General features: G+C 37.7%; 2 protein-coding genes and 1 pseudogene across 7 annotated transcripts; 1 reads left to right on the forward strand and 2 right to left on the reverse strand.

The window, feature by feature from the left end:
• Nucleotides 1-40,527: 40,527 nt before the first annotated feature.
• On the reverse strand, nucleotides 40,528-40,653 carry LOC148213747 (U4 spliceosomal RNA; annotated as a pseudogene).
• An 8,531-nt stretch (nucleotides 40,654-49,184) lies between these two features.
• Nucleotides 49,185-172,418, forward strand: SULF1 (sulfatase 1). Of its 3 annotated transcripts, XM_088130844.1 has the most exons (22): nucleotides 49,185-49,505; nucleotides 51,434-51,486; nucleotides 59,251-59,309; nucleotides 106,411-106,647; nucleotides 114,182-114,421; nucleotides 125,444-125,595; nucleotides 126,949-127,118; nucleotides 135,105-135,255; nucleotides 138,798-138,973; nucleotides 139,533-139,661; nucleotides 139,929-139,985; nucleotides 141,408-141,537; nucleotides 148,273-148,489; nucleotides 150,702-150,996; nucleotides 152,125-152,221; nucleotides 152,930-153,024; nucleotides 153,548-153,616; nucleotides 158,902-159,074; nucleotides 159,813-159,955; nucleotides 160,339-160,462; nucleotides 161,691-161,724; nucleotides 167,981-168,152. In XM_088130844.1, the coding sequence occupies exons 4-22, from the start codon at nucleotides 106,476-106,478 to the stop codon at nucleotides 168,009-168,011; spliced, it is 2,655 nt and encodes an 884-aa protein (XP_087986970.1). In that variant the 5' UTR covers nucleotides 49,185-49,505; nucleotides 51,434-51,486; nucleotides 59,251-59,309; nucleotides 106,411-106,475; the 3' UTR covers nucleotides 168,012-168,152. The 3 variants fall into 3 exon arrangements, with proteins under 3 accessions (XP_087986970.1, XP_087986968.1, XP_087986969.1); XM_088130842.1 differs by lacking the exon at nucleotides 161,691-161,724 and having other exon boundaries at nucleotides 49,188-49,505; nucleotides 167,981-172,418; XM_088130843.1 differs by lacking the exons at nucleotides 51,434-51,486; nucleotides 161,691-161,724 and having other exon boundaries at nucleotides 49,188-49,505; nucleotides 167,981-172,418.
• Nucleotides 169,759-234,131, reverse strand: SLCO5A1 (solute carrier organic anion transporter family member 5A1). 4 transcript variants are annotated; one of them, XM_088130845.1, is made up of 11 exons: nucleotides 233,697-234,131; nucleotides 232,823-233,007; nucleotides 230,685-232,171; nucleotides 208,643-208,775; nucleotides 206,203-206,423; nucleotides 198,405-198,569; nucleotides 193,830-194,028; nucleotides 185,789-185,948; nucleotides 183,435-183,676; nucleotides 179,735-179,799; nucleotides 172,424-178,348 (listed from the first exon to the last, which is right to left on the reverse strand). In XM_088130845.1, exons 3-11 carry the CDS (start codon nucleotides 231,643-231,645, stop codon nucleotides 177,876-177,878), a joined length of 2,619 nt encoding a protein of 872 aa, XP_087986971.1. In that variant the 5' UTR covers nucleotides 231,646-232,171; nucleotides 232,823-233,007; nucleotides 233,697-234,131; the 3' UTR covers nucleotides 172,424-177,875. The 4 variants fall into 4 exon arrangements, with proteins under 4 accessions (XP_025021702.1, XP_025021703.1, XP_087986971.1 ...); XM_025165934.2 differs by lacking the exons at nucleotides 172,424-178,348; nucleotides 232,823-233,007 and adding an exon at nucleotides 169,759-169,901 and having other exon boundaries at nucleotides 233,697-234,128; XM_007427036.3 differs by lacking the exon at nucleotides 232,823-233,007.
• Between the last annotated feature and the right edge of the window lie 54,227 nt (nucleotides 234,132-288,358).

The following is a 288,358-nucleotide window of genomic DNA, read 5'->3' on the forward strand; positions in this document are numbered from 1 at the left end:
ATGAAAGTAGATCAAAATCAGAAGTAACCATAAATAATTATTTAGGAAGAAGCATTTACTATTCTTATTTATTCCTGGTCAAAAAATACTGGGGAGTTAAGAAGAGGAGGAAATAAACTTCATAGACATTTTGTTCAAGGGTATGTCTTCTATAATATAGGAATAAGTTGAAACTAATAGAAAATAGAGAAAATATCAGAGAAAAATCTAGTTGCAAACTCCTTCATCAAAAATAAAAGCAGAAATTATAGGTATTAGATAAGGTATTTCATAGATTAATGGTAGAAAGCTGGGTTTTTTTTAATTCAATCATAAAATATACAGCTTTAAATTATATAGTACATAAAATTCATTTGAACAACCAACATGAAGACTCCTATACAAGGGAAATTAATAATAATAATAATAATAATAATAATAATAATAATAATAATGAGAGCAACAACCTGGAAAAGAATTGGGACACAATAAGAGTGGATAGAATCTCAACTCATTAATTACAGAAAGTTACACTAGGCAGAACAGCACATACAGCCAGTTTGGTGTAGTGGTGAAGGTGCTGGTCTAGAAACCAGGAGACTCTGAGTTCTAGGCCTCCCTTAGGCATACACACACACATACACACACACACAAACACTAAAAAAGGTGAGGTGATAATAATAATCATATATTATTATATTATATATATATATATATATATATATATATATATATATACAGTATATTTAATTATAATTTTGTTTCTTCCTGATGTTTTTCCCACAGGTGCAGGGTCTGCTTTTTTCAGAACACAGAAAATTGATCCATTGGTTGCGACAGGCGATTATTAAATATATTTAATAATCTATTAAAATAATAAAACAAACACAGGCACCAAAATTATTAACTGGAACATCTGTAAAAATTAGCATCTGCCAGTAATGAAAAACTGGTGGGAACATATAGTTGAAAAAGTAGTTGAAAATGAGCAGGTTAAAATATTGTGGGATTTCCAAATACAAACTGATAAAGTTTTGGCACATAACACACCAGACTTAACTGTGGTTGAAAAGAAGGCAGTGTGGATAATTGATGTGGCAATACCAGGGGATAATAGAATGGAAGATGAAGAATTGGAGAAGATCATAAAGTATCAAGATCTGAAAACCAAAGTTGAAAGATTATGGCATAAACTGGCAGTGGTGGTCCCAGTGGTTACTGGCACACTGGGTGCCATACCAAGAAACCTTGGACAGCACTTAGAAAATCTGCACACTGAAAAAATTTCCTTCTGTCAATTACAAAAGGTCCCACTGCTTTGATCCGCACATATACTACACCAGCACATTACGACATCCTAGGTTCTTGGGAAGAACTCAGTGCAAATGAAGGCCAACACCAGCTAAAGAACTGGCAGCTGTGATTTCACATTGTTGCATATATAATAATAATAATAATAATAATAATAATAATAATAATAATAATAATAATTACGATGGTATCTTTAGCTACTCCAGATCCTTGGGAAGTTTCCAATAATCAAAAGTACCATATCCAGACAGAACTATCTGGTACATTGTGTGCAAATAACATGATGATGATGGTAATGATGATGATTGATGATGATGATGATGATGATGATGATGATGGAGGGGGAGGAGAAGAAGAAAGGGGAACATATTTAAAAATGTTTGTTTATAACATTTGCTAACAGGATGAAGGGTACATTTTGTTCTTTAAATGTCTGAGACTTTTGGCTGAATACGTTAGCTTATAAGAAAATTATATAAACTGTTTACAGCCTTTAGACAGTTTTTCCTAGTAGAAACCCCCTTTCCCAGTAAATTCCTGCTTCTGTTTTTGTGGCATTCTTCCTTACTATAAAACATTGGCTCCTCCTTCGTGTAGCTACTGATTAGGATCACATTTCCTTATATGTACCTTTATTGGTGGGGAAACAGTACATATTGTTTCTCAGTTCTCAGCCAAAATTAAATGGAAATGGCAGAACCCAGATACAAGAGAGATTACATTTCACACATGATGATCAGCAAGCTCTAGATTTGTTTTGGATTTTGGAAGAACTTTGGTTTGTTCTGTGGAGAAAGGCTGACATGGTTCTCAATCAACACTGTTCTAAAATGTTTTCAACTATGTTGAACAATTTGCACCAACTTAGCATTCAAGCCAGCATCTGTAAATTGCTAATTGGCTAACCTTTTATTTAGATTTCTGCTGGGTAAACTTCTATATTTAAATTTTGAGCTTGTTCCAGGACAGCCTTCCTTAATTTAGTGCTGCCCAGACATATTAGACTACTGATCTTATCATCCCCAGTCAGCTCTAACTGTAAATAAGAGGAGTTGTTATCCAACACAGTCAGAGCAATTGGTTCTGGTGCCTTGCCTACGACGATGTAGGGTGCGTGTCCTAGGTTATTCTTCTCTGGCGTACAAAAGCTGACAAAATAACTCTGAGTATGTGATTAATATTGACCAGCAGTGGCTATTCATTAACTATTTCAATCTGGTATATTTCCTAGCCGTACCTGGTGACAAACGGGCACTAATCAAGTGCTGTTCTAATGAGAAATAAGCTCCGATCCGTAATTGCATTTGTTTCTGTCTGCTTGCAATGGCTTATTTTTGCACAGGATTGCATCAGGGCTGCTCTTTAGCTTAGAATCAGCTGTTTGTGCCCTATTTACTCTTTCTCATGTAACTTTCATCTAGCTTGGTGTTCAAAATTATTATTTTTTACGCCAACTTTTCTTACTGACTTTAGTTAGAGCATAATACAGTGGAACCTCGGTTCACGAACTTAATTGGTTCTGCGACTCTGGTCGCGACCCGAATTGGTCGCGACCTGAAGCAAATTTTCCCATAAGGTTCAATGTAATTACTGTTAATCCATTCTGGCGTGGAGGACAGGGAGGCGGCTATTGCTTGGAGGGAGAGTCCCCTCCCTACGACCGTGTGTCAGGGGTGGAAAATGGCCACGGATCACGTGTCGGGGCGGAAACATGGCCGCAGACCACGTGTCAGGGGCAGAAAATGGCCGCGGACTGGGTCACTGGAGGGAAAATGGCCGTGGATCCTGTTCGTGACCCGATCCAACGTTCGCGAACAGAGGCAAAATTTTGCAACTGGAGCTGTTCGTAACCCGAATTGGTCATGAACAGAAGCGTTTGTGACCCGAGGCACCACTGTATAATAACTACAGTATTTTGAACTCCACAGTATTGTAAGTTACAATAAGAAACTTCATTTTTCAGGTAGAACATCAATAGTATAAAAAAAGATAGAGAAAATGCTTCTTTTTAAATAGGCACATTAAGATACTATATATACATTTCACTGATGCCTGCCATGCAATGGAAAATTGAGATTTTTATTTCCCATATTCAGTATTTTTTCCCTCTTGTGGTTAAATATAATATAAACTCTGGTAGGAATTTGGAAGTTAAAAGCAGATCCTATAACTGTCAATAAATGTGGACATCTTGCATGCTGGTTTCTTAATTCTCCATTTTTCACTACTGAAAATTTACAAGTTTCCAAATCTAAATTTAATTCATTATCATGTTTTTTGTTAAGAGGTTTTATTTCATTTGAACTAGAAAAATATATTTTATTCAATTGTTCAATCAACTATCAGTATTTAGTAATTAATTCAGTTTAAAATGCGGTGTTTTCCCTGGTGAACAATGAAAATATGGACTTTTGGTCTGTTATTAGTGAAGACAACTATACAGTATGTTTATGCTTCAGGTTTAAAGTCCATGATATATTAAACATACAGTATTTTCAAGGACTTGAACCTTAAGTTGAACAGAAATTATTACAAAGGAAGTACATTTTAAAATGAGGTTACCTTAAACTTCATTTACCTATATCTGAATTTAATCCAGTTGAACTCAACACGGCTTCTTTCTCATCAGATCAGGTACGTTGCAGTCCAGTATACAGCAATTTCATATTATTTCTTTTCACTGCATTTGGTGAAATTTCACCCTTTCACTAACATTTTGATTCCTGCTTTGAACAGGGACTTGGACTTGATGACTTAAATGGTATTTTCCAATTCCATAATTCTATTATGTAAATATAGATTTCATAGAAAGCAATATTTACAAATAGACCATTCATGATGAGCATTTGGCTGTTCACCTCATCACAAACCTTTGGAGTTTTCAAGTATATGCTTGTAATATTTACTTTATTTGTAATATTTATTTATTGTAGCTTTCTAGTGTTTTCATGTTTGACTCAGAGCCTTAAAAGAATAGACTTTGGAAAAACAAACCTCCAATTTACTAAAAGCTTATATTTTACTCAACACAGTAAGTCTTTCTCCTGGCTTTTTCATCCATGTAAGATACTGTATCTATTTTTGGTTGGGTGGTTTCTAATGCTTTTAGTTATATTTAACTAAGCCTTAGAATAAACATTGAAAAAAGTAGATTATTATGGCCATGATCCACCAAGTTAAATATTTTAAGTTCCACTGATCTCAATGGAAAGTTAAAACATGTCCTTAGGTGTCCTTCAAAATCAATGAGATTTAAAACTGCCCAGCTTTGTTTGGCTCATGCCTTATCTTTGCATTATTTTAAGGGATTACAGATGAAGAAACATTTAGAATATAGCTAATATATACCTACAGTGCTTCTTTTATGACAGGTAATTCCTCTGTTTATTTGTAAAATTCCCTGTCTTAAACAAAAAGTTACAATTAAGAAATACTTAGGGCATTAACAGTATTTTGATTTCTTCAGATAGGAGTTAAAGTGTTCTTTCATAATAGATTTGCTAATACTTTATTTAAGTTACTATTGATGTTTCAATGTGTGGTAAATGTGCTTGCTAATATATAACAAATTGTAATATATTGTGTGTTTTTTTGTACTTGACAGATTAATATAATGCATCATCATAATTTATTTTCTTATTGATTCTCTGATAAAGGGCACAGGGCTTTTTGAGCTGACTTTCCTAATTATTATTCAGTTTTGTCAGTTTCTTAATGAACTCGTTCACAGAGTCATTGTCAAGGTACCAAGTTTTTTGGGGGGGACACTATTTTCTTTTTCTCTTCCCTTTCTTTGCAATTAGTTTGAATTATTAGACATCTGTTGGTAAAATGACATCTAAACCTCTGGTGTGCACATTCACTATAAATAAGGCTATAAATCCAGGCTCAAACTGTAAACTGATCAAAATATAGTGCCAATATAAACTTTAGTTGAAATGCAAACTGCTTGGATGGTTTCAGGAAATAATGGGTTTCATTCTACCTCCCCCAGTACTGTGACTGCTTGGACTTCCCTACAGGTCCTAATTAATGTGAATGTTAATTGTATTCATTCAATTAATGCCACATCTAATTTAATTTTAAGAAGTGAGAAGTGTGCTTTGGTCTACTGATTCTGAACTAGCAGGTCATGGAACTGTCTAAGAAAGACACCAGGTTTTCTAACAATGGCTAAGAATTCTGTCTTCTTCAGTCCCCAGGTCAACCTTTAGTGTGATATGCCATCTGTCATTCTCCATTCCCCTTATATTCCCTGCCCACTAGCCAGTGTCATTGTTATACCTGTGCTTGATCAAAATATTCTGTTCAAGGATTGTCTACATTCAGTTTCAAGCTTGCTCAAGTAAACTGAAATAATCATTGTGAAACTAGGATTGTCACATTTGGAGATTCATGCTACACCGGTAAAGCACAGAAACATATGAAATATTTCTTCTAAACAACTATTAAAGCAGTTCTTTCAGTCACCATTTCAAACCTTATCCCCCAACCTGAGATGCTAGTCAATTAAATTCAGTCATAAGCTTTTCACTAATTATTATCTCATCTGTCCTTTTTATTTTATAGTTATAGCAATATAAAATATTGGCAAGACTGTTACCATAATTGTCAAGTCCTAATGGAATTATTCTTTTTGTATATTTATATTGTAAAACAGTAGACTTGAAATTTATTACCAGCAATACTATTGTAATTTTTATGTCCTTAAAACTTACTGTAAATTATAACTATGATAACAGAATACTTGCAAACATATATAAGTTTTTCTCAGAAAAAAATAGACCTTTTATTTCTTTCATGTTCATTCAAGTTTTTTTTGATAAAGTGATTGGTGGGATGCAAGATGCAAAAGGTTAAGATTCATCGTGCTTGTCTATGGAGACAAGGCATATCTGAAACAAAACAAAAATTGAAGAGTATAGTTTATATTTATAACTCTGAAGCTCCTGGCTCTTTGATCTTTGTTCTTCCCCAGTAGGAAGCCAGCCTTAATGAAACAGTTGACTCCTGTGGGTCAAAACATGCTTCTGAAGTCAATGACACCAATCAGCAGTCTATTGAAAAGCTAAGAAATGAGATAGCGAGGCGAAGGGGAGAGGTAACTAACTTAGCCTCAGTAAAACTACTAAGTGATGGCATTATTGTGGGGAAAATAGTCAGAACTAAAGAACAATCAAATCATTTTGTTTAAGTGCAATGGCACAGCAATGTGTAAACATACAAAGATCTGTTTCTGTCCTTAACTGTTCTATTTATTTTCAAGAGGATTTGACATTTTACTCTACATAGAATACCAATTATTAAACTGGGTTTCCCATCAAGGGAGAAGGTATGTTTAAAAAAAAAAAAAAACTGGCACACCGATGACATAAAATGTAAATGGAAACAGAGAAACTAGACATTTTAATTCTTTTTTAAAAATTCCTTCTCAAACAATACTGAATATGGATAAACTATAACCAAAACAAAATAGGTCAATAGATTGTTATTTTCCTTCTTAAATCATTATCTTTATTAATTTACTCATCTTAATAATTATACATTTATTCTGCATTTTGTTTCTGACAAAATATGGAATGTATTTAATATGTTCCTGAATGAGGCAATTATAATGTAAGATGTTCTAATCCTGATTTTTTTATTTATTTACTTATAGTGGGGAACTCATTTTCACAGCAGGAGAGATTTTGAAGTATAATGACTTAGAATTTCTATGTTTTTGACTATTTGGATTTGACTTTCTGAAGAATTACAGTCCTAATATCCTTATATGTTTATGTGTATACAGATATGTATAGATACGGTTATGGATGAATACCTGATATCCTATAGAATAAACAGTCTCTTTAGACTATGAGAACTAAAAGGATTGAATTTTCCTTTGGAATATTTGGTTTATAAAACTCATCTACCTCTCTGTTTTGCGATTTCTCCAAGATATATTGCTACTTCTCTGAAGAAGGTTCATTGTTGTAATAGCTTCCTATAACAGATCCAGAAGAAGAAACTATTGGAAAAAAATTAAATCCTATGTATGAAAAAGCTTTTTCTCAGTTTAATATTTATACAGAATAGATAATCCAATTTGTTTGATAAGGGTTAGTTAAGATTGAAGACTGCATTTTTCCTGAAAGGATCCAAAAAATAAATATTAAAGTCTTTCTGTGTTTTTAATATTGCTAGTATTATTTTCAGATTTGCGTTAGAACTGTTCCTAGTTAAATGCTCCTCTGGGTGACTGCTTCAGAGTGTGGGTGAGCAGGAGGTGGGTGCTGTGGCCCAGCGCAAGCGTGGCCAGGCAGGTAGGGTGTTGTGGCATAGCACAAGTGCAGACCGGCGGGGGGGCATTGTGGTGCAGTGTGAGTACAGGCAGGTGGGCACGCAGGTGAGCACAGTGGGGGTGTTGCGATGGCTGCAACTTTGAGGAAGGGTCAAGTATCACTCTTTCAGCACCATTGTAACTTTGAATGGTTGCTGAATGAGTGGTTGCTAACCAAGGATTAGCTATACATGCATTTGGGCTACTGTATTTGGGCTTCAAAATCTGGAAGACAACTAGATGGCAGCAAAGAGTTAGTTTTTGGATGTTTGTAGCCCAGATCTGCTGGGCCTACCTAAAACGTTTTAGCTTCAACAATTTAGTTGTATCACATGTCTTCAACCATATCCTCATTTATTTAGCATTTCTATGTTTTGATAATATTAGGTACCCTTGATCTTAGTATGATTATAAAAAAGCAAACAATATATCAGTGTCTAACAAAAATTATGCTTTAAATAATGATAAGCAAGATCCAACTTTATTTCTGTGATTGTATTGTTTATAATCCATAGGAATATAATACTAGCTATACTGTATATGGTTAACAGCAGCAGGCTAGAAACTGGGAGGCCATGAGTTCTAGTCCTGCCTTAGGCACAAAGCCAACTGGGTGATTCTGACCCAATTACTCTCTCTCAGCCCTAGGGAGCAGGCAAGCCATTTCCAAAAATGTTGCCAAAAAAACTTCAGGGACTTGTCCAGGCAATCACTAGGAGTCAAGACTCACTTGAAGGATGTGTATGTATATCCTGCTTCTATATCATCAGGTAGGAAATATTTAAGGGTGTTTTATTTCAATTTGTAACAGCTGTACCTAAAAAAGCTTTATCGATAGTAAAAAAAAAATCCCACTGCACTAGAAACATGAGGGCACAAGCTAGCACAAAATGTTGGTTGCTATTTTTCATATAAGGGCTCAGCTTTATTGACCCTACTATTGTAGACTCAAAATCATGCCATTATTTTTCACCATTCATTTTGCATACAGGAGCACAAAAAGATGCATTTGTAGCATGTTTTAAAATATCCAGCATTTATTCAGACAGAAACATTGCAAGCACAATTTAATGCAAATGTAACTCTTTCCACTGAAGTTAACATCTTCATTTGGCCCATCTCTTTGATAAAAATGAAGTATGAATCATACATCTGTGGCAGGAAAATGTTGAATCCAAACAGATTATGTCAAAAGTAGAAGCATTTCTTGTCATTTCATTTTCTGTGATTAATCTGTTCCAGTTGCAACAGGAAGTCTTCATAACACTTGGCAATTGGTGTTTGGATTGGCACACAAAGGTACTATAGTGTGTATTTGTTTTGTTTTAAATGCCCTTTGGAGAGCCAACCATAGCTGTAATTTCATAAACCCAAGAGAATTACAGATTTTAGGTAGTTTACTTTAAAATTTGAACGGTAGTGTAAAAGAGAGAAGAGTGCAGCCAACTCTTCTATGTTATGTTATTATTTTTAATAACATTTTCAAAAAGTAAATATATGACTCATTCAACAATATTTGGATAATAAAAACATCTTACAGGTGAATAAACTGTATATGTAATACATCAGTTGTAATCACGCTTATAACTACCCTAATAAAGCAGTATTTCAGACGGATACAATTTGTATACAATTACTGTCTGAAAAAGAGTCAAGGAATATGTGTAAATATGTGTAAAATATGTGTACCCACACGCGTGTGAATATGTGTCAATATGTGATGTTTTGCTAAACATCATTCATTTACCACCCATTTGAATAATAATGTGGCAGTCTTTGTATCTAGACAATGATAGGATGAAAGGAGGATGTTGGTTTAGTGGCAGCTCTCACAATATTATACTAATATGAATTAATCCTAGGTATCCTGCCTTGCTTTACACCAACTTTTCCTAACCTGGTGCCTTTCAGAAGGATTTCAACTAAAATCATCAGAATTCTCCAAGAAGTCTGCTTTATGTAACACATCCTTACTAGTCTCTTCTCTTACTCTTGTATTCATAATTTCCCTTAATGCTGCAATTTCTGCTTGGCATTGTACTACACTTAAAACTGGCTCCAATTCAATAGCATAGTACCCCTAAGGAAGAAGTATCCATAGTCCTATTCACAGAGCTATGGTCACCTCCACAGGGCACCATTCCCATTTCTCAATCCCTTCTATTCCTATTGACTTCAGGGAACACTGAACCAGTCAGTACCTTCCCCAGTCAACCAATAGGAGAATGCACATTTATGACCCAGTCTATGGCCCGCCCCCTGAGCTACAGCAGCTTCTGAGTGCATTTATCTAGTTCTGCAAAACCTTTGATCTGTTGATATGAGAAAAAAGTTCTCTGACAGTCAAGATATTCTTCCTACATATCCATTCTCACAATGTTTTTTAAATACCAAGAACATTCCTCTTTCATTCTGTGAAAAATCACTGTTTCAAAGTCATGCTGATTAGGACATATTCTTTATAGTTGTTTTTACCAACTCTTTTAACCGAGGATATCTTGCTTTGCTCTAAGTAGGCCTAGAAGTAGACAGTGTTTAGTATCTGTAAGAAAATCTGAAAGAGCTAAATATTAAATCAAAATGTATTATTCTATAAAGTAATTCATGTGTAAAAAAACCCGTCTTTTTATTTTTTACTCTATTTTTTTCAAATATTTCTTGGACAAATCTTACATATCTTGTTGAGGGAATGGTTTCCTCTAGTACTTTCCACAAAAATTCTCTCCTTGGCAGGTAGGGCTATAAAACTTGACATTTTAGAAGCTTGATCATGACTCATATGCTTTGTTTGATGTTTCCCTTTTGGTTTTGGATATCATTTTTAAAGTTTTCCAAAATACTTCGGTAAGCTTTCAGAGCCGTATTTTGCTACCGCATCCTATGGTGCCAAAAAGGTTGTTTTCTTTATTCAGGGACCTTACTACAAAATAAAAAGCAATTTTTAAAAAATTATTAAATTCTTTAATGTGGCTTTCATTTCTTGATAGGTAGGCTGATGTGGCTATTGTTATGATGGTTATGATCGGTGTGATTTGTTTTAACCTCACCATGGATGTTTTAACTTTTGTTTATATAACCTATAAGCCTGAGGAATTGTTTGTGGCAAGGTAGAAGTATAATAAATAAATAAATAACATTACTGAAGAGCCATTATGTTTAGAGCTGTGTTATTTTTCCGCTTCTTATATTCCATTGTTCACTACTGTTGCCAAAAATAATCTGACCTGCTTTAGCTTGAAAAAGATCAAATAATGATAAGGAAGGAAGGAAGGAAGGAAGGAAGGAAGGAAGGAAGGAAGGAAGGAAGGAAGGAAGGAAGGAAGGAAGGAAGGAAGGAAGGAAGGAAGGAAGGCAGGCTATTGTTCTACTTGCAGAATCAGAAGAAAAATTTGTTCTGTCCTTATCCATCATTCAGAAGCTTCAGGTCACAGCAAAAATATCATGGTGACCCTCCCTCTGGCCAAGGAAGATGTAACTTAGGATCATTCCTGCTAGAAAAAATACACAGCTCCCACTGAAATTCCATGCCTACTGAAGTACAGTAAAGTATGATCTCTTCTGTCCCTCAGCTGGAAGATGTGGAGCTGCAGCTGTGGGTTTCTTATCACTGCAACTGGAAATGGCTTAGGCAGGGATTTAGGGACACAGGTCTCTGACAAGTAAGTTATTGAAATAACCAGGAAAGCCATTAAGAAAGAAATCCAGTGACTGCCGAGGATAACATGCAAGCTCTTCTACAGTAAAACAAGGGTTCAGTACTTGCTTTTCTTTTTTCAGTTCTACAGTACTAACGGCTGGAGACCTCATCCTTTTGGGTTGGAGGAACAGTTGCCTCTTGTACCTGGCTGTGCCTGGTCTTGGGCCATTTGCTTCTGACCTGGCTGGAGCATTCAGCTGAAAAGTATAGATCAGGAGTTTACAAGCTGAAGCCCCAGGGCCACATGCAGCCCCCAAAGCTCTGCCCAAGAGTCCCACTATCAGAATTATGGAATAAATGGGGACTGTAAACCAACTAGAGATTGATAACAGATATTGGTATAGTGTAATTTTTTAATATACAAATGAGTAAATATATTAACTGCATTTCATGAAATTAAAATTAATTAAATTATGTTAAAACAAGTTTAGTATTTTACTGGCTCTGCCCATTTCTAACTCTGCCTGTTTTTCTGGAGTGTATCCCCCAATACACCATTCAAAGCCCAAGAAGGACACTTAGTCCACCCAGAATTGCATATCCCTAGTATAAATCTTCAGAACGAATGAATAATGGTAGCTCATTAGTTGAACTATTTGTAAAAAAAGTCATAACTTACCAGATACCTGTGATATTTGCCTACCCATGATGATGATGCTTTCCAATAATCTAGCAATTCAAACAAATTAGTTACGAAGATACAGCATGGGTTGAGACGTTATGCTATTTTAGCTATGCACGTACAAATGTAAATTGTCAGTATGACAGAAGTTTATGTGAAAACATTTGCATCTTATGATATATTCATCAGAAAATTAGAATTTTTTGGATTTCTGCTAACTACACACACACTGATGAATCTAGATGTATTGCTATGGTGAAATGGCTTTTATGATGTACATAAAGAGACACACTTGGTCATTTAAATTATAGCTTTGTTTTATATCTATAAGGAGTGCTTGGTATGTAGATAGAGATAGAGATGATAGAGATAGAGACAGAGAGATATAGATGATATCAGTATAGAATGTGGTTTGCTTTTGTAATGACTACCTGAAGCAAAATCTTCATTTTGTCTTGTTCATGTTTTAGTTTAACAGGATGTAAGAACCCATTTGTTGTGGCTTAAAGTATGTGCAAATCAGGCCATAATGGTTTGTCTAAGTTTTAAACAAATCTTGACTTAAAGTTATGTATGAATCCATTAACTGGAATAAACAGAAATAATAGGACTGCAGTGAAATGTAACTACATGGGAGATAACTCATAATGGAAATTAATTGGTAATCTTTGGCCCCCACCTATCTCCGAAAGTTTTTATCTGTTCCACAAGATTTGTCAGGTCAATCCAACATGCTCAAAGTCCACTCTGTTAAACAGGGTCATCTTGTTGGACTCAGGAGGGCACTTCCTCTGTTGCAGTGTCTATCCTAAGGAACAGCCTCCCTCAAGATTCAGAAGGCCCTGAATCTCTTGCCTTCTGGAAGGCCATTAAGGCCATAAGTGGTATGTTCTTCTTTTTTTAAAAAAAAACGTTATTATTTAAAAACAAACAAACAAACATATAATTATAAATAAACTTATCCCAAGTGGTATGTTCTTCTTGACGGTATCCTCAGTGTTTGGAATCTACCAATATATAAAGAACCATCAATTTTTTTAGCATGTGGGATGGCTGAAAGAAACATTGTACAACAGTGGAAATAGATGTATTCTTGATTTGCAGAAATAAATGGTTGATATGTGTTGTCTTGTCAACACCTGAATTAGGGTTTTGTGTGTATATGTGTGTATGTATTTGAAAAAGGGCAAGGATTTCTGAACAAAGTTTTGGGAATTCTGTTTGCAGCATAATTTGCTAGCTGCTTCCTCTTTCCTGTGTTTCCTTCCTTTTTAAATTATTACTTCATTACATTGACTCAATGGTATATATGTATGGGTTTCTTTTGTTAATTAATCAGCATAAGAACATTTATTTTAAAAATTACAATAAAAGACCTTATTTTCACAGTCTTTATAATGGACCAAGATGTCAAAAACATCATCAAGGCCTTTTAATATGGAAGTAATGTTCTAAAAAGAAGAATGAGACCTAGCCATAAAATGACCCCTCTTCATGAAAACAAGGGGTAACATTATTAGTTATATCCTGTATCAGCTGCCATTTAATTGAAGTGCCAGGTGCACAAAAGAAAAAAGGAAAACAAAGGCCTTTAGGGAAGAGAGTCACGTTCATGGTGATAGCAAACTGCTACAGTAATTGCTTGCTTTAGGTTGCAATAGGCTGTTTTCCAAGAATTGTTCTTCTCTTTCTTACCTCAGCGTAAGAGAGAAACTGCTTTTCTCCATTGTATCTAAAACAATTAACAGCCTAATCTTCCAGGTGAAGCTTACTTTCACCATGCATGCTTAGAGCATGTCAGAGTCTCTGGTACAATACGGGAACAATCATTTCCCATATATTAAAGGCAATTGTTCAAGGCAATCACGTTGGCTTTGTTCACACATTGCACTAAGCTAGGATGTAATTTCTTTGTATAGCTTAGGACCCAGAAAACATAATTATAAGCTTATTGAATTTCTTATTGAGCTAATTAGGGGAAGGAGGAAAGAGAAGTGACCTATAATAATAAGGTCATTAAGCACATTTGGGAACATAGCAAGAGTCTCATTTTTGAATATACAAGTGGAAGCTGGGATCATGTCGTTGGTAGAATCTGTTAATTATTATTATCCCAAATCAATGGGAATGCTATTGAGCATGTGCACTTACACCTCATAATCCAACACAATGGCCTATTTGTCCTGGAGAGGACAAAACAAAACAAAAAAATTGACAAGCCTTGCTTAGCATTGCTCCTCAGCTATCCTGAGATTTTTCCACGCAAAAGAAGCCCATTTTATCCAAGCAGTTTTAAGGTCTTCATAGCCAAGGTAATCTCCCAGCTCCTTTATGGTGTCCAAGTCCGCCCTTTTAGAAACCTTGACAATTATGAGTTGAGATAAAGATAGCATTAGAGATGGAGCAATCTCATGGTAGGTTGTCATGCAAATTGCTTGAAGGAATGATTCTGTCTGGTTCGATAGATTATTTCTATTATTTAAATCTTAAATTCTCAGTCCCTCTTATTCATGAACAAATCATTCAGTAATATTGCTACTAGTCAAATAGCTGCTCGTTCTACATGAGATGTGAAGTCTGTTAAATCTTATAAAAATATATAGAGACATGCCAGATAAGCAGGCAAATATACAGTAAACACACACACAATGCACACATACACAAACTCAAAATATCTGCATGCAACTTCTTAAAGTTACTGAAAGCCAAAAAATAGGATCCCAAAATCACATTTATTCATGTCTTAGGGAGCAGTCTTGCTAGCATCCTGTTGCATTCTAATTTTTGATAATCACCTTTATTTACTCATTAATGCATTTGCAAGCCTATTCAGAAATACATTTTATAGTGGTCCACATTGGAGGCAAGTGGTAAATTACTGTAAGTGTTTTATATAATTTTTACTGGGAATAACTTGATGTTTTTGAAGTCCCAATCCAGCTGAAAGAGCAGCGACTGCTCTGCTAACAGTTGATCATCTGGAAAGGTTCTTTGTGTTGTGATTGCCAACTAAGCAATGTAAAAAAAATAAATCACAGGGGTTGATTGCAGTTGGACTGGATTAATAAAGTAAAGGATTAAATAAAAGGGTTTTTAAAAATCAACTAAATCTCAGCCATTAAAATCAGTCTGATTAATTCTGCATTTTATCTACTGAGTCTCTGCATCCCCAAAGCAAGCATTTTCTTTAACCAAAGCCCAGATGAAGCTTGGCTGTACATACCAGCCCTGGCTTTATAATCATATTGGAAAATATCATTTTGACTGTCTCAAATCCTGTTTTTATTCTGTCTAATTGGGGTAACTTCATGGAACAATGGAAGATTATCATTGTGCAACAGCGATCCTCTAATTTAGTGCTGGCATCCTGACAAAGTGAAAACCAAAGGCCAGAATTATGTACAATAAAGTAGTAAACTTTAATGCCCAAAGGAGATAGATAGATAGATAGATAGATAGATAGATAGATAGATAGATAGATAGATATAGATATTTAAAAAGTCTAAAACGTTCCAGATATTTTCCCATTTAAATACCTAGTCTTTAGAAATAAGGACATGTATTTTTTTATCTAGAAAACCATGTTTTATAAGAGCGGAAAAGTCAATTTTATGCTTAAAATTGACTTTCCAGAGCTAAAATTGTAAGCCTCTGATTTTTATTTTTATTTTTACTATGGAAAGAGAAAGATGTTGCTTGCATGGGATTATTATTATTATTTTAAAATAAAAAATCTCTACAATCAGCAGAATAACACAGGAGCAAAAAGATTATTGTGCAGTGAAGCAGTTAGCACTTGGTTTTCTCCCAATCCCTTACAAACCAGTCTGAAGCTAACTTGTGTATGTATCCACTTTTGCTGGTTTAAAAACAGTGAGAACAGGAAGGGAACACTGTTAGCCAAACAGGGGACGGTTAGTTTCTCCAGCTGGTAAACAGAAGAGCTCAAAAATGAGAACGCAGGTTCTCATTCACTGAGCTGCCAGAACTTAAAAAAAAAACCAAACATTTCCCACTCCACACAAAAGGAAAAAAAGTTGAAATTCTCTCTTCACATTTTCAACTCCTGTCGTATGAATTTATCTGACCACTTGAAACAAAATAAGAGAATAAATAAATAAATAAGCAAGCAAGCAGCTGTTATGCAGGGAAGCCGTCCTTCTGCAGTACCATTCCTTCAATGTCTGTTTGAAAGGCTTTACTAATTGTGATACTAGAAAGATAACGTTAAGTGTTTCACAATAGCTTAAAGCACGGTTGTAGGTTATGGTGTAGTGTCTGGATGGGGAGAGAGGACAGAAGAGAAAGGAGCTGGAGCACAGTGGCTGAAAGTTAAAATGTGCACATTGCTTACAGGAGTGGGAAAATCAAACTGGGTAGTTCATCACAGATATCGTGAAATTAACCAGACATGGATTAAATGAATTAGGTTTGGGTTGTGATTAATTTATATGCATTCTTTTCTGGCAAAATTATATTACAAGGTACCTTGAGTAATAGCTTGTTTGCCCCTAGAGCTGAGAGGCATTGTAAAGCAAGAGCAAATCCAATAGAAAAACAGGCCACACATAGACCCTGCTGTTACTTTTTTTAAAAAAGGTTAAGTTAAACTGATGCAAAGCCCAAAAGTGCTGACTTAGTCCTCCAAATAAGCCAGTATTGTGAGGGTGGGCAGGTTCCAGAGCCAGTCTGGAGGTGGTGCAAAAAGTGAAGCTGGTTGGGTGGGACAGAGGAAAGGGAAGAGATATGCTGGCTGGATCCTGGGATGGAGAAGTTGGATCTCAGGTTGTGAGGTCAAGAAGGGAGAAGGAGGGCTGAATCTTGGGCTTGGAAGGAGGGCTTGAATCTGAATGGGGAGAGTGTTGAGAAAGGGGGTAGAATTGGGGAGGATTGTGATAGCTGGGTATAAACAGAGGAAAGGACCTGAAAGAAAGGAGATTGGAAATAAAAGCTGAGAATGTAGGGATGTGGGTGGGATGAAGCAGACAGCCAGGAAAGTGAGGAAAATAGGTGAGGAAAATGACTTTCTCACAAGTCAAACAAACAGTGGAAGAAGAGAAACGTAGTTTGAATCAGGCATAGAAAGAAACCACTGTTGGTGGAAGTTTGCAAAGGAAAATCAAAAGATTACAAAAAGGAAGCAACGGAAAGCTTGATTAATACCTAGAAATCAATATATACATGATAATGAAGGAAAATCAGACCAAAACCTGACTTGAGAATGGTTGAAAACTGGAATTCTTAAAAAAGAAACTGAAGGAGAATTATCACAGCACTAGAACAGGTTATGCAAATGACCATCAAAGCCAAAATTGAACATATTTCAAATAATAGCAAATACCAACTATGTAAGGACAAAGATGAAACTATATGGCCCCAACCTTGTTGGCCTTTCACAAGGTGCTGAAGACCTGATTCTTTCCCTGGGCCTTGGGCCAAGTTGTGAGTTGGGCCTGTCTTGTTCTAGTTTTTAACCAGATGTTGTTGAATTCCTCCAAGCATGTAACTTGTTTTTTTAAAATATTTTTAATTTGTTTTCTTATTTTTTTCTTTTTTTTTTTTTGTTAGCCCTCCTGAATTATGTGTTGAGTGGGTGGCCATACAAATTAATGGTCATTAAGATAGCCAAACTTTACACATGGACAGATAATGAAAAAGAATCCAGTTTTTAGAGATTCCCTAAAAGTTTTTATATCAGCTCTTTGTTAAAAAGCAAGTTGCAAATGCAGAACACATGCTGCTATGTGTAGAGAGGAGATATATCATTTTTACTAGCAGTCATTTCTAATGCCCTTCATTTTACAATCTGTGATTTAGTAGTTTATAAATCTTTTTTTTTTTTTTTTACTTGCATTGTACCAGATGCTTTGATAGCAGGCTGACAAAGAAACCTATAACTTAATGCTAGAACTTTTGTGACATACTGTGATAATACAGGTAGGTGCATAGTTCTCTTGATTTCAATTATCGGGAAGCTTCTGTTGTTCTGAAGGATTGTTCTGGGTTTTTTCTGACTGAAAGATTCAGAGATTCATGTTAGTAGTTGGGAAATGCTGCTATTACGTACAATTGGGTTTGTACATGTGTGCATGTTGTATCTAATTGTACTGTATATTTATGCCTTACTAATATGTGTGACACACGTACGTGAAAACAGAAGATGCATATCATTCTTACTGTTTTGTAATACCTTTCTAATATTACCATGGGCCAATGTATTATCTCTAAGCCAGAACTGGAGGTAACCATTCAACGGAAAGCATACAGGCCACTGGAAATGGACTTTTAAACATTACAGCAGTGCAATGGTACAAATCCATGGAAAATTACTGCTACCTCACTGCTACAGTGCCTAAAAATTTTTGTTTTTGCAGTATGTAGTGAGCAATACAATATATATCCTTGGAGCTTGCCAGTGACAACAAAATACCACATTACTAATAATGTTTTCACCCATATCCTGTTTTGTTCATAGAAGAGGAGAAGGCGAGCCTGTGGGAAAAAAAAGAATATACTCAAATACTACATGATCAAACATAACATTGGCCAACCTCCATAGCAGCTGCCTTTTCTAAGAGAGTTTTCCAGCTGCCATACTGCATGACATTTCCTGATCTCGTTAACTACTCATAATTCTTGCAGTTAATGGTGTTAGGGATTCATCATGAAGTCAGCTCCAGACTTAAGCCAGAGATCTTGAGGTCCTTCACTTTTCCATGTTCACTGCATGCTTGGTAGAGGGATTCCTATGCTCATTATTATCCTGTGTTCCTAGCTTCTTTTAACACTGCATAGATATATTATATATTAGAAATTTCTCCCACCTTCTCTGTATTTGGTGAACTAATTCAGTTTCACATTAATGGGAGACTTAGTTTCTTTTCAGAGTTACAACACAGAAAACCCATAAAATAACATTAATTGAGTTGATAATTTATGAAAATTCTAATGTCTTGATTTACAAAGAGTATTTTTGCAGGATGAGAAAATTGCAATAATAATAAAAATAACAAAAACAACTGGAAACTATTGCACAAGTAAATCAGCTATAATGTAATTATTGGCAAATATTATGTAACAAGCTCAGTTGTATGGCTTGTTCCAGATGCACCCAGGCATTGCTGCTTCTTCAGTTAATATTCTTACAGATTTAAAGTTGAGATATATCTAAATGTGAAATCATATGTTACCAGATTTTATGGCCCAAGACAAATCCCTAACTGGTGCATGTTATCCTAACTTTAATAATGCTAATGGATCTTCCCTATCATTTTTATGAGATATTCTTTGCTTAGATTATATAAAGTTGGATTAGCAATTATTAAATCACTTCTCCATGTAGCCAGAAATTCTGCCACCCAATTAAATTTTATGTAGTGCAACTGAGGAGTAGAATTGATTCAATTAACAGATACATAAAATTGAGGACGTATAATCATTAAAGCAATGGGATGGTCTTGGTTAAAGCTTTTATATGCTTCTAAAAGCCCAAGTGATATATTCTTTATATTTAATTATCATCTTTAGTTTTTGTGCTTAAGAGTTGATTTTGACTTATGGGTAAATGAACATTTTACTTGAAGCACAGATCACTCTCTCTGCTATCCATCTCTCATTTTCTGATTATGGGATACTCTGCCAGTTCTAGTATGGGATTTAAAAAAATTTTTTTCCTACTAATGGCCCATCTGACTTTTCATGATTCTGATAAGCTTCATTTTCCCAGCATTGTCTGTCAGTAACAGCTTATTTTGTTAACTCATGCTTATGTCATCAGTGATAGTATCTATCTACCTTATAGTCTGCTGGTCTGTTTTTTAGTTGCCTTCGAGTTTTCCAAGCATCAAGGCCTTCTCCAGTGACTCTTGCCTTTGCATGAAATGTCCAAATTATTTACATATTAGCAGCAGCATTAATCTTTCAGTGAGCAGTCTGCCTTTCCTTCATTTTTTTTTTCTTACAATCCAAGGTATCCTCAACAATTTTCTCCAGCACCAGAAACAGTTAAAGAATCTAGATATGTTAACCTATACAAAAGACAACTGAGGAGAGATATGATAGCAGGTTTCAAATATCTGAAGGGTTCTCCCACAGAAGAGGGAGTGAACTAACTTTATATTGCCCCAATGGACAGCTAAGAAGGATGAGGAAGCAAGTTCAGGTTCAGGATCAAAACAAACTTCTGACTATTCATACTGGCAGCCAGTGAAAAAGCTTGCCACGTGAAGTGGGGAGTTCTCCTCTATTGATTGTCTTCAAACAGCAGCTAGATTGTGACTGGTAAGAAATGCTGTAGTGAATCTGCACTGAGCAGAGGGTTGGACTACTGTAGGTGATCTCTAAGGTGCTTCCCAACTCTATAATTCTAAATTAGAGAGTGGAATATGAAGCATGGGCATTTTCTTGGGACTCCATAGCTTCCTCAGGTAGAACACGCTCTATGTCTGAGATGTGCAGCAGATGCAACTGCAAACTCTCCTTTTCTTTTTTAGTAATGTTTTTAAATTGATGTTTTATGTATTTATATATATTTATGGTTTCAATGTTTTCTGTGAGTCGCCCAGAGTTCCCCCATTGGGGGGAGATGGGCAGGGGAGAAATTTAATAAATAAAATGAATGAATGAATGAATGAATGAATGAATGAATGAATGAATGCAGAACTTTATGAAGACAGAGAGAGGCTGTTATGTATCTACCTGTATGAACTTTGTTTCAGGTTTCTGAGAGTCTGTTCTTCCTTCATATACTGAGAGAGCACCCAAATAGAGCTTTAGATTTGAAACTGGAATATGATTTCATGCTTCTCTTGCTTATATAATCAGCATATCCCTTCCTCTGTTATCAGCAATAAGGCAGTTGCTCCAGCTGGCATCTCTTCCCAGCCGTTGTAATTGACAAATTCAGACTATTTTGTTTGTGGCTTTTTGACTGCATTGTAAGCACAGTGAATTAACCATGGATGGAGACATCCAGGTTTATTAGTTGGACCTGCTGATAGCTGGATCCACTGGAAGCAATCATGTACTAATAAGCCAGAATTTTCATTAGTAAGCAAGGAGTTTGTTTCATGCAAATGCAATCACTTTCACACTCCTAATTAATGTAGCCATGTTCATGATGTGATTAAGGTAGCATCAAGTGTCATCAAGAGCCTTATTTAGGAAGCCAGGCATTCTTGCCTTACCTCTTTGCATCACAGCAATATACTAAGATCATAGTTAAATAAAGCAGCATTCCCAGCTACTCCAAAATAGAACAGTAACTTAATATTGGTTTATTAATCAGGATTTGAGGCCAGAGTCAAAATATATTTTTGCCTTCTGTTCAGTAAGTTAATTTGGCTGGATTCTTATATCAACATTAGGTCATAGTTCCCTGCTGCATATATCATAAGGAACTCAAGACTGCAGTGCCAAAGTCTGCATGGCACATGGGCCCATCTAATTCATTTATTATTTGTGCTGAGAGAACATTTTAAACAACCACCCTATTGATAACAGTATGAACAATATATATAATCTAATTTTCTAACCTTACCAGCATTGAAGGATTTCAGACAAGGATATACTCAAAGTCTTACCTAGAGATATCAGGGCCTGGGACCTTCCATTTGCAAAGCTCTGTTTCTGAAGGACATTTTTTCCAATAAAGCTGAAATGGGCAATCTTTTTTTTATGTTTGTTTTCCTGAGTGCCTGGCCTTGGAATGCATCCCCAAAAGTGTGTGTAGATAGGACAAAACAACAACCACAACCCAGGATCGTATGGGTACATGTTAGCAAATGGGGGATAGAATATAAAAGTGAGGGGGTGGAAATAAAAAGAAACAGTACAATTTCCTCAAATATTTAAAAAACTCAAATCACAAATAATAAAAGCATTAGAGGTATCTTTGTGGGGTTTTTTTTGTTTTTTGTTTTAAAAAGCATAATATTCCTTAAAACTACACTGCAGTTTTCAGTGATGCGATTAGAAGGAGGTTGTAGGATCCACATGAAGGCATAGTGGCTTTGCAATCTTTATAACCCATGAGAATTGTCTACATCCTTCACTTTCCAAACTATGGGAAGTTGAAGATAGCCTTTCTCAGATACAGTAGATTGTCCCAAGGAAAGAAAACACAAGCTACTTGGGGTGTTTCTGCAGTGCTCTCTTTACAATGTACAAGGCAAACAGCCAAAAAAGCAAAGCTTCAGATTGATGAACTCAATGAACTTTGAATTTGAACAATGCAGGCAAGAACTTTGGTTCTCCTGAAAAATCACCCCTAAAACCAGAGGTGAACCCCTAAACCCCTCAAATAGGATTTTAATTAAATAGAGCTACTTAAACAATTCTAGAGTATTAGTTTCTGTTATCTTTGTATGCACACACCATAACTGAATTCTGTATACTGATCTTGGAGCTGCTTCCCAATCCACAGATTGTATAAATAGGAGCACATCATGCAACCAAATGGGGTACTTGGATTAATTAGCATCTATTGTTGCTGCTTTATACAGTATAGAAACAGTCTTTGAACTTGTCTGGTAATATATACGGCTTGATTGTGAATTGACAATAGATGTGTCTCTGCAATTGACGTGTCCTGCCAAAACTTAAGGGAGGCTTTGAATAGCATGATAGTGTGAATCAAAAATCAAGTTTTTATTTTCCCCAGTCATCCACCTGGATATACAAAAGACTGATAAAATGTATGGAAGTTCCTTCAACAATTAGCAGTATATGTTGATCTACTTACTTAAAAGAAGAAATTTGGAGGGGCCTCAGCCTGCATGTCAGTCCTGTCATAAAGACCACTGATACATAACTAAGATCTGTGTGAATCTAAATTTACCACTGCTGTGCTATTCCCAAATGTTCTTCTAAATACATTATTCTGGAAGTATTATATGTCCATATACTAGTTCATTTATTCTCCTTCGTTTTCTTTGGACTAAATAAGTAATCAGTTATAATGGGAAAAAATTCCTCATATTTCTTTAACTTTTATGAAAGGAAATTTGAATCTGGAAACAAACTTTGTGCACAATAATTGTTATATAATTATCCTGGATGTTTCTTCTAATGTTATACTACTTTTGAAAATATACAATATGAAATATAGTATACATTCATGCTATATGAAAAATATTAGAATATGTAATACTAAAGACAACATTTTCACAGATTATTGTTTTAATAGTCTGGATTTATCTTTACATGTATATTATACTGTACGTAACCATTCTGCTGTTTGTTTTTGAGATCCACAAAGTGCATAAAGACTTGTTAGACAAGTCTTTTAAATGCCTGCATATATAAAAAAGGAGTAGGTAGCAACCCCCAATTTGTTATCAATATCTATCATGGTTAGGGCTGCAAAATTCCATATGATGGAATTAGATAATTGAGATGTCTACTCTCTAATTATGCTTAAAATGTCCAAGAGCATCTATGACAGGAGATGTGAGTCAGACAAAAATCCTAGAAATATACTACATAGGAACTTCAGTAAAATAGCCCCATCTCCAAAATTAAAAGGCCTCTGCCAGCTAATATTCTGAAGAAATTGGAAGCATTCTCTCAGAACCAAAGTCTAACATGCTTTTGATTCTAGTTTTATTTGTAATTGGAAGCCACTTGGAAAAAATGAACATCAATTAAGTAATAGAAACACAGTTCCTATTTAATTTTTAATATAGAAGTCTTGGGTTACAACTTTGAAAACTGAAGATATACACTATAGGAGCATTAGAGATATGGAAACATTAGTTAGTAATAATAGAAAAGAAAATAGAAAAGCACATAAACAAAAGTATCTACTACACTTGAATACTGTTTGGAAACTTTTTTCTTTTGTAATAATTGTTATTAACAATTGCAATTAAAAAAAATAAAAACTAATACAAACTACAAACTACAAAAAAAATAAGAATAAAAAGAAAAAATAGAAACTGTAGAAAAGAAAGGAAAAAAAGTATATAAAGTATAAAAGTATATAAAGAAGTAACTTCCCCCTTTATCACAAGTACAAGCAATTTTAGTAACTTATCACCATTTCTAAAAATACAACAAATACACTCTTCATCTTATATTTCATCTCTCAACTATAAACAAAATGCAAAAGCCTCGTCATTCATTCCTTATCAGCAAAAGTCCATTAAAAGTTACCAGTAATAACTACATATCTATTTTAACCTTGATCAAATAAGGCAACTCTATATTCCTTCTCTGTATTTTTAAAAATCTTGATTTTTAATCCCTTCAAATAATGTCTTAGAACTTGATTTTTCTTTTTTCTTTTCTTTTCTTTTTTTTTGGCCTTTCTCAGAGAATCCTTCATAACTTTAACAGATCTCTTTTGTACATCCAGTAAAACACGTTATCCAAATCATTCTTCTGGTTTGATACTTGTATGTCCCCTTTAAGTATTAAGACATCAGCCAATTTCATTTGTATGTCTACTATATCATTTTTTTCCATATTGTTCTTGTAACCCATCATCAATTTCAGTCCCATCTAATATAGCTTGTTCTTATTCTGTGACAGCATTAACACACCATCTGTCTATGGTATCAGACCTTCTTAAAATTAATTTCTGAGTCCATTTTTCAAAAACACCCACTGTTAAAGTATTTTGCTCCATTCTTTATTAATAAGTCGAATTTAAGTATTCTTTTCCTTTAATTGTAATCTTTATTTTCTTCTAGTTCCCTCTAGTGTCCAACCTTCAAATTCCCATCCTATCATGTTTTTTTCCCCCCCAAAGAACCCAAACAACCATGGGAAGTTTCCCATGGGAAGGATTTTTATAATTAATTACAAATTTTTATTCCAAATCCATCTGGACCCTTAGTCCATTTTTCCAAAATTAACACTTTAAACACCCTTTGCTGTTTATTTCAAAAAATAATATTTTTCTGAGACTTTAAAATCATATTTAAAACTTATTTCTCTAAGAAGAAGGAGACTCACCCAGTGAATGCAATAAAAGCTTGCTGTTCCAAAGGGTCTTAGTATTTCCAAAACAATAAAAAAAAATTATTCCAAAGGTGATTAAGAAATGAGGGTCAGTCAAGCTTTTTGTCCATAAAAGGTTGTGTTACAACTGTGAGCTTAGATGGTATCCCTCACCTCTCAGCTGCTCAACTTGTAAGCTGACCACAAACCTCAAATTCTGTGGTCTACTCACAAAGAGCAGCTGTCCGGAGTGTGCATGGGTTATCTCACAATCTTTCCTTTCTCTGGAGAGATTTCGCCAGCCAGGATCCAGCATCCAGCTGCTGATCTCTGTCATAAATGCCATCCCACTTCTGGGACATTTAGCTGACCATGGCACTCACCAGAAGTGCTCACTGTTTGGAAACTTCTGTGTTCCAGATTTAGCTACAAGATTGCCATCTGTCACTATAACATGAGCATAACTTCCCAAGACTGCATAAACTTTACTGGATGGTGATTACTTTTCTCAAATAATTTAACATGCTGGTATTAAAAATATCTTAAAAGATTACATTTTCCTTCATCCACAATCAAGATGACCAATGGCCATGCTCTCTGGTAATTACAAGAGGTAATGACAACCCATCTGAAGGGTTCTAGGCTGGGAAAAGAAGCAGCATATTTCCTTTGGGGAAACAAATGTCTGGTCACTAAAGGATGGACTTTTCAGTAACAGTGAAATCCACACCACCTCCCTTCTTTGCTTTCCTTATACCAAGCCTGATGATATTCAGTTGTGTATGTAAGGTGGGTTTTCAAAGTGGAGTTTAGTTAGTTCTTTGCTACAACTGCTGCCAGGAAATGCTGTTGCTGCAGAAAAGAGTCCAATAAGGCTTAGACAATGTGGTATTCTCCACATATTTTGAATTCCCATGGACAGGAGGATTCCTAGCCCTCTTCTGGAGTAGTACCCTGACAAGTGGTATTTAAAAGATGGTACCTGTAATTCAGGAAGTAGTGAACAACATTAAAATTAGTAACTAATCCTTCATATATTTGTCTAGAGAAAGAGAAAGTCTCTCTCTCTCTCTCTCGTGCCTTGGAGGCAGCGTTGACTCCTGGCAACTGCCTGGACAAGTCCCTGCAGTTTTCTTGGCAAGATTTCAGAAGTGGTTTGCCATTGCCTCCTTCCTAGGGCTGAGAGAGAGTGACTGGCCCAAGGTCCCACAGCTGGCTTTGTAGCTACGGTGGGACTACAACTCATGGTTTCCTGTTTCTACCCTGGTGCCTTAACTACTACACCAAACTGGCTCTCTAGTCCCTTTTTAGAAGACTCTAAGTTGGTTGCCATTACCACTATTGATGGCAGTGTATTCCACAGTTCAAGTATTTAACTAGGTTTATTACAATTTGCAATGTATGTTTTAAGCTACTTTGAAAATATTTTATCAAAGGGAGGGAATTATGTTTTGTATATATAAAGTATTCCAAATATCTTTTTGAATGGTGCGTCATTTCTATACTGGATAAGTTGCGGCTGATGAAACAGGTTCTGAGGATTTGATCACGTTCAACCTATAGTGAAACACGTTGGCAAAGATCTGTTATTTTAAAGATCTGTTAATTGTATCCTTGTAGAGAACCAAGTTCATTTTTTTAAAATAGCTGCTTCCCCTATCTGGTACCCTTCTGTTACACTGGATTACAAAACTAATTATTTCTGTGCCAGGTTGTATCCCACTAGATCTGGAAGGCACCAGATTATTTTAATTGCTTCCATCTAAATGATGGTGTGCAAATGTCTCCATAAAACTTCCTAATTTTGCCTTTGCTTTTGTTATTGTGTGAGATTGGGGCTTGACAGTTATGAGTTGTGTTTGACTGCAAGGGTCATCATCCACCACCTCAGAGAAAATTCCCTCCTGTTCCTCCTGTTGAACCCTTAATTTAAATCACAATGCTGAATATGTGACGTCACTCTCAATCATTTCTACATGGTTCCACTTCTGGGATCAAAACGAAGGTGACGCTTTCATGTCAGACTGAAGGTTGATAAAAATGCCATTCCAGGGAGCTATGAGGAGCTACCAGGAAACACTTGGTGATGTAAAGTGCTTTTTCATTATACTATTATTTTACAGCAAAGATGTTCAGACCCAGCACTTAAAACCCTGTGGTGCTACATGAGAAACCAAGCTTCCAGGCTGTTTTCTACTTAGTTACTTGAAAAACAAAGTTCATTTTGCCAAATAAGCTGACAAACACAGGCTGAGTCAGTAGCAGCATGACATGAATAATGGTATATTATGATACATAGCCACATACTTTCATTTTCTTTGGTACATTAGTTTTCTAATGGTATCATTTTGGTTCTGATCAAATGAAAGGGCAAAGGTTACAGAATGCAAAGATGTGGGAGCTAGAGAAGAGAAGGACTATTTCAGTGGCAGGGAAATTCAGGCTACTGGTAACGAATGTCTGGGGAATTAGAGTAACAAGAAGGAAGAAATGTTTTAAGAGGCAATAAACAATTTTTCTGTGCAAATATGTGCCTATTTAAATTGTAAATATTGTAGATTTCTGTTGACTCTGTTACCAACACAGTATAGTCAAGTTCGGAAACGTTTTCCATAGGAGTGGAATGAGGCTTTTATTAGACTTTAATGCAACATCTGGACATTTATTTCATATATACATACAGCAACCAATAGATAGAATGCAGTCCAGAAAATAATGAAAACTTTTGGTGTCATTTCATACAGGTGGATAAAAATACCTTTTCAGCATGGTTAGAATTTGGCTGCATGATTTTCTGTACTAACTATACAAAATGGTAATCCCTAAACAGGATCCCTATCTTGCAGGAAAAAGCAATTCTTGTTTTTTCTCATTTATTAGCTTTTTAAAAGACGCTATTGCTAAGCCAGCTTCCAGATTTTTTAAACATATGTTAGCAACAATTCTCACATTTATCCCATTAGCAAAACTTTTATTCTTTCTGGATATGAGAACTATAAAGCAGAATACATACATCTGTTGCTGTTCCATATGTTACTGTTGAACAACTGATTTATCTGAATCTTAGCCAAAGCCTAGAATCCTAATGTTTGTCTTGCTCACTTGAGTCACTTGTACCTCCCTCTTCCCTCCCCATTTGCAATCCTTATGAGCATGTTGATTAATTGATATGTGTGTAACATTTTTGTTTTGCAACTGAGATTTCAGAAGTCCGAAGTTTTTCATGGCTTGAAAATCAGTGCAAAAATATTGTCCATACTTGGCTGTAGGAGGCAGCAGTGTGAGAGGAAATAGAAATAACCTGTTAAGATAACAGCCCTGCTAAAACCTGCAGAAATTAAATCCCATACAACATCCATAGCTCTGTGTGGTGCTTCTGAAACAAGTCTTTCTATCTAATGGACTTTCCCACTCAGAAAAGATGAATGGAAATGAGTTGAAATGGACCTGTTTACTATAGAAAGATGATGATGTCTGGAAACCATCTACTGTATGTGCCATGTTAAAAGGTCTAGCTAGATACAGCCTAACACAGACACTAAAGATTATTTTATTACTGCACATATTCTATTGGCTAAAACCTGTGAGATGGTGCAGTATATTATTAAGCTTGGTCTTAAGGATACTAGTTTATCTCTAGTTTCAGGTTTGTTTCCTAAATTGCAAACTGCCTGTGCAGAGAATTCAAAAATATAACTATTTGGACTCAAACTAAGAAAGCCATATGCTTGTAAGCTTTAGAGCATCTGCAAATCATGGCTTTGTGCTGCTTTAGAACAAGTTCTAGACTGGTATGTTCACAAAGTTTTGGCTGGCTTTAAGAGCTGAGTTGGTTTACTTGGCTGTGCGCCTATTTATCTAAACTGAATCAAGGCTTTTAATTCAGTTTCAGCAATTCTCTGTAGCTTGTGGGCCATCTGTTTGCCAAATGGAAATCTTGCCTCCACCTGCCTCCCTGCTTGTGGACTCAAGTCAATCCTTCAGTATCCTTGTCCTGATGCCTGCCTCACTCCCGTCATTCCAGCCAGGGATTCAGCTCCTAGAAAAAACACTTGTTTTTCAAAAGTTGCCAGCATGATGTTATTTCATCATCAGAGCCCACAGTGCAATGCTTTGCTATCAACCACTGAGATTATTTAGCAAACGGCCTAACATATGTCTGTGTGTGTGTGGGGGGGGGGGGGAATTCTGTTACCCCAGGGACCAATGGTGGGTGGGGATGGGACACTTTTTGCATGTTCCTGTTCGTTAAGTGGAGGGACATTGACTGACTCATGATGAATTCTCTGTGTTCTCAGCATTCTTTGTGTTCTCAATCATGAAAACAATTGCAAGTCAGCTTGGAAAGGCTTGGACCAGGCCCTAGGACACCAAAGCTTAGGGGGTGCCAATGCTGGCACCTTCCAAATAATAAATAATTCTAAAAATGCAAATATTTGCACTGCAGAAAGTGGCACCACCTTGAGCTGGCACTGTGTTGAAGGTTTTAGGAGGTGGTGGAAGCAGGTAAAGCTAAATGTGATCTGTGGAAATACCTTAAATCAGAATGCTGACAGAGTGCTGAAAGTAATTCTCCAACAAAGGTCAGAAGAACTTTGCTTTGTAGGACATCTGTTTACAAATGTCATTGTTCTCTCTTACAAAAAATGTTTATATTTGTTGTGATGAAGATTGGAAGTCACTTCTTTATATATTTCTTTTCTCTTTCTTTACTATACTCTTACTTTTCTTTCTTTTGTCTACATTTTTTCTTCTGCTTCTTTGCACCTTTCATTCTTTCTTTCTATTCTTCTTTCTTTCTTTCTTTCTTTCTTTCTTTCTTTCTTTCTTTCTTTCTTTCTTTCTTTCTTTCTTTCTTTCTTTCTTTTACCTTGCATTAGATTTTACTATTGTAATTAAAATCCTTAATAAAATTATATAACAAATGTCGCTGTTCTCTCAAAGACTTTGCTGAATCAGAGACAGAAAATTCAAGATGCTTGTACAGAGCAGCTGTTACACTGCTGATATGTAGCATATATTACTGTTTGGACATGCAGCATTTTGTTTTTAACTGGCAGGTGAGTAGAGGCATTTGGTTTGGGGACCACAATATTGCACATCTGCCTAAAAAAACTAATCATTTGAGATAAGCAAGATTTCAGCCCTTGGCTGACCATTTGTCACCTAAGATGGGTATAAATGGATTTAGTTTACCTTTGGATTGAATGAAAATGAGGATGCCCACATGCCTGCACTTAGTTGAAGAAAAGATGCAGTAGCAAGTGATATGGATCATCATATTTACTTCATTTAAATTATTTCCATGCTGTATTTAATTAAAGATAGAGTCCCAGTATGTGTAAAGCATCTTTAATATATATTTACAGAACTTACAGAAATGGAAACAGAGCCATACAGTCCTTTAAAGATCAGAGTAATAACTAGCTCGTAGTTGGGAAAAGCGACCGAGTATAATGTAGGGATTAAGGTATGGGATTAGGAGTGGGGACACTCAGGTTCTGGTCCATCCTCAGCCATGGAAGCTTCAGGCCAACTGCTGCCTCATAGCTCAACCTACCTCACAGGTTTTTTGGAAAAATAGAAGAAGAGATCACTATGTATCCTTTCTTCAGCTCCTCTATAAATGAACAAAATGAACATTGTTTGACTGACTGAATGTTAGAGTCAGTATAATCCAAAGACTTCCAAAGGCAAGTAGTTTGGCCTTTTGATTCCCTTAAGGAGCATCAACTTGTGCATTTGGTTTCAAACATGAATTATGCAAACCTAGAATTTTGTCTTCAAACATGGTTTGGGAAACCAAATATAGAAATCTTATGGTTAAAATAAGTGGAAATTGATTACATGTTAAATAAGGATCTTCAGTTCATGATGCACAAGCATGTTTAGATGCCCAATTACTATGATTTCCCTTTCTTTGATTAAGTTTTTTAGTAATCAGGCCAAGACAGGTGTGCAGGCTTTTCTTGGTATGCTCAGGACGAAGATAGGCTACAATTAAAAGCAGGTTATAAATATGGGTGACAGATCCAGAGAAAATAAATAAATATGTATATTGAATGAATTAACATTTTTCCCTTCTGCAGTATATTCTCTCAGTACTACGTGCAAAGTAGTTATTTTCTAGTTGTATAATAAGTATAGTTTCAGGAAAGAAAACTGATCAGTGCACATAAAATGTCTGTATCTAGAGGATATGGACAAGTTCGTTACTAACTTCCTTGTGTAGTGGTTCCATTAAGTTTTGTACAACACAGAGGTATGAATCAATCTGCTTTGATTCAATAATTGGGAGTTAGCCAAATCCAGGGCACACTCTGATATGTGGATCTTGTGCCATGGTAATGAGGAACTGAATTAGTTGCAACATTTATACTCCAAGCAATGAAGTTTTATAAGTAACTTTTACAAAAATAATAGAAGTTAATTCTGTGTAACTTTTTAACAATGAAAATTGTTAAGACATAATTATTTTAATGAAAATATATATATATTCAACATTGCTCAGTCATAGGTGTTGGAAAATATGGGGTTTCAACCAAGCCTGTCTCACATGAGCACAAAGGGGGGGGGGCTTCGCTGCGGCCTAGCTTTGCTGCTTTGTGTGGGCGGGGCTTGGATCCCGGCTTTTTCCTGTTTCCCTCATTTTCTTCCTCTTCTCATACCTCTCCACGAGGTAGGGATGAATCCTCTCTCCTCCTCATGGGTTTTGTAATAACATTTCTCAACCTGAACAATAGGAGCAAAAATTTTCAGGGGCTTCATTTTTTGTTTAATAAAATCTATGTATTACACACACCTTTATTCTTCCTTTCTCCTTTCAATAAAATAAAAAAAATTAACAAATTCTGTTTTAATATACAGTGTTAAAAACTTTCCTAATCTTTAATTGCTGAAGTGAATCTTTGGTAGTTTGAAATTAAACTTTATTTCTGGAAATTTTAATTAATTAATGATTAAAAATGGGTATATCCGACCAAATAATTATACATATTAACTTCCTCAATTAACAGTTGGTGTTATCTCCAGAGTTTGGTTATGAGAACAGAGATCAACAAATACAAAATAATTGTATATTTAAAATTGAGAATTTTAAATCTGATAGAAGTTAGTTTGGGGTACATTTCCTTCACATTCCAATAATTAACTGGCATATATATTAGTAAAATCAAAGAATTCACTGGCTGTAAATGTTTGATTATACTAGATCTGTTGGCACTCAGCACCTGTATTTCCTATTAGAATATATGATTGATATTCAAGTCTATTTTAAACAAAGCCAGATTATTTGTCTACACAGTTGTTCAATGAAGAAGATTCCTAAATATGCAATCTCTGGAGATCTTTCATTGGAGCTCCTAGAAACGATGGCCATTAGAGTAATGCAGCTCTAATAAAAACAGCACCACTTGAAGAAATGATGTTTAAGCCTATGTCCCCCTGCCCCAACGCCATTCCAGATCACTAGTGACATAAGTTAGAGTGAAATTAATTGGCGCTGGCTTGCCTATAATACCATGAAATGTGAAACATGTTTTGCATTCAGCATTTTTCCTGGCCAGACTATACAAAATCTGATGCAAATTTTATGAAAAAAGAGTCTTGAAGTTAGCTACTTGAAACTTGGGTGTAATTAGCCACTGCTGTGTAACAGTGTAAAAATTGCAAAGGTGTAAATCAGTGTTTCTCAATTTCAGCAACTTGTTGTATAGACTTCAACATGCTGGCTGGGGAATTCTGGGAGCTGAAGTCCACACATCTTAAAGTTGCTAAGATTGAGAAACACTGCTAAAAGTTATGGCATTTGTTTTCAGGAGTTGACAAAGAAACACCAGTGAGTCCTAGGTTATTTTTATTTCCTTAAATGTGCAGATCCCCCAATTAAATAAAAATAATTTAGAGAGTTAAAATAGCTGAATTCTTTTGAGATTGACCTTGGATTCATAAGAAGGGAAATACTTCAGTCAATCTGATGAAGAACTGTTCTTTCACTTATTTAAATGCATACATTTAGCCTTCCATTCCATTTTTCACAGATGTTCACAGGAGCAAAATACATATGATCAAGAAGCTTGTGACCTTGTTTCAAGCTTGATTTTCAAAACTCCAGACTACTGTATTACTCCTCTTTAGGCTGCTTTGAAGAATTTGTTCATTATAATTGCATTTAGCTGTTTTCCAAACCCCTGTCAAACAGCCATGGTGTATGAACCCTCTAGTTACTTTTGTGTGTTTTTAAAGTCCATGGCTTTGATATTATAATTGCTGCAAGTGGATGCAATTAAATTTTTATTTGGAAACCTATATTGATGCAAGTTATTCAAAGACAGTCACTGGCTCTGTATTTTCATGTGTACTTACAATCAAAGCTTTTGTTTGCTTAAGCTAACAAATAATTTTTAGCATAAGAAAGAGTTAATCTGGAGTGTTACATATAGCAATCTTCTCAGTCTTCCCTTCTTTGCAAAAAAATCAACTAATAAAAATAAGCAAATATTTTGTTGATTATATAGGAATATGAACACTTCAAACACAGGTTCACACTTCTAATTGAGTAGAGATACTTTAACCAAAGCCATAGCAGTGGAATTTAATCTGGTCATGATCTTCCACTATCAGAACTTGTTCTATCAATGGAACTGGGAATGGGATTCTCTCTCCCCAATATCCCTCAACATTTAATCCAAAAGGCTGGAGAAGGAGAATGTCCAATGAAATAGTATCTGTTAAAAGAAACATTTCCTATTTTGTCTCCCCCTGTATCACCAATATGTGCTGTGATGTTCTTAACTCAGAATAGCTGATCAGATTGCTTCGAGCTTGCAAGAAAACATCCATGTTCTGTGAATTTGTCTGAGCCTGAGACAAGATAGGGCTGTTTCAACTGGGTCCTTCCTTCTGCTTATATGCCACTCCATTTCCAAAGACTCTAAGCAAGTTACAAATAACATCATAAAATTGAAACATAAACAGTAACATAAATGTCACACCAAGAAAAACCTGATATGTCACCATTTGGGCAGAAGAATCTTCAGGTGTCCCCATTTCAGAGAAGGTGATCTTGGAGATATCTAGAGCGTGAGGCACATAGAGCTTTTGAGTGTTTTGAGGTTTCTAAGAGTCTCAACTGCTGTAACTCTATTTCTTCTAAGCTATTATTAGCTTGGTTTTTATTTTTAAAATATTTGTTTGGGAAACTTAGAATTCACGGGTTGTATTTTGTATGAATTGCTTTGTTCTGTACTGTGTGCTTTCTTTTACAGACAAAGGCAAAGGCCTGTGCTATATGCATTTCAGAAATATTGCTAATAATGCTGTTGAAGTTTCCAGGTTGCAAATTGTAACATGCAAATACTATGACGTGCTTCTTGAGCATTAGTAGGTACACTCTGGGCATGTTCTTGATACTCAGTTTTGTTGTTAGAAAAATATGCACTATTTTTTTACTTTAGGAAGAGAGAGAAGTGTTAAACCAATAGTCAAACTTTTTGCTGCTGCTGTTTGTCATGAGCTGTGTGAATTGTGATATGTATTGCTCTGTGATAATTGTGTAGACAGGCTAAATACACAGGCTTAAACTGTTGCAATCAATTTATGGCTCACTTTTGTGGTTGTTTGTCCAGAAGGCTAGGCTGTAAAAAGCATGTTTATATGTTGCACTGTTTCCTATAGTGATTTTTTAAATGATTTCATTAAAAAAAACACTCTTAGTAATTCTTTTTATAGGTCAGGTGGCAGGTAGCAGTCAGAGCTACTAATTCAGCTACTTTTGCGGTTCTAGGCTGAAAAACAAGGGAACAAAGGTCTCATTTCTGAAATAGACTACTTAAAATATTTTGAGTTTTTTCCACATGGAACAATTGAGGATTCTGAGGTTTGGAACACAGACAATGTAGAATGGGTATAAAACAAAAAGCTTGTGGAAGTTATCAGTGCATATATGACATGATGAAGCTGTACCTCCCCAGAAATAAGTCTGATAACAACATATCAGGCATTATTTGTACTGGAATTATGAGAGTTTATGAGGGAAGAAAAGTGAGGAAACATGACAGTGGAAACCCCTAGTGTTTAATTATATAAAATTGGGTCCATATTCAAAGCAGAATAAGGTATGTCTTCCTTATAAGCAAGCATGCACAGCTTAGGGCTACACATAGTCCCCAGAGAACTTCCAAAACTTGTTACAAAGCTTTTTACATTTTTAATGTGACAAAAAATAAGAAAAATATTTACATAGGGATTACTATCAACTGAATTTGATTTAATTGGATGAAATCTATATTTTGTCTTTATCACATTCATTTCTTTGAAGTCAGACTTTTAGGATGCTGTTTAAAGGCTAGGTGCATCAAAGTTGTCAGCCTTGCCTAAAAATACACTATAGTAATTTGTATATAATTTCTTTTTCAAAATATAGCTCAACCCTTTGTTTGGTGGAAGAAACACAATTAACTTACACATAGGATAATATAGATTTGCATCCCAAGGTCTGATGGGTAGTAAGCTGTGATCATGATCCGATCCCTTTCTTATAATCAGTGCCAGGCATAGGATGTGTTACAGGCACTCCCAGGTTTGGCTTATGGACACTCACTCACACACTCATACCTTGTTGAGACATGCAGATCTTATAAGTCCCCCTTGCTTTCTACCTGGGTTTTCCAGATAAGCATAGCTACAACAGACAAGACACACAGCCCTGGGCAACAGGCGGGAAGTAATTAGGGACACGAACAAAATCACTTTCAACTGAACACTGAAGCACAACAGGTTTATTTATTTATTAAATTTCTCTCCACCCATCTCCCCCCAATGGGGGACTCTGGGCGGCTCACACAAGCATTAAATCTCTCTCTCTCTCTCTCTAGAGCCGCCCAGAGTCCCCCATTGGGGGGAGATGGGTGGAGAGAAATTTAATAAATAAATAAACCTGTTGTGCTTCAGTGTATATACACACACACACACACACACACACAAAACATAAAAAATTTATACAAAACATTACCAAAAAAGAAAGAGAAAGTCCAAGAAGATGATGGATCTGGGGTCCTCTATGGGACTAGCCATCCCCACGCTTGATGTATTCCCTCCCCACCCCAGGCCAAGTGGCAGAACCAGGTCTTCAAAGCCCTCCTGAAGGCCAGGAGTGAGGGGGCCAATCTCACCTCGGGGGGCAGAATATTCCAAAGAGTGGGGGCTACAACAGAGAAGGCCCGCCTTCTGGACCCCGCTAATCAGAGTTATTTTACCGAGAGGGTCCGGAGGATTCCCTCTCTGTGTGATCGGGTGGGATGGGTTGAAGTCATGGGGAAGAGGCAGCCCCTTAGGTAACCTGGTCCCACGCCATGTAGGGCTTTAAAGGTGATAACCAACACCTTGAATAGGACCTGGAAGCAAACTGGTACCCAATGCAGCTCATGGAGCAACGGTGTTATGTGGGCCCTTCTTGAGGCTCCCAAAATAGCCCGTGCGGCTACATTCTGGACCAGCTGTAGCTTCTGGATACTCTTCAAGGGTAGCCCCATGTTGAACACATTGCAGTAGTCTATATGGGAGATAAGAAGGGCATGAGTGACTGTTCGAAGGGCATCCCGATCCAGGAAAGGGCGTAACTGATGCACAACCTGAAGTTGTGCAAAGGCCCTTCTTGCCACAGCTGCCACCTGCTTTTCGAGCAGGAGCCGTGAGTCTAGGAGGACCCCCAGATTACACACTGGGTCTGTCTGGGGCAGTGTTACCCCATTCAGCACGAAAGATGACAAAGTCCGAATACAAAGAGCCATTAACCCACAGCCACTCCGTCTTACCAGGGTTCAGCTGAAGCCTGTTGTTCCCCATCCAGACCCTTATAGCCTCCAGGCACTGCAAAAGGGCAGTCACAAAAGGTTGTTTGGAATACACAGAGACCCAGTGAATTTAAAGTAACAGCAAAACTTTACTGGTTACAATGTACACTTGCTCTTTCTCATATGCACACGCACACACAAACACACTTACCCACATCCTTCTCAACTAGGCCGCCAGGCACTAGCTAAGGGAGGGAAGCCACCAAGTATGGATCCAAAGATGATTCAAGGAGTGGGCAAACTTCAGGAACCCCTTTTATCCCCAAAAGTCCTTGCTTTGTTCATTCACAAGTCTGGCAGCTACTCTTGCCTTGTTAATTTACAAGTCTGGTAGCTGTGGATGGGCTTTTTGGGGGGGTTCCATGGGGTCAGGCCCAACTTCCTTTGTCTGGTTCAGGTGACATTTTTTCCTTTGTTTCCTTAATGATTTGTCTCCTTCTTATCTACCTCCTCAAAAGGATCTTTTAGACAAAATTCCTGGCTTTTGTCCTCTCTGCTTACGTGCCTGTTTCATCTTTTAGTTATGGCAGCTTCAGCCTAGTCTCACAGATGGCGCTTTTAAAATACAGTCCTATATCTACTTCCCTGGAAGTGCACCCATTATACTGGATGAGGCTTACTTTTGCGTAAACAAGTATATGGTTGCAAAGTCCATTGTTAGAAAAAGTGATAGAACTGTCAGTTGACTAAAGACAGCACTCATATGTCAAGTCATAAGATAATGTTATAACTCAGCGGTGAACAGCCTGCATCACCTTGACCACATGCAATTTCCCACCTGCTTTTTTTTTCAGCTCTCAGAGTCCCACCAAAGCATCCCTTTGAGATGAAGTTGCAAAATATTTTGTTATTTTTTAAAGAGGGGTGGGCAATATAAGTTTTTTTATGCCATAACTATTGTTAAAAATATGAATACTGTAAATAAAAGGACAGTCCCTGGAAAATCACCAAAGGGGTTGAACCCCAAAAAGGTGTAACTCTTAGCCACATATGTTGTGTGCTCCTGCTATAAGTCCTTGTGTGAAATAATTAACCTGATATCTTTCTGTACAGAAGGGTTTTTGTACATTCTTGAAGCTATACAGCCGGCTTTGTCACATGTTGGATTGGAACTTTGTAGGAAGTTTCAACAGGTTTATAGGACAAAACAGTTCAAGTTAGGTGGTATTATACTTGTACATTATGAAAAGATACATAAAAGACCGATAAGTCCTCTTCAGTAAAATGCTGGAAATGTACTGATCTGTGGGTATACATTTTAATGTTAGTCACCTGATTTTGAACAAAAAGAAATGGGAATATTGGACAAGGCAGAAATACAAAATTTAAATGAAAATCATTCCATCCAGATGCAAATATGGCTTCCATAATATGTCTAACCATGCCTGTTCAATATGACTTTTACAAGGCTGGTAAATGCACATAGGATTTATGACCCAATTCTGGGCTTGGATGCTACAGCTATTACACATCTCTGTACTATTCCTTCTCTCTTTGAAACCTGACATATAATAGTATATAATTGAAGAGACTGCTTGAAATCTCTAGGAAGTTTTATGATTTAGTTTTTAGTTCCATTTAGTGTTGAAAAGCAGGTAGGAAAGCTGCTGGATCTTTAAATTACAAGAGAGTAAAGAAGAGAACTAAAACGGAAAAGCACAAATAATTGAATCTCAAAAATATAGATATAGAAAAATTTAAGGGACTTATATCCCTTTACTTTATATCAAATTTCTGATTTTTTAACAAAAATACATACTATCCCTAAGATTAACACCTGTAGCAGGATATTGAAAAATAAACTTTTAAAAAATTCATTAAATTACAGGCCAGCTAGTTTAAAACTTTTCCTGGATATATTGTTGGAATGTATTTTAAAAGTAAGATTATCAAATGTTATATAAGGATAAGTGTTGCTGAAGAAGAATCATTCAGCTGCTAAAGTAAGTCTTATAAACTAGGTAGAGAAGTCTTCCTTAGCCTGGACATCCTCCAGAGGTTATGGATATCAACTCCAAGAATTAATACTGGCTGGGTATTCTAAGAGTTGAAGGGTATTCAACTGGGTGGTGCCCAAGTTGGGTAAGGTTGACTTAGAATTCTTTGAGAGTGAGAGTGAGAGTGTGTGAATTCTCTAATTTGATAAAACTGTATACAAGAGTTCAAGAAACTCTTCTATACCAAGTCTTCTACTAAAGATTCCTGAGGAAAAGCCCAGAATAAAATAAATATTTATAGAGGGGTGTATGTGTGTATCATGATTTAATCTTTAATCCCCAAATCTTTTTTGAATTAAAGTTTTTTTGGCCAAATCTAATATCTATCTATCTATCTATCTATCTATCTATCTATCTATCTATCTATCTATCTATCTATCTATCTATCATCAATCACATGAAATTGAATGATAGGAGATTCAAGGTAGGAGATGGTATTTTGCACATTGCCTATGGAAACCATGGAATTTGTTACTACAAAATTTAGTAATTGGCTTACTTAATTGGCTGTAAAAGGGGATTAGATAAATTTCTGTATGATCAGCCTTATATTAAAAATATATTATATTTAGTATTAGAAATTTGAAAGTCAGTTGCTGGGGAAAACAAGCACAAAGATGCTCTTGTGCTCATGTTCTGAATTGAATTTCAAATAGGTGTCTGGCCGGACATGATGGGAACAGAGTGCTGTATTAAATAGCTCTTTTGGTCCAGCGTGGCTCTTCTTATGTTCTTATGAAACTGATTAAGATGGAAAATCAAGAACAACGCAACCTCTACAAATGCTGCTGGGTAAGTACTACAACAGACAGTTGTTTAAACATGACTAGTTTGCTTTGGAGAAATCGAAAGTCTTTTAGATAGATCTAAGAAAGATACATACATACATACATACATGCATATATATGTTAAAGAGGGTTACTGATCAATGAGTGTATTCAGGCAGCTGCTTCCCATCTGCTTCTTGCAGATCTTTCATTTCAACATGTATTGCAATGGGGCTGTGCATAGCAGTGGCATTGTGCTACTTTTGCCTACAAAGAAAGGACAGTTCAAAGGGTCATCCTCTGCACAGTTTCCTCCTAGATTTCAGAACACGGAGAAAGCTGCTTGCAGTGTTTTTCCTCCCAGGCCTACAGAATCAAGACAGAGCTTAGATTGCTTTAAAACACCAAATGACTACATCTGTTGGACTTCTGCACTGACTAGTTTGTATTGGCCTATGGTCCTATTCCATGTCAGAACCCTTCTGGATCAATTTTTCTGTGATATGATTTTAAAAATTATTAATTTCTGGTAAGACTTCCCTCTTTAAATACATTTTATAAAAGTATTGTACAAAAACAAGCTTTTTCTCTGTTTCTTTAGCTAGTGCAGACCCTCTATTTCAGGGTACAGGAGCAGGTACACAAAAAAAGATAGCAAACATGGTGCTGAAAAAATCCATTCTATAAATTCTCTGCATGCTCATTTTTGATAAGGAATTATAGAATGACATTAAGCACTGTCTATATAAAATGTCTGCTCATCTATCTATCTTTGTGTAATAGAAAATAACAAGATGTCATTCCCATCAAGTTAAATATTTATCAAATTATAGAATAATGCTGGATTAGTGCCAGTAAGAAGAGAGATTCACATCATGCTAATTCATCATTTGTTTTAACCACAGTTTGTTGAACATGCTACAATCACCTGGTCCAAACAGTTGAAACATGCTCTCATGAGTTGTAAACTTCCATGAAACTGAATGGGACTTTTTTCCAATGAAGATGCCTGCAATTTTACGGTAGATTTGCATTGTGTTTCTGAAGTGCTATGAAATTTTAATCATCTATTGTTAGCAGAAATAAAGTTCATTTCCTGTTTCCAATTAGCAATAATCACGCCTCAAATTAATCTTGGCCACGATACTGCCACTGTGCAAAGTACATACTAAACTTTATGTTCCCCCACACCCATCTAATGCTCCTACTCTTCCTTTTAGATTCTTTTAGACTCTTGTTTATATATATATATTATGTTTTAATACATATATTTTTATATCTTCTAGCTTTTCATTATCTTTTTTAGACTCTAATGTATCTTCTATGCTTTTTAAATGACTGTACCCCACCATCCTTATCCTGGTCTATGACCATAATAAATGATTTGATTTGATTTGAAAGTTCATTTCCTTTAAGTGGTCAGAAAAAAAAAGTTGCATTAAATTATATGCATTCCCACGCTTTCTATTCAGAGAAAAACTGCCCTCCATACTGTTTTCTTAGGAAAGTAGTACCTCAGCTCTGTGTAATAATAGAAGGAAGCTCAGGGGAAAACATTGAGGCTGAACGTTGATAAGGAAAAATTATATGGAAGTCTGTGGATTACTCATATCTCCTCACGTTCATCAGTTTTCAGAGCCAGGTTAATGTCAGGCTGAGCTGGGAAGAAGTAAAGATGGTGAGATCTGGCTAATGTGAAAGTTTTCATTCTGATTATTTGTTTGAGGTTTATTCACATTTAACGCTTAGATCTCATAAGTCCTTTTAGTCTTAAGTCAACCATTGTATAGAGAAAGTTCTGCTATGTTTTCTGTGGCTCACTCCCAGATTTTTAACTTGAATAAAGTAATTTAGGAGCAAGAAAGTGGGAGGTGGGGATACTTGAGAACCCGAAACATGTATTCTGTTGATGCAGTCTTAGCTGTATATTCTCAGATATAAGTTTTACTGTGTTTATTACTAAGTACTGTGCAGGCTTTCTGTATACATTTTTTTGGCAATGAGACCATGTGGGAGTGTTGCCAATAAAAATACAAGATGCAAACTACACATGTACAGAGAACTAAAATATCTGAACTCTTCCATAAAAGCATCACATGCATTTAGTTTTCAAGGCTACTACCTTGATCTGAAATAATATGGTACAACATCAGGGCATGCCAACGGTAACATAATTAGCAATTATGTTAATTGTTGGCAAAATGCTTGCAACCAGTTTATGAATGCTAAAAATATTTGAAATATATAGAAATGTTTAAAAGATCACATTAAACTACAGTTTGCTTAGCTATATTTATTGAATAAGCAGCAATTAGCTGAGCTCACACCACATGCTAAGCTTTAAACTATAGTTTGTGAACCACAGTGGCTGATTTCACACAACATTCTTAAATCAAAACCAGACAAATTATATTATGGCTTAATATGTTTTAACCCAGTCATAATATCCTTCAGGGACAAACTAGATAGGCTAAAAAGTATGGTCTAGTGGTTAAAGTGCTGGATTATGATTGTAAAAAATCCAGGTTCAAGTTCACCCTTACCCCTGGAAACTCACTGAATAATTTTGGACACACCATACCCCACATATGCTATCTAGAACTCCTGGAGAAAAGATAACTCTCCTGGAATGTTGAAAAATATCAGTTTACCCAACCCAAACTGGAGCAGTGTGGAGATTAGGATCCATAGCCTTCAGGGAATGAGGCCTTCATCCTGCAGTGGATTGACTCAGAATAATATATTCAATATATAACTCCACAAACAGTCAACTCTAGAGATTAGAAGTATGTTTCCCAGATCTCTTGGAAACTATGTAGAATTCAGACAGTCATGCTTGTAATCCTAAGCATCTTTCATTGGAACAAACTCCCCTTGCTCCCCCCCCCTTTTTTTTTTTGCTTTAGGTAAGTAGAAAAGTTTATGAGGTGGTAGTCCATGCAAATGCTTCTTCCTATCTACCCAGCAGAAAAGCTGGTGAAGGAGATGATTTGGAAAAATGCTTTTAAATCCCTATAGGAAACAATGTAAGCAACAGGTTGCACTCTGTTATGCTGACATAAAAAGCCATAGAACCCATGGACAACACAAGGGCAGCAAAAACACACATTATTTGCTATTGTCTTGAGGTTTCATCCTAATGCCATGCATGAGGCACACCTTTTGCCTTTGTCAACTGAAAGTTCAACAGCATAGCAGTATTATCTGTACACATACAATATATAATTTCACTTTTGGCAACTTACCTGTTAAAAACAACAGTGCAGAAAGAACAGAGAAGACAATATTATACTACAACCTATTAATCCTTAAATACAGCAGTAAAGTTAATTACCAGGCAGGCAGCAATATGTACTTAAGTAACCCTCCCCTATCTTTTACTGTTTACTGCCAGGCATGGCAGCAGACATGGAACCTGTGCCTGCTGCTGGACTGGTTAATTCACTCTTGAAGTCCTCATGGTTTGTTGGATTAAAAAAAAAGTCAACTGGGGATGTTGGAATACTCAAAACAATTAAGTATGAAACCTGAGTTTATCATGAGTTTGGGATAAAGCACTGGAACACATGATGTTTTCTTCCAAACCATAAATATTTAACATGACAGCTTTAAGCATGTAATAATTTGAAACAGGAAGTGTCAGATTCCTGTTCCCACGAATGTATATGGATTGCAATGGAAGTTTGAAATTCAGCTGAAGCTGAATGAAGGGCTGAGGGCTCCAGGTTGTCTTCCCTGGCTATACATGGTTACCTAGAGTTTGTTCCCTTCAATGAAAAAGTACATGCCACAAAAATGCACAGTAACCCTTCTTTTATTTTTTATAATATTGCATGATACTGTTAACTTAAGAGACACTCTTATTTATCTTAAGAAAAACAGTCTTGTTGATTTGAATAGTATTGGCACATTTATTGCATGTTAGCTTCAAGGAGCTCAAAAATCCCCAAACGGTCTCAAAATTAGATTTGCTTGATTAGTTTTGGGCAAGGCCACTATGGCATTTGCTTATGAGTCAACTTCTCCTAGTTGGTCTCCCTCTAGATAAGTTGAGAACATAATTCCCAGCATTCCCAATCTGCATGGCCAACAGGAATTCTGGGAGATGCATCCCAACACACTGGGAAAGCATCACATGAAGAAGGCTGCTTAAAAATCTTCTTCTGAGCACTGAACTACTACAAGCAGTTATCTAATAAAGGCAGAAGACTAAAGCGACTAAAAGGAGAGGGGGAGGGAAGAAGTGCCTTGTGAATAAGAGCAATAAAAATCTCAGAATAACAGACATCGCCATTCCCTTTTTACCTGGTGAGTTATACGTAGGCGTAAATAGTGATACATTAAGACCCAAATCATTTTATTTTGACTCCTGAGATTCATATTTGCTTTAATTTTGGGACTCTGTTCAACAATGAAATCTTCAATACCTATGTGTCACTAAATATGTTTATGAATAAGAAAGAATCTAGTGAGATAATAAAACCAGCTATGTTGGTGAAATGTATCTTTTTAGTACTGTTTATGTGCCATCAAATCAGTATTAATTCTTAGCAACCACATAGATAGATTTTCTCCATAACAATCTGTCCCTAACTGGATCTTTCAGGCCTTCCAACACTGCACTCATGGGCACTGTAACTGAGTCCATCCACCTTGCTGCTAGTCGTCCTCTTCATCTCTTTCCTTTCCTTTCTTTCCCAGCATTAGAGCCTTTTCCAGAGAGCTAGGCCTTTGCATCTTTTTCGTATTAAATATGTTGTTTTTGCAGTTGGAAGCTTGTTGTCAAGATATCAACATGATACTCTGATGATGTAAAGCTTGCTTGTCTGCATATGTACCAAATCTAATGCCATTCTGGTTCTTCAGATTCAAATGGATAACAGGATTATTAGATTATGCTGAACATAACTTTTGTGAGGGTTGCAGGGCCTTGTAGCTTGCAATCCTATATGCACAGTGATAAGGGGAAATCAGGACTGAACCTAGCAAAACCTATTTCAGGGTAATTATGCAAAAAATCTAAAGTCTACGCTGGCCAATCTTATTCACATCTATTCAGAGTTCAGCACTCCAGGTGAATGAGCTTAGGTTTATCAGATCCTTAATTAATGAAAAGATTCAAGTAAAAGGGCAGAAAATAAGGGATTGTTCTAGCTCAAGATGAGAAGTGCTTAAGACACGACTTACAAACACTTGTCAGTTACCATGGATATTAGAGCTAACAAGTACAAGTTGGGTGAAAATGTTTCCATATAGAGCACCACTATGTAGAATTCCAGCCACACCATTTGACAACCAGTTATTTTTTCTCTTTTACCCCAATTATGTGGCACAACTAGCAACCTAGTGTTTGTCATTTCTTTTTAAATCAGGAGATGTGTGCCAGTGGTGAGTTTGGCCCCAGTTAAACATAAGTCACCCTTCCCCTATGAAGACATGCAGCTTCTAATGTGTTTGCTCAAAATCACACCCATATCAATTCTCCAGATGCCCTTCAATACAAGGAAACTAGTGTTTAAAGCTCTCCACATGTGATATAAATGAAGAAGAAATTAAATTTCAGTTGCTGCTCAAGGGATAAAAGGAATATCTGAAGATGTGACTGAAATTTTGGGGAGGAAACAATTACAATTTCCCTTCCCAGCAATAAAACACTCTTTTAAAATCCCTGCTATTCATGTCAGTGGTGGCTCTTTTAAAGCTTTATTTATTGTTATCAGAAATGATCTATTTCATCCCATGAACATAAGGGATGAGGTATGAAGGGTGTGATTGAGCTTCAGACCCTTGGTACATGGAGCCTAGTAGATCCTGATTTACTGCTTTGTCCAAGATTCAGGCAAGATATTTTTCCAGCCCTATCTGAAGATGCTGTCAATATCTTGACCAAAGTGCAGAGCCTGTGAGGGTTTGGATGGGATGAACCAGGCAGAAGTTCAACTCAGCAATACTGAGCTGCTGTTTGTTCCCTGGGCTCTTTGACCTCCCTGGTGTTGATTCTTGATTGGGTGGCACAGCCTTTGCTACAACAGGTCTACAACTTGGGAATGGTTCTAGACTCATGACCCTGGATAGCCAGGTACATAGACAACCTTTGCCCACTGGTGCATGAGTTGCAGCCCTACTTGGATCACGAGGATCTTGCAATCATAACTTATGCCCTCATCTCCACCTATGTGGACTACTGCAGTGTGTTGCTCATGAGGCTGCCTTTGAAGAGCATCCAGAAGCTTCATTTGGTCCAATATTTGATAGCTGACTGCTCACTGGCACACATCCATGCACCCGGCCCTGCATTGGCTCCCTACAGTATTTGCTTCTGGATGCAATTCAAAGTGTTGTTTTTAACCATGAAAGCATTACATGCCTTGGCACTGTATTTGCAGGACTACTACCTCCAACTAGTTTTAACCCACCCAATCCATAAAGTGATGGTGGGGGGCGTTCTTCACTTTGAAATAGCTTCTCCCTGGGAACTTGAACTTTCCCTACAGCATTGGGTTTCCATAGCTATTAAAAATTAAGCTTTTCTGGGGAAGCCTTTGACATATGAGCTAACAGTATATGTTACATTATCTGTTATTGTGTGTGTTGTATTTCTTATATTATTTGGTTTTGTTGTACAAAAATATGTAGTTTGTATTAATGGATGTTGTAAACTGCTGAGAGTCTCTTTGATTGCAGCAACAATAAATCTAATAAATAATACTAGTAACTGAACCTAGTATAAATATTTGCATGCAGAGTAGATGCTCTGCCACTGAGTGACAACACTGATTCCCCATCCAGTTTCTCACCCAAGTGAATTTAACTACATTTCTGCAAAATGTGGGGGGTTCTCAAGTTTACTGATACTTCCCTCTTGTGAAAGAAAAAGGCATTTTGGCAATACGGTATAAGTAGTAGTATTGGCAGCCTAAATCATAGAATTAAATGGTCTGACAAGTTAAAAGTGCATGTTAACTGTGGGAAAAACATTAGAAAAAGGTAGCATACAACAGTGAATTTGCCAACAATGGAGCTTGCACTTTAGTGTTACCCTGTTATTGTTGAGTGTGTTATTTATTTTGTTTTAAATCTGACCTGAATAAGGGCATTCTGACCTGGCCAGGATTTCCTTTCCTTTCACCATTTATGGTGGGTAGTTTCACTAAATCAGTTATTACAATCTCTGCCCAAACCTCTAAAAGAGAAGAAAACATGGAGTTAGGAAACATGCAAATATATGATGCCCCTGACCCAGTTTGCTTATGTAGAATGTTATGACTTTTTAAACATTGTGTGTGCATTTAGACATTGTGTGTGCATTTATGCCACTCAGTAGATGCAATAGATTTCAAGTGCAGAACATGAATATAGGAACTAACTCTGACACCACAGTCTGCTTAAAAGATCTTTTGAAGCAGCATGAGATTTTGGAGCAGGTATTTGGATCCCCAAAATAGGGCATTTTACTCCAGTCTCTTCCAATCTGGCATCTTCGAAATGTGTTAGAACCAAGTCAGCAAGGTGAAAGGCCCATGTCCCCTTGCTGTTAGTATATAGGCATTATCTAAGCTCCGTTCTGTCTCTAGTACAGAGAGAGTAACTTACAGCTTTTTCACAATTTATACCCAACTAATTCAGAGACAATTTAACAGTAGTATCTTAATTATTTCAGTATGCAAATAAAAGCTTTTTTTTTTTTTTACTCATTCCATCTCTTTAATTCCACCTGGCTTTTAATGGTTGTTTGCAGTATTTGTAGAATTTAGATATTCTCTGAGTAGTATACACTTTAGATGTAGTGCTACTGATGGGATAGAGGTGAAACTGAAGTCTGTATTTTCACAGGTTCTTACATTTGGTACTCAAGAGCAAAAACAAACTAGAATATTCAAGCAAATATAAAACAAACTAGTTTTAAAAGTGCCTCAAGGATTTTCCAAATGGACAAGGTTACTCAGAATCTTTCCAGACCACATTCTAGTAAGAAATGAAATAAAAAGAAAGCTTGTCTCATAGCATTAATTGGCACTTTTTTACACTACCCAAAAAATAGTTTCAACATGACCTTGCCGCTAAGCTTTCTTGAAAATATTGTCCAGTTCCTTGTTTATCTGAGTTTAGATTAATAAGATTGTATTATTAGAAGATAAAATTAAGATTACAGTAAGACTGCATCTTAGTCTATACAGCATCTGTGAAAGCGCTGCTATTTAACAGGCTGAAACAGAGGTCGCATCACTTCTGGGAAGAAATAAAAGCAAATCAGGAACGATTCATTTTCTTCATTTACATATCATTTAGTGATCTGGCACAAAACATACCTTCCTTAATGTTTTATGAAATGAAGTAGCTTTGGTGAGTCTAAAATATTTTCTATTGACACACATTGATTTTACAAATCAAGCAAACCAAATCAATTTCTCTACATTAAAAAAAAAAAATGTGCACAGAGCACTTAAAACAGATAACATTTACAAGTTTAGATTTGCACTTTTAATGACAGTTCTCTTTTTAGAATTCTCCAGTTCAAAGAAATTCAACAGTTACCATCATGTGAAATGCAGATTTAACCCAAGTGTTAAGTTAGACACTTTAGAATACATTTAAAAGAAAAACCCACAGCCTTTAAAAAAAAAAATCATTTTTCCACACTGGGCTACAGTATTTGACAGCATGTCAAAAGGATCCTGTTGGTTTACTGATTTTAGAATGCACAGTTTCTAACTCTTTATTGTGATGATTAGGTCTGCTTTACAGATAAATACCATGAGCTGCAGTCCAGCACAAAAGTATGCAATAGTAAATTTCCTGGAATGTTATTTTATTTATTTCTGTGCCCTCGTGTAAGTCTTGCCTTTTTACAACTACATGGACAAGTCCTTGCAGTTTTTTTGGTAACATTCTCAAAAGTGGTTTGTCATTGCCTTGTCCCTAGGACTGAGAGAGATGGGCCCAAAGTCACCCAGACAGCTTTTCTTCCCAAGGGGGACTAGAACACAGTTTTCCCATTTCCAATCCAGTGCCTTAACCACTAGAGAGAGCTGACTTAGATGGTTTGCTTAAGTGCCAGTATTACGACTGGTTGACCCTTCAGATAAAACTCCTTGTTGGTACAATGAATGCCCAGAGCAATGCTGTAAACTGATCTCAAAAACAAACCCTCTTGAGTTCAGGAACGCTTATCCTACGAAAAAGGGATGCATGGGAACGCCTTACGTTGAATTTACACCTGTATACAGGGCAGGGAACCGATTTGATTCTCCCCCTTTTCGCCTGGAAGAGCAGGACGCATCGCCCATGGTCTTGCAGGGAAGGGTTTTTTTAAAACGCTAATATCCCTGGTTAACGCAAAAGAGCAGCACGGTAATGTTCGCTCAGGTTCTTCTCCTGATCTTCACTTCCTTTTTCATTGAACGACCCCCCACCCTTTCTCAATACGCTTCCCGCACATCCCCACAGCCCGAGGATTGCGCGCTCTCTTTCTCGCGTGCAACGCACACGGCGAGTCCTTGGGGAATGCAAGAAATGGGGAGACGCCACCACGTCACCGCCGACCGCCCCAGCAGCGGGAGGCGGGCTCCCCTCCCCTCCCCTCCCCTCCCCTCTACCTTGCCCACTAACCCGCCCACTTTCTTTTTAACAGCCGCCTTTTCTTTCGGCAACTCTCAGGTTACTTGCGGAGTGCGCGCTCCGATCTCCAGCCTGTTTTGTTTCTCTCGCGCCCTCGCACCCCCCCCCCCCACCACCTCGCCTCCGGAGCCACCCAGCGCCGGCGATTGGGCAGCCGCGTCTTGACACAGCGCCGCGCCGAGAGGGTCGAGGACGTGTTTCAACAGATGGTTGGGGTTAGCGTGTCATCGCGTTCGAGTGGGGATTAGTGGAGCCAAGGGCTGCCGAGCCGGAGCTGTGTGGTCTCCTCTTCCCAACTTAAGCAGCCAAGGTGCCTTTTTGTTTTCCGTCGCCTGGGGGAAAGAGTGGGCGCGAAAGAGGGCGCCTTTCCCCCACAGAAAGCAGCAGACATTCTCCAGGTAAAGGGGCGAAGAGGCCGCCGAACGAGTCTCCCCTTTCTTTTCCCCCCTCCCCCCCCCCCCTCCGGTTTGAATGGGACGCGCGCGTGGTCCACTTGTCAAACCCGCGGCTCTGGTCGCCTTCTCAGTGCCGCTGTGGGAGAGCTGGCCGATAAGATCTTGCGCGCAGCCTGAGATGCCTGCCTGTCCCCGCAGACTAAACACGCTCCGCGATACGGCTCGAGGTCACGCTTCGGAAGGTGTCGATTAAGAAAGCTCTCGCGCCGCGGGCAGGAGCGGGGAGGGTGGAGGACGCGTGTCTCCCGCGTGCACACGCTTCCCGGCTGAGCTCTCTGGTTTCTGAGCATTCTGATGCGAAAAAAGTTCACTTTGCCACCTGGTCTTGTTACGGTACATCTTCCGACTGCCTGCCTGCACGTATTTTTCAAAAGCGAGTTATCCCCAGTCATATATTTTTTCGGGGGAGACTCCTTTTTGGAGAAAGGATAATATAACGGGCTGCTGAAATTGCCAATAGAGCAGCGCGCGTTTCTCCTTTGACTTCTGGCGGGAGGGGGGGGGGCGTTCCTCGTGGGAAAGAAAAACCAAGGGCTGGGCTGGGAGGGGGGGATGCCGGTGTCTTGGCAGAGCTTCCGCGTGGATTTTCCAAGTAAAGGGAGGGAGGGAGGGAGAGGCAGAAGACAGCAGCCGCCCAGCAGCGTGGCGAAGCTCCCCGCGCATCTGCGGCAGAGCAGTTGGATGTGATTCATATACAGATCTGTTTGCGAAAGTTTTACGAGTCGCTGAAAACTAAGTAGCATCATCATAACGGAACATTAAAGCCTAGCTGAATTTATAGATCCTAAGCAGCATTTATAGATCTGAAGTGCTCATTAAATTTGAAAGTTTGTTTTTTTAATGTGGAGAAGAAAAGAAGCAGAAATCTAATTGGACATGGATGCAATCCTGGGTTGATTTCTCTCAAGGTGTTCTAATACTGCATCTTGCATTGCCTGGCTCTTTAAACAGGCAAATGCATAGGATCTAGGAGGTGAAAGGAGCGACTTGCCTACTTAAGCAGAAATCTCAGCTTTGCTAATTGGGCAGGTTGGAATGACAGCAGGCATGAATGTGAAAGCCAGTGTATGTGTGAATCTGTTGCTAAATGATAATTCTAAAAAAAGTATTTCAAAGATGAATGTATATAATTCCTCCATTTCTTATGACACATGAAATATTGCTTTCTCCCATGAATACAGAAGAAAGCCCATCACCTCTCTCTGTCTTTGTAGGTAGGATTTTTAGCATGATATGCTAAAGTGGGTGTACTTTCTGAAAAATTATTTGAGCAAGTTGACTATGGGAGAAGGGTCTGATGAATGTTCTGTGATTCTGGCATTTGACTATCCCAAGTGTCAAATCCCCATAAAGCCATTTAAAGGTGAACATTGATATGTCAGTACCCCTCCCCAATGTATTTGGCAGCTCTCATTTTTGGTGCATGCCTCTGCAAGAAAACATCCTTAAAAATAACCGCTTCAGCAGTATGTGTGTGTGTGTGTGTGTCTGTGTATGTGTGTGTGTGTGTGTATGTATGTATGTGTGTATATATATATATATATATATATATATATATATATATAGTATTTGGGAACTGCTAATTAGTCTGAGACTTAAATGACTAAAAGTTTTCTACTCTACTCAAAGATGTGGTGGAAACTTTTCCATATATTAAGGATGTCAAGACAACCACTTGCAAATGTGCAAATACACCATTCCATGCCATCCATGAGAAATATACAAAAACATAGTAAATGGTTCTCAAGCAGCCTAAATGTGATGAAAATTTAGAATTTGATAACCTCACTATTAAAACAAGGGCAAGAATGGTGAGATTACCAATTTGCAGTTTGTGTGCTGATACAATGTAACTGCTTCTTGCTTTCTAGCTATATTCCAGACAACTGAAGTATAACCTGATGTTGTGCCGTTTATTTCAGAGGTGAGTCCACCTTTTACTGCATGTGCTAAGGCATGGGTTTTTTAAAACACATTCTGTTGAAAAAAACTATGTTTGGCTGGGTTTACCCAACACACTAGGCTAAAACATGACTGCTTAGTTTGTGGATCAGTGTGGCTAGTAATGAGTCACTGTCTTCTGCAGTTAATTTGTCAATCATGGTCATTTAACTGTGAGCTAGCATGTTGTGCAAACACAACCTATACTAGAACCCACACTTTATAGCATGTGGTAGCTAGGTTTGTAAAATATACAAAGTCCAAACTGAGAAAAATCCACCATGGCATAGCACAGTATGCAAATCTAGGCAGGAAATGTGATGGTATGTATCTGGTGCTAAGTGTGCCAACGATTGCAGCCTTATAATATTCTTCACAACTTCCAGCAAGCTGGATGCCTATATTTCTGTTTAACAAGACACAGGAGAAGAAACTGAGCAACAACATGAAACCATATTTTCACATCATTGACCTGATGGGACTTCTTTAAAAGAGAGGGAGGGAAAAAATGCCCTTAAGCTAGTCCAGTTCTTTGTCAAGCTGTAATCTAGGGTTCCAGATGGTAAATGTTCAAAGGAATATTTATGGCTACTGCTGCATACCTCTGGTTGACATTTGGTTCCTTCCTGACAGCACTTATGCTGGGCACAAACACATGAAGTTCCCATTAGTAACTTAACAGCTGTAAAACTATTCAGAGAGCTTAAAGGATGCTGCAATATTAGATTATTTGAAGAATAAGGAAAATATTCTCAAGTGCTAGGGAGAACCAGTTGCGGTTGGCAGAGCTGCCAGTATGCAAAAAGAGCTTCCAATTTCAATTTCTCTTTCTTAGTTTTGAAGTATGATCCTTTTTTTTTTTTTTTATGAAAAGTTGGATATAACCAGACAAGTCAAAAGCTTTTATGCTGAATGGCTAAAGAGCCAAATTTGGACCAGAAAAGTGTCAAAACACTGCTAAGCTTATTAAATGGTTTTAGATGAGTTAAGAACATAGGAAATTGCCTTATACTGGCTGGATTCACATAACCTGCTCAGACAAAATGTAGTTTTTTTGTAGCCAAGCATGTTGCATGAACTGTGGTGTGAACCTAACCAATAGTGGTTACTTAGTAAACCATGGCATAGCATATTGGAGGGTAGCACAGACTCAGTATTGGCATGTTTTAGAGGGAATCTTTAACTACTCCTATCTGGAAATGCCAAAAATTGAGCTTTTGTGAGCAGAGTGAGTACTCGCCTACTGAGCTGTAGCACCCTGGTTTTTCTAGGTTACCAGGAAGCTTTATACATAGTCAGATCATAGCCCATCTAGCACAGCACTGAGAAGTAGAAGTTTTCCAGACTTTATGAGGTTTACTTTCCTCCTCAACACTAAATAGAAATAGCTGACGCTGATGCTGTGAAAACAAATTTCTTGGACTGAGGAATGATGGGCTATGAATAATGGAGTGATCACAGGCATGTTTGGGAAGAGTTGAATTGAACAAATACAAGCCTTTATTTGCTTGCTTAGGATTTACATTCTGACAATCCCCACTTTTGCTCAGATGCAGAAATGTAATTTCATTGAACCAAATAGTAGTATTTGCTTTAACCCAGCTCATTTCTCCCCCACCCCACACCTTAATGTCAGGCAAATGGCAAAGAATGCAATAACTTGTTTGAGGCAGAAGGTACTTTGATGTAGATTCACTTAATTGTGTGTTAGTTTATTACTTGGCAGAGCATTTCTCCTTTTGGCACTTCATAGTCAAGGTAGGTGAGCCTGTTCTACTTATCATAATTTTAGCTTTTTATTAGTATGTGTAATTCTTGCTGAATAATTTAAAAAAGTATATGTACTTTTTAAAACATACTTTTAAAATGTGCTAAACCAGTGATCCAGACACATCATCTCATCTTGCCAAGTGTCTGAGTTGCCCCAGAGAACTTGAGAAGAAATTACTGGCTCCTTTGAAATAGTAGCAAATATTGGGAGAATAATTATATCAAATTATGGTTTTCACTCTGAGCAAGGATCAATGAAAACAGATTGTGAAACACACTGAAATGTAGTAGCACAATATTTTCAAATATGGAAGGTATTATAAACCAAAGCTCTTAAAGGAAGTTAGACAACCATGGAAAGAATGATTTTTGAATCATTTTCAAATACTGTTCTTACTAAGTCGTCTTTTACAAAGGATTTTAGAGGCTTTATTATCAACGTTTTGAGACTTGCATAGTCAGAATCAAATAGTTGTCTAAGCAGATCAAACTTTGCTTGTTTATATTATTACTGGGTGGCAATTGGATATATTGGTTGTTGTCCAGTTACATGCTTTTCCTAGTGAAGCTAGGCAAATTGATTTCGGCTCCCGTGCCCTCTGAGTCTGCAGATGATCTTTCATCCTTCTAGAATAGATTTTGACAATGTGCAGCATTAGGTAGATTAAAAACGCCTCATGCTCGTGCAAGTCTGCTTGTGTGATACTGGATCCTGTTATATTATTACCATATTAAACTGGATTATTTGTTCTGATTTCTCATGGTTCTGAAAATAAAAGAATGACTTCTTGATACCCAGGGATTTATCCTTGGATTTACTGCATACTATGCTGTAAGAGCTAGGTTTGTGATCTGACTATAGCAGAAGCAATATCATCATCCCTGATGCTTAGTCAACATGTTACAAATATGTCAAAGGAATCCAAGAAGATAGGATGGTGTTAGTATTCAGGGTAGGTCAAAATACCTTTGTTCTCAATATGCTGCTTACCCCTCTTGTTGCAGTGGAGGGAAATACAACAGTAATAAACTACAGAGTAGCTTTTCCCAGCCTATAGATAGGTTAGAACAACAACACTTAGAATTTTCAGGCATTTATGCTGTCCCATCCCCCTAGGTTACTAGATTGGGGGTGGATCCTGAAAAAGGTTTCATAGTAGGGGTAAGAACATTTCACTAATGATATGGCTTTAACAGGTGAAATTCATTTAAGCTTAAAACAGCATGAATGAGATGTTTTGAGATTTGGACCCAATATTTGGCCTACTCCTTAGCATAGGTGAGCATGACTTTTAATAAGCTTACTGATGTTAAGCAATCACCTGCATCTTACCCTCCTCCCCTTTACTTACACTTTCATTGTTTATTTCACAATCAATTCAAAGCCTTCACAACCCAGTATTATGCACTGATTGTGTTAAGAAACTATTTTTGATTGATAAATCACTAATTTTTCATGCCTCATCAGTAACTTCCTTTACAATACTCTGCCTACTAACAAGAAATCACTGTGCTTTATACTGTAAATGCTTCCTAACAGTAAAAGTAGTTCAACAGCAGAACCCTTTACCAAGGGAGATGGTTGAGTTGATGAGCTCCCATGTTCAAGCAAACACTGACAACCATCAAGGATCTTTAATCTGGATATTTGACTATAGCAAGGAAGTTGGACTTGAAATGGTCCTTTCCTGTTCTATGCAAGGAAACACAGAATCCTTTTCCTTTTCTTTAGTATGTTTCTATGAGATCAAAATTCATTAAAATTGTAAAGCTATAAATAGGCAGTAAGTATGGTTTACAATTCTTAATTAGTAAACCATACTTACTGCCTATTTATTGTAGCTTGGTTTATAATGTTGGGCCATGGGAGGGTCACAGTTAAGCATACAGGGAGTTGCATATTGCCTGCCTTATCATTGTGCATGTTTACTTGAAAATAAGCCCCACTGGATTCAGCAGGACTTGCACCCCATTATTTTGATTAATTAAAACTATAAAAATTCTCCTTGCTTAATATGGAGTAGAATATTCATATAGTCCTGAAAGCATTTAGTGAAGATATATAAAATGCATAGCTCTATTAATCTTTATCACTCTGTCTGAAGTGCTGATGTCTGACAGTGATAACAAATGACTTCAGAGCATTTTGCCCCCTGGGTTGTTGCCTATTTAAGAACTGTCCAAGAAGAAGCACTGCCAAGGCAGGGAGACGATGTATCATGAAGCTTTAAACTGGGGACTGGCAATTCATATCCTCCAGACATTTTAGGGTACAATTCCTATAAACATCAGTTATACTGGCCAGTAGTCTAGGATTACTGGAATTGTAGTCCAGCACATCTAATGAATTGTAGTCCAGTACATCACTGAAAGTTTATCTCATAATTGTAATATAACATTTCCATATACCATTTTAGAATAATTTAATTGTAGCACCTGGATGGGTTAATATACTACTGAAGAATGAGAAATGCCACAATTCTGGAGAGTCTGCAAGTAATAGATTGCTTGGATTGACAAAAAGATAGTTATAGTTTCATGATTTTTAAAGAAGCCAACCTTTATAATTTCTGGAAGAACAACATGCTTCTGAGCTTATTAAAATGTATTGACTTTCTGTGTGCCAGTTAAGCTTTTCTCATTGTTGCTAAAAGAGCATTATTTCCAGTTTCAGAAGTTAGGACAAAAAATAATCATATTACTACAGTAGATTTGTATAGTATCTGGATACACATTTTAGATAAAGTGCATTAAATCATGATATTGATCACTTTGCTGCTCAGAAATATTAGATCCTTGTGGAATCATGGCTCCAATGAATGGGATGGCAAGATTGGCTCCACATTTTGCAGTCTCTGAGATGTCTTCGGTACTATCCACCTGGCTTATTTATTTTCCATTTCCCCAGTTTGCATGATTTCCTCTAAGAAGGCAAGACAGGTGGATGCTGAAGTTCCTCTTCCACACTACATATAATTACTCCATAATTGGAGTGGACAGGTAAAAGAAAAGAAACACAAGGGTAATGATAGAGCAGGATAGTAACTCTGAAGTGGGACTTCCTTTGAGGTATGAGCCTTGTCAGATGCCCAACAATGCTGACTCTGATCTATAGTATGTACCTGTATAGATTATTGCATGCAGGAATGAATCTATTACAAAAATGCTTGTGAGTTATAGTTATTGATAACATCTCCAAAACTCTAATGGAGCAGTGCAAGGCACTCGCATCTTCTCTGCACTACTGGTTCACTGAGAAGGATGTCTTACCCATAGCAACTCTCTGCCATTAACTATGTTCTAATGAATGAGAGCATAGGTACAAGTCTAATACATTAGGCAATAACAACAAAAATAGGCATTTCACTTTAACAAATACTCAAGGTTTTTCTTTAATTCTAAAGGGGTGTATTTTAAAGAAAACAAACAAACTGTTAGACACTTCTTTTCTTCAGTTAAAAGTGTCCCAAAGATGAGCAAAGAAAAAAAAAGTTTTGGTTCTTTTTGAGATCTTCCAATCTTTTTCCACAAGTGCAGAACAATATAATGAATTCAACACATTCTGATGTAAAAAATTAATAAGCAAGACTCAGATACTAAAACAGAAGTATAAGAATGATATGTGGAACAACAGAAATACAACAGAAAAGTCCAGCTTTTCTTGATATGGTCAGACCTTCTCAGTTGCCCAGGGTATTGAAGATCACTCAGTCCCAAATTCAATACAAACCTAAATTCTCCATCCCAATTACTATGGAAAGCAAATTGTCAAGGTGTAATCATACAGCTGTACATGGGTAAACCTTATGATTTCCTTTTCAGGTTCATTAGTTAGCCTATGTGAATATTTGAAAGGGTGCTTTGCTTTTGTTAAAACTTTGATGAAGCACCTCTTCAAAGAGGTATCCAGGATGTGAAGACATTTTGGTCAAAACAAACTGGATGGGTAAAGCAGTTGTGGGTATTGAGGTGGAGCTATGTTTTCTGTGACATGGAGTTGAGGTGGCTCCACAAAGCAGACCCACTTTGTTCAGCTGTAATAAAGAGGGACAGAATAGTAGACATACAGCAAAGATAAAAAATAATGTCTTTACATTATAATTCAAAAGTTCTACTGGAGGAATGTGGTAATTAACAGGGTCAGGGCATGTGGAGGGAATTTATTCCTTTCTAACCTTCTTGACCTTCAGAGGAAAATACCTCTTCTACAGCTGTTGTTTGTTTTGTGGGGAAATCCCTCCCAATTTATATTTCAACTTATGTTATACTTGCAGCATGGTTAAAATCATGGCTTCAAACCACATCATCTCTGTGTGGTTGGTTGCTTGCATGGATAGATGCTCATATGGTTTAGATCAATTATAACAATGGCTAGAAAATGCCTGTAAAATGAAAGAGGTAGTTATAATCTGATGATTTTCTTTGCTATCCTTAAAACTTTATGGGCAGAACTTATTGACCGATTTATATCTCACCTTTCTACTCAAATACTCCACACACCCAACATTTTTTGTTCTTAAGCCCCTTGTTCAGTTATCAGCTACTGACTTGGAAGTAATAATTCATTGAAAGATATTAAGCAAATAATCAATCTAGGCAACTGATGCAGAATTGCCTTTTTTCCCACTGCAAATAGTCTATGTAATTGGAATTTAAAAATGTGAACAAGGAAGGCTTACTTGAAGGAATACTGAATCAATAATAGGAACAATCTTTTTGAGAGGGGGGGAACTGTGATATTACAATGCTGAAATGTCTAAAAATGATCATTTTTAAAGTGTAGATATTTGGGGTATATATTCAATCCTAACAGAAAAAAGACAGGATATACATTCCTTTAACTTTAAAGAGTCTGCTTGTTCACTGTATTGTTTAATGTCTGCCTGGAGCCAAGGGCAATTTGGAATTGGTTACATGCAGAGAATGCCTGGCTTATTCTCTCTGGTTCTTGTAATACCAAAAAAAGTATGAAAGTCCTGAATCATTATTTAGGTACAAGAGTTGGTCCATAGAGGAACTGATTTCGGTTAGGAGTTTTGACTTGCGTGCCTGCTGGGCCCTTTTTCATAAGGATCTAATTGCTGTCCTGTTCACATCTAGATGGGGCTACTGCAGTGGACTGTCCTTCAAGAGTTTCCAGAAATTCCAGCCTGTATACTACAATGGCTACAGTGGTTTCTGTATTCATTTCTTAGAACATATTATACTAATATTTTTCACTTGTCTTAGCACAAAAAGTGCTGGTTATTACGTATAAGGCTTAAAATGTCCCGATTATCTGGAAGATTGCCTTCTCTTATATGAATCTTTCTGTGCACTGCAGTCAACATTTGATATTTTGCTATTTGTTTCAGTATGTTCAGAGGTACTGAGGAGATATGAGAGCAGTGGGGTTTGATATTAGTATGAAGATAGTGGAATTTGTTACCATATCTGCATTTTGGAAAGGCTGCAGAGACTAATTTATTCTACTGCATTTTACATTGAGAACCTTTTGCTCGGTCAATGCATTTTTAAACTGATTCAGTTGTTTTGTATCTGTTAGCCCATAATTAATATAATAGCATTATCATTTATTTTGGGAATAGTTCTATAGGCTACTATGTTCTCCCACTGAACAATATCTGTGCCGCTGTGTTCCAGGAGAGTAATTGCCAGTTGCTTGTCTTCCTGTGCATGGGTCTTCCTACAATATATACATTATATATGTGTATACAGTATGCATATGCAGTTCTACCATTTTACCATCTTTTTAGTCACCTGAGATAGAAGGGTTTCAACCTACCCTCCCCCCCAATAGCCTGCAGTGAAAAAGGCCTGTTCCCATTTACTCTTGGTATCAGACTTTCAGACCAAAAGCTGCTAGTGAGTTTCATACATACAGTATATCTTTCATGCATCTTTGCTGTCTGATGTTTTTAAAAAGTTAACTCTTAAAACACATACTTATTTATGGGTAATTTTCTTTTTCCAACAGCTGATTGCACACTGCAGAATGCATGGTTGATGTTTTGTTCGTTTCAATCTACAGGCGAGGTAAGCAAAAACCATTTTTCTAGAGAATATTGGGAAATAGCTTTGATTTGATGTTAATATATTGTGGTACACTATGAAATCAGCTTTTTTTTTTCAATTACAGTGCTGGTTTTGCATATTACCATGTTTTATTCATGCTAGTGGGTGGAGAAAAGTCATATGGTTAGGGAATGGACACAACAACTTGCAATGGTCATTGGGGATATGAGAACACATCTGGAAGGTACTAACTTGGGAAAGGCTGTCTTAAGGCATCCTCATCTTGGGTGGCCAAAGTCAGTGCTCTACTTCTTAATTTTATTTTTAGAAATTGATTTATTCTGGTTTGGCCAAACTTTCCATGGCTAAACAACATGCTTTGTAATTGTGGGATGCTATGGAATGCTATCATGACCTGACTAGGATGCACAGTTGGTTTTACCTCTTCAAGTGAAAAGCTTCCAGTTAAACAATGCTAGAAAAATGCCCAAGCTTGTGCTTGGGGAAATATTGGTGGTGCAGTTCATTAAATTAAGACTCTTAAACATGTATCTAATTACCTTCTTAAGCCACTCAATCAATGTTAAATAACAAGTGGTTCTTAAGACATTTGCTTAAGGCTACTACTGTCATTGCATGAATTTGTTTCTTACTGTTTAGACCTCAAGAAATACGTTGCAAATGTTCCACTATTATTGTGTTAACATAAAAGTGGCAGTTTTAATTGATCTAAATGAATACACACTAAAGAAAGTTGGTTTAATGCATGCTTTCAATTTCAGAAGAAACTTAAAAATCTTACTGAAACACAAAAGAGTATCTACAATAGTACTTATTACTTTTTCTTTTAATGTGCAACTGAAAACCAGACTTTAGTATTCTGATACCGCTGCACATTATGGGAGACGAACTTTTATGCAATTAATTTAGTGGCCAGTCTCTTGTATTTATCTAGTGTTCAACTATAAAACTCCAGGCAAAACTTTTGGCTCAAAAGTTTAAGCAGATTACAAATTCTGTTATTAGTTCAAAGTATTTTACCTGCATTATCTGGTTCTAGTAAGGTAAGAGCTTGCTTGTAGAACTTCCCTTACTACTGCTTCAGTAACTTGCTTGTAGAAAGTCCCAGAGTCAATCTAAGGCTGAAACTATAGACTATCAATGACTTCAACAGTGCAAGGCTAGATAAACTAATGATCTCACTTAGTGAAAAGGAACATCCCTCATTTCTGTCCTTACAACAGCCACCATGCTGATGGCGTCAGAAACAATTGCAGAGTAGTTGGGGATTGAGGCTAATAGAATAGTGTGCCTAATGAGTTCATAGCAAAAGTGAAGATTTGAACTGGCACTAGTGCTTTCTGAATTGCAGGTCCACTGTTTCGGTATACTTGGTTTCAAACAGAATAGCTTGGCTTTCCATAATTTTCATGTCCATGAAAGACTTATTTGCTTTTTGATTGATCCTTGAGCTTTTTCAAATACTGACTTTTTTAATATATAAAAAGCTCTGTTGAGGATGCCAATGGAAAATATCAAGTAAACAATTTGTAACTGTGTATCTTAAGTTTATAGTACAGTGCTTGAAATACGAACAATGAAATCTTCCTAAAGGATCATAATTTTCAGTGACAAGAGTCTATGTCTTTCTTATCCAGTGCTTACACGTGAGTGCTTAATGGAGAGAAAACTAACATCTGCCAGAAAGATAAGATAATGACTGAGATGCTTAAGTACAAAGAAAGTCTTTGTGTATGTTGGATGCTATCACACTTATTCTCCTGTTTTGGTATAATGGAGTTGGATTACCATTACAGTACCAGCTTCTGACTCACTTTCATATTTTTGTAGAATAGGGTAGTAGTTTTATGTTATGCTAAAGTTCAAGTGACCAGATAAAATCATATATCTCAATAATAAATAAGGGTAAAACTATTCCCTTGGTGGATGCATCAATTCATTAATTTTTAAATGAGGAAGAGAGTTATAAATATCCCATAGCTACCTAGGAGTTGCAGTCTAAATATATCTTGAAGATCCCAGGGAATACAAAATCTTCAATAATAATTATATAATTATAACATCTACAATACTCATCTTTCTTACTTTATATGCAAATTTGTCTTTTTTCTCTAAACAGTGTGCCACAGATGGTGGCACCCAGGAAGTTAAGGACCATTAAAAAAAGTTCTGTTCACTTCAGTTAAAAAAAGTGTACAACTATAGTCTACGATTGCCACCAATTGATCTATATATTGGTTAAGGGTGATAAAACTTGGGAAGAAAGAAGCAGGGAGTTGGCAAAGCTCCACCAGTGCTGTCTGCAGTAGTGATATCCTCAGCTGAACCGCTAGATTGTTTTTTCTCTTTCTCTTTTTTTTTTTAATTTTTGGCAAAAGTTTTTAAAAAATATATCCGAAATAACAGCATCTTGGCCCCCTTTGCAGTGGCTGGGAGGTGATCAGATATGATTGCTTCCCATTTGACTGACTATCTATGACTATATGCTGCTGGTGGATATAAGAAATATTCTCTCTAGAGTAGCAGCTGATTTGGTGCGTTGTCCCACACAAACATAGCAGGTAAGTCATTCACAGTCAAGTAATTATGCATCTAAAAAGTGTTTATCAATTGGGCCCACACTTTATATATCCATTTATCCACAAACCGAGAGAGGAGTACCGCCATTGCCAACCACTTCATAGAGAAAATAATTTCAGGCAGTTGTGAATAGGGAGTAGGTTTATTTTAAAAACTCTGTATAGCTAGAGCCTGGTCAATATATTCTAATATATGAATGCCATGTTCTGCTGGAAGTTCCTGTACTATGGGGCACTGTGAATAATTAAACCTAATTTGTAGCACATGAAACTGAACAAAGTCATGTGTTGCACAGAATTTAGAGTGCACATACTAAAAATAATTTTTTGGAGTTTTGAAGAACAAGTGTAAAGGACAGCCATCTGAAACTCTCATGGTAAACTGACTTTTATTATTGAATTATGGCATGCACTTTTTAATAAATGAAATTTGAAATTTCTCAGTATTGATAGGGTGAGGATATTTGTTTTTTTTTTAGTTCAGTTGAGCTTATGTTACTCTAAACTGAGTAAAGTTTATGAAATTCTTAATTCACTGAATTCAATTTGTTTATTCATAGAAAACATTGCTAATATTGCAAGTTGTTTTATGTGTGTACCTTTAAGTCCTGGTGACCACAGAGACAAGTCCCTGCAGTTTTCTTGGCAAGATTTTTGGGAGTGGCTTTGCTACAGCCTGCTTCCTAGGGCTAAGAGAGAACTCACAGACTCCCCATTTCTAACCTGGGGCCTTTAACCACTACATCAAACTGGACGCAATATTACAGTTAGACAAAAAATATTCTTTTCCACCTTCTATTTGTATGCCTTGTTTATTTCACTTTTACTAGACATAACGACTTGAGTGCTGTAGAAGTTATCTCAGATATAGAGATAAATTTTGAAGGGTATACAATTCATATACTATAATTAATTAGTTGAAACAAGCCATTGTTTTGAATTGTGAGACTAAGAACAGAGTCACAGTTAAGTAGTTAAGCTATCTTGAATTTGTTCTCATCCTATCAAGTCTTAAATTCTCTTCACTCAGTTAAGGAATCTATGTCATAGTGAATAAATGTTATACAAGCAACTAAATTTACCACCATTAACTTTCCCCAAGGTTAAATACACCTTGAAGGGAACCAGGATAGGGAATCCTGAAGTAAATGATTTTACAGGGTATGGCTAGGTTTTAAATCCTTTTTCAGGGCTCCTACTTCAAGAGCCTATGTGAGAGAGATGGATGCAATCCCAAATATAGTATTAAAGAAGGTATTGTTGAAAGATCAATTGCATAATCCTTTCAGCAGCCTTGCAAGGGTGCTTCCAACCCCTCCCTGCCAAGAAGGAACCAAGTCACCCAAACAGGATTGCCAGGCAGCTATCTGTGGACACAACTAGGATGAAGAAATAAGTACATTTTGCCACTCTTAATGCTTGGTTGGACTTGCCCTTCATCTTTCTCCAGTGACACTCTAGGCATCTCTTGTGTCATTTCATGTTTGACCCCCACAGTCACTTGGGCCATCAATAACCTGGACCAGGTCCATGGTTGCTATGATGGCCATGAACATCCAAGCTGCCTCTGACTCCATGCCTTGCAAAGGCAGGTAGTTCCCCGTTCTATAAGCCTGGGGAATTCCCCTGCCAAGCCAGCCACAGTCAAGCAGCTCAGGCAGGGAAGCTGCTGTGTAGCAGAGGGCTTGGTACACAAGCAGCAATCCCATCTGATCCTTATGCCCCGGCTTCACAAACAGGGTTTCACATCCTATCTATGAAGCAGCACCCTGGCAGTCACTAGAGTCTCCTGGATGGTGGGCACATTTCTGAGATGGGAACACTCCCACCACTACTGAACCAGTCTCACTGATGCATGACAATTAACCCTCTCATCCATGATTATCTGACATTCAGCAACCTCAGGCGGAATCTGGGGCATCTGAAGCTCCAGTGACCAGGTTTCAGGGATGAGTACATGGGGCTGGAATGTGATACTTTAAGAGCAACACTGTTTCTTCTTTGTTTATCACGTCCTGAGTGATAAACAAAATGATATTCTGACTGAAAGTGTCCAATTTCAATTCACTGATGCCTAAGATGTCAATTCATTTCAATTCATTTCATCTTTCAGTAAGTTACTCTTTCCCAAGTCTATGCTGCCTACGTGCCATGTTCCCATTGTCTTTGCAGTTTTGGATTTTCTTTTCTTGCATGGCAACATCAGAACTAGAAGTCCTGACAGCTTTAATCTAGTTGTGTCATAAACACCATTAGTACTCTGAAAAATCCTCAGCTCTTCCTCAATAGCATGTTGAGTGCCACCAAACCCAAGGTATCTACTATCCAGCTGTATCATCAGTCACTGTATATTGTCTTTCCATGTGGTTTTCTTGCTAAAATGTAGGACTGGTTTATTATTGCCATCTCAAGCATCTTTCTATATCAATGCTACCTAATATAGATGCCTTCTTGCTTTAGCTGGACAACTGGGATGAGCTTTACACCTTTGGTGACCCTGCTGGAAGTATATACTCTTGGCATATAGTCCTGGCATTCTTCACTTATCCCTCCCAGGAACACCCCCACTCCCCAAAGAGGCAGCATAGCAGGATTTGAGGAAGATGTGTGTGTGTGTGTATGTGTGTGTAGATTAAAATGAACTAAAACTTAAAAAAAGAAAAGGCAAGATCCATAATACAGTATTAATATATTATTAACTATCTCAGTCCTTTAATATATTGTTACTTCCAAATAATATAAAAACATACTTCTCTACCTTCTCATCTTTAGAATATAGAACATTTCAAAAATTGACTAACAAATTTCTCAAATCCACTCTTTGACACCTGGATTGTTGTTTTCTTTCCACCTACATAGAATAACTTCCTTAGCTAAACCTCAGCCCAACAGAACCAAATTTCTTCAAGTGTCAAATTCCATACTTTGGGAGTATAATTCAGCCTCACATTTACTCCATCTCTACTACGTTTTTCTCCAAAGTTGTATTAACCTATGTGATGCCTTGAAACCAAAAGAGAGACAGAACAGGACTAGATTTATATGAGTCAGAAAGCCCTCACATTTCCTCCAATGCCTGCACATTCTTTTTAAATTTTGGGAGGGAAGTCAGTAGATATGGCTCAAGATATTTTGATGAATTAGCTCCATCCCTAGCTCATAAGAACTATGTTTAACTCTTCTGAAAATTTGGGCCCATAGTTTTTTCAAAACTGGATATTTTGATTTCTTATTCCACATGTCATATATTTTACCAATATTAGTCTTTGTCATATTTTTAGTTTTGTATAGAATTGGATTTTTTAAAATTTTACTTCAGATATAGTCTCTTTTAACATCCAAGTATTTTGGTGCTTCTGAAACTGCTAAACCATCTGGGCCATATTGTTTTAGTAATATATGTTTTAATTGTATATATTGTCAAGCAATGATTCAGGGAGATTATATTCAAAATGTAACCTCTCAAGATTCTTAAAATAGTCCTTACTAAACAATTAATTCAAGATATTAATCCCTTGCTTGGCCCAGGACTTCCAATAAAATGTTTCCACTTCCTTCTGTCTTTAAATTAGGATTATTCCACAATGTCACTATCTCATGTAAATATCTAAATATATTTAGCAGCTTCCAAAGCTGGGAAAGTCAAATTTTTCTTCTGTAAACTGATCCACAAACTTTCCAAGATTTCAAAGGAGTCACACAATTGGTTTTCCAAATGAACCCAAAGGAGGTAATACATATTCATTCCACTTACCTGTAGATGTTAAAATAAAAGCCCATTGATAAAGCTAAATTAAAGCCACCATCCTCATAAGGCAATTTAGCCAAAGTAAATTGAGAGGCCTTGTCCTGCCATAAAAACTTTTTCAATAGTTTATCACTATATATTAAATATCTAAATGGAATTAGCATCAATATCCCTCTTAAGGGGTACATCACTCTAAATTTTATATTCAGTTTAATTACATTAATCTTACTCCAGACGCTCAAAGGTAATTTTAACTGACTTATATCCAATACAATCATATCTATGCATTTAGATATAATTCAACATATTTTAAGATCTAAGGGGGAAATATATCCCAAGCATTTTATACAATACAGGCAAATTGTAAAACCCAACTTTTGACGCTGACCTGTAGATATTTTTTATCCTAAAGGAAGCAGATTAGATCTTTTTTCCAAATAACAGTATGGCCTGGATATAAACCATGTTGCATAACTTCAACAAGTTTTGGTAAGGATATTACATAAATATCAAAATACCCAAAATGTCTTGTAATAAAGGTATGTATTTGCTGCCCATTGCAAGACCACATTGGTAATATCTTGTGATTGTCTGATTTTAAAAAGCCAAAGGTTCAAGAACCAGATTGAAAATTAAAGAGGACAATGGGCAACCCTATTGAGTTGATTAATAGAGTGATCACAAGTGTATTTGTTTTTGTGCCTAACAGTAGGATGAAAATACCAAATTGTAATCAAATGTATAAAACGTGGTGGTGGAAATCTAAATCTTTCTAGAACACACTCCAGAAACTTAATCTGCATCATATCAAAGGCCCTTGTAACATCCAGTAAGATTAAAACAGGCAAATCCAAGTTATCTGCTGCTGTTTCCAAAATGTCAGTTACTAAACAAATGCTATCAGATGCTTGTCTGTTTTTTTTATAAATCCTGATTGAGTTGGATAAATCATAATTGATATAACATCCTATAAACTCTGGCTAACGTTGTAGATGATATCTTGGCATTGACACTGAGTAACAATATTGGTCAATGACTTTCACATCTAGTGGAGTCTCTGGTTTTAGTATTACTATAATATAAGCTTCATAGAATAAGAAAAGAGATTTAATATGATTATATGGCACACTGTAAACCTGTAATCATATAGGTGCCAATAGATCTATAAAAGTTCTATACCATTCAATTTAAAAACTGTCTGGACCAGGAGCTTTCATAGATGCAATTTTCTCTGTAATTTCTGTGATTGGCCTGAGTTGCCTTAATCTTCCAGAGAAATATCTTCCATTTCAATAGCTCCCCAGAAATTTATAATTTGTTATTCAGTTGCAAAGATATTAGATTTATATAACTTAGAATAAAAGTAAAAAGATGGTAATTGATAGATTCTTTGTCAGTGTATAACTGACCAGCCTGGATTCCAGAAATGAAATTTAGCCATTTTTGTTTTAGCATCTGGCAAACTAGTAGCTTTCTAGGTTTCCCATCAGATTCCCAGTAATAATAAAATAGTGTCTTTACCATCATTACTACATTTTTCTTCTTTATAAGACATTTTAAATGACTTTAAATAGCATGAAGTATTATTAACATTGTGTTAGCTTTTTTTTCTTTTTAAACATTTGATATGATAAAACAATTAACAGAGAGAATTTTAAAAAAGGAGTAGTAGTTCCTGTTGCTCTCCAAATACACATTTAACTGAGATGAATGCCTAAACATTAGTGACTTGTATCTGAATCTTCCTCCTTTTAAATTGTTCCCTAACTTAATTTTAGCAAATGCCACTAGAATATTCTTCTAGGACACGAATAAGAGAGTATTCTTGAAAGATGTAGAACAACTAAGTAGTCTGAGCCCCAATTGAGTATAAAATCCTTGATTCTCTCAAGGCATTCCCTAAAGGACATTTGACAGAATATTTTAAATCATCTAGAAAAGCCATCTGTTCTGTAGAAATAATATTTATTGAGCACTGCATCAGCAAAACAACCCAAAACATTTTGCTTTCCAAAATGCACCTGCTGGAATCTGCAGAATTCACAAATGCTGAATTAATTAGACTTTCTAAATACAACAGTGAAAAATCTTTAATGTTAAACTTCCTAACAGGTCAGAGGGAAAAAGGGCTGGTTGCCGTCACTGAAGAATCAGAAGATCACCAGTGAATTTCGTAGCTAACTGAAATTTCATGCTCCCTAATCCTAGCCACATAGAAATATGGCTGCAAATGTCACTGAACTACAACTCCCAGTATCACTCAATTAGCCATAAAGTTGTGATCCTTCAGACATTCAGACTAAACACTAAGACAGTACTTCTTAATTTAAATCAGTAAAGATCTCTTATGGCTCTGTCATCCCAAACTACTAGCTACTGTAGGTGCTCTAATGGGAGAAAACTAACATGGGCAAGATTGCACTGCACTATACATGATAAATGCCAAAAACAAGTCAGATGGCAAAACTAAGAAGCCCAAGGGACGCGGTGGTGCAGCGGCTTAATGACGCTGAAAGTTGCCGGCCAGAAATGGTCGACGCTTCAGTGGTTCGAGTCCAGCCTTCGCGTTAGCAGGGTGAACTCCTGTTTCCTCCCCAGTTCCTGTCAACCCAACAGTTCGAAAACTCACGTGAGTAGATAAATGGGTACTCTCACTCCGGTGGGAGGAAAAATGCTGGCGGCGCCTTGCAAAAAGGAGTCAGGAGCAGTTGCCGGTAAGCGCGAAAAACCGTGCACGCCCAAAAAGGGCGCGAAGCAATGGAAACCCCGCCTCCTGCGCTCGCCAGCTGGGCTCTGCTCTAGGAAGGAGGCTCTGGCAAACCACTTCTGAAACAATTGCCTTGAAAACTGCAAGGACTTGTCCAAGCAGTCACTGCAGAGTCGGTAATGACTGAGCACAGATTAAAAAAAAAAAAAAAAGAAGCCCAAATCGGACAAATTGAGCAACATGCTACGTTTCTCTTCTCCTTCTCTGCCGTTGCCCAGTTAGAAGGAACTCAAAAAGTCTGAGGAAAATGACCTAAAAATAAGAGTTGCTAATGCAACTGATTTGGAAAAATTTTTAATAGTAATGAAGATTGTCTAAAGCAGTGTCTTTCAAACTTGGCAACTTTAAGATGTGTGGACTTCAACTCCCAGAATTCCCCAGCCAGCATGTTGAAGTCCACACATCTTAAAGTTCTGAAATTGAGAAACACTGATCTAAAGTGTTCTGCAAAGGGTGTCTAGCTATTCATTATCAACAACAAACCCCCCCAAAAAGGCAAAAAGGGGTTGCAGATCTGCATAAAATTTCAAATGCTCAATAATGGAAATAACTACCACAAATCCAATAAAAAAGTATAATTTGCACCATAATGGAGAAAACGATTTATATGCCTGCTTAGTCTGCTATCGAAGTGATAACAATTAGTGAGAAAATTTGGGGAAGGCTCCCAATTTTCCTTCATATGGTTCCTCATCTTTATTCCTGTCTTGGCTCAGAAAACCTTTCAAATAGAGAGACTGTTATTAGTAAGGTAGCATCTGTATAAAACTCATGTACAAATAGTACTTTTGTTTTGCCCAATGCTTCTTGGTAAATAATCCTGGGAACCTTTTCTAAAACCTTTATTTATATATAAACCTGTTGGTCTCTGTTATCTGAGTCTTTTTCTGCATGTATCAGAAAAAAAATTTCAGCATGTATCAATTTTTTGGCTGCACTTTAATGGTTAACTGCTATGGTTACTTAAGTGTATTTGAATCAGACTTCTCAAGCAATGTTTTTAAGAACGTTCCCCTAAAAAAAATAGAGCTTTTCAAGGTGATCACATTTTGTTTTCTCCCTAAATACAAGTAGAGGAAGAATGTGTTTTGGTCAACCACATGCTTCAATTGTCAGTAACATGATCCTAGTGTGGACTGTTGTATTTCAAGCTGTCTAATATGAATGGAACTCTATAGCATCATTTGGATTATAACTACGTATTCAAAGCATGGAAAAAATCTAGAGAATGAAATCCCTTTTCTGGCTTAAATCCAGAATGGAATTTACCACATCAGTATCAAACTAAACAATACAGCACTGTATTGGCAAATTAGAGTTGATTAAGACTTAAGTTCAGAATGCAAATAATGCCATTATTGTAAAATTGGCCAAAGAAGATTAAATAGCTATATATTAATTTCTGCATGGAGTATATTGGTGATGGAGTTCACTTCCATTTCAGGCTGTTGCATAAACATGGTTTCCACTTATCATATTCCTGTTAATTGATGATGATGATGAAATAACAGAATATTTCTGGGTGAATATACCACCTATATTTATTTATCAATTTCTATACCATTGCAGTCAAAATTACTCTCAGTAGTTTACATAGATTATAAAACCAGTTAAAACATCCATGGTGTGATTGAAATCCCAAACAGGGTCTATTAAAACAACGTAAATAAAAAAATGTATAATTTTATAATTTACATCAAAACATCTATTTATAAACAATAAGGACAACAATAAATAAGGACAACAAATAGGGAAAAAGAATAAAAGATGATGTTTTATATATAAGCTTAAGAAAATACTCTCCAAAATAGTTTGATCTTTAACATTTTCCTAAAAAACCAGCAAGAAGGGGGTTAGCCTGATCTCCATCAGGAGGTTGTTCCAAAGCACTGGTGTTTCTGCATGAAAGCACTGCCTTCTAGTTTCAGTTCCCGAAACCTTTTGGAAATATGGGACTATAAGTAGCTTCTCCCTGGATGTTCTAATAAGGTTGGATGGTCCTATATCACAGTGTGCATACTTTTCAAGAGTTGTTGCAAAATTCTTGATTGAAGCTCCTTTTATTCTGTGGAAGATAATGGATGAAAAAGATCAAAAGGATCTTTAATTTTCAGCTCCACCCTTTCACATTTTGAATTTTTCAGTGCTTATAGGTTAGAGGAGAGGACCTCATCCATAATATATTAGGGAACAAGGCAAATACAGTACATAAGTACAACTTGAGAAAGTCCTGCCGGTCACAAGCAGTTGAAAATACAAGTTGTGCCCTTCATTCTAAGGGTCCATACAGCCTCTTTTGTGCACCTTTTAAGAGAAATACTGTAGGCACAATTTGAAACCTTTTTTTCTACCATAAAATTTATTTAAGAAAATATAGATTTTCTAGTTTTTATTACTGATGGCCAGATATCATGTTACAAAGGCACTATTTGTGAAAGTTTTTTTATGGCACAGAAAAAGATTAGTTCTCAGTATTAATTCCAGACTTTGAAGAGCCCTCAAGTAAAATGTTCTTAGTACTCCACCCTTCTTTTCTAAAAGGGCCATTCTCCTTCTTTCTACTATCACAGCTGTCCATTCTTGATACTATAGGCCTAATACTTCTAACTACTCTAGAAGATAGAGAGCAATGAAAGGAAGAGAATAATTCTCCATCTCCCCACTTAAGTTGCCACATATGTTAATGAGGAGATGAATAGGCAGCAGTCTCATGCAGGAGACATGGTGGGGTCAGAACACAAGGGAGCCCAACAATAGAATTCCTGAAGATTTGTCTATATTGGCATGTTTTAAAAAAAAATTTATTTGGGAGCTGCCTAGAGTCACTTATATAGTGAGATGGGCAGTGTATAAATTTGATTTATAAATAAATAAATGTTCCCAAGAATGATAACTCTTGGTACTCACTCTTAGTTCTCATAAGTCTGAGCCTGTTGATTAAATTTCATATATGAAAGAATATATATGGAAATATGTGGGGAACAGAGCTGAGGAGCATAGCATGATTGTAATTCTAACCCCTATGCTGCATACTAGTATCTTCCCTTCAGATGTGACAGGAAGCACACAATTATGGCCAAACACTTAGAAAAGATGAAGCAACCCATCTGATTTGGAGGTGCTTTAAAAACAACAACAAACTTTCAGTCACAGCAAACTTTCAGTTTAATAGACAAATACAGGGGAAGGAACATGTTTTAAAACAAGGCTTTATCCTACAGCAATAAATAAGGTAAAGGTAGGTACCTAGTAAGTAGGTAAAGACTGGTGTATTTCACCCTTCTTTCCCCTCCTGCCCTGCACACCTCCCAGTACAGAATATCACTGGCTTGTCTATCTCCCAGTCTTCCCAGTATCTTCCTTTTTCCCTTTTGCTGCTGCTGTCTGACTATGATATACCTGTGTTCTGCAGATATTGTCTGTTAAAGCCAAAGTCCACTAAATGGAGGTCTGTTAAATGGAAGATCTGTTATTTCACTTCATTTTTTAAATATTTTTTATTAAAAGTTTTACAAAGCACATAAAAACTAACACAAACCAATAAAGAGTAGAAACAGTAAAGAGGAAAGGAAAGAAGAGAAAGAAAAAAACAAAAGTGCAGAAAAAAAGAGTAAAAAAGAAAAAATAGAAAGAAGCTTCCGATTTCCTTTGCACCAAATATAAGTGCAATTACAAAACTATCTATGATTACAAAAAAGCTCACTTTTTTCAATTATCTTTTTTTTCCTAATCATCAAAACCACAAATCATAAATGCATTTTTTCTGTTTCATGCAAAAAGTCTGTTATTTCACTTCACTTCATACAAGTGCTGTAAGAAAGGGTTGTGTTGATATTGTTCATAAAATGGAAGCACTGATGAGAGAGTGGTTATTAGTGTGTTTTAAACAGTGCACCACGATTGAATTTTTGATTGTTGAAAGAATCCTCCAATTGAAATTCATTACTGAACAGAGGTTGTCTATGTGGAAACTGTGTTGACATGAGTACTGTGTATTGCTGGGCCAAAATATGTAAAAATGATGAACCAGGAAGGGCAGACTTGTGTGCTCAAGAACAAAATGGGCAAGCTGTGACAGCAACTGACAAGTTTCACATGAGAAAGGTTGATGAACTGATTAGGGACAATCAGCAGATCACTCAAAGGGAAATTGCTGTTAAGCTTGGTATTTCACAGGAATGGTTGGATCACATTATTGATGTTCTTCAATAATAGAAGATGGGTTCCTTGCATGCTGACAGCAGAAATGAAACCTTCAAGAGTTGAAATTTGCCAGCAATTGTTGTCACGCAATGACAATGAAGGTAAGGAATTTCTTCACAGCGTTGTTATAACTGATGAAACATGGGCTCATCATTATGACCCAGAAATGAAATATCAGTCTATAGAATATCATCACAAAGCTTCACCTGTGAAAAAGTAATTTTGACAAGAGAACTCTTGAACCTGGTACTGCTATCAACTCAGAGCAACACTGCAACACTCAAAACTTTGAAACAATAATTAAACAGAGTTGGAAGCACAAGAAGGAAATTCTGCTGCAGGCCTCATACCTCATGAGTCATCCAAGAGATAATTGTGAAGTTGGATTTCACTGTCTTATTCCATCCTCCATACAGCCCAGACATGACACTATACAACTTCCATCTTTCCCCAGAATTGAAGGAATATCTTTGTGGGCTTCTGTTTGGCTTAAATGAAGAGGTAGAAAGGATGATAGGACCTGATTAAAGAGACAAAGTGTGGAGTTTTTTTATAATGTCTTTAAGAAGCTTATCCATCGTTGGCAGAAGTGTGCAGTAAATGGTGATGATTAAGTGGAGAAATAAATACAGGTAACAAAAGAGCTCATTTCAAGGTTTATTTTCATTTTTATGTATTATAGTATCGCTGTTTAATCTAAAGTTATGCACAAAGAAGCATTACTTTCATTCAACCTGCATATCTTTTCACATTTCTCAATTTGATTGCCATATTTACAGCACTGTTAATAAACCAGTGTGATATAATGGTTAAAGTAATTATTCTGCATATATAGTCTGTGGAAGCCCCCCAGCCACTCCACATCAACCTCCACACGGCAAGCTAGAAGGACCATGGTTAGATGCAGAAAGCCAGAGAATAAATAGATGAGTTGTAGTAGCAGTCACTGGGCCAATAACTCTCAGCCAATCAAACTCACAGAATTGCTGTTTGGGGATTAAAGTTAAGGGAGATCCCTATGTCAGCCACCTCGAGTTCTTGGAGAAAATGTGGGATATAAACCTGACTAATCAATCCCAGTGTCAGGCAGGTCAGGTTGAGAAGCAGGCAGGTGAAGGATTCCAGAAATGGTTTTTATAGTAGTAAGGTAGAATAACAGAATCTTGAAAGCCTGTCTTAAGTTTCTGTCTGTTCCTTCTAATGCTAAACAAAATAAAGGAGCAGCTTTCTCATGCTTCTATCTTTCTCAAGACTATATAATCTTTTCTGCAAGTTCCTCTTAAGAGCTCACCGATTCTTTCTTTCCTAAATGGCTTGCTCACTTTTTTCCTATACCCAGGATCAGCTGTAAATTCCTTTATGAAACCCACATCCACTCTTAAGCAAAAAACTTTAGCCACTAATTTTTATGGGGGTAGGTCATATGGCAACAGGGTGCTCCCTCTTTGGTAAGCAAGCCTAGAATCACAGAGTTAGAGGGGGCTGTTTAGAGCATCAAGTCCAAAATATTGCTTCATGCAAGAATGTAAATTAAAACATCCCCAACAGATGGCTGTCTAGTCTTTTCTTCACATCTAATGAAGGGGAAGCTATCACCTTTCTGGATAATTAGTTCTGTTTTTATTGTTAGGAAGATTTTAGTCGTTAAGTCACGTCCAACTCTTCGTGACCCCATGAACCATATTGCGCCAGGCCTTCCTGTCCTTCACTGCCTCCCTGAGTATGCTCAGTTTCATGCTCATTGCTTCAGTGATGCTATCTAACCATCTCATCCTCTGCCGTCCTCTTCTCCTTTTGCCTGCAATCTTTCCCAGCATCAGGGTCTTTTCCAAAGACTCCTCTCTTCGCATTAGGTGACCAAAGTATCTGAGCTTGAGCTTCATTATCAGTCCTTCCAATGAACAATCAGGGTTGATTTCCTTTAAGATTGACTGGTTGACCTCCTAGCAGTCCAGGGAACTCTTAAGAGTCTTCTCCAGCACCACAGTTCAAAGGCATCAATTCTTCGGCGCTCAGCCTTCTTTATGGTCCAGCTCTCACAGCCATACATTACTACTGGAAAAACCATAGCTTTGACTATGCGGATCTTTGTTGGCAAGGTGACGTCTCTGCTTTTTAATATGCTATCTAGGTTTGCCATAGCTTTCCTCCCAAGGAGCAAGCGTCTTTTAATTTCATGGCTGCAGTCTCCGTCTGCGGTGATCTTGGAGCCCAAATAAATGAAGTCTGTTACTGCTTCCATTTCTACACCTTCTATTTGCCAAGAATTGATGGGTCCAGATGCCATGTTCTTAATTTTTTTAATGTTGAGTTTCAAGCCAGCTTTCGCACTCTCCTCTTTCACCCTCATCAAGAGGCTCTTTAATTCTTCTTCACTTTCTGCCATTAGGGTGGTATCGTCTGCATATCTTAGGTTATTGATGATTCTCCCTGCAATCTTAATTCCGGCTTGTGATTCTTCCAGCCTGGCATTTCTCATGATGTACTCTGCATATAGGTTAAATAAGCAGGGTGACAGTATACAGCCTTGTCGTACTCCTTTCCCTATTTTGAACCAATCGGTTGTTCCGTGACTGGTTCTAACTGTTGCTTCTTGGCCTGCATACAGATTTCTCAGGAGACAGGTAAGATGGTCTGGTACCCCCATCTCTTTAAGAATTTGCCACAGTTTGTTGTGATCCACACAATCAAAGGCTTTTGCATAGTCAATAAAGCAGAAGTAGATGTTTTTCTGGAACTCTCGTGCTTTCTCCATGATCCAGCGAATGTTGGCAATTTGATCTCTAGTTCCTCTGCCTCTTCAAAACCCAGCTTGTACATCCGGTAGTTCTCGGTTCATGTATTGCTGAAGCCTAGCTTGTAGGATTTTGAGCATAACCTTGCTAGCATGTGAAATGAGTGCAATTGTGCGATAGTTTGAGCATTCTTTGGCATTGCCATTCTTTGGAATTGGAACGTAAACTGACCTTTTCCAATCCCGTGGCCACTGTTGCGTTTTCCAAACTTGCTGGCATATTGAGTGCAGCACTTTAACAGCATCGTCTTTTAGTATTTTAAATAACTCAGCTGGAATACTGTCATCTCCACTAGCTTTGTTGTTAGCAATGCTTCCTAAGGCCCACTTGACTTCACTCTCTAGCATGTCTGGCTTAAGGTCAGTGACCACACCAGCATGGACATCAGGGACATTAAGATCTTTCTTGTATAGTTCTTCTGTGTATTCTTGCCACCTCTTCTTAATCTCTTCTGCTTCTGTTAGGTCCCTGCCTTTTTTGTCCTTTATCATGCCCATCTTTGCACTAAACGTTCCTTTGACATCTCCAATTTTCTTGAAGAGGTCTCTAGTCTTCCCCATTCTATTGTTTTCCTCAATTTCTTTGCATTGTTCATTTAAGAAGGCCTTCTTATCTCTCCTTGCTATTCTCTGGAAATCTGCATTCAGTTGCTTATATCTTTCCCTTCCACCCTTGCTTTTCACATTCCTTCTTTCCACAGCTATTTGTAATGCCTCATCAGACAGCCATTTTGCTTTCTTGCATTTCTTTTTCCTTGGGATGGTTTTAGTTGCTGCCTCCTGTACAATGTTACGGACCTCCATCCATAGTTCTTCAGGCACTCTGTCTACCAAATCTAATCCTCTAAATCTATTCATCACCTTCACTGTGTACTCACAAGGAATATGATCTAAGTCATACCTGAGTGGTCTAGTGGTTTTCCCTACATTCTTCAATTTAAGCCTAAATTTTGCAGTAAGAAGCTCATGATCTGAGCCACAGTCAGCTCCTGGTCGTTTTTGCTGTCTGTATAGATCTTCTCCATCTTTGGCTGCAAAGTATGTAATCAATCTGGTTTCGGTATTGACCATCTGGTGATGTCCATGTGTAGAGTCGTCTCTTATGTTGTTGGAAAAGAGTGTTTGCTATGACTAGCTTGTTCTCTTGACAGAATTCTATTAGCCTTTGCCCTCCTTCATTTTGTGCTCCAAGGCCAAACTTGCCTGTTATTCCGATTACTCCTTGACTTCCTACTTTAGCATTCCAATCCTCTATGATGAAAAGGACATCTTTTTTTGGTGCTAGTTCTAGAAGGTGTTGTAGGTCTTCATAGAACCAGTGAACTTCAGCTTCTTCGGCATCAGTGGTTGGGGCATAGACCTGGATTACTGTGATGTTGAATGGTTTGCCTTGGATACGCACTGAGATCATTCTGTCGTTTTTGACAGAAATGTCAAAATGTTGTACCCCATTTCTGCCTTTCCCACTCTCTTATTGACTATGAGTGCAACTCCATTTCTTCTAAGGGTTTCTTGGCCACAGTAGTAGATATAATGGTCACCTGAATTAAATTCACCCATTCCCGTCCATTTCAATTCGCTGATTCCCAAGATGTTGACGTTCAATCTTGTCATCTCATGTTTGACCACATCCAGCTTGCCTTGGTTCATAGATCTTACATTCCAGGTACCTATACAATATTGTTCTTTACAGCATCGGACCTTCTTTTCGCTTCCAGATACATCCACAGCTGAACGTCCTTTCGGCTTTGGCTCAGCCGCTTCACTCTTTCTGGAGCTACTTGGAAATGCCCTCCGCTCTTCCCCAGTAGCATATTGGACACCTTCCAACCTGAGGGGCTCATCTTCCGGCGTCATATCTTTTAGCCTTTTAACATTGTCCATGGGGTTTTCTTGGCAAGGATACTGGAGTGGGTTGCCATTTCCTTCTCCAGTGGACCACATTTTGTCAGAACTCTCTGTCATGACCTGTCCGTCTTGGGTGGCCCTGCACGGTATAGCTCATGGCTTCACTGAGTTACACAAGCCCCTTCACCACGACAAGGCAGTGATCCATGAAGGGGTAAAGCTAACCATATATCCACTTAATTCTCATCCTATCTAGCTACACTTCAAGGGCTGTTCTAAACTGAGCAATCATACAGTAACAAGTTGAACTCGTTTTAATGATGGGATTGTAATTCAGCAACTATGAAGGCAAATACAAAGCGGTGACACACAAGTCACAGGAGAAATACATGGAAGGTGAGAATTTGCCTAATAACCAGGGTGTATTGCTAGCATTACCAATATGGGTTGAGGCTGAGAGTTCAAGGATTTAGAGTAGAGATTATCAGAGTCCATAGCTGTAAGAGACAAAGGGCAGGGTTAGAAAGCAGGCAGCCACTCATATGTAGGTCTCAGAAAATGGGGCAAGGCAAAGGGAGAGGAAACAAAAGTGGTCTTTCAATCTAGGATTCAAAAGCTGGAGAGTTCCATGAGGTGGTCACGTCATAAACCCTAGAGTATGAGGGCAGAGTAAAGCTACAGGAATACAGGTCCAGCATTAGAGAGTTAGTTCCATTGGAGAGCACGGCCCTGGAGGCTACTAAGTAGCCCCAGCTGTGGATGAGACTCATTTAGGTGCATTGTCATCCTTGTTTCCTGAATATCTGAGCAGATTCACCTTTGCTTTGTCTTTGAAAGTGCTGGCATATCTTAGGCCTAGATACTCTACCAAGATCTGCCTCCTCATTATCTGAATTTACCCTCACCTGCTCTTAGTCATGGTATCCCTGGTCTGCTGTTCAGATGACTGATGGTCTGTTGGCTCCTAAGGCTGACAGCTGGTTGGATTGGGCTCTTCTGACTAATTCAGAGGAGTCAGGGTAGACTGTAACACTTAAGTAGCTCACTTATTAGAACAATATGAACCATTTTTAAAAATATTTTGTTAAACTCAAGATATATGGAGTTTACTAAGCTAGTTGCTCAATTAAAAACTGGGATAAATATGAATCTGTCAAGACTTGTTCTTATCAAATCAATTGTTTTATGATCTGTTATAGAATCTGCCCAGGTATAAATGTCAAATCTTCTGATCTATAGCTCTGCATCCTTTTTTCCCCACTTTTTGAAAGTAGGGACATTTGCTCTCTTCAGCTATTTTCTGGGATTTCTCAAAGATAGTACATAAAAATTCAGCCACACCATGAGGAAGTTCTTTCAGTACCCTGTAATGCAATGTATTACTCCCAGAAAGTTAAACTCGCTTACCTTTGATCATATTTCTGTCAGTCTCAATCCTACTCATTATAATTCTTTTGTTGAAGGCTGAGCCAAAATATAAATTTCATAGTTATACCTTTACTTCTTCTTCAAAATGCTAAAATTGCATTTTGCTATCTTCATTGAAAAGGAGGTTTATGGGTTATATTCTTTTCTCATTAGTTTGAACATAGCTGGAAAAGCCCCATTGGCTGTTCTTAACATCCTTCACCAGCTTCAGCTCATTCTGAATACATACTCTACAGGTAGTCCCTGGGTTAAGAATGCCTGGTTTGCAGATGACCCCTAGTTAAGAACAGAGCCTATTGTAACAAAATTCAAGTTAAATACACAGTGATTTGAGTTAAATACACAATGATTCAAGTTCATTACACAATACTACTTATACAGTATTATACAATAATACTGTTCTGGCTTACATACAAATTTGACTTAAGGACAGATCTTGGGAACAGAACTCATTCTTAAACTGAGAACTACCTGTATCTCTTTGTTTCTTGTTGTGTATATGTTTTTATGGTTGCATGTATATTTGTGTATATGTGTATTTATTTTAGTTCTTTACTAAGCTGGATTTGATTAAACATGGACTTAAACCTGACTTAACTTCAGCCTGTTAATAATAAATATATTAAACATAAGCAAAACCTGGTGCCAACAACAAGTCTCTGTGAAGGCCTTCTGAGTCAGCCAGTGATTTACAAATCTTCAGATGATCATAAGAGTGGTGCCCAAGCTTCTGAGACCATCTGGAAAAATGTGGGAACTCTATAATGTATATGCTTTTAGACTAAGATGATTGGTAAAGGTATATTATTTAATGGTGTGATTATGAAATTTCTCTTTAGTTTGTGCATGAGTGTATATATAAGTGAAAGAGAGATTGTCAGAGTGAATTTTTGTTGGATAAAGAAGGTGAAATAATATTCCTATATAAAGATATAATGGTACAGTATCTTCTGGACCACTCATGTGGAAGGGATGTCAACAGGAGCCAAATGTTTATTTGTTGAATTTATTTATCCATCACTGACTCCAGTAGTTTCCAAACTGACATAAGATCATTAAAAACCATTCATATTAATGCAAACATTTGATACCCTTTGTCCATAAAACACAACCATGCCCAATTCTGAAACCATAAGTAGTAATTAAAGCTCAGCAGAAAGGGATATAATGAACAATATCAATACTAATCTAATATTTGCAGTTTTAATAATTATAGACAGTAATAATTCATAATGATATGTCTCCAATGCAATGTCTGGCATGATAAAATAAAAGTTTATGTAGTTGTACAAAATCCAGAAACAATAGATTAATGATAGTGTCAACATGAATATGAAAGAAACTAATTGAAGATGCCTTTGGGCTAGACAGTGTTATTCACTAACAGCAGAGGTCACATGTCTTCAGGTATAGGCAGTGCAGGTAAGGACAGGTTGTTCCCAGGTCTGATGAGGGAGGGTCGCCTGTAGCATGCATTCAGCAAAGCTGGCAAGCTGTAGCGTCTGCTTGAGAGCAGCTATGAGCCTCCAAGATTGCAGCTGAGGGAACTGAAACAAACCTCTACTAGACTTCAGTCTATAGCTTCATTTAGTTCCCTCTGCACCCCACCCCCAGGAATTTGTGTACATTTTGCTAGACAGTGAGGAATTTTGGATTTAGTTAGCTACTGAAAAAGTTGGCTTATTGATTATGCAGTGAAATGAAGGTGTTATTTTTTGCTGAAAAAATGAACTAACATACTCAGATTTTTCAGGAAAGCAAGTAGATGGTCTTCTAAGCAGGTTGGGGCTTTCACTAAATTGTGCTGTACATTCCTGTTGGGTAGCACCCAACCTTTTCTGTTCTGCAGTGAATTGATAACATAATCCTATATGCAGCTACTGAAAATGAATTCCCATTAAGTGCAATGGGACTTACTCCTAGGTAACAAAATTTCTTCCCTCACTACTATTGTTTTCCTGGATTCCTCCTTCCTACATTTTCCTGCCTATTAAAATATTCCAAGCCATTCCTAAAACAAAATTTCCAAGACATTCACCTCTTTGGGGTCCGCAGATGGGGTGCTGGGATACATGTCAGCTGTGGATTGACTACCCATAATATAAAGGATAAGCCCAAAGAGATTCAACTTAAGAAGCTGGGTAAGTAGACTGTACCAATAAGATGACAAGATATATACATATAATGTTTCCGTAGTGGTCTATTCTGAACAACACCCTTGTTTTTACAGCCTAATTCCAGCATCAGCAGCTATTTATTCAGATAACTGTTGGAAGAGATTACAATATAAGCACTGCTGCCATAGGGACTCTTCAAGAGCTTTCCCTTGTAACTGGCTGTTCCTACAACTCTCAGCCTTTGGATTCTGAATCCTAGGTCATCAGTGATCTCAGGAGCTTGGCTGGTTTCTGGATCAAACTTGGCTATTGCAGTCCTTGGCATTGGAGAACCCAACACAGCCTCCTCTGTGGGCCCCAGGTTTATGGGTTCTTAGAGCTCTGCCTAATTCTTGAAATGAGGAGTCTTCCAGATGGAGGTGATTTTAAGCAGAACCTATGTAGCCATACATCAGAAATGTTGCTCCTATACTGCAGATGCTACCTGGAGCAGGAGATTGAACTATTTGATCTCTTCATTTCAACTCTCTTTCTGACTGCAGTTCAAATTAACAAAACTATAGAAATCAAAACAGACTTGGGAAAGAAGGTTCCTTCCATCTGTTTTGTTTTAACAAAAATGTTTACTCTTAACATAGGTTACCTAAGATACTTAGCAAGAATAAGAAATGAGGTTTAAATGAATTAGCATTTAAAATGGATGTAAGCTTTCAAGACATAGAAATGCTGCAGCATTCTTTCTAAATTAAGGGAAGAATATGAGATTATAAAAATGGAACAGCCATTTTTTTTCTGTATGTCGTGGATCTTACCTTGACATCCAGAATTTACCTTTAGGACTTCACAGAATGAATGTGCTGGTTTTATATAATATGTTTGTTTGTTTTTTATCTGCGCTCAGTCGTTACTGACTCTGCAGTGATTGCTTGGACGAGTCCTTGCAGTTTTCAAGGCAAGGTGTTTCGGAAGTGGTTTGCCAGAGCCTCCTTCCTAGAGCAGAGCCCAGCTGGTGAGCACAGGAGGCAGGGTTTCCGTTGCTTCGCGCCCTTTTCGGGCGAGCGCGGTTTTGCGCTTACCGGCAACTGCTCCCGACTCCTTTTGCAAGGCGCCGCCAGCATTTTTCCTCCCACCGGAGTGAGAGTCCCCATTTATCTACTCACGTGAGTTTTCGAACTGTTGGGTTGACAGGAACTGGGGAGGAAACAGGAGCTCACCCTGTTAACGTGAAGGCTGGACTTGAACCGCTGAAGCGTCGACCATTTCTGGCCTGCAACTTTCAGCGTCATTAAGCCGCTGCACCACCGCATCCCCCTATATAATATGTTAGGCCTTTTTAAATGTCAGAAGGGTTCGGGCTTCTCAACCTCAGGGGCAAAGTATTCCATAGTGAACTGCTGCTATTGAAAAGACCATCCTAGATTGTGACATCAAGGGGAGCTAAGATGGTCTTTTCAATAACAGCCTCTTCACTATGGAATACTTTGCTCCTGAGTTTGAGATATCCGAACCCTTCTGATATCTGATATCCAACTGTGCTCCCTACTGACTTGATCATGTTCAGTTGGCAGTTCCAGCTGGAACAAGTGGTCCTGAATATAATGGGACCCACATCATATAAAGCTTTGTAGTCAATCAGCAGGACTTTGAATTGAGTCTGGAAGCCTACTGGCAACCAGTGCATCTCTCACAGAACAGGTATTATTCTTTAAACCAGTTATTGTTTCTGCCACCTGGTACATTTGCACAGAGTGGGTGTGTTCCAGATCCCTTCTATTAAACACTGTCATCTTGTGGGACTGAGGAAGTGTGCCTTCTCTGTCACTGCCCCTGCATCCCCCTAGAGATACGAATGGCACCCACTCTCCTGGGATTCCAGAAACCCCTTAAACCTGCCTCTGTTACCCGGACTGCAGTTAATGTGTTTATTGATGTATTTGGGGGGCTCCAGTCATATTTGTATGGTTTATTGTTTTTATTGTGTTAGTCTGTGCTGCTTATTTAGGCGTGTTTAATTTTTTAAAATTGTGTTTATTGTTTTTTTTGGATTCTGTAAGCTACCCCGTCCTAATGGAGTGGGTGGCTACAACAAATTTAATAAACTAAACTAGTACAAGAAGAGTGAATCTTCAGAACATAGAATTAGGGGGAGTTGATTGGATAATGTATGTGGGTATATTTCCATTTATAAAAACAAATGTCACTGAAGGCTGAATATCTTTAGCATGATGATAGGTTCACTTTATTAAAATCCTTAATTACTATTCTGGTCTAGATACTTTCAGATTATTTATTTTTTCAGAAGTGTGGGTGAGGAAAGGAGAAAGGGAAAGGACCTGAAAATTTAAGGAGAAATGAAAAGAGATGCAATTCAAGCACACCTTAGACATGTGTTTAATTTAAATGAATGTGACCATTCTCCATATAGCTACTGTATGCTCAAAGTTTCCGTTTTATAAATGTGTTTGAGAGTGCAGTATTTTGCTTCACAAAGTTGAGTAGATGGGAGTTTTCCACTTTATGGGACATCCATATACTTTTAAGGGGTAATAAGGAAGTGCTGTTTCTAGTCTGAAGCACTGATGTTTTAAAATCATGAAAACCCAAAGTTTATATGTTCTTCACCTTACTTAATTCTTTAAGGTCCATCTTGAAAACAACCGTTTCCTGCTTATTTGGATGGGAACAGACCGAGGCTCACGTGTTTATGATTTAACACTTTCTGGAGGATTGAAGAGAAAAAGAATCATAGCTCTTCAAACTCTCAGACTGGAGTTGTTGCACAGCATGATCAAATGGCTATTCTTTTATTTCCTCCTTTATAAACAAAATAGCATTAGAGGAACCTTTTCAGTTTTTAGCATAATGCATTTCAAATAGGAAAACTAGGGGAGGTCTTGTAATCTGATTAAATAAAACCAACACGAGTCTTGGGAAGGAAGAGAAATGACTTGCCTGAACAAGACCTCAAGCAGCTAAAATGGGTTAGGGCTTCTGTTTTTCAGTAGCCAAGTGAAAAGTTATTCAGAAAAAACATTTCTTTTTTTTCCCCCAGGAAATAACATTATTATAGAGAATATATATTCTAGTATCAGCTTTTCTAACCTTATGACCTCCAGATGTGTTTGGAAGAGGGCAGTACATAAACTCTTATACATATATATGCATGTATAAATAAATGTATGTGTTGGACTAAAATGTTCTCTTTGTGCCCAGCAAATATGGCCATCTGTAGAGCAACATAATGGAGAAAGAATTTAGTTCATTGTAAGATGTACCTATCTGCCTCTCTCACAATGTTGAGATGCACCACACATTTATATTTAAAGACAAAGTATATGCTAATTATTCCCTTTAGGTGGAAAAAAATTCAGTGTCATTTTATCTTGTTTCCTAAAACTGATCTCTGCCTTTATATTCCAATTAATGTACCACACCTTTCTATATTTATGACTATTATGTTCACTTGTAAGAAAAGTCCCAACAGTGTGTATTCATTTTTTTTTTTTGGTAATCATAATCATTTGCTCCCTCCACTCAAAAATTTGATTCATGGCAGGTCTTTTTATGCATGCTCTAGGTGGGGACTCCTATATACTTCTGCTTCTCCTAGGATTGTGTTGTCTGTTGAATTTGGCCCATTAGTTTTGAATGGTAGCCAGACTGTGTCACTAGTCACATTTACCAGGATTATAGTATATACAATTCATTAGTAAAGTACAACCCAGGCCTGCAGAATGATTTTCTTAGAGCTGTCATATAATGGCTGAGAATACTGGGAAACATAATCCCAATGTATCTGGAGGTATCAGGTTGGGAAAAGCTATTCCATGAGAAGAGAGAATTTATAGAGTGAATTTCCTCTTCGGAATTTGTATAAGGCTTCCTGCTCATAAACATTACTGCACATTTTCAATACCTAAGAATGTCATAAACTATAAAAATAGAAAATCTGTATACTTGACTAAACATTTATGAAAAATTGTAGTTTTTAATTCCAGTGCTTATGGAGGTGATTCACACTTTTTTCACAACTTGATGTACCATTTCTACCAAACATTTAAAACTGGCATATTAATCTAGATTTTGATATATTTATTATAAAATAACAAAGGCTGGCAAGAGAATGGAGTTTCCCTGCGAATTAAACTGTGGTTCCATCATTTCCACTATATTGGATTTCATTTCAGGTTTATTGCGAGAGCAGAAGCATGCAACATTTTCCCTTAAGATGGTTTTGAATTAAATCCTGAATTAAGATATTGCACTGGCATCTTTGACCAACTAAAATCTCCAGGGAATAGTGACTCAGGGCAAACAGCTGCCACACTAGTTACCGCCTTTGGCAGTAGTTGGACTGCAGTATTGCAGAACCAGTATGGTGTCATGTTGGATTAGGGAGAGAGCCAGTTCGGATCTATCCTTAGCCATGGAAACTCAGTGGGTCACTTTGGGCCAGTCACTCCCCAATCAATAATTCGAGAGTGATTGCATTTTAAATAGTCTGTGGGGAAAATAGGAGGCAGCAGTATTAGGGATGTTCGCTGCCTTGAGTTATATATTAAAAAAGGTGGGATATAAAATAACAAAATAAATTAAACTACTTAATCATCTTTGCTGGAAAAAATGGCACAAAAGTTCACATACTGAACTCATTATGCCTATATATAAGGTCTTTTTTTAAAAAAAACTTTCTAATAAAGTTAATGACAAAGCAGTGATAATCTTTTTGTTGGAAAAAAAAAGTTCAATGACATAAAACAAGTTCCTGTTTAAAGCTTGCCGACAGCAAAATGTTTAATGGCCTCTAGCAATTTAGCTGGGATGAGGACCTGTAGCACCCAATTGGTGTAAGTAAATTTATCTTAGAAACAAAAGGTAGAGGTGAGGTCTTCTCCCTCTGCCTTTATCAGAGCCATAATGTGGCTAATTGTCTCTGAAAGACATTGTCATATGACAGGAGGTAAACATCAAAGACATTACAGGAGGACTGAAAATCATTAGACAGCTCAATTGCTTCCTTCCTAATCCTGCAATTATTTTTACAGCATCAGCAGCTGGAAACAAAGGAAAGCAATTGTTATCTAGCAAAACTGTTCTTTTATTGCCTTAGCAGGAAGGTTTGTTCCAGAGGAAGGATTTGGTAGAGACAAAGATTTGTTACAGCCCTTTTCTTACCACAGGTTTTAGATTGTTGGTGTTAGTCAAAACTAGACTACGTAGTGCCCTGGGCAAGATGCTCCTTTGCTGCTTCTCCCCCCCCCTCTTCCCCATTACCTTCAACTTTCTTCTTGATTGTTATTGATAATACAGAAATGGCTAGTGTTGCCTTAAAGTAAAGCCATGTTTCATTCGTTTTTATTTAGAGCAAATGACATTAAATTCATTAGTTTGTATTTAGAACAAATGACATCAACCTGAAAATGAAAAAGAAACAAAACATTACAGATAGACTGTTAATTTTCAATTAATATATAAAGAAGTGGAAGAATTTGGGGGAGAGGGAATTAGAAACTATCTCTACTTCCAGCACTTTCTCTTCCTGTTAATCAACACTGAGCCACAGAGCTCAGCTCAGTATAACCTGAATTCAAAGCACTCTGAAGATGATGCCATTGCATGAATACTGGGCAATTCTTAACCATTATTTTTCATACATTCTCCTTTTTTCCGTGTATATTGCATTAGGCTTCATATATCTCGCTCTCCTGTGAACTCTGTGACTGTGTGTCTTTAAACCTTGTAAGTCTTGTGGCATCATCTTTCACTGGGAGTCTCCTGTCAGCACCAATGTGATAGTGGACAGTTCTTGCTGTACCTTTTATCCCACATTATTTTTATTTTTTTAATATACTATTTTTTAATTTTAAAGAAGAAAAGCTGGCTTGATCTGAAAGAAAGCATCATGGTCCAGAAAGATCTTTATTTCCAGAAATGCCCTTGGATTCCACATAGGCAGTCTTAGAAAATAAAAACCATGAGTGGCTGTCCTCCAATGCTTTGTTTGCTCTCCTGCCTAGAAAGACAGATGCTACTAAGATGATGAGCAACCTGAGAAGCTGGAGGGGGAAGCAAAATACTCCTTACTACTTAATCTTCTGGTAAATTTATGATTTGTGACTATCCTCATCCACTGTCCACATGTTTCTGAATGTGCAAACCCTTTGTGGCAGCCACTTTATAGAGCTCCCCCAACATATTTCTTAAACTGTCATTTACACGAATGGCTTAGAAAGTTGGAGGAGCTAACCTTGTTTCTGCAGAGAGACTATGATAGCTGATTGTGCTGGTCTCAGCTTAGCCCCCACTAGGTGACTTGGGACCAAACATTATCTCTTAGCTTAGCTTACTAGAAGATTTGAGAGGATAAACTTGAAGGGTTGGATATGGAGGTGGCATTCTGTGTGCTTCTTAGAGGAAACGCAGGAGATAAATGCAATTAATTAATTAATACATAAATATTTTGTATTCTAATTGATACAATTTATGAATTATATGTATTATGTAGGACAGTAGAGATTCATAATGAAATGCATATACTTTACCCTTGGTTCCCGCATCCCCAGTTCAGTCAAATGTCATCTATAACCTTCTAAATATTTAAAAGGCCTATATTTCAAAAGGCCACCACACAAAAAATGTCCAATGGCCACTATGTTGCTCCTTCGACCCTAATCTGAGGACTAATGATGCTTCTGTGACATATAGTTTTTGATGTGCCCATGAATGCATGTTTTCCCAGGTCAAAAGACTGTACCCTTTTAATAAACAAAAAAATAATCAGCCTTCTCCATGGATGTTTATTTTGACAACTTTGCGAATTAGCTCACAGTTATTGTTGGAGCTGCAGTATTTAAAGTGACTGGACTAACATTTCAGCTGGCTGCAAAGATGCTTTCAACTATTAGTCAGGGAGCTATAAATAATCTGAACTTTTATCAATTACTTTTCAAAAAAGTATCTAAAAATTGCAAATGGCAATTCTACTATTTTTAAAGAAGCATTTCATTCTTGTATGTGAGGGATTAGGGATTGCTGCTTCTGATGTAACTTTGCAACCCAGATGTGTATCAGTTAAAAACAAACACTCTTTTTAAAATCCTGGAATGATGATATCTTCCCTTATCTAATTGGCTAGGAGAATGAAACCATATGAGATTTTTTTTTCCCCAGTCGGCTGACTACTTTAATTATTTTCCATTAAGTTGGGGAACTGAAGCAGAAGGACAGAGAAACCTTGCCTACCAAAAGCCTTTAGATAAGTGAGCTTTGACCCCTTATCTTGTGGTTCAACCTCAATTTTGTCATCTGTGAAACTGCAATGGCATACAGCATAGCAGAAAAAGAAACTGTTTTTGAATGCAAACATGTTTGACCTGACAGCATGGAAGCAAACTCATGATGATGGGCAGTGAGGAGAAGCAGGTGCTCTACCAATTTTGCTTCTTATTTAAATGATTAGTTTAGCTAAGGCACTGCACCAGTCTCTATCAGCCTTCTCCCGCCTAGCACTCTCTAGAATTCCTCATGCTCTGGCTTTCTATATGCTGAACTATCAAAAGAATATAAAACTTGAAAACCAAGTATTTGTGTCATTCACTTATATCCAAGAGTATTGGCCATTTCCCCATTTTTCTGCCACACTGGCATTCTGTCCTTTAAAACAGTCCTAGAATGGGTTTCTAGGCATTTCTATTAATTAATGTTGTAATTTTTGCTGTTGTTTTAACAGGCAGTCTAGTTTGAATTGCAGTGATCCCTTGTAGCTCCAGCATTGTCCCATTATGCCAAGTGCTGTTACTGGGCCTGATTGTGTCATAAGAGAATGCATTATTTTATAGGATAGAGAGAGAAAGAGAGAGAGAAAAAGAGGGGGGGGGCAGGGAGAATGGATAGCCTGTGGGCACAGGGAACCTTCCAGCTATCATTATCACCAGGCTCCTGAAACTCAGTGACAAAAAAAGCCAAATGTATTCTTTTTGCTGGGGGGTGGGGAGAAAGAGAGTGTCAAGTTGCCTACTCTGGGTGTACAGAAAAAACAATGCTAGACACTAGGCACATTTGTGCAATTAATGTGGCATATTGAGTTGTATTATATTATACAATGCTGTTTTTAAGCTCATAGGAGTGTTGCACATATAATTTTCTGGGATCAGAGAATATGTACCTAGGTGCAGATAGCTCTGATACTGAATTTTTCTGTAGTTGGGGAAAAAAAACCAGAGGGGGGGAAAAAAAACAAATAGGCACTAATGTGCATCAGGCTGCAAGTATATTGCACCCCAGACTTGTAAAATGCATGACTAATAAGTTCTAATCACATTCAAATTATGTAGGGTAGTACATGAATTAAAACGGTAGTTTCTTTGTGTGGCACATGAAAAAGTCTGAAAGTTTGAAAGTGTTAGATAAAATGTATTTTATTATAGCTCATGAATGCTTCCTATCAGACAGGAACTTTTGGCTTTTGCCTGTATCTGTTTTGGCAAGTGAAAAATGACGGTGGTGGAACTTTTCCATGCCAGTGGGTTCTGTTGCTTTAGAGTGACAAAGATTTTTTTCCATAAAGATTTTATTCCTTTCAAGAGATTGAGAACAAAAGGCTGAGTAGTAATAAAAACTAAACACTGTTTCAGCAACCTGATATGCAAACTCGATTGCATTAATTTTATAGTCTTTTAGTGGTCACTGTATTTATACTGGCAAAAATTGATGTCATGCATAATTAGCAAGCAGCATCCATGCCATAGACCACATCACTTCTGCAGTCACTCACATTAAAATATTTCATGGAGCATAGAAAATAAATACCCTCAGAGTACCAAATGGACAAGATGTTTAGATTATCTTGTTTATGATCATTTCACAAGGATGTGGGTTTCAAAGTCTACAATAATGCACAAAAAATGAGAGGAAAAAAAGTGGTCTTGAAGTGCATAACTCGTTCCATGTAATAAATTTAACAGCTTCTTGAAAAATGCAGCAAAAAAAAATGTGAATGGCACAATTCTGGGCAATGGCATTCAAGAGAGATTTGGGGACATGCCATGGCATGTGGTATATTTAGCCTATGTGAGAAAGATAAAGGTACAGCCTCCTGCGAGTTCAGCTCAGTGTCTGTGACTTCATGGATACCCCCATGTCGCTTTCTTGGCAGCGATACAGCAATGGTTTACTGCTGCTTTCCTCTGGGATATTTTTCAACTTCCCTGTCTAGCCCATACCCCAGGATTCCCTGGTAGTTTCCCCATCCAAGGACTAACTTGGTCTCACCCAAACTAGATCAGCCAGGTGCTGCCACGTGTCATGACCTCGCCTGTTACAAGGATAATGTCATGGTTGGCACGCTTTTCTGGCCCTGGGTACCACTGTGTGATCTCATGTAATGGTCTGGATTTTCCATTCCAAAGCTTGCAAAATGGCAGTATGCTTGTGTGAGACCTCATGCAAAAATGCCAAAATGTCATGCAGTTTTGGTCAAAAAAATGCTACTTTTTAAATTTAAGTCTGTGGAACTACTGACATTATCTAGGGACACTGCAAAAGTCTGAGACCTGTGGGCACAATGTTGCAGATCCTAGTGGAATAATTCCTAGGAGAAACATACTTCTGTGTGGTTAATGATAAATGTGTCATACATCCCTGTAGCAGGCAAAATACATAATAAGCTGTCTGATATTTAGCCAGATAACCCTTTTGTAACCTCATGCTGACTCCAAAATTGACCATGGGCTTTTAGGGAAAAAAATCCAACTCTATGTTTAGCCAAAACATCTATTAGGCAAACTCAGGGTTTACAAAATAGCATGCAAGCTTCCCAGGAAAAGAAAGTCTTTTGTGAAAATCTCCTGAGAGCAGCTGCCTGTCATAGTTAATAAATAGTCAGACTTGGTAAAAGCCTAAGAGTTCAATATATTTCAAATCATACATCATTTAAAATACCAAACTTTTCTATGTAATTCTGAACACGTGGAGATTACACTTTGGCATCCTGATCCCAACAGAGTATTTATGCTGGCAACACTGGTGAAACCTGTTTATGCTGGCATGGTAAGGCATGGATTCTTTCCTTAAAATTATGGTGCGAGTGCCAGAAAAAGCCTTAGGATCAAGCTCTTACAATACAACGACAAAGTGCTTCAAACAAGGCGTGAAACACAGTGATTTTGGCGAAAATAAGTTATTGCAGGAAGATGCACCCAATTTAAGACCCAGCTGTGAGGTGTTATATGTTGGAACATTTGAAATTAACAGTTTATACCTACCTACCTACCTACCTACCTACCTACCTACCTACCTACCATGATTATTCTGCTATACAGGTTCAGAATCCTGCTCTATCTTGTGGCACCAGATTGTGATTGTAGTGAGGTACATTCTTGTATTTATTTCAGCAGAACAATTCCAGATCATGAAGAGTTTTCTGCACATAACTGATGGATTATATGTCCATTAAATGGTAATGTTATTTTAGCACAGAAGGAAGAACCTACAATAATGTGTAGAGTATGGGGATAGAGTTCTGATAATGAGTTATTCTGAGAACTTCTGAAAATGGAGGGTCATTCTGGAAGTTTAATATGATTAACAACAAAAAAGCAGCTATAAGTAAATTCAGTACAAATGGCAATACGTTTAGTGAATGTCTGAAGTCAGTTACTTCCTGGATAATAATAGCTTTTATGGAACAGAATACTGAAACATCTGTTTTTTGTAAATTATTTATGAACATTTCCCTATAAGGTCTGGTCAGGTTAGATATGTTTTTAAACTTAAAGACTAACATCTTTAAAGTTATTAACATTGCATTTGGGGAATAAATCTATCTGCATTTTTGACATGATAAACATTTCTTTATTTAAAAATTGTCCTTCATCATCTCACCCTATCAGCCAAATCTTAATCTAAATATCTTTAGTCACAGCTAATAAATTAAACTATTAGACTTGATGTTTGTATTTAGAAGCAGCTTTTCTAGATTAAATACTCCAAAACTGCCAAATAACATACAGTACAAGTATAAAATATAAATGTTATAATAAATACCTAGCAAAATATAACTATTGCCAAAAACCCCACAACCCAACATGACTATTGAAATACATAAAACAAAAGTCATTTTAGAGCATATTGTTTGAGGAGGGCGTTTGTAATAGTATGTGGGAATGACGTTGGGAGACAGGAGGAGGAGCCGCAGTCTAGACAATGGTTTAATGAACGAAATCTGAGTCTGAAGTGGGATGGAGAAAACGCCTCAGAAGGGACCTTCCTTAGTTTTTGGGAGAGTAAAAGTAAGGGAGGGGAGAGGTGCTTTCCGACTTGCAAGACTGTTACTGTAACCTTATAATAAAAGTAGTATTAGTATTCATGGTTGGTGATTCTTGTCTGGACTACCTCAAGGGGCTGACAGCATTCTATAATGGAGATGTCAGTACAGAGAAGGTTTTAATGGATCTTCTAGGTGAGCAAACAAGTAATGCCTCTGATATAGATCTTAAATGTGGACAGTTCTATAGATACAGACAACCTGGCTGAAAACAGTTTAGGAAAGAGTTTGACAATCGAGTTGGTGGGCTGAATGCCAGTATTCCCTGACTTTAGCAGCCACTTTCTACCCAAGATGAATTTTCCACATAATCTTAAAAAGTAATTCCAGCTAGGAATTGAACATCAGAACTACAGTGGGTTACACCAAAGACCTATTTACTCCATCATTCCATTCTGACTGTACCACTTATGCTCCCCAGTAACTGGCATTGTAAGACATATTTCTTGCCTTCGTTGCAAGTTTTTATTGATGCAGATATTCTACAGCTATTATGACCAGTAGCCTTATTCCTAACACATTCATATTTAAAAAATATTTTTTAAAAAATTAAAACCGTTTTTAAAATATCCATGTTGATGGACATTGCTACATTGTGTTTGCAAATGTTCACGATGACTGTTATTAAAAGGCCCAGATCAAATCCTGTGATATTCCACATATCAGAGGTGATGGTATAAAGCAGAATTCTATTGCCTTGCCTGGGATAGCCCCTCGGTGCAATATTGTGCTATCCCAGTAACAAGGAGAATATCATGGTTAAGTATACTGAAAATAGCCTAAATCTACAGGAAAACTAATATCACTATATACCACATCCATCTGAAGTGTAAGACTTTTACTGAGATTAACAAATCTATTTCTGTCCTGAAATTAGAAGTGGAATAGATTCAAATAAACATAATGCCTGGATTTAAGGGATTATTATTTGCTTTGATACCATTCAATATGGTAGGTGGACATTACAGTATTAATTATCCTTAACAAAAAGATGACTAGATTTTGTTTTCAAAGTATTTCATACCATTCATTTAAGATACTGTAGGTTCTTTCTCAGAATTTCTGATCAATACTAGGATTCATAATCCTTGTCCAGATCTGGCAGATTTCACACACAGGATGGGCAATGTTCCAGTGTACAGTATGTGTAGAAGTCTTTAAGGAGTTTGTCCCTATCCCTAGGTTTCGAAAGCTTAAAAATATTTATAATAGGATAAAACAGTGTTCTAATTGTGGCCACTGCAGATTTTATAAAATCAATTTCAGCAACATCAATTCAGGTACAAGTGGTTTTATTCATCAACCACTGCCAAACTTCAGTGGCTTTACTATATGATCAAAGAGATACTGCAGATCAAGAGGCCCTTGTTATCTAAAAAATAAATAAGAAATTTCAGTCTGCTGGTGGTTGTTTGTTAGCCCTTGCTCAGACAGCAGTGGAAGGCACAAGGAAAAAATATTTATAATACACAGTTCCTCCATGTGAACTCCCAGAGTTTTCTCTACCCAAATAGTATTTATATGCTGCTGTTAGTAAGCCTAATAACCACTATTTGATAACATGTGTCCTCTACGATCATTGTTTGCCAATGGTCTTTGTAATTCCTTGATTGGTTGCAGACTGCCAGCTTCAGGACTTTTAGCTCTCACTGAGGGTTTAGGAACCTAGAGAGGAGTGGAATAAATATACAAACTTAAAAATGCAAATGATTTCCCTAAATCTCTCCCATCCCCCAGCTGAGACCCAGTCTCTTAAGAAAGTTTGCTAAAATGAGCTTGTTCTTTGAAGTAGTTATGAGTTGTTTATCACATACATGGACTTTTATACATAGAAATACTTTACTTTAAAAAATCCTAATAAATATAAATCAGTCATATAGGGATTTATCAGTGAGCTCTTATAAAATATTAGTGGGGAACTGGTGCAAAAGATATTTTTGAAAATTCCATGTGTACATACATTATAAAGAATGAAAGAACACTTCATCTTGACCTCCAGATGTTTTCTCTAGATATCTTTTAGTCTCAAAAGAGATATAATTCTGCTATTATTGGATGTAAATAGCAGGATTCCCATTTTAATGTAGCAGGGTTGCAGGCAAAGCTTATAGCAGAGACAAACTTCAACTTCTAAAACCATTTTTTTCTATGGCAGAAGTCATATTTGCAGCAATAACAGGGGGCATTGGTTCTTAAAATAAAACTTTGATGTTTTCTTCCATGACTGTTTGATAGGCCAAGTCATTCTTTAAATGGAAGCTTAATTTAACAAACAAATTGATGCCTTCAAGCTCCTGGACAAGTCCCTGCACTTTTCTCGGCAGTATTTTCAGAAGTGGCTTGCATTTCCTTCTTCCTAGAGCTTAGAGAAAGTGACTGGCCCAAAGTCACCCAGGACAAGACTTCACGGTTTCCTGGTTTCTGTCCAAAGTCTTAACTACTACACCACACTGGCTCAATTTATCATTTCACAAATTAAAAAGATCACTTTAAAAAGTCATAGATAGGTCAATATACCCACTGGTCTGAGGATATGCAGCAGTAGGAATCTGAGAGTTGTAATCTTAATATTTGTTTGGGAAAGACCATACAGTATATATTTTTAAAGTGTCTTTTTCCTCCAATCTTTAGCATTCTAGTAAAATATAAAAGGGATGACTTTGTTACTTGAAGCTTTGATATCCTGATTTCAGATTCCTCAGCTGTACACTGCTGAGCAGTTCAGAGAGAGTCAGAGCAAATGGATGTGGTTTATAAAGGGAATATGAAAATAGCCTAAATTCCTGTAAACACTGAGGTCATTGTTTATGGCTGCAAAAGACATGGAGAATTTTGTCATGGATTTCCTGATAACTGCTAAATCAGGCCATGATCATCTTTCTTATATTCCCCGCCCCCCCCTAAGAGTTCAAAGTCAGAGTCCTCAGTTATTTAAAGAATTGTATGATTTTACTTCTCTATTTTAAAACATCTGCATATGCGATATTTTCTATTTGAAGGATAAGAGATATTGAATTCAATCATGAGTCCACTGCTTGACAATCTCCAATATAACATCAGGTTTTAATAAGCCTCCTGTTTGCTCCACACATATGCTTAAGACTGCCTGGAAACCAAATCAGCAGAGAGAAGGGATTACTTTAGATTACCCTGAAATATGCATTGTTTGAAATGGCCTCTGGTGACCAGCTTTCATGAATGGCTGGTTTTACTTGTGGGGCACATCATCTAGCTTAATTATATCAACATCCTTTTGTGTGACAAGTGCAATCCTTAACAAGCTGAAATATGAAGCTTTGAAACAAAGCAAATTAGACAGTGAGAAAACAAAGTTGGGAAAGAGCGTGTTAAAAGCTTATGCCAAAGTTGTTTGTAAAAGCTCTTTTTGCTGAAAGATACATATTGGAACATTCCTTTGAATGTTTCATGTGACATGTGGTTAATATAAACCTAAACCTTGATATATTTTAACTTTTGATCATGCCTACAGTAAACTGGCTCCATGGAACATTCTTCACTGAACCATTGCTGAATGTGTCTTTGCTTTGCAGAGAAATAAAATACAATTTGGATTTGACTTGTCAGTAGGGTTTCATCTCTGTAGACTAAGGCTAAGAAGTTTTTTAAATGCCCCAAACCTTAAAAAATAACTTAAAAAGAAAATGAACACTATCATCCTGAACAATACATTTTGACAGCCATTACTGCAGTCTGCACTAGTGGACGTTTAGCAGATTTGAATTATGTCTGCTACATGGAATGATCGAAATGTGTGGGTTCCCAATACGGAAGCTTCTTCTAACATGAAAGACTTACTTATCTGAGCATTCTTTTGAATATGTAATTGGCAAAGATCCCTAAAAATTGATAATTTTTATCTTTTCATTTATTGGTTTAATCATATAATTGCATTTCATTATTCTATTTTGATTATTTTCTTGGAAACTGCTTCCGAATTTTTAATGAATGCAAATGCACTACCAGTATAACCTTCTGATAAGCAAATGAAGATCCATATTATAGTCTAGTTAACAGTGCCATCTGGAAATTTTGGAAATGGTAGTCCCAACACATTTGGAAAGCTGCAACTTGATGCACTATGGAAATGTACTGCAAAAAGTCTTTTGGTAGCTCTGGTTTACAAGTACATGGAATAACTCCTATGGGGATATAAAACTAATCAACACCTTTGCTAGTAATCTACAAAAACTCTTTTTTACTACTTAAGATACTACTTAGCACGCACACGGATGTTATGATAGATAAAAATATATGACCATTTTTTACATATGCAAGAATTATTGTTTTTCAGAGGAGTGTATGTGTCAATCACATGCATGTTACTGTTTATGCAAATTATAATTTGCTTATGATGAGGTTAAAAATTCTTGTGCCTGCAGTCTAACTAAATTTTAATTGGTAGGTGCATTGATTTATCCCTAGGCATGGGTTAAAACATTGTAATTATTGGGAGATTATGTTTGGAGTGGAGCAAATAATTCTGATTGACTGGTAAATATGTAGATCGGACAGATAAATGCTAGACTTAGATATTTAACTGCATTCTTTGTATTCAGTATAAATCCAATGCTTTACAACTAAGATTATTGGATTAACCTTTAAGAGGAGGCAGTAGGTCCTGCTGTTTCTTGATTTTGCTGTACTGTAAATGCATTTTCCATGGTGAATGTTGGATATCCCATAGGGAAATGAAACGGAGTTTCACTGTGCTATTCCTGATTTGCTGAAAAGATTATTGTTATACCTGTTTTCCAGGGTTGCAATACAAATGCAGGATTTAAAAAGCATTATTGCTTCCTTTTAATTTTTATTTGACATTCAGTATATTTTGATCTTCCTGTGATTGAGCAGAACTCTTGATTGTCAATAACTGTACATTTCTAAAAGAACCTCTCCTAAACATTGGATTTCTTTTGACTAAAATTTAACAGAAACTGTATATGTTTTTTATAATGTCTTTTTAAACTTTCAAAACTATGTATAACCTTAATCAGATTTCCTAACAGAGCACCTGTTCATGATGAATTCACAGAAGATCAGTAGAAGTTATTCATGCAGGAAAATTAGATTCCCCCTCTCTCAAACTCATTCTGAAGATACTGTGTATGTAAGTCTTAAGGGTTTTACATTACAAACTTACTCAGCAGAAGGAATTGCACAGTGGAAAACAAGCCGGTGATTGCAGCCTTGAAATGTTTGTTTTACTTCACATAACTGTAGATATCAGTTATAATTTTAAAATGAAAAAAAAAACTGGCATAAATCAATAGAACCTCTAAAATCTGATACTTTGAACTTTATGGAAGGCAAGTCTGTCTGTGTTACAAAAAATGCCTTAAAAAAAAAGACTTGTTCCAGATGTATGGAACAGAAGATGGCTATTGTGTCAGCAGAAATTCATATTGCACCAGCTTATCCAGTCCTGATGTTTTTGGGTGACCATTTAAATTTTGAACAATGTGTGATTTAACTGCTTACAAATTATTCATGCCCCGCCTAACTTGGCTTTTGCAACTGCTGCATGTGTTGATTGATTGTGGCAGGGCAACTTTTCTCTGCGTGCTCACCTGCTGCAATGACTAATGAAGACAAACATTTCAAGAAATGCTGCTTCAAAAACAAATGTCCGAAACAAACAAATGTGAGTGAGCTATGCTTCCAAGTCAATAGCATGCATGGAAGTTCCAAGATCAGTCAACCTTCAGTTTTGGCAGATGTTTCTATTCGGCTAAACTACGAAGATGTTCCAGTGGCCTGCTATAATTTCTTCACATTTTACTTTGAAAATGAAAGTTATTAACTCCTTTACCTGTTGTGGATTGGGTTCTCTCCTGGAAATTATAATAATAATATTCAAAAAAGACACAAAATCCAGGCCAAAAAATTTGGCCCTTATTGACATAGCCTGATCGTTCTCATATGTGTACCTTCCAAATTAAGGATCTTTTGTCTATGGCTGAAAAGCTTATAGTGCAGTTTGAGCTGTAATGATTCATAGAATTAGGTCATAGTTCAGTCAAATAGCCCATGGTTTGCATGCAAAAAGTCCCAGTTCTAAGCTCTGCCATCTCTAGATAGGACTAGAAAGAGTCCTGCTTTAAGCATTAAAAGGCAACTACAGTATTGGGCAGTGCTGCCAAAATTCAACTAAGGCTCTAAGGTTCTCAGCTCAAGCCAGTCTTCATAACATGGACTTTGCTGAGTCATTCCATTGTACAATTTTATATGGCAAAAATGGCTCCGTCTGGATTTAGACCCATGTAAATACGTCAAATGGCTGGATTTCATAGGGCTTGATGCAAAGCTGATCTTTTGAGATGTGGTATGTGTATGGCAAAGGAGTACTTGTCAGTGAAAGGTCTCAGAATGGAACTACTCTGATTCTTTCCACCTGAGATCAGTTGAATATGTGCTTGCCTCTATAAAAACACCTTTATATTTCCCATGTAGCATATTTTTCAGGTATACTTAAATCTGTTTTCGTTTACCTTGGGGAAGAAAGGCAACTTGTAGTCTCTTCTTGAATCTTGGACACTGCACAATGCTTTATGCTCATTTACCATGTGTGAAGAACAAGACCTCTTTTTAATTTTTCCAACTTTCGACTGTTTCTCAAAGATAAATTGCAGTGTCTCTGAGGACTCTTGCAGGCTAAGGTGCAGTAGCCAGTATAAACACTATATTCTTGTTTCCCTTGTGAAGCCTTATATTTTGTAGGGGTGGTTCTTTACTTCATTTCCTTCAGGAGGTAAAAGACAGGCTGTGAGTGGATGACACATTTTTAAGAGCTCATTGTTAAATAAAGAAGTCCCCATGCAAAGGAAATGTGGTTATATATGTCATGGGTAGTTTGCATCATTTAACCCTTTGTTCTTGTATGAAACCTTAGCTTTTTTTCAGAACAGAGAAATGAATAAATACAGATCCATGGAGTGGGTTATATTGTCATTCTCTGCCCACATCTTATATGTATGCAATCCTACATGGTTAAGCATGCCATCAGAAACCTAACATTTTCAGGATACTTGGTTATGCAAGAGATGCCCATCTATGATGTAAACTAGGGGTCCCCAAACTCTTCAACTCATCGAACCCTTCATGGAATTTCAAATTGTTCATCAACCCCCAAATGTTTATTATATGAAAATAATTTAATAAATACTATTTTAACTAATAGTACTATGAATTGCCCCTTCATGGATCACTGCCTTGTCGTGGCGAAGGGGCTTGCGTAACTCAGTGAAGCCATGAGCTATACCGTGCAGGGCCACCCAAGACGGACAGGTCATGACAGAGAGTTCTGACAAAATGTGGTCCACTGGAGAAAGAAATGGCAACCCACTCCAGTATCCTTGCCAAGAAAACCCCATGGACAATGTTAAAAGGCTAAAAGATATGATGCCGGAAGATGAGCCCCTCAGGTCGGAAGGTGTCCAATATGCTACTGGGGAAGAGCGGAGGGCAATTCCAAGTAGCTCCAGAAAGAGTGAAGCGGCTGGGCCAAAGCCGAAAGGACGTTCAGCTGTGGATGTATCTGGAAGCGAAAAGAAGGTCCGATGCTGCAAAGAACAATATTGTATAGGTACCTGGAATGTAAGATCTATGAACCAAGGCAAGCTGGATGTGGTCAAGCATGAGATGACAAGACTGAACATCGACATCTTGGGAATCAGCGAACTGAAATGGACGGGAATGGGTGAATTTAATTCGGGTGACCATTATATCTACTACTGTGGGCAAGAAACCCTTAGAAGAAATGGAGTTGCAATCATAGTCAATAAGAGAGTGGGAAAGGCAGTAATGGGGTACAACCTCAAAAACGACAGAATGATCTCAGTGCGTATCCAAGGCAAACCATTCAATATCACAGTCATCCAAGTCTATGCCCCAACCACTGATGCTGAAGAAGCTGAGGTTGACCGCTTCTATGAAGACCTACAACATCTTCTAGAACTAGCACCAAAAAAAGATGTCCTTTTCATCATAGGGGATTGGAATGCTAAAGTAGGAAGTCAAGGAGTAATCGGAATAACAGGCAAGTTTGGCCTTGTAGTACAAAATGAAGCAGGGCAAAGGCTAATAGAGTTCTGTCAAGAGAACAAGCTAGTCATAGCAAACACTCTTTTCCAACAACACAAGAGACGACTCTACACATGGACATCACCAGATGGTCAATACCGAAACCAGATTGATTACATACTTTGCAGCCAAAGATGGAGAAGCTCTATACAGACAGCAAAAACGACCAGGAGCTGACTGTGGCTCAGATCATGAGCTTCTTACTGCAAAATTTAGGCTTAAATTGAAGAATGTAGGGAAAACCACTAGACCACTCAGGTATGACTTAGATCATATTCCTTGTGAGTACACAGTGAAGGTGATGAATAGATTTAGAGGATTAGATTTGGTAGACAGAGTGCCTGAAGAACTATGGACGGAGGTCCGTAACATTGTACAGGAGGCAGCAACTAAAACCATCCCAAAGAAAAAGAAATGCAAGAAAGCAAAATGGCTGTCTGATGAGGCTTTACAAATAGCTGTGGAAAGAAGGAATGCGAAAAGCAAGGGTGAAAGGGAAAGATATAAGCAACTGAATGCAGATTTCCAGAGAATAGCAAGGAGAGATAAGAAAGCCTTCTTAAATGAACAATGCAAAGAAATTGAGGAAAACAATAGAATGGGGAAGACTAGAGATCTCTTCAAGAAAATTGGAGATATGAAAGGAATGTTTAGTGCAAAGATGGGCATGATAAAGGACAAAAAAAGGCAGGGACCTAACAGAAGCAGAAGAGATTAAGAAGAGGTGGCAAGAATACACAGAAGAACTATACAAGAAAGATCTTAATGTCCCTGATGTCCACGCTGGTGTGATCGCTGACCTTGAGCCAGACATCCTAGAGAGTGAAGTCAAGTGGGCCTTAGGAAGCATTGCTAACAACAAAGCTAGTGGAGATGACAGTATTCCAGCTGAGTTATTTAAAATACTAAAAGACGATGCTGTTAAAGTGCTGCACTCAATATGTCAGCAAGTTTGGAAAACGCAACAGTGGCCACGGGATTGGAAAAGGTCAGTTTACATTCCAATTCCAAAGAAGGGCAATGCCAAAGAATGCTCAAACTATCGCACAATTGCACTCATTTCACATGCTAGCAAGGTTATGCTCAAAATCCTACAAGCTAGGCTTCAGCAATACATGAACCGAGAACTACCGGATGTACAAGCTGGGTTTCGAAGAGGCAGAGGAACTAGAGATCAAATTGCCAACATTCGCTGGATCATGGAGAAAGCACGAGAGTTCCAGAAAAATATCTACTTCTGCTTCATTGACTATGCAAAAGCCTTTGATTGTGTGGATCGCAACAAACTGTGGCAAATTCTTAAAGAGATGGGAGTACCAGACCACCTTACCTGTCTCCTGAGAAATCTGTATGCAGGCCAAGAAGCAACAGTTAGAACCAGTCACGGAACAACCGATTGGTTCAAAATAGGGAAAGGTGTACGACAAGGCTGTATACTGTCACCCTGCTTATTTAACCTATATGCAGAGTACATCATGAGAAATGCCAGGCTGGAAGAATCACAAGCCGAAATTAAGATTGCAGGGAGAATCATCAACAACCTCAGATATGCAGACGATACCACCCTAATGGCAGAAAGTGAAGAAGAACTAAAGAGCCTCTTGATGAGGGTGAAAGAGGAGGGCGAAAGCTGGTTTGAAACTCAACATTAAAAAAACTAAGATCATGGCATCTGGACCCATCAATTCCTGGCAAATAGAAGGGGTAGAAATGGAAGCAGTAACAGACTTCATTTATTTGGGCTCCAAGATCACCGCAGATGGAGACTGCAGCCATGAAATTAAAAGACGCTTGCTCCTTGGGAGGAAAGCTATGGCAAGCCTAGATAGCATATTAAAAAGCAGAGACGTCACCTTGCCGACAAAGATCCGCATAGTCAAAGCTATGGTTTTTCCAGTAGTAATGTATGGCTGTGAGAGCTGGACCATAAAGAAGGCGGAGCGCCGAAGAATTGATGCCTTTGAACTGTGGTGCTGGAGAAGACTCTTGAGAGTCTCCTGGACTGCTAGGAGGTCAAACCAGTCAATCTTAAAGGAAATCAACCCTGATTGCTCATTGGAAGGATCGATAATGAAGCTCAAGCTCAGATACTTTGGTCACCTAATGCGAAGAGAGGACTCTTTGGAAAAGACCCTGATGCTGGGAAAGATTGAAGGCAAAAGGAGAAGAGGACGGCAGAGGATGAGATGGTTAGATAGCATCACTGAAGCAATGAGCATGAAAGTGAGCAAACTCAGGGAGGCAGTGAAGGACCGGAAGGCCTGGCGCAGTATGGTTCATGGGGTCACGGAGAGTCGGACACGACTTAACGACTAAACAACAACAACACTATGAATTGACCCTTGGGGTTTGATATTGACCACTTTGAAGAACCTACTGAAAATGAATGCCTGCAGGCTAGGGCTCTGCTTGCCACAAATCAAGGTATGAGTGGTTGGAAGCCTGACACTGAGTTCAGACACTGCCTTAAGTTGTAATATGATTTGCTTGACTAATGCCTAGTCCAATGAATACACTCAACACATTGTAGCTTATTTAACAATTCACAATTAAATCATCCCATGTCTTAGAATTATTGTGAACCTATAGATTCATCTCCATCCACATTAATTTCCATCTTAGCACTTGTAAATGTTGTGAGGTTTGTGGTTCTGGTCTTCATTTTTCCAAGTCTTTTAACCATTGCTAGCCTGTCTCCTAATTTGTATTTTTATTCATGCATTAATGCCAATAGAAAATTCCTTGCCTAGGGTCCAGTTTGAATGGCATTTGGGTGCTTTCACAGAGCTATTTGCTCTGCAACAGCTACACTGAGAACCTGCCCTAGAATACAGCAAATGGGTCTTTAATTTATGTAGCTTTTGACTTAATTTCAGGAAGCAGGAGCAGCCCTGAAGGTCAAATAGGGGAACAAGAGAGGGAAAAGGGAAAGGGAACAAGGGAAGAGGATGGAGAAAAGCCAAGAGCATCCATTTCTCAACTGAAAAAGATTCTTAATTCCTCTGCTAAATGTATTGTTTTGTAAGCTGCCCAGAGTTGTATTACAATATGGGTGGTTATAGACATCTTTTAAAATGAATAAATAAATGGCTATGCTAACATTATATAAATTAGCAGCAGGACATATCCTATGTCTCTAAAGAAAAATGTAAATAGCTATCTCTATTCCCTTTTTTTGGAAAGATTGTTTTAAAGCTGAACTATCATGTTTCTTTTTTTCTAAGGCCATACAATGACAAGCTGGGCAATGGGGCTGAAGTGGGACTAAAGTTTCTGGTGTTGAAACATTTTGGAATGAAGATGTGGGAGAAAGCAAATATTACTAAGCACCAATGATGTTCTCAGCCTCCAAATAGTACTTCCATTTGCAACAAAAGTACTAGCAGAGAAAGGAAGAGCTATTTACAATTTAGATGCTGGGAAATGATGGTTCCTCCTAGAAGAAGGATGCTAATTTGCAAATGGTCATCAGTGCATGCAGTGGTTTATAACCACTGGGATAGTACTCCGTATATTCAAGTGCAAGAAGTCCTTTCATTTGAAATGTTTTGAACTGAAAAATTGTTCTTTGCTGGCTGGCATCAGTGCTGCAGCTGAGCATAGCCAACACCTGGGTCCTGTTTAATTTTTTTTCCCCCAGTGTAAGCCTGCAAGTCAATATTGAGTGTCCCAGTCTAGCACATTTTAGATTTCCCAGAATGGCCTAAAACAAAGTAACTTGAGGACATTGTAGGAAATTAAGTTGGAGACTTAGATCCAGCTGTTGAAAATATTGCAGCAGATAAGTTAACCAAGATCCACCGACACAAGAGAGCCTCACTGTATTACTTAGAACCCCCATGACAAAGCTGGAGCTGAAACTAGGGTTTTGCCCAGTATTTTCTTACAACAATCTTCCTCCAGTGCTGGCTGTAAATTTTGGAAGCTGTAGTCCCAACACATCTGGAGAGGACCAAGTTGGGAAATTCTGGCTTGCTGTATTTAGAAAATATATTTTTCTGAGATAACATGCTCTGAAACGTTTCTAAGGAAAATAAGTGATCCAGGAAATGTTAAACATTTGCTTCTTTTACTCCCACACACTCTTCCTTTTGGCAAGAGTTGCCTAAGATTTACTGTTTTAAAGAGCAACCCTGGGAGAAATATCTATTTAGGGGTTTTTTCCCCCCACTAAGTGCAGGTAGTGGCAGTGTTATATTAGACAAGAAAATGCTTATTGGGTCTATCACCTTATTTTTCCTGAACCCAAAATATTCTTAAGAAAAAGAGGAAAAAAACCACAACTCCTTAAACTAATTACCAATTTCCAGTCAGCTTATCTAAATGTCTCTGATCAGAGCAATGCCATTTAACTCAGAATGTTGAATTCTCCAGCATCCTGCTTGTAAGTTGCTGTGTTGTCAATCAGAGATTGGAATGTTTGTGCACAGACAATGGAGCCAGGATTTCTCTGTTTAGAGCTTGAAGTTTTGTTTTGAAATGTTCAGAGTCTCCTGGGGCAATTATCTGCCTGAAGAGTGAGATACATGACACCATTTATAGGCTATGTTGTGAAGCTTCAGGTTGGAGTAGGAGTGAAAAGAAAGTAGGAGGGGGGTCAAAGAAACTCATGTACACACAATTATATCTGTCTGTCTGTCTGTCTATCTCCACTTTCTCCCCAAGGAATTGCATCTCTTTTTTGTGTTTTGAAATGAGTGATGGGGCCATTTCCCTCTCATCCACCCCCTCCCTTCTCTGCTATGCTATGCTTCCATTTAATTAGTTCTGCTGATTTATCTCCTGCTGGTTAATGTTGCATGTCTAAATATGAAGTCTCAGGTGTGGGAGGACCAGTGGCCTGATGAGTTGCATCTCATTCTCATTAAATCTAGTGTTGCATCCTTTTCAAGTAAGCTTTCCCATGGAACCAGTCTTCACTAACTTTGTTGGCCAATGAGTCTTCAGTTGTTTATAAATACAGCTAATTAAACTGTAAATCAAGCTAGCACCCTTGCAAGTTTAGTTCTGTTGATGATGTATCTGTGAACAGGTCAGAGAATGCTAATAACTAACCTTTTTAGTCACAAGGCCAATCAATCATTTCCTGTTGTGGGCTTAGGTCTGCTGCAGCACAGAGACCCCTCCTGAGGGTGCGTTAGGGCTCACAATAGCAATGCTATTTGACTGACATTCCCTGAGAAGTGGTTCTGATTGGCTCAGTGAGCCGAATCTGGAAACGGAGAATTGGGGACAAGGGTTTTCTCAGAGTTGCTATGCGTAATAGATGGTGCACTAAGTCCCATTGCTGACTGAAGAGGGACTTAGTAATACAGGCTTTCGTAGCAGTAAGTAGGATCATCTGGACTGTCATTTAGTACAAACTTTGTTTAAATTGCAAAATAAAAATGGGAACACATCAAACAATGTTATGCTGCAGATCATGATCAACAGCCAAGCCATCCTCTTCGATCTGGAAATGCAGGTGAGTTTACTTAAAACATTACGGCTGTTTTATGGCAGCCTGGGACTCAAAGGAGCACTTGTCCTTTTGGAAGGGTTTTCAGAAATGTAATAAAACTCAGGAGAGTTATTTGAAAACTTATTTTGCTGATTCTCTCCCCTTAAGAAAATCTGAATCTCCCCAGTAATGAGGGTGTACACTTATTATACAGTACTGAAGTCCAATATGCTAAATGAGAAACTTATTTTTTAACAGAAAACTAAGATATTGTAAGTTTAGCTATCATCCGTAGAGGCATTTTTTTAAAGAATACTTAGACTGCCATCAAATGATGCCTTGGGGAAAATACATCTGATTTTTAAAAAGTAAATCTATGTCAAATGATGCTATTAAAATATATTGGGGAATTTGCTTTATTTTTATTTTTTTTAATCTTTCCCCCATAAACAAAATGGAAGTTTCTCATGCAGACAGATTTGAAGCTATAAGAACAGCTTTTGATGCTTTCAGGCTATCTATCTATCTATCCATCCATCCATCTTTTTTTTAATCAATCATGAGTCTCATTGAATGGGATTTCCTCCCAAATAATTTATACTAGGCTTGGAAGTTTAACAACATATCACCTTAACTAGCTGCTACTTTTTCTTTATGTATATTTTGCAGATTTCCTGCTGCTTTGTCTAAAAGTTCTGTTTTCAACTGAGTCAATTTCTCTCTTTCCATTCCCCTTTCCCTTTTTATTGTACAGAACCTGAAAACTAAAGAAGAGGAACGTTTGCACAAAGGTTTAATGGTGGCCTTGGACTGATAACAATGAATCATTATTACATTGTTTTTATGTGCACCATGCTTGGCACTGAACTACTAAGGAGCCTCGGTACCCCTGTCAAATCCCCAAGGTTCAGAGGTCGGGGGCAGCATGAAAGAAAAAATATTAGGCCAAACATTATTCTTGTACTTACAGATGACCAAGATGTGGAACTTGGTAAGTCTGTTTTGAATTGCAGCATCTTTTTATACCATCACATTTTGTTCTGGTTTTGTATTGTTCTTTTGAAAATCACTTTCTGCTCTGTAAATAATCCTTCCATGTATTGGCCTTTCCTGCCCATTATCCTAGTTAGTTGACAGATTTGGAAAACCTGTTCCCAGAAAAACAAAATTAACTGTTTCTTTGCTTCAGCATGATATATCTTATTCCTATTTAACAGCAGCATCTAGATAAATGCTCAGCTACCTCTGATTAAATGAAGCATTTTATAAAACTGGGTGGCAAAGGAAAGGAGGAAGTTGCCTGTCAACAGCAGTTAATTTTCTAATAATGGCCATGCGTGTATGGGTGTGTAAAACACTAAAGATCTGGAACACTGGAAACACAATATCTTGGATGCATTTACATTTGTTTTATCTGTTTACACATTTATAAGCTGATTGTTTTTTTAATTTATTTATTAATCATATTTATTATACAATTTCTATACTGCCCCAATTTCACTCTAGGTAGCGTACAAGTGTCTCCACAAGCAGTCTCAAAATACAATCCATCACTTAATATAAAACAATCAAAAGGAAATAAAATGAAATGGCCTTCCTCCTTCCCCACTAGGCTTCAAGAGCATCAAAAGCCTGTTTGAAAAGGAAGGTTTTAAGAAACTTCCTAAAAATCTGGAATGAAGGGGCCAAGCGTATCTCCAAGGTCAGCGTATTCCATGGAATTGGGGTCACAACTGGGACAGACTTCACAGGAGAGTGGCACATAGAGCAGGGCTCTCTCAGTGATCTAAGAGGAGAGGCAGACTCATTTTGGACAAGAATCTGTCTCTAAGGCAGGGTTGTCCAAACTTGGCCACTTTAAGATGAGTGGACTTCAACTCTCAGAATTCCCCAGCCAGCCATGCTGGCTGGGGAATTCTGGGAGTTGAAGTCCACTCATCTTAAAGTGGCCAAGTTTGGACAACACTGCTCTAAGGTAACCTGGCACTGATAATAGATTCCACCTGTGGGAACCAGTAACCCCCTATGAGTGGACACTCTCTGGGAGGGAAGCAAATGGTCAGTAAGTAAACTCTGCTTGTTGACCTCAACACCCAGTGATTTCAGTGGTTCATTCATGTAATTTCTTGGCATATAGAAGTGGTTTTCCTTTCAGTTTCCCAATCTGGCCTGCAGTTCATCCAAATGTCAAACATGTCCAAACCCTGCTTATCTTTTTTGAGATCAGCCAGTCAGTCAGATGCTGCCATTATTTCATGTCCTGCATTCTCAAATAATGGGAATACATCTTGACCTTATTCTGTGTGGCATCCTTTCAGGTAATTGAAAAGCACCATCCTTCCTTAGTCCTCTTTTGTCAAAGTTAAACAATCCCAGTTTCTGCAGTCTCTCTTTGTATGACTTATTCTAGTCCCTGAATATCCATTTTGCCCATCTCTGAATTTATAGCATTTGTCTGAACCATTTTTAACTGTTCACCCTTCACCACCTCTTCAAGAGCCTGAGCCTGGTTTGTTTGTTTTTTTCCTTCCTTTCGTGCTTTTTGTCAGTCCATGGCCATGGTCCTCAAGAACTGAACCAAAGAAAACCACAAGGGCTGACATAAATGGATATAATGGGCCAGTTATTCTCTTTCAGCCCAACCCACCACATAGGGCTGCTATTGTGGGGAGAATAGGAGGCAGGAGTATTAGGCATGTTTGCCACCTTGAGTTTTACACACACACACACACATACACACACACATACATACATGGGATAAAAATATAACAACAATAATAATACCAAAAGTATAAATGGTATTTGTTGTTGTTGTTCAGTCGTTAAGTCATGTCCGACTCTTCGTGACCCCATGAATCATATTGCGCCAGGCCTTCCTGTCCTTCACTGCCTCCCTGAGTTTGCTCAGTTTCATGCTCAATAAATGGTATACTTTCTACCAAAATATAAACAGTAATAGAAATTTGAAAAATGGGAAACCAAACAAAAATGAAACAATCCAGTTTTGGAAAGATCTGTGGGAAATTCAAAAAGATTATAATAAAAATGCTGGATGGATAAAAGAACTTGAAGATGAATTTAGTAAAAATCAAATGGAAGAACTAATAACAGCAGAAATGGTTACACATTGAGTGAAAAGGATTAAAAACTGGACATCTCCTGGAATGATCAATTGCATAGCTTTTGGCTCAGATATCTGACTAGCTGACATCCAATTATAGCTTAACAGCTTAATGAAGTATTGCGTAAAGGAGACATCAGTGTCTGGTTAATAACTGGCAAAACTTATCTGATTCAAAAAGACCCAGAAAAATGGACAACACCAGGAAACTATAGGCCAATAAATGCTTGCCTACAATGTTTACATTACTCACTGGCATAATAACGGACAACATCCAAGATTATTTGGAAAAGAATAATATCCTTCCAGTAGAACAGAAAGGAAATAAAAGGAAAAGCAGAGTACAAAGGATCAACTTCTGACTGATAAAATGGTTTTAGAGAATTGCAAAAGCTGAAAAACCAATTTACATATGGTCTGGATTAATTATAAAAAGGCGTTTGATTCATTAACACATAGTTGGATCATCAAATGTTTGGAAACAATTGGTGTCAACAAAAACATTAGAATCTTTATTGAAAAAATAAGCAGTGGAAGAAAGAATTGGTGGTTGGAAATGAAAAATATGGGTTTGTCAATATTAGGAGAGGCATCTTCCAGGGTCTCATTATCACCCTTATTATTTGTCCAACTTTCAGTAATTTTGGGGGAAAAAAAACTTGGCTACCAAACAGCAAAAAATGCTAATAAAACCTCATATTTATTTTCTATGGTTGATCTGAAGCTTTATGAAAAATTGGAAATTGAGATCCAGGCATTGACAAATACTGTAAGAATTTTTAGCACAGATATAGCAATGGAATTTGGCCTGAAGAAATGTGCTACAGTAACAATAAACTGGAGTAAAATCACAAATGTAATGAAATTGAAATGCCAAATGGTCAAACCATCAGGAGGCATCAGGATGAAGCCTACAAGTATTTGGGCATTTTACAGTTGGATAACATCAAGCGTGGACAAGTTAAAAATGTGATCAGTAAAGAATACATCCAAAGAATGAGAAAATTGTTAAAGACAAAATTGAATGGTAGAAACACCATCAAAGCCATCAATATCTGGGCCATACCTGTTATATGATACACTGCTGGAATTATTAACCAGACACAAGCTGAATTGGACAGTTTGGACCGAAAAATAAGAAAACTCATGACTATTCACTATGCATTGCATCCCCGTAGTGATATTGATAGATTAGACCTGCCCCGCAGAAATGGAGGCAGAGGTTTACTTCAAGTCAAACAAACTGTCGAAGAAGAAAAGCATGTATTGGCTGATTATGTAAAAGTTAGTCAAGAACAAGCACTGATGCAAGTTAAAAATTGGAACTTACTGAATGTACAGGAAACAAAATGTGAATATTAAAATAATGTAATAAAAACATGAACAGAATGCTGGCAAGGAAAAGCATTACATGGTCAATTTCTACAAAAGATTGAGGGTAAAGTGGATAAAGATAAAACCTGGCAATGGCTTATAACTGGAACATTAAAAAAAAGAAACTGAAAGCTTGATTTTGGCTGCTCAAGAGCAAGCTATTCTACTAACATAATCAAGGCCAGAATTGAAAAATCATCAAATGATTCAAAGTGCAGATTGTGCAAAAAAGCAGAAGAAATAGAAGATCACCTACTCAGCTCGGGCAAGAAGATCGCACAAACTGAGTATAAACAATGACATAACACAGTCACCAAAATTATTCACTGGAACATCTGTAACTGTGATAGGTGAGAGAAAGTAGTCCTGGAATTAAACTACAGTGTGTATGAGAGAATTACACCTTCATGTTGATAGAGGTCAATCAGCTGTTTTAGCTGCTTCCTCCTAGAATGCAACATCTAATTTAGTTAGATTTTTATCTAACTATGCCTTATTGTTTATTGGATAGCCTAAAGCTTCATAAGAGTTTACAGCCTAGCCAAGTTTTACTGAGTTGAATGTCTGGGTGATTCTGCTGAGGTCTTGCCAATGAGCCAGACAGATTTATTGCCCTCTCACTTACTCTCACTGCTACAGGAAGAGAGCCATTGCACACAATTCATGGATCAGGATGATGACTACCATCCCTTTGGGAACTCCACTGACCATCAGTCAAGAAGTCAACACCTTGTTCTGTATCAGGATCAGGTGGCCCACATGGTAAACCAGTTAGCCCAGTAGATGGGATAATCAGTAACTTCTACCATAAATGGGCCCCTTACTGCAGAAGCTAAGGTGGATCCCGCATCTGTTGTTGCCACAGCCCTCTAATGCTAAGTATCCGCTTCCCTGCCAGGCAAAAATGATGGGAATCCAAGCAAGTTTATTGCCTACTTTGTTCAATGTGAACTGTACATCTTCCTGAGAACGGGGCACTTCCCCACCAATGGAATCTGTCAAGGATTTGTAATAAACCTAATGACTTGATCAATTCAATGTTTTATTCAGCCCAACCCTGATTTGGACACCTACTCTACTGTTGTAGCACCATTCATTGAATTGTTTTAGAGGCTCTGTTTACAATTTGGCTTCCTTGTGTGCTCCAGAGCTATGCTCCAGATAGGGGTCTTTCTCAGTACTCTGGGGTTTGATATGTCCTCAACTGTTTTTGTCCTTTGAGTGTGTGAGCTCCCCCATTCTAGGGGAATGGATGGTTGGTAGATCCTGGGTGTTCTTTCTCTGCAGGGCCACTGAGTGGTTGGGCAGGTGTGGCTGGGGAATGGTTGTCCCTTCTAGGACAGGATGAGTTATTGGGCCATTGGGTTGGGTATGTATGGGGTGAGTGGGAATTTGATTTGGTTGTGTGCCGTGGCCTAGAGGGATGGAGTGAAGAGGGGCAGCCGAGAGGGCAGGCAGAAACATCAGGACAGTGACAAGCAGAGGAAGATCTGATGGGAAACGATGGCTTGCTGCACTTGGGGACATCAGGTCTATTTGTCTGAAAGTGGTCCCATTGTCTGGCCCTCAGCTTCCACCTTCATTGCCTGGCTACTGGATCCTTAGAACAATTGCAGAAGATCTCCATATGGCTGCTGAGTCTGCAGTCTAGGCACTGTTGATGTGCAATTTAAAGGTTTTTGCTTCATCTTCTTATGCTTTTTTTCTCTACGAACACCAGTTCCAACACAGGAAGAGTTGAAGCATAAGCCTGGCTTCAATACTTTAGGATATATAGCCAGCCTAGCTATAAAAATACTTTGAAATACTTGATAATGGATAACCAATTTGTGTCTCTTGAACTGAGAACAAGAATAAAATAGTAATTTATTTTGGGAAGTGAGTTGTATTTACTTAGGAGTAGTCCGTCTGAAATCCGTCTGGGACTTCTGTGCAATTGTGTATATCATAGGCCTATGCCAAAAAGGTTCAGATTCTGAATACAGAATTTAAACCAAAGAAAATCCTTTGAACAGTTTTGATACACTGAGCATGCCCCTGAGGGATTGCCATTCTGTTGTGTGTTTGTTTAAAAATTAACTGCATGTTTTTAATAGCACTTGGTTTATATATAAATAGCTACTAATTGCAAGGCTCATGGGCTTAAACCTAATACTTTACTCATTACCTTGCAAGCAATAAAATGTGACAATATAGCCTCTAGTATGGAATATAGTTTTCCCTGTGAAACTAAATATTAAGCAGGAAAATTTTTAGTACTCCAAGAGATTTTTTTAAAAAGCTTAAATTGCTTCTTGCGTTACTTAAGAAAAATGATAGTACATTTATCATTACTGAACTTTAAAAAAGAAATGTGGTGTTTACTTACCCTATTTACCTAAAAGGAAGACACTCAATTTAAGTTGATCATTCCCACAGAGAATAGGTAGAAAAAGGTTATAAAACAGAGAAAAATCCCATGTGATACCTATCTTTCCCATATCACCAACTTAAAGTTGCCAACTCCAGTTGAAACCAATCCCAGAGATTTACCTTCTACCCAGAGTGTGTGGGTGTGACTGAGTGAGAAAGAGAGAGAGAGAGAGAGAGAGAGAGAGAGGTATATGTGAGTATCCATGTGTATCTCTGTGTACACTTGGTTAAAGCCACACCCCCAAAAGAGGGGAGGGCCAAATACACACACATATATACACACATGTAACAGAAACCACTAATTATAATTAATTGTCTGTAAATAAGATACTCAGTTTACAAAATTAATTAATCCACATCTGCATATGCCAGCTGTTCTAACACCCACATAAATCACTCGTACATACAAATGGCACTATACACACCCACAGATTTCCTTCCAGCAGAAAAGAAGAAAGAAGAAAACAGGGTCGGATATGACTTCAAGGGAAGGAATAGCTGCGCTGGAAAGGTTGATGGTTTTGATTAGAGAAAAGATGATGTCTCAGTTTAATGCAGGCTGGAAATCCCTTATTGACTTTTTGTGTGAAACAAAAAAAAATGAAATTATGATATATGGTTTTGATTACTGGAAAAAACAGATTATATAAAAAATGTAAGTAATGCTGTAACCATAGAATAAGAGGTTAATTTACATGTTTACTTATAACTGATGTAAAAAAAAATTGGAAGTCACTTTTTTATATTTTCTTCCTCTTTTCTTTTTTGCACTTTTGGCTCTTTTCTTGTCTCTTTTCTTTTTTTCTCCTCTTTATTCTAAATACTAGTTCTTGTTAGTTGTTATCTTTCTTCTTTAAAATTTTAATAAAATTATATTTTAAAAAAGGAAGAGAAGGAAAGGAAAAGGAAAATAAAATGGGTGGAGACGACTGGAGGAAAGAAATAGCTGGAAAAGAACATAAGTTTGGCAAATATCTGGACAACCACTAGATGGCAGCAAAGACACCTCAAGTTCTGCTGCCACATGGAAGATTGTTGCAGCATAGATCTGGTAGCCTTAAGGATGGAAAGGAAAGAAAACAGAAAAACACTGCTTATGTGTTATAAAAGGGTTAAGCACATCAGGCAAAAAAACTCTTACACAGCAGCTCTCTCCCACTCATATTCAGACATCCACATCTGTATTCATTTGTACCTATTGCTCATTCCATTTTTTTTCAACAGATTCTTCTCTTCTTCTCAGTGAATCACAGGTAATTATTTGGGGGCAAAAGCCTTCCTATTTGCAAATACACTGTTTCACTTTAATCCCATAATAGCTTTTCAAATTTTTTGATCTTTCTGGAATCTAAAAATTTATTGCTTGCAATATGAGATTTATCTTACTATAAGAAAAAACTTCAGAAAAGTAAATGTACAATTGAGTAATTGAAATATTCTCACCATAAACAATGGTCTATACACACAGACACTTTAATAAATGGAAATTTCTTGGGAGAAATTAAAATGTTAAGCTGAAAGTTGTATTTTGCGATATTAGGGATCCAGATCATAGTTCAGATGAACTTTGAATGTGTGCCACGCATGAATTACTGATGTTGTTACTTTTGTTGTTTAGGGTCCTTGCAAGTGATGAATAAAACCAGGAAGATAATGGAGAATGGAGGTGCCAGTTTTGTTAATGCATTTGTAACCACTCCAATGTGCTGTCCCTCTCGGTCCTCGATGTTGACAGGGAAATATGTTCACAATCACAATGTCTATACTAACAATGAGAATTGCTCTTCCCCCTCCTGGCAAGCAACACATGAACCACGCACCTTTGCTGTGTATCTCAATAATACTGGGTATAGAACTGGTAAGAAATTAATTTCCCCATTCCTTTTTCAATTTCTGATTTTAAAAGGTTGCTCGTTTTCCATCTGTTAATGCCTTGTAAATGACAGCAGGATTATTTTTAGAAAGTGTGTGATGCCAAAGCTTAATGCACTGTGTCTTGTCAATTTATGGATGGGAAATCAATAGAAAGCTGTTTATGTAGCACTGAGATAATAATAATAAATGCTATTTTTAGAATAGTATTATAAAGGTATAATGCTTTTATCAAAATAAGTAAAAGAACAGGTGCTAAACTTATTAAAGAGTGGTAGCCTTGGTAGATAGAGGGAAGTTATGGTAGCACACTTTGAGAGTCAACCTGGACATTGCTTTGAAAGTCTTCAAGTAAAAATACAGAGAACTTGTTCTCAAAAAGGAGCCTGCCTTTAACCCTTTGGTCCCCATTCTAATCCAGATCATAGAGCCAATATATGTACTTTGCATTGCCCTAAAAATAAATTGAAACAAATAAATACATACAAAAAACATATGGGATGCTGACTCTGGTGATAAAGAGTTGGATCCTGACCTCAGTTGAATATCAAGCCCTAAAACAACATGGTAGTTAAAAACAGCTGAGCTGTAGAGATCTGTGTGACTCCCCAAAAGGCAAGGGTGTCAACTTCTTTTAACTAGTTAAGGTTGCTGACTCTTCCTATATAAAGCATTCTCCAAGGCCTCCTCCTTTATTGGAAGCAACTCTCCTGCTTCGTAATCTGAATTTCTTTGGCTTCAAGTTCTTAGTTCCTCCTAGTTTTTTGCCCTGAGGACTGATATCCAGTTTTCAGCTGTGAAGGAATGTGGGTTTGACTCGAAGACAGGGGAGGAGATTTCTGAGCTGTTCCAGAAAAGATATCTGAGTCTTGGGAAAGTAGAAAGTGTAAGAAAGAAATTCAAAACAACTCTGCCTTGATTGTGTTAGGTATAAGTTGAAGTAGACACGGGCTTTGGCAGACTTTCAAGATCCTGTTACAATACCCTAACTGCATTATGGTACATTCCAAGACTCCTTGCAACTTCTATTTCCTGACCTTGATAGGCTGACATCAGCTCTTGAACTCTTGTGGCTCTGGACTTCTTTCTAAACAATTCAAGTTTCATCTCCTTCAGCTACTTCCAAAGACTGACATATGCTTGCTGTAGTCCACAGGCAAGAATCCTCCAATGAATCACCCACTGTATGTAAGCCTCAATTTGATTAACAGCCATCAGCCTGGGTGTTATCTCTGTTTATGCATTGAACTGATTTATGGCAAAAGTAATTGAACTACTTAAAACCTACATGCTAATTTACTCCCACCTGCTCTCAGCTCTACCTTGAACAGAAGAGTTTGTTTCCAGTCCTTAAAGGTCCCCTTGCTTTCAGCTTTCTCAGCTGAAATAGAGAAATGGAGTACAGGTAGTCCCCAGTTTAAGAATGAGTTCCATTCCCAAGGTTTGTCCTTAAGTTGAAAGTGGGAACAGTATTATTGTATAATACTGTATAAGTAGTATTGTGTAGTTAACTTGAACCATTGTGTATTAAACTTGAATTTTGCTACAATAGGTTCCATTTTTTAACTATGAGTCATCCTTACACCACACATTCTTAACCTGGGGATTACCCGAATGTTCAGTTAAGAGCCCAGCTGTTCCAGCTAATTGCTCTGATTTTGGCTTTGCCATTGCAGCAGGACCAGCTGACTGCTCCAATCCCTCCATGACACAAGTGTTCAGTAGCCATACCTGAAAAGTGTGATGGTACTCACAACTAGTTCCCAGCACTTGCAACACCCTGAAGGTTATCTAACAAAGTAGGCTCTGTTATTTGTCCTTTGGAGCAATGGCCAAATATGGTACTCCATTGCTTTATACTTGAAGACCCCATTAAATCTGCCACAGCCAATCACCAGGCCAGAAAGCTACCACAAGGGCACCACCCAGTGGCAGAATATTTAAAAGGCTTAGAGTGGCATGAGGCTACATTAACGGACCCACTCCAAGAAGGCCTGAAGACCAAATTCTTGATGAATTGGCTTGGGTTAAGCACCCATCCACACTCTAGTACCTTATCCATCTTTATTTATTTACCATATTTATAAGGTGGGCAGACTTCAGATGACTCTAGCTGGTATACAAGTATAAAAACAGGAAAGAAAACAAGGCAATTAGTAGAAGACAGTGGTTAACTCAGAAGGAGAACCCCATATTCTTCTAACACTTCTCAAACATGCACCCCATAGGCCACATGCAACTCAGAGTTTTTTGCGCAGCCCTCAGTGGCTCACGCATCAGCAGCTGCCGTCTTAGCTTCTCTGCCCCTCCCTGCTATATGCATTTGGCCATGCCTGGCAGCGATATCTGAGTAGGGTGACTGTACATTCCAGATTTAACATTTGTCCTAGATTTTCAAGCCTTAGACAAAATTTCCCCACTGTTTTCCCTACAGAGTAAGCTTCTCTCCCATAGTGCCTGCTTGTGCGGTGCGAAGTGCATTTAGTGCACTAAGTGGCTGCTTGGCACTGCTGCAGGGGAGAAGCCAATCCTGTAGAAGCTGGTGCTGCCCGGGAGAAGGATAACCTGTGTGGTACAAGAGGGGGAGAAGTTGATACCATAGAAACTAGCACTACGGGAGCAGGTGAGAACTCTCCAGGGGCTCACAAGGGAGATAATAGCAGGAAATGGTGCCTTCGCTCTTCCCCTGCAGTGCCAGCTTATGTGCTTTCTTCTCCTGCTTCCCCTAAGCCAGCGACTTTGCCTGCTAATGCCATAAAGAATCAAAGCCAGAACTGCCAGGGGTGCTGCTGGGATGGAAAAGAAGGTCAGTGGGAAACTCAGGAATAACAAGTACTTTTTAAAATTACAGTATATAGTTTTTGCATAATTTTATTTAATTACTTAAGTGCCCCCATCACTCTCAAAAGTGTCCTGGTTTGGGCAATAAATTATATAGTGACTGGTCAAATGGAAATGCAGCTGCTTGTTACATCAGGAACATGATGGGTAATAAAAAATTCACTTTCAATTAATGTTAATATTAATTGCATTTTTGCACACAGCCCACCTGTTAGCACATTTAATGTAATGGGGCCTGCCATATTCACTTGAGTTTGGGACCTCTGTTCTAACACAATCACATCCTCAAGGAGCCAACCTCCCATCCTAAGCTGAAGTCTGGGAAAAGACCCAGATCTTCAGGATTCATCTAAGGGAGAGCAAGGTGATGGTCATTTGGACATCTGGAAGTACTTTTTTAGAGCACAGGCACAATGGCAGAGAAGGTCCTTTCCCTGGATCCCATCAAATGACATTGTTTCATGAATGGGACCTGGAGTGTGTCAACTCTGTCTAACACACAGGCAAAAACCATGGAGGAAGATAGTCCCTCAAGTAATTGGGCCTTGCCATATAGGGATTTATAGGTGATAATCAGCACTTTGAATTGGAGACAGAAGAAAATTGGTAGCCAGTGTAGCTCATAGAGCATGCTGAGGTGCGCCCATCACTGCCCTTCTGCAGCACTCTGGACCAGCTGAAGCTTATAAGCAGTCTTCAAGGGCAGTCTCATGTATAGCACATTGCAATGATCTAGACATGAGGTGACCAAGGCATGAATGACCATGAGGAGGGTCTCCTGGTTCAGGAATAGGTGCAACTGCTACACAAGATGGATCTGTGCAGACTATCCTAACCACAGCTTTCACCTGCCCTTCAAGTAGGAACTGAGAGTCCAGGAGGACTCCAGATTGCATGCTAGACCCAAAGGTTGAGGACGTACAACCCCATTCAGAACTAAAGGCAGAAAGTCCCCAGACACAGGTGGCCCCAACATCCACAACCATTCAGTATGGCTAGGATTTAATTTGAGTCTAATACTTCCCATCCAGACCCCAACAGTCTCTGGGCACTGGGACAAGACCTTGACAGCATCACTTGGTCAGCCAGAGGCTAGCAGAATGAGACTTCGAGGGGGAGGAGACAGTGGTGGACTACAGCAGGGAGAATGCGGAGGTGCCTAATGCTTTCTTGAGTTTGGGGGGAGTGACATTGCCAGAACCATCTTCTGCCAGTACAAATGCTCCCCCAACAGATATGAATGCATGACAGATCACCCTGGTCTTGGCAGAGGATACCATGCTATGCAGAAGTAGGCAACTTGCAAGGAAGCTATAAATAATTCCAGGACCTGACACAATTAGCTGCCTTGTTACTAACAACAGTGGTCAAAGGCTCTATAGCAGTATCAGCCTAGCCAGAAGAGTACTTAAACCAACCTAGCACAGTCCCTGAGCTTTTGGAAACAGCTTCATTCATCCATATACAGTATGTTACTGGTTAGAGCTCTTGGGCTTTTCATAAAATGAAGTGTGAAGACCTGAAACTCTGCAGTGTTTACAGGGCCTTCAACCAGATCACCATTCAGAACTGGTGTCCCCTTGCCACTGACCTCGGAACTTCTGAATGTCTGTGGAAGGCACAAATTTACACCAAGTTAGATCTAAGGGTTATAATCTGATGAGAATCTATAATGGCCTTCAATGGAAAACTTCCTTTTGTACCAAGTATAGCTATTTTGAATATACATTATGGCTGTCCCTTCTATCTTTAATCATACTAAAGCATGATATTTTGTGGGATTTAATGGACCAATTTGATACCATTTACTTGGATGGCATTCTAATTTATTCTTTCTACCTTGAGGTATACACAGACCATGTTCAGGCAGTTTCACAGTGGTTTCAGGAGCATTATCTATAGATCAAACTAAAAAATGTAAATTCAAAGTAATCACCATTGATTTTCTGTGCCATCACATTTCACTAGAAGGACTTCAGATGGATCCAATAAAGATGGAAACCATTCTGGCTTGGCAACCTCTCAGGAATTAAAAAGTGTTCAAAGGCATTCTCTTACAAACTTCCATAAACTCCCAGACTCTTTAATCAATTACTCCACTCAACCTCAGAGAATAGTATTACATTATTTGGGATAAGGAGTTTTTGGCCATTAAGATGGCCTTTGGGACCTGGGCTTTGAGACTTGTTTGAAAGGGCTCAACACTCCATGGAGGTCAGGACAAACCACTATGGTTTGGAATACTTCCAGACAGCTTGTAAGCTAAACCAAAGGCAGAAATGGTGATTACTATTCTTTTTTCCATTTGACTTCAAAGTAACCCCCATCTCAATAAAAGGATGGATACCTTGCCTCAGAAGTCCAAATTTGGTTGGTTGGTTGGTTGGTTTAGACTCCCCATAGTGAGGAAATTCTCAGCAGGTTACAATCATCACAATAAAGCATCCACATACAGTTCCAGTAACATAGGAATAAGCAGTTCCCCCAACTTAAACCACAGATAAAATTGTAAAGCAACCAACCAAAAAGCAGTAAAAATAGATAGCACATCTATAAATCAAAGGCTCTTTTAAACAATTCTGAATTTTCTGAAGCCTAACAAGGTAGGGATTGATGTGATTTCATGGGGCAGGGAGTTCCATAACATTGACACTGCCACAAGCAATGTTTGATACCTTCCACCCCCTAAACCTGTGGAAATGGGCTATCTGGATGGGGAATTGCTACCCTCTTTGTCCATATTCCATGAGAAATTTGCAGCTATGAAATTCCTCTTGCTCTTTGATGAAGCAAATCAAGAGCTGTAGAGCAATCCCTATACTCAAGAATGGCACCAGCAGATCTAGAATGCAACTAGTTCCCATCCGATCTGGACTTCCATTGAAATCAAATGGAAAAAAGAATCCTGTTTTACAAATACTGCTGTTACAAGAGGAAGACTTATAGTTATGCTATGGCAGTTACCCTGCAGGACATTTCAGGTTCTTCAAGACCTTCCATTTTAAGAACTTTTGGTGGTCATGCATTGGGCCCAAGATTCATATCACCATGCCACAAACCAGCCAGGAAAGTTGCAAGTCTATTGTTACCTTGGTGCATCTTTTCTATCAGTATTATTCTCAGAAGTCAAGACTACCAGCTGTGGAAGATGTAGGTCCTAGGAGGGATGATAATTAGCCTGTATGTTAATCTCTGTTTACATATTGAATTGATTTACATCTGAACTAATTAAAGCAGTTAGAACTAATACGCTAATTCACTCTTGTCTACTCTCTGGAATGATAATGTCATGTCCATCCATTCTACAGTGCCAAATTCCCTCTCATTTACTTTTATGCAAAGAAAAATGAATAAAGTTGCTCACTTGATACTTCTTACAGTATAACTTGAATATGCTGCTAACAAGTGTAGACAATACTGAGTTAGACAGACTAATAGACTTTTATAAGGCAATTTAATAGATTGTGTTGGTACAGAAAACTATAGCTGCTGGGACGTAATTATTGTTCTGTGTGTTATAGCCCTATGCTTAGTGGAAAGTTGGAAATTTATTTTTTTTCAAGTTTCTTTCAACTGCTGAGGCACTTCTCATTTTGCCAGTAGCACATCCAGATTGATTTAATGGAAAAGAATAAAGAAATGTGTAATTTTCTTCTTGCCCCTCTACCAGAGGAGAAGCCTATGCTGATGGAACAAATTTCCTCACTGCAATCCTCTGGAACAAATTTGGGGAGGACACAGGAGACTGCAGGAAAAAGGATATGACGATATAGTTCTCTAAGCCAAAATGGCAACATTGGATTTCTCTCATACTCTTTGAAATAGAGTTGTCATCTTGAATGGCCACACTCTTTTAAGTGATACAATAGCATGGAAAATATTCTTTTGCAAAAATGTCCACCAGTTATGGAAAAGAGACTTTCTCAAATGCATCACTTACAATTAATTTCTAGAAATGTATTTCCCTTGAGAAGGAATATTTCTGTGAGATATAGTTAATAATGAATGAGATAATTACAGTTGAAGAGTGGGATAGGCATATTCTAACATGTCCTTGATTATCTACTACAATAGTTTACAGTAAATACTGGAGTTTAAATATTTCTACTTTCGCATACGTATGTCTTTTGATGTTCAGTGTTTTCAGATATTCATAAGGCAGTTCAGTTCACTGAACAAGGTAGCCCTTAGAACTGACCCAGAAAAACAGCTTTCTTAGATAATTCACCAATGCCTGAATTTTAGCAAGTGCTAGTTGAAAGGGATTGTGTTGCCTCTGAAAGAAAACTTGAGACTTAAAAATGTTTGGAGTGTTGCCATTAAAATGGTGTTAGTCAATTGGATGCCCTCCGGCATCTGCCAGATCAGCACAGTCTGTCGTCAGAGTAATGCACATTGTAGTCTCAGATATCAGGTAAGCGTGAGGTTGAGGATAGATAAATAGGATTTATTGCAAAATTGGCCCCATTCTCATATTCAGAGGATGTGTCTACAAATACCGGAATGATACTGGGATGTTACTGACTGCTTCGACCGTAGCATGAAAACAACTATGACATGTTAGCATCTTAATGGGGGGGGGGAAGGAAATTGGTGAAAAGGTTAAAACCAGTTGCAAGTTTAAGGGAGTAATGTGTTTCTTTGTTGACCATTTCCTCTTTTCTCATCAAAACATATATTAAGTATAATAATTGTTTACCTTGCTAAGGATTGCTGTTTATCCAAGCTTAATTGAGCATATTCAAATAGACTCCATTATTCAATAATGGAGTTGGCAAGGTAACTTACATGCTTTTAAACAATGGTGTTGTATCCTGGAAAGTTAGATTTTATCTGGGTACTGGCCGTTTTTCTATCTCATTAAAATTTACACATGTATTTCCTATTATTCCTGTGGGCGCCATTAGTTACAATAATGAAAAAACAGGCAGTGGTATTACTTTTTAATGAGACTTTTTATTAATTCAGCTGTGTTTGTATGTTTATTAATTATACAAACAGAAATTACTTCCTAGTTTTCCTTGCTTCTGTTTTTAAATATATTCGCTGACTGGGGGCATTTTGAATAGTACAAAGATGTGAGCAGTCAGCTGGAGTGTTTTTCTTGGTTTTGTATGGGGGATTATGAGGATTAAAAGTCAACACATCTGCAGGGCATTTAGCTGAGGAGCGCTGGTTTATATTATAAATCACAGATTAATTAACATCAGATTTTTACTGCAACTGTTGCCATCATATACACTGACGAACACAGTTGCAAATCCATTTTAATTATTCAGCTTCTAATGAATTTTTTTAAGCATCCTTCTAATTAGTCTTTTACCCCCAATGTTGGATAAATATACAGCATTGTCCTGCTTTTTTCAACAAATAATGGTCTCTAACTTTCTAATGCTATCACAAATTAAGTTACATTATATTATGACCAATTCTCTTAAAGGTAGGGTTTGTTTTTTTCCCCCAGTTGTTGGCTACTTGTATGGGAACAAAAACTAACTGCATTAGTAACCTTTAATTTGGTTGGTTTTTAAGCGACCTTAAACCATATACCCTAAAAATTATATTTGAACCTCCCTATCTAATATCATGTATGGTAGTAGACATTTCTTGTGTGCACATATATTCACAGAAGAAGAATTGGGACCTAGTAAAATCTTATCTGGCTTGGTGCTTGGGTATCTTCAAGTCTACCTGTTAGAAATAGAATCTGCCCATCTACTGTAAGCAAGCAAAGAGGTTATATGCTGAGCGTTCCCTCTGATTGAGGAGATCTTGTTCCTCAATGTACCTTTGGAACAGCTTTCCTCCAGGGGCAAGAGTGGCATGTTCCATAATGTTTTTCCAGAAAATAATTAAAACCTGGGTGTTATGGAAAACCTCCAGGAAATAGCATCAACAGTATGCTGTCTCAGTCAGTTGCAGAGCCATCTAGTGTATTATTGCATTCTATTTTGCTGCATTATTGTTTATTATATTATTATTTATGCATTTGTACACACTTAGGACTATGATTAAAGCAGTATATAAGATTCATAAATAGTAGGTACAGTCATACCTGCAGTCTACATTTCAGTCTATCTACATTTTGGATATAGACAGAACAATATACAGCATCCTTTTTGTAGTTCTCAAAGCTCCACCAGAATGAATCAAGCCAATTATTTTGTACTCCCACTTTCTTTAAAAATGCAGTTTAAAAAAATAAGTTTAAGAGGCTTACAAAGGTTTATGACACCCACTGCATCTCTTAAAAACTTAAAACCCCCATTCCCCAAAATGATATGCCACATAAAACCTAGTGCATTGAAAATAGTGCGGTTTTGCAAAATGCATAAAATTGAAACTGTGGGGTTCTTTTTTTAAAAAAAATCTATTTAGTTGATTTGTATGGTTGTCTAACTTGCAAATTGCAAATCTTAGGCAGCTAACATAAAATTAAAACTAAAAACAAAACCAGCAACATAAAAACAACACAGAAGAAAAAAATAACATAAACAGAAGCCAATCCACAACTATTCCACATTCCAAAATTCCCCTGGCCCAGTGCCTAGGGGAAAAGCCAGACCTTCAAGACTGTACCAAAGGCCAACAGGATAGGGAAAATCCAAACCTTGGAGGGAAGATACATTGTTCCAAAGGACAGGGTTCATGATAGACAAAGCACACCTCCTGGCTTCCTCCAGATGATACTTTTTATAAAAGGGACCTGGAGCATGTCCACCATGGGAGACCTAGTGGAATGGGCAAAAATAACCGGAGACAGGGAGCACCACAAATAACGTGGCCCCCTTCTAGAGGACCTTCTAGGGCAGCTGCACGTACAGCACACTGCAACAGTCCAAATAGGAGGTGAGCAAGCCAGGAGTGACCAAGTGTAGGGCCTCTTGATCCTGGAATGAGCACAATTAGCACACAAAATAGATTTGAGTAGTCACTGGTCTTCAAGCAGGCTGAGTCCAAGTAGACTCCCAAATTGTACACCAGTTCTGCCTGGGGGAATGCTACCCCATCCAAGAACTAAAGAAGGAAAGTCCTCAGAACCAGGGGACCTTAAAACCTACAGCTACCCAGTCTTGGTAGGGTTAAGCCATAGTCTTTTCTTCCCCATCCAACATCCCCCCCCCCCCCCGCCCGACTCCAGACACTGAGAAAGGACCTTGACAACATCACTTACTTGCCCTAGGGTAGATATGTATAATTGAGTATCATCAACATAGTGATGATACTTAACCTTACGCAGATGGATGGCCACATCCAGCGGCTTTGCATAGATGTTAAATAGAAGCAGAGAGAGTATAGAGTCCTGAGGGACCCCCACAAACTAGGAGTTGAGGGCTAGATCTCTCCAGTTCTACCAATACAGACTGAAACTGGCCCTGGAGATAAGAGAAGGACCGCAACCCCATGTTCCCAATCCCAAGTCAGTCTAGACGGATTGATGGTATTGAAGGGCACTAAGAGTATAAGGAGGGTCAGAAGGGATGCATCACACCACTCACCGGAGATCATCAACAAGTATGATCAGTGTCATCTAAGTACTCTATCCCATCCTAAACCTGACTGAAAAGGGTCCAGATAATTCATTACTTGCAGGCTTTCTGAAGCTGCAAACCAACCATGTTCTCTAAAAATGGAAGGTTGGAGACAGGACAAAAATTATGTGCAATATTATTGAATCCAGCAATGGTTTCTTGAAGAAGGGATTGACCACAATTTTTTAAGGGCTGGCAGAACCACCCCATCTCAAGAATGCATTCACCACTGCCAGTTGTTGTTGTTGTTCTTGTTGCACTGAATATGGCAGCAAGAACTATCTTAAGTGTAACATTAGGCAAGCCTTAACTTTTTTTTTTTTTTTGACGAATCAAGGACTGGGGTTGACTGATAATGCAAAAGGGGAGGGGTTAAGAATGCATATTTGTGGGGTTAGGATTTTCTGTATTTCTCCATTTTGTGCATTTCTGCTTCAAAATGATGAAGAATGTGCCATCAATTCTTGGTCATTGTAGTAGGAAAAAACTCCAATTGCCACAACATTGAGGGCTGTGCACAGATCTGGGCCTTTAGGTCACCAACCCTTGCTGTAAGCCAGCTAGCTCCTTCCTTACTTCATAATACATCACTGTTCACCAAGTGCCCTTGAACGTGCCTTCTTTTTCTTTCACAGCTTTTTTTGGAAAATACCTCAATGAATACAATGGCAGCTATATCCCTCCTGGCTGGCGAGAATGGGTTGGATTAATCAAAAACTCTCGCTTCTATAATTACACTGTTTGTCGCAATGGCCTTAAAGAGAAGCATGGATTTGAATATGCAAAGGTATGGAAGAATCACACTTGTCTTGTGATGTACACCGGTAAAACCTATTATTTTCTTGTTAGAAAGAATGATATTTTAAAATCACTTTATTGTAACAGTACTCCTAATTTTTTTGTGTTGGCTGTGTGGTCAGAACTTTTTTTCACATATGTTCATAGAAGGTAAAGGATTTTTTTTTTCTCAGTTAATACTATTGATTTCTGGTTATGAAGTAGAGACTATGAAAGATACTAAATCCTGGAAACTTGACTGTGGCAACACACAAACGTGCGCGCACACACAAAATTACACAGACACACTTTGTCTCTCATGAAAAGCAATTATCTTTTACCTTTTTGGGGGGAGATAATACACAAAAGTTTCTGGTTTCTAGTACTGTCTATGTTATTTATAATAATTTGCTACAGCAAGGCATTTGAAGTTTGGGAAAAATTTCCTCCTTCAGAGAGCACCTTTTCTCCAGGAAGTCTTTCACTCATAATAGAAGTTTTGGTGAGGAAGGCTTAATGGAAAAACATGGTCAAAAGTGCTGTCAGTGAAATTTATCTTTCGTACTCTTTCACATGCCTCTCCAAAATACTTTTGGAGTTGGGAGTTTGAGGAGCAGTCCTAGAATGAGGACAAAGTGTTCGCAGCTGTTTGGGCTTCCCTCACATTTTTTATGTGAAAGAAAATGCTGCACCTTTTTTCAGTGCTGTTTTTGCAGCTGTTCGTGGCCGAGTCCACATCATCTGGTCGATTAGTCATGTCTGGAAAGGGTTGAAATTGTGTGTCCATGTTACCTTGGAATTCCTCACTGGAGTTCATGCCAGTTATTTGATCAAAAACCCCACAAACCTAGAGATGGCAGATAGTTTAATTATTGAGTTTCCACTTTTAAAAAGCTCCCCCCTCCCTGTGTGTGTGTGTGTGTGTGTGTTTTCATTTTACTACATTGGATATATATTAAGCTGCTTAACTGGTATGATAGTATTTTGATATTAGTAGCTGCACTGTTCTAAAATGAGCAGAGTTGGGTTCTTTAGAAATGCCAGTGTTCTTTTTTCCTTACAATTATAGCAAAGAGGCCACAGTGACTGAGCTTGAGTGCCTGATTTAAATATTTCTAAGCCTTTGTCTTCCACCTTAAAAGGCGTTATTCCTCCTCCCTACTAAACAAATACACCTATTGGAATGCAGCCATTCATTTGGGTGAAGATGATTTTGTAACCATATTGTATATTTGACCTGAGAACTGGGCCCAGCCTCTAAAACTAGATAGTTGAAATCCATTCAGACTAAGCTACTGTAATATGACCTTGTGGTATTGGATATAGTTGGCAAATTGTTGTTTATATTGAATGTTTGTTTCAGGACTATTTCACAGATTTAATCACTAATGACAGCATTAATTATTTCAAAATGTCTAAGAGGACGTATCCCCATAGACCCATATTGATGGTAATCAGCCATGCAGCTCCCCACGGCCCAGAAGATTCTGCACCACAGTTCTCTGAGCTGTATCCAAATGCTTCTCAGCACATGTAAGTGAAACTTTATACTGTGATCCTGCTGGTGGTTTGCCACCTCAACCACCCTGGTTTAAAGTCTAATGTTGATTAGTCTGAAGACAGGGATTCTTCAAATCCTGCACAGAACAATTCTGGATAACCTAGGAATAAATATACAGTATTTATAAATTATGTCTAGTAAGGGTGTCTGCCTCTTTGATAAGTAACTAGCCACTGCTAACTGCCCTTTTCGGGCGCTGTAATGAAACGGAGAGTTGATGCCCTGTGTAGCATCAGTCAGTCACCTCCTTGCCCTGCTTTAATTCTTTGAGGCTTCACTGTTCTAGAATATTTCATACTTACACAGGGGTCCTATATTTCCTACCTTTTCAATAATCATAATATTTACTCTTTTGTTTCGGGGAAGTCGTAAACAGTTTTGTTAGTGTGAAAGGCTGAGTTGTCATTTTGGCTTTTTCACATGGTGTGAAGGAGGTAGAACACCTTTTTCTTCCACCGTTCCTTTTTTCCCCTTGGGGTTGCACGCATTCCTTCCCATTTTTCTCCATGAATTTTTTGCCTCCTTTCTATACAATTGATATTATTATGTTTGCACTAAAGCTTGATGAAAGAGAAACAGATGAAGTCTTGGTGTTGGGTAGTGGATTGTACCCATTCAGGGTGTAGATGAAGAATCACGTATTTGAATGCTTTCTCTTTTTAAAATATCACTAAGTACCACCTACAGAATTGGTATGAATTACACTCGATCTTAGCCAAAAGGCTAAGAAGCGATATGGGTATTAATTAATATAACAGCAACCTTTTTCCATGATGTACTTGTACTCATAGATGTGTTTAAAATGTGATAGACACGTCTGCAGCCTAAAATGGTATTATTTCAGATTTTCCCCTGATTATGCTGTATGTATAAACTAGGCCTGAGATAAATACAACCACTGTTGCACAAGAAATAAAGCCAGTTTATTTCACCATTTTAAAACAACAACTGCCACCAAAGAAATATGTTGGGTATTTATATATATGCAATATTTTTGACATCTATACTTTTTCCTCCCCCCACCCCTCGTCTTGCTTGATGTCTTAATTGGTGCCATAAATTCAGACCAAAATTTGAAACCTTGTAGTAGCACCATTAAGTCGGGATAAAAGGACACAGTTCTTAAGAGTGTGTGAAATGCTTCATTTTGAACTGTTCTAAGTGAAACTTTGTAAAATTCCTCATTTTTGAATGATATTTCAGGTGCAAAACATCTCCTTTGGGTAGTTTTGAAACTGTCTATAGTTTAGAACAGTTCTATTTCAAACTTGAAATACTTTCAAAATTTTTGTGCTTGAAATGGGGACATTTCAACTCCCAAACAATTTTTTCCCCCTATTCTGAGACCCCAAATGGCTAACAGATAAGCAGTACATAAATGTCATGATGGCTGACTGATTGGTTGAAGTTGCAGGCAAACATAATTTTAAAATACACAAGTTTCCCAGGCTGAGCAAGCTGAACCAATCATGGAACAGAATGGTTAGAACAGTGTTTCTCAACTTTGGCAACTTTAAGATGTGTGGATTTCAACTCTGGGAGTTAAAGTCCAGCCATCTTAAAGTTGCCAAGGTTGAGAAACACTGGGTTAGAAAGAGACATGGAGATTATCTAGCCCAACTCCCTTTCCAATGCAGGAAATTACTACTATAGCATCCCTGACAGATGGCCGTCTGTTTAAATATCTCCCATAAAAGAGAGTCCACTATCTCCTGAAGCAATCTGTTCCATTGTTTAACAAATGTTACCATTAAAAAATATTTCCTGATATCCAATCAAAATCTGTTTCCTAACTATTCCATTTTCTACATTAGAGTCCTTTGGATTTTTGAAAACAGCTAGCAAATTTCCCCACAATCTTCTCCAAACTAAACATTTACAACTCCTCCAACTGTTCTCCAACTGTTTCTTCATAAGGTTTTTCTTCCAGGTCTCTTATCATCCTAGTTGTTCTCCTTTGGACATGCTCCAGTTTGTCAGTGTTTTCCCTTAAAGGCAATGCAAATTTGCTTTATTTGCATCTGCATCACACTGTCGGCTCATGTTAAAATTGTGATCCACCAAGACACCCAGATTCTTTCGGGATATATTGCTTCCCAATATGGTCGTCCCATCCTACATGCATGCCTTTGATTTTTCCTTTCCAAATGAAGTACTTTAGATTTCCTCCTATTAAAATTAATCTTGTTGCTCTCTGCCTATTGCTCCAGTTTGTCAATATCCTCCTGAGTTCTGAAACTATTTGTAAAGGTTTGCTATCTGCCCTGTGTTTGTGTCATCCACAAATATTATTATATTTTCTAAGGCCTCATCCAAGTCATTTATAAATATATTAACAGTACACGGCCTAGGACAGAGCTTTGCCTTTTGGCATTCAACACCTCTTCCCACCTGACTGAGAGACACTCGTGTAGACACACTGGGGTTTATGATTGTAATTAGCTCTGTATCCATCTCTTGGGAGCAAAATCCAGTCTGCATTTTGCTATCTTCTCTATTGTTTTTGTGGGAAACTGTGTCACACTCCCCTTGACAGACTGTTGGGCCAACAGATTTTGCTTCTAGGGTCTCTCTTAGTAGGGAGTCCTTGATCACCACCACTGGAATAGCAGACTTCTCTATTTAGGCAGAGCACTTGCTTTTGAAATGCTGAAAGGTTGACTTTCTAAAAAGTATGTATTATCACTCCAGCAGCTAACATCCCTTCCCCCACCCCAAAAATAAACAGGATAGCAGACAGGATAGCAGGATGAGGCAGGGGAGGTGAGGAAGGGGAGGGAGGACTTGCCTGGAGCCTCTCAGACATGGCTGTGTTCTGAAAATTTAATTAGAAGCAGATTTCATAGAGTGGTTGAAACTAAGGCCAAGTAATAGCCCTATTTAATCATTTTTAAAGCATGTAAGCTGTACTGTTCCCATCGCCCTCTACATGTGGGGGAGGGGGTGTCTGCAGCTGAGAGACTCCACTCTCTGTGGAGGCTGTCTGCACAGTTGAGAGCTCTGATTGACCAGGGTTTCCAATTAAATGAAAGGTCTTCATAGACAAAGGAAGCCCTCTTTTGCAGTGAGTGGCCTGTTACCTGTTGGAAATGATGGAGGGCAAAGCAAAGTTAAAGCATTTGTCCTCACGCTTGCCCCCATGTTGCATGTGGTAGTCTGTGCACACTTTAAAATGATCCAAGGCGGCTATTGAGCATTGAACTTAGCAGCCACTTCCACTCTCCTGCATTAGGAGACTGAGAAACGTTTTGTCTGCACTGAACACTATATGATATTAACAGTTGAGCTTGGTAACCCTGGAAACTTTTGTTAACCTCAGTTTGTCTTCCAGCAAATATGAAATATTTGAAGCCAAAGCAATTTGTGTTTAACTGATTATGAAACGTCTGAAAGCACAAATCGGAAATCTCTATTTCCTCCCAGTCCAGTTGTCTTGAAATTCTGGGAGTATTATGCATCCTTTATTCAGTGGCTGCTGCAGGAAACAATAGAAAAAATTGTTTTAGTACTGAAAGACTAAACAGAGTAAGAGCTCATTCGGAGAAAGTAAAAGAAGAAATGGAAGATAAACTGACAGTTTACATGAATAGGCTGCTAAAGGAATTGTTTCTACAGCTTAGTTTGCTGCCAGCTTATCATGGCCAGATAATAAAAGGGAAAAAGTCCAATGTCTCACTGACTTTTTCCTTTGGCACAGCTCATGAAAATAATGGCAAGAGCAATACAATCATTCTGTAAGAGGTGGCATTGTTTGAATACTTAACTATTGAGGATTCTTCTCTTTTGGTGGTCAAACATATTTTGACACCCCTTTTTTTTTCCGGGTGATGGGTTTAAGTTTAAGCTGCTGACTTTTCTTTTTTGGTTTGTTTTTAATATGTCAGACTAACAATTGTATTCATATAATGTTAACAATGGGAAGTAATATTAAAATAAAAGAAAGACAAAAGAGGAGAAAGGCCAGAAAAATTATATTATGTACAAAAGGAATATAAAAATTGACTAAATTGTTAAAAGTTTTGTTCCTTGTTACTATGTTGGGGAAAGAAGTATGAATGGTTCATGGATAAGATTTTCAAAATTTTAGCCATAGTCCAGTATTTTCCACATTACTTTGCAGTATTAAGTGCAAGTATGAAACTGATAATCAAAGAAGAATCTTAATATTTATCCAAATTTTACTGAGGTCAAATAGTAGCTTTCAAGCTGAGTCCCAAGAGGAATTGAATTTTGCAATTCCTTATTCCAAGCAGTGCCCAGAGCTGGAATAAATGCCCAGGGATAGGCCTGAAAATGATTTTTCCCAACAGACAATTGAATCCTAACAGAGTGAAAATCTTAAAGGATACTAGAGAGTGTTGTTTTAAAAGATGTGATAGGCTATTAAACACTATTAAATAATATGAAGGAATATAAATAGAAAGATCTTTTAAAATATAAATCACCTTGGAATTAAATTGATTTTAATACCATTAATTTCACACCCAATTCTCAGATCTAGATATTCTTTTGCTTGTGCAGAAGTTGGAGACAAATTTAAATTGACCTGTTGACAAAACTTCCTTGGGATTTTTATAGCAAGATAAAAAAAGGAATCAGAATACAACCCTAAATATCAATATTTTTACTGAGACCTAATGACATTTAGTATGATTTAATGCAATTCATAGAGTAACCAGGTAGGATACCAAACTGATGTACTGGCAAAATGAGGTTTCTGGTATATGTAAGAAATGTAACATATCATCTGTACACCGCAGAGTCTTGTAATTGTTCATCAGCTGCCATCCATCTAATGTTTTCAGAATTTCTAAGTGGCAGGATGTTCTGAAACCAAATTGGAAGGGAGAGAGGAAGGTTTTTATTTAATTTACACTATTCTATTATATTTTTTTTTAATCTTAGTACCGACTGGAGGCCTGTAAGCCACTCAGATCAGCATATACACCTTGTAAATAAATATATAAATACATGTTCACCTTGTTTTTCCCTTCAACAATCCAATTAGTAAATCTACTATCAATGTTGAAACATTTCTTGCACATTCAGAATTGCCTCATGTATATAATTCCCTCACCTAAACTTTCTGTATGACCTATTTATTGCTTGTAAGAGGTTCTTTTCATATAAGGAAATATCATCCTGACCCTTAAAGTTCAATGTTATAAAGGAAACTACCAGAAGGAATAATTAAGATAAGAAGCAAAGGACTTGAAAATAATTTACATCATATCTATTGTAAGTATGCAAGCACAGCACCTCCATGAGAAAAAAAATTAAAAATGGTTCAAGATGTACCATAATTAAACTTGTTCTGAAGCATCTCTGATATCCCCTAAACACATTAACAAACTTGCATTACTGCTATTATTAATTTTACACAAACTGAACAGGAGAAGAAATGAAAATAAACAGTTTATTTGCCGCTGAATCACGTACTGATACATATCTTGAGGAAAGCCAGATTAAGAAAAAGGAAGAGAGCAAGGAAGAAAAAATAAATCACAACTGCAAAAAAGACTAAAGGGCAAATGTGCAGAACAAAGAAATGCCTGATCAGGAATTAGAGAGAAAAAACTTGATAATGTGGAGTTAGAAATAAGCACTGTAGAAAAAAAGAGAAATTTTTCAATCTATTAACAAGACTTTAGTAGTGGAACTTAAAGAAGGGGTTTTTTTTCCTGCTTCCACAGGAATATGGAAAGATTTCTGGATACCATTAGCTGGTCTGATAACAAAAATGGCTGAAAGTTCAATATAATATTAAAATTCTTCTTACAAATCATATTTTTTGCTCTGGAAAACACCTTCCTACATTCTTACACCTTCTTACTGCAGTTTGGAAAGAAGATAATATGGAATTCAGTCAGTGTGAGAAATTTCACAATAAATGGCAAAGGCTTATCAGCTATACAAAAAGGAAAGGTGGAATGCAACCAGCCCTCTCAGTTTCTAGCTGATAATCTTCCGGCAGAGCTAATACTCCACCATGTGTAAGTTGCACTGGTGAGACTGAGATTCAAAAGACATTATTTTGGCCTGAAGGATATTAACCTTCAATAATCCAGTTATGGCTGTATCAGTGGACTTTAAAATCTTCGACTTGGGTCATTCTGCTTTCAGCAACACCCAATCAAATATTATAGCACAAACAGTAGTTTTAGTAAGTGTTATATTCCCTCATGCCATAATGAGAAGAGACATAACATCCTTCTTGACCATGGCTGCAGCTATTGTCTTAGGGGAGAATGGGGCAGCTGAATCCAAACATCCAGCAGACTCCCCAATAACCAATACAGAAGATAAACACTTTTTTCTGACTCCAATCAGAAAAATTATATGGAAATCAGGATAATAATGCCGCAGGGAGTGGCATGGCACATCCATGCTTAGTTTCCTTTTTATTTTTTTGAGAGGCAGAAATTGTGATGCGGTGTAACCATAGGAGCTGTCTGCAGCAAAGAATGGAGAGAACAATTGTATTTACTTATTTGCCATATTTGTATAGCTGCCCATCTCACAAGAGAGTGACTCTGGGCAGTGTACAACACTTAATTAAGAAGAGACCAATACATACATATAAAACAGTCATAATTAAAAATTATAAACTATAAAAAGCACACAAAACAAGAGAGGACGATATTAACTACAATAAAGGAGCCATCGCAAAATCGCCCTGGTCTCCTGGGACCCCCAGGCCTGAAAACATAGCCAGGTCTTGAGGGACTTGCAGAATGTTAAGAATGTTGCTTGATAGCTTGGCAAAGTTAGATGAAAAGTTATCAATACTGCTAAAGAACTATGATACAGTGTCTGTTAATTAAGAATGAAAAAATCTGTTAATTAAGCAATTTTTTATTACATGACATTCTCGTATCAGTAGGAAATTTTCCTTTTGCTATTACATAAGGGAAACAGTTTTTATTCTTAATTTTTCTAGTGCTGATGATAGTGATACAGATGTAGTAAAGCAGTTTACTTCTCTATTAATTTTTAAAGTGTTAATTTTCAGAAATTAGTCAATGGAAATAGTAAAAAACTTGCTGTGGAGCAGCCAACAAGCCTGCAAGTTGAAAGCATGCTGCCTGGGGAATTCTGGGAGTTGAAGTCCACACATCTTAAAGTTGCCAAGGTTGAAAAACACTACTCTATGGCTTCTGAGTAAGAGATTAGCTTAGGCCTCAGGAGTCACACAGAACAACACTCGCATCCCTGATCAAGTTGCTTCTTGGGAGCATATTGCCTCTGTTACTTAAAACATTTGGATGTTTTTTGTTTTTTTTTAATGTGCATTCTTCATATTTGGTATTTATAATGTTTTAAATGTAAAATATATTTGGCACTGTAATTATTTAGACTAATAATATTCTTTACAAGATATTATCAATGTTTGCAATATATACAAAATGCATTTAATTACACATGGTGTGGCTACTTAGCCAAAAGTAATATGGCAACATGCAACAATATAGCTTCAGCTGCCCTGGTTATGAAACAAATCAGTAGGAAAACCACAGAAGAAGAATTATTCAAAATAATGTACAGTCTGGCTGGAATCCCAAATAAGTTGTTGTTGGCACAATTCAGTTGAAATCAATGGAGCTGTGCCAGAACAAGTGTATTTGGATCTCAGAATAATGTATATTTTTTTCTCCAGAATGTAAGATGTGCATTACATAACTTATAGCAAAAGGTATAGATATTGTATCAGAAACTACGAATAGCTTAATCTATGGAGTTCTTCCTGCTCTCTGAGCTTGGTTGTTTGCTTGCAGATGTTTCATTAGCTAACTAGGTCACATCATCAGTCAGCCTGGCCCTAATAATGTTACCTAGTAGGGTAATGAAACATCTGCAAGAAAACAACCAAGCTCAGAGATCACCGAGAACTCCACAGTTCAACCCTGAGCTACAGATATTCTCTATTGGAGCTTAATCTATATTATCTTCCCCCCCAGAACTCCTAGTTATAACTACGCACCCAATTTAGATAAGCATTGGATCATGCAATATACAGGGCCTATGCTTCCCATACATATGGAATTTACAAATATCTTGCAACGCAAAAGACTTCAAACTCTGCTGTCAGTTGATGATTCCATGGAAAGGGTAAGCAAACAATGTTTAAGGCCATTCTGTAGTACTAGATTCTGATCTGTTTTGAATACTGCTGTAATAAGAAATCCTTGTCTGAGAATTCTGCTTACATTCCACATTTACATTAATTCCCCAATTGTTATTCCTTTCATTCTTTCACCAATACAAACTGAAAGGCAAACCAAGTACATGAAGACTTCAGGTAAAATAGATAGTATATACACAAGGGATGTGTAGTGAAGCATTGTAGAGTATGAATCCATCTGTGTTCTGTTCTAATTAAAAACATTCTGTAATATGATCTTCCTTGGATTGTTTGAAATATGTCCTGCATTCATTGTAAATAGTTTGACTTCATTTCAGCAGGTGATGAAAAAGAAAAGGCAGAAAAATTCTATAAATTATATTTGAACACATTTAAGGGGACTTTCTGTGATATTGATAGTCTCCAAAGTTTAATTTTACAGTCATAGTTGCCTGTTTTGCAGCTAAATAGATTCTTATGACCTGGAGAATATCAGAATTGCAGAGACCTACAAAAGCTTCGCAGGGTGTACATGAAATGGAAAACATGCTTTGTTTCGAGCCTGGAACAAACAGCCCCACTTGAAACATTCCAACAGAACAAGCCTCGAAACAGTTTCAGTATTTCATCGTAATCAGACTTAAAACATGTTGCATGCTGTGGTTCCAGGAGAGAATGAGAACTTGGAGCCAGATCCTTACTGCCTTATTTTAAAGCCCAGGGCCATGAGAAAAGCTGAATGCTGGCCAATGAACTTGAAGAAAGATTGGGGAAAGAGGCAATGGAAAACATTATTTTAAAAATCTCATAGGAAAAGCATTTTTTACTTAACCATTAACTCAGAAAAGCCCTTCAGGTTTTCAGGAAAGAGAACAAAGGTCTTCAATATCTTTAAACACATCCCTGGGGTGCTCAACAACATAGTTCAGGCCAAAGAGAAGAAGCTAGAAAGTCTCATTGATATTCTAGGGTAACAGCCAGCCTGCAGTTAGTTAGCAAAAGCCAGCCAGCCAAGCTAGAAGCAGCCAGATGCAGACATAGACAAAAAGTTAATTTCTTGTGGGTGTTCCCATTTCTGTCAGGTTTGTTGTTATGTTTCCAGATAATTTTTAAGCTAAAAATTGTGCTTAAAATGATTAACTTATAATTCAGGCAGGAAAAAAGAGAACAGAATGAAAATATTGGTCCAGTAGAACAAGACCAAAATGTATGCTGAAAAGCTCTAGTCAGGACAACAATCAGGAGAACTATGTGCTCCTGTGTTGATTTGCGTTTGATTGTATACTGACATACATCACATACATCACTCACACAACCACAGCTGAGTCAGCAAAAGTTAAACAGAGGAGAAATCAAAAGCTGGTCAAACAATTCCAAATGTCAGTCTTGGCATTTTTAAATGCACTCTGGAAACTCAGCCTCAGCAACTCATAAGACCTTGCACAGACTGCACACTTCCAAAAAGGCTCAACAAATCATCCCAAAGCAAATAAATCTAGCAACATTATGTGAAACCTAGTTATACTGATGCTCACATATCTTTTTGCATTTACCTACCTACTATCCATATCAAGAAGTTAAGTTTTGTCATAGCAGAATTTCTTTTAAAAAAGAGCAATAGCTGACTTACCAAATAGGCAGGCATGGCATGAAGTTGTTAGCTGTCTTCTTCCTCTGACTGGGCTGTGGCCTATCCTACTGCTGTCCAGAGAATCACATCCATGCCTATAAGGCAACACATATAGTGTGTGGTCACAGAGCCAGGGCATCCTATCTTACCAGCTGGTTAGCAGCCAGGATCCAGCAACACCATCACTAAATATGCATAATAAGTGTGGGAAGAATACTGACAGCTCTTCAAAGTAGATTAGACTAGGAAACCAATGCCATGTAGATCAGTACTACTTTTATTGTAAAGCTGTAGTAACAGAATCTTGCAAGTCTGAATGCATCTGCTTCTTCTTCCTTTTATGTTCATGTAAACTAGGGAAGGGCTTGTTTAAGACATTTAATCACATTACATTCTTGGCCTGGACTCAGGCCCCTTTTATCTGACTGTTGCCTTGGTGGTAGCTCTTCCTTCTTTCCTCTACATCCAGAGCTAGTTGAATCCCACTTCAACCCAGGTGATGTGGTGACTAGGGAAACTATAACATGCATTGCTTAAGTGAATTGCATTGGTCTCCATCCAGTGCTCAGCTGTTGTTGCCTTTATGCAGATGAGCCACATCCAGTGTGCAATTCTCAGTCTGGGCCAATGACTCATCCAGAATGGCTCACTCAGGTGAATCAATGACTGGCTCTGAGTGTGACCAGGTGAGTTGGTATCTGAAGGACAGTACTCATGCTGCACCATTGGCCATATGGTAGGGAGTGATAGTCAGGTGGCTGTCAATAGTTTGCTAATGGGAGCTGTTAGCTGCTGATTGGATGAGCAGTCAGCAGCCCCTGTCTCTGGCTGTTCATTGGCTTCTTCCATTATGATGCTAGCTGGTGTGCCACCCGAAGAGTGTATTATTAAGTCAAGCCTCTGTGCAGTTGCTTCCTCCCCTCCCTTGACCAGCAAATTCTACCTTGGCCTTCCTCTTTTTTCTGACTAGCATCTCTTTTTAGCTATCCCTCTGCCTCTTCCAGTCATGGCTTTCGTGAGTTGAGTTTTATAAGGCAGATAGGCTGGATCTAGCTATCTAGCCTTAAACTGAGGGGGACTGTAAAGGAAAAGTGAAAGAAAAATAAGGCAAAAAGAAAGAGTTCTATGTAACATATAAGTGTGTGTCTTTACAGTATGTGTGAGAGATAACTGAAAAGCAGGGAAAGGAGTGGGGAATCAATTTCACTGCCTTGAAACTGAAACATAGCACCCTAAAAAGCAACAACCTACTAAACTAGAATGGGAACATGGGGATGAGGTTGCCTTGAAGACAGGCAGCCTGGTGTATTTGCCAAGCTCCAGCTGGAGCAATCCTGTTGCAGGTGTCAGTTGCAGCAGTTCCCCTCTTTCACTGGACCAGCAGACTGAATGGCTATTGACTGAGCTACTCTTCCTTAAGTGCCCCAGGACCTTTCATGTAAGCCAAGCCAAGTCAAAGTCCTGCTGTTGAATTGGTAGGCTTGGAATTAAAAAGAGAAAAGAAATCCTCAGCACCCATGTCCAATTGCCGCTCTCATAATGGTTGAAAGGCTCAACTGTTTCAGCCTTGAAATAAACTAGTTTTATTCAAAGATCAGGACAAAATACTATGCTTTGTTCCAATCTTGAAACAACTGATGAAATGCATGCATTTTATTTGAAGCTTCAGGCTCTAAAAATGCTCATTTCAGTATTGCTTTATATCTGATTGAATTTGTATAATCTCTTCTAGAAGCATATAGTGAATGTTTGATGGTTACTGGAGTTTAATTGGTTTATTAGTGACACAGCCCTACAGAATTGTTTAAATGTAAAATTTGTAAGAACTTCTATGTGTGTATTTGTGATCATTGGTTTAGCATTTCATTGCACTGATTTTTTCCATTTATCGTATTTCAGTTGTATCATACGCTAGTGGAAACTGGAGAACTGGAGAATACTTACATTATTTACACTGCGGATCATGGTTACCATATTGGACAGTTTGGACTGGTCAAGGGAAAGTCAATGCCATATGACTTTGACATTCGTGTTCCTTTCTTTATTCGTGGTCCAAGTGTAGAGCCGGGATCAGTGTACGTTCTCCTATGTCTGCAGCACAGCTGTTGTACCTAATGTAAAATATTTGTAAGCACATTTGATTGTCATTCTCAGTGGCTGATTTCTTTCACCAAGATTATTGCAAAGCAGAACATCTTTTTGTTTCTTTGTAAATATTTATTCTTTCCAAAAGTTTGCTAGAAATATACTGGAATGTTCCTTTTTTATTATTATTATTATAGCCCAGTGTAGTTATTTTGCTGCTTGCTGCTAAAACTGTAATGGGGTCATGTGAGGATGTATTGCACTCACTGTGGCTTTACAGGGTATATAAATATTTAGCCATGAGTCTGCTGACTCAAGTAGCACGGCTGCTTCACCCCATTGCGTAACTTAGTACATCCTGAAATTAGCGTGCCTCATCCGAATCCACAGTGCAGTAAGGGAAACTTGGAAGGAGCTTGAAACTTCCATTGCATACATTGTTGTCTTAAGGTGCCACACTTGTCTAAAATGACACTAAATTCTACAAAGATTTAAAATGCTACTTCTAATGTGCATAATACAGCTCTGACTTTTCCTGTTAATTTGCAGAGTATCTCACATGGTGCTGAATATTGACCTTGCTCCAACAGTTTTGGATATTGCAGGACTTGATACACCTCCAGATATGGATGGCAAATCTATTCTAAAGCTTCTGGACCTTGAAAAAACAGGGAACAGGTGAGCTGAAGCACTTTCTTGAAGCTTATTTGGTAGCAAGTGCCCGAGTTAAATGGTGAACCAGATGGAAAATGAAATGTGCCTAAACAAGTGCAAGTGACCATTGCTTTCCCAGCACACAAAACTATTTTGAAGAGCATATTTATAAAATTGTGGGAAGTTGTGAGCAAATAATTTGCTTGGAGAAAAAATAAATCGGTCATCTTTAATTGCATAGCCAAACATCGTCATGGATGCCAAAAGTAAATATTATTATTTTGATTTCAGGTTTCGAACAAACAAGAAGACCAAAGTTTGGCGTGATACATTCCTAGTGGAAAGAGGGTAATTATTGGAGCTGAGAGAGTTCTGGGGAAATTGCCTGGTGGGCAACTCTGTTAATTTTGTATGTAGACTCATCCTTCATTCTACCTTGTTTTGCTACTATTAACAATACAGGTTATGAAGGTCATTCCTTGCCTTGACAGGGTGACCTGAACTGTGAAAGAAAATCACCTTGGATGCTTTAGGGAGAAGGAAAGAAAGGAACAGTATTTGGGCCCCTTCTACCCAAACTCTACTGGGTGTGATCTGCTTTGCATCTCCCCAGTTTTGGTAACATGAAAGTCCTTTCCCTATTTCCCCAGTGGCACCCTTTAGAAACTGAGGAAAGGAACAAAACACAAAACCAGACATTTTAATAAGAATTAAATTGGTTTGGCTTCAGGACTGCACCCTCCCTCACAAGCCAGCATGCCTAGAGAACAGAATCACTCCTTTGGCAAAAGACACTGCTGGTTTGCCTCTCTTCATCCTTGCCTGAGTCAGATATTATTACAACTGAGGCTCATAAACCACAGAAGCTTGTTCAGCAAGGGGGGGGGGGCTGCCAAAGAACATGGGCTAGGAAGGGATCCTTCTAACTCTTGGCAGCTTCTGCGTTAAGAGCCCGTGGTGAACAAGCCTGGGAAGGTCCTCCTATGCAGTACTAAAGGCAAGACCAGATGCCAACTCTTACCCTGCCCCTTTTTCTAGGCCTGTGCAAGGAAATGATAGAAAGGAAGGGTTTTTGCAGTTGTCATATCCCTGTCCGAGTTTGTCCTGCAGATTTCAAAATAGACTATAAACCTTTCTTGCATCTATGCATTCTCCCATTATGAGACAACGATGGCATCAGATGCAGCATGGAATCCTGCCAGCCGGCCTTGTCCTTCCTTTCACAACATGCATATTGAAAATAAAGTTGTTAAGAGGGAACCTGTTCTACATATGCAGGTTCCCCCTCCAGTGTTCAGATCCCCCTGCAAAATGTGGAAATCTGTACAGTGGAAGGAACTGAGCACGCAGAAAATCTTTTCAGATGCCCTCATTAACATGCATAAGTCATGTAGGACTATCCTAATTCACTGCCCTGGAATTTGCTTCTGTAAAAGGGTTGTGTCTAGTTTCTAGTTGAGCTTCCTTGGGACTCATACTATGAACAAGAGGTTGGATTCAGTGATCTACATGTGCCTACATATTCCCATATTCTGAGATATGTTTGAAGATGTACTTTTGGCTGGAATAGGGAAATGCTCAAAAGTTTAGACAAAAGCTCTTCTCAGTTCTCACTCTGAGATCTGTATTTCAAATGCATTGCATCTTAATTCTCTGATAAACAATTGACAGTATTTGTTGATTCACTTCTGCTTCATGGAGACTCTTCTGTTTTCATTCATATATATTATTCATAAATACTCAAAAGTACTGCCTCTTTTCTTTTTGAAGCAAATTTTTGCGTAAGAAGGAGGAATTGGGCAAAAATGCCCAGCAGTCAAATCACTTGCCCAAATATGAGAGAGTGAAAGAATTGTGTCAGCAAACACGATACCAAACAGCTTGTGAGCAACCTGGCCAGGTAAGCAGCAAACGATCACATAATATTGAATTATACCTCATACTTCTTTAAGAACAGATATGATAAGGCAGTGATTAATTTGATAACACATGGCATAGGGACCTGCTATTTAAGAGACCACCTATCTCCCATGGTTTTTGCCCAGCCAATAAGAACTGACAAGATTGGTGCATTCTGGGCCCCTTCAATAAACAGTGCCATCTATCAGGACCCAGGAAATGTGTCTTCTCCATCATGATGCCTGCCCTGTGTGGCTCCCGTTCTTTGTGCGTTGTATTTTTATTTTGTTTTCTTACATTGTCTGGAGTTGGTCTGGAGTCATGCAGCACATAAATCAGATAAATTAAATTAAATTAAATTACAGTCAAACAAGGTGGGACATCCATATTAGTTTTATCTGAACTCTGATCCATCACTTCTGCAGTCACAGTGGGCTAGTGAAATGCACGTTCACCAATGGAGAAATGTTCTAAGGCCATTAGCTATCTCTACTCTCCAGAATAGAGCTATGTTGAAAAGATTTCCATATGATGTTACTATCTGATTACCTCTGGGTCAACAGAATGGCAGACACAGTCTGAACTTCTTATTCATGGTATCCAGCAATTGTTAATTTTATTGGAGGCAGAAATAAAACAAAAAAAGAAAAGCAGGTTTATCAGATGGTTAGATCAGCCTATTTTCTCACCAGTGTCAGTTCTGCATCTCTGTGCCATATTATTCTTGCCTTAGTTATGCCTTTTTTAGAACTTCACAAATTTGCATAATGTTTTAATATACATTACACTAAAAAGTCCAGTTGGTTTATTTTTTGACAAGAACATTCTTGCAAAATTTAGAGACGAGTGAAATGCATTCCAGTTGCTCCGCTGTGCCAGAAAGTAAATGAAATATTCCTAGTCTAGCCATTTCCAGTCTGCCTCTGACTGAAAAGAAGTATCTGTTGATGATAATTATCAAATCCATTACTGCAGTATTAAGTTGATATTAAAAAGGAAGTTGATAAATTCCAGGTAGGGAGACACGGCATTGGCATATGTGGTTGTTAAATGGAGTCGTCTTGTTCAGAACTCTTGATTACTAACCAGAGGCTTGGGGGGCGGGAGGGGGGAGGCAGCTGTAAAAAAATGGGGAATGTGTTTTACCTTGTTTTTGTTGATCCGTTTGCTGTTTCTCAAAATGCTGTTTTTTCCTCTAAAGGCAATTTTAATTTTCATCTTGATTAATTCTTCTATCAGAAGTTTCTCAGCATGTCACAAATTGTCAACACTAAAAGCACTGCTGCAATTCATCAAGGAGCATACAGTACTGTACTTTAGACATATAGAATGTAGCTTAATGGGTAGTCTTGTTTGGCTTGTTTGCTCACAAAAGCACTCTTCATCCACAGTCTGATGAAGGTCATTTTTATGGAAGTCCACAGAATAGTGATAAAAAACACTTCAGCTGATAAAAGCTAGATAGAAGTAGTTATTAAGTCCCAAGAACCCACTAAAAGCATTTAATATTATTATTCTGCACAAAAACATCACTGATTGCAATACAACTATGTAATATTTACACAGTTATATTGAGCCACATTAAGCATGATTATCAGACTAAAATCCAGACTCTGTTAGTGCATGTGTTGAAAGGGACAATAATAAGCTAATGCATTTTCCCACTATTATATTTCCCATTATTATATGCAGCATGAAGGGTAGCACAGTAAAGACTGCATAGATGTGTGGTATGCAGCAAAGTTTACATGCATAAGTACAGGTATACATTCCTATCACAGTATTTTTTGGAGGGTTAAACAACATTATGCAAAGCACAGAAAAGGAGTAAGAAAGAGTAAGTAAAAGAAATTTTTAAGGCATGAGATAAATAAAGGAAACATAGCTAAAGCTAGTTTACACCCACATAACTCACTATACCTCTTCAGTATCTTTCTATGCTTGTAAACCAACTTTGTCTTAGTCATGTCCACATATACACAGATTCATACATTTTATTTTCTTTAAACTTCTTTCTTTTTCAGGATTTCATCAACTCTATCCAACCATGACTTTCTCAGTTTTCCCTTTCATCTCAACCCATTCAGACTTCCTGCATATATACTTTGTGCAAGTCAGTCCCGTTCCTTCTCCCTGTATGACCAAAGAACTGAAACATACTTCTTTCTACTGGTCACTGTCCTTTACAGGTAGTCCTCAAGTTACGATGGCAACTGGGACTGGAATTCCATTCCTAAGCGATGCAGTCATAAAGTGTGATGTCACATGACTGCAATACCTGCAGTCCCCGTTGCCATTGTTGAGCGAGGATTGTGGGTCATTAAGGGAGCACCTCCTTGCAACTTCCTACCAGCTCCTAACAAAGTCAGTGGGGAAGCTGGCAAGAAGTTGCAAGTCCCAGGCAGCTTGCAAGCAGGCCAGCAGGGGGTAAGTGGCTGCTGCCAGAGGGGGAGGATGCGTGAAAGTGCATGAATGACGGAGGCACGGCCCAAGCCCATTGGGGCTTGGGGTGGCTGCTGCCAGGTGGGAGAGGGTGCGTGAGAGTACATGAGTGGCCAGGGAGGGTGTACACATGGCTGAGGAGGGTGCACGAGTAGCTGGGGAGATGCAGTGTGAGCACAAAGGGGCTGGAGGAGAGTGCGCAAGTGGAAGAGACTTACCCAAGCAACTTGCGACCTTCCCTGCCAGTTTCCCCATTGACTTTGCTTGTGGGAAGCCGGCAAGAAAGGTCACAAATTGTGATCACGTGATATGGAACACTGCAACTGTCATAAGTGCAAGCTGATTGCCAAGTGCCCAGTTCACGATCATGTGACTGCAGGGGTGCTGGGATGGCCAGAATTTCAAGAACTGGTCGTAACCGCCACTTGTCAACGCCTTCATAATTTAGAACAGTCACTGAACAAATGGTCATTAACTGAAGACTACCTGTATATCCAATCCACCTTCATTCGGCACCCATTCATTCTTGACTGATCTCTTATTTTACTACATATATTGCAGTGCAGACCAAGTTGAGCAGATTTAAATCTTGCTGAATCATATGAACAAGTTCTGTACTCTATATTGTACTTTTTATGCCTTGACAGTCAAACTTTCCAGCATATTTAAAGCTTGAATTGTCAGCTGGCCGTATTTCTTTCCCTAACCTTCAGGCGTGCCTATCATTGAGACATATTTTGTAGATGATGTAATTAATTTCCTTATTACATGAAAGGTTTTTGTGGCTGCTTCAAGCTGTCACAGCATATTAAATAAATGGTGTTCACTTTATAGTCTTCAGTGGGACATTTATTGCACTTTAATGATGTTGAATACAAAGCTATATTAACACTCTTACAAAAACCAATAAATGGAGAGCATCATAATCTACCTCATGTGGTTTACTGCAAATCTTTCCCAAACTGTGTTTGTCACCATTGGTTCTCTCGGTAATTTCTTGAACAGACAGGACAAGTTTCTTTCAGATAGCTAGATCCGTGAGAATAATTTCAGAAAAGAATGTAGCAAGAGGATGGAAGCGCAAGGTCAGGGATTGCTCTGAGAAAGGGTGGCAATGCATCCTCTAATGGAAAGCCATTATACATACAGTCAAGACAGGCATGCCTATATATTCTTACACCCATAAGTTGTTTAAGTTTCATGGTCAGAATAAACCATTAGGTGTTCCTGGGAAAATCAGTAAAAATCTTTGCTGTTCTATTACAGTATGGTCCTATCAGATGATCTTGGGCAAAATGCAGTTCTCCATCTATAACATAAGAATAATTTGCCTATCTCCAACAGGACAGTGAAAACACCAATGATAAAGAAACAAATTCAGATTTTTGGCAAGTAGCACATGTTTTACAACTTTGGTACTGGAATTATCTTCCCTCACTTCTACATCCTCTGATTACAATTTAAACCTACTCAATATTCCTCAGCATGGTTGATAAGAGTGCATTACGTTTATTTTTGAGTGTAAAAAACATAAAGATGGGATTGTTCTATTAATTACCTTGGATATTCTCTGAAAATTACACACAGTATCCTGGCAGTTGAACGGCCATAGCATAAATGCACTTCAAATAAATGCAACTTACTCTGAACTATAAGTCCACCCACCTAGACTTCCACTGATGCCTACCTTTAGGTTGTGCTTGAAATATGTATTTCTTCAAACCCTTGTTGATAAACCTAATTTTATTTCCATGAAACAGCTAGGCCAGAAATAAAATCTGAAAGTTCTTCAGGGAATGAATTTTATGCTGTAGTTTTTAAAAAAACACAGACACAGTAGTTATGTCTAATATTTTGCTCCTCAGCTTCAGTGTTGCAGGTTTATCAGATTAGTTTGGAGATATGAATTCCAACTCCTCTCAACATATTAAGCTGGATTGAGGATGTGCTATGATTGATAATCAATATTTTAATATTTAACCAAAGAGTTCAAGATATATCCATTCCGTAATACCAGGTAACACATGAGACATATAATATTAGTGACAGAAAGAAATAAAAAATATTCTACACTTTTTCTAGCATTTCACTTTCAGTTCAGTGAAAGAGAAGTTATTGAAGATGTTATTTCAAAGGAGAAAAGGATTTTTAGAGAAATCCTGATGGGTGGAGTGGAGTATACTTGTCCTTACCAAAGTACCAAGTTGTCCTTACCAAAGTACCAACCAAGAGGCCATGGGATGTATGTGAATGCCCTGTCTCACCGTATAAGCACCTCTCCAAAAATCTGCAGTCTCCATGGCTCCCCACACTTCAGTTCAATCCTAAGGGAAGAGATAATGAGGAACGGTATCTAACTGGGCTTTTTTGGTAGTGGTACTATTATCACCAGCAAAAGTGAATCCAGCCTTTGAGATATTGCTGGAGAATATCTTCTTCCCCTGGAGGAATACAGAGAAATCATCCTTCCACAGTTTCTCTGCTTTCCAACTTGTTGAAGAATTTTTAAAGGCCACTTGTGCTTAGTCCTGGATATCTGATAGGTGTTGGGCAGGGAGAATAAGTGGGAGTTCCTTGGGGTTAGAGATATAAACTGCCTCTGCTACACATTGAAAGAGTCTGTGTAGGGAGTTGTGGATTAACTCTATCCAGTGCCTGAATACTCACTGTAATTTTCTTTCCCTGACAAACATTTCTGAGAATGAGTTCTCCATTTGAGCAGATGAGCGTAGATATCTTCAATATTCATTAAGGCATTCTGTTTAGTCAGGGTGCCTCCTCATCAAGGATGGAGTTACCTGATGACTGTAATATCCATCTGACTCAAGTACTACTGAGCACCAGATTAGATGCCATACATTTCAGTTATGCCTATCCTCTCACTGGGCTCAGTTCCAGTAGTGATAGGTACGCTGTTGGAAGACCTGAAGGACCAGGTTGGGGACAGATCCTCCTGGAGAAAGTCTGTCTGTGTAGTCACTAAGAGTTGACACCGACTTGATGGCTTGATCCTCTTGCTAATGATGTAGCTTCCTGGTGATCATGAACAGATCAGTTCCCATTGAATATGGTTGTAACTTTATTAAATAAATCATTACTTTTCTACCAGAATTATTTTTCTACTACTAGCTGTGAATCCACCTTTCTCAGAACAAAGAAACCTGTATGCATCTCAAAACATTAAATTATAGGCAGAGTACTGCCGACCCCTTTTGGTAACAGGTAAGAAGTGCAGGCTTAACTTTTTCAAATAATAACAACAATAACAACAAATGAAGGCACTCTCCCATACCGCTGCTGCTTTTCTTCTGAAATTTTGCAGATTTGTTTGGTGTAGCTGTATCTCTGCTCTGTGCCTTTTTCATTGCCTACAGACCCCAGGGATATTTATATATGTCTTATTTTTGGAAACCTAGAAAACATTTTATTATTTATTTATTTATTTATTTAAAATTTTTGATAGAAACCTAGCAAACATGATTTCATTCCCAAAATGGGATATCATTGTTTAGAAATTTCATGCAGTTCTGCCCAAGGTAAAGCCAAAACCAAAATGAAGTTTAAAGAGACATGAAAGTCATGCAAATACCTTTCGAATTTGGTAAATTATAAATGCCTCCTCTCCCAACAAAATTCAGCTGAAGTATTTGTACCTCATTTGTATTTCATGTTTTTAACTGACTTGCCTAAGGATAAGGTTAAATCTAATCTAATCCAATCAAATCATTATTTATTTATTTATTATCGTAAACCAGCATAAGAAGGATGGAGTACAGTTATTAAAAAAATCATAGAGGATATATCAGAGTAAAAAAACTAAAAAGATTATGAAAAGCTTGAAGATACAAAAGATATATGAATTAAAAACACAGCATATATAAACACAAGAAACAAAAAAAATCTAAAAGAAGTGGTAGGAGCATTAGATGGGTGTAGGGAAGAATAAAAGGTTAGTATGTGGCAGACTATATCAAGGTACAGAGCACTCTAATATGGCAAACTAGGTGCTCATTAAATCTAGTTTATAGCACCGATCATCATCCAACAAATTTTGAGCGCTGCTACACAGAATCTGGCAACATTGTATGTTGTAGAAGGATTGGTATCTGAAAGCAGCAAGGTGGTGTAAAATTGTCCTGTGTGCCCTGGGTATCTACGCAGTAATGGTGAGATGAGGCTAGTGCGAATGTCTCTAGTACGAAGGTTAAATGTTTAACAAGATGTAAAAAGAAATTAATGCTTGCTAGGATCTTATTGCCAACTCACTGGACTGTCTGTTTTTCTTTCCCTGCAGAAATGGCAGTGCATTGAAGACACATCTGGAAAACTACGCATTCACAAATGTAAAGGGGCCAGTGACATTCTTGCTATCAGAAAAAGAACACGGAGTATACAGTCTCAGGGATACAGCAGCAAAGAAAATGACTGTGATTGTGGAGAGGCTGATTACCAGAGCAGTCGAGCCCAAAGGAAAAATCAAAGAAGCTTCATGAGAACCTCCAGTGGACAAAGTAGGGGATGGTAGATTTGGAAAAGCCAGGGATCTTGATGGGCAGCAAGGCTAGAGAATCATTTGTTCCCTATAGGTTGAAAAGAACCTGCCACTGGATTCAGACTGGCAGGTGTGCTCGTGTGATGATTTGATGGATATGAATCCAAGTGTACTTAGTCTCAAATGCATCTTGATTAATGTGTTTTAAAAGTAGAAAGCAAAACTGTAGGAGACTTAGGCGATATCTGTAAGCACATTAGGGATCTGACATTGGAGCTGACATTGCAGGGATACATAGGGTGGACCAGAGATAACTTTTCTTAGTTTGTCTGCTGGATGCACCTTTGAAAACTTATTTCTAGGATTGAACTCCTTTTTTCCTTTTTTTTTTAAACAACTCTAGTATTATTGCCAGACCAGGCTTATGGGATTTTTTTGGTGAAAAGCCTTCACTTACAGAGCACTGATTGCTAGTCACGAAGCCCTCTGCCTCATCAGATCAGCCTTTGAGACACAATAAGCAACCCTAAAAGAAATGTCCCCAAATATTTGATTAGATAAGACTGAAGATTTATAAAAGCAAGAAAAGAAAGCCAGATGGCTCGCTTGAGTTGGGGAAGAAGGAGGGCAGTCATGCTACTTTCAGTCTACAGTTGGGAATGTGCTTAAGTGCAGGAATGGATGGGGGAAGCTGCGTCCCTCAGCTCTGAATCAGCCTTTTTTTCTTTATGGAGACACACACACACAAGCTAAATCTGATAGAAATCTTGTTTGTAGTATAAACAATCATGGCTACATAGGAATTTTTGGAAAGAGGTACTTGAGCACCTCTCTTCAAATCAGTAAAGCAGCTGTATCTTTTTGCAAGCTTGCAAAGCTCTCAGGTAGATCTGTGTGTGTGTGTGTGTGTGTAGGTTCTTAGCCATTTTAATTCTCTAGGGGAAAAAAGTGAAAGATTTGCACAGTCCTAACAACCTGTTGCTTTACAATGACCAATACTTTACAATGACCAATACTTGCTCCTAATACTTTTTGAATTTTAGCTGATCTAACAACATATGTGCTATCTATCTATCTATCTATCTATCTATCTATCTATCTATCTATCTATCTATCTATCTATCTATTTATTTTTCACAGCTTATAATCCCTTGACCATATAAACCTATCCTAAATGTATAGTGATTGTGCAGCAGTGCCAATGAAAGGTGAATGTTAATTCTGAACAACATGCCCAGCCAGGAACACACTGCCTTGTTTGCTTGGAATTAACAAAAACTATAAAGAAAGATTAGCTTTGTAGCATGCATTAAATGTAAAGCATACTTGGCCCTCATATATGGCTTATAATAAAATTACAGAAAGGACAGTAACTTCAGATTGTTAAAATGGGAATCACATCTTTGAATTATCATCCTAAAAAAATCTTCAGGTGGAAATCTAGAAGTGCAAGGATAGAACCTTACAAGAAGTTTGTTTTACATTGCAGAGCATTCAAAAATTCAATTTCCTACCTGCAGAATTTATGCGATCCATTTTACTAGTTCATTCTTCTACCTACTGTACATAAAGCAAGTTCAAGTATGGTTCTTTCCAATTTATTTATTTATTTATTTATTTATTTATTTATTTATTTATTTATTTAACTTGTCCCCGCCCATCTCCCCACAAAGACATAACTGAATTGAAATTGCCCATCTGTAGAGGGCCTGCAGAAAGTCCCCCCTCCTTGCAAGGCACATGTGGTGTGGAGTAGATGATAGTCTTTCTCAAAGGTAGCCCCCACATTGTGGAACATCCTTCTTCTGACGGTTCACGCTGCCCGATCCTGTTTGCATTCCACAAACTAGTGAAAGTTAGGATTATTCCAGTCTTCAGCCCTAACTGATTCTGGACAGCCATTATAGCCATTTTTATATATTGTTGTTTTCATTATTTTCACGTTGCACTTAAATGATTTTTGTTTTGCTGTTAGCCACCAAGAGTCTGTACGATTGGGAAGGGTTACAATTATTGTTAAATAAATAATAACTAAAACCATATTATAAACCATCTTTGGAAACTTTTTGCCCTAAAATGCAGGATTGAAAATAGATATAACTGTTTATATTGATTGTAGAGACATCAGTATGAATTCCTCTCTGTTTCAGCCCTAGTTCCAATGTCCTGGTTGTCTTTCAAAGAGTGCACATTTTATAGTTTCTTATTAATATATCCATGTTCTTTTGCAGAATACAAACCCCGGTTTGTCCACACTCGCCAAACTCGCTCCTTATCTGTGGAATTTGAAGGGGAAATATACAATATAAATCTGGAAGAGGAGGAGGAGGAGGAGGAGGAGGGGGAAGAGGAGCTGCATGTTCTTCAGCCCAAAAGCATTGTTAAGCGGCATGGAAGTTACAGTGAGGAGGAGGAGGAGGAGGAAGCAGAGGAAGATCATTCAGAAGATGGTGGTGGAGTTAAAGCAATGCTTGCTGATGGAACTAACATAGTTGGCCAGCCAGACTCTGTCAGAGTTACTCATAAGTAGGAGTGCTTTACTTATTGCTTTTCATTATTTATTCAGAATCATCTATGTGTTATCCAGGGTAGCATAAGTAAAGATAGACCCAGGGCATATTTAAAGGATAGATCCTAGGGGATACATTTTGAGCAAAGAGAATTTCTGCTTTTCATTTGAGGATGCATATCAAATGGTAAAGCCAAAGGTGCTTTGATCTATCTAGAAGGAGTACAGGAGATCTGAAACATCAGAGTCAGTGTAGCATATAAGCCCTTTGCCAATCTCCCTGCATGGCCATTCCCTCTGTTCCCTCCTTCCCTCAGTGAGCAGGAAGATCTGAAATTATTTTTTACCTGAGCATGAGGAGCACACTCAGCCTGACTGGGAATTCATGATGGGGCAGGTTCATGATTGCATGGTGGATTTTATTCAAATGTGAGCAAAAGCATCTGGATACCCTCTTTTCTGCTTAATGCAGGATAGTTGAGAACCAAGAGGACAAGAATGGTACATTTGAGATGGGACTAGCTTGCATAGCCTTTGCCTCATGCATGTTTCCTATTTAAGCATGATGCCTGAACAGGACTAGAGAGACAATACCATGTAAGTGTTGCAGCAGAAGATGTAATAAGTGTGAGGGGTAGAATGGGGAGTGTCATTTAAGGGACAAGGAACTATTCTGGTGACTGACTACAGTAGATACATTGTGATGTATCAGTTAATAAGGGGAGCAACACTATGGAGAGTTTTTAAAGGTAGGATAAGAAATGTATGATGCAGGTAGAAGGAGAAAAATAATTTAATAATTCTAGGGAGGGTTTGTATAATTTAAATATTGGGAAATGAGGTAGATATATTTGGAAGCAAATATCTTTTCTTGGAATGTTCTTCATTGTTCATAAGCTCAATAGGCTGAATTGGTGACTTAATATTTAGATACACTGTCCTAAGACATTGGTATTGCTTTCTGTATAGAAATTTTTAGACCAAGCACTCACCACAGTTGACTGTTATGGGATGTTGGAACTCCAGAAGTGAAAGTCATGATTCACTTATTTATGCTGTGCAGATTCCTAGAATTTAGACTGGGCAAGATATCTCAAATATATCACAGTTGTTGTTTTTTTTTCCTCTTCATTCTTTCTTTACAGGTGTTTTATTCTTCCAAATGACTCTATTCATTGTGAAAGGGAGCTATATCACTCAGCCAGAGCTTGGAAAGATCACAAAGCCTACATTGACAAGGAGGTTGGAAGGCCTTTTTCTTAATTCAGAATTAGTACTGGTATCTTGACACAGAATAATTTAGCAGAAAGTATATGATAGATGAAAATTTGGAACAGGATATTGCAATTAGGTGCAACTTCCTGCATATCGATATACACAATAAATGCACTTGGAGGTAATGGTAAACCGTAGTTTAGTGTTATGTGAATGAGAGTCAGATGTATCACAGCTTCTCTCTCTTCCAGTATCTCTTCTTGTATAGAAGATTCCCACTTTCATTAACTATGATTTCTTATAAAATGCTAATCTGGACAAACTATGTAGTCTTATTTACAATGATACAAACAAGACAGCTTCAGACCATGGGTCCTGATTCTGGTTTGGTTCCCTAAACCAGCCTTCCCCCACATGAAACTTTTTAAACCTTTAAAAACAAAGCCTCTTTAGTTGTCCTCATCACATAACACTAACGAACACTCTATGGCCTTAGGAAGATAATTTCTCAGTGTCATTTCACCATGTCTGAACTTGCTATTGCAGTGGAATGTGTAGTTATACAACAATCTACAAGATGTATTGTAACATATGAATGATTTAAAGAGGTGATTAAAAGCAATCATAACATTCATATAGCAATGATATGAAATAGTTTAACAGTAAAGATTTATCATGAACAATATAAGGATTGTGCATATAATAATGCAATTATACCAGCCATTCTTTTTACAGATTGAAGCTCTCCAGGATAAAATTAAAAATTTAAGAGAAGTAAGAGGACATCTTAAAAGACGAAAACCTGATGAATGTGATTGTAGCAAAAAGAGGTATATAAAACTTTCTTAAAACTTACATACTGTAATTAAATTTGGAAACCAATGTACACGGGATCATGATTAATTTTTCCAAGCTGATTTTGTAGATAAATATGACAGCACATAAAGAAAGAAGTCATACAGTGTTGTTAGACAAAGTGTTATTTTACCTGGGTTTTGTTTCTTTATATAATTTTATTATTTTATGGAACTCTACCTATATAGTTACTTAAATTTCAGGAGGAATTTTGAAATAAGTAATCCTAAAGGCATTCTAAAAACAAAATTTATGATATTCCTGTAGCCCAGATTTTGTGTTTTGTTAATATAAAAAGTGATTACTACACAGCTTTCTGGTCAAAGTAAATACTTCTGAAGTCTAAGCAATTTTCACTCCAGATCTATGCTTCTTTGAAAGAGGCCTTCTATATATAGAATCAATGCAGTTTATATGCAGATTTTAAAATGTCAGCCATGTTTCTGTTTTAAATGGGCATTTTACAGAAAATGTATTATGTTATAATGTTTTTTATAGCTATTACCACAAAGAAAAGGGGGCAAAAGTTCAAGAAAAGCTTAAGACAAGTCACCTTCATCCATTCAAGTGAGTCTTGTTAATTTCCAGCATGTTACCATTCCAGCATACATCCATGAGACCAATCTTCCAATCTGGTTATTCACATGCTAAGGGAAATTTATCAAAAAATGTTTCACTTAGTGGTGTGGGATTTGGTCTAAGTGAAATATATTTAAGACAGAATTACTTGGTTGCATTTCAGTCTCTTTTTGTACCTCTCATGATCTTAACTTTATGATCATTTCACTGGAAATGACCTACCCAATTCTTCTTAGTTCCATTTTGTTCCGTTTTAAATGTACACTCTTTTCAATCTATAATCTGCAATCTTCAATCTGATTACAGTACATTTCCATCCACTTCCACTGGTGACATAAATACAAAGTAAAACTGACAAAGTTAAGTATCATAATTGCATAAAATACAACAAACCTACAACCACTCTGTCTTTCTAGGGCTACAACCAAGCATCACCTGTCTTGGATGGCCAGGGCAGAGATGTACAACTGTGTATCATAGCATACAGATTATCCCTAAGCCTGTGTCAATGGATGACCTCACCTAGCAGTTTTATTTAGAAGTTAAACAAAAGTGGAAGAGAGAGGATCCCTAAGCCATCCCACAGTGTAGATTTCTCTTCCCTCACCAAAGCCAACTGGAACAAGCCCTGAAGATAGGAGAACCACCATTACACTGTGCCTCCCATTCCCACCCACCCCCCAAGTCAATCCAGAAGGATACCATAGTGGATGGTATTAAAGGTCACTGACAGATCAAAGAGGGTCAAAAAGGACACATTGCTCCCTCCTGAGTCTGCCACAGGTTATCAAAAAGGGTTACATCCCAGTCCAAACTAAGCTGAAAGGGGTCTTTGTTGTTCAGTCGTTAAGTCGTGTCCGACTCTTCGTGACCCCATGAACCATATTGTGCCAGGCCTTCCTGTCCTTCACTGCCTCCCTGAGTTTGCTCAGTTTCATGCTCATTGCTTCAGTGATGCTATCTAACCATCTCATCCTCTGCCGTCCTCTTCTCCTTTTGCCTGCAATCTTTCCCAGCATCAAGGTCTTTTCCAAAGAGTCCTCTCTTCGCATTAGGTGACCAAAGTATCTGAGCTTGAGCTTCATTATCAATCCTTCCAATGAGCAGTCAGGGTTGATTTCCTTTAAGATTGACTGGTTTGACCTCCTAGCAGTCCAGGGGACTCTTAAGAGTCTTCTCCAGCACCACAGTTCAAAGGCATCAATTCTTTGGCGCTCAGCCTTCTTTATGGTCCAGCTCTCACAGCCATACATTACTACTGGAAAAACCATAGCTTTGACTATGCGGATCTTTGTCGGCAAGGTGATGTCTCTGCTTTTTAATATGCTATCTAGGTTTGCCATAGCTTTCCTCCCAAGGAGAAAGCGTCTTTTAATTTCATGGCTGCAGTCTCCGTCTGCAGTGATCTTGGAGCCCAAATAAATGAAGTCTGTTACTGCTTCCATTTCTACATCTTCTATTTGCCAGGAATTGATGGGTCCAGATGCCATGATCTTAGTTTTTTTAATGTTGAGTTTCAAGCCAGCTTTCGCACTCTCCTCTTTCACCCTCATCAAGAGGCTCTTTAATTCTTCTTCACTTTCTGCCATTAGGGTGGTATCGTCTGCATATCTGAGGTTATTGATGATTCTCCCTGCAATCTTAATTCCAGCTTGTGATTCTTCCAGCCTGGCATTTCTCATGATGTACTCTGCATATAGGTTAAATAAGCAGGGTGACAGTATACAGCCTTGTCGTACTCCTTTCCCTATTTTGAACCAATCGGTTGTTCCGTGGCCGGTTCTAACTGTTGCTTCTTGGCCCGCATACAGATTTCTCAGGAGACAGGTAAGATGGTCTGGTACCCCCATCTCTTTAAGAATTTGCCACAGTTTGTTGTGATCCACACAATCGAAGGCTTTTGCATAGTCAATGAAGCAGAAGTAGATGTTTTTCTGGAACTCTCGTGCTTTCTCCATGATCCAGCAAATGTTGGCAATTTGATCTCTAGTTCCTCTCCCTCTTCGAAACCCAGCTTGTACATCTGGTAGTTCTCGGTTCACGTATTGCTGAAGCCTAGCTTGTAGGATTTTGAGCATAACCTTGCTAGCATGTGAAATGAGTGCAATTGTGCGATAGTTTGAGATTCTTTGGCATTGCCCTTCTTTGGAATTGGAATGTAAGCTGACCTTTTCCAATCCCATGGCCACTGTTGCGTTTTCCAAACTTGCTGGCATATTGAGTGCAGCACTTTAACAGCATCATCTTTTAGTATTTTAAATAACTCAGCTGGAATACTGTCATCTCCGCTAGCTTTGTTGTTAGCAATGCTTCCTAAGGCCCATTTGACTTCACTCTCTAGGATGTCTGGCTCAAGGTCAGTGACCACACCAGCATGGACATCGGGGACATTAAGATCTTTCTTGTATAGTTCTTCTGTGTATTCTTGCCACCTCTTCTTAATCTCTTCTGCTTCTGTTAGGTCCCTGCCTTTTTTGTCCTTTATCATGTCCATCTTTGCACTAAACGTTCCTTTGATATCTCCAATTTTCTTGAAGAGATCTCTAGCCTTCCCCAGTCTATTGTTTTCCTCGATTTCTTTGCATTGTTCATTTAAGAAGGCCTTCTTGTCTCTCCTTGCTATTCTCTGGAAATCTGCATTCAGTTGCTTATATCTTTCCTTTCACCCTTGCTTTTCACATTCCTTCTTTCCACAGCTATTTGTAAAGCCTCATCAGACAGCCATTTTGCTTTCTTGCATTTCTTTTTCCTTGGGATGGTTTTAGTTGCTGCCTCCTGTACAATGTTACAGACCTCCGTCCATAGTTCTTCAGGCACTCTGTCTACCAAATCTAATCCTCTAAATCTATTCATCACCTTCACTGTGTACTCACAAGGAATATGATCTAAGTCATACCTGAGTGGTCTAGTGGTTTTCCCTACATTCTTCAATTTAAGCCTAAATTTTGCAGTAAGAAGCTCATGATCTGAGCCACAGTCAGCTCCTGGTCTTGTTTTTGCTGTCTGTATAGAGCTTCTTCATCTTTGGCTGCAAAGTATGTAATCAATCTGGTTTCAGTATTGACCATCTGGTGATGTCCGTGTGTAGAGTCATCTCTTGTGTTGTTGGAAAAGAGTGTTTGCTATGATTAGCTTGTTCTCTTGACAGAACTCTATTAGCCTTTGCTCTGCTTCATTTTGTACTCCAAGGCCAAACTTGCCTGTTATTCCGATTACTCCTTGACTTCCTACTTTAGCATTCCAATCCCCTATGATGAAAAGGACATCTTTTTTTGGTGCTAGTTCTAGAAGGTGTTGTAGGTCTTCATAGAACCAGTGAACTTCAGCTTCTTCGGCATCAGTGGTTGGGGCATAGACTTGGATTACTGTGATGTTGAATGGTTTGCCTTGGATACGCACTGAGATCATTCTGTCGTTTTTGAGGTTGTACCCCATTACTGCCTTTCCCACTCTCTTATTGACTATGAGTGCAACTCCATTTCTTCTAAGGGTTTCTTGGCCACAGTAGTAGATATAATGGTCACCTGAATTAAATTCACCCATTCCCGTCCATTTCAATTTGCTGATTCCCAAGATGTCGACGTTCAATCTTGTCATCTCATGTTTGACCACATCCAGCTTGCCTTGGTTCATAGATCTTACATTCCAGGTACCTATACAATATTGTTCTTTACAGCATCGGACCTTCTTTTCACTTCCAAATACATCCACAGCTGAACGTCCTTTTGGCTTTGGCCCAGCCGCTTCACTCTTTCTGGAGCTACTTGGAATTGCCCTTCGCTCTTCCCCAGTAGCATATTGGACACCTTTCGACCTGAGGGGCTCATCTTCCGGCGTCATATCTTTTAGCCTTTTAACATTGTCCATGGGGTTTTCTTGGCAAGGATACTGGAGTGGGTTGCCATTTCCTTCTCCAGTGGACCACATTTTGTTAGAACTCTCTGTCATGACCTGTCTGTCTTGGGTGGCCCTGCACGGTATAGCTCATGGCTTCACTGAGTTACGCAAGCCCCTTCGCCACGACAAGGCAGTGATCCATGAAGGGGGAAAGGGGTCTAGGTAATCCATTTTCTCCAGGGTCCTTTGCTGAATCCCAACCACTTTCTAAAAAAGGGAATATTGGGGACTGGATGAAATTTGTCCAGTTTCATAGGATCCAATGATGGTTTCTTGAGGAAGGGTTAGAGCCTGCAGAACCACCTAGTCTCTTAACAGTACATTCACCACCTCATGGATTCATCTGCAAGTCATCTTCCAGGAGACCTTGACCAACCAAGAGGGATATGGATCTAAAACACAAGGGGCCACACTTACAGCTTCAAAGAACCTGTCCACTTCCTTTTAATTAGTTATATATTATTAGTAGGTTTTATAGGGTCTAGTTTATGTGTTTTTTTTATTAGAAAGTGATTATCTGTATTTCACTGTTCCCTTAGAGTTACAGCTGCTTGGGTTTTAATGTGTCTTCTTTGTATTTTTTATATATCCAAATTCAGTAGATGATGATGATGATGATGATGATGATGATGATGATGCAAACAATCATATCCCAATCATCATCTGCAAGGTTTTAGTCTTCACTAGCTTCTAGCAGAGAGAGTTATCGAGTGGGCCAGCCTAAATTCTAGAGAACAGCTGCTCTAAAGCATAATGCCATGGTTGAAAAATGCTTATTAAGTTATTAACTATCTGATAAATGCAGCATAAGTAATGAATAGGAAAATAAACAGATAAAGTAGTCACATTCCAGCATTGACAAAGTAGGCTCTAAATAACAGCAGGAAGCATTATTTATGTTAGATTTATATGTATAAATTAAAAACATGTACATTTTTAAACATTATTCTATGTCTTTATATTCTTACTGACAGAGATAATGTAGCTGAGAATTAACATCTGTGTTCCACTATGAAGTAAGCCAGTTCTTCTCTTCTGCAAAAAAATAACAAAAGCAAAACAAAAACTACAGAGGTTTGATAAAGCAGATTAACTTCTCAAACCCTGGTGCCTTCCATATATTTGACAGCTCCCATGAGCACTAGTGAGCCTAGCCAATGTCACCAATGATGCTCTGCCAGAACCTAGGAAAATAATATTGAATAATGTTTGTGGGCTACAGGTCGCATCAGTTGCTTCATTAGGTCTCTGGGAATTGCCGTTGTCGGTTCATATGTGAAAACTGTGTACATGTACACATAGACTTAGTTTATTCACACCTTAATTATTAAGGTATGCTACTGCTTAATGCCTATTAAATATTCTTGAGTGATTAGGGAAGCAGCTCAAGAGGTGGATGGTAAACTTCAGCTCTTCAAAGAGAATCGGAGGAGAAAAAAAGAAAGGAAAGGGAAAAAGCGCCAGAAGAAAGGAGACGAATGCAGCCTTCCTGGACTCACTTGCTTTACTCATGACAACAATCACTGGCAGACTGCACCATTCTGGAACTGTGAGAACCACTTCCAGTAGATGCATGCTCATGGGAATAAGAATTGATGTGAGCTCTTAGGGAGTTGGAGGGCATATTTGTTCTGGATCTCATATGGAGAGGAGAGGAAAAGACAATGAGCTCATTAAAAATGGGTATGTTAATTCAAACTAGAATTATATTTAGAGCTGAACTGATTAGATTTAATTTACAGATATGTAGTGCAGTTTTTCTGAGTGAAAACAGTTTCAAAATGAATGGACCTGAGCCAGAGATCTTGTGTGTTCCGGCTGTCCCAGTAGGAGTATAAAGATTTGCCTGATTAAATAGCTGGTGGTGGGTGGAAGGGACAGCAACATATGTGATAGTGGTGGGAAACCTTGCCGTGCCCATTATCTATCAGTGGTGTATCTGGTTGAGGTCTCGTAGGCAACCAAGGCCAATCCATTGCCCTGTTGACTGTCTAGGCTCTGCTTTGAAGAACACCAAGGAGGCAAAGTTCTCCTGGTAGCTAATTCCATTTCCAAACTGCTGTTATCATCAAGAGTTTTTTTCCACCCCTAACATTACAAGATGGGTTGCAGAAATGTTTTTGTGCACTTGTAAGAGCTATATGTGTACTTTCTACAAGCATTGTCCAGTAATATGTAACATTATTGCATGGAGCTTGTGATATCTTTATGGAGCTATCAATGGATTGCCCTTGCTCAATTGAAGTGAATACATATATGCTTAAATTTATTTTTCCCCCCATAACAGTGGGATCATTCTGTGCTTGTACAAGCTCCAACAACAACACTTACTGGTGTTTGCGAACAGTAAATGAAACACACAACTTCCTCTTCTGTGAATTTGCTACAGGATTTTTGGAGTATTTTGATATGAATACTGACCCCTATCAGGTAAATGTATGTTAAAAATGATTCAGTTATGAGATACTACCTGCAAGTTAGTTAAGCCACTATTAATACACTCCATTTATATCCCATTTTATGTCTTAATGAAACTCAAAATAATGTAAGCTTGTTTCCCCAGACAGTTTCATGTCCAGGTTCTGATCCAAGCATACAGATATGCATACACTGCAGCTCTCTTACTACATGATGCAGGTAGCACTGAGCAAACACTAGATTCCGGCATATGTGCTCCAAAGGGAATAGTATAACTGCAAAGGAATATGTGATAAGTAGTTGTAACTTGATGAAAGTCCATGTAGGTAGGCATAATCATTTGAAGTTCACACCTTTTGCAGGTGCAGGCATTCATTTTTCTTTTTTATGCCCAGCTAACAAATTCAGTTCACACGGTAGAAAGAGGCATTTTGAACCAGCTACATCTTCAGCTAATGGAGCTACGAAGTTGTCAAGGTTATAAGCAGTGCAATCCGAGACCTAAGGGACCTGACACAGGTAACAACCCATGGCTTAAAAATTAGAACATTGTTTTCTTTCTTAATTATTACAAGGAATAGCTACGTTCTCTGTGAAACTTCTTGCTGGGTAACAGTTACAAGCATGATCAAAATATGGTGCTTGACAAGTACTTCAAAGCTCAAGAAAATAATGCGTTTCACTGAACATATGAATAATACATGACAACAGAATAATCATGTGAGAAAAACAAGCAATTTCCTTATTTACCCATATTATAGGTTTGTTCTACATACTTATAATAGACCAGCATTTTTTCCAATGTAAGCAGTAAAAGATAGGATAGATGAAGAAATCATCTCTACCCTATACGATAGTTTCCCATTATAAATAAATCAGTCTAGTATTTTTTCCCAAAATCCATTGGGAAATTGAGATAAGAGTATGTGGCCTCCATACAGGCCATTTATTTTTATTTTAGAAATAAACTACTCTTAGTTAGATTATGAGACCTTAATATGTCTTTATTAATGTTCATTAAATGTTTAATGTTGCATGTCCTCTGTATTGTCATTTAAAATATTCATGTTAGTTGGTTTTACAGTTCCCTAGTGACCAGGCAATCCACTGAAGTTGGACAAAGCCTGAAACTTGCCTCCTTTTACACACTTTAGAGCAGTGTTTCTCAACCTCAGCAACTTTAAGATGTGTGGACTTCAACTCCCAGAATTCCCCAGTCAGTTGGCTGGGGAATACTGCTAGTTGAAGTCTACACATCTTAAGATTGCTGAGTTGAGAAACACTGTCTTAGAGCAATAGCAACCTGACCTGTCAATAGGAGAAAGGAATTTGTATTGGCATCAGGTTTGCACAGCATAATCGAGTCCTATTAAAGAAGTGCACAGCTGAATCAGCTCCTCACTTCCTCCCAGAAAAGGGGCATGATGTCCATCTTTTATCATCTGAAACACAATTAGAAATTATGGGTTTGTTCCTTGGAGATTTATCTCTCAAATTTTTTACATTTTTGTTTCTTTTACCAATAAACATTTCCCTTTTCTTATAATTTAATCATCTTTTTGTCCTATTTTAGTTATTTTAGAACACACCTTACCCAGGTATCTTTGTTGGACTGCTTCTTTACTTAATTATAACCCCATAAAAATTATTTTTAGGAATTAGATGCTGTGCATGGAAAGCTACATTGTGAATGATTTTACCAAATCTAAACACTAACAAAAGTTACTCTTGTATTTTCCTATATCAGGAAATAAAGATGGAGGAAGCTATGATCCACACAGGTATCCACACTTTATTATTCTCCTCAGCAGCTTCTTTCCAAATAATTGCATGACCTGGTCCATTTCAACTAATGCCTCTACTCTGCCTGCTGCACATCGCATAGCTTTTGCTGCATGCAAGCGCTGATGCTGTTCATCAAGCCATTGGTGTTCACATTTTCACATTACATTTAATCTATTTACATTGAGACTTCATTTTATATTATTCCACCTTAGGAAATTCACTCTCATCCTCATACTGAGGTAGAGGGAAGGGAGAGAAGGTATAGTGCAGGAAGGATGGCTCAGCCATTTACTCACCAACCCACACCCACCTGTCTTTCCATCCTGAACATCTACATATCACTCTATGTGGGCATCAGGCATCTCCATGTGTTTAGGGAACCTGGAATGAGGAATGTATTCATGTACTGTTGTATGTAGGTCATGATGCCCTACAGGGGCTGCTTAAATATGTGTACCTTTGCACGCCGAAACCAAATAAATTGAGCTTAAGTGGTAGATTTTATATACTTGAGTTTTAATGTAAGCCATTGGATAATTGTTTTTTGCTCCCATAGAACTTGGTATTTTGTAAAACTGATTAAATGAATACCAGCTTGCAAAGTGTGAACCTGGAACTTAAGACACTTATGCACATGTCCAAAATAAAATGTAAAAAATGTTCGGTATTTCTGCACCAGTAAAACTTACAAATAGTATGTGGTCTGTCTGTTATAACACTGTTGAAGTTAAGCCAATGTGGACTGGATCAGCACCTAGATGGGAATTCTATGACATTATACTTATTAAATGAATTTTCAAAAAAGATTAACTCTTACAATTATTGGATTGTTTTGCAGAACTTCAGTAGGAGGTTGGGCTTCGTTACATATTTAGAGTCAAATTGAAAAACTGAAGAATTTTTACATTGTGCACTCTTTGAGTTTACAACAGTTTCCTTCTGCTTAGTTTCTCATTGACAGGATTGTTATTCAGTCCAAAAAGTGTAGACATGGATGAAAAGATCTAATTCTAAGATCAAAGACCTGACCGATGAGAGTGCTTCAAAGTGGCTTCAAGTTGCCTGTCTCTCAGCACTTGGTGGCAACAATTACCAATTTTTACACACTTCAAATCAGTGGTTAATACTCTCAGTGACTACCCTCACAACACATATGATTGCTTCGCACTACGCCAGAGGTAGTTGTGGGCCAGCGTTAGCCCTAAAGTTGCGTGCAGATCAAACTAAGACGCAGTTGCAATCAATAAGCAACTGATTATTCGCCAATGTGTCCATTATCAAAGTAAAATGCAAGCCACATTCTCATTTTGCTCTAGTTGGCCAACTGGTCATGAGTGGGAGGGCAAATGATAGAAAAGGTGGAGCTGTCTTGCATTCCCTGATAGGACAGGAAAAATAGTTGAAAACAAAGGAATTAGCATTAATCCATTTAAATGTTGTAGAATTAGCACTGAAGATTAGCTGGGGATTGAGAGGGGCTGTTTCCCTTGTGAATTCAGCCTGTTTGCAACACAGAAACATATATTTTATTCTTTGTTGAAACTTAATAAAGTTCTTTTTCAGTAATATACCTCAAGAGTAGGCAAAAGAGTGTCTAAGGGTTTTTTTCCTTTTAATTAAAATAAATGAAGGGTTGGCATGCTTAAAAGAAAAAAGAAACAAGGCTTTTGTGCCCTCTCCTGCCCAGTTACCTCTTTCCCTTTCTGTATGGCTTGTTCCCCCTTGTCTTTCCTTCCTTTTCCAAGTGCAGTTACACCTTCCTGTCACCCCCATCTCCATCCTGGTATTTTTTTTTCTTTTTTGATGTTTCTTTTGAAGAAGGGAGGAGAGTATATGCTCATCTGCATGAGAGAGGCATTTGTGAGAAAATGGTTGGTATGTGCAAATGGGTATCATTTAATTTTGCAAATGGTGTACCTTTTTTTACAAGCAATTACAGTGGTACCTCGGGTCACGAACGCTTCTGTTCACGACCAATTCGGGTCACGAACAGCACCGTTCGCAAAATTTTGCTTCCGTCCGCAAACTCCACATCGGGTGACGAACAGGATCCGCGGCCATTTTCCCTGCCGTGACACGTGGTCGTGGCTTCCTGTAGGGAGGGGGACTCTCCATCCAAGCAATAACCGCCTCCCCACCCGCCTTCCTGTCCTCCACACCAGAAGTCGCGTCGAGCAAGGTTAGCGTTCTCTCTCTTCGTACTGTATTTTGTTTCATATTTTTGCGGTTTAAAAAAAAAAAACATATGGTTCAGAACGGATTAACTGTAATCACATTGAACCTTATGGGAAAATTTGATTCGGGACGCGACCAAAATCGGGTCGCGACCAAATTCGGAGGGGTCAGAACAGATTAACCGTATTTACATTGAACCTTATGGGAAAATTTGATTCAGGTCGTGACCAATTTGGGTCGCGACCAGAGTCGCAGAACGAATTAAGTTCGTGACCCGAGGTACCATGTAATTGTAATCAATTAATATACATTTATTTTTTGTTCTTTTTTGGAGCATGCCCTCTAGAAGCTATATGTACAGGCATACCTGTAAGCACACACATATACAAGTGCATCACAGACACAAACTGGGAGGGTGGTAAATTTTTCCAGTTTCAGCTGGAATTGGCAAGCCACGTTTGGCAAGGAGAGAAAGTTTGGCATTGCAAGGATTTTTTTCCTGTGTTTATAATTCATTCTTTTGAGAAAACAGTTGTCTTAAGTTCAGGGGGATCTGCCTTTCACGAAAATATGATAGAGTTTTTAAAATAACTCTCTCTCCTGGGGCATTCTGAGTTTTGTAACATATTCTATGTTGTCTTCCTCACCTCTTGTGCTTCTCTTATCAAAGTTCTGTACAGGTAGTCCTCGGGTTGTGACCATTCGCTCAGCAATCATTCAAAGCTACAATGGCACTGAATGAGGGGGATTTATAACAGGTCCTTGGAGTTCTGGCTGTCGCAGCATTCCCACGATCATGTAATCGTGATTTCCAAAGTTCCCTACTGGTTTCCCACAAGCAAAGTCAATCAGGATGCCGTCAGGAAGTCAAAAGTTGCGATCACATGAGGTCCTTGCTTAACAACCCACATGGTCCTTGTTTAACGATGGCAACAGGGTCTGCCGGAATTGCCATCACTAAGAGATTACAGTTACATGAAGTTGCACTTTACGACCATGTCACTTAGTGATGAAGTTCCCAGTCTCAGTTGCCGTCATAACCTGAGAACTACCTGTATTCAGAAAGACCCCACAATGCTGCTACACCGAACTACCCTGAGTAACCTAATACTCTCTAGAGTAATCTTCCTCAAACTGGCACTCCCTAGATATGTTGCAATGGCACTTCCATTATGTCTCTATCGTACAACCATGGAACCCTCTGGCTTAGAGTTCTGGAATTCTTGATCCATCCAGAAGATACTAGGTTTGGAAACATTGTTCTAATATGGCTGAAATTTCCCATATTGCCCTATACCATTTTGATTTTGGTTTTCACCTTCATTTTTTGTTTAATTCGTTTTTTTAATGTTTGAATTCTTTCTGATGTTTTCCCTAGTACCAGGTTCTTTTCTGTATTAATTCCTAATGGGCCTCTTCTGAGTTGCACCCTCCCTCTTTCGGTGAAAATTTGCTATGTAATTGGCATCATTAATACCAAAGCCATTTGGAACAATCTCACACTGCTGATTGACTAATTATAGTAGGGCAGCTTTTTTTTTTTTATGCACACAAAACCTCCCTCTGCCTTTCTATCCAAAATTTAATTGGAACTTTTCTTCTCTATATTCCTTAAGAATATAAAACCTAAGTTCATGATTTAGCTGAGTACTTTTGTCACTAGTCATAGAAAGTACAGACAGGTTTTCAATGTAACACCCTGTTCTGTTGCTCCTCCTTAGACGTTGCCTACAGTGGCATACATTCAGTGACAAAGATTAAGATTACCCATCACCCTAAAAATTACTAGTTACAAATTGGTTCTATAATAAAGTTGTTGCATGCTGTTGACTGTCATTTTAATTCCACTCCATTTCTGCTTCTCTTTCCAACTCCCCAAATATTTGGTTGTGGCCACTGAGCACGCTCCGTCTTCATTGGATAAGATCTTTTGCTTCCTTTTTGATAGGAAAAGAATTTGTCCACAGGTTTTGGGATTCTCCAAGCATGCTAATGCCTCCCTTTGTTCCTTGGTGACTCCACTGTTTCTGTATAGTCAGTGTAATTCAGCATCCATGTTTGCATTTAGTGTCTATAATAAATCCTCATCAGCCTCTAGTTCAGTGTTGCCATTTCCATGAGCTTCCCAATGAGTCTAGTTCTTGGTAATGTTGCTATTGCCTATAGGGATATTTATACATTAAATGCCATTGTTTTTCCATTTGTTGTTACGTTTTAAAAGAATATATAAATCATTCTTTAAACTTACAAATCTACCCTTCCCCTCTCCCAATTACTGGCTTCTTTTTTAAAGATGAAAAATTATGGAAAACCGAGGTAACTGGGCAACATGGGTAGGTCATGAAGAGTCTTATTGCAGCCACAGAAGTATTTCTTTTTATAATAATAGTTATTACACAGAGATAAAACAAGGTTACAACTCTTGAAATCAGTTGTTATCCCTTGGGTAAGAACTTCTTTTCTGAAATGTTTGAATGTGTGCCTTTTTAAATGTTTGGTGGGAAAAAGCATAGGTTCTGTTTTGGGTGGGTTCATTTCACCCCAGTCTGTCTTAACCTATTCCCCTCCATATATATTGTTCTATAATTCCCATTATTGACAGTCAGCATCGCCCAATCCATTTGAAAGGTACCAGATTAGGGAATGCTATCATACGTCTTTTTCTGGAGCTGGGCATAGCTAGCTTTTCCAGTTTTGCGCAGAGAAGTTGGACAGAACCAAAGCAAAACCAGGTTAATAAAGCTGAGAAGTATTATGAAGATAAAGCAAGAAGCAGGTGAACTCTTTATTAGCTGCAATGTAAAGGTAAAACAATTTAAATGCTATAGAAGTTTGCAACAGCACTTATTCTTAAGTGATTCTTCTATAGCATTTGATTTTTTAAATGGTTCTACTTAAGCTAAAAAAGTTAACCTGATTCTTGCTTTGTCTTGATATATCCACATCTCCAGTGGAAAGAAAAATTCCCTAAGCCCTATACGGCTTGGTACCTAGGTATCTGCAGGACCACCCACTCCAGCCAGATTAAACTCATCTCAGAAGATCCTCCTGGGAGAAGCTGCTTGTGGTGCCCCAATTTGATGAGGTGAAGGGGGCTGAGGGGAGAAAGCATTACCACAATCATTCACCAATTTATTTATTTACTATGTAGTAACTATTGCTTTTTGTTATGGACCGTATTGTGCTTTGCTTTACTGGGTAAGTTTTACTATATCTGAGTATATTATTATAAGCCCTGTGCTTTACAGAGATTTGGAAACATCAAAATTTAGATGATATTCATCATCATCATCATCATCATCATCATCATTATTTCTTCAAAGGGAGAATTCTTTCTTAATTATTAGAAGTACTCTCCAATAGAAGGAGTTTCCTTAAGATCCCTTAGGATTTAATTAAAGTGTGGAGAAATGAGTGTATAATGATAGACCATTCATAAACATGCTTTGGCTACCTTGCAACTAAATAAATGCCAAGATCACTGTAACAGCAAGAAATCCATGCGAATGTTTCTGCAATGCTTTTCTTCATTGGAAGAATTTCTAAAGCAAATTCACTTTCATTACATTGAATGAGAGCTGCTGTGAACAAGTGCAAGAGAATGCTGTTGCCTGATATTAACAACACACATCTCACTTGAGCTCTTTGGGTAATAGTAAAGTATTGATTATAAATCCCAGCCTAAAATTAAAAGAGGTGGTCTTTTCTTTTCTCATTACAACCAGTGTGCTAAAATTCTGAAAAAAAGGTCTTAGCATGTAAGGATCTCCATATATTTCACTATTCAACTGAGAAGATGGCAATTATTAAATAGGGTTGTTCAAACATTAGATACAGAGATTAAATTCAAATGACTGGTTTCTTAATTGGATCTGTGAATCATTTTGAATCAGTGATCAAACTAGATACTCTTGAATCAATTTGGAAAATCAGATTGGAGCACCAAATGGAACTGATTTGACTTTCCAAATTAAATTATGATTTGAATCAAAGGCAATGATTTGAATCAGATCTGAGCCAAGCTACACATGCCTAATATCAAATGTTACAGGCTGCTTTCTTTTTTCTTTTTGACAGAGGACACTTATGGCATGGATGGGAAGGCTAAGCTCCCAAATTTCACAGAAAGCATCAACTGGCAAGGACTGGAAGATTTGTACAGTGTGAATGAAAGTTTATATGAAGCCAGAAACAACTACAGAGTTAGTCCTGATGACTGGAGAAATTACTTGAAGGATGTAGATAGAATCTTTGCACTGCTGAACAGTTACTCTAAGCAAAATCAAAGAGCAAAGGCTCACACTGCTAATGCCAGGGGGAACTTGGATGAATCATCCACATCATTTTCCTTGCAGGGAATGAGCTCTGCTGAAACAGATGAAGGTTCGAGTGGGCTGACAACCCAAGAGGCTCAACCTATCATCCCAACAGATTTTGGAGACCTGACCTTGAGCACAGCAGTGTCAAGCGAGGAGGACAGACTTCAATTAAGCAATGATATTCCTCCAAAAAGGAGTACAAATCCACAGCAATGGAATAGTCAGCAAGCCAAAACATGGCTGAAGTTTGAAGAGCCAGTTAATTTGGAAATGGATTTTAGTGGGAACGATTTGACAGAGCTGGAGTCCAGACACAGCTTCATCTTGCAACCAGTTAATATTATTCAGAAAGCCTCTGTCGCAGACAAAGATTTTACACAGGGTATTTTTGAAGAGCAAGTCTACCTTCCCATGAAATCTGCTGCAAAAATAATCAGTTGGGCTTTAAATACATTTGTTCTGCAACATAAAACTGAAATGTTCTTGAGAAAAAGGGAAGGTTTTCAGAAATCTTCACAGCTTCTAAATGAAGAAGGCAGTGCTTCAAATCCACTCCCCTCAAATTAGATTGTGTAAGCAAGTCAGATGTTATTTAGCTGACAAATGAAATGACAATTTTGTAGCAAAATTCCAGTAGTGTATATTTTATATGCACATATACACATTCTTGTCAATGTGGATGCAGCTACAATTCCAGTATTAAAAAAGCACCATTATGACACTTTTTTAGTCAGAGCCCTATTTTTTAGAGTAGTATAAATGCACCTTCAAAGGAAATGAGTTCCTTATTTTTCTGTTCTCATGACAAATATTCTTATCCCATGTTCGAGTAATTTTTATTAATTTGAACCACTAAAATTTCATACTGTCAAAGTAAACTTACATGCCCTTTTGTAATTTGTGCGCCATACTCTTTATTAATCTGACACTTCTACATGTTCTTAGTTTTGCTAATACGATGTAATTTGCAAAACAATAAAAGAAGTTGCTAGAGAATATAATATGTAGCATGGATTGTAAAAAGCAATTATCGGTATATTGAGCAGATAATCATGCTTGATTTAAAACCTTTATGTTCAAATTGATTCGTGGTATTTTTTTTCTTAGATGTAACAAATAGAAGACTTAACAGAAAGAGTTAAACTGAGTTAATTTTCTGACAGATGGAGCTAAAAAGTAATTAAGATTTTTATTTTTTTCAGGAAAGGAAGTTTGATTTCCATTTTGCAAAAAGTCTTAATGTATTCATAGCTGTTCTAGTCATTTTAGAATAAAATCCAGTCCAAAGAAAAGTTCTGTATACAAATATGCTTTATATTGTATTGTATCCTGGCACACTTGTAGAAGTGCAACCTCCCCGTTTTTTAAACACAACATAATGTGAAATTGCACAATCATATGCAATCATACATTGTAGCTGTACCTCTTAAACAGCAAGCTCCTGTACACAGAGAGTAATGCTATGTGCAAACGCACTTCTTCACTCTTCTCCAGAGTCGAGGAAAGGAATACTTCTGATAGAAGTATCAGTGAAGCTTGCATATGTTGGTTAATTGAAGTGCTTTAGAATATAACATCTGAGCAGGAAAAATAGGTACAGTCATCTGGAATTGTGTGATGGTGTGTAAATTATTTCAGAAGATTGTTCCTAAAATGTGGGTTTTTTGGGAGGGGGGAACCTAAAAAAAACAAAAAAAACAAAAACCATCAAAATAAAGATTAGTTCTTAGCTACAAGATCTGCAGAAAGTAACTATTTTAGAAATAATTTATAGAAACAAGGTTGATATAGAACTGGTTTCAATCATGAAGTAGCAGATAAGCAGTCAAATGTTCCATGGTGTTAACAGATTTTTAAATACATGCAAACGTACCCATCACACTGTTCCCTTTTATGGTAAGCAACAGCATACAAAGCTCAGAAAGGGAGAACTAGTACGCCAATGAAATTAAAGTCGTAAGATAAAGATAGCCAAATATAGTTTATAGCAATATCATTCACTATGCCCACACTTTTCCAATAAATCCATATGCTGTATCACATACTTACCGTATTTTTCCGACAATAAGACGCCCCCATGTACAAGACGACCCCCACTTTTCCAGCCCAGAATTAAAAAATATTTTAAAGATAGTGCAGAACACATTTTTATTTAGTAATTAGTTAACATTTACCTGATACACTCGGTGGGAGGAGGTCCAAACCGTCTCTCTGCAGCTCTATTTCCAGGCTCTTTTGCTTAACTGATTACATTCAAGCACGAGTGAAACTGCAGATAGCTTGTCTCTGCAAACAGCCTTCCTCTAATTGGTTTGTTCAGCATCAGCTGACGTCAGTTACATCAGGCTCGTGATTGGAGGAAGTCTGTTTGGGAGACAAGCTATTTCACTCGTGATTGGAGGCTAGCAATAGGAAGAAGCCTCTCTGCAGAAACAAAGTTTGGCAGTTTTGCAACCGCGATTCTCGGCTGACTTCCTTGAATAAGACGCCCTTCAGTTTTTAGGGTAAGGATTTTAGAAAAAAGTATCGTCTTATAGTCAGAAAAATATGGTATTTTTGGTTCTTAAATTTCTCACCTTCTCTTTTTGAGGATCTCATCAATTCCATCCAATCATGGTCCCAGCCTTCCCTTTCCTTTCAACCCATTCACTCTTCCTTCAGATATCTGTTTTGCAATTTAATTCCCATCCATTCTCCCTATATGGCCAAACTCTTCAATGTTCTTTCAAGATTGCTTACTCACTTTTGCATTCAATCCACATTCAGGATTCATTCACTTTTGACTTTATCTTTCTTTTACCTCATACACTTTTGAAGTACTCCGTTCCCAGTTTCAACTTACCGATATGTTTTTCCTGGCTTTTCTCAATTCCAAATGACAAAGTGGGCACAAGCACATTCTCATATACAGCCATTTTTGCTTCTTTTGACATTCATTCCACATAACATGTAACCAGCATCTGCACATCTTAAAATAGTTCCATTCATTTTACCATCTTTAGTAAACATTTTACCAAGGTACACAAATTAATGTATTTGCTCTACTTTTTTGCCATTTATATATAAGTTTGCAATTGTTTACTCCATTTTGTCAAACACAATTGTCTTGATATTTATGTATTAATTTTCAGTTCTATGCTCCTTGTTACATCATAGTTTATATAACATTTAGCTATTGTTTGAAGGTATTTCAGTAATTTTCATGAAAAGCTTTTGGTGAGTTCTGTAAACATAGGTGTTTATCATTTACATATCTCAAACTGAATGGCAGAACAAATTTATTTAAGGATGTGAATGATGCTATTTTTATATAGATTTTCATTATTAGACTACGAACTGTTCATGTAAGAATATTCTGCAATACTTTTATAGAACAATTCTGGCTTCAGGAAAGTCTAGAAGCAATAATTCTTCAAATAAAGAGTTACTTTACCTCCTTCATAGAAATCAGACAAGTCAAATTTTCATAAAGTGGGTATTAAATTATCTGAATTCAACATGATAACCTATAGTCTAATAAGAAATGTTTTACTATGTAATATTTTGCAGTTACTTGACTTAAAATAACTAAGTTCAGATGCAAGTTGTGGGCATGAACACTTGGGAGCAATAGTTGCATAGCAGTATAGCAAATAACCTGGAAACTCACTGAATAATTTTTAAGTATAAATGACATCTTCCTAGTTACTGGAAATCCTACTTCCTCACAGCAGCTGGGTGGCATTTCTTTTGTTAGTTTTCAAGTTATGTTTTTTTTAACCCTTCTAACTGAATTTGGTAGATAAAATATTAACAGGTATAAGCTGAAAGGAGCTTGTATCCATTAGATCCAGAGTGACAAGAATCACTCTGGTTTCCACTTTGTCCACAGGAAAACAGAGACCATTTCCATCCTATGTCCCTTAGGATGCCCTCCCAAGAATTATAGGTTTTCAGCCTTACTGGGCAATTCTTTGCATATCTATTACATTTAATGAGCCTTTCTTCCAGGGTGTTGCTCAAAACTACTGCTAATTAAAAGAGATGGCTTCACTGAATTCTGCATCAGATTGCCTGGGCTCATGCTTAAATCCGATGATGATGATGATGATGATGATGATGATGAAGAAGAAGAAGAAGAAGAAGAAGAAGAAGAAGAAGAAGAAGAAGAAGAAGAAGAAGAAGAAGAAGAAGAAGAAGAAGAAGAAGAAGAAGAACTTGCCCAACTCCTGATGCTTCTGGGCAGTTATATAGAAAGTAATCTACTCTGGGCCAATCTTAGCACGTTGAAGACCTTGCTATTCCTTAATTAATGCAAACTCAAGGTGCATGAATTCATGAAATCAGTTTGGAAAAGTATATTACCCATATAAGGAACATAAAAACACAGTTCACAGTTTCTGTACAATCCTAGTTCTAGAAAAACTATTACCAGTACAATTGCAACAAACACAATAGTTTTTATTTGTAATTCTGGTCCGTGACTGTAATAAAGATGAAGTTTGTAAGTAAGGGCACATGAAATAAGCAACCTGAAACTCTTCAAGAGTTTGTTGCTGTTAAATAGTAAAGTAAAATCACACTCCACTCAGCAGGCATAAATTACTGTTCATAAATGTCCATTGGATGTCACTACAACACCACATCATAGCTTGCAATGGTAATGATAAATATTTGTGCAGAGTTGGGACACTTAAACTATAATACTGCTTTGTTAACTAATATATTTAAAAGCAGGTGAATTGATTTGGAGTTAAGGTAATTTAAAATGAAAACAAGTGCCCTCATTAAAACTGACATTAAATTTCGTATTATGTAATGTTACACATCATGAATAAATATAACTGCTAGATTAAACACAGGCAATCTGACCCACACATAATGATAATTGGCTGACTAGGAAAAACAGATGTAATTGAGCTGAGCAGTAACTATACAGTGAATGAGACAGTAGCATCCACTTTCACTACATTAATCTCTGCAGCAAAATTATTCTGGATCAAAGCTGCTGCTGCTTCTCCTTCCCCGTTCCCCAAAAGGACACTGTAAGATTGGAATAGTACAACAAGACGTAACATAAAACACCACAAAGTTAAGAAGTCATCTTTATTTCAAAATGTCAAGTACTGAACGTTCACTTGCAAACAGCTATTTACACGTATTGTCCATAAAGTTTTATACAAGCTTGCACATAGTTTGAAAACTGGTCTTTGTTCCACTGAGAGAGAAATATTAGTTCAAATCTTCACTAAAAAAAAAAAAAAAGGAACATTCCACAAATCAATCAAATCCCCATTTTTGTTATTATAGACGCAATACACAGTTTCCTGACTGACATTCTTAAAAACATTTATCAAAACTAACATTTTAACTAGTCTGCCCCTTGATTAACAGTATTTTTCCCTCTTTCAGGTACATTATGTTAAAACAAAACACAATACAACATACTGCTGTTTTCCTGAAATCAATGGGAAAAAAAATACAGCTTTGTCTATATATTAATGGGGGAGTATGTGAAGTATAAAAAAGTAATAATGATTCGAAATTGCATATTTCTAAGAATATTAAGTTCAACCCTGGATTTTTTTTCTTACAATAGAAGTACCATATTTTTTTAGATTCTTCGGCATACAGTGTTTTTATAAACTACACATGGTTTTAGCTAACAATTCTGTTCTGAAAGTGTATTTTTAAAGTTCAAAAATCAAAGGGCACAAATCTGTTGTCTTTGCCACCACAGTTCAATATTAACTCAAGCATATGACTGAGGGGGGGCAGTAATTTAGGAGCAATATCAAGGGCCCTATGTGTGCACATTTTGTGTTCATTCAACAGGTGCCATAGTCGGAAACACTGGTTAAAACACTTGCTGAGCATAGCCTTCCCTACTATGCTGCTCCCCAGCTGCACCAAATTTTGACTCCTAGACTTCCAATCCAATACAGCTGAAATGCAAGCTATTAGCAAGCCTGGCAGGATACCAGAGCACCATGTCTTTAACTATCACTATCCTCTGCCAGAGAGTTATTTTTCCAGATTCAAGACTTAAAGATTTCCAGTTAGCTAATGACAGCCAATTCTTTTAGTTAAAATATCTAAACACACTAGTTCAAAGTTTGTGCTGCTTCAGGAAAAATTGTGGAGCAAGAGTATATTGCAAACTTACCATTAAGCTGACGGTCCTGCAAGGTAAACACCTGAGCAGCTATTTGAAGTATTTCTCAGGCTAAAGAGAGAATTCTTTTATCACATTAGCACCAGTTGATCAGTTCAAAGCTAGAGGACCAATGTACGTTTTCTGGTACACTAACAACGCTTAAAAACACACACACAAACTCTGAGACAGCCGCCTGATGCCAGTCTAGGGCATTCTCCATTTTATGACTACAATACAGGGGAAAAAAACAGTACAAATGTGTAAATGACATAATGAACTGATACATATACATTCAGAAGCCCCATTCAGAAGCTTGGCAGAATACATAGTGAGCTCAAAACTAGGCCCACTTCTGTATCTCCACAAATACAGAACGCAGGTCTGAAAGGGAGCTATACTCACATTTGCTGTAACAGGGCTAAAGCTGTCAGTGCAAGTTAAGACCTGACCTTACTAAGGTACCTTTGGAGAGCTGTACTTCTGTTTAAGCAAACAGGAGCGCTGGTCCCCTTCAGGACCTCTTGCCCGTATGCATGGAGGGCAGAGTCAGAATGCCCAGAGGGTTCTGCTCTCTCCCATTTTGAGTTCTCTCTGCCTTCCGGTGAGGCTTGCACTAGGTGACACTCTTGATGCACTATGATTAACCAACGAATTGGATAAACTTTCTACTTCCAAATTTCAAGTATGCAATCAATACTGAAAGAATAATGACACTTTTGAGGCAATGGTAGGCTTGCATAAATAATCTTAGTACTATATTCATAAACAAATACTTATATTAATATTGATGGCCATCTACATCCATGTACATTATATACACTATGAAAAGATTTAACACTTATTCTAGGATGGGCCAGAGAGACAACAAAATCCTTCAGTTATAACTGAAGTATTACATTGGTGCATGTTCTCTAGTTTTCTTCCACAGCTTAAAAAACGAATCCCAAAGTCAGGAAACAAAGAGCGTGGCTAAACCTCCTATTGCTGCTTACAGCTACTGCAGTGACATTGCTTAAACTGAATTTACACAGACATACACAGCACTTGGAAGATGTATGCCTGAGAAGAGAGCAACTGTTGTTCAACTAATAAACACTATGCAAGTTCAATACAGGGCATCAATTTTCCTCAGAATGCAACACTGTTACGCGTAGGCCCAGAGCAGCTAGGCTGATGCTTTCAAAACCTTATGACGTGACTTCCCTGCTCCTCAAACCTATTCCTCCATCAACTACTCCCTAACCTAATTTTTCTTCAGGATATATCCATTAACATAAACCCTGTTTACAGTGTCCCATGTCTTAGCAACTGAACTTTGACTGCATACTCATTGCCTTTTAGGAACTATTCCACTTCTTTTTATTCCCCACTAAAAAGCATTTTCTCTCCCCACTCTAAAAGATTATTTGAGGGGTGCAGAAGGGCTTGAGGCCTGACCATATTCTCATTTCAACTTTTTGACAGCTACATCTCAGAAGCCCCTTTTGAATTTGCCCTGAATATCAAAAGGATCCTGCCTAGGGAACTGCTCCTCAATGTGTGATTTAAGACAGTGTTCCTCAACCTCGGCCACTTGAAGATGTGTGGACTTCAACTCCCAGAATTCCCCAGCCAGCCATGCTGGCTGGGGAATTCTGGAAGTTGAAGTCCACACATCTTCAAGTGGCCGAGGCTGAGGCTGAGGAATACTGACTTAAGAGATCCCTCTGCTTGGATGGAGTCACTATAGTCTCAGAATGAGACGACAGAATACTGCAGCAAAGAACACCCTTTAGATTCAAAAATAGCCCAGTGCAATTGGTATGGATGAGACATAGCACTTCCAAAAGAGATCTGAACAAGGCTTTTGTGACCTTATCAGGAATAGAGACCTGAGTGTTGCCTATGAATTACACCCTTTTAAAGTGTATTAGCATATCTGTGCAATGGAAAGCTAACCTGTACTTTTGATTTCAGCAATACGTAACCCTCAGCACATGATTTTTCCCTTAAAGGTTTTTTAAAAAATTAAATAAGACTGGCAAGTGCAAAAAGCAATCATGACTGTGGAATCCTTTTTTTTTTTTTTGCCATTTGTCTCTTCAGAACTACTCCTCCTTCAAGAAGGAAAAGATAACAGGGCTAACAATATGAAAAACAGCTGAAATGTATAATTTTGAATGGACAGATGGCAGGATGGGAAAACTATAAGCACCCTTGCAAACTGCAAGCACACCTTGCAAATGTTCCACTCTAGCCGGTAGCTCTTTTGCATTAAACATCCTTAGTGGCAGGATGAAAGAGCTGCACAGCTAAGTATTATACGTGCAGTTTCAATCTCAGGTTCTCCAGATATTGGCATCTATATACACACACCCTTTTTCCAGTAATGAAAAAGTGGAGATCAGATCAGGATGCCCAAGACAATTTCTATTGCTGACAAAGCTAAAGAAACGTAGTAGATTCCAAATGCTGCAATATAAGCAGGTCTATACAAGACTTTAATGTGAACTGGACTCTTAAGGCCTGTAATTCTCCCTCAAGAATCAGTAGGAACCTGAGAACAGATCACTTGGTAAAGCTGTCATTTGACTGCACTAGCACATGCTCAGATTGATAGTTAGTGCATGATGAGGTATGTGAGCAGCAATCTGGCCATGTGTCAGAACAAATAACCACTGTACCATACCAGCAGAGGATTAGATATTAGAGTCACCTCAGTTTACCACACATCAGGGTTAGTTTCTGTATGAACAGAAACAAAGTAAGCTTAAGCTTGGATTTGGTGAAATCAATAGGGTATCTGTGGCTGATTGTTCCTTATTGCAAAAATATGCAAACACCAACTAGTCATTATGCATAAGCTTGTTATGCTTTAACGTTATTACAAAACAGTACTGAAATCACTAATGATAGTTATAATTTTGCAACTAACATGAGAAATACACTATCATATTAAAATAAAACAAAGTATCAATAACTTATCCTGTTATTGATTAGTCTTGGATTATCTGTTCTATCGCTTAAAATATTTAACTGAACATTTTATTAATTCAAAGAGCCTCTTTTCCAAGTCAAGTGATTGAAAATTTTGATTTAAAAATACACAGAACCAAACAAATATCCAGTCCACGTTGCATAGCTAAGACAAGTTGTGCTTTGAAACAGAATTAAAAATAATTACTTGTTCTCCCCTAGTTCAAGAATCATGGATGCATTATCTTCACCAGTGGTATACATTTCTACCAGAACTGTTTTTCACAGAAGAGGATCTCTGACCTATTAGCATTTGCTTGGAACATGCAACTTGAATAGACATAGCCAAAGGACTTACACGCCTACTTTAACATTCCAGTTCCCCAAAAGAAGAAAGAGTTACCTAAGTTGTTTGGAGGTATCCAGCCCTCAGATATGCCATGGCTCTATGCATTAAGCTTTGTTGGTTTATTATCAGTGGCAGATCTCATTAGGAAAAAGAAGGCACAGGTGTTTCAAAAGGCCCCACACTTAATATGTACAAATAAATCAAAATCTGAAGTTACTGAAAGGGACCTTCTATTTCAGGAGTGACTTCTTGTGAAGACTTCTCAGCCGACGCATTTATTGTTTCTACCGTAAGGAAGCCAGGATAGGTTTGTGCTGTGTAATGTGTTCTTGTCAGGCTGGCACTGTCAGCATGGCCACCTTGAGAGCTAAAAGTGGGGCAGGATCTAGTCCTTGCATAGTTTTGTTGAGCTCCTTTGTTACCCACCACTTCGCTTACAGTGCTGACAGAAGCATCCGCCCGCATCTGCCTTTGTTGCTTCTTTTCTTTATACTTAATGGTGTACCAGGCAAGGAAAATGAATAGGAAGCCGACGCATTTGAGACCAGCTGCCAGACCAAAGTACACAAAACGAAATGACGTCACATCATATTCCCAACATGAGCCTTGCACACCACATTCCTGTTGCCACAGCATGCAGGTAGTGTCAATGACTGCACCAAAATAAATTGGGGTAGGAATGTATGCTGTAATAAATAGGAACAGTAAAATCAATCAACTCCTATATCAAAACAGTTACTGGGGAAAATTTTGAGACAGCACATAGCAAAGCCAATTCTACACTATTAATTTCTATTTTTAATTAGTTTTGGCTAGAACATGTATCACATTACATACAAACAGAATGGGACAGAATTCTCGTAAGGTGCTTATAAACTACTTGGCTTGGAAAGGATGAAGAGAATACTTAAATTTGAACTCTTTCCAACAGTACACTTTTATTTATTTAGAGTTATACCCAGTGGAGTGCCGGAGCCAGTTCATACTGGCTCGTGAGAGCCAATTGTTAAATTTTCAGGAATGTTGTGAACTGGTTGAGAGCAGAGCTGAGTCTAGTGCGCTGATCAGCTCTTTGACGGCTTGCTGTGCAGCATGGCAGCAGCAATGGAGCTGGCAAAGCCAGTTGATATATGTTTATCAGCACACCATTGGTTTACCCCCATATAAATCTAAATAAATATTACCTCATGGAGCTCAATTTGGTTTCCAACAATAAAATCACAATTAAAATGTTAAAATGTCAAACATTAAAATAACTTTAAAGTATTAAAATATTAATAACAATATACAATTCCAAAAATATTTTAAGTCAAATTTAATAGGGTTACTCAAGTTTCAGGGAATGCCAAGGTAAACTGGTTGGTCATTTTCTACAATCCAGAATAAATGGGAGCCCTACCTCAGATTACTGGAAGTTTATTCCAGCAACAGCTATTAAATAACCTCATTACTTAATAGCTGTGTTTGAACTCATAGTGAGGATTATTGCTAGTATTCCCACCAACCTTGTGCCTGACCCTGTCCCTTTTTACTTCTACCATAGCCACACAAGATTCATTTTTAGTTAACCACAGAGTTTGGTGTATGGAATTTGTTAAAAACAAATCAGGGTTAAGGTTAACAAAAGTGCCTTGGCTTCAGAACACATAAGAATTGTAAGAATTCATGGTTAACCTAAAATGAAAGTAACCATTTTTGGGGCTCTCCCCATGATTAAACTGGAGAAATACGGGAGGAGGAACGGCAATCCAGGCTTAAACCAGACAAGCAATAGTGGTTAATTGATACCACCCACCTCAGCCACTTTAGCAGTGCAGTGTTGTGTGTGTGTGTGTTTAAAGAAAATGAGAAGCAAAATAAGAGAAGCCTCCAATAAGTTTAAGATGCCTCTTTTAATTAAGCCCCCATAAGAAATGCCATATCATCTGCAGGAAAACTTTTTTTAAAAAGTGCTATTTTTAGCTGCAACCAGGTTGCCTGCCTTGACAATGCCTCTGCCAAATCACATGACATTTCAATACAGTCAATATAACCAATTAAGGCACTAGATCTGCCTCTGCCTCTGCACTTACCAAGAGTTCTTAATAAAACAAACTGCATGCCAAGGGCAAAAGGCCTCTCACCATCTTCCACAGACCTAAAAAAGATACACATATTTTAAAGCCTTGAACTGGGAAGATGGTAGGTATGACTGCTCAACTGTTACTTGCTATAACTCCTCTCCTTATCTGCATCCCAGGAGAGGGACCCAATGCCAGCCATCAACCACGGAGGAGCAGGGCATTCAATAGAATCATACTCAGAAGTTCAGAACAACTTAATCCAGGAAGCAAACTGAGAGATTTGACTTACATTTCTAATGACAAGTAGATTCAATCAAATTGTGTCAGGCTTCATTTTCTAAGTAAATTGTCTTCCCATTCTCCCCAGCATCCTGCGACCTACCCAATAACAACTATTGACACTCACTCAGTCACAACATCCTTTGACTTCTAGGATTACATAACATGTTGACCTAAGGTTGATTCGTTTATTTATTATTGACTGATTATGTGCCATCAAGTCAGTGCTGATTTTAGAGACCACATAAATAGATTTTTGCCATGACAATCTGTCCTTAACCTGGTTCTTCAGGTCTTCCAATGGTGCACCCATCGCCACTGTAATTGAGTCCATCCACCTAGCTGCTGGCTGTCCTCTTCTTCTCTTTCCCTCCACTCTGCCCAGTAACAGAGCCTTCTCCAAAGAGTTAGGTCTTTGCACAAGGTGTCAGAAGTAGGATAATTTGAGCCTGGTCATTTGTGCCTTGTGTAAGAATTGATCTGGATTGAATGACTGATTGATGATGTACCATCAAGTTGTTTTTGACTCCTAGCGGCAACATAGATTTTCTCCATGACAATCTATCCCTAACTTGTTCTTTCAAGTCTCCTAATGGTGCACTCTTGCCACTGTAACTGAGTCCATCCCCCTTGCTGCTGGTCATCTTGCTTTGCACGATTCTGATCTTTGTAGGTACAGACTCATCAAGGCATTTAAATATCTTTTCCAAGGCCTTCATGGCTGCTGTACTGAGTGCTAGTCTACAGCGTATTTCTTGACTGCTTGTTGATTTACTTTTGATGGTTGATCCTAAAAAATTATCTACCATTCCAATATCTTCACTGTCAATTCTAAAGCTAGTTGTTGTATCTGTTGTCATTAGTTTGGTCTTTGTTATATTTAATTTTAGTCCCACTTTTTCACTGTGCTCAGTAAATGATGGTTTACTGTTTTACTTTTATTAATAGAGCTTGAAGATCCTTTGCATTTTCAGCAGAGTAGTGCCATCAGTATAGTACAGGGTATTGATGTTTCTTCCTCCAATTTTAAAACTACACACACCTTAGAATCACAGAATTATAGAACTGTAGAACTGGAAGGAACCTAAGAAGTCATCAAGTCCAACCTCTGCACTCAGCAGGCTTCATTACACCATCCCCAACAGATGACTATCCAAACTCTATTTGAAAACCTCCAGAAACTACAGGTAGTCCTCGCTTAATGACCATTCATTTAACGATGGTTCAAACTTACGACGGCCTCAGAAAAAGTGCTTTATAACCTGTACTAGCACTTACGACTGTCACAAATCATTGCACCACCCCCCGTGGTCACATGATCATGATTTGCAACCTTTTTTACAACAGTTGTTAAGCGAATCACTGTGGTTGTTGAAGCAAATCATGTGGTCATTAAGCAAATTCCAGCAAAAAATGTCCATTGGAGAAGCTGGATTTAATGACCACGTGATTCGCTTAATGACCATGGTGATTTGTTTAACAACTGTCATAAAATGGTCATAAATTTGGGTCCAGTCACATGGTGACTCACTTAACGACTGCCCTGCTTAACATTTTTTCCATCCCCATTGTGGTCATTAAGTGAGGATTACCTGTACTCCATGCAGTAACATATTCCACTGATTGACAGCTCTTACTGTCAATAAGTTCTTCCTATATCTAATCTGGATCTACATCCTTAAAGTTTCATCCCATTTGTTCTAGTCTCAACCTCTAGAGCAAGTGAGAATAAGTCCAATTGTGACAGCCCTTCATATATTTGAAGACAGCTATGTTGTCCCCTCTCAACCCTCTCTTCTGCAAACTAAACATGCCTAGGTCTTTTAACTGTTCCTTGTAGGACTTGGTTTCCATTCCTTTCACCATCTTGGTATCCCTTCTCTGGACTTGCTCCAGTTTATCAATGTCTTTTTAAAACTGAGGTGTGCAGAACTGAACACAATACTCCAAGTGAGGCCTGACCAAGGCAGACTAGAGTGGGATAATTACTTCCTGTTATCTACACTCTATGCTCCTCTTGTTGCTCCTCAAGATATTGTTGGCCTTCTTTGCAGCTGCATTATACTTTTGGGAATGTTGAGTTTCTGATCCACTTATATACCCACATCCTTCTCACATGTGTTGCTCTTGAGCCAAATTTCCTCATCCTGTATCTTTTTCCAATTCAGCTTCCCTTAATATATATACAGCATATAGGTTGAATATGCTTATTTTACTCCTTTGCCAACCTCCTGGAGACAGTCTATTTTCCATCAGTCTCTGTAATCTTCTGACTTTGTAATAACTGGAGTGCCAATACAACTTCATCTTCTAGTACTAGAGGTTCTTGAAAGTAGGGGATATCTTCTATCTTTCTTTGATCTTCATTGAATCAGGTACTATGAGTCTATTATAATGGTATGCAAACTGATATGAAGGCTGAAATGCCCCATTTTGAGTACTAAATAGCTGTTTCATCCTTACTAGAAGTGTTCTCATGCTGTTGCAACCATTATGGAAGTGTTAGAACAGGCTTCTTTTTTGCTCAGAGCACTCTGGTCAGAACAGTGTCAAAAGTCTTCTGGCAAGGTTGGAACAACTCATTCTGGGTTGAAATAATTCAAATTCAAAACATTTTGCAACGCACACTGCCTTTTCCTTTCATCTACATCAGATTTTTCCAAACTGGCACCCTTCAGATGTGTGAGCGAATTCCCACAGGCAATCCAACAAATCTGGAGGGCTCCAGGTTGGAGAAAATTAATCTGGGAATCAGCTTTCTGTCAAATTATTTTAAAATACTATAAAATACAAATAGAAAACATGGGTCACTGTTTTCAACAATCTTTCTTTTGATGAAAAAGAAAATCGGTGTATATACTGCTGACATCTTTCATTTATTCTATCCATTCATGTGTCTCAACAGAATACATTCAAGGCAGCTTAAACAGAAAAACAAGAGCAATTGTTTGGTTCTTTTCTTTTTCTTTTGTTTTTGCTACCCCAAGTCCATATATATGGACTTCGACATTCATGCAAAGTGGGTACTTTCCAACGTATTTTACAACTAAAATAACCAAAGAAAAATTCAAGTATTAGGGAAAAGTATTTAACAAAAATTTGCCAAGAGGGTATGTGCAAGGAAATTGTTTCTGAATACACACACACACACACACACACACACACAAAGGGAAAATATGCATAAAAGTGCATTGAAATGGCACAAATTTCAAAATGAGTTTGCAACTGATTTAGAACAGGGTGAAATTAATTTAAGTCACAGAAATGGAAAGATGAGTGAAATCAAACTTTGTAAATTCACTTATCTCTGGAAGTAACCCAATTCATCAGAAAAGTAGATATGAAATATGCCTTGTTGAAAATGACAGAGAAACTCAGTTATAATAAAGATGCTATCCGAGTAGACAGAAATGATCCAGGCACTTCTCACCTGAGAGTTACTATGATTGCTGAGGGTTGGGCACATGCTGTGATAAGTGTTACTATGAAGAGAAAAATGAGGAAAGGGATGAGTGTGTTGCAGGTTCTATCACACTTTCCTGACACAGCATAGCCATTCTCATTGAGATATGTTTTGACAATCACCACTCTTAGCTGGCTACGCTGTCCAACTGTGGGTGGTGTGATAACTTGTCGACTTTGGACACAGGCACAATCTGTATAATTTCTTATCTGTAAAAGATTTAAAAAGTGTGTAAAAACATGATTATTTGCATTTTTATTAAGAACACTTATATCTGGTACATGTGTTTCATCTTATTTATGGCTCTAAGTAAGGCACAATACAGCCAGGACAGTTATAGTAGATAAGAAGTGCTCTTCTTTTGGAAAAAGAATATTTTAATGCAGAAAAAACTATAACAGTACTTCAAACATCAGAATATCTAAAATTGAATGTTTTTAAGAGAAGATTTAAGGAAGACCTCCTTAAATCTTCCCTGTAAAGATATTACAATGTTTCTTTGCAAATAGCAAGCTAAATACTTCTTAATTAATTAATTACAAAGTTTTATAAATTGTTCATTTCCTGGGGCTTGAGGAAGTTCACAAAAACAAGGAAAATGCATACATGAAAGTAAGGAGAATACAGTATCAAAATTACCTGTCTAACTGTCCTGGGTTGGCTTTAGGCTAAGGCCAAGTAGGTATGGCCAAGGGTACCAATGTTTAGGAGGCATCTTCCTTCTGAATCATTGTAAAAATGAAAATATTTGCATAGGTGGGAGGGGCGCCATTAATCAATGTGGCCTAGGGGAGCCAGCCCACACATCCTTACGCCTGAAATGCTTGGCCAAACAGTTGGGCTTTAAGTGATTATAAAAGCCAAGGAGAAACAGGGCATTTTGTATCTCCAGAAGCAAGGTTTATACTGTACAGCATGGGGCAGCTCCCAAGAAAGCCTCTGCTCCTTTTACTTCATGCATGGTAGGGATCCTCAGTAATCACAGATAAAACAGTTACAAAAACTTTGACCAGATTTTTCCAAACTCCTTCTGATGGAGGAATTGTTGGTTTTAATAAGAGTTTAACTGAAACATCTTCTGAATCTAGCAGAGAATCTGCTGAGCATCTTGGCCATAACAGCCTTAATATCATATACGCTGCTGGTACCCAGAAATGGAATTAATTAATTAATGACTTTTAATTCCATTTATGGCTTCTATGTATCTTCTTCTAATTTAGCCCACTTCAAACAAAAGCGCATACGTTTCTCTTTTATTGTCTTTGCAGCAGCTGTGCACTTTGCAAGTGATGGTTTTTGGCTTCCTGACTAGTGTTCAGCCTTTCTAGAATTAACGACTGCTAGCCCCTTACCAGGATTATCTTCTTGGAAAAAGAAACTGCTTTAGCTGCTTTTAGCTCAACAAGCACTTCCTTTTTTCTTTCACTAGAAAATGAGTAACCTAGTAAAGTGCTGGCACTTGTTAAAATTGCCATTTCATTGAACTGTGCAAAAGTAATCTCCATAAACAGTTATCATGATGTCATTTGAGGGGAAGGCAAGGAGAAACTAGGAATATTTGCAAGCCTTTCCATTATGAGGAGGGACTTTTACATGCTGAGAAGTTTCCATTAGTGCATGCTTTCTGAAACCTGCTGACATAAGAAAAACTTTGGCTACATAATCCTTAACAGGAGGCATGCCCAGGGCACATTAGGATCCTTGTGGGACTTGCAAAAGACTGATCAACAGGGGGAGCTGTGCCTGATAATCAGGCCCTACACCCACATCTTTGTCCCATACTTGCATTCAAGGAAATCCTTCTCCTTTGATTACAGTGATTATCTTCTGGTAGTCTGGGAGTGTAATCACAGTTAATGGAATCATAATGCATTTTAATAAAGTCAATTAATGTTATATGTGCCTGTGGTTTTTTGCCTCACTGACAAAATATAAGACTGATGAATGTATACAGTACTCATATTTATATCCTGAGATCTAGGTCTCAGGCCAAAAAATGGTAGGTGATGGTCTAACAGTAGGGCTCTTACACTTGCCTCTATCAGAAACAGACAAATTAAACAGCATCTACCAGCTGCAAATCACTGTTGTATAACAATTATTTTGGCTACCCCCATAGGTATGAATGGTTCATAATTTTTGATGCCTATGATTTTCTGTATGCAAAACAGGCACTTTTCTATAATGTTACTGTCCAGACTATTAACAGAACAGCTTTGTGCTCTACAATACTGAAAACAGAAGAAATTATCGTTTGTGCATAAGTTGCTTTCCTAACAGCAACATAAACCATCACTTTGATTGCTTGTGGACATACTCACTCCTGTGGTATAATTTCCACTGCTAGTGCAACCAGCAAGACAAGGGTTAAAATATGTGATTCCATCTGATCCACACACAGGTTTGTATTCATGGATTTTGCAGCCACAATTAACATTACAGCTTCCAGTCAAATTCCTATGTGCCATGGTGAGAGTAGGTCTACAAAAAAGAGGGGGCAGGTATTATAATACTTGTAAATTGCAGAAGATAAATTGATGCCAACAGGCACAAAAACCTGTAAGAATTATATTTTCCAATATCATGCACTTACAAAGATATAAATCAAGTTATAATTTTTAGACAAACAGATCCGCATATGATGTGATAAGTAGAGAAACTTCAATGTTTCTTGCACTAAGTCCCCAAACCATTTGTTCCACAGCTCCTAGAATTCCATCTTACCACACCATCATTTTTTAAGTTCCTAACATTTTAAGCCAGGAAATACATAAAAACTATAGTGTTAGCCTATATAGGCTAAGCAAGATTTTAAAAGGAAAAAAAAAAAGCACCATAATCTCTTTTTAAAAATCCTGGCTCCTTCTATATGTATGATGGGTCCTAATCGCTTGGAATCCTCAATTCACCCAAAACATTAGATTTAGCCCTGGTCACTAAGGTTTCACAGCCCTTCACTAAGTAATACATGGACATCTGTAAGCTCTAGACATAATGTCCACTGCTCTTTGGAAGATCTCTATCCTTCCTTCACATTTTATTTTTATAGAAAGTTATATGCATACTGGTGTTTGATGCAAAAGAATAATGGATCATCTTGTATCTACAACTTGATGCCTCCAGCTATCTTGAATTATAATTCCCATCATCCCCAGCTAGCACAATCCCAACACAATTGAAGAAGATCTAGTTGGGGAAGGTTGGTTCAGGCTGTTTCAGTGTGTCAAATATTTTCTAAGCCCATTGCATGTTTCAGAGTTCTTGAGATACTGTACATTTGTTTAATTAGCTGAAATAATGAACATTTCCAACCAAATGACATCAAATGTCATGAGTACTAAGAACCACAACAATAAAAACAAGCAAATAAAAAAAAAACAGAATAGAAATTTCCATATATTATTCTATGGATGTTTGAATTTTTAAAAATTATTTTACAAATTATATTCATAAGAATCCAAAATAATTTATACTGCACTAAATTTGGTATGTTACTATTATTAAGTAATAGCTGGCTTATGTGTAAAGCTTTTTCTACAGACTTATATCAAGCAATATATTTTGTACTTGACAAATATCAATTAATACATTCCATTTCTTTGATTATAAAGAAGACTGGATCAAGGAAAAACTTTACACAACAAAAGGCTACATATTGCTTTTTGTTTTAACTGATCTTTGTTTTCAAACACTTGAGCTATTAGTTCTGCCACCTGTGTTTTAGTTCCATGTCCTTCCTGACTGGTTAAGGTCTCCTAGGACACAATATGTAATTGAGTTCAAGTGGGGTGAATTCATCCCTGAGTGAGGGGGTGGTGATGTGCTCCGTCCTCAAGAAACTATCCCTGGACCCAAAGGAATTGGACAATTCTTGTCCTGGGTCCTTTGGGGAAATATCGTTAAGAAGGTGGTTAGGCTGAAATTTCAGATGGCCCTGGAGGAAATGGATTACCTGAACCCCTTTCAATCAGGGTTTAGAACTGGTTGTAGTACTGAGAGAGCATTGATTGTGCTTGCTGATGATGTCTGAAGCAATTGGGATGGTGGTGGTGCATACATCCTGGCCCTCCTTGATATCTCAGCAGCTTTTGATACCATTGAACATGGTATTCTTTTAAACAGACTCAGGAGGTTGCAAGTAGAAGGCATGGTCTTGTGGTGGTTCTCTTCTTTCCATCAGGACAGTTCTAGCCAGTGTTGCGGGGGGCGTCTTAGCCCTAAACCTGTTTTGGGGAGTTTCAGAGGATTCTACTCCTATTTACCATCTACATCAGGTCACTCGGTGATGATGATACTGTTTTGCACCTCTACTCTGGGCCAACTGATGTCCTTTCAGTGTCCGGAAACTGTTAGGGCCTGGATGGGGAAAAACAGGTTCAGGCAAAACTGTTGCAAGACTGAATGGCTGTGGGTTTGGGGACCCTCTGGATTTTTGGAATTACTATCTTTTGATCTGAGTGGGATAGAACTCTCCCAGGCAGAACTAATGTACAGTTTGGGAGTCCTTCTTAGACTCTTAGTTCCTGATTGAGAAGCAGACGGCAGCCATGGCTAGGACCTTTGCAGATTCATCTTGTGCTCCAATTGCATCCATTCCTAGATCAGAGTCCCTACTCACTGTCACTCATGTGTTGATCACCTATTTGAATTAATGCAATGCATTGTACTTGGGGCTGCCCTTAAAGGCAACTCGGAAATTACAGTCTAGAACACAGCAGCACTAGTAGTAATGGGCATGTCTTGGTATGGCTCTACTGGCCTTTCACAAGGCATTGAAGATCTGATTCTTCTCCCAGGCATCAGGCCAGGCTGCTGGGTAAGCCTATCTTAGTGCTGTGGTTGTGCTTTATGAGTAACTGTGGGCACAGTGTGATGTTTTATATTATCTCTGGTTTTTTGGTGCTTATTTTAACTGATTCTTAGCCACCTATATAAATTTAAATTATGTAAAGAAAGAAAGAATTGAAGCTTTAGTAATGGCCAGTTTCTGATTATAATATAGAATATTTTGTTAACTCTGAAGTCCCACTATTTAATTGGAAGATAAAGGTTGAACAGACAACTTGGATGTATGTACTTTAAGAATGAGTCCTGTTCCTAAGGTCTGTTCTTAAGTTGAAATTGTATGTAAGCCAAAACAGTATTATTGTACAATACTGTATAGGTAGTACTGTGTAATTAACTCAAACCACTTGAATTTTGCTACATTAGGCTCCATTCTTAACTATGGGTCATCCATAAACTGGGCGTTCTTAAACCGGGGACTAACTGTAGCTTGTAACAACAGCTTTATTGATAGTGAATCTACATATAAACATTATGTAAACACTGCTGTTCTAGTTTCATAAATCTTTTTCAACAAATGGAAAGATCTAACTGGAAAGGATGTGTAACATAAAATAACTCTTAATGAATGAAACCAAGGGTTTATCTACTTTTCCAGCTTACTACTCCAACAAGGAGCAGAGACTTTTGAGAACATCAGCAGGACTCAAACAACAACAGCACTGTTCTCTGCTTCATACACATCCAGCAATTCAGAGGCATACTGTTACAGAATATGGAGGCTTCACTGAGATGCCATAGCCTATAGATTCTCTTTTTTCATTTATAATTCTATAAAGCTGTAATGCTATCACTAAATTAAAAGAAAATATACAATGTGTCTTACTCCACGGATTACTCTGCCTGGCCTTTCCTGCACAATTTCCAGCTCTATAGTAGTATTTCTGAGATAGAGCAGAAATTGGGAACCTGTGGCTCTCCAGATTTTGCTGTACTACAAATCCCATCTCTCACTGTTGTCCATTCTCCCTAGTGGTCACAGATTTTCCACCCATGAGATCTAATGACCAAAACTATGCAAAATATTGTTTAATGCTAATCCAGTAGGAAATATTTCACTACTGTTTTCATACTAAGTTGAGGTATCTAGCATCATCAGTAAAGATCTACCAGAGTATATGAGAAATTAGGATTTATTTATTTATTTTGTCATAGTATGCATTATTTTGCACTTACAACGTAAAATCTCATTTGCCATGTTGCTTCCAATTCATTCTATTTGGAGACTCCAAATATAAAATCAACATAAGCAGTATTATAAAATAGGGAACCAAGAAATAACTATCCCAAATAGTTACATACCAACTTGGTACATAAAAGGAATAAATGGTAAAAGATATTAACAAGGAGTAAATGGTAAAAGATATGGATTAACACATTTAAAAAGAAAGAAAAGAAAGGAAAAGGATTTCACTGAACTGAATGAAGATGGCCTGATCTTGTAGGATGGAGTATAACACTCCATAATACTTGCAGGAAGGTGCAAGTATAGATTTAATGAAATCTATGAATGAAAGGACTAAAATTTACTCCAAGGCATGGATTGGTGTCAAGGGTGCATATGAAAGTAGAAATTGGTGAAAGTTGCATGTTCTTCTCCAACAAATGGTAATGATAAAAGAACCAGAAATAAATTCTGGGGGGAAATGTGCAAATGCTCAGTCAATATGATCCACAGGAAAAACATTATTCTGTTAGGTGACATAAAGGATGGGTAGGACAAGATGAAGAGAGAAAAAGGTAATTCAGAGTTCCAAGAATGAATGAGAATGGCAACTGTTTTGGTATCTGTTTAGAAAAGGATTGGTTTGTTTCAAATAAATGGTTGAAGCATAACTTTATTCATACATGGACACAGCAAAAGAATGAAATCTAAAAGCATGACTGATTTGTTTATGATGAAAGACTGAAATAATAAAGGATAAAAGAGTGATAAGGAGTTCTGAAAGTGGAACAGCCATTTCTTAGTGTCAAGAGTGGATCGTGGAGGAAAACTGACATGAAAGAACAGAAAAGAAGTGAAAGAAACTAGAGTGAAAGTAGAATCGCCACAAGTCCTGTATGAAAAAGTATTAGAGGCCAGATTAGTTTGAAAACAGAAGGAACAGAAAGTGGATATAAGGAAAGAAAATATGAACGCTGCTTGGAACAGAGTGAAAAGAAAGCTCTATGGAATAAGAATCAGCCTCTTGGATTTTTTTCTCTTTTTTCCATTTGTGTAGATGTGTTTGTCTTTTTATAAATTTTAATTATGTATTTATTTGTTTTAATTTGATGTAAACCACCCAGAGTCCCCCATTGCGGGGAGATGGGCGGGGATAAGTCTATGTATAAATAAAAATAAATAAATAAATAAAATAATGACATGAAAGATTGTGGAAAGGCTGCAGCTGTAGATGATGTAACTAGAGAAGTGAAAACATATGGAAAAATATGTGGTTTGCTTTTTCAATGGTTGTGTGATTAGTGAATCATGGTGAAATGTATGAAAGTGAGAAAAATTATTTTATGTTTGTTAATATAGCAAACTGTGATTAAGTAAATATGATTGAATTAATGTTTTGCGGAATATAGATTTGAAGTTGGCAACTGAATGTAATAATAGTGCTATATGAGGAAAGTAAAGCATGCATGTAAAGAAATGGAATTGAACATTGAGTGGAGAGAACAACATACTAGTAGGTAGTATGTGATCCATTGGGAGGAATGAACATTTGTCAAAAGAAGCATAAATGGCTGTGTTTCTGCTCATATTTCTCCCCACTTTGTTATATGGAAGTGAGAGTTGGGTATGTCAGAGAAACGTAATAATAAGTTGAACAGATACTTAAGAAGGGTTTGTGGTAAAAATGAAGAGAGAGGCCAAGAATGAATGAATCCTGAATGAATGTCAGCTGAAAACAAAAGTTGAATGGCCAGTATGGAAGATGTATATTGAGGCAGACTGATCATACAGAGGACTAAGGAATAAATTGCAAAGGAAATATATAATGAAAGAATGAATAGGCTGAGAGGAGGGAGAACACCAAGAACATTGTGGTTGAATGGAGTTGATGAGATCTTTATAGATAGATGAATGGCACTGGTAGAAATTAGTCTTAGCTATGTTTCCTTTTGTTTGTCTTACCTCACAGGTTTAATTTCTTTGTTTTACTATTTTTTTCTTCCTTTCCATGTTCTATATAATACTGCTTATCCCAAAAACATAATAGGTATATACTGTATGTATGAATGTGAAGAAAGGCACTAGTGAAATAAACATTTACTATATATTTCAAATAAATAAATATTGTGTTAATGTGCAATTAGTCCAGCAGCACCTTTGTGACTCAAAAATTTAGAAGCACCAATAATGAACCTAAGTTATAACATGTAGAGAATGTCCTTGAGTTTTATGATGATGATGATGGAAAACAATGCTATGGTATAGGTACAATGGTACCTCGGGATACAAACTTAATGCATTCCGTGACTCTGGGCGTATCCCGAGTTGGTCGTAACCCGACGCAAATTTCCCCATAGGGTTCAATGTAAATCTGGTTAATCCGTTCCGCCTTCCGAATTTGGTCGCACCCTGAAGCAAATTTTCCCATAAGGTTCAATGTAATTACCGTTAATCCGTTCTGGTGTCCGCGGACCATGCGTCAGGGGCGGGAGAACGGCCGGGCGTGGTGTGGCGGGAAAAAGGCCGGGCGCGGCGGGAGAACGGCCGGGCGCCGCGCGGCGGGAGAACGGCCGGGCGCCGCGCGGCGGGAGAACGGCCGGGCGCGGCGGGAGAACGGCCGGGCGCGGCAGGAGAACGGCCGGGCGCGGCGTGAGAACGGCCGGGCGTGGCGCGGCGCGGCAGGAGAACAGCCATGGACCACGTGTCAGGGGTGGAAAAATGGCCGCGGACCATGTGTCAGGGCGGAAAAATGACCCTGACGTACCTCAAGGCGGAGTTCACACATCGAGGTAAATTTTTGCGGCCGGAGCTGGTCGTAACCCGAAAAGTTCGTTAGTAGAGGCGTTCGTATCCCGAGGTACCACTGTATAGGATTTAGTGCATCAACAAATATGCAGAATATATTTTCAGCCTAAATTTTCAGGTAGCTTTCCAACTATTGCTGCAAATATGAGCAAGACACACTTCGCTTTCCTCTAAAGTGCAATCTATGTCTTAAAATGAACCATCTATTTGTAGCTACTCTTCCTGCTATAATCACATGGTAGTTTTAGGATATATACTCACTTGCTATTTATTTTAATTTAGGTTAAAGAAAAGGTTTAAATGAGGAATTCTTGGCCATGTGCGCAATGGTTAAAGTTATTTATTAATAAATATAAAACCCCAGTAGGTGAACTATAGCAACTGAGGGCAAAAACGAACCACTTTCCTAAAGAGTTTAGAGCCAAAACAAACAACCCACAGATAAAGAACTGGGAAATATACAGAATGTGGAATAAAATTTTAGAAATGGATGATTCTTATAACTACAGTTTGCATATACTGTCTTATATGTATATCAAATAGAAGATACAGTATTACCTTACTTCATTTGCCTAAGTAAACAAGTGACAGCATCAAACCAACTCTGGCTGATTTTCAGAGGCTAAGCTGGTTATTGTCCAAGCTCTTTTCTCTCTCTTGCCCTGAACAAAATTGGGCCTTGATCAGTCATCCAACTATCTAACATTCAGTTAGTTATAATGGCTAAATGAGCTCATAAATTTATCTTCTGTAAATGTATCTACTCATCCCCAATTTAAAGCTCTTTGGGCCAATAGTCATTACCATAATCTGCAGCATTAAGTACATATTATGGAAGTAAGTATTTATATTGTATGAGAACTTAACAGCTATACCAGACAGAGAGAGAGGGAGAAAGAGAGAGAGATTTTGAATCATCCAACCAAATTTCAAGATCTGCTCTAAAAATATACAGATTGGAGAGAAAATGAAATACTGAAAGCACTAAGGATCCTTCAAAACCCACACCTTTATGTTTTCCTATCTCTGAGAACCTTCCAAGATCAAGCTTTACAAACTCAAAAGCACTCAGCTGTGAAGGCTGGCAAGGGAATGGGAAGGCATCCTGATGTCAGATTTATTCTGCCAAAATTAGCTTATCTCACACTTAGAAGAGGGTAACCCAAGAAATACTATGATTTCCAAAACAATATCCCTTGAATTATAGAAATTACCCTTAGTACACTTATACCCTGATTTTCTTCCAATAAATAACTTAAAAGTGGTATATGATATGTAAGAATACTGTGTATTTTCAGATCATGTTCTTTGCATTTAGCACATAATACTCCTCAGGGGATGTTTATTTGAATACAGCAGACAAATTGTTATTTCTTGTTGGGAAGTTCAACTCATGATTACACAGTAGATTTCTTTGTTTCTTACTTATTAAGGCACTTTTAAATTATTTAATGTTCTTATGAAAACAATGTTACCTTTTATATAGTGCAAAAAGGTTGGCTTTGATGCAAAGCATAAATTATTTAGAAAGCCCAAAATATATTTACCCTGTGGTATATGGTATATTTATACCTCCTAGATTAATACTTTCACATCCAACTATGAAGAGTGTTGAAAAGCACAGCAGAGATACACCACTGCAAATCATTGCTAGTTTTGCAGATTCTCTTGCACCAAGTTTCAGTTTTTTTATAATGTAACCTCCTAAGACAATACCAACACCAGCACTTGGAACAATAATCACACCTGGTTAAAGAAAAAGAAAGGAAAAAGTTAAAACATTTATTGTGTTAAAATGTGTAGTATGGAAATATCTTTTCCATCAGTGAAATATGCCAACTTTCTACAGTATTTTTATAGTAACAATATATAACCCTACCATTGAGATCAATTGAAACTCACAAGCTAGCTTATGAAATAGATAAATGTCATTCATTTGGTTACCAAAGAGCTATCTAGTGATAAATAATAAAAAACTAAATAACCACAACTGTGGTAAGAAGCAGCTAATAAGGCAAGCATACTCTTTTTTTAAAATCACTGTACAACAAAAATGAAGAGGTTAAAAATTTGTAGCAATGTTAAAGTAGAATAGATGATTGAAATTAGAATTAAGTTTAAAAGACCAGAGAAAGTACAATGCCATTGCTTATTACTAGAAATATACTAAGGCCATTTCACATGCAACAGACTACAAAAGAGTCTCTTTAGCTTAACTTAGTTGGCAAAGGCACTCACATGATGACATATATTTATGAACTCAGAACAGGATGTATATATTTGATGTCACTATCTAAAATCTAGTTTTCATTAAACAGGAGATACAGTGAGAATCAATGTAAATTATGGTGTGTAAAGTGATGGTATACAAGATGAAGTTGCAAATAACCACGTTTATAAACTTGGCTATAAACTTAGCACTGAGGGAAGCAGAGAGGCTTTTTATAGCTTAGGTATGGGAGAAGCTGGTATACCAACCTGAGAAAGTTGATGCTTGCCTCAATTAAAGATGCCATTGACATGAGTGAACAAGGTTTGAGAAGGTTCAAGGGTACAATTTGGCCTTTCAACCATTTGGAGAATCAAGAGTTGCATCACCAGAAGGTGCAGGGCCAATTTTGTCCGGATTTTTTTTTTTTAGAAGGGGTGAGTTTTTTAGAGTATGAACGGGAGTGGGAAGTGTTTGCCTACACACCACATATAAAAAATTAGAAAAAGCTTCCTTATGATTCTCCCAGAACCAGAAGAAACTCAAAATAGAGATCTTTAAGGAAGAGTGAAATACTGCTTTGGTTTTATGTTAGCTGGGAAAGGAACAAGCTTCTAGTATTATGGAAAACACGAAATGGAAAAGAATAAAATGTAGGATTATATTGCTTTATATCCTTTACTTAGCAATATACAATTGTTGTAGCTCACAGTTAATATACCATTTCAGAGAGGATTTTATGGAACTGTGGATTTTTTTGATGCTAGGACTACTGGGTTTGGGGTTGGGGTTGTTTTTGTTTGTGGTGGGAGAGCAGGATAAAAGGAGGAATCCACAAATTTCAGGATTTTTAGAGATTGTAAATAAAAGCCAGAAAAATTAAATAATTCTGCAATAATCTTTTCTACAAAAAGGGAAAGGAATAGAAACAGAAGGCTGGTTTGGTCATATCGGGAAAAAATCTGTCCGTGTGCAGTTTATATCTTGCATCTGTTATTTCATTTTTACAAAACCTCATCACCATTTTACTGGGCTTCTCCTTTTCCTGCTGTTTTCTAGAAACATATGATCTGAAACATACCAGCTCTCCTTTGAATTTCTGCTTGTGTCATTTTTTAATAAATCATTGGATTTTTTTTTTTAAAAAACCCAAACACTTTAATTTTAGTGACAAGATTTTGAGCCCACCTTCCTCTACTCCACTTATTATATTAATTTCATACTACTCATTATGCTTGGCCAAAATATTTAGTCCAGCTTTTGGAGTGAAAAAGGGAATTTTCTGCAGGTGGAATTTTCTGCATAAAGATGGTAACAAGCTTCAAGGAGCAGAGCAAAATTTAAAAAAAAATTAGGAAAGACAGGATTTTAAGAATGAGATAACTGCGTTTTATTTTTTCCTCTCCTTAAAAACAAACAAAATATATTTTCCACCATAACAAGAGACTTTCTCCAAAAGCCTTTTGTTTTTTGTTTTTTTAAATAAAAGACAATACAAAGAAGAAACAGAATTCCTTGTACTCTCCTGTACTTGTCCTGTCAATATCCCTTTTATGGTCCTAGAAAATGACAGTAGAATATTTATCAGTTATACAAATCCTTTTTTCAGAATGGAAGGTCTATAAATCAAAAGTCCACAATTTATAAGTTTTAATAACCAGATTAAAACCAAACTGAATTTTCAGTAAGGGTTTTTAAAATCATATGAAAAATGACACATATTATCAACTATATGTATGAACTGCAAGACAAAGCTTTTTAAAAATAGCATTCGATTATGCTGTTACTTGCTCAAAAGAAAATTCCAAACTAAAGCACATGCTTAGTTACTGCATAAAGCACCTTAAAGCAAAATCAGTTTTCAGCTTTTCCTCTTGAGTTGTCAAAATTCCTCACACAGAGAACTATTTTATAAAAATACTTATCTGATGGGTTCTCACACATGTAACTGCAACCCTTGTTGTATTTAGTACAGAATAAGGGAACTTACTTCTTGGTTAATATGTATAGATTGGGTTCTAAAATCTATTTTAGTTAAGCTGCATGTCTTTGTGCATTTTAACACACACTATCTAACATGTTTCACTAACAATGTTGCTTGTGGCCACTTGATATCTGAACACATTCCAAAGCAAACCAGAAGGCTTCAAATTAATGTGATCATCTTAGAAAAATAGTGCTAAAATTCTTTTCCAACTATTTTTCTCCATAATAACTTCACAATTGAATCAGCCTACATTTATCTTCTTTTTAAAGCTTTTAAATTGTGTGTTGTTGTTTTAGAACAATTTAGATAACCCAATTTTATACTCCAACACAAAAGTAAACCTAACGATTTCCAAACTTCTGTTTATGCATCTTCAACCAATAAATGTACTGAGCCTATTTGATTAAAAAAAAAAAAACTAACAGCATTTGAAATAACCTTACTGTTACACTGAGTATCACTATTATTCAGGACTACTATTCAGGAATGACAAACTAATTTAAACCAAGAGATGACAGATGATTTTTATTCATAAAACCAACATGTCTTTAGAAAGCTTAGCTTCCAGGATACAACTCCATAATCAGGTTATTCAGGAAAGATTCATATTGGCTGGAAGAGCTAATTCACTAGTTTTTTTAATCAGAATGGACAGTTCTTTACATGATTTAAATGATCTAAGTTGGTCTAATAGAACACATGAACTTATTAAAACTATTACTGACAATTCTACTTAGAAGGAAAATAATAAGTTCTTTGGTAATAGACACACTGAATTTGTCTATTTGAGGATTATCTAGTAGCCTTGCCAATATGTCATTTGCATGAATCTATTCTAATTTACTTGTATAAATCAAATTAGCTGGCTTTTAAAAATAGTTCAACAAGTTCACATTCAATATACCTGGCAAAGAATGTAACATTGTGATATTGCCGCATTTTAACTTAACTGTTTAGTGTAATGTTATTCTGTTCCAATACCTGTACAAATTTTAAGTTTTATGATTTTATAAGCTTCTTGGCTGAAAACAGGACAAGCATAAAGCATATGATTTGCAACTACAGTACATGGTAACAGATACTGAAAGCCTCCAACTGAAGGGCTACATCCTGTTAAATAATATGGACAGTCTCAGTTGCAACTGTACCAGATATCTGATTAGCTGTTGCTGGAAATAGGTTTCTGGTCTAAGCCAGTTTTGCAACACTTTTATGTATTGCCACAATCATCCAGGACTCCTGGCAGTTACAACAATAAAATCATCCTAAAGTATATGGCACTAAAATATTCATGGTAGGGAAATAATAATACAAAGCAATAAAAATATTCTGATTATATAGAGTGATCATTCATATATGTACATTTCAATGACAAATAAAATCCATGTAGCATTTTTAGTTAATAACCTGCAAAGAGAAGAATGCTACATACTGAAAACACAGTAACTTTTAACTCTTAGGCTAAGAGCAAACATTTAAATGCTGTTATTGTCAGAACACTTTTTTCCTGCTGGTGAAAAATCTCATCCATTATATCAAGGATCAGTAGTTCTATCAGGGCTAAAGTTCATGTTGAAAGATTCACCCTAAATCTTGTAAGAATAGCAAACCTCAGATGATGTCATATAAGAATACCAAATCTTGCAAAAACTATGCCATTTTAATTTGTTAGTATTATTTTAATATTATGGGTTGATCAAGACGCTGCTTGGTGGAGAACCAAACATCCTAGTGCCAAAAGTCCTATGTTGCTGACTTGCACAATATAAATGACAAATTATTCATACATAAAGAAATAGGTGTAAGGCAGAGAATCTGCACATTTAAAAACAATTAAGAACAGAAACCTGATCATTTTCCATTAACTTTCTTTTGTCAAACAAAGAAAAATAATCCTTAAAAAACTTATTTACAGCAATATCTTACCAGTGTAGATGCTGGCATTGGAAGCTGGGATGCCAAACTGTGACTCAATGAACTTGGGAATAAAGGTAATAAAAGCAGTAACAATGGCACATTCAGCTGTGTATGACAAACTCACAAAAAGGAATGTCATGTTGCTTAAGATCCTGAAAGCTGCTCTTGGAAGTTCTATAAAAAGACAAAAAGCAATAAAAGAAGGACACCTAAATGTTGTCCATAATAAATGGGAGACAAAGAACAAGCAAGCTAACACTTAGTAATTGGTTGCCCTCTCAAGCCATGAGGAGGTTCTTACCAAGAAGTCCAATGGATACAAAAAACAATCACCCTCCCAGTGTGTTTTCCCAAGGCATTTTGTGAGAGAGCATGGGTTCTGTATGCAGAATATTCCAGGTTCAATTCTTAGCATCCCCACTGAAAAAGATCAGATAGCAGGTGGTGGCAAGTATCACTGATAAAGAGAAAAAGAAAGCTGCTACCAGGGAAGTTAGTAATTGGTCAATTCTGGACCCAGCCAAAGGCTCAAATCCTCCCCAAGCTCTAGTATATAGACAAGCCAGATGATATGGGGGCAAGACTTTGGGATGAGGATTCCCTCTGCAAAACCCTTTCCCCCGTTCCCTTCCCTTGTAATCCCTTCCTCTGTTCAAATAACAATCACATAGGTATTGGGGGGGGGGGGAGGGAGATGAAAATGATCCTTATGTAAACTTCACCCTTTGTACGTATACTATCATATTGAAGGCTTGAACACAATCCATATTTCATCATTTTGGCATCACTATGGGTAGAAACAGACTTGAATTGGAGGAGGACAGTTCTGGCTGTCTAGTTTTTCTCCCCCACTCCTTGCTTTCTTTACTTGGGAAATGTGACAGGAGAGGTGCCATTTCAGGGTACTGGATCTTAAAGTGGTGGTTCTCATTTCAGTCGGCTTTTCTGAGTCTTCACCTTTTCCCAACTACATTGGCTCTCACAATTCAAGCATTAAACAAAGAATATAGGTACGTACATAAGTAGGAACACTGCTGAGACTAAAACCTGAAATCAGAGAAAGAGCCTCAGATGCGTGAAATGGAAAACTCCTTGAAGAGAATGTATAAATTGGTAACTGCTTTGACATTCTTTCTTGTAGCAAAGCAAAATGTGACTTTTACTACCATGTTGAATAAATATAAAAAACTACTTTTTGCTTACATTGTTCCTGACAGAGAAATACCAAATAATGTCAATTGCACCGTTCATTATCTCCAAAATACAGCAGGAGAAATCAAAACACTACTCCAGAAGAACAAATTCAAATTATTTCTGCTTAGAAGGAACTTTGCAGTAGACCCACAATCTTAAGTTTCATCTTACTCAAAACTGAAGTCGTTGTCAATCAATTTAGCTTATTTTATATAGCTTTACCTAACAGAATAGCTGGATACATGGTATCTCAGTCTTGCAACATCTTTCATTAAGTCTTTTTAAAAAATCCACTCCAGTATTTCGATGTGTAGGTTAATAAGAACTGGAGCTTGGATAGCAAGGACATCACTTCAGAGAGATATATAACGTTTTATAATTACCTCAAATTCAAATACACATTTTGTTTGAAAAGAAACAGACTAGCCAAGCAGGCTATTAACAAGAACTATAAAATCTAAGAAATGAAACTGAAATAATATCCTTCCATCCACTTTCCAAAGTTCACAATTCCTCTTTGCACCAAACATGTAATACTTTATATTTTTGTGAGCTATTTTGAAAGCTAATATTGACTCTAAAACTAATTAAGATTTTTAAATATGAGGATTGGATAGCAACACTAAATGATTTTTCACATCAAGTATGTAGACATAGCAAAGTTTTTTTTAATTAAAAATTTTACAGTTGTATTCCCTCCCAAAGAAAAGAAACAATATTAAAATGCAAAATATCCAAGATAAAAATCCTATTTACAGCAGGAGCTAAGTGTACCTGTATCTCATTCAGATCCAATGGGTTTCTGTCTGCCATTACTACAGCACAAAATTTAGCCACCTTCCTAAAAACTTCACAAACTTGGTCATTTAATAGGAACTACACAGCTGCACATTGGGACCAGTCCTGGTAATTCCTGATTATGTGAGATATTAACCCCATTCTCCAAAGATGACAGAGCATCTCAAAAGTACATGTGTGACTATCTCAATTTTAATGTCTACACAAATATATATAGGTACACCAGACAGGGGATATTATTCAATTTCTCAGTAAATTCCATGGAAAGCAAAATTCCTAAGCATGCCAGTATAGTGTCCTAAGTGATAGTGCCAGTATATGATAAAATATTTAGAGACAGTGAAAGGTGGATATATGACCTCATTGTAGGACAGGGCTGAGCTGTTAAATATTTTTCTTTGTATATCAGTATATAGATAGTTTTGTCTATCTCCAAAATCAGTAGATGAATTCTTTCAGCAGAGGATAAGGAAAATACTTCCTACAAGCGTAGAGTGGTGACAGAGAAACTTCTCATTTAACATAATGAAGATCTATTACAGACAGTGCAAAATCATCAGATAAATTGTACTTGTATATTAGCATAATAAACCATTCTCTCTCTTTCATCACTAAAAAACTGCACTGAAAAGACTGTTGTGCCCAGAAAGATTGCAGTCCTTAATATCTTTATTCCAGATGATATGTTTAGATCTCTGAAAATAATACCCTAAAGTATAGATACAAAGAAGAAAAACGCAAAAACTCAACCAAGACTGCATTTTCTATAGGCAGTTAAATATGTTGGACTTCAGACTTTGCATGGGTGACATTTAGGAGATAACATTGCACATGCAAAATGATGATACAGTTTTAGGACATTACCAAAACTAGGTTACTAAATGAGACAGGAATTCTGTGACTACAGCAAAAAAGTAAAAAGAAAATATTGTCAGCATGATATGATAGTTATTCCAGAGACCATGTATATAACAATTATGATTGCTGAAGCAGGCCAAAGTATATTCTAAGAAGCTGAGATGTAAACACATTTTTTGCATGCATGATACCTCTTCAGTCTATTCTCTAGCTCTAAGACATATATTTAAGCCAAGAATAATCAAATTAATAGTTACCTATTAATTTGATTTAGGAAACTACGGTGATCAGCTTTGGTACAAGTCAGGAACTAAACCCATGGTTTGAAGTTAGTTTGATAGTTTGTTGTTCTAAACTAGGAACCATGATTTCTTACGTAATTAGTAAGCTGGGAAACTCATTTTAAATAAATAAATAAATAAATAAATAAGTAAATAAATAAATAAGGATGTATATGATAATAAGTGCAAAAACAACAAATATTGTAAGGACAATAAAACTGCTGCTAAATTAATTCCTGCTACTATTATTGATATGGGGATAGCATCATCTGTATTTAAAAAAGGCCAAAACATTTCTGATTACTAAAACAGAATTCATTAAAAGGAAAAATTAAAAGAATCATATCACACAGCAGTATATATAGCACCTGCCAAGAGTTCCAGATACATTTTTTTCCCCAGAATTGTGCTGCAACTTTAAGGAGCTTCAGATAGCTGCTATGTGAGCACCTACTCTAAGCATCTTTTTTTCTCTTAATTCCAAAGTTCTGCACAGCCCTAGCATATAAACTGCCAAGCAGCATATTGCTCATGCTGAACAAGCTAATTTATTCAGTCAGCCAGGCTTGCTTAGCAATTTCCAGATAGAACCTTGCAATTTCACAGCACTATTTGGACAAGCACCGTACTTTCAGCTTCCTCATATCTAATTTGACCTAGCGCTTCCCATTGTTATTTAAACCACCTCCATTTCCTACTTTTATGTGGAAATGGAAACCACCTTCATGTGAGAAAATTAAGAATGGTGATAAGACAAATCACTTTGCAAAGATTGGCTATAAAGACAGAAAAAAATAAACACATTTGTACATTTTTTCATCATTTTCTTAAACCATGATTTATGAACAATACATGAGCACTGTAATTCCACAGTCCTTCTCTTTATTCATCATCTTCAGCACACACACCATGGCCAAACTGAGATACTATTTTAATACAAGTAATATTGGTGCATGGAAACAAGAAAAAGGAAGGGGAAATATCAGGAAGGGGAATATCATCATAGCACTTGCTCACAGATTCACAAAGTATGTTTCTAAAACTGGGACTAATGTATGAATATGACCAATATCTAGAATCACAAATGTTGAAACTCTAGCCCTTCAAGTTTGTGGGTTATGACCTCATCGCTTTTCTTGTCCATTAAGCACAATTTATATATTTATCACGGAACACTGGAAGCTGAGGGTTAAATGCATGATGTCCACTGTATGATGGAGATGAACATCTGTCCACCATGGAATCTCAGCCAAACTGCCCAAACAGTTCAACAGAGGAACGAGCCCAATTTTTAACTCTACTTAAACCAATTGGCCAAAAAAAAATTGCACAATCCACCTTGCATGCTACAATGAGGATGAAACTGTCACCATTCTTGTGCCACGAATCAGCTGAAAAAGGGAGCATGTGTTTTATGACTGTGCCTCTGTATCATGAGCACACATGATTCTATAAATATAGTTTGGGGGAGAGAGGTCAAAATTCAAAGCAAAGCAAAAAAACCCAACTGCATTTTAATAGTTCCCACAAAGGCAGTACAGCTCTTGACTGGGAAAAAGTTTCCTATTTTTGATTGAGGAGAAAGCATTTAACCACTCCCTTTAGCCCAGCATCCTTAGCCAAATTCTACTTTTCATACTGCTGGTAACAGCAGGAAAATAGAAGATAAGATTTACACAGCTTTAGCAAGCTACACAGAGAACAGTTAATGGCTGTTTATAGATCACAGACTGCCCATATAAGGCTTTAAGGGGGCTTAATATTGGTTTATTGAATGAAGCAATTTACCCAGCAACTAATGTAGAACCATCTGAAGACAAAGTCCTATATTCCAGTACTGATCCTAAATAAATATATTATTGTATCAAATTTCAACAACAAATATGAATCCTATGAATTTAAGCTTCATCCTAATTTGATTTTTTATAATAACTTTATTAAATTTTAAAAACAGAAAGATAAAAACTAACAAGAACTAATAATCAAGAAAAAGAATAGAAGAAAGAATAAAGAGAAAGAAGGAAAGTAGAAGTACAGAAAAATAAAGAAAAAAACATACAAAAAAAGAATGACTTCCAACTTCTTTTACAGCAGATATAAGTAAAACATACATTAAACTCTTACTCTAAGATTACAACTTAACATTCATTTTTTCTATAATCTATTAATTTTACTAATCATCAAATCCATATATCATAATTTCATTTTTTTCTGTTTCCTGCACGAAGTCCAAAAAGGGCTTTTTCCAATTCCAATTCCAATTAATCAGTGTCTTTTCTCTAATCAAAGCTGTCTTAGTATGGATATTTTAGTAGCCAAGTTTTTTGAAATCCATATCATGCCTATTCTTGAAAATGATCTATGCCTTTCTGAGAAATAAGTATATTCTGTAGAATTTTTTTGTCTCCATAAGTCCGCTATAGTTAAGTTATCCATCAAGTCAAAAAAAAAAATCTTTGGTAATTTACCTTGAGTATTTTTAACTTTCTTCTTAGATGTTCTGTCTAACTGTGGAGAGACTATACCATTCCAGTCTCCCATCAAACACCAATTGTCATATGAAAGATTTACCAATTGTTCCATAAGTCCTTTGTAAAAATTTCCTTTATCTTCATTTGAAGCATAAAGTCCCAAAACAAAAGTTTTAAGTCCTTGTAGTTCAATTTCCACCCCCACGAATCTGCCATGTTGATCAATCAATATTCACTGTGGTTTTAAATGGGGGTTAACATATAAAACAACTCCATTAGGTTTTTTTGGTGCTGCCAAAATAAATTCTTCTCCCAAATTTTTACAAATTAAATACTTTGTGTCTTTATTTCTAATATAAGTCTCTTGAAAACAAATTATATCTTGTTTTAATTTTTTCAAATGGTGTAATAATTTTTTCCTTTTTTTTTTGAGGGGAATTTGCCCCATTTATATTCCACATTAGACATTTATAATCCATGGTTAAGCAAATAATTTAGAAAAGCCTATATCAGTAGCACCTAACTCCAAGTCATCTTTTTCAGGCTCCTCTGTCTGTTGTAATTTTTGGTGGGTTTTCTCTGCAATTTCCATTTGAATCTCTTCCAAGTCTCCTTTAAATTTTTCCAAAAATTCTCTAGCCTTTTGAGCAGTATTCAATCGAAATCTTCTATGTTGAAAAGTAAAAGTTACACCTTCTGAGTTCTCCCAGCGGAATGGAATCTTCTGCTTTAATACCTCAATTAGAAAAAGCAACCTTTTCTTTTACGTAAAATTCTAAAATTCTTGAATTAAAATGCTGTTGCAGAACTTGATCTCTTGTCCTTCTCCTTACAAAGTGCACTAAAACATCTCTTGGCACATGTCTTATTGTAGCAAAACATGAATTTATCCAATATACTTTGCTGATCTCCTCTCCAGCCTCATCCCCTTCTCAATCTAAAAAATCTGACAATGTCTGGACCACCTTTCTCCTAGTATCTTCAACTGGAACCTCTGGAATGGCTCTAAATCTCAAACAAAATTTGTTCTGAGTTCCAACAGAGCCAAATTATCCATTCTTCTTTCAAATTCTATATCTCTAATTCTTGATTTATTATCTAAAATTTCCATTCTATCATTAGTTTGCTTTATTTCTCCAGACATTTGTTTCGTACCTGCAGACATTTGTTTTACAAAAATATCCATTTTATCTGATCTTTCTTCCATCTTTTTTTCAAAAATCATTAATTTAGCATCCAATTTAGCATCCAATGACTGAGCCAGTTTAGATCCTAATTCATTAAACACTGATTTAATTAAACTAGAAGAGATTGGCTTATCTTCTCTTTCTTTATCTTCCCTCCCTGATGGCTACTCCGCAGAGGCTCTTCTAACATCCAATCAGGCTCTATGTGTTGCCATTGTAGAAATATCAAAAAAATACAAATATCAAGCTGAAAAGAGAAAGACAAAAAAGAAGGGGAAAAAGAACCAAGCAGAACACTCAAATCCACTAGATTTAAAGCTGTAATTACAAGCAATTGTCAGCAGATGTCACTACTGAAAAAGCTCCGCTAAAAATAGGCTAGGCTGATTACTATGTTCTTTTGATATATGATCCCAGCCAATTATCAGATCAGTTACAATAAAACAAAAAGCATTCCCATAGAAGAACAGAGTCCCATTAAAGCAGTTATAGTTTTAACAATGCAGATTCATGAAAAATTAAACTTTAAAAATTAAAAAAAAAATCTTCCCCTTTCTCCATTGTTAGCTTTCATATATCACTTTAATTATCCCACTTTTTGCAGTTTTCAAAGATTTAATTATTTTAAATCTCCAGATCTTCCCAAAATTCATAGTCCCTCCAAAAAATGAGAAAAATACCAAGAGAAATACTTATCTTCTGTAAAAAGCCTCTCTTAAACAGAATAATTATAATCCAAAAGTGCTATTGAAATTGGGGTTGCCGGTTCCAGTGTCCTTATACAGGCTGTACCTTAGCCACAAACAATGATGTAATCCTCATCTCCCAGCCACTCCAATCATGAGCCGCTCACAAAAACCTCTGTTTTTGTAATTTACTCATGAGGAATGGCCATCCGGAGATCAAATAGGTTGATTTCAGGCTTCCTCCTTTATCCAGAAGAAGAAAACACCCTATGCCCGCCACCGGAAGCATCCCATCCCAATCTGATTTTTTTAACTAACAGCAAATACTTTACCTTTAACATTCTTTCCAAAATCCATTGATGCAGGAATTTCCGAGTCTAGCTGACTTTTGCTATTCACTTTCTCTTTCACAATATCATCATCACCTGAAACATCATCAGAGTGCATCTTCTTCTTCTTCTTCTTGTGTCGAGGTGGGAGCTTTTTGGGAAAAGCAAACATTGGAAGTATAACAAGAAGCATCACACTAGCGCAAAGGAGGAATCCACTCCACCTAAAATCAGAAGATAAGAAATAACATTTACAAATAGGGCTGTATTCATTACATCAAGCAGCAATGGAAGAAACAATAATAGATGTCATTGTATGTAAATACACACACACACACATACGCACACATACTTCTCTTTTGCGGGAGGCAGAAATTTAACCTTGGTGCTATTGTTTGTCCCATAAAACTATTACCATGTAAATGACTGGGAAGAAAACACAAAAGCTGCAGCCAAAACAGACAAACATCATACAGAACGAATTCTATCAAACCAGAGAAGAAAAATGGATAGCTTAACTGAGCAGGAAAATAGCACTCCCAAGTGAAAACAAACCAAATGTAAAAGGGATGCAAAGAGTCATTGAAATAGTTTAACACTGGCAAACATATTAGGATCTTGATTATGTGCTCTCCTTCCCACACAAATATACAATTGCAAATGACATGTTTACCACAATGCAGCTTGGCTGTAACATTAATCTATTCCAGTTGTCCCTAAGCAGGTGCCGTTAGATATGGTACACTACAGCTCACATTAACTCCAACATCATAGCCAACCAATATTATAACAATTGTAATCTCATGCATCTAGAGGGCATCAATTGGAACTGTTCCAAGACTAAATTTTATAAATTCTGCTCACATGGAATTTTCTACAGCCACTGATGGCACTTTCTCCATCATTCTATGGTTTATAATTAATAATTAACTTTGGCTGTTATACTTAACATATGGGTCACAAGATGCTTCCAACTCACTGAGGCTTTTCCTTTAATTCATGCAGTTGATAACAGGCACCTTACCAGCTAATTATTCTGAAGAAAAAGGCTAGTATAATTGTCATACCCTAGATTCTGGCATGAACATACACAGGTAGATGGAAATGGAGATTTCCTATATTTACAGATCATTAATTGCTGCCAAATTCATCATCCGGGATCCTAGTAAACCATATATAGAACAGAACAACATTAATGAGCGTTTGCTACAAAAAGGAAGTTATAGGCTTCATAGTTACTCAGTGCCTCCTGAATGCCTAATTATAGAAGAAAAGGACCCTATTATTTCTATCTGGCAGATATTTGGCATGAATGTTTGGAAAATCTGAGGCCATACTTCTTCAAATTAAGTTCTCAACTATTATTGTCATGATTAAATTGGTATCTCACTTCCCTGTAATTCTTGTATAATTATTACTACTGCTTTGTTGTAGCTGCAGCTGTTGTTAAATCACTTTTCTCCTAAAACAAGCAACATTTTTCAATGTGACCAATTCAAAGAATGGTCTGGCAGTACATGAACTTATGCATTTTTTAATACTAAGTAGATTTTTTATATTTAGCAAGTGGAACAACAACTACAAAAAGCTACAAGAAACAGCAATAACTATTTCAGGGTCAAACTACAGGCAAAACTTTAGTCCTGATTGCATAAAAAAAAAAATATGACTGTATATACAATATGTACTTCCTAGAACTATCCATTCAAAACTATCATTTTTGGACAATACAAAGTGATAGAGGGAACTCAAAAGAAACTGAGGCTGCAATAAGAGGTTTAATGAATGATTCAAAATTTGCTTTACTTGCTGTAGCATAAAGAGGGAAGAAATTAGTTTCTGGCTACATTTTCAGTATTTACTTTAACTCTGTTCTTTGTGCCCAGCATCTGATATTTAAAGGTTCATCTTCTCTAAATCTGATAAATGATTAAATTATCATGGCTAATAACTGTTGATAGACTATTCTCCATGTTTCTTTATAACTGCTGTATAAATTGAGTTTCAATATTGTGCCAATAGTCTTGTAAGAGCATGCAACAAATTAAGAATAATGTATTTTCAAAAATCTGTATAGAGATTATATAAACAAAGCAATCTTCCTATACTGTTGACAAGCTATGCAGGAAACTTGCACACCCAACTTACACACAAACACATGTACATGAAAAAAAACAATGCCAAATGGGGAAGCAATGTGTAAGTTCCATTGGTATTACTGTATTACTTTTTTAGTTTTTTAGAGGGAATATTTCCAAAATATACAAATGGAAAAGCAACAAACAGAATAAGTAAATGGTTGTGAAATTAGCAGGCATTTGAACAACTCATACAGCTGTCTTAGGCTGCAGCTATTCATAATTCAGCACTGCTGAAGACATGATCAAATGTTAAATGTTACTGTTATTCTTGCACATAAAACACACACATGGTTGCAGCTTACCAGTTACCAATGAACCGTGGGTCACTCTGGTCAATATGAACAGTACTTGTAGGATGTACATAAAACCCAATAAGAACTCCTCCTAATAAATATCCTGCTGCAGGACCAAGAGCTCCCATTACATACATGATGGCTGTAAAAGAGGAATGAAAATCCAAAACACATCAAATTATACCATATTACACACCATAAGATTATAGCAGTATGCTCAGTAATGTAACCATTTTCAGTACAAGAGTAGGATACTAAGTGCTTTCCTGAGACTTTGTATATCCAAGCAGCAACTATTTGCTGCTTTTCTGCAATTTCCATCTTTTCCCCACATTCTCTGGGCATCAGAGGAAAAACTTTTGGAAAAGCATGTCCTAGCATGAGCCATGTTAATAAACAGCAGTTAATCGTAAAGCTTCCCTCTTTCTTAAATGAAACAACAGCTCAACTAAATAAAAGAACAACTAAGCATAAGAGCATAATACTAAAAATTGTGCAGTGGGACACTTAAGATTCAAAGACAAGGTGCTCTGGAGAGTAAGGAGGCTGCTTAAATCAACACACCCCATCCTGGGATCATGCTGCAGTTGCGGAGGGCAGATGTCTAACCCAGCAAAAGACACAGCTGCTTTAAGGAGTTGCAGACTCACTCACTCACTCACTCACTCACTCACTCACTCACTCACTCACTCACTCACTCACTCACTCATTCCATTCATTCATTCATTCATTCATTCATTCATTCATTCATTCATTCATTCATTCTTCAAATTTAGTCACCGCCCCTCTAACTCTAGAGTGACTCTGGGTAGTTTACATGCTATATGACTGCCCCACATATGCCAGATAAATTTCTTGGGCATTATGGCCATGAAAAATAAATTAAGTGTTCAACTTCCAAACTCAAACTGATAGATTACCAGGTCAGTTATAACTGAGGATCTGCTGCGTAGTTCTGCTGAGACCCTAGTCACCACCTGGAAAAGGGAGGTGACTGAGGTTCTAGACAGGATTGCACCCAAGCAACCCCACTCGACCTGTGGACCTCACCATGCCCCGTGGTATATGGAGGAACTGAGAGAGATGAAGTGGATCAAGGGATGTCTAGAGTATCGCTGGCTGAAGGCGAAGAATGAATTCGACCGAACAGGGGTAAGAGCTGATATTAAAGCCTACCTTGTGGCGATTCGTGTGGTGAAGTGAAAATACTTCTCCTCACTAATTGCATCTGCAGAAAATCGCCCAGCGGCCCACTTTAAGGTGATCTGATTCCTTTTGGGTAAGGAGGACTCAAAGGTTTACCTGCAGGGATGCACTGAAGAATTTTCTGATTTTCTGACAGATAAAGTTACTCCGATTCGTTCCCAGTTGGATGTTGGCGTGGACACTGGCCTGGGGTAGGTTCTTGCCCAGTTATCTGGGAACAGTTTGACCCTGTTACTCCTAAGAAAGTGGATAGGATCCTAGGAAATGTGAGTTTGGCCACCTGGGTTTTAGATCTGTGTCCTGCCTGGCTGGTAAAGGCCTCTTGGGAGGTAATGAACAGGTGGGTACTGGTGGTGGTGAATGCATCCTTGAGTGAGGGTGTCTCAATCCATATAAGAAATGCAATTAAGATTATAACATAGACTAACAATCTAATCTTATATATGCCTTTGGGGAAGTGGGCATAAAAGTCAAAATAATGATAATTTTCAGCCTAAATTCTGAGAAAGACTATACCACTAAAAGTACATTAAAAAACTGACAGCATTAATGAGGAAAATAATTAGTAAAATTAGCTGCTCTCCAGACAATTAATTACCTTTCTAAAAATTCATGGACCTAAAATGAATTTGAAAAACATTTACATCAGGATTCAGACATAAGTCACTCAAGTAATGTGTAGCTCTGCTTTACATCTTCTACACGTAATACTGGAATGTGCAGCAGCTCTTTACTCAAAGCAGACATTATTTAGAAATGCTGAACAAAGTTTCATAGTAAGCAGAAATATTGTACAGTAGACATAAAAATAACAGATGCTGTCTTCATTCTTTTAGGTATGAAAATTATCTGGAGAGACATGTACTCTAAGTGTTCTTTAAATATATCTTGCTGGCAATATCAATATCAAATATACCACCTCTTATAAAATGAGAGCAAGAGTGAGATATATTCAGCTCTTAGCATACAAATAAATATTGGGACTGCTTGTACAAAGTTTACTGAACCTTTTTTTAACCATCTATTTTTTTGCCATTAATAAAGAAGAGCTCCTAAGCAAGCAAGCAAGCAAATAAATAAATAAATAAATATTCTTCATATGATAGAGGGGAAAAAAGAGAGAATGGCAGATTTCTGTAAGGGGAGGAATTCAGACTTGGAACATCGGGAGTGAAAAGAATAATTTCTGTGCAAGGAGATACAGTATTTCTATTTGTTATACTGTAGTGTATTTAGCTTTTGGTAACCATACCATCAAGAAGACAGGAAGATGGTCCCACAATAGAAACTTCAGTGATTAAAGGATATAGCTTGTTTTTATGATTACCACTGGGCACTGACCATTGCTAGCTGAAAGTTTAAAAGCCCACCCTAATCCTTTTGTTTGGTGGTTGATTAATTATCCTTTTTGGATATTATCTTAAATCTTCTGATGTTCTGAATTTGGATCTTATAAATTAATAATATCTCCTGTCTGGTGCCAGGAAGGCTATTTTTAAAACTTCAAGGCTTACATTAGTACAAATGAAGCATGCTTCCAACGGATGACACAACTTTAAAATCAATAACTAAAAGAACAAACTGTTTTCTTGCCAAAATTAATTCACCAAGACCTTATGGTGAAATGTTAATTTTTGCCTAAAATTACAATTAATTCTCTCTCTGGAATGGATAAATAAGGGCAGAGATAATTTCTTCTCACTGGTACAACCAAAGAAACTATTTGTAAATCATATAACATAGAGAAGAGAATCATACTTTCCACAGTCATCTAGAGTCATTCAAAAATGATGACTGGAAAAAAGGTTAAGAAGAAACAAAAGAGAATAGCTTTTGATACAACACACAACTAAATTCACTACCACAAATTACAGGCATGTCCAGAAGTTTTAGAAAACAATTAGACTAAATCATGGAAATTCTCTCATACCCAGTGAAAACCAATCAGATACAACTTATTTCAAATTATAAGATACATCACAAACAGGGCAGTGACATCTGTTAACTTCCAGAGGTATCTATATATAATTTTAAAAATGTATACTGTTTGTTGCAAAACACTCATAACACATAACCAAATTATTTGTTCATATATTGTATTAACTATAATTATTCATTTCTTCTTTTTTCTTTTTCTTTTTTTTGAGCCTATGGACATAGCCATATTTATTTTTAATTCTTTTCTAGTACCTAGTTGTTGTCTCACTTCTCTCATGGCCATGTTTTAACCCCAAACCAGGCTATTCTACCGCAAAATGAGCCATTTCAATCTTTATGAAAGGTGTGCCATCTTAAAGCAACTTTAGGAACAAATGGAGTTCTCTGCAACATAATGTTTTGGATGCCCCCAGAAGTAGCATTGTTACAGATTGCTAGCCACTTTCCAGCATCAACTTTATTTACAATAATCATTCTGGGCTCCATAAGGTTTCTTAGAAAGTAAAAAAAAAAAAAAAGTCAGTCCAGTGTTTTATCCAGAAATGTACTAACTTACGCAAGTATAAGGAGGGAGCATCCCACAGGAGAGGGTGCTAGAGGGAGCAATAAATTATGTTCTGTTAAATCTGTCATTTTAACTAGTTTAAATAACAGCCTCATAGCAGCCATTTTATGACTAGGCAAGCCACACATACAGAGCCATGCTCTAATAGTACCCACCACATTATTTTCAAAATCCCAACTATACCAACCATCCCCCAAAATGTGTTTCAAATGCATACTCACATTAACATTCTTAAAATGCATGAGAGTAAAGCAATGATTTTGAACTCACTGTTCTTATTTCTACTTTCTACCAAAGATGCAGCATAACATTTGAAAAATCTTGTGCGAGTATGCAAACAGCAACTCCCTCTTTTGGAGGGTGTCTTGTACAAGATTAATTTAACATTTATGTTGAAATAACCTATTCACATGTTGCTCTTTCAAAATTATTAATATATGATTATATTAATAGAACACATGAATACAAATTGAATCATATTGTTTTATCTGCAACCAATCAAAATTATGATACTCATTATTGCAAACTATTTTTATCACTTTGAAATTAAGTGCAGTGATAGCTAGTGTGCTAAGATGTTGGACTTGAACAAGGGAGAACTACTTTTATTTCTACCTTATCTGCAGAAATTTGCTTGGTGGGTTTTGGCCAGCCATTTTCTCTCAGCCTAACCTACCTCACAAGATTCCTGTTATAGGAGTAAAATGAAGGGAGACCTCAAGAAAGCTACCTTGAAGTTTTGAAGAAAAGTCAGGTATAACTCTAACAAATAAATATAAATAAATAACAATAACAATTACCTCTTAATAACACTTTTCCGGTAATTGTTACATTCTAGATTACACTATGCTGTTGATAAATTTTAAATTAATATTATTGTTTTTAAATGGTTAACATATAAATGCCTCCCAGTCCAAGTAAGTTGTATGTCCTTAATATTTTTTAATATAATTTTATTGAAGAAATTTCTAACAAGATAAAAACAATACGAATATTAGAAAAGAAACAAAGAAAATAAGAATAATGAATAAGTAAGAAAGAAAATAGAAAAAGAAAATATTATACAGAAGTGGCTTCTGATCTTTTTGACAGCAGTTATAAATGCAATTTTGTCCTTAATAATTTCAACATTAATATTTTATAATGGGGATTATCAAAATGTGGCTTGCAATACCCCAGGTGAACAAATCTGAGGGAGATTACAAGAGCCAATGCCTCATTAACTCCATTTTGCTTGGACGAGCTGACAGCTGACTTATCCAAGAATAGGAGGTAAAGTACTGAATGTGGTCTGCGCTTCACTAGGCGAAGCCAGAACCACAGGCATCTGTAGCTGGAAAAAGTGGCATTATGTATGTTGTGACACAAGTTCCTCCCCTCCCCTTTATGTACTTCTGTGCAACATCATGTGCAGGCACTATAGGGTGGAGTTTGTGTTGTGTTGTGTTGTGATGTCACAATACGCATTTTACATTTTGGCATCACTGTGGTTAGGAATGGATGCTTATGGCCAGAATCCTGTCAGATTGCACTCAGCCTGACAAACTCAAGTATGTATAGTAGGAAAGGAAATTTTACTGAAATGTATCTATAAAGCTCAACGGGTACTGTATTTCACTTCTTAAATTTCCAACTGGAGAGAGTTTCAGAATACTTTAAAATGTCTGGTGTTCTTATATACCCCAGTTCAAGGGTAAAATAAGAAAAGGAAGCACTTGCTAAAAGCAGCTACAGCTGCTGCAGTTTCATGTCATGTCTGTCTGTAGAGTAGGAGATGTGCTGAAAGGAGCCAAAGCAGAGTCAGCCTGCCAACACACATGCCATCCAATGACAAAAAAACGTACAGTATATGGGATTATCCATGAGTAGCCCCCTGATAAGGAGACCCTCCTTCTGTCCCACCCATTTCCCTCATGTGCTGCCTTTATAAGCTCAGGAGTGAGCAAGAAATGGGCAGCAAGAAATGGGCAGAGTCAATGAGTAAACAGTGAATTAGAAATGAATTGGTAATGAGTGATACTGGCTTATATGTGTGTGGAACTAGTTATGATGCTGTAGTCATCCACCAACTCATTCTCTGCCATGCAAGATCAGAATAATGATAATGACAAAAACTATTCCAATTAGCCTCCAGACATTGGGTAGATGTAAAACAAGAGGGGAGAGAGCCCTTAGCCCTGAGATACCTCACAGGTGGGGGGTCAAGGCCATGTAAGAGTCACAGCAGTGAGATGAGCGGCCATATACATTCAATAATAAATAAATAATCTCTTGCCCCCCTGTTAACTGAAACTGGCTGTTGAGAAAGGAGGAGAACCACTGTAACATGTTGCCCTCAACTCCCAAACCTCTCAGCTGATCCAGAAGCACTAGGATGGATGTACCATCCCCATCCTGGTTCCTCCAAAGCTCATCAACAAGTGTGACCAATGCCATCTGCACATTGAATCCCAGGCTAAAACCTGACTGAAATAGACCCAGATAAGCACTTTCCTACAGAATCTTTTGCAATTGCTATTAACCACCTTTTTAACAACCTTCTCCCAAAAGCAAGGAGACACAATAATTGTCCAAAATTGTTGAGTCCAAGGACAGTTTCCTAAGGAGGAGGTGCACAACCACCTCCTTCAAGGCCGAAGGCACCACCTCCTCTCTCAAAGAAGCTGATACCACTGTATGGACTTAACTATAGGTGACCTTCCAGGCAGCCTTAACAACCCAGGAGAGACTAGATCTAATCAGCAAAGGGCAAACTTACAGTTTGGAGAACCTTGATCACTTCAGGAGTCACACTTAAGTTCATCCCAGATAATCCCATAGACTTGCCTAGTCAGAGGGCAATCTCAAGTATATCTGAGTGATTTTATCCACTACGTACAGGAAGTTCCCAGGTTAAGAATGCCCAGTTTAAGGACGACCCATAGTTAGAACAGAGTCTATTGTAGCAAAATTTGAGTTAAATACACAGTGATTTGAGTTAAATGCACAATTGTTCAAGTTAATTACACAATACTACTTATACAGTATTGTACAATAATACTGTTCCAGCTTACATACAAATTTGATTTAAAGACAGATCTTGGGAACGGAACTCTTTCTTAAACTGGGGAGTACCTGTAGTTAGAATATTCTTCACAGCAGCCCTGTAGATAGATGTTCCTGTGGCCCATCCCCCCAAGAAGGGACCAGGCCTCTTTAAACAACAGTGCTGGATGACTATTGGCAAGGACAGAGAAATATTGACATTTCACTGTCCTTATTGTCATAAGGTAACTCCAAATACGGGTTCTTACCCATGTTCCATCAAACTCACTCTTCATCTTCCTCCAATTGCACTCCAGGCATCTTCATGTGCTTCATCTTCCAGAGCTCCTTGGTAAACCAAGTCGTACCCCAGGACCAGGGCACAGGGAGAGGCCATGTAGGGATGATGCAGTCCAAGGCCCTGGTCACTCACCCATACCAGGCTGTGACCAAGGCCTCGGACAAATTGTTCACCAGATCCTCAGGCAGAACCCCAAGCTCCCTCTGGTATTCCTCAGAGTCCATAAGTCACCTAGGGCAGAACAATCAAATAGGCCCCTTTCTATCAAATAGGACCTTATGTGAGAAATGACCATTTAGTCAAAATTCTCAGAAGAAGATGCTCTCAAATCAGGAAGCCTGGACGAGAGAATAAAAGTTACAGTTTAAAAACCATTAGCTACAGAGAAATATGATTGAAATTTAAAAAGAACCTTCAACCAAGCAAAGATAATCATTAAAAAAAGTGATCATACATGTGTCTGAGATAACATTGGATTTGTGAAAATCAACTGAATCATAACTTTGATTATATAGGCAATAATGCAAATTTAGCATATTTGCAAATTTAAAAATGCAAATTTAGCATATAAACCTGTAGCCATATTTACAATATTATATTTCCTTCAAGAATTGCTTGTTTTCACTTATTCCCTTCTCAAATTTCTAATCAGCTCTATCTAAATGTTAATTTATTAAAATGTAACTTTCAAAATTCCCAAAAGGTGACTGAAAGAACATAACTGCAGTCCCATTATTGAATCATATGGATAAGAAGGGAAAGGTTTACAAAACCAGATTTGTTCCTGGAATATTCCAATTTTAATAATACCACATGCTATTATTATTGTTATTATTATATTTATTGACACCACAATATTTTGCATGCTCCTGAGGCCTTAGTCACTGCTTGGAACGAGAGGTCAGCTGTGGCCTTGGATCGAACTGTGCCTGTGTGACCTCTCCCTTCCCGTCAATCCTGCTGCTCTCCGTCGTGGTTTACGGAAAAGCTGAGGAAGATGAAATGGGAGAAGAGATTTCTAGAGTGCCACTGGAGGTCAAAGAATGATGAACTCAACCGAACACGGGTGAGAGCCATTATTAAGGCCTACCTTGTGGTGGTAAGGGTGGCGAAGTGACAATACTTCTCTGCCCTTATTGCATCCACGGATTGCCACCCAGCAGCCTTGTTCCAGGTGTCCTGAGCTCTTCTGGGAGTAGGGGGACCCAGAGATTCACCTACAAGGCCATGCCGAGGAATTTTCAGAGCATCTGTCAGATAAAATAACTCAAATTTGTTGCCAGTTAGATGCCAGCCTTGGTGAAAGTCTCAAGAAGATACCTGGGGCACAGTCTTGTTATCCCTGTTAACTGGGAATGGTTTGAACCTGTCGAGTCTGAGGAAGTGGGCGGGATCCTTATGACTGTGAGCTTGGCCACTTGCTCATTAGACCTGTGCCCCTCCTGGTTGGCTAAGGCTGCCTGTGGGGTGCCATGTGGGTGGGTTCTAGCAGTGGTGAATTCATCCTTGAGAGAGGGGGGTTGTTCCTTTGCCTCTTGAGGAGGTATTGGTTCGCTTCCTCCCCAAAAAGCCATCGCTGGATCCTACCATACTGGGCAACCTCCGTCCAGGGTCCAACCTCCCTTTTTAAGGGAAGCTTGTGGAGAAGGTAGTCACACAGCAGCTTCAGTGGATCCTGGATGAAGCAAATTATCTGGACCCCTTTCAGTCAGGATTCAGGCCTGGACATGGGACAGAAACAGCACTGGTCGCGCTTTGATCTCTGGCGGGAGCGGGATGGGGGTAGTGCATCCATCCTGGCTAATCATACTCTTGGAGGCTTCCCATACCTTCAACCATGATATCCTTCTGGCTTGGCTCCATGCGGTGGGAGTATACAGTACAGTATTAGGCTGGTTCTCTTCCTTCCTACAGGGCTGGTACCAGTTGGGGTTGATTGGGAGTGAAAGGTCCCGCCCGGGGCCCCTACTATGTGGGGTGCTACAGGGTTCGGTACTCTCTCCACTCCTACTTAACAACTACATGAAACCTCTGGGTGAGATCATTTGTTGTTATGAGGTGTGGTATCATCAGTATGCTGATTATACCCAATTATACATCTCTACCCCTGGTGAACTAAGCAATGTTGTTGTCTTGTCCTGATGCCTGGAGGCTGTGGAGGTCTAGATGGGGAACAACAGGCTAACTGAACCTTGGCTTTGGGTCCTAGGGCCTTCCAGATCTGGGACTTTACTATCTTTGGTGCTGGATGGGGCGGCACTGCCCCAAACAGACCCGGTGCACAATGTGGGAGTTCTTCCGGACTCATGGCTCCTGCTTGAGAGAGCCTTTGCACAACTTTGTGTTGTGCACCAGTTGCACCCATCCCTGGATTGTGAGGCTCTGCTCACATTTACTCACGCCCTGGTCACCTCCCGAATGGACTACTATAATGTACTCTACACGCGGCTTCCCTTGAAGAGTATCTGGAAGCTTCAGCTGGTGCAAAATGTAGTGGCACGGGCAGTTATGTGTGCCCCTAGGAGGATACACGTCACACCTCTGTTTTGTGAGCTGCACTGGTTACCAGTTTGCTTCTGGGTGCAATTCATGGTACTGTTTTTCACCTTTAAAGCCCTACATGGCATTGGGCCAGGTTATTTGAGGGACCGCCTCTCCCTGATTACATCTGCCCATCCCATCAGATCTGGCAGGAGAGGCATGTTGCAGGTCCCATCTGCTAAGGAGTTCCATCTGACAGGACCTAGGAGACGAGCCTTTTCTGCTGTGGTACCCACCCTGTGGAACATCATCCCTCTGAGGTAAGGTTGGCCCCAACCCTTATGGCCTTCTGGAAAGCTCTCAAAACATGGTCTTTTCATACCAGGCCTGGGAATTCCCTGGCAGCAGGGAGCCCACACATTGGCTGCACCATGTATAACATTCTATTTTTAATCCTTTTGCAATCTTTTTATTTATGTTTAATTAAATGTTTTATATGTTTTAATTGTTTGTTTTATTGTATGCCACCCATTTTCACCTTGTCTGAGATGGGCGGCCATATACATTTGAAAAATTTGATTTGATATTATTATGGAAAGTGACCAGAAGGTCACTGTGAGCAGCAGAGAAGTTGGACTTCATCTCATTAGGTCAAGCTAGCAGTCTGTCAACTTTTTTTTTTTTTACTTTTTCTTGAGCATTTAGAACATACCATTTCTACTACTATGCTTTGTTTTGTTTTCCCCAAGAAGAGTCTAGTCAAGGGACTGAATACAGGATGGAACTATTTGGAGTTGCACAATATTTGAGAGAGATGTAGACCTGAACAAGGTGACCTTCAAGATGGTATACCATGTTTGTGTTCCTGCCTGAAGAGAACTTCAACGACACCTGTACCAACTGTAAATCATTGCATTGCTAGAGGAGAAAGTCAAGGCATTGGAAGTGTGGTTGTCCACACTGAGATTCATCAGGGAAGATAAGTTTTTGGACAAGGCAGAAGAATGTCTTCAAACTGAATACAGGACAGAAAAGTCTACTACAAAGAAAATAGGAGCCCTGAAGCAGGAAGGTTGGTAACATGTAACCCAGAAGACCACAAGAACCAAGAGACAGTCCCTATCACTGCACAATCAATTTCAGGTCCTCCCCTTGTGGAGTGACTCACAGACTTTTGGAAAAGAATTTTCACCCAGCATTCCAGGGATGGGAAGGAGAGAAGCTCAAACTTCCACAAAGGAGAGAAATCCAACAGTTGCCTCAGAGAAAAAAAGATGTGTGGTGATGCTTGGTGACTCACTGCTAAGATAAATGGAGTTGGCAATCCACAGACCAGACATATTATCAAGGGAAGTATGTTGTATCGCAGGTGTGAAGATCCAGGACATGACAGAGAGGCTGACCCATCCAATCAAACCTACTGACCCTTTTCGTCTGTTTCATGTTGGAACAAATGACACTGCCAGAAAGATTCTGGAAAGAATTTCAAAGGACTATTAAGAGCTATGCAGGACGGCAAGAAGGTTTGGAGTACAAGTAGTGTTTTTATCCATACTTCCAACTGAAAATCATGCCCTGAGGAAGGAATGGAGATTCTGGAGCTGAACCACTGGCTCAAAAGACGGTGTCACTGAAAAAACTTGGGATTCCTGGACCATGGTTTACACTGTCTATAGGAACAACTTCTGGCAAATGAATACCTCACAAAGACTGGGGAGAATGTGTTTGAAGACATCTTGCTCAGGTCATCTGGGTCTTTAAACTAAAACTGAAAAGAGAGACCAGCACTCAAAACCACACTCAAAACTTAAGCCTGAAAGCAGTAAACCTTATGACAAGGAAGGAAAGGGTTTCAGGAATATACTTTTAATGGGCGGAAGGAATAACCTTGAGGAACAGGAAGAAGAGCTGCAACCAAGATAATGGTCAGATAAAACAAATCTGAGTCTGGACCAGAACTGTAACCTGAGTAAGCATCTCAGACAAGACACACACACACTCCTCACAAAGATAAAGGGAGGAAAGAGGGAAGCGCATTCAGACTTTCAAGATTCTGTTACTATATCCTTATAATAAAAAATAGTATTAGCATGCATGACTTTGGTTCCTAGTCTGGTCCACTTTGAAGGGCTGACATTAGTCTTCCAAGTAATATGGTGAGGGACCTGAAGGCTAAACCCTATGAAGAACAGTTAAAAGAACTGGGTATTCTTAGTTTAAAGAAGAGAAGGCTAAATGAAAAAAATGATAGCAGTCTTCCAATAGTCGAAGGGCTGTCACAGGGAAAAGGGTGTGGATTTATTCTCTGTAGTGCCCAAGGGCAGGACAAGAACTAGTGGTTAGAAGCTTTACAGAGAGAAATCCAAACTCAAAACAAGGAGGAATTTTCCTGACCATGAGAGCTATTAAGCTGCGGAATAGCCTGCTTCTTGGAGTCATGGGTGCTCTATTACTGGAGGCTTTCAAACAAAAATTTGGAGCCATATGTTTGGGGAAGTCTGAGGATTCCTGCCCTGGATAGGAATATGGACCAGAAGACCTCCAAGGTCCTTTCCAACCCAATGATTCTGTGATTGATTCATTGGATTTATAAGGCCACTCATCTCAACCTAGTGACTCTGGGTGGCTATCAATATATAAAAGCATAAAATAGAGCAAAATAAGATAAAACCAATATGATACAACACAAATCAACCAAGGCTTCAGTCAAACCTCACCCAGAACACATCATTATATATATAATGTATATAATGTGTGTGTGTGTGTGTGTGTAATACACACCCACACACAGGGCTCAACTAATATTGTGGCCCCAATGCCTAGGGGAAAAGCCAGATTGGGAAAACTTGCCTCCTGTCTTCCAAGATCTATGAAAATCTGATTTTTTAGATACGTGATTGATCAATGAGTGATATAAGTATCACAGCCCATGCTACGGCATGATCCTTAATTCAGTCTTCATGTCTGAGTTGAAAAATGACATAATCTCAGAGACTGAACAATAGAAACAACAAAAAGTCCTCTGGCATCTTACAAGCAGATTTATTGTGGCATCAGCTGCTGTGGCCAACAGCTACCCTTCAAGTTCTTTAAAAGACAAACTTTACCGTCTGTTTATCCTCTTCAAGCCAAATATTTATACTGTCTGTTTATCCTCTTCAAGCTAAACTAGACTATACTTTCCAGTTTATCCTCTTCAAGCTAAATATTAGAGAAAAGGCATTACTGCTATGTGAGAATGATAAATCACATAAATGAAACAAAAGCCTAAAAAGCAAAATCAGTTTATGATTCCATCCAAATTCTTAATATGTCCCATTGCAGACATAGACTGTACAGTACACACACAAATGAATTTTCAGTTTCCATAATTGGAAACAAAATTCTAACGTAATTGACTGATCTTAATAATGAGTACTGCAGCCATTAATAATTACCTAATCCAAGCAAAACATGTTGCATTAATTATTACGATCCATTTATCCTAGAAGAGTCTTACATATTTTACTGAGTGTTTGAACTTTACCCTCTCTACAGCAAACTATTTTCATATTAAATGAAGTTAGTAATATATAAGCATAACAATTAAAAATGGATATGCACATTCTTTCCGGGAAACCTACATCAACAGTTCAGATATTCCATATACTTGCCACAGCAAAACAATAACATAAACTAGATTAAGTTAGCCACAATAATCTACAGGGTTTTTTCTCACAGACTTTACCAAAATCAACATAAAAAGATAAGTATAGCTGAGTTAATTCTGATTTTACAGGGAAAAAGTATGCTTAATTTCATCTGCATAAAAACTAATAATTTTGATGACTGTATCTACTGGTCTCCAGAACTCTCATTCTGATTCCTCCCCCATTTTTTTTTTCTGTAATTGTATGTAACTATCATACATGCATATCAGTCCAGGTTGGGGGGACATGGTTATTAGATTTAGTTTTCTTATTTCCTATCTTTCCCTGCTAATCCTTTCCTTCTGTGTTCTGTTGTGTTAAATTTGCCTTTTTATTCCTTTTTTCTTTCCCTCCTTCTCTGCGTTTACACTGGGAAACTTTGGAATAAAACTGAGTATTGTTTTGCTTTTACTGTAGCAGCAAAATCACCATTATCACTATTATTACTAATACAATATAGTTAGATTTTCCTATTTTTATTGAAAATAAGAGTAAAAAAATAGATTTAATATAAAATGTTACTGACTTAATTATGCCTGTTACAAAATTGCAAACTGCATTTTCAACATTTCTTCTTCAGGATGGTTCTGAAATATTTTAAGTTGGCAATATGTATAGCATGTTGCATTTTGTAATATAATTAATTAAAATCATTATCTGCTTTGAAACTCTGTTGTACATAAATAGCTGAGAACAAATATCAAAATATAATGTTAAATATTACTGTGCATATCTAAAAGGTAATATCTTATAGTTTGCTTCTCAAAATAAATATGTTAAATACACCTGCTATATATTTTTAGACTGCCTCATTCATATTCATATATGTATATAAACTTATTTACATGTTTATTTGCCACCCTCTAACAACTTTTTCCAGTGTAATTTATATGATTGGAAAAATTGTCCAAAACCTAAATGCAAAGGGTTTATTTATGTTCTTTCTTTTCTACAAGTTGATCTAGATTTACATTGATTTCATTTAGTACAGAAGGCTTTTCCATATGAATACCTCCCAAATCAGGGCTCTCAAAATCCACAATTTTGGCAACCATCCCATCCTTCATACCCAGCCCAAACTTTGCCTTATATCAAGAATGCAAAACATAATTACAACTCCTAGCATTTTTAGCCACTAACTACACTGGATGAGACTGCTACAAGCTGTAGTTTAACAACATCTGAAGAAACACTGGCCTTACCTCTCAAAAACCCATACAAATCCCATTTGAAACAGCAGCAGAAATACTGGACAAACATGGGAAACCTGGATTCAAAGCTTATTTCAGCAATTTGTGGCTCAAAAATATTCTTGCCTCATTTTTAGTCCCTGTCCATAAAATGCAATTGCACTTCTCTACCATTTTCATTGTGGGTGTTAGTGTCCAATCATGTAGCCCTCACATAAAGCTAATGAGTTTAAGTGCCAAGCATGGTAAAATGTGCACAATAATTCTACAAATAATTCTACAAATTATTAAACATTCCACAAATTAAGTTTGGTGTCAATATCTGCATTCTTTAGCAACTGTTGGAAGGATACTGTCTTCTTGTGTGATGTGTTCCTTTTCAATTTATCTGGAACAGTTCATTATTATTTCCAATAATTTCCTCAAAATCCCTTTTCTGCATCCATTATTGCCTTCTTTATTTCTTTTGTGTTGATCTATCCTTGTTTGGACAGCATTTCCATTTTCTAAACAAAGCCTTAATTTCTCTAACAGTTTTCTTGATTTTACTGATTAGTCATGCTGGTAACTGATTGGACAGTGGCAGTGGTATCTTTCCTGATCTCTGGTATATAGTCTACTGTAATGCTCTTTCTTTTATTTTTTTAAATTAATCACAACCCATTCTGGAGATATTTGTCTCTCACTTCAATTTTCCTTTCACTATACTCTAATTTTACAGAAATTCCTTCATCTGAAATCAAACATAACTGATTCTTTTTATAATTTTCCACTTACACATACTTTATATATGACAGTATAGCTAGCCACCACTACAATATTTCCAAATGGTCCCAATAACATTCACCTTTTACACTATATTCAGAACACCATTTAGGATTAAGTTCAGGATTAATTTCACAAATTGATAGGGTCAGAAAGAGAAAACAAATTTACTCCCCATCCTATTATTACTATTATTCATTATATGTTCAATCCACCCAACATCTAGAGTTTTCTAGAAAGATTATAAAAATATATAAAATATTTAAAACAATTAAAACAATGAAAGCAGTAAGATATATTATTAAGTAGCTCTAAAAGTAAAATATACATTAGATTTTATCCCAGTATAATACAGACACTTAAAAGTAGCTTTGACCCAAACTACTTTTAGGACTAACAACACAGACAAGCTTAAAACTAATCTAATAAGCATAATATAGAAGTGAAAGGGGGAGAAAAAACACAACAGAACTTTATAAACCATAATGCCCATGTAACACCTCTGCTTTGCGAGCTATACAGGTTGCCAGTTTCCAGGTGTGATTCAAAGTGTTGGTCATTACTATGAAGCCCTAATGGCATAGGGTCTGGTTACCTGAGGGACCACCTATCTCCCTTTGAGTTCTGTGGATCTGTTCTTTTTTATTTCTGTCTGGTTTTGTCATCTTTGCTATCTTTTACTCCTTTGTTTTCATGTATTATGGTACTTTTTTCCCTTGCTTTTAGCGCTTTTTACCTGTGAGCCACCCAAAGTTGTTCACAGAAAATTGGGAGTTGTGCAGTATATAAATTAATAATAGATAAATAAATAATCCCTTTTATGGAGAGCATAATCTTCCAAAACTAAGACCCATTTTTGCAGTATTGATGTTAACTTGTTTTCCCAACATAGGCAGGGTACATGCAGACTACCAGGAGAAGGGTAATCCAAAGACTGGTCTCTTTTTTATAGTTTAGGAGGGAGCATTTTATATACCCAGGCCACTTGGGTATTTTAGTTGTATGTTATATTTATCATGCTTTTAACATTGCTTTTATGGTAGCTTTTAAAGTCACCAGAGCTGCTAAGAGTGTAGGTGGCATATCTTTTAAATAAATAATCTAATAACATGATTGTATCGGTATGCTTTTTGCTATTGAAGTAAACTGTGGCTATCAATCCCTGTGTACTATATGGAAGATTAGTAAAAAGTCCAGAAAAAAATGGGTGAAAACAATTGTCTGTGTGTATATATAATAATACATGTGCGTGTGTGTGTGCGCACGCACACACGCACACACACACACACACGGCAGCTATGGAACCAGACATTTCTTTAACAGTAATCCTAATTGTAAAATGAAATAAATGAACCAAAAATACAGAAGAAAGTAGAAAATAGTATATAGTGCTACCTGTATTTGGGATGTGTCAAAGGAGTTAAGGACAGAGATTCTTGTATGAATAAGAAAATACTGGGGGTTGTAAAAATATGGTATCTATATGGTGCTACACTATATCAAAATATAGGAAACATGTCGCTATTCCTTCTCCATGAATTTGTCCTTTCAGGTCCCCCAGCATTTTCAACATTTCTTCTTTAGTTCAGTTCAGACTGGTTTACAAACCCAAAACATATCTTCAGACAACTGTGTGAATCAAGACTAATGGAATAATATCTTTACCAAAGTATTAATCTTATCTCTGAGGGTCATTTAATTGTGAATTGATATGAAATCCATGCATCTTAATTTCAGATATAGCTGTTAATGAGATTCAAAAGTTATGCAAAATATTCATTGCTCTTGCTAATATTTCTTATATGTGGCCCTATTTAAATATGAATGCTGAATCAACAAACAGCAGTTGTGGTTCATTCAAGGTACACTATCATTAGCAAAGAAATCCACTACAGAAAGGGAGGAGGGAAAGGAATGGATGGTTTATTCTGATAAATATATTATTGCTGGATACCTGTAATGGAAGGCATGTGCGAGGATACTGGAATGGAGGATCAAGGTTATCAGGAGGGAGGGGGAGCACTCCTGGAGAGGTTACAGAGCAAGCACTTCCTCAGCCCGCAGCAGGACTGTGAGAATAGGAAGCAGCTGTGACTGGCCCCTCCCTAATCTCACGGGGTATATCCACTAGTTGCTTTACCATAGGTTTAATCTGGTGAGATTCTGTCTATTAGGTGCAAGCTAATAAAAGAACTATACTGGACTGGACTACCTCATTGTCGTTCTTGGGCTGGGCCTGACAACACCTCAGTCTAAGAAGAAATAATACTATTTTGTATATTTGCACAATGTCACCCTGACAGATACACAGTAAGTGAGGCAGCCAAGAGATGATGTATAAGCATCAAGTGCATTTTTTTAGCAGAGGATACACAGTCAGGAATGTTAAACAGCTGCCCAGTTTGAATTTGCACATCTGCACTTAGGAATATATTATATCACCACTCAGTCCCTGAATGGGGTTAAATATATTAAGAAGACAAAAGTCAGTCAAACAGTATGTTTAGCGAACTCATAGCTGATAGTGAACTTATAGTGAAGAAGTGAATATGATAGGTGATTTTCTTTCCTTGGGCTCAAGATGATGGACAGTGTGCTGCAGATGTTAAAAAAAAAAAGATTAATCCTCGAAAGGAACACAGTGACAAACACAGAAAGGATCAAGGCGTACCTATGACAACAAAAATCAGAATAGTTAAAGCAATTATAATGTAATATACAGCAAAGAAAATTGAACACAGAGTAAGAAAAAGAAGAGAGACATCTTTGAATTATGGATCAGGGACATTTACTGAGGATACCATTGGTCTTGAATGAAATAAAGACTTATAGCAGCATTTAGGTGACAAATTAGCAAGAAACTCACAAAATTCTAGCATGTGATACGAGCAGATAATGATTAGAAACCACAACTATTCTTAACAAGGCTGAAGGAAGTACCATATAAGAAATGAAAGATGACAGATAAAATGAGTAGATGCCATCAAACAAATCAGAGGAACTCTCTCCTTTGTCTTTTGGTGTTAAGCTATTTAAAAAAAAATTGTGGACTATTTATTTGTGTTCCTTTGAGTCAGTTTTGACTCCTGGTGGCTGCCTAGACTATTCCCTGCAGTTTTCTTGGCAAGGTTTTTTTGAACTGGTTTGCCATTGCCTTCTTCCTAGGGCTGAAAGAAAGTGACTGGCCCAAGGTCACTCAGCTGGCTTTGTGCCTAAGCCAGGACTAGAATTCACAATCTCCCGGTTTCTAGCCTGGTGCCTTAACCACTACACCAAACTGGCTACTTATACTAGATGATTTTTTTCTAAAATCGCCAGGGTTGCTTTACTTAGGCTTTTGTATCAATTTTATTATTGCAGTTGTGCTTATTATTGCTTTTAAGGTTGTGCAAAACATTTGAAGGGTATTTCAAGGAGTGTACTGGCATGAATGAAATTCTCTTCCATGAAGCACTGATGCAGCAGCAGCATCCTGTGGAGAGCTTGGAGCAGTTTCTTCAAAAGCTTTCCTGGGTCATCTGCACATGCACATGTATGTTCGGCTATTTTACTATTTCAGTTCAAACAGAAGTTTTGTCTTTCCTTGCATACTTACAAGCAGATGGTCTGGGAAAGCCTCTAAAGCAGCTACCCCAAGCCTCACAGTGGACATAGCTGCCTCAATTTTCAAAGAATGACATTCTGAGTGCTTAACATAGCACAAACATTGTTAACTTCTTGTTTTGCATGTTCTTGGGATTTTTTTATTGAAAGTGCAGAAATTCTTGAAACAAAGTTAGAGTGGAATAAGTAGAGGTTACTATCAATTTATGATATTCATGTTGGAGTTGGCTACAGTCCATAATACTAGAGCATCTGCTTTGTTGTGATTTTTTTTTCCCTTTAAAGACAGAGGTCTCACCAAGGCTTCCTCTAAAGACCACAGTCCTGTTCAGGTGCTATGCCTGAAAAAGGAAACTGAAGCTTTGTCAGTAGTACAAGGACACTCACGCTACCTCAGCCAACTTCTCCGTGTATGCCAGTTTCACTTTTTCTGTTCTCAGCCTTGTAATATGGAATAGGATTATCTGTTAGATCACAAGTACAATGCACACATTTAGACCAATGTGTTAAACTGGACTTGGCAAAGACCAGTTCTGAATATTATGCATATACAAATCATAACAAGATTCCTGTGTAAAAGAAAAGTATGTTTTGATGTTTCAGATAAAGATGGTAAAAGCAATTCTAGCTACAACCACTGCCTAGTTCTCCAGCTAGGAGATCTTAGCTACAACCCTCTGCCAGTAGAGTAAATGAGAACTCATCCATACCATCTAAATTTCTTTAAAATACCTGAATTGGCTATTCAAACTGCTTCCATCTTGCCTAGATAAAGATTTAGCTTACTGGTTGTCAGTCACTCAATAATTTTATAGAATAACAAGCACTTCCACCTAGAACTAGTATTTTCATTTAATTAAATGACATAAATGCTCAACATCCTTTCACAATATTGTAAACACATTTAAAATGTATATTTTTGTATTATTTTATTGAATAGCTGGATGGCAAAAATAGCTAAACTTAGGCTGAACTATTGGTTTTACACTAAAACTTCCTGGTTTTATTGTTGTAGCTGCTGCAGCTTTGCATACAAAATGTATAAAATCTGCTTTTAAACAATAATAGGATTTAAAGGTCCATTAGAGAATACAGTAATCCAGAATGCAATCATAGAAACAAAGAAGCAGTAATATAATATCATCTAGTATTATGTAAAAATAGGGAGCTGACATTAAGAATAAACTTTTCACACTGTAGGATGTGTTGTCCAATGCTAGGAATCATATTTGTGTTCCCAAGGAAGCAATGTCATAACATTTAACTCAGGACATTCTGGGAAAAATGTGTCAGGTCACTAGATACATCAACAATTGGAATGGTATGGGAACAACAGAAGTCCTGACCGGGGGAAAGGAAAAAAAGAAACAAACATAGGTAGGCTTTCCCCCCCATCATTTGTGTAAGAATTAACCAGATTTTAGTTCCTCCCCTTGAGAAAAAAAAAAAAAAGGAAGTGTTCGCAACTTTTTTTAAAAAAGAAATTTAGTATTTTACTTAAAAAAAGAAAAAAGGTCTCACAGCAGGAAAAAAAGATTATGAACTCAAGCCGTCCATTCTGCAGATCTTTATGTAATTGAGGCTGAGATTATTATATTCTATGGCATTTTCTCATTCAGCCAATAGCATGGATATCAACAATTCCTCTTCTCATTAAAGAAAAATAAGACAAGCTTCATTGCAGAATGAACGTCCAGTGGTTTCACCACCTGTTTTGAAAACTTAACACTGAACTATTTTTCCAAGTAAAAGAATCAGGGTAGCTATTTCTAGCTGATAATGAAAAAAAAAAAAAGAGAAGATGACAAGAGTTTTTAAACTGACTTTAGAAATACAGAGTAAGAACTAAAAAGATATGGAAATATCTGTCCTAAAAATTGTTACTATTAGTCTGGTTGGCTGACCCAATGTGACAACACAGAAATACGATAAAACATCTGATCAAATGAAATATCTAACCAAGAATTATGGGGGTTCTAGTGCTATACCTCTGGAGGTCATGAAGCTGGGAAAAACTGGTTTATATTATTTAGTTAATATATTACCCATGCATACATTAATACCTTTCAGATCTAATTAACTGAATGATCATCAATGTGAAATGTAAATAATTTTACACCAGTACTGGAATAAATCCACTGCGTTTTCCATGCTTCAGAAAAAAAATGCATACACATATAAAAAAATAAATCTCAGAAGTTAATTTCTGATATAGTTTTATACTTGAATATATTTTGATCTTAAAACTGTTCAAATTTTCTTGATTTGGTTTATATTTCAGCAAAAAAAGAAAAATACTCTTTGGAAATTAAGCATTTAGTTAACCAGTTGCTTCTTGACAATACATCAGAAAATAATTATATAGCTAAATAACAGTTTTGGATCAAATGCTGGTTTAGATAAACATTAGTTTGCACTTAATTTCAAATGGAGATTGTGGCATTCTGTAAGAACAGAACAACTGATTTCGAAGTTTTAGTTCATCTGAAACTCTGAGGAAACTAATATCACTATAACATTCCAATTTCAGTTTGGTAGCTGGTACACAGAGAGAAAAGTCTTGACCAACAGCATTTCTAACCATTTTTAATATTCCTGGCTTTAAGGATCAAAATTCTACATGAACTCGAGTTTTTAATCAGGAACTATTTAAAAGATTTGAAACATCCTAACAATCTGCTCACTGTATTTTAAAAATCAGGAATGAAATTGGGCACAATCCATGGATGTTAAGCAAGCTCGCACTATAAATTGTAACATGTCCACAGTAAATTGAAAACTCTTTGCTTGTTTCAGCTTTCCTTAGATTACCACTCTCAGGCTTTTAACCAGCTACCCTAATATTTATTATTGCTGGTTTTCCTATTATTACAATTTTTATGTTTGTGTGTGTATGGGTTAAAAATACATGATAAAATGGTTTAAATATAAACTGCTTTAAACATTTATTTTAATGAAAAGCAGAATATAAATCACATAAATAATCTATTGAAAAGGAACCAATTTCACATTCCACTTCCCTCAGTGTAAGAGATAAGTACCTCTTCAATTGCTTCCATAGGGATTTAAAAATGGAAGAAAATACAGGATAAGAGATAATGGAACAAAGTTTTTAGAGGATTAAGTAACAGCTACTGAAGTCTTTATTCTGGCAAATGTTAGCTGCTATATATATATATAAGCAAAATTCAAGTAATTTAAAGCTACTGCAGTGGTTTGGGAGCTTTAAAGTGGAAGCTGGCCCGCTTCAAAATAATCACACAACAATTTGGACACATAGCAACCTTACCTAGATAGAGTGATGAGTTTTCTTTCTTGACATTATCATCCAAGTAGGTTGGTCCTAGAGTATAAATAGGTGTGGAGCCCATTCCAATGAGGATTTGGGCACAAATAAACAAAGCTACATAGAGTGAGTGGTCATTTCCATGTGCATCCTTCATACAGCCTGGTGATTCCACATGCCCTTTCAATGAATTATTTCCAGTCAAACACAAGCCGTCATTAGAAACAGAGGAGTTTAATTCCTGGATTTGATACGGTGCAGAGATGAAATGAGGTAAAGAAAATATGGCAGCCCCAAGGGCAATAAATAACCCTCCAACAGCAAGCCATAGAGGCCTTCGCCCTTGCCCCCCAAAGTAACTGATGAAGACCACTACTAACAGGCTGCCAATATCGAAACAGCTGACCAACAGCCCAGATTCAGAGCTTTTCAGGCTGTATCTCCTCTCAATGGTAGTGATAACACTGCTCAGGTAACCAGAGACCATTAGCGATTGAATGAAAGTCAAGAAGCACATACATATCAAAAAGAACCGAGAATCTGTCAATACTATATCAAGATATTTTCTACCAGGGATTACTAGCAGTGTGGAAGCTGGTGACACACCATTACTTAATCTAGCAGAGTTGTTGCAATCCACTCTTTCAGTGAAATTCCCAATTCTTGAAAAGCTGGAAGCTGTAAAAGACAACATTGTCCTGGAAGAAGTAGCAGTAGCAGCAACATTATTGTGATGTGCTGATGTATCGGGGTCAAGGCCACACCTCTGATCAGAGTCCCCCTGCAAACTCTGTAAGAAGTTCTTTTTGGCTATGATGAGAGCACTTTGTGTGGTATTAATCTGTGGAACAGACCCATTCAGAACTGGCAAGCTTTTGGACCGAGAATTCTCATCTTGCTTTTCTGGTTGCTGCTCCCCAAGAGAGTTTGGATGCTGGTGCTTTTTTATTCTTGATAAAAGCATGCTGAGAGCAAGCTTAGTTTGGCTGAATTACTAATTCCCTATTATATGCATGGCCTTGCTCAAATTTTTGCTTTTTTCAGCCCAAGAGCAATCATCCCCTATGGTTTTCCAGATCTCTCCAAGCTACTCTGGAAAAAGAGAGCCTACAATTCAATGCTGTTACATGAACACATGAGAGCACACGTCTAGCAGACTTTATTGTAGTTCCATCCTTCTTAGCAGTGCTCTCCTTTGCCAGCAACTGACCTTTAAACAAAATGAACTAGGTCACTCCCCCTCAGCAGACTCAATCCGACATGGCCTCTAGTGAAGCCCTGCCATTCTAGATGAGGGTCCTTGACTGTCTGCATCATTGGTAATAAGACTATAGAGTCTGAAGATGTCCTATTCCTGTTTCCAGATTAAAGTCTTCAGATGACAAGTCTATCAATACAGGGGGAGGGGGAGAGAAATCATGCAAAGAAGATCAGCACGCTGCTTTTGTCTTCTCACAGTAGTAGTAGTTTCCAACTGCTGCTCCCTGGGGCTAGAAAAGAACACACTATAATCAGGCTCTCACCTCAGAATAGAAACACAGAATGGCTGGAATCCCCTGATCTCCATTAAAATCCCTCTCCTAATTGTTTAAACCCAGCTTAAGTGTGGATCAGTGTTAATATTCTGACAAGCATGTCATTTATATATATTCATATATAATCTGCCCCATAAAAAGTAGGCAGACATCTGAGGGCAGCATTAAGTAAAGTTCTTCTATTTCTTTCCCACATAATTTTTACAACATCTAACGCCTCCCCCAAACAATAAGTACCTTGTATTTATTTCTGTTTATTCCAGAGCAAAACTTGACATATTGCTTTATTTTCACAGCTAAAATTAATAGATGAAATATTCAATTATAAATATTAAGAAAACAGATTATCTGAACACAATCCACAATTGGCTCCTAATACTAAAGGCTGGGGTTTTAGGACACTCTCCCCCAAACAGGGAAAGAAATACTGAAAACAAAGAGCTTCTGATAGCATTATTGAACTGCAGATGGTATAACCTGCAAAACAAATGAATACAATTTCAAACATGTATTTTAAATGCTTAGAGTACATTTACTTCAAGCACCATTGGGGTACAGAACAGAAGAAATTGCTTAGGAGAAGAAAATGAGCATTTGTGTCCTCACCTCAAAGAGAGGACTACCAGATCTGAGCTGCAAAAAGCCAGACAACCACAAGAAGACAGCATTAAATTTTCTGATTGTTTTTTGTTTTGGGTAGCCCATATCCAGCAGTCCTATTATAAAGCAGCTAGCTCCATTCCAGCCTTGGTGTGCATCTGCTGAGCTGTGTGTAAAGACACTGTCACGTACTGGAATTAAAAAATAAACAAAAAAATGCCTTGGGAAACCCAGTGAAAGCACAGAAAATCGGTTAACCCGACAGCTTCCATCCCCATGTAGCAGCCTGCATAATAATGTTCCCCACACAGAGGCGTCTCTACCACAAAGAGAACTGCTTGTACACACGCTGGGTTCACAAATCTTATCCTCTGGGTACTCAAGACTTCCCGACCAATCCCAAGCCCGCTTACTCTGAAGTAAGTCCCACGGACTTCATTGGCAGTTAAGTGAGCCTACGGCCATAACCTTAAAGCACCCCAGATGACCTCTATTTCCATAAGCCTCCGCCACCTTCCCATCAACTCCATTATTTCCTCTGCCAGGACTCTAGTCTCCTAAAAAAAAAAAAAAAAAAGGGCGGAGAGGGGGGACGGCTCGCGTAGCGACCGGCAGGCAGAAACTGCCTCAGTTTTCCCTTTGTTCTCCTGCCTGGTCGGGTGGATTCGCTCCCAGGCAGCCCGAAGTCCAAAACTTTAAGCTTTCCTGAGAAAGGCAGAGCTGGGAGTTCAGAGGACCCACAAAGGGACGGCGGAGCGGGAGAAGGCAGGAAGAGCGAAGGAATAATAATAACAAGAGCAATAAAAAAGGATCATCATAATACAAAGTATGCCAGCCGGCGGCAGCCTTCGGTGGTGATAAAGAATTACGAATTACTCACTCAGCTCGTTTGCACGTCTCGCAGAGAAGCGGGGCGGGAGGGGAGCGGCGGAAAAGCGCCCGCGCCGCCGGCTCTGGCTGGGTGGTTCCCAGATGCAGATAACGATCTCGAGGCCCCCCACCTCAAACTCCAGCCTCCCCGCCCGGCCCGATCCTGACTGAATGCGGAGCTCCCCCCAGCCCACGAGCGAGGCCGATGGGGCCGCGCAGGCGCACTTCGCTTTTGGCTCTAAGGGGCAGACCGAATCTCCGAGCGGCTGCCGCGGTCCACCTGCTCTTGTCTCTCCGAAAGGACGCTCGAGAGCTCCCCTGGAGACGGCTGCAGAGCCCCGTTCCCCAGGAGGAGGCCCGGCGGAAGGCGAAATAATCCCGAGCCGAGCCGTCGCGCGCACGAACGCATGTCTATCCCTCCTCGAGGCACCGGCTCTTATCGCCGCCGCGACCTCTCCTGTCCAGCTGAATTTCCCAAGACACCGTAGAGAACAACCTGCGCTTTTCCGGTGGGTCAGACTCCTAGGATGCGGAGGATAGGAATTCAAGCCCAGTACATCTGAAGGGTCCCACGCTACTTCAGGGTCAAAGCCACTGGAGTTTTATTTTTATTTTTTTTTTAACAAAACAAGCATTAATCTTAAAGAAAAAAATTGAAAAAATTAAAAGTACAAACTAAGAAGAGGGGAAAAAAGGATCTTATGTTATATTTTACACTTAAAAATAGCCACTGGTTTACTAATTAATTCACTACTATAATATGAACAATACAAGATGTTATTGTAAGAGATCACAGAAACTCTGCCATAGTAACAAATATTGCTGCACCTTTTGATTAGTAAAGAGTGTTGCCTTTTCCAAAACAGCCATTCGTTGACATCTGGAATAATATCACTTTTCCAATTTCTTCATCTTTTTGCCATCCCCTGTGCCTGATACAACCACCATTCCTGATAAACAGTCAAATTTCAAAGGTTTGGTATATAATTCAACGTTACATTACCATCTCTAACATTTAAAGATTCTCCCATAAATCTATTAAAATACATTAATACACTATCCCAAAAAGATACTAAATGATCACATGCCCATATCATATGGGTCAGAGAGTCCTCAATTTTTTTACACTTCCAGCATAGGATATCTGGTGTCCAGTCTTTCAAATGCATTCTTTAGGAAGTCCAATCAATCCTAAATAAAATATTTTGATTAATCAATCTTAATCTCAATTCTATAGATACCATTTTAAAGGACATGAAGCCACTGATGTGGCTTTTTTGGAAATTCCAGTTATGTAATCCATGTTTGAAATATCCCAGAAATGTCCACTCTAAAAATATTCTTGAGCTTTTGATAGAGATCGGTTACAAGTTTTATTTCTGTCATGGATTCCATCAAGTAGGAAAGAAACTCAGGTGCCTTTGAGGCAGCCAAAGCATCTGGTCCATATTTATCCATTAGAACATGGTTAAGCTGAAGATACCTCCACTACTGCGAATTGGGAAGACCAAATTCAGTTTGAAGTCAGGGAAGATCCTTAAAATAATCATTACATAGTAGTTGATTTAAAGTCAAAATCCCAGTTTCTGCCCAAGCTTTCCAATAAAATGATTTGCAGGTAGTCCTCAGTTAATGAAGACAATTAAAACTGGAATTTTTGTCGCTAAACAACGTCATAAAACACGACATCACGGGACCACATCACTTAGCAACAGCAGTTCCGGCACTTCCCAGTTGCCATCGTTAAGGAAATCACTGTGGATCGTTAAGTGAGGATGTCATGTGGCCACCATTTGTGACCTCCTGCTGGCTTCCCCACTGACTTTGCTTGTAGGAAGCTGGCAAAGAAGGTGGCAAATGGCAACCATTGACCATGGGATCCTGCAACAGCTGGAGCTTCGAGGACTGGTCATAAGTACCACTCATTCAGCACTGTTGCAAGTTTGAACGATTGTTGAACAAGGGGTTGTTAAGCGAGGACCGCCTGTACCACCAATTTTCAAAATAGAATTTTTCTATAGAGTTAGATATTCATGAGTCTCAATATCAAAACTCAGTTTACATCCCAATATGGCCCACAGATTTCTCACTGCTCATACTCCTGGAAATAAAACACCTTTTCCTCTATATGTTGTTTGAAGCATTTGCCATGATTGCAAAGGAAATAGATTTTCCAACTTAGCCCATCAGGAATAATATTCAATTAAATTTCATTCCACCAACAGATGGCTGATAAAATATTGGCTCAATGGCATTTTTGCAAGTCAAATAGATTAAAATTACCTTTCTCAAATGGTAATCTGTTTAGCTAAGGAAAACCTTGATTGTCCACTATACCAAATAAATTTCCTAAGCAACTTATTTATTTGATATTAACATAGGAGTACCTCTAGGAACATAAATCAAACAAGGGACAATATTCATTTTAATAACATTAACTTTGCCCCACAAGCTTAAAGGAATTTTAAGCCATCTAATAATATCCAGTTCAGCCCTTTCTAAAAGTTTCAGCATATTTCCACATATTGAGAAATACTTTTTGGGTATATAAAGCTTCAAATATTTTATATAATCAGTAGAAATCACAAAACCAATTTATTTACATAACTGTATTGATATATTAGAGCCCAGGGAAATAAACAAGATTAATCCTGATTTATCTTAAAACCAGAATACTTTCCAAAATACTGTACAACCTTTATAAAATTAGGCGAAGAAATAGAATATAAGTCCAAAATTGCCAAAATATCATCAGCATATGGAAATAATTTATACACACACCCTACCAATGTACTACCCTTAATATTTAAAGATTGCCTTACCATGGCAGCCAAAGGTTCAAGAATCAAATTAAATAGCAAAGGAGAAAGTGCCATGTACCACATTGTAACTGGAACAAATCTGAAATCGTTTGATTTGTTATAACTCTGGCACAAGGTTGCAGATAATAAATCTCAATCCACTTGGACAAACTCCTGTGAAAAACCATACCTAATCATCACTTACTTTAAAAATTTAATCCAAACCAAATCAAAGGCTTTTTCTTCATCTAAAGATACTAATATTGCAGAGACCATTCTATCCATGGCTATATCCATTACATCAAATAGTAACCATAAATTATCTGATGCCTGATGATTTTTGATAAACTCAGTGTGGGAGGGGTGAATTATATCTGGCAAGACCTTATGCAAGCATCGAGCCAATGTGGTAGTTAAAATCTTGGTATCCACATTAATTAATGAAATAGGTCTATAACTGACACAAAATTTAGGATCCTTACCCAGTTTTAAAATCAATCTTATATATGCCTCATAGAATGATGATGGCAGTTTACCAATGGTAAAGCCATTGGAGTTAGCAAGATGTGTTTCAACTAAACATGCTGACTTTTAGTATTAAAAATACATTAAAATAATGTCACAGACAGAAATATGGTTTAAAACAGTGTAAATTCATAAAAACAGTAAGAACAGATGACTAGAAAAGTTGATAGACTTTAGACTCAATTGCTCACTACTTTAAAGTATCATCCAAGTTCCCAGGAATTGGTGTTGAGTCAAAAGGTGGCAATTGTGGGCGAGTTTATTTTGCTTCTTACAATTAAGTTTGACTTTACACTCAAAGACTGAGTGGTACCAAGGTGATTTTAAGTTTCTCAGCGGTGAAAAGGGACTGCTTCAGGGTAAGGTGACTCTCCTTCACTGGAGGTACAGTATTTAAACGAAGGCTGGATTAGTGGTACCTGCTCAGATGGTCTCCAAGATTCTTCCAACCCTTCCATTCTATAAATCTATCTCTTGTGTTTCTTTGCATCATGTTTTATAGTTATTTTTAGCAAAAGCTGCTATTTTTTTACAGGTTGTAGTTAATCTTGCAGGATAATATTTACAAGTTTCACCTGCTTTCTTTTTAACATTTCATAACAGATGGGATTATAGAAGGCAATTATTACAGGTCAGGCTCATGAGACAAATGATAGTTGGGCAGTGCAGTTGCATCATATAATTCAGGTTTATCTGTAATTGTTTCAATTCCACACTGCAACCCCAAACAGATATTATTCATGCTGCTAAACACAGGATCTATATGTTCATTACTGAAACTGAGGCAAACCAAAAACAAAAGCCCAATCACTGTTGGCCGGCGGCCCTGGTCAGGGCAACCCAGTCCCTTCTGGGTCAGGATGGATTGGTGGAGCACCTGTGAGGTTGCTATGAGGAATACAGATAGTCCTTGTTCAGTGACCATTCAAAGTTCCAACAGCACTAAACGAGGGGACTCATGATTGTTCCTTGTAGTTGCATCCATCGCAGCGTCCCTGTAATCACAGTATTGTGATTCAGGCACTTGGCAACTGATTCGCAATTACGGAAGTCATAGCAACCCACAGTCACGTGGTCATCATTTGCGACCTTCACTGCCAGCTTCCAACAAGCAAAGTCAACAGGGAAGCTGGCAGGAGGTCACAAATGGTGATCACATGATCATGGGACGCTGCAACCATGTAGAATTTACCTAACAACGGCAACTGGAACTGCTGTAATTGTTATCTGAAGTCAGCATGGTGATGTGATGTCGCGCTTTATGACTGCATCACTTAGCAATAGAGTTGCCAGTCCCAATTACCATCATTAAGTGAGGACTACCTGTATTCTCAACATCTAGTGGATAAAATCGCTCAAATTCGCTCTGAGTTGGACTCCAGTTGGGCAGGTCCTATGGAGGTGACAGAGGCACGATTTTCTGATGTTATCTGGGAGGAGTTTGAGCCTGTTGGTCCCGAGGAAGTGGACAGGATCCTTGGAGCTGTGGGTGTGGCCACCTGTGTATTAGATCCATGCCTCTCCTGGTAGGTCAGGGCCACCAGGAAGGAAGTATGTGAGTGGATCCATGTGGTAGTAAATGCTTCTCTGAGAGAGGGGGCGGTCCTACCAGCTCTGAAAGAGGCAGTGATGCACCCCCTCTTCAGGAGGCCATCCTTGGACCCAGCTAACCTGGACAATTTTCCAACCTCTTTAGGGAAGGTTGTTGAGAAGGTGGTTGGCCTTCAGCTTCAGAGGCCCCTGGAGGAATCAGATTATCTGGACCCTTTCCAGTCAGGATTCAGACCTGGGTACAGTACAGAGACAGCTTTGTTTGTGCTTGTCATTGACCTCTGGTGAATTTGGGATGGGGGTGGTGTGTCCATCCTAGCTTTCTTTGATCTCTTGGTGACCTTCAATACCATTGACTGTGGTATTCTTCTGGAAGGTTGGAAATGAGGCATTGTTTGCAGTGGTTCTCCACCTTCCTCCAAGGCTGGTTCCAGTCAGTCTTGGTGAGAGGCAAGTGGTCAAGCCCTAGTTCCTTGTTTTACGTGATGCCACAGGGCTCTGCCCTTCCCCTACTTTTTAACATCTGCAAGAAGCCTCTGGGGGAGGTCATCTGCCAGTTGCGGCTGAGATATCACAGATATACAGATTATAGCCAATTATACATCTCTGTCCCTGGCCTTCCAAGTGAAGCTATCAAGGTTCTTTCCCAGCGGCTGTGAGGGTCTAGATGGGGAAGGACAGGTTGTGGGTCAACCCTGCCAAGACTGAGTGGCGGTGGGTTCTGGGTCCCTCAGATCCGGGAGTGCAGTGTTTTCACCTTTGGTGCTGGATGAGGTGGAACTACCCCATTCAAACTTGGTACGCAGTCTGGGGGTTCTCCTGGACTCACAGCTCCTGCTCAAAGAGCAGGAAGCAGCTGTGGCCAGGGGCATCTTTGAACAACTGCGTCTTGTGCGCCAGTTGCACCTATTCTTGAACAGGAGGCCCTGCTCATGGTCACTCACATCTTGGTCACCTTCTGATTGGATTGTTGCAAAGTGCTCTACATAGTTCTGCCCTTGAAAACCATCCAGAAGCTTCAATTGGTCGAGAATGCAGCAGCCATGGAACATCTCATTATGCCCATGTAACACCTCTACTCTGCAAGCTGCACTGGCTCCCAGTAGGTTTCCAGGTGCAATTCAAGGTGCTGGTTATTACCTTTAAAACCCTGCATGACATAGGGCCATATTACCTGAGGGATCACCTTCTCCCAAAAACATCTGCCCGCTCCACACGCTCCCATAGGAGAACACGTTCCAGGTTCCTTCTTTCAAATCTTGTCATCTTATGGAGCCTAGGAAGCATGCCTTTTCTATAGTTGATGCTGTTTTCTAGAATGATCCCCGCCCCCAATATTTGACAGGCCCCAACTCTTCTCACCTTTAGGAAAACCATTAGGACCTGACTTTTCCCCCAGGCATTATGGACCAGTTGAGTGGGAATCCCCTTGTGATTGTTTTGTTATGTGCTTGGTTGCCATTTTATATTTTATATTTTGTATTTATATATTGTAGTATTTATTGTTATGTGGAGATTTGTTTTTCTTTTCTTTATATGCTGAACACTGCCCAGAGTCACACTGGTATGAGTTGGGTAGCCTTATAAATAAATAAATAAACAAATTAATATCAGCATCTTCAGCTTGAATAGCAACAAGCATTTTCCACCAAATGACAAGGTTTCCATGTTTGCTTGGCAGAGTTGTGGGCCCTGAAATTTCTAAGTTTTAAAGCATGAATAAGACCCATATAACCTCAATTTTTATTCCTCAAAACCTCAGAAATAGTTTTAGTATACTATACCAACTGGCATTTGTCCTCAATACAGCCATCCTCAGAACATTCAACTTTAGTAAACATTACTTGAAAGCTGTTTTCTAAGCGGTTCCTCTGGCACCACATTTCAGCTGGGAATAAAGAAGACAACCGTATAAATATAAAGCACTGAAAAGCAGTACAGGTAGTCCTCACTTAATGACCACAATAGGGACTGGAAAATTGGTCATTAAGCAAGGCAGTCATTAAATGAGTTACCACATGAGCGAACCTGATTTTACAACCATTTTTATGACAGTCATTAGCGAATCACCATGGTTATTAAGCAAATCATGCGATTGTTAAGCAAATCAGGTGGTCGTTAAACAAATCCAGCTTCCCCAATGGACTTTTTTGCTGGAATTTGCTTAACGACCATGTGATTCGCTTAACAACTATGGTGCTTCACTTCACCACCATCGTAAAAAAGGTCACAAATCACAATCACATGACTGCGGGGGAGTGTGGCAGTTTGTGATAGTCATAAGTGCGTCTTTTACAGGTTGTAAAGCACTTTTTCCAAGGCCATTGTAAAGATCATCGTTAAACAAACGGTCATTAAGTGAGGACTACCTGTATATGGAATATTATATAGCTCTGCATTATAGATTATAGAAGCTATAACATAATTTTCTTATGATTTTTAAATGTTCATTCATACCCATGAATCACAGTTGAAAGGTGTTTTCAATAGACTAGATTATGAAAAACATTCTTATTTCTGGGCCCTAGAAACTATAGACTTTGTCACAGCTACAGTATGTTCACCCAACAAACTCAAATACATCTAGTGCTAAATATCTATTCTCCCAAGCATCTACAGATGGAGAGGAAGTGTCTTAGCCATGCCACTCTCCTTTCTCCTGATATTTCTACCTATGTGCAGCTCCCTTTGCAGCTATGGGGTGAGCTGTAAAGAAAAAAGAGATAGAAATGCTAAAGCAGCACATTTCTGAGGAGCCACTCCAGACTTGTTTTTGTACAGACATGGGAAGCTAAATTTTCTTCCAGATTTGAACAAGATGAACATGAACATTTGAACAGCATGCAAGTAAAATAACTTCCCCCCTAAGCTAGAATTCCCTGGGTTTCTGATTGTTTCTATATCTAATGCAGGAGCTGTTGTTGACCCAGTTAAGTCTGTTGCATCAATGATAGCAAGCAGAGTACTGATTGGAAATGAATATGAATATATTACATCAGTATAATAACCAATGATCTTCACTGGTATCTGTTCATTTCCAGGTGCAATTAAAGGGAAAGGCAACTTTTAAAGGGGTAGGAGTCACAGTTCAGCCCCTAGTCTTGGTTGACTTCACTGGAAAGGCCTGGGCCCAAAATGTTCACCTTATTTTTCAGAGTGGTATGGGCAAGAGGGAGTTAATAGTTTGGGAATTCAGGGCTTCTGGATAATAATCTATAAATGCTGTTCTTGACTTGGGATCATAGTACCTGAAGGACATCTCTGCTTCAATACCCCCACCTCAGGCCTAGGATTATTGTCAGCCTTGCTTTGCCTGCTCTCTAATGTGGACTTGCAGAAGATAGCTACTAAGATCCAGGCTTTGTACTGGTGGCTTCCTATTTCTGGAATATCCTCTCTAGGAGACTTGCCTGGCACCTACTTCATTGAGTGTCTGGTATCTGGCAAAGATACGTCCCTCAAGCTATTTAATTAAATAGAAAAAAGGTTTTGTCTGTTTCTTATAAGAAGAAACCTGAATGGTGGGATATTCAAAACAAAGAAATATGCATTTTGAAACAACACATAGCCCAACTATGGAATTTGCTACCAAAATAGTGATAGCCAACAATGTTTACAGCTTTAAAATGGGATTAGACAGCTTCATTGAAGTTATTGCTTCCAATGGCTATAGTCATTATAGCTATATATTACCTCCTGTATCAGAAGTATTATTTGCTTCTCAATACTAGTTAAAGGGGAAGAAAAGTAATAGCTGATATTATGCTCATGTCTTCCATAACCGTTTCTCACAGAAATGTGCTTGGCTACTGTGGGAACAAGATACTGGAATAGATGGCTTCACAATCTATTCCAGCAGGACTCTTCACGTAGTCTTATGCCTTTTGTTGCAGTTTTTTAATCTGTTGATGATGGCCCAGAACAGTAGGAGCACAATTGCTGCCAAAGCTAGTTTGAAGACAAAGTGATGAGAGTTGGCTAAAAGAATATTCAGGAGAATGGTTTCTTGAAACTTCCATTCATTCTTTCTTTATTAAATGCTTTTTTTTTTTTTGCTTCAACTAATACTTAGGTTTTTACGTATTGATCAGCTTCAGACTAGGCTGGATCTTATATATAGGAAGATAAACTATCCTGTTTTAGATGGCACTGTTAGATCAAAACAGGAACTGACATGTGGAAGGATGATTTTGAGAGGATTCATAGGATGTGGTTATAGAGGCAATAGCACAGAAGGAGAGAGAAAAACCACACAACCTCCTTCACATAACATTATTCCTCTTTAGATCTGAAATCCTGTTAAACTGGCTTAGGGCACAGCTGCAGGGCACTTATGACCCATTATTAGTTCCCTATTTTGACTATTTCACTAGCAAGGCTCACTTAGCATTTAAGTGGAATGTAGATACTCCAGATTCCTGTTGCCTTTTGACAAGATTTAGATCAAATAAAATCTTCTTCAATTAAAGCATGCCTCCAGGTAACTTCATGGACATATTCATGCAATTTTCATGGCAAGATAAGGAAGTGATTTGTGAACTCTCAGATTTCTTAGCCATGATGGAGGAGTCTTCTTAAAAGTTGCTGCCCCAGCACTTCTGGAGAACCATAGCCAGGGCAGGAATGAGCAACTCTGAGCCATATTGTAAAAGGTACTGGTAGTGCTAGAACAAAAACAAAATATCCTTTCTTACATTTCATTAAAATTAACTGTAGTTAATGTACTGCTCTCCAGTAGCTAGCTTAGTAATTTTCTCTTACACAAAAATTATAATTTAGTAACATCTTTTCTTTCTGGAGGCATGTGCAGTCCTGGATCCTTAGGGTGTGCCCATCTGAAGTTGGGAAAGCTGCCGATAAAATAACACTTTAAAATGGGTTACCATTTGCTATGGGATTTGAAGGGGTAAAGAAAAGCATCCTTGCCTTGATTTAATCAAGACAGTACCAAAAAATATCTTATTACTGCCATCTCATCCCATCCTGGCAAGGAGGCATTCACTTTAGATGAAGTCAGTGAATTATTCACTACAATTACGATTCAGAAACAATCAAACTTGTTTAGATTGAGCATCTTTTTTTTTTTACCAAAACACTTCAAAAATACAGTTCCATTATAATAAAATATGCAGATTTTTTGTTTATATTACAAGCATAGAAATACATCTAAATTGTTAAACGTTTGGGTGGAAATGAAACAATATACTGTAGTTTAATCCCACCAAGGACATTTTCTGCTCTTCTCTAAAAGTCTCTTACTAAAATCTCATAAGCCTTTTTCTATAAAATGGATGCATAGCAAGTCACATGCAGAAATTCCAGTGACAATAACAGGATTTGTGAGTAGTATTTTCTCCACACATTGTTTGCAGATCTCACTTCATGTGATCCTTTTGTATCTTGTAATCTATTGTGTAATATACATGCTAACAAGCAGATTTAAAAGCCAGATGGAGTTTGAGCAAGCCTGACAAGCTGCAGGTCTCTTTCCTTCCCCTCCCTGCTTACTCATATCTGAAAGAAAAGAAACCAAGACATTGGGGGGGGGGGGAATGGAAGGACAAGTTGTATAGAAAATCAATGGTAAAGAATATTCAAAAGATGAAATATTATTACTTTCTATTTACTTCAGTTTATACTCTGTCCTCTAGCTCTGGGTTGTAGAAATCATTTTTAAAAAATTTTGAGCCTCAGAGGAGGAAGAGGAGTAGGAGATCATACAGCTAAAGGAAAAATAATCCTATTGTTCACTGTTTCCAGCTAAACCAAAACACAACCACCATATCTAGAAAATATTAAACCATTAGCTGTGGCTGGCTTTTGGTGAAGGAAATAGCAGAATAAATGAAAGCTAATATTTTGGCCATATGCCTTTGTATGACTAACCTGAAGTAAATAAAATATCGGTTTATATGCCATTTCAGAATTTATGCTTAGTATGAATGGGCTTTTTAAAGTATAGCTTCCTCTAAATTGCTTCAGAAGCTTCCTTTTCTTCTCTCTCTCTCTTTTTTTTTTTGCAAATAATTGTTCATTGAGTGATTGTATAACAAGCATGTGATCAATCAATGCATGTGGACAGTCTGAATATAGGTGCCCTGTATTTATTTATTTTATAATCAAATTTTCATGCCACCCAATTCCCAGCAAGTCTGGGCAGCTCACAACAACTAAAACAAGGAAGATACAATAATATTCCGTTTTAAATAAATAAATAAACGTGGCAAGAACGACAGGCCAGACAAGGATGAAACAAAGGGCCTTCTCCCTCACCAAAGGCCTGGGCAAAGAGCCAGTTCTTCAAGGCCCTTCTAAACAACTGCGCAGTTGGGCCTGTTAGAAATAGGGAAATGTGAAAGAGGTTATGGTTAAATTAAACATTACCTTTTATTATTAAAATAATTACCACTCCATTTTAATAATTGCTTTATAAATCTGTATTATGGTAATAATCCAAAACATATAATAAAAATTAACTTACAGCCCCATGGATTAAATTTGTCTTTATCAATCAAAATTAGTCCTCACTAATTATCACCCTAACAGCGTGCAGGAACATACATGAAATACGCTTCCTTCCCCATGCTTACTGCATGAAAAGCTACATATCCAGTCGTCCTGCTCATGGTAATCCATTGTTTTGTGGGGAGAAACAGGTGGGACAGTTCCTATAGGCCACTGTAACATGATTTAAAGTTTTACGTTGTCGTTTTATGTATTGAAATAAAAACTTCCCACATTTAATCTGACCCATTGTGTAAAATGGATAATGCTTTGGCACCCAGTATCTTAGAGGTAAGGTCTGACAAATTCTAATTTGGACATTATTATTATAGACACACAAGGAGGCATCAGTGCAGGATATGCCCCAGAGTAGGGGTTAAACTCCAGCACAATTGTGTGGAAAGTCTGCCTTAATTCTAGAGTACTCAGCAAGTTTTATGTAGTTGAACATACCTAGCATTTTAGCTACTGTTGTAAGAGGATGGAGGTAAAATGGCCACAGAGGCTGACTAACGACCAAAGGGCAGTGGCATGTCTCTCTCAGTAGGTATGAGACCTTAAAGACACTTTTGTGGATAATGGCTTTTTAAAAAAATATTAGTTATATTTCACTAATTTTATTAGTGAAATATAACAAACACAAAAAGCATAATACAACAGCAATCATACAAAAAAGTTATACATAGTAGGGAAGGGAAGGAAAAGAAAAAAAGAGATCCATATAATAACAGAATTAAATTAGTTCAGTCCTTTGTCTAGATTTATTACCCTGCCACAATCAAAAAGACTTTGGGAGACTCGTATAAAATATAATAGAACAATTTAAAACATCCAGGGTAATACATAAAACCAGATAAAAATTCACAAATGACAACAATAAAAGTAGCACCAAACAAAAACACAAAAGTAGAAACAATAAAAAGGAGAATTAAAGATAGCATTATAAAATCAGGAGAAGGCTCCCTGAAACAACTCCATCTTCAGCACTTTCTGGAACATCAATAAATAGGGGGCTAGCCTTATTTCCACTAATTGCACAGTGTCAGCACTGCCACAGAAAAGCAACATCTTCTTGCTTCACACACACACCCCCGACCTCCCAGAAACATGGGATTTATTGCAGGTTCTTCCTAGTCAATCTAATCAGTACTGTAATGCTAGTTCTAGTTGGAGTAGGCAGTCATTCAAGTATCCAGGCACCATATAAAGACATTTCAAAAATGGGTAAAGAAGACATCTCTTGAACCCACTCTTTCACATCAGAAATATACATTTCCTCCTGTCTATGTAAAATAATTCTCTTTGCCAAATCCTAAATTCAGTAAAGCCAATAAAGGTCTTCCAGGAAGAGTGAAAGGGCAACCTGGCAAGCTCTGGCTTTGCAGACATAGGCCAATACAGCTTTGGGTACACCAGGTTGCTGCACTGATGCACAGCTGAATCTTTGCCAGACTGCACTCTTACTGTATCGGGACAGCTGCCTCGTCCAAGGACAGTAGGGATACTATCTGATAGCTGTATTTCTTAGAATGTGGAGGACATAGAAATTCATTTGTTATTTTAGGGGCTCACAGTCCTACAAAGTTTAAGACCCCTGCCTAATTTATATTTTTCAGATATATTGAGCTTCATCTTCCATAATCACCTGCCCAGCATGGGAATTGTGGGAGTTGATATCTAACCCATCAAGAGGAGGAACAAACTGGGGAAGGCTGGTTTAGAGTATAGGTTTTGTTTTATTAGTTTGAATTCGACAATTTTTGAAGATTTCTTCCTAAAAGCTTCTAAATATTTATTTGTGGGATGAAGGTTGTCAAGACTTCAACATTACCCAGCATCTTCTTTAAAAAAAAAAAAAAGAGCCAGTTTGGAGTAGTGGGTAAGGTGCTGGCCTAGAAACCAGGAGGCTGTAAGCTCTAGGCCTTCCTTAGGCACAAAAGCCGGGTGGGTGACTGGGCCAGTCACTCTCTCTCAGCCCAACCCACCTTGCAAGGTTGTTGTGAAGAAAATAGGAGGCAGGAGTATTAGGTATGTTTGCTGCCTTGAGATATATATATTTTATCCCACCATATAAAAGGTGAGATAAAATATTATAATAATAATAATAGTACACATAACTGAGAAGATAATATAAGAAGAATCAACAATAAATACTTCAGACTAGATTTTTTTTCTACTGGTAAGGCCTATTTTATTTCCAAAGAGTTGCTCAAAAGTCATCATATAAAAATTAGCTGCAATCAATAACCCATTTCCAAGTTTTAGAAAACTATTTACATCTAACCTTCATCACATTCTTGCATGCAGTGTTTACAATGCAGTTATGCTAGTTAATGCCTCTCTCAGACTTAAATGGAAGGAAAATCTAGCCTAGGGCTAGCCTTACTGTTATGTAAATGTAATGCAGCAGCAATAGCACTATACCTATCTGTTCCTCCTTGAACCCTCCCACCTCTGTTGGATAACAAAATTATACATTACACATTTAAATTTGGGCTGCTACTTCCATTTTCACCCAAGGATGCTGCCCAATCACCAGAACGGAACTAGTGTACAATTCAACTGGCAGTACGAATACCAAGTTGTCCTTTACTCAAGCAGCAAGTAAGCTATTCTTACCCAGATTTCTGTTGTATTTTTGTGGCTGTTGTTTCAAAGACCTATGCAGAACTGTTATATAGCCCCTGGCTTCCTTAAACAGCTGTTGGAAATCCAATAGAACCGACCAGCTACATCTGCCTTTGTTAGTGTCTGCAGCTCGCCACAACAACAAAAAACACAACATGTGCAGTTGGATGTAAGTATGTAAATCACGGGGTCTGTGTTTGTGATGTTATGGAATAGATTTTGTCATTTGCTATGTCTTACCTACCCCAACAAGCCCCACCGATGCATCTGTAGCAGCTTGATCCAAATTTCATTGCCTTATGGGTTGGTATGCCTACATTTTCATGCTTGGCAATTTGGCAATGTCAGGCTAACAGTCTGGTTTGCATATATGGAATTCCCCTCAGATACTTTTGCCATTTCTCCACCTGTTATCTGGAAAATATGCACAACTTGGGATGCTGTAGTAAGGAAGAAAAGAGCTATTGCATCTATTTTGACGCTCTTTGTTTCATGTGTATACAAACTGCTGTTCTTCCTCTCATACTCTATTTCTACATGGGAATATGCTGGACACTAGAATTTTGGGATTTGGGAAGCCTATGACCAGTGCCTGACCTCTCCCATCCTCAGAATGTACACATTTGCACAAAGACCACCTTGATTAATTCCCATACAAGCTGAAAAGTCCTTTCCCAGTTTGAGTCAGCTGGAAAGACCCTTTCTACCAGATGGATATGTTGTTGTTGTTGGGGGTGTTGGTGATTAGATTTATTACAGCTGCCCACTCCAAAAGATTTGAATCAGAAGATTAGGCAAAGGAGGAAGAAAAGAATCGCCCACAGAGATGTGCTTCATGATTACAGAGGAGAACTGTAGTTAGGGAAAGTGGCAGACTGCTTTGTCTAAGAGGGAAAAAATAATGTTCTAGAGGATCATTCCCCAACTTCACCTTCCAGATGCACTGGACTGTAGCGCCCAATAGCCCCAACTAACACATTGGTGGTGAAGTATTATGGATGTTAAACACTTTGTACCTGAATCAGGTCCACCCTGGTGTAAGTTGGAAGAGCTCCTATTTTGGAATGCTTAAAAAAAAAAAAAAAATCAGACTTCTTAAATTCTGACTTGAGAGTCAGAATTAAGCCACTGTTGCATAATCAAGCCATCAAACCATAGCTGAATGGGTTCAAACTAAACTTGAAACCATAAGCCAGATATAGGCACACTTTTTCAGCCAGTAAAAACATATTGTTTTTTTTCAACTTATTTTTCAGTGGCTAGTGAGCAAGGAAAGTCAGCCTGACAAAGGAGCTTATCCTAATTACCTTTTACTGAGGCATCCTTGGAAGAAGAGGTCTGCCAGTAAGATTTTAAATTACCCCTCTCCCACTTTGTAACATCTAACCTGAATGTTTGACCTACTTTTCCACTTGGGAGAAGAGGGATTGGAGGAGTCAGGAAGCCACATGTATCTCATGAGTTCCTCACCTCTACCATAATCTATGGTTACAAGTCATTCTGGCTGGATTTATGCAAGATACCTGGTTCAAACCAAGCAAACCACATATAATTGAGTGTGTAAACCCTGCTGTGCTTTCTTGAGGCTTACTTCTGTAGTAGTTGACTGCAGCCTTATAGGCCAAAAGCATCTCCACTTGACCTGGCCATGGAAATTTTAAACAAAAATAGAAATGTATCTATCTCCAATCCATTCTCCATCTCCAAGGTTTCTAAATGCACTTACTGCTTTGTATATTAAACATTTACCTGGTAAATGGCTATATTGTTTATCTAAATTATACAAAACCAGGGTTGTTTGAAACAGATGACATTTAAAGCAATTTGCGACATATAAAACAGCTAATTATAAATGTAAGTTTTTACAACAATGAAATTAGAAATATTACAGTATAGCAGTACTAGTAGTAAAATCTTGATAACACATGATTTCAAGGTTTAATATGGTTGCTTGTATTTTAAGGATCCATGGGCATTAATGGCAGTGGAATCTTGCAGATTGGTGGCTTTTAAATATGAATTGTGCACATGTTGCTAGACAAGAGGCAGAGATGCAGAATATTGTTCACTTTGATGGTGAAAACATTTTTTTCTTTTGATAGGCAGATAAAAGCCCAAATAAATTTAGTAATCAACTGGCTATGGAATAAGACTCCAACAGAAGCATCACTATGCAAAAATGGAAGGCAAAAATCTTGGGGAAAAAACACAAAGGTCTTATGCATGAAATATAAATATATATGATATTGGGGGATCTCAAACAGAGGTTTGGTAATGCCATCCTATATCATGAGTTACTTAAAAGGGGCTCCAGTGCAGAGCAAGAGCACTGTGAAAACTTTGCCTTTTGTCTGTGCAAACCTCAGTGGGCAGTATGTAACCCTTGCAATATATAGATTAAAATCAAATCATTAAATTACTATTAAAACTAAGTGGTATATCAATTTCTTGCCCACCTCTAACCCCAATAAAATGATTTGTTTTATTCATGATGGGGTCACCCAATTAATTTAGAGGCTTGTGATACTACAGAATTTAAGAACTCCTGCATTAAGATAATAGGCAAATGCATAGCATGGCCAAGATTCAGAATGTTTCATGTGGAGTAGCTAATTGCAGTCCTTACAACACTAAAGATGGTTATCTAGTATCTGCCACATGTTGGGGGGTGGGGAAACTGGGAGAGACTGAAACTTGTCTAAAGACAGCTGCAAGTTATGGCTGAGGAGTTATTCAAACCTTCTCTTCTTGATTTGTAGCTCAGTTTATTAATCATTCTGTTACACCACATATCTTATACATCCCATTAAACTAAATTGTGATTTGTTTGATTTTGGCTTAACCCATCCATTATGGATTGCAAATTATAATTTATAGCATAATATGATGTGCAAAATACCCATTGTGCCCTGTTCAACAAATCATAGATAAAGCAAACCATGATTCAATGTGTTTTGAGTCCAAAATAAATGTCTCTTCACCAGTATGCCATATTGCCCCTGATGTACTTAACTTGAATGGAGACTGATTTAGATGCTTGTTTTAACACACACAAAAAAGAGATTGGAATAAAACATATACAAAGCTAAATATACTAAGTTGTTCTCTGTGATGTTTGCATATCGTTTTCAACCTGGACTGTAACAAGAGTTTCCAGTTGAGCAAATGATCCTGATCCTTAATATGTAAGGTCACATTGAGTTTCAGATCTTGTAGGCATTTTTGATTTTAGAACAAGGCAGGCCATTTTTTATTGTCAAAGGCCATGGGGAGGGCATAAATGGCAGAACTAAACATTTCAGATCATTTTCAGAGATTCTTTGGGGATTTTCCAGGCAAAGCAGATCTGTTAGCCCTATTAGAAGGTTAACATACTTGTTACTTTATGAGAAAAGAGCAAAAATCACATTCCCAATTTTTTTTCCACCAAATTTCAGGAGCCCAGTCTTGGAAAGGCTTAGGAAGCAGGGCGACACACCGTTCATGGGCCTCTGTTCACCCTGCCCTGTTTTGGAACACTGCATCTCCTCTTAAACTTAAAGAAAAAATAAAGTATGAAACTGGCTGGTGTGGGTCTTCCGGGCTGTGTGGCTGTGTTCTGGAAGTTTTGTTTCCTAACGTTTCGCCAGCATCTGTGACCAGCATCTTCAGAGAGCAGGAGCACAGACAGGAGCAGTTCTCTCTGTGCCCAGGATGATGACACCAAAACAAGCAGCCACTCGTTAACCCAAACCCCACACACCCCCACACACCCCCTAACCCCCCCACCACACACCCCCAACGCCCCCCCCCCTCAGATCTCTATAAATACCCACCACAGGGTCACATCATCCTGGGCACAGAGAGAACTGCTCCTGTCTGTGCTCCTGCTCTCTGAAGATGCCGGTCACAGATGCTGGCGAAACGTTAGGAAACAAAACTTCCAGAACATGGCCACACAGCCCGGAAGACCCACACCAGCCATCATATTCCAGCCGTGAAAGCCTTCGACAATACAAAGTATGAAACTGTTATCTTTGCACTGTAAACTACAAAACACACTAACTTTACTTACTACTAAAACATAGCATTTATACATAGGACACTGAAAGTTCATGAATGATTAAAGAATGAGAGACTAGGTACAGTTTAAAAATCATGGCTCAGATCTGAAGGCTGGTTTGGAGATTTCATGTTTTGAACCTATAGAAGTTGTTTTAGGATTTGCCCAGAAGGGGGCAGTATTTACTTTATTGCTTAAACAGTGCATTTTAATTTACACTGAATGCTGAGATGAGGGAAAAAACCATTTTTTTAGGGGAAAGAAAATCAAATCAAATATCTATATGTCATGTTTTTTTATATGTACAATTCCACATCATAATCACCTCTATTTATAATGCAAGATACATGCATCATCTGCATCTATTCCCCTTCTTTGCAGCAAGTATGGCAAAATGCACGGTGGAATAATTTAATGACATAACAAACTCCAAGCTGTGTCTTTAGGTTTCTATATGTTATAAAATGTGCATTTGTAATGTATTTCTTGACTTATAATCACATTAGATAAACAATACAAAAACAGATAAAAAGCTAAGTACACAAATAATCTATTTTAACCCCAAAGGAGTTTATTTGTTTATTTATTTATGTTTCAAATTTGTCACTGCCCATCTCACTGCAGAGCGACTCTGGGCGGTTAAAGAGTAGTTCCTCTTTCTCCATGTAGAAATCTATTGTTTCTGCTTGCAGCTCGGTAATCAGCCAGTCCAAATACTCCTCTGGTTCATCAAAATTATAATATGAATTTAAAGCACCAAGATACTATAGCAGTTAGCAACTTATATATTGAAATTTGAAGGTTTTTGCCCTGCAATAGCAATGCAAATATATATATCAAAGATACAAGAAAATATTCTTCATCCCTTTGCCAATAAACTATGTGCATGTGATGTATCCATGCAACTGACCTGAAAAGCTCATTGTCATTCAGAATGCATTTCCCCAGCAGAATAACCAATTCTTTGCCTTGAATGATGACTCTGCCACTTCATAGTTAAACCAGTAAATCATTCCATGAGAGTTACACTTTCACAATCACTTGGTACACACATCGAGTAAGCCATAGTTCGCTTAACCATAATTTTGCTAATTAAGACATAATTGGCTAAGTTTACACTTCCTAGTAGGCAGTAAACTATTTACAAATCATACCAGTAGTCCATTATCCATAAGAAGTTCTGTTTCTCAGATGGACATTAATTTGCCTGCCTATCAGTTGAGTTTATACCCTCTGTTGCCTTGCTTTTGGGGGTAGACTGCAGTAGAGCTGCCAGATTGGTATCAGAGGAGAAGCTCTTCATATCCTGAGGGATGGGACAGAATAATTGCTTCTGGACTGAGGAACCTCTAGATCTTCATCTGAACAAGAATCCACTAGGAATGACAGCAGGGATCTATGATGGGATCTCAGCACATGAGAGAGGATATTTAAACCTCCTCAGTATTTGTTTTTGAGAATGGTGGAGGACATCAACTTTGGTTTTGCCCAATTGTGCTTTGGCCATATCCACCATGGACATACAGGGCCCCTAACCTTTGCTGCATATAATACTCAGCATTATTATCTACAAGGAACTACATAAATTCAGACTCTATTCCAAAGCTCATTGAAAAGAATCAATTTATCAGGACATCTTAACTATACAAAATCCCATTGCAAGTGGGAGAAGCACATGCTTCCTTTTGTGTGTATATGTATGTATAACAGCCAGTTTAGTGTAGTGGTTAAAGGTGCTGGTCTAGAATTGGGGATATCCTGAATTCTAGTTCACTTTTAGGCTTGGAAACTGGTGGGGAGACTTTGGCCTTTACACTTTCTCTCAACCCTAGACTGAAGAACATCTACCAACCTGCACTGGACCAGCATGGAAAATTACAGTCTATAACCTTCAATGGAGAGGCTTTAGTTCTGCAGTGGATTGATTCAGGTTAATGATGGTGATGAAAATGATGATGATTTTGTTAGTCACTATGTATTTCTAATAAGTGGATTCTTATAATTAACCTCTCACAGATTCAAAAATGGTAGAAGGAAAAGTTACTGTTTTATTTTTCTACATCACAATAATTACTTATTGAGGAAGAACCAATCTTCACTTGTGTCTAAATAGCTGAATTAGTGACAGTCTGTATAGTTGTTGTTGTTGTTCAGTCGTTAAGTCGTGTCCGACTCTTCGTGACCCCATGAACCATATTGCGCCAGGCCTTCCTGTCCTTCACTGCCTCCCTGAGTTTGCTCAGTTTCATGCTCATTGCTTCAGTGATGCTATCTAACCATCTCATCCTCTGCCGTCCTCTTCTCCTTTTGCCTTCAATCTTTCCCAGCATCAGGGTCTTTTCCAAAGACTCCTCTCTTCGCATTAGGTGACCAAAGTATCTGAGCTTGAGCTTCATTATCAGTCCTTCCAATGAGCAATCAGGGTTGATTTCCTTTAAGATTGACTGGTTTGATCTCCTAACAGTCCAGGGGACTCTTAAGAGTCTTCTCCAGCACCACAGTTCAAAGGCATCAATTCTTTGGCGCTCAGCCTTCTTTATGGTCCAGCTCTCACAGCCATACATTACTACTGGAAAAACCATAGCTTTGACTATGCGGATCTTTGTCGGCAAGGTGACATCTCTGCTTTTTAATATGCTATCTAGGTTTGCCATAGCTTTCCTCCCAAGGAGCAAGCATCTTTTAATTTCATGGCTGCAGTCTCCGTCTGCGGTGATCTTGGAGCCCAAATAAATGAAGTCTGTTACTGCTTCCATTTCTACCCCTTCTATTTTCCAGGAATTAATGGGTCCAGATGCCATGATCTTAGTTTTTTTAATGTTGAGTTTCAAGCCAGCTTTTGCACTCTCCTCCTTCACCCTCATCAAGAGGCCCTTTAGTTCTTCTTCACTTTCTGCCATTAGGGTGGTATCGTCTGCATATCTGAGGTTATTGATGATTCTCCCTGCAATCTTAATTCCGGCTTGTGATTCTTCCAACCTGGCATTTCTCATGATGTACTCTGCATATAGGTTAAATAAGCAGGGTGACAGTATACAGCCTTGTCGTACTCCTTTCCCTATTTTGAACCAATCGGTTGTTCCATGACTGGTTCTAACTGTTGCTTCTTGGCCCGCATACAGATTTCTCAGGAGACAGGTAAGATGGTCTGGTACCCCCATCTCTTTAAGAATTTGCCACAGCTTGTTGTGATCCACACAATCGAAGGCTTTTGCATAGTCAATGAAGCAGAAGTAGATGTTCTTCTGGAACTCTCGTGCTTTCTTCATGATCCAGCGAATGTTGGCAATTTGATCTCTAGTTCCTCTGCCTCTTCGAAACCCAGCTTGTACATCTGGTAGTTCTCGGTTCACGTACTGCTGAAGCCTAGCTTGTAGGATTTTGAGCATAACCTTGCTAGCATGTGAAGTCTGTATAGACTCCTGTGTAAACTATGTACGTTTAGTGGTTTTGGTCTTCTCATATACTACTCGTGTCCTGCAGGTGGCAGCAGTGAATCATTTTAATGAGACGGGCTAGCAGCTTAGCAGGAAACCAGACAAATTGAGACTGACCCATATTCAGTGTTAATAACATTCATAAGACTTGAAAACATGATGCTTCTTGGGCTCCTGAGTGAAAAGGTTATATATAATTAGATTGGTTATCATATTTTTGTTCAATTTGTGAAGGCAACCCCCTTTTTCTAATTTGTTCTTTTCTGTCCAATGCTGAAAAATTCAGCCTATAGAAAAATGGATATATGGATTTATATGTAGATCTACCTGTCTGTATTATCTTCCCTAGAACAAACAAGTGTCTTCTAGTTTCCAGTTTCCTAAAATGTTACTTAGAATTAGTACTTCCTGAAATCTTTTAAATCCATGAAATTTATGAAATCAGTATTACTTTTCTTTGATTAAGTTTTTGATGGCACTTTTTTTAAAAATCAAGAATGTTTTCTGGCCCATTAACTAATTGATAATGTTTCCCAGCAAGGACTGAACGACTACATTTTCAGCAACAGCCAGGAAGATGAGAATGTTTGTTAAAGAGTCAGCGACCAATGACATTTCTGAGTCCAGCTGATTTTCAGAGAGTCAAATATACATTTAAATCTCCTATACTTCAAACTCATAATCTAAACTGGACACCAACTGTAACTGGACCATACATCTGAGATTTTTTAAAACTATAATAACAGTGCAATTCTATTCTCAAGAGTGACCAAGTTCAATGGATTGTCTTCCCAAACATGTGGCTATAGATTTACAATGTTAAGAATTTTTACACATTAAATTAAGATAAAAATAAAATATCTGTGAGAAAAATATGCTAAATAATATCCATCATTATTCATTTAAACTGATAGCGGTGTAAAGTTGTGAGCAGTCTTAGTCCAGACAGAAAACATGATTCAGAAAAAAACATTTCTACAAGCACTCTTATTTCAAAAAAGAAATGCCTCCCCTCTTTCTTTTAAGTGTGCTTTATATACCCAGCATTGGACTCCACCCAGCTTCAGTGGTTTTTCCCATTCTGGCTTTCCATTTCTGCTTCTCCTTATGCTCCATCTGCCTCTGCTTTGTGCCTGAAAGGAGAGGCAGGGAGAGGGAAGGCAAATCCATTCCACCAACACTTTTTGTTCTGCTGGCTGATAGACACAGTTGGGGCCATTGGTAGAAAAATCCTCTTGGCTTAAAAAATCAACCAGGGAAATTCTATTTTGCATTAGAAAATTAATTTGTACTATAAATGTCCTATAGATAATATAACTTCCATATTTCACTAAGAATCACTTGATTTCTTCATCACTCCAGAAACTGAATGGTCTAGCTCTCAGAGTTGTTGAGCAAATTACCCATACTGTATATAATAAAAACAAGCAAATATGCATTTCTGGAATCATGCTGATCTGGTTCATATATCTCTATAACTTGTGTTTATTTAAACATGGTTTATTGAATAAATCACATTTGGTAGGTTTGAACAACTGCTGAGCCATACATCATGATTTACAAACCACAATGATTTAAGCCATACAAACTGCATTAAATGTTTACTTTGTTTATGGATAAATATATAAGGTATGCTTGTGGTGATGTTAGAGTTGTGTTGGTTGGAGACATGAATTTGTGTTTACTTTGGTATGCAGACAATGCCGTTTGGTTAACTGAGAAACTGAAGGATGTCCCACAAATGTAAGGTAGATTGTATGATACAATATGCAGCATGGATCTGAAAATTATACTTTAAATAGTTGTGTTTGACAAGAACAATGATGTTTACTAAAGATGAGAAAACGAATGGAGAAATTTTAACATGATCAAATGCTGATAGAAAGGTAGGGGTAATATGTGGTCTGTTGCGAGGAATGAAGGTTTGTTAAATGTAGCAAAAATATTTGTGTATAAAAGCTTCTGCCTACTTTATTATATGGAAGTGAGGAACGTAAGAGTAAGATGAATGCAACAGAAATGGTTACTTAAAAAGTATGTGTGGTAAAACAAGAAGACATGGGTCAAGAATAAATGAGTGCTGAATTAATGTGGACTGAATACAAAAATAAGCAACCAGATTGAAAGATGTACCTTGAGGTTGTTTGGTCATATAGAGACAATGAATGAATTGCAAAACAAATTATGAAGGAAGATTGAATGGGTTGAGAGGAAGGGGAAGATTATGAAAATCATAGATAGAGTTGATGAGATCTTCAGAAAGAGAAGTCAGAAATTTAAAGAACAGAAGGCCATGAGTGAAGTGTTGTTTGGAAGTGGTGGAAGTGGAAGCAGGGATGGTTTATCAGGATAAAATGAGATGGAGAGATATGATAAATAGTATGGTGTAAATTAGGCTTAACTGAAATTACTGTTTTATTTCATATCTCATGTCTTTCGTTTCTTTTGCTCAGCATTTTATATTCCTTCTCTGCATTTTACATAACATTTCTTACCCCAAAAGGATGTAAATATGAAAGGGCAGGGATTGTGTTGCAACATACAGTACTTTTCATCACTTATTTTGTCACTGCATTTAGAACCAAATGCCTCTGTGTGTGTTTGTGTAGAAATTGTCTACCAGACTTTCCTTGTAGATGTAAACCAAACAGTAAGCAAGTTAAACCAGTAGCAGGGGTTGATGCTGCTTATCCTCACGGCCATCTCCATGTTCACTTACGTTCTCCCATTAGGCTAGAGAGAGAGAGAGAGAGAGAGAGATCCTGAAAAGGATGACTTTTGTTGCCCACCATCAAGTAGATAATTGAATGCCACAATAACCCTGGTAGTTTTCGTAATGTCACAATACTTTCTGTGTCTGTTACTTTATCATGTCATCATCCTTTTTTAGTAATAATGCAGTTAGATAATTATTAATTCCTATTAGCAACAAGAACTTTCAGGTCCCTTATATGATTGCCAAGTTCTCTTATGTAGCTTGAAGAATGCAGCAGATGATGTGTGCGGAAGACTGAGTTCCTCCTATATTAATTACTTGTCTATTTTTTTTTCCTTGCTGGTCTTTGGCTGTAATAAAGTTCTGATTTGATTTATCATAATTTGCTCCCTATGGTAAGGAATTACGTTTAAATTTGGGCCCACTAAATGTATTCCTGCTTTTTATTTTATGTTTTTAATATCATAACTTTTTGCCTATTGATTTGTTCTAAGGTTATTATTTCTATCATAACACTTACTTTTGCTATTGATCTGAATTTACAAAGATGGAGAATTGCATGTGGTTTCAGTTGGAGCAGTTTATAGGCCATGTAAATAAAGAAATAATGTTATACCTTCCTTTTAGGGTCTTCAATCTTTCTTCTTATCATCTCTTTTTTTAACCTCATCACTAAAACCTTCTGCTGGGAAAGTTAGCTGTTGTTTTTTAACTTCAAAATAAATTGGTAAATAAATATGCTAATCTTAAAATTTTCTATAAAATCAGGAGTTCTCTCATTTTTTGAGAAAGGGAAGATCTACAAAGATGGATAAGGGTACTACTATGTAAGAAAGAAATAGGATTCAGTAATTAATGTTTTTCATGAGCTACTAACAGCATGATTTTCTTTTGTGGAAGGAGAGCTTGCCAATAAATAATTGGGAGCTGGAGAAAAACCATAGCGTTAATAGAGTTTATACGTTCTTACGATACCTGGAGTCAGTTTCACTCTAAGTTGAATATCTATAGTCAGAAAGGTAGGAGGAGGAGGAGGAGGAGGAGGAGGAGGATACTTGATAGATGGAATAAAAATGCCAAATCCAATCTAAACATCTGGCTATGTGACCAACAACAACAACAACAATAATAATAATAAATTATCTAAATAACAACAACAACAACAAGTATAATATTTGATAAAAGAAAGATCCAGAATAAAGAACAACCTGGCTTTAAAATTCACAACTTGAGAACAGAAATTAACAGAATTTGATGTGATTTAGAATGCAAAATATTTTTATTAATATTTTAATGCCATGACTTTTGTGTATTATGAGCTTCTTTAGATTTCTGTATTTGCCTAACAAAAGGTCTGATGAGGGCTTTTCAGGTTATATTTGCATAGATCCATCACAGATGGCATACTTAGAAGCAGGATGTACTTGAAATCAGACAATAGCTCAGCAGGATGAAAGTGATGGGCTTCATCTGTAGCATTTTGTTAGAAAAATCTGATAGGCAGGTAGCCTTTTTGCTACAATAAAAACCTTAAGGGGCTAAATCTAAACACACAATGCAACCTGCTTTGAGCAATTAGAAAAGATTGGAGAGGAAATTAAAATTTTGAAATACAATATAAAAAGAACTAAACTTGTTGAGTTTCTTCCTGGTCAGACACAGCAAAATATTCCTCAGTGAATTCCAGTCAAAATGTTAGTAGTATTCACATTTATAAGATTATAACCTCAGGTAAACTTAACTGTGAATGAGGCTTACTGAAAACAATGGGCCTTCTAAGAAACCATGTTTGGGATAATGCTGCAAAAATAAATCATTTACTGAGTAGAATTAAATTACATTGTATAAAAAGTAATAGCATAATATATGTGTATTACTTCAGAAGTAGGCATCATGTTCAATGGGATTTAATCCTAGGACTGCTTAAAACTGATCCTAGATCCTGATCTTGTCTGTACATGGTGTGCAAAATAGACTGCACATTCTGAGAACTAGATTAATGAAGAAGCTGTGGGTCATACCAGGGCCTATATTTCAAGAGACAATTTCCAAGGAATAAAAATCACTCATCCAGTTAACAGAATGACTTATACCCCAATACTAAGCCTATTTACATGAAAGTAAAATCTATTGATTTTATTGATACAGACATCTAGGAAAACAATTTTGATAGAACTATATAAGGGGATAGGGGCGTGCACGTATATTTATACCCAAAATTGATTTGCTATAATATGTGTACCATGCTTGTTCACAGATATTTTTTATATAGCCTTAATGATAAGACATGAATGTACACTCTTTCAGAGTTCAAGGATTACATATTCATTTTGTGGAATGAGTTGATGAGGCAAGAAGGTAAGTATGGTGATATAGACCCCCTTCTCAGAATCAGAAGACAGACTTCTTGTATTATGAGGACACAATCCAAGAATATTTATCTCAAGGGATTGGGATCCTCCTGGTCAGACACAGCAAACTATTCCTCAGTGATTTCCAGAACTTCTTCTGCATAGGAACCATCTGGGAGAAACAGCTGGATATGGTTCTGATTAGCACCACTGGTAGTGATAGTCTTCCTGTATTTGTACCTGTTAGATAATTCCTTTGAGAGATAAAAGATAAATTCCCCCTAAAGTGAAGCTTGACTTCTACTGATTACACAGACATAACCAGCATTGTTTTCTTACTAACACCTTTTATCAGTGTTGGCTAATTAATCAGTTGTGTTCCAACCTGGAGGTGAGACAACTTAGGGATCCTGTGCTGGTAACCTCTTAGATTATTGCAAAGTTCTCTTTGGAGTAGGGGGGAAGGGCTTGAAGATTCTCCAGAAATTGCACCTGGCACAGAATACAAACCAGGAATTGCCACATTACCCCCACATTCAAACAGATATATCGGTTGCCACTTGTAATAACCCTAATCCAAGATGCTCACTTTGGTATATAAACTCCTACACAACTTAAGTCTAAATTACCTGCAGTAGCATTACCTACACCTGTGCACAACAGGTTCAACAGATCTTTCTGCAGGTCCTACCACAGATATGATCCCACCCACAAAAAGCCAGTTCTGTTGGAAGGGCCCATATTGTAGAATTGCTTTTGAGGTTGCAGATGACCCCTTCCTTCACTCATGTCTTTCTAGAGTTGTAACATTTTAAAGTTTTTAGCATTCCATTTTAGTGTTTTTTTTATCATTTTGAATTGTTTTAGAATGTTAAATGTTACGTATAAATTCTTGTAAGCTGCTCAAAGTTACTGGAATAGGAACCAAATGAATAATACAGAAGACAGTGGATTTGCACTGCTGTCTTTCAGGATGTTTTCTTGGCTTTTTCAGGTTACTCTATAGTCTGATTTGCTCTGTGCTGAACAAACCAGTTTGTTGAGGCTTCTTTATATAAAAAAAGGTAATTTGTCTTCCTTCCTTCCTTCCTTCCTTCCTTCCTTCCTTCCTTCCTTCCTTCCTTCCTTCCTTCCTTCCTTCCTTCCTTCCTTCCTTCCAGTTGCATAATATGCTTAAAGTTTCAGATACCTGTTTATTTCATTCATAAGGGTTTTCCCTACGAGGCAAGTTCTGCAACTGTAGCATAGTTCATTTGTTTTCATAAATTAACACAGAAGCTCTCTGGGCTAGGAAAATGTGTTACAGGAAAATAATCCCCAGACCCTACAATTGTTTCAGGTGAACTCTTGGGAATCCAACTTCAGTCCTCAATTAGTTTCTATGTTGTTTAGCTCTAACAAAAATGGCAAAACCACTCAGTCACCTAAGTTTTGTCTTTATGTGAACAAGGATGACTTTGCCTGCCATATTACGATGCAACTTTAATATCCACTTGATTTGTGGGGGAGGTAATTAAACAATCCCAAACTATTGGCAACCACAGCTGCTTTAATAATATAGTTATTATTGGTATTGCTTTAAACTTTGTGCTTTGATCAGGTAGGAATAACCATGATGCTGAATTTGCCATGTCATATTGCCCCAAGAAGACTGAGTATATTTATGGATTTTTTGCTCAATGTGGCAAAGAAAATATCTCCTCTGCACATTGTGGACTTATCACATAGAGGGAAAGAAAGACACATCCCACACTTGTTTCTTATCCACTGAATTTAAAATTCTTGATTTTAAAACATTGCGCCCTTAGTTTAATACACGGCAGGACATAGGGCATACTGTATGTGGGGGATCCCTTCCAATTCAGAGCACTGAATTTTTAATATGTTTATATCCTACCTTTCCTCCAGGAGCTCAAGACAATATACCTAACATGCCTTCCTTCATTTCCTTCCCCACCCACTATTTTTGCCCAGAAAATCTCTACAAGTTAGGCTGGGCTGAGAAAGAGTGGCTGGCCCAAAGTAATCTAGTGAGCTTCTATAGCTGGGTCTACTCGGTCCTTGACCAACCCTGTACACTAGATCCCATATTTGAATCTGCAAAGATTCCTTTCCTAACCTCTGAACATTGGTAAATATCCAATCACATACATTTTCCAGAAATACTGTAAGACCTAAATAGTTGGGATTTATAGTAAGCTTATAATAAGCTTGCCCCAGTCTGGTACCTAATGGACATGCTAGGACTGCAGTTGCCATCATCTCAGTTTTTCCAGGTTAGGAGAGAATAAAACAGTTTTATTGTGCTGATTTGCAATACAAAACATAGCGAGGAATACAATTTTTAAAAATCTTAATAAATGAAAGGTAATGAGCAAATTAAAAAGAATCTTGAACTGTATAATAGAGAAGTTGTATTTACAGTGAATAGCTATATCACAGACCTCACAAATCTAATAACTTTCCCACATAATTAAAATAATTGTTCTTATTTAATATTTAATACTTCTAGTTCCTAAGTTTTGATTGTTTTTATAAAATCAGTACAGGCTCCAGAAAAAGTTAATTAAAAGATGTCCACAAAAGTAAATTAACACCCTCTTCATAGCCAGAAGGAAATGCAAAAGATTGGAAGATAATGAGTTTTATTAGCTCTCATAATGTGAGGAAAGTGGAGTTGCCCTGAAGTATTGGATCATTTAGGTATTCACTCCCCAAAGAGCTCCCATTAGGACCCAGTGAATCAATACCTAATTGATCCATTTGTTTCTAGGCTTTGGCTCAGTTGGTAAGAATCAACTGATTAAATATTCTTGTCATTGAGCATTTTGATCAGTAAGATAATTTCTTTTAATACATTGTATTTCAGAATTTCCAGAAGACGTTAAACACTTCTTTTGTACTACATGACCCAAGGTCATCTGAATGACCAGAATACAGTGAGGACAAGTATCTAACCCAACTTTATGTTACAGTACCTTAGGTTTAGATTTTCATACTTTCTCCTGTGTGATAAGTCCACAATGCACAGTGTATTTGCACCACTGAGCTTCCTTCTGTGCATTTCTTGTTGCAGTGTCCTGTGTCTAGTTATTATTACAGATGAGTCAGTAAGTATGGGGAGGCTGGCCCATGCAGTTCTGTTTAAAAACTATCAGGTTTATTAGCTGAAATCATAGTATGGTGTAGTGGTTAAGGCATTGGTCTAGAAACTGGGAGACTCTGAGTTTTAGTCAGACCTTAGGCATGAAGCCAGCTGGGTGACCTTGGGCCAGTCCGTTTCTCTCAGCCCTAGGAAGCAGGCAGTGGCAAACCATTTCTGAAAAACCTTGCCAAGAAAACTGCAGAACTTGTCCAGGCAGTCACCAGGGGTCAACACTGACTCAAAGGCACACACACACACGGACACGCACACAGTATACAATTATTTCAACTTATTCAAACTAAATACCTAGACAACAACTGGCATATTATAAAAATAAGAATAAAGAAGATTAATATGAAAATTAGCATGAAAAAAATCACAACTGTATGTTGGAGAAACTGTCAATTCTTAGTAATCAGTGACCCAAGCTAAAACTCTAGACTGATAACCCAGCAGCTGGCACCACAAGGCTGTGATCTTTTTATTCAGTCCATTTGAGACAAAATGGCAAGCAACACATTCTGATCTTGAGGAAATCCAAGAAGAGGAAGAGCCATTAGATTCTCTGAACTAAAAGAGCAGCCATTTCAAATTCTAGGAGTTACAACACATCTGTAGGATGCCACTTGGGGAAGCCTGCTCTCCCCAAACCATCAGTCCTTCCTGCTGAAAAGTAGTGCAGCATCTCTGCTCACATTACCTTGTGGGTTCAGCTCTACTACTAATTCTACAGACATCTGAGGTTTTCTAATATAGACAGCCATCTGTCATATTTTCCTCCATTCCCCCTCCTGCCCTGCTGGAAGTTGATCTTTTCCCAACAGACTTCAAAGGGCTGACATGTCCTCTGACCTTTCCTGTTTTGAAGACTTCAATGTCTTTAAACCATACATTATTTTGAATGGTGGTCTTGTTTTGTTGAAATGGATAGAGAACTAAGTTAGAGGGTATGGCAATAAATAATATATGAATGATAGCTCAAGAGCACAATTAGACCAAGGTTAATAAGCATCAATTCCAGAGGGCAAAGAATGTCTGTTTTGAAAGTAATCATCATGTAATAAATATACCTTGATTGGCTGAAATACCTGCTTCATAAGTTAATTATATATCAACACAGGGAGGAAAAATCAAGGAAAGATCCACAAATTGTTTTTTAGTGTATCATGCCATGAATTGTTTGGCATCAAGCATTCGTTATCATAGGGTATATGTCTTATATGAGTGTTCCAAACAACATGAAGAAAAAGAAAAAACCTATTTTTACGATAGATGATGCATGCATTTAATTCAGCATGAAATCAGTAGGACTTTTTTCCTTTACTATATCTTGTTCGTTTGTGTCTACAAATCTTTACACACTGCTTTATTTCCAAAGACTGTTTAACATCTAGCTATGTCAAAATCCACATTCAGACAATACCATACTGGTTTCATCCTAAGCTAAGATAACCACAAATCTTTTTAGTCCATATAGTTTTGTTGTTTCCTCCATGATGCGACCAAACATACAAGCATTTTTAATAAACCTTTTATTAAAAAAATACTGAACTAATAAACTATGAATAACTTGATTTTGAGCCATTTTTGTTGTTGGGGATGTTGTAATGTTGTAGTTATCATTATATACTACTAGGAATTGCATGTTTGCAAGTTGGGCAGCTCTGTGAATCCTTAATAATAAATAAATACACAAATAAATGATGAATTCAAAACAAAGGTATTATTTGATTCCATACTCTGATTTATTTAGGGCTGCAAAAATCCAATGACCACTAGAAGGTAGTAAATGTTACACTGTTTTGTATCTGTTTGCCATCACCTAGTGGATATCCAGAGTTCTGTAGGCCAGGGATGATAGCCCAAGATTTGTTTGGAAGCTGATAACCATAGTTTAGGAGGAAACTATGGTGGAAAGAAAGAAAAAGGAAAACTAGGGGGAGCCCTGGGATCTCAATAGAAGGGACTCTCTTTTGTTCCCCCCCCCACACTTTTTCTCCTTCTTTGTCCTCCCCCTCTCCCCCCACTTTCTCTCTTTTGATTTTATCCACAGGATCCAAGCTATGAAGACCTACATTCTCTTCCAAATTCTCCTCCTGGGACAATGCCGAAAAGCCCTGCAGCACAGTTCTAATATTTCTTTTCCACAGAATTGGCACAAGCAGCTAGGAACAGCTCAGCTTTTTGTATAGGGCAACTTTTGACAGTGGGAAGGGTCACTTCCACCTGTTTCTTTGGAATACCCTCAAGCCTAGAGACATTACCGCTTTAAAGGATTTTACTAATGACTTGTAGGAGGGAATGTTCTTTCGCTTTCGATCTTCTCCAGAACTGAAACATGGACAAACCAGAGGAGAGTGACCCTGAATCTTTTAGGTGTAACCAATGCAACGCAATGTGCATATTTCAATGTGTATATATTTTGTTTGCTTTTGCCATAAATGGAGGAGTGAAAGAGAGGAATGAAAGATATATTTCAGGGGTGCCCACTGGGGGGGGGGGGCAAAAAAGCGAAGATGGTAGCTGCAACCTTTTTTATGTATCCCATATGCACTGTGCACATTAAAAGGGGGGTTGGTCATGCAGTTGAGGCTACCATCTTGACTTTTTTGATACCCCCATAGAAACTCCATATCTCACTTTACCAAGTTAAAGCACAATCATCTGACTAAAACAATACATTTTAACTGTACTTTTAAAAATCTGTTCTGCTCTTTGAACAGTGGGCAGATTTATTCTACCATTCGACAGCTGTATATATTACATATTCTGTAATAATAATAAAAGTCCAGATTTTTAAAAAAACTGAACACCAGACGTGATACTGATTCCTATGTGGCAACCCTTGCCTACGAAATGAAGAGAAACTTCCAAATTGATGCATAACATACAAACAGGCTATTTAAGGGGAGGAAAGACATTATTCCCCTGATCCCACATATTTCCAAGGCTGCTGAAAAGTTTTTTTCAGAGAGTAATTAGGATTATTATTCTTCAGATTTGAAAACTCAATAATCAGCCTCAATACATACATAGAATGTGGAAGTTAAACATTAGGTAACATTGGAGACCTGCATATAGAACAGGAAAAGCAAGGATAAGGCAGAAGGACTGCTTGTCAGTGGTAGATCAGATGCTTCACATGGCAAAAAAAACAATCCTGTAAATATATCTTGTACTGTATGAAAGTATGGACAACCACAGGCAGTTGATAATAGGTACATTTTCACCAGTCTAGAACTCCCATCCTCTGCAAAAAAAACCAGACATGTTAACCGGATAATGGGAGTTCAAGTCCATCTCATCTGAAGAACACCAAGTCAGAGAAGGTAGGTCAAGGCAAAATTCAGTAGGTGGACAAATGAATTGACTGCGATAAATCCTTTGCTACTTTCCCCCCATTCTGGCGCTTTCTGAATCCCACCTATCCCAGCTCAATCACGTTTTTCAACCTAGCTTAACCGTCCTTAACATTTTTTTTGTTCTGTTTCCTTTAGGTCTGGAGGGAATCTAGGCTAGTCTGAATATAAAAAAGTTAGTTTTTGTAATTGTTCCATTTCAATATGGTTTGGTCATCATGATAATTATCTCTGTTCTAGTGTTCCAAAGAAAATTTTCCCATAGATAATGCCCAAAGAGACCTATTAGTTCTTATGCGTCCTGTGTTATTTTTACATCTGAAGAAATAAATGCAAGACACTCATTTGGGTGATGATTATCACTTTGTTTTCAGAATGAATCAAGTCCCTCAGTGTTCTTAAGGCATGTAGATACATATGTGTATACTTACTTATTTATGAAAAAAAGTATTCACATTCCACTAAAGATTTGTTAGCAGGGAAAAGTATGTCCCATTGGGAGTCCCAGATACACTGTAGCCTCTTACTGCAGGGAAACAGAGTTGTTCTTTTTATTTAACTGAATTCTAACGCATAATGCATATCTATGTGTTTATAGCCAGATATTATATCAGAGCAAAAATTACAGACGCTGGAATACATATTCTGCTAATTAGATGGAGGTTTCATAATTGTTTTGCAGTGACGTCTTGCTAAGAAGTTTGGGACCAACCTGGTACAAAGAAGAGGATAATCTGTTTTGGCTTTCAGGAACTTTATTCTGACTCAAACTGACATGCTGTGCCTGACTGAAGAGCACGTCTGCAGTAATTATCTGTGATAAACCCATCATTATCTAGAAAAATGTCAGATTCTTCTGAATGCTAATGTATCACTTAGGTAAACATATTGCACATGCCAAACGGTGATGGTGATTAAATCCATGATTTATAGTCTCCGCATTTACCCTTTCATTGAACAATAAATAGAAAATGTAATCATTTACTTTTATTAGAAGCACCTATACTCATTTGACTAATTATAACATTAAAGAAATACACAATGACAATTTTAATGACTTGCAGATCTGATAAATGTGAGCTATTTTGAACCTATTATACTTTTTTTTTTTTTTTGGCCCAGCAAGATAGCACCTAGCCAGTCTTGGTGGATGTGGTAAAGTTAAAGAGGATTGCACTTTGCTATTGCTACCATTAATACCAAAGCTATATTCTAGAATTGGGGGGGGGGGATCCCAATAGAAGGCAATGGCAAATTATTTTCCATTCTGTTGTCAAGAAAGCTCTGAGGATGTGTCCAGGAGTTTTCCCAGAATCAAGTTTGATTGTCCCAAAGGGGACCCTATCTTTGGCAATATGAGTTTTTCATTAACTCAGATGTGTTGGATTGGGACTGAAACGTTGGTGCAGGTCAGGCTGATGTAACTGATTCAGTTGAGTTGGGTTGTTTCCTGCTTGTACATCTTGCAGATAGTCAGGATGTTGGAGCGGTAAAGTGAGTATGCCACTTCTTTACTCAATCCTTATCCCTCGTAACATTACCTAAAAAGTATTGGTATCATGTCTAACAGAAGTTATTAATGCCTTTTTGTAGGAGAGCCTAAAAGAAACAATAAGAAGCCATGGGCAGGGTAATACAATTTTTCACAGTCGAGTGCTCTGGCGTCGGAGATTCTGACATTCTGAAAGCCCTGTTGGCAAGCTCCTGGCAGGCTGGAAGGAAAGGAAAGGAAAGGAAAGGAGACTTTTGCAGGCCTACCTCTCCTCCCAGCTTTGCTTTCTAAAGAAGAACATTTGCGCCAAGGCTGGCATTCGTTGTGTACTGTATCCAATAGAGGGACATACTGAAGAACAATAGACCTTCAACACAGAACCATGACATCAGCATGCTTTCTTTTGGCTTTTTTCTTCTTTTTACTGTTTCCAGATTGCTGATACCAAAAAGCCTGGCTCAGACCTGGCAGGGCACAATAAAGGAGATTCCAATTCCAACATCAAATGTCTCTTCTGAGGTTGCCACCTTTTTTCCTCCGGCTATGAAAGGGGAAAACCTGATATACTCTATGGTCCCTGGAACACTGCAAGAAGATCACACGGACTACAAACAACAGCATGAGAACGTGGCAGCAATGGGGCATTGGAATATCTGCAAGAAATACCCTTTGCCTGCAAGCAACAACTGGTGGGACCACAAACAGCCAAAGTAATAGAAAATGAAGAAGCTAAAATGCTCTGGGAGTTTAGATTTCAAACGACAAGCACTGCCACATAACACCCCAGACTTAACAATTGTTGATAAGACAAAATAGTCTGGATACTGGACATTGCAATACCTGGCGACATTTCCAAAATGATAAAGACCTGACCTGACAGCAGAATAGATGAGAAAGAACTGGAGAAAAATCACAAGATACAAAGACCTGCAAATAGAAATAGAATGCCTGTGGCAAAAGAAAGCAAAAATAATACCAATAGTAATAGGCGCTTTGAGTGCAATCCCAAACTTCTGGAACACCACTTGAAGACCATCAGCATTGACAAAATCATCATCAGTCAATTGCAAAAGGCATCTTTACCTGGAACAGCTTATATCCTGCAACGATACCTTTAACACCATCAAACAACAACAACTGCCTATCCCAGGTCTTTGGGAAGGACTTGATAGGTGGATGAAATGCCAAATCCAGTCTAAACATCTGGCTGACTGTGCGATCAACAATAATAAATAATTCTGTGCGGGTGGAGCTAGCCAATGACTCCTTATTCAGCCTTTTGACCAGCACTTAGAAAGGCTTGAAGACACTGGAGCAGAGCTGGAGAATATGTAACATATTTGGACATATTGCTCAGAGTTTTATAAATTGGAGCAGCTAAATAAACTGAGATTAACTGGTGCACAGCACCAAGATCGTATTTGAATGAGAGGTTTAGAAAAACAATTGACAATCGTCTGGAAAGCCTTGCAATTTCTGTCAATTTTTCTGAGCCTCAGTTCAAGTTGTTAATTTAAAATTTTAAACCTTAAGTGACTTAAAAGTTTGCTGTCAGTGGAACCACTTCTTTTGCTAGGAACCTATCTGGCTATTAAAACTGAAGGAGAAGCTTCTGGAAAAAGCCTGGTTATCAAGCAAATGTGAAAGGTCTTTCTCAGTGCTCTTGAAGATGGAAGAATGTATTCCCTGCAGTCAGTACACTGACTGGTCCCTGATCATTCCAGTTTTAGAAAAAAATATTAAAACATACATTACTCACCCTGGGTTACCTAAGACAGGGCTTAGGGAAAGTTAACCTTGTGCAAATATTTCCATAAGCTTCACCTAAATTTTTCAAAGTGCATAAAAGTTTGTCTTACCCATGCAATACAAAATAGTAAGGTGTGTGTGTGAATACCCAATTCAGGCAAAAATTGGATTACACAAGGCTTTCTGGAACCAACATTTTAGTGTAAGTATTGAAGATTTCATGTTGCTAAGGCCTTGTTATAGTTTTGTCTTTTCTTGTTCCATTGTTGTATAATAACTTGGCTATTTTGCAGAAAAGTTATGTAAACAAAACTATTGAGAGGGAAATGACATAGGATCTAATATATATTGTTCACAAATGTTACTAGTAATAATGTATTTTATGAAATGTGCATTTTTTTAGATTATTGAAAACTGCATATTTTCTGTAAATATTGATGGCTTCTTTAGAGATCTCCACATTCTCATATTTTTCAATGTGATGAAATAGCTTTTATATATATATATACACACACACACACTGCATGTGTACACACACACACACATACACACACACATTTAATTGGCTTAGGTTTTACATTAAACTATAACATTTTGCCAGTGCCTAATCTGTCTATTGTCTTAACAAATATACTTTATTCATTGGGTTTGTAAACCACACATTAGTAAATCAAACTGCCTTGCAAGAAACTGGCACGTGCACAAGTAGCTTCTGCTTGAAGGCCTCCATAGTACCAAAATAAATCTATTTCAAATAAACATAACTTCACTGTCAATTCGACAAGCTGAACTAAATGACTTTTCTGGACTGATTTATGTATTTGTCTAGCACCATTTGCTGAGATCAAGCTGAAAGCACTTTCTTGGTCATTGGGCTGATTTATACCAGAAAGGTACACAAAAGAAAATGGGGGTTCTCTATCTTCTCCCTTCCCTTCCCTTCCCTTCCCTTCCCTTCCCTTCCCTTCCCTTCCCTTCCCTTCCCTTCCCTTCCCTTGGCTCCTGTTTCTATATAACTAGCATATTTTTCTCTAATTACCTTTTCCATGGCTTGAGAATTTTGATGACTTGATTAAGCCTTGAAGTGCAGTTCCAGTCCCTACCCATCTGATTAATTAGCCCAAAGCTTATTAACTTCCAAATTTCAATCAATAAGGCAGTGATGCTTAACAGTACAAGGGCATACTAAGGATAGTACTTTTATTTAAATATATATGGAACTACTAGTCTTCTTTTCCTATTTATTTTGTTTCAGAAGAATATTGAAAGTATGGACCAATGATGTAATATCAAAAATAGAAAATCTTGGGAGGGATACTTTTGAGGAAAACATGACATTTTCTGCAGAAGGAGGGTTCTGTAAAGATAGGTTAGCAATTAGATCCTAACAGTTGTACACAAGCTGAAGACAGAATAAATAGATAGAAAATTTCATTAGAATGCTCACAATTGTAATTAGTTACCACCGTTAACTGCCTTTATTCAAAGTTCAGTCAAGGTTTCCTAGTTATTTAAGTGGGTGAAAACAGAACTTTTCCAATCCCATGTTTTAAAAAAGTCACATTCAGCAGAATTAAAAAGGGAAGCAAATATGCATCAAAGCAAAGCACAACTCTCCAAGAATGTCCTTCAATTCCACCTAGTCTGCCTAGATATCCTGTCTCTTGGTTTTCACAGCACCCCCCTTCATGTAGAGACAAAAAAGGCCTGGGGTTCAGTACAACTTCCCCAACTCAGTTCATGGTGAGGCTGAGCCTGATATTTATGTGTGTGTGTGTGTGTGTGTGTGTGTGTGTGTGTGTATGTATGTTCCTATTACACAAATTTTAAAATATTGAAAGCTAGAAGAAAAGCTTTCAAGGAGAACTGAAAACATTGGCTGAGAAAATCTCAGAGCAACCCAGAACAGCAGAAAAGGGAGACAGACCACCTATACAACATCTTCCAACAAAATGGATATCCACAGAATTTTATCAAAAAGTGCCTGACCACTCAACCTACTACAACACAACCAACTAGCCACAAGCTATGAAAAGGATCACACTGCCATACATCAGAAATGTCTCAGAAACCACCAACAGATTGTTACAACCACCTGGCATCTCCATAGCACACAAACCAACAAAATCACTCCAAAATATCCTAAATAAACCAAAATACCCAGTAGCACAAGAAGAAAAAACAGGAGTCATCTACAACATACAGTGTAGGGACTGCAACAAACGCTATCTAGGACAGACAGGCAGAAGGCTGGCAGAGCACATCCATGAACACCAACTATCAGTCAGAAGACATGATGAAAACTCCTTAATCTCACAACACATGGACAGACTTAACCATAGTTTTAACTGGGAAACTGTTGGCATTTTAGACCAAGCCAAATCCAAAAATGCAAGGGAATTCTTGGAAGCTTGGTATTCAGACAAGGCAGCAATCAGCAGACACATAGAGATAAACAGCATCTACACACTATTCAGAAGAGGCAACAGGAAAGAAAACAAAAGACCAGAACATCTCCTCACCAACAGTCATCATCCAGGTAAGCAGAGGTTACCACCAGGCACACAATCAAGCAGTGAACAATACCCTAATCAAGGAACTACCAGAGGAACAACACAAAACCCCCACCCCCACCAACACTGGCAGGGCATGCCACAGTATATAAACAGAGAGCAAACCCCATCCCATTCTAGCACTGAAGATGCTACCTAGCCAGGTAATGAAACATTTGCAAGAAAAGAACCAAGCTCAGAGAACCCCAAGGAATCCACAGTTCAACCCTGAGCTACACATATTCACCTCTATTGGTAAATCTCATGGGGCATAGCAGTATATTAGATGGGTGGGGAGGGCATGACTTGATCAGCTAATCTACCCAATCAGTACCCCAGGGAGCTAAGTTGTGGCAGAGGGTGTTTAGTGGCTGGCCGCACTAAGGCAGCCACATTAAAAATGGTTAAGACACTCCCTCTTTTTCTTTAAATACCCATGATACATTCTCAGAATAACCAATATGTTCACTGGTTCCAAAAAGGACATATTTCCAACTTCTGCAGTACAGTTTTCCTATGTTCTCTACTTCAAAACAGCAAGAAACATGCTACTGATTTTTGGCAACTATGCTGCTAAGAATTTGGTATCATGTTCAGAGGTTTCTCAGCACTGCAAAAGTAAGTTTTAGAGCCAAATAGCACTGCTGCCATATATTATCCACCATATTCTGTTTGAAGAACTGCTAAGTTATATTTATGTATTTTATATAATTAGATATGTTCTTAGTATGCCAAAACATCTTCTGGTGGTTTATAATAAGAGCAGAAATAAAATACAAAATAAAATAATACTTGAAATAATATAGAACATCAATATAAAGCAATCTTCTGTAAAGCATAGTAATTAAAAAGTGGGAAGGAAAGCCTATTATTTTAGCATTTCATACTGGAAAGGGTGAAGAGGTAAATTTTCAACAGCTGCCTCAAGGATAGTACAGGAGCTGCCTCCTGAATTTCAGAATATTCCAGAGCATAGACACCACCATAGAGAAGCCCCAACTATGAACAACTGCCAGAGGGCATTCAGCAGCCCTTGATATACGTGGTAGGACCTTTTCTAAGAAGCTTAGTTATCGAGCAAGTCTGCAGTGGCCATCTGACAAGCATCCTTATTTTTAAGTTATTTTGGCCATTAGCAATGCTGTGAATATAGATAAAAGACCAAAACACAGAGAATAAGATATCTTGAAGTTGTCTGCTTTTACTACAGACTGAAAGGTGCCCAAAGGTCACTTGATCATAGCTTTACTGATTCTGCTTAGATATAATTTATTAATATATTTGCATCTATGAGAGAGAGGAGAACAAATGCAGATTTTATGTACATGTTTACCTTCTGTGCCTTCTTTTTTAGTGAGGCAAATGTGGCTACTTTTTATTTTACTGCTTGACAAGCTATGGAATTTGTCATATCCTGTTTTGTAGAGCTGAAAAAGAGCCCATTCTCTTTTATCATTTTTCCTAGCTGAGGAAGGAGAAGGAATCACCTGTACTCAGTGTCAGTCTAGTTCCTTAGCTATCAGACTTACAGATAAGGTATGGACTCAGATGTTATGTAGCATCTGTGTTAAAGCTAAGTAGAGGTGGGCATGGTCCTTGTTTAAATGGGGTCTTCTTGAAAACTATGAGTTCTCTATTGATTCTTTTAAATAATTTTGAAATATAAGTGATGTACAGTAAATAAGAAATTAAGTTCTGTTGGTAGCACTAGAGAAGATGCTATCTCTCAGTCTAATCTAAATAGGATTTATTTAAAAAGTAAAGAAAAATGATTTATAAAAAAGATTCTTAGAGGAAGGATTTGAGCTGTCAAAAATTTGACTGTTCACACAACACACTGACCCATGGTTAACTGAACTAAGTTAACCTAATATCTGGATCTGTAGAGCATTCTGAATCAAAAACAAACTATACGTGTTAACAGCCGCCACTATATTTTAACAGCTGAGGTTATAGTAACATTTGCAAGGGGATTTTTCCACTCTTGCTAATTAAAGATTAAATTAACAAGAGATGCCAAGGAAACTTCTTTAATTCCCCTTTTCCTCTCTATATCATTGAGGAAACAATATTTAAAAGTTTTCCATAGTGAGATTAATTGAAAATAATTTCCAAATGCTTAGTGTTACTTACTTTTATGGCAATGTCTGTGTTAACAATGTGTTAACTAAGGGGATAAAAGAAAGATTCTATAGATTTTTGCTAACTAAACCATAAAATGGCTCTTATTGCAAAGATGAAACACAATAAATGGAAGTTCCATGTAAGTCAATCTTCATAAATATTCAAGAGAGAGAATCTACATAGGTTCTGCTTGAGGAATTGGTATTATTCATAGGTTATGTTTCTAGGCCATTTTATTCTGTAGAAATTACCAATATTCTGGATAATCTAAAGCTAAGATATATGAAAAGCAGAATCTAGCAAATGCATTTTTCTAACTCTGATAATCCATGCAATCCATGACTTACCCATATCTTGCTCACTGATCTCTGCCCTTCAAACTGTTGAGAAATAACCCAAACTACAAAATGTGACGTGAAAAGTTGCCCCCAGATCTTCCGTCAGATTTCATCTACGGTCTTGATCGATGTTCAGAGATTTGCCTCATGAACAAGGCAGGTCCAACCATGGGTTTGATCATTTTAAATTATTTTAATTCTTCAGGGGAGTGAGGCTTAGACCAGGGAAGATAAAAGGGAAGCAAACAACAAGAAAGAAATTGTTTATAAGCTTCAAGTCCCCATACCTCATAAGCTTGGGCCCCACTGAATCTCTCTGTGTCTCCTAGCATGTATAGAAACTGAGATTAATATTTCACCCATCTGTTAAACTCTGAATAAAGTAAAGTCTGAATAATAGTTTCTGAAAATCCATAGAAGTTGTGGTAATTTTGAATTGCACAAAGTGATCCTATCTTGCTTGCTTGCTTTTTTTTTCCCCTAGCGTTTTTCCCGCAGGTACTGTCAAGACAGAAATGTTGATCTTTTCTGTATGCTTTGTAGCCCTCCCATCACATTAAGTAATTTCTTCATAAATAAGGGCTAGTCCCAAATTTCATAGTATGGAAAGTGAATGAGATGCAATCTTTCTTACCAACTCTTTCACCTCACAAAGGAATTAAATAACTACATCTTCTCCAACACACTTAGCATATGTTTTAACAAATGGATTTTACTGTCCAGAAGACAATAAAATTCCTTTATCCCTCATGTGTCCTCAGGGGATTTGGCTGTAGGCTTTACTTGAGAACATTAATGGAAGCGTCCTAACCAGTGTGAGTTTTCTAATACGATGACAACTCAAGGTCATTCCTCTTAAAATGAAATATGTTCGATATCATAACTAGAAAAGATACAGATACAGCACATAGAAATACTTGAAGATGTCAATCAGATTTGTTGCTACTTCTTCAAATATGAAATTTAATGGGGGCATTTATGCTAAAAGGCATTAACAAAATCAAGAAATCAATTTCTAGCAAGAAGCATTCAGAATGAAGAGCAAACGTTCTTCCCATCTGTTTTCTTTTCCTCTTACAGACACTGCAGAAAAATAGCAGAAGGAGAGTTGTACCAGGTTATTGATGAAAAATAGCCAAGGGCAACTACATTCCTGGAACACTAGCAAAAAATTCATAGAACTATCCCACTGAAATATGGCTTTAAGTGAACAATAAGCAACATTTGCATCTCACCTTGGATTAGGAGTTGTAAGATAGGAGACAGTCTAACTAAAGGTAATGCTAAGTTTAAATTGTAAAGAATCATATGCAACAGGTAATAGCCTATTAGGATCCAGAGTTGCCCTTCTATCAGCTGAACGGGTCCTTCCATTCATAAAGGAAACCTAGTTTTAGTAGAGATTTTTGCTGATATTCCTGATGCTCATAAAATTGTGGGCTACTTGGAAATGTTTCATTAAAAATGTAGAGAAGAAAATCCAGAATGTATTGTAGGACAATAATTTAATATAACCAACTTAAAGGAGCGAGTAAGCAATTTTTTTAAGTTCTCCAGAAGTAATGAAAAAAGCTAGAGAACTTGAAAGTGTGTATGTCCTTTTGTGCCATTATAACCATTCCTGATAAAGTACAGTGAAATTGAGCAGGGGGCGTTGTTTCTTTGTTCCTGAATGCCCATGAAATATGAATGTATGGCTTTGTCATACAAATGATATAAATGCAACTACCTCTTCTGGACTACTTCAGATATAATGAATGTATTAGTTATTTCAGAGAAATAACAGATATTTCAGCCTGAAATAACTTCTTTGCACTCCTACCAAAGTTAGACCATAAATGTGACTTTCTGAATGAATGAATGAATGAATGAATGAATGAATGAATGAATGAATGAATGAATGAATATATTCATATATATGACTGTTTACTTGGTTGGATTGTGTATATATGTGTGTGCACACAATTTTTTTTACACTATAAAATATTCCAAACCAACTCCTATAAAAACAACACAGAAAGAGTCAGGGTGGTTAGTCTGCTTTAGCCCCACTGAAATCAATGCCGCCAACAACTTAAGTCTCATTGACTTTAATGGGAGTGAATCATGATTACATTATATTGAGCTCAAGTGATCAAAAGGCATTCAAATACAGTATAGTAATACCAATAGCAGTAAAACAGCAAATAACAGCAAGAGGTTATCTTTAACTGACTAAAAGCCCAGTAAAAATTCCTAGTTCTAATGTCTGATCTTACTGAATCTCTCATTGGAAAGAACATAGGAACTGTGTGAGATGATTGATTGAATGATTGATAGATGCGCATGTGCTCCGGCGTAGGCATGCACACACAACATCCTGGGGCTATACTTGCGAAGTATCTCCTTGGAGTGCAATGCTCCATGGTTTATCTACATATAAATAGGATAAAGAGCTTCATAAAACCATTACAACCATTAATGACTATTATGTTGCCTCAAAATGTCTCTCATCAGGGATGCAAAACAGTTTTCTTTATCAATTTGTCAAGTTCTGTGCTGCTTCAATTACTGAAATATATCTAGGTGAAGGAACTCTTGGCTATGGCCACCTGTTAAATTCCAGATGTATCCTCAGAAATCCTGCTACACATCTTTTCTACCACCTAACAAATTAGTCCATAAGACTTAGAAATCTAGTGAGTGGCACCCATATATTAAGAGGAGTAATAAAATAGGGCTCAGTATTCATACTGTAATTTTAATATGTTCCTTGCACAGTAAGATTATTTTCTGTATTCAGAAGGATTGCATCCTAATGTTGAGATTCAGAGTGTCGTGACTTTGCAATTTTAAAATATTCCTAAACTATTACAGGTAGTTCCCAGTGTAAGAACAAGTTCCATTCCCAAGGTCTGTCCTTAAGTGCAATTTGTATGTAAGCCAGAACAGTATTATTGTACAATACTGCATAAGTAGTATTGTGCAATGAACTCAAACTGTTGTGTATTTAACTCAAATCGTTGTGTATTTAACTCAAATTTTGCTATAATAGGCTCCATTCTTAACTATGAATCATCTGTAACTCGGGTGTTATTAACTACCTGTGTTTTGTGTGTACCTGACTACCTGTATTTTGCATGGAAAGTTAGCATGTAAGGATTAAGGCCAGACTAAATTCCTTTTCTTTAATATGCTCATTTTTATATGCAGGGAATATTGTATGTGGAGAAGTATCCAATTATGCGATGCCCTTACTATATTTTAATGGTACTGTCCATGATTAAAATGCTATGTAGTGTTTTTTTCAATGTGAACTTTGAAATTAAAATTCTTTAAGATTAAAATGTAAAGGATCTCCCCACCCCACTCCAAAGTATTGTAAAACTGCCCTTTTGTTTATAATTGTGTAGCATTTGAGAATATTTACATAACCCAGTCTCAGAGAGGCAGGTTCCCACTTTGAAAGGAGGAGGAAAAAGGAAAAAACATCTTTGCCTCCTTGCAGCAGCTCTCTTCCAGTCAGCCTTGCCCCCGTGGACACCCTGGCCAGTCACACATCTGGCAGTTACCACAAGCCATAAGGATGATAAATCCTGCCCCAGAGACTGAGGGAATCTCTGCATTTGATCCCAGGGCTATGATTGTGCTGAAGCCAAGACAGCAAAGAATGCACCTGACTTTACATGTCAATTCTTTCCTGCAGAACATCAGGGTCAGGGAGGTCTGACTCTTAAGACAAGTTAAACTCCTGAAGGATGGAGACAACTTCACAGCAGGAAAGGAGGGAAGTGGTCAGGTTCCTCCCAGGCTTCTTTTGAGGCAAACTCATCATTCCCTCAAACTGGGGAGCAGCCATTATCACAGTCATTGTCATGATTATCTTGAAATCTATTGCCTCTGATTCCAGGCATCTATCAGGAAAAGACCGAAAGCCTTATTAGTGTGGGCAATAAAGCTTTGCTGAGAAGGAAGCTAGCTGGAAGATAAATTAACCTTCCTCCTAACTCCCATCAGCTTTGTTAATTCTGAGTGACATTTATTGATAAGCTGCATTTTATCACCTCTACCATCAATCAGATGGACACTCTCTTGCCAGACCTTTGTAATCATTTTGCGGGCAACATTGGACCACATGCGCACAAGCTCTTACCACCTATAGGGCTCCTGGGATTTGCTCCTATTAACCTCCTGTTCCTGCCTGCCCAAGGAAAGGCTAATCTGAAATACTCTGCTCTCAGGCAGCACTATTAAAAACAAAACAATTCTTCAGTTCTAATATCTTGTCAGTTCTGGGGAGTTCAAATTGATACTCAAATTATTTTCTATCAATACTTTGGCAGCAATGTAACAATCCAAAACAATGGTAGAAAAAGCTCATTGGTACTAAGCCAAACCCATTTAAATAATGAAAAGGCACTCTCAGACATGGGCATAATCCACAATCATTATGCACCCTCAAATATTATCAATGAATTTTAAGTGTAAATGTTAAGTGTGTCTAATTTTTAAATTTTAAGTGTATCTAACCTGATTTTGGCCAATATATTAAGAAAGTGAAATCCTGTTTCCTTAATTATCTTAATAAAATTATGAAAGAAGGGTTTCCTTTTATGTACACTAAAAAAAAATCTATCTTGGCATATTTAGAAGTCTGTTTTTCTCCCACACAGATGATGAGATTTAATCCTTGCCCATGAGGCACTTGGGAAATAGCAAATTAAATTTAAAGCTGCTACATTTAAAATAAAAGCCCACTGCTTTCAACTGAGAGAAGTGAGGTAAAAAGATCGGAAGTCAACCTTTGAAGGCATCTTATTTACATCTTCAAAGAATGATGAACGCTGGAGGAACTTTTAAATTATCAGCAAGACCACATCCTGCCCTAACAGAGGCAAGTAGAATGAGGTGAAAGAGCTGCTGGAAGCTCATGGCTCTGGCAATACAGTAACTTCATGAAGAACTGAATGCTGAATGACCTGTCCATGCCCTTAAGGGAAGCTACTCCTGACAGACTTCTGGATGATGCTGCCCTATTGCTAGCATTGCGGCACAATGTGGGTCAGCCTAGTCAGCTTCTGTATGTGAAATGGGCAGAGGGATGTTAAGTGACTCTAGTCTTGTCATTTGGATCAGAGCTAAGGTCGGGGTGCAATATATTGAAATATAATCTGTTAAGGAAATGTGGATAAACTAAACATGTGTCTCTTGTCTGATTATTCATTATATTTCAAATGTTAGATCTTTATCATTTTGGAAATGTATTTGTTCTAGAAATAAAACATTCCATTACAGTAAGTATCTGAGTTACTTCATGGTAGGAATGGAAAAGCCATCAGATCACAGCCAGTAAAGCAAAAAGCCTACCCTACAGAAGTTGGAGTGATGATTAGAGTGATGACAGGAATTTGGTAGCACTAGGGCTACCAAAACTTCAGATGACTTTAGACAATAGCAAAAAAGTCAGAGTTTTCTGAATTGGATCTGTACGAGATCTCACAGGTCTGATAGCAATACAGCCAACACCTAAGGCTCGTGGCTACGGTGAAGCTGATTTCTATAGAAGTGGTCTCTTTGAGTTAATAATCCTATCCCTTCAGATCTCAGATAAAAGACCATAAGGAATGGGTGACTTTTCTTATTATTGGCCAGGCTAAAGAGCCAATCACATCTTAACTGTTTCGGGAGAACTGCCATATACCACCAATTAAAGAAAGCATTTAATCTACTGTGATTGGTTTTTAATGACTGTACACATTCACCTTTGACCTAAGGTATAGAACTGTTCACCAATTGACCCTTGTTTTGCTCCTTGTAGATGCCTCTGAAATTATGACTGAAAGTCTCTGTGTGATCAATACTAATATGTTAAACTAATGCATTAATAAGTCTTCCTTATAGACCAGCCTTTAAGTTTACACTGCCAGTGACCCTGTCATATGAGAACAGTGATTCAAAGTCTTGAATGGGTGTTATCTCACAAGGACGGAGGTAGAGGATTAGGCTATGCCAAACAGCAGCTTTTGGGGTAAGTCTTTATAAAAGATGTAATTCCTTAGGGGGCAAGAAGAAAACATGCCATCTTAATCAGTGGTCCCAGAAGAAGCAAGCTCACCATCTGCCATTGTTATAAAGTCATCTGTTCCACATCCTTTCAAGCAGTGTATGGAAATAAAGAGAAGCTACTAAAGCACCTGTTTTTCAATGCACAACAAATAACAAGCATGAAATGTGAGGGGGACTAGATTGGTTTTGAAATGTGAATTCAAAGTGAATTGGAGTAATACCCCTTATTCCTGGTTTAGCTACTGTTAGGGATGCAACATTTTTGCTGTAAGAGCCTTTTCACTTTCTGAAGTTAAGGACCTACATTGCTTTGCTTGCTTTTAATGTTCATTATCCCAATTCCCTTATACTATAGAGGAAGCCAGTAGGATGGGCTGGACTATAAAGCACAGGCTTGGGTGGTAAAGATGGGGACCATAATAGCCTCAAATGCTATACAGAACAGACTTTCAGCTGAACCTTGATCAATCAAGTGATGTCTCTTCTCTCATCCAAATGGCCAACAGCTGCCCTGAAAAGACATCTGCTACAGCAAGGAAGGAGAATCTCAGGACCAAAAACTACTTCTGACATTAGCATATCATTGGGAAAAACATCTCTTGAAAAAGAAAATATCATAACAGGTGTAAATATTTCTCAAGGTGATTGTATAAGGGAAGGGAAAGGTTTAACTCAAGCTTCTCCCTCTTGGTGCTCTCCAAATACAGTTTATTAGATCTCAACTTCAATCCTCCCCAGCCCCTGTTAGCCATAATATCTTAGTCTAGGTGCCTAGAGATTGAGGAAGTTGAAATCCAGCATACCTGGATAGAATGGGGAAGGCTACATTATCACATTTACAATAAACAAGCCCCAAACTATTTGGCTTCTCTTTGTCCTACATGAATACTTATAGAAAGAATGCCTCTCTTATTTTTCTTGGCAGATCTGCCCTTAAGTCTAGCAGGAGATTCCTAAGCAACTCTGAGGGGATAGCTTTCTTTTATTATGACCCTGAGGAAGAAATAAGTGCTTTTCATTAAAGGAATCACTTGAAAACATGAAACTGATACCACCACCATAATTTTACTCTATCACTCCTTCCCTCTTTTATAATGGCCTTTGCATTAGGCAGCTTGCTGGGGAGATCACTGATGTCCATTTACTTTGGTAAAGATTGTTATTGAATGGAAGCTGGGGGGGGGGGCGCGGGGGGCGTTTATGATCCTACTCGACTAAGAGCTCAGAGCCTTGTCTTAGAATAGTCTTTCTCTCCACCTTGACAGCTATTAGAGAATCAATACAGGTAATATGTCAGCAGTGGTCAGCACTCATGTAAACAGTAAGGTAAGGCTGAAATGGAAACTGACAGGTAGCCACTTAGAAAGAGTCTGTGAGTCAAACACATTGAAAAGTGAAGCTCCTTGAGGGAGCCCCACCAGCAACAGTAGCAGGTCCCTTGCTGCTCTGGGGCAGGAAATTAGAGGGGAATCCAAAGGCCAGACACCCTTCCAATCACACAGGGCACTACCATATTTACACACACTTCTCAAAGAAAAGAAGTGACCTTATATTCAAAGGGCCACTGAAGGAGCAGCCATGCAACTCTGTAGGTTTCAGGGGGCTTTTAGGATGCATCCAGGACAATTCCTCCTCTGGGGAGAGGAGCTGAACGAGCTGGGAAACAGAGGAAGAAATTGGTCTCTTGAGTGAATGTCTGAATGCTAGATTTTTGAGATGGCTACTTCTGGCTATCATTTAAATGCAGTTTTGTTTGGTACTTGCTTTACTAGGTGACCTTGCTGTTCTCAGAAATCTAAACAGGGGCAAACCTAATTGGTTGGTACTTGGATAAGAAACTGCCAGAAATACCAGGGCTGTAAGTTAGATTGGGAAATTGCCCCCCCCCCCCAAAAGGCAACGGGCAAATCATCGTCATATTGTTGCCAACAAAAACTACAAGGACATGTCCACAAAGTCACCAGGTCTTGAGCATGACTCGGCTTTTTATTCAATCAATCAATATTTTATTACGGTCACAGAACAGAATTACAAACAAAATGCATTAACAATGAAATAAAACAAACTATGATAATATATTACAGTTAATGGTGGGATCATCAGTGGGCAATCAAAGTCTGCCTCATTGCCTTTTATTCTCTTCTAACTGTAAAGTAGATGCTGTTGGAAACTGAGTTTAAAGGTGGTGGGGAGCCTTGCCCAGGTTATGGGTATGAATGAGGATGGGACCAAAACCCAATTCCAAATTGTAAGGGCAGTCCAGAGACCTGTTCAGGCATATCTGCAGAGCATGGTAAAAAAAAGTGAGTATGGCAACTCCAACAGTGCCATCAAAGTTCCAGCTGTGTTTCATATGCAATGCACATAAAAACGAAGTGGCACTACTACTGCCTCATTGCAGCCGCCATCTTGCATTTTTTTACCATACGCTGCAGACACCCCTGTCTTGAATCCATCCGTTCCATGCATGTCTCTATGCCATCATTCCTGCACTTCAAACTAATCTTTTTTCCAGGCCTTCATTTACTTCCACAACCAGACCTTGTGGGAAAATGGTGGCCGCTCACATGTGCATGCCAGGCTTTTGGAAACTGCAGTTCAAGAGTGCTGATCACTTCAGCTCTGGAATAAGGACGTCTGTTGGATTGAATGGTTTTCCTTGTTTAATGAGCAGTTTGGTTTAATCAATATTTGTTTGCTGCATTATCTGTAGCTCACTAATCTCTTGGCTGCTTTCTTCCATTCCATGGGGAGAAACAACTCTCCTCTTTTTTTCTTTTTCCCTCACCCCATTCCATTAAGTACAGTAGAGCAAGAACTATTGAAAAAGCAGGGGGGGGGGAGGCAGAGGGAAAAAAAGGTTAGGCCATTTGGTGACATGCTGGAATTAGCCAAAGGGTAGCAGATGTGACTCTAGTTGCTTTTGTTGCAGCCCGAGCTTTAGGACCATATTACTGCTCTATTGTCATTCACATTACAGGGGGACCCATTCCTCTCCATTTAAAGCCCAACAACAGGGTTGAGTTTGCCAGAAGCCCCTGGTTTCTGTAGAATAGAATACTCACCATTCAACATTTAAAATACTCGTACAGAGATCATGCAAAGCAAGTGAAACCAATTAGCTAGTCCTACAGGTTAAATTCATTGTGGAGACCTTCTGCTGGATCTGTCACTCTTCCTCCCTTAAAGAGATGAGTCTTCTCAGCAAGGTATCCCCCCCAAAACATTGCAGCTACAGTTGCCATTATTTTCATCCAGTATGGATACTGATTGTTCTGGCTGAGGATTATATAAATGCTTGTTTAACCATCTGGAGGGCACGGGGTGGGAAATCTTAGACAAAAAGAAAACAAAAACCCTCAGATAATTTGTGATATGAAGGTATTCCTATTTCGTATTGCTAAAGAGAGACTAACAATAGAATATATTAACAATATCTTAATTTCATGTAGGTCTGCACAATCTTTCCCAGAGATTCTTTGGCATTTGGTCATTTGCTGTATTTATATAGCTGTCCTGTAGCCTTATACTGTATTTCCAAATTGTATATAATATGACATTAACACAGTTGTTAAAAACATACAGCAACTGAAATTGGGAGGCTTAGATTTAAATATATTTTTAAATCTGTATCTCTATCTCTGTCTATCTCTAGCTATCTATCACCTATCATCTATTTCAAAAGCCTGGTTAAATAACGTTTATCACCTAATGCTGAACATCAGTTAAGAGAATGCCAGGAGGCAAGACTCCTCTCTCAGGAGATGGTTGCATAATTAAGAGTGCTACCACCAAAAAGACCCTCTCTAATGTTCATGTGCCTTATTGCTTGGAAGGAAGGCCTCTAGAGATACCAAGATCTAAAATAGGAAAAGGCAGTCTTTCAGATATCTAATCTGAAATTATTCAGGGCCTTTCAGGATTGGAGGAAATACAGCAGTGCTACTGATGAGTTGAGATATAACGTGATCAAAATATCCAGTTCTGCAGAGCAACTAGTTGCCAAATCATTTTGGAAAAAACACTGCAATAGCGTAAACAAAACCTACTATATCTTATGAAGGTATGTCCAAACTATCATAATAGCAGTCTTCCAAAACATGAAGGGATGTCAAGGGCAGAGGAGGTGGGTTTATTCTCTCTTGCATCCAAGGGTAAGACAAGTACCAGTGGGTGGAAGCTTAACAGAGAGAGAACCAAACTTGAAATAAGGAGAAATTTCCTGACTCTGAAAACTATTAAGCAGTGGAGCAGCTCAACTTAATCTACAGTTGGCTAAATAAATCTCCCAGCTGGTGATTTCCCAACAATACTTTTGTGTGGTCTGAGTTAAATCTCAGTTTGTTGACCCTTACCTAGTCCATTATTGTGCTGAAGTACTTGTTCAGGAAAGCTTTCAGCTCACTTGACTCTGATGAAAAAGAGAGACAAAACTCTGGTTGCCCCCTGGAATAAGGGGGCAGCTAAGGCACTTGACCAACCTGCACTGGAGTGGCTTCTCCCTCTTGCAGATCCACTGCTGCTTCTTGGTTTACTAAAGAGCTCAGGAAGATGAAGCAGAAGAGATGCCTAGAACACCATTGGAGGAAGACCCATCTCGAGTTTGACCTGACACTGGTAAGAACTCACGTTTTAGCCTACACAATGGCAATGCATGTCAAAAAGGAGATATTTACCATTCTGATTGCGTCTTCTCAGTGTTGCCCAGTGGCTCTTTAAAGTGGCATATTCCCTTTTGAGGACATATGATAATGTCACTGCCACTGTGAAACATTTTGAGACTGACTGTCTGACAAAATTGTTCAGATGTGAAAGGAGTTGGACTCCACATGTACAGTGTCAATGGAGAAGACTGGGACTTTGTATTGTGAAGTGATCTGGCATTAGTCTGACCCTGTGAATCCTGAGGAAGTGAATAGGGCTTTCTGTAGTGCTAGTTCTGTCACTTCCTGTGTGTTTCTCTGTTCCTCATTATTGGTTATAGCCTCCTGTGAGAAATAATCAACACTACTTTGAGTGAGAGGATGTTCCCATTACATCTGTGCCTTTTGCACAAGAAACATTTGCTTGACCCACCTATCCTGGATAATATTAGATCTGTCTCTTACCTTCCCTATTTGGAAAGGTTGTGGAGAAAGTGGTGGTCCTGCTCCAGAGAGCCATAGTTAAACTAGATTATTTGGGCCCTTGGTAGTCAGGTTTCAGCCCAGGATATAGCATGGAAACTGCACTGATCACACTTGTGGATGGCCTATGAAAAGACTGGGATTGGGAGAGTACAACCCTCCTGGTCCTCCTCAACCTTCAGCAGCTTTCACGAATATCAAACATGGTATCCTACTGGGCTGTTTCCAAAGGATTAGAGAGGAGACACCGTTTGGAATGGTTCTCCTTCCTGATCGGGTAGTTCCAGTTTGGGGAGGGGGGAATCTGCTGGAATTATGTGGAGTGCCTCAGGGCTCTCTCCCCATTTCTTTTTGATATCTGTGTAATACTGGTGGGGCAGATCAGCTCTGATATCAATATGTTGATGATACCCAGCAACACATCTCACCCTGGGCCAGACAGGTGATGTGCCAAAAGTGCTTGATCCAGTGCCTGAAGGATATCAAGGTATGGATGAGGAGGAACAGATTCAGACTGAATATCTCCAAGATGAAGCGGCTTTGGGTTTGTGCATCTAATAATTCCAGAGAAATACCAACTTTGAATGGAGTTGTATTCCTGTTTACAGGTGATTTACAGATTGGAGGTTCTCCTAGATTTACCTATTTTGCTCATGGAGCAGGTAATAGCTCTGGCTAGGGCGGCTTTTGCAGTTACATCTTGTGCACCAATTGCTGCCATTCCTGGAATATGAGGTTCTTTTCAGTCACTCACACCCTATTCACTTCCCATTTGGACTACTGTAATGTGTTCTACATGGGATTGGCCTTGAAAACTATTTGGAAGCTACAGCTGGTCTGGAAGGCAGTTGCCCAGGCAGTGATGGCTGTATTCCAGTAAAGCTGGGTGACCCCTCCAATTTGAAAGATGCACAAATTGCTGGAGTGCTGCTGGGTGGGATTCAAGGTGCTGGTTGTCCCCAAAGACCTGCTTGACTCCAGACTGGTTATCTGATAGACTGCTTCTTCCATATAGATCTGCTCACTGAATAAGGTCAACTTCCTTCAAGTCCTGTCCCTTTATGTTTGCCATCAGAGAGGGCCTCAAAAATGGACTATTTTGATGGCCAGCCCTATACTCTAGAACTCCCTTCCTGCAGAGATTTGATCAGCCCCATCCTTCCTGAGCTTCAGGAAGGTTGTGGAGATCTACTTGTTCTGTCTGGAACAGGAAGGGGGATGCTTTGATCGGTAGTGGGATAGCGAGCGCAGTTATTTGTTGCTTTCATTTTTTAAAAATTTCCAATTGGTCCTTTTAGGTGTTTTTGCATCTTTCTCTTTTTTATTGATGTTTTATATTAACTGCCTAGAGCAGAGAGAAAAATATATTCAGATATTTTCTAAGTAATGCCTACAGATAAGACACTGGGAACAGAACTGAAGGTCGCAGGGGGTGTTAGGGCTGAGACAGCCATGGAACAACAAAGATTCCCCCCTCTACTCCTGCCCCCAAAGAAAAAGAAATTGCAGGCATCTCATTCCCAATCTACAGGGAGACACAGGTGCAAGGAGCCCAAGTTGTTCGGCATTTTGCAAACTGTCTGGTCCCCTGCTGAAGGGTGGAAATAGAATGGGGATCTTGAGAATTTACTATTATTCTAATATCAATATTCTGCACTTAAATTTGAAATTTATTGATCCTTTGGGATCAAGCCAGTTCAAAGAGCAGTGTGTTCATTTCTAAGCATAAACATTCAATAAGTGGATATATGAAATGAATATCTGATTTGGCTACAAATACTTGCATGTTTCCAAGCTTAACAGGCCAGATGTTCATTATTTAGATGATGTCCTGTTTGCAAGTATGAGAAGTATGCAATCATGAGAAGTATGATTGCACCAGTGCATTTCCCACATTGTATTAATTAACTGAAGAACTTAGGGTATATGTAGCCCTAGAACTGGAGCAGGGAGACACACAAAAGGAATAATCACAAGGACAACTTTCCTGTGTCTAGAATTTGATGTCAAGGCTGCTGAAGGAGCTAGCGCAGGAAAGGAGCAAGCTTAGAAAAACATCCCTGAAAGTCCTTCAATTGCTGGCCGACCGCTCATCTCCAATTTCAGTACTAGTCAGAACATACATACTCCTAATAACCAAGGGAAAATGTGGTGCCTAGCTAAGTGCTGATACTTGTGTTAAGATAG

This window comes from Python bivittatus, unplaced genomic scaffold (assembly GCF_059951505.1).
Source record: "Python bivittatus isolate LINGU-HERP-01145 unplaced genomic scaffold, Pbiv_v1 ctg000840_np1212, whole genome shotgun sequence".
NCBI lineage: Eukaryota > Metazoa > Chordata > Lepidosauria > Squamata > Pythonidae > Python > Python bivittatus.

What these genes read in the sequence shown, in the direction of transcription:
- SULF1 (XM_088130842.1), top strand. Translation starts at nt 106,476, where the DNA reads ATGAATCATTATTACATTGTTTTTATGTGCACCATGCTTGGCACTGAA. An exon ending in TGACCAAGATGTGGAACTTG is followed by an intron (nt 106,648 to 114,181) that starts GTAAGTCTGTTT and finishes TTTGTTGTTTAG; the next exon opens with GGTCCTTGCAAGTGATGAAT. An exon ending in AGTCACCTTCATCCATTCAA is followed by an intron (nt 153,617 to 158,901) that starts GTGAGTCTTGTT and finishes TTGAGTGATTAG; the next exon opens with GGAAGCAGCTCAAGAGGTGG.
- SLCO5A1 (XM_007427036.3), bottom strand. Translation starts at nt 231,645, where the DNA reads ATGCTTTTATCAAGAATAAAAAAGCACCAGCATCCAAACTCTCTTGGG. An exon ending in CAATGCCAGCATCTACACTG is followed by an intron (nt 194,029 to 198,404) that starts GTAAGATATTGC and finishes TTCTTTAACCAG; the next exon opens with GTGTGATTATTGTTCCAAGT. An exon ending in TGTTTTATTAAGAACTCTTG is followed by an intron (nt 178,349 to 179,734) that starts GTAAGTGCAGAG and finishes TATTTATTACAG; the next exon opens with CATACATTCCTACCCCAATT.